This window comes from Chroicocephalus ridibundus, chromosome 1 (genome assembly GCF_963924245.1).
Source record: "Chroicocephalus ridibundus chromosome 1, bChrRid1.1, whole genome shotgun sequence".
In the NCBI taxonomy this organism is placed as follows: domain Eukaryota; kingdom Metazoa; phylum Chordata; class Aves; order Charadriiformes; family Laridae; genus Chroicocephalus; species Chroicocephalus ridibundus.
Window position 1 is genome coordinate 205,538,281 of NC_086284.1, and position 288,358 is coordinate 205,826,638.

Genomic DNA, 288,358 nt, shown 5'->3' on the forward strand with positions numbered 1-288,358 from the left:
GTTGGCCAGTCACAGTTTCAGCTGGGGTAACTCAGACAAGCAAGCCCTCAATGCTCAAGTCCAGACAGTTCTCTTCCCTCCTCCCCTTAACTTGTGGCAAGGGAGGAGCCTGGTTTGACAGACACTATTCAAAAAGTGGCTGCTTAAGCAATTTATCTGGGTTTTCCCCTGATTTTCACTCATATTAAAGAGGTACATTTACAGTTTTTTAATGCATCAAGAATTGTAGTGAATCAGTAATGTTAGTCAATAGCTACCTAAAGTGGTAGAGCAAGGTTTGCTCTCAAATGAGCCTTCCATTGACAGACATGTTGCACAGTCACTGGTCTTCTGAAAAGCACCATTGTATCCTTGAAAGGACACTCTCCTCTTCCCAGACTGAAAAGACACCTTTTTATCATTCTGGAGCCTCGAAAGTATGCATGTTTTTGATGAATCACTATGAAAGACAGACAGCCTTGACTAATAAACTCAGCTATTTGTTTTCTGTTCCCTGGTAAGTGTTTCACTGATAGTCATACTGCTTTCTCTTAGAGTAAGACACCTTTCTTAAAATAATATTTAAAATAACAAAAGAATATATTGTGACTTTTTTCTCTTGTTAATCAATATTTGCCTGCTCCCTGTGGGTGTGGGTCAGGGTAAAAATTCTAACATGATACAGTTGTGATTGATGCCCTTATTCTGCAGAAGTAGAAGGTGGTGAGTGGTTCTGTTTCTACCACATACACACAAAAATGACCAGGCTTTCATTGTGGTCTGAGGTTCCAGGTTGGAGAGCCTGGGCATCTTCCTGTCTATCCTCAGCATGCACATGCTGCCACAGAGGACCAAATGGAAATGCGTGGCGTGTAACTTTAAGTCCAAAGTTCAGTAGAGAATTCTGAATTACTGCAGGAAAAGAGGAAGGAACAGAAAAAGCATCTTGCAAGAACGGAGATTATGGGGGAAAAGTAACTAAGGAAATTACATTATCCTTTCAAATTCAGGTACAAGTGTGTGCAGACCCAAGAATTTCAGAAAAATTTCTTATAGGTAGAAGCTAAAGGGAAGGGCCAAACTCAAGAGGGATAGTAGCTGTATGTTCAGGCCTCTGCATGGAGAAATGAACACCTACTTCTTGCTCTGCTGCTACCTCAGCTTCTTAGCAAGACATTAAAATCTCTTCAAGTCTCTCTCTAATCTCTATGCACGGGAGTTAGCAATCAAACATGAAGAGAGCTCACTGGAACAATTCAGGGAACCCTGCAGCCCTTTCCCTTTGTGTGCCTGTGGTCTGTTGCACTGTGCATGAAAGAACCAGGAAGGGAAAAGAGAAAAAAGCAGAAAAGCAGGCAGTTGGCATCAGGCACTCGTGCTGCCTTCATTCTTTTGTATGTCGATGTTTTCATAAACTACAACAGAGTTGCAGTTCAACCTAACTTTTTGGGTTTATTTGATTTGTAAACCATTCTGCATTTTAGAAAAATATTTATTGTTTACAGTTGGCAGGTCTGATTGCACCCCTGTTTAGATTATCCAGGCTTTGAGTTTGACAGCTTAAGAAATATCTGTTTGTTGAAGTGCTTACTGCTGTACACCCATTTGTAACGAACAGGAAGTTCAGGCCACACAAAGACATTACTGATACAGTCAGAACATGCCAGAAACACAATATATTGAAGCAACACTCCATTAACCCAAGTTAGGTAGTGCAGCAAAGTGATCACATCTATATCAATATATGCTTTAGGAGACAAATTAGCCTTTTATTCACTGTAATCCATAAAATTCATCAGGCACAAAACAGAAGGCATAATTCAGCAGCTATTTGGCTCCACACTCCTCCCTACAATAGGGTCTGGAACTGCCCTTTACAAGCCAAGAAAATGTGAAAGCTCCCTCCAGTACAGTATGAAAGTCGCATTTGAAAAGAATGATAGCCATGCTACGTAAACAGCCTTCAGAGAAACACTGTGGCTCCCTGCTGCACTGCAACATCACCCAGCAGCCACAGGTGGCCTATTTCTGCACAGCAACTTTCCTAGGCACAACACACTCCTCTGTGGATAGACTGTTCTATCCATAGGTCCATTAAGTTTTGGTGCCACTGCTAGTCATCACTGATCTACAAATAATAATTCCACTCATCTTCTTGGTGTTAGTTTTCCTGCCCTGCAATTGAAACAATGCGCCTTAAGCAAAGTTGCAGCCCATGCAACTTTGATTTGAAACCCATGATTTCCTTTAAAGAACAAGATGTCAAATTCTGATTTTCTGTTGTAAGACTAGACAGTTCACATAACTGGCATAGAGACAATTGTACTTTCCAAGCTAAGAATACTCTCAAAAAATCTGTATTTATTTGACTTCAAATATATTTGAGACACTGGTAAAAATGTGAACAGAATTTAGACATTGGGAATAATGCAGTTCAACTAGTTCATGACAGAATAAATAAGAAGAGATGAACTTGGTGCAAATGAGCAAGTATTATCTTAGAATCATAACCCTGCAATTTCTCTTGCATCCCTCAATCAGAATCAAGGTGTAAGGTTCAATACTAATTTTAAAACCTCTCTTATTTATAAATCACAATATGTTCAATAGCTGAAAATAATTGTGATGACAGTCAAACTTATCAAATTTGTAAAGCCAAAACTCTCTGATTTGCAAATCTTCTTGAGTTTGAAAAAGATATGGAAATCCCAAGACAGTGTCCAAATTACACAGCCATTTATACCAATCTCTTAGAATTTTAAATAGTGATTCAAGTTCAGACTGGAAAAGGTTCTTCACTGAGAGGGTGGTCTGTCACTGGAACAGGCTGCCCAGGGAAGCGGTCACAGCATGAACCCTGTCAGAGTTCAAGGAGCATCTGAGTGATGCTCATAGTCATGTGGTTTAGTTTTAGGCAGTCCTGCGAGGAGCAGGGAGTTGGACTCTATGAACCTTATTGGGTCCCTTTCAACTTGAGATATTCTACAATTCTAAGTTCAACAGGTACATTTTAAAGAAAATATACAGAAACACCATCCAGAAGTCCCATTTTCAAACAACTTTGGCAATTAAGAGGCAGATAGGTTCCATTAAAAAGTACTAAGGAGATGCTGGCCTATGAAACCACTACTTTGTTTCATGAGTAAAGCAAATGAAGGCCATTTTTTGGACAAATTTGTATCCTGTCTTCCTTACATCTTCCCACCATGATGCCATCAAAATATTCTCCCAGTATTCCTCTTTGCCTCCTGCACTTTCTTCCAGTACCCTTGTCTCCCTTCTGTATCATCTCAAACGCCTTCTCCCCACCTTGTAATGTTTCTAGTTCATTTGTACATTGCTCTAGATGCCACCTTTCCCTCTGCTTGCCCTTTTCCAGCTTGTTGCCTGGACCACAGTAATCAGATGGGGACCAAGCCTTCATACAAACCTTGTTTTATTAGAAAATACGCAAAGAAAATATTAACACAAATCCTATTAAAAAATTAAAACAGGAGTAAAATACAATTAGCATAGCTTTTGAGATGACCGTCTTAGGTATTTTAATTAGAGTATTAGATTGCTTGCACTCAGTACAAATAAATTATTTTCCACTTCAGAAAAAAAAGCTTAAGATTATAATTTAGAAAGAGGTTAAATGAGATATGACATGTATAAGTTATTCAGAGTTAAAACTTTAAGAACCTAACTAAAAATTTCTGACATTTGCAAACGTTCTGGTGCTAGCATTTCTTGGCATTTTAAAATGACCACGTTGCAAGCTGTAGTACTTATGCAGGAGACAGCAATTTGACATATATTTCTGTTTAGATTCAGCATCTTTGGCCCTACAAAAGGATGAGTTTCCAATTTAATTAAATACTGCTTGAATAAAAAAAACTATGTCTGTGTCTTAGTGAAGACCTGAGTGTCTGGTCTTCATTAATACATGTTTTTGTTTTATTGCTTAGAAAACAAACAGAAATGCAGCATGATAAAAAACATGAAAATTTTGAGGTAGCTGTTTTGCAAAGCTTTCAGACATTGCAAACAGAAGTTAAGACTTAGGGTCCCATGACCTCATTAATGAAATTAAACCTTCCATGAAGGATAAATATAGTAAAAATAGAGATGTTTTTAAATTCTAAGTGCTTAAATATACTGGGTGAATTGTAACTATATACAAATAGGGATTCTTCCCTTAGCCAGAGGTCAAGCCTAGAAAGCCCCCAAAAAAGTAACGCTTAAGAAACAGGAAATTAATGGTATGTTACTTTAAGAAAAATGAAGAAAGAATCTGAAATACCTATGCTCTTTTACTGTCTGCTGGTGAGGCATAATTAAGCAGCGATTATTCAAAAAGAAAAAAAGAATTTTTATGCACACAGCATTCAACAGACTCATTATTAATCTAAAATGGTCTAAACTTTCTCAAGTCCTGTCTAAATGGCAGAAGTGTTGAGCTGCACAATATACCGCACCTCCGGTCCCATAGTTCCTCCAGAGTGGAGACCAGACCAGAGCGTGGTACAGCTGTTTTCTGGCCTCATGCCCAATTCTTATTCCACCCATCAAAACCAGGTGGTGGAGAAGGTCGAGTGTGGCTGGATTTCATTTCAATGTCGGTCTGAGAAATAGCTGGGGATTCCGTGTCCTAAATTTCAGATCGACTCAGTGATCTATTGGACAACGCAACTGCAATGTATTGCTACATGACAGACTGTTATTTAGGGTCTAAGATCACCGAAATGGTTCTCAGCTCTGCAGATCCTGTGTAACTACAGCTTGTAATGACAAATTGAAGCTAACTTTACTTAGCTTGCGTTTATCCAGCAGTGTAGTGCTAAGTTTCTAGGTTAGTAATTCATTAATTCAATAATTTAGCACAGGGTAACCACAGGTCACCAGTAACAGGCTGCTGCTATAGTACCTAGGCTGGCTCATTTGAAGCTAACACCAACCTGCTCATGCAAGTTGCAACTGTATCTTTGTCTGCAAGTGGGTGTTTGAAAAAATTTCAGGAAGGCATGTTTGATCCTGACAACAAAAAGTAAAATTACTAGGCTACGATGAAAAGTTGAACGATTTCTTCTCAGAGAGAGGAAAAGTTAATAGTTACACAAGGCCACTGATGTCCAAAAATAGGAGAGGAAACATGGCTTGTACTTTTATACCTTGCAATCTGTTCCTGAAAAAGTAATGTTAGGAAATGTTCTTAAAGTCCTCCATGTCTAGTCTCATCTGCATAGCTACGGGGACAAATGAAAGCCATGTTTTGCTTACTTGGTATCCATCCCACCTGTTTAGCTGTGTAAACATGAATTATGGCAAGTGCACTGTGATATTATTCTGGGAGCCTGCACAATTCAATACAACTTCTATTTTCATCTGTCTACTTACTCATTTTCCATTTACCTCCTGAGTATGAGGGACCATACAGCAGTTTAAGTACCTGTTTTCACATGACTTTTTCCATTTCTGTATGTCTATTTCAATACGCAATGCAAAAAAAGACTCTCTGGGACAGCTGTGTTTCGGCATGCTGTGAACTAGCTGGAGACTTGCACAAACCTTCTGCTAGTCCTCTGGGGTGAGCGCAGCAAGGAAGATAATTCTGGATGGCACACTCTTACAGATGATTACTTTTTCTCAGTTTGAGGAGGAAAGGATCAAGCAAGGAGTAATTCAATGCCAGAAAAAGAAAACTAAAAGCCTCAAATGCGTCTACTGGCACAATCACACTGGACAGCTTTTAGGGCAGTTTGTCTCAGATTTTAGATCGGTTCAAAAAGGGCCATACTGTAGGAAACTCCTGCACCTTAGGGAGTGAAGTGGTAACCTAGATATGGAGCAGACCTCAAGAACAACCAAATGGACAGAGACCATGGATTTATCAAAGGACAGACTCACACAGAGACAGAACTGATCACAGAGCCATCAGGTAAATGGTCTGTTCTTTGTTATGGAAAAAAATTACCTATGCAGGTATTAGTGTAGGGGCCAGCAGACAGCACAATATGACCCTTCCTTTGGTCAAGGACAGGAGTCGCATCACTCCCCTGCCTCCTTTTACCGCTTGAACCCCTTATTCTAATGGGTATGTGCACATACCATCCAATATAGATTCCAACTGAGCAAAATTTTCCAATGTCATTAACGATTTACTCTAGCCATGGTTTAACTGGTAACTATTAAACTTATTCAAAGCTGGGATTAGAGGCTTAGCAAGAACCAAGTGCCTACCTTTGTATGTATACCTACTGAATTCTGTGAGTGTTATATGGGTATTAGTATTAAAGCACTGTTCCAGGGAGAGTCCATGGCAAGTCCCACTTAAGTGAAGAAATAATTTTGTGCTTGCAGTGTTTGATCTCCTCTCATTTTTAGTTCACGGTGTGCTTTCCAGCCAAAAAGATAAGGATCAGATTTATTTTTAGCCAGCCTTGGCATCCTAATTCAGTATCATTTTAATGTTCAACTGCGTATTTTCCCTGTTCCCGCTCAATGAGTTTTACAAATGATTGAAATATGAGAAAATCACAGTCGTCAGTGAAATTGCTGGAGAGAGCTAACTTCCTGTATCTGATCTACAGCTTATTTGCTCTCTCCATTCAGTGGTTTGCTAATCGGTCACCAGATTATAACAGTTTTCTACCAGATGCCGGGAAAAATTGTTTCTTTTTCCAATCTGGGACCTCCAACTGATTAATATATTCTCATGGCACTGCTGTTTGAAACCATAAGTTGTAAACACCCCTTTTATCTGACAGTCCCAGTCCCTCAGCAAGGGCCTCCTAACCATCAAAAATTCTGTGTAAGAATGCATTAATATGAAATACTAGGCTCTGTAGACTGGCAGCATGGGATATAACTGTTTCTAAATAGAAGAGATGAAATGAAAGCACAGTAAACACGTAAAATATTAATTTAAGGCTTTGTATGATACAAAATGTGACAGGGTGATACTTTTTTCCCTTTTCTTCTCTCTGTGAGAGAAGAATATATTTGGTGAAAAGGACCCCGATCCAGCAAATATTAAAAAACAAAACAAAACAAAACAAAACCCAAGTCAGCAAAGATTCAAGGATAACCTGCTGCAAATAAGCCTTGGATGCAGGCCTGATGTGCATCTTGACTTCTACTGAAAGAGGAGCTGGAAAGAAGGAAAAAGTAGTTGCCAATAATTTAGAGAACAACTGGAAAGTTAGAATACACAAGTTACAAAATCAAGTATAGTTTCTTGAGTTGCCCTTTCCCCTCATGTGCAATAAGCTGCAGCCCCCACATCTTTACCAGGCTGTGTGTGATATACAGGGGACACATATTTCACATCATCAGGTTCTTCAGCTGTCCAAGCAGTCCCAGGTTTTAAAGGGTGATAGCCAACCATAAGCTCCTGAAATGGAAGACCACCTGGACAGATGTACTTGACCAGGCTGGCTACAGGCAAAAGGAGAACAGCATGCTGGCAATGCGGATTTCCATTACAACTGAGGTAGTTGTTAATTTCACTGCAAATAAGAGTTTTGCATATTTTTATTACTTGCAGGTAGATTCCAAGTACTATTTCATATGGTACTTTAGTTTGTAACAGAATTCTTGATCTTCTTCTTGAACTACGTAGTATTTTGGGGAAAGAAAAAAGAGACAGAGGGCTTTATTCAAATTTTCGAACAGGGCAGACAAAGATACCATAACCAGAAGGGTATTAGATAAAACAGCATTGTGGACAAAACCATCAACAACATCACTTTTCCACATGGCTTTCAATGACAATTCAAAGGAAGAGACATAAAAGGCACACTCTGTTCTCCCGCATTTTCAGTGATTAGAGGCATACTCTGAGTGTATGTGCTGGGTTTATCAGTGCATCGAGTTCACAGGATCATTTCTTGCTTCTGACCCCATAGAAATGGTACAGTGCATTCAGAAATGGTACAGTGTATTGTTCCATTGAATGCGAATAGTGCCAAGCATATTGGTAAACAAATAGATTTGGATGTGTCCTACCATCAGCTCATCAGATGTGCATTCTATTAGCATTTTGCAATTGTTTCTTGCCATTCTGCTTTTTCTGCCGTTTTCTGGAATTCTGTTCTTAAGAATAATGCATAAGTTAGGAAAGAGGAGGAGATTTTAGAAAATGGACTTATATGCCTATTGTAACTAGTGTTTGAAGGGAATAAAAGCCCTTATTTTCAAAACAGGTTAAAGTTAGGTATCTGGACAAAGAAGAAATCATTGTCCTACACAAGATTTCTTCCTCACTATGAACTGAAATAACCATAATCCTTCAGTTTGTGCTTAATCCCTCTTTGTATCAGGGCAGCCCAGCTAGTAAAGTACTGAGTGCTCTGGAAGGTGGGTAAAAATCCTGATACTTAGACTTACTGTCAATAGATGGACATGTGTGAATGCAGTTTTATAGTGGTAGTGATTTTAAAGGCCTGTCTTGAATAAATACTGCAATGAAGACACACTCTTTGGTGACAATATTTACATTCTTAATGTTTATTATAATATTTTTCAGCTCTGAAGGCAAAAGCATGTGTGTATTTCCTACCAGAGTCGGTAGGAACCAGCTCTGGTACTCTGGTAGGAACCGACTCATGTGTTACTACAATGAGTGGCAAAGTGGGTGTAAAACATGATTAAATCAAACGCAAAAAATCAAGCCCACTGAATGAATTTCTAAGAAACAATGCACAAGGTCAAACTGCAATGGATTAATTCTCTGTGCTTTGAATGAACATAGCTGACTCTTTATAATATTTTCACTGTTATTTGATGTTATGCATCTTATAGTACGAGCACAGGGAATTTCATATGCCTAAAGGTGGATAATCAGTTTTTATTCAGTTCTTTGAAAGTAACAAAGTTCATTTAACAGTGTTCTGTGTGAAGGCTGGGAAGAAATACTGGATGGCTAACAAGCCAAGCCAGTTCTGCTTTTATTTTAACAATTAGCTGTAACATTTTCTGCTTTTAAAAAATTAATTTTGCTGGTATAGATGTATGTATAGACAAATCCAGACAGAATGAAACTGAATGGCTAGTTCACATGTGTTATGTACCAGGCTGGTAATGCCTATGGCTATTGAAGCTGGATGACATTTCACTTTGTAAGGTCCAGTTACTGTTAACTTTGTAAAATTTTAATCATATGGGATGAAATATCCCATGCCGAGTAATGAAATAACTCACACTTTTTAAAGAATGTTGTTTTGATCATATTAAAAGAATCCGGAGACACTTCTCGGAAATGCCCCTCTAGCACAGTAGTTCCTTGGCTCCGGTATGTAGTCAAGACTAATTAAGCAATAGCGGCACTGTTCTGTGCCTTAATGGTAAACAATAGTGTACTGATAATTGTAGCTGCTAATGCATGTTGCCTGTGTAACTGAGCCATCATTTACCAAATGGCTGCTTCCTACAAAGTAGGACAAGCTTACTCTGCTGTCAAGATGAAGTTTTTGAACTGTACCCGGACAAACCAGTATGTCCAGTGCTTCTTTACTGGCCATTCCACTATCAGAAGTTTATTTCAGAATGCATTGTAACATGAAAGTTTGTAAAGGAACAGTGGTCCTTACTGAGATGCAGCAGGACAATGGCTGTTAATTTCCCAGAAAAGTGTTGGTGAGGGTGTTGCAGCGATGTCACACTGAAGGATGTGTGAAGAAAGGACATCTGGGGCACTACTGACATAACATGGCATCATCCTACCAGTCAGCTGGTGTCTGATTTTTCTGAAGGCTGTGAAAACATCTTGTATCAAGTAAAAGTACAGGGGAGGTTGTGGAGAAGAAAGAGGCTTTATTCTTCAAGACAAAATAAGTCACAGAATCACAGAATCTTCATGGTTGGAAAGGACCCTTAAGATCATCGAGTCCAACCAAACAACCTACAATCTCTGCCACTAGAAGTCAATTGCTTCCTCTTTAAGCCTGAGCTTACAGTTCATCCCTTGTTGTTTTCATTGTGACTATTGTTTGTGGTGTCCAAACCAAGAGAAAAGGAAACTGGGTAAGCCCTGCATCTGATTTCCAATTGGATTCTCATCTCACTGGTTGGCAATCCCTACCTTCCAGAAGGAAGCTGAGATTTCATAGAAAGAGGCCTTAATATCAAAGATGTGCCTTTGCAATCCCTATGAGAATCTTCTCAAGTCTGGACAAATTATGAGACTTTGTAAAACAGCATTTTGCGCATGGTGGATAGAGACATGTGAGAGTTTAATAATTAAGTCTCAAAATATTTCACGCTCACTTATCAGATAAATCTCTCACACGCATGACCAGGCTGCATAGCTACCATTCAGAGAGAAATAGTAGGCATGAGTCCAAACCACCGCTGCATCACTGCTGAAAAACTTCCACTATAATTGCTTGCGTTGTGTTATAACTGCTGAAGAACTTTCACTGTAATTGCTTGTGTTGTGTTTGATCAGGAAACTGAGAGCAGTCGCTAATCTTTCAATGATCCTCTCTTCCCTTGCTGACCTTTAATCAGCACGAAGGAAGAAACATCCAATTTAAATAGAAAAAGAAAAGGCAATAGATTAGAACAAGGAGACGAGGGAGGCTGAAATGAGAAGGGCAAGCTGGATAAAGAGCTGGTAACTAGAAGAGAGAGCTAATGAAGAAATTTAAGACAAGGACCCAGGAAACTGGAGAAAGTTTAACTGAAGGGCTGTTTGTGGCCCTGCTGAAAGTAATGGGGGAAGCTAGATTGAGACATTCTGGAAATCTGGGTACTTCAACGCTAGAAGAAATAATATCATTAAAATATTGCCACAGTCTGGTTTAATCCTATTTCAGATCTGAGTTAAGTCATGCCCTATTTTATACTATGTACAATACATATCTGGGTTGATGCAGCTATTTCCGGGCACAGGTAAGTCTTTAATTTAATGTCAAATGGGTGTTAAATTGGCCTGCTTTGTCCTTTATATCTTTCTTCTTTTATTAATAATCCTAATTTACTTGATAAACAAGAATTCTCTAGCAATGTTAACTCTCTGCAGCTGGCATACATTTTATAGATGAAGAAAATGAGTCAGGTGAGTCATGTATTTTGCTTTAGGAAGAGCACAATGAATCAGTGAACGAGCCAGGAATCTAAATTCAGGAATTTCTGACCTCCTGTTTTTTCTGGAAATCTCAACTCATGCTTGCTGATATTCTTTCTCCAGCTACACTACTGAGATAACAAGCTTACTTTTCTTGTTTAATGTGTGCATTGCTCCTATTAACGTTAATTGGTTATACTCAAGCGGTGATGAGCCAACAGTCCTCCTGACTTTAAAAGCAAACCCAGCTTATTAGTTACTGTTGCTTAATACTTCCTATCTGTAAATTTGTTGTCTGTGTTGCTCAGAACCAAGCTAAGAATTGTCCTTTCTGCTCTGTTTACATACTAGAGAGGAAAAAAAAAAAAAAAAAGCAGCACATTGGTAGCCAGAAAATTCTTTAAGTGAACAAGAGAATACAGACGACAACATTGTCTGTATGCCTACACGAGTGTATCATACTTAAAGAAATGCGGAATGGGGGTGGGAACTGAAGGAACAAAAGACAACAAACATGAAAGGCGAGAGGATGAGAAGGCTGGACTTGCATATTAATGAGAACTCTCCTTTAATTGGGAATTTCCTTTCACTACATTTTTCTTTTTCCTTTTCCCACCACCCATTGTTTTGTTTTTTTTTTCTTCCTCTCCTTATGTGTTATTTCTGGTTTGTTCCATTCTGTGCAAGAGCAGCATGAAGTTGCCTCATATCCTGATTTCAGAGAAAGTGCAGTTCAGAGAGCATGCTACCACACAGAGGGAAAAGCAGCACTGAAAGAAACTGGTACAGAAATCGGGGCAAAAGCTTCTAACATCCCTCTGCTGAAGGAAAAATTTTGAATTATTCTCAGAAAGATGACAATATCATGTTTACAGGATTTCTGCTAGGTAGCTTTTTATTCTGTACAAATGTATTCCATTCACATCTGAAAGGTTAATGTCTTCTTGTGTAGGTGGGATATTTCAAAGCTAGGTGAAAAGGAAACAAACCAAACACCTGTAGGGTGTCAGGTGAGTGGTCCAAACTATATTATAAACAGGTAAAAATATTATTCTATAATTTGATATTTTCTCCATCTCCCCTGATGTTTGCACCTCAGATGACCTAAATCTGCTGTTGACCCTCCTTTCTGTGTAGGTCATGTTGCCTAAACCTCAGGGACCCCTTTCCCAGAGTGAATGAGCTCTATGGTAATCCTTGTAATAAAAGAGACACCTGTTCCCGTAAGTATGTTCAGAGAGACAGCCGGAAACAGATACATTCTGACCCAGCCCACTGTTCTTTATTTATGTCATATACTGATTTTACAGATGCCTTCTTTTGCTATTTAGTCTGTCTTCTCTCTTGATGCATCATTTATTTTTGAAAAAGTGAAGTTACGCACAATAAAACATACATTGAAATGTTGGAGGATGGAGAATTTCACTGAAGTGAGTGGATTCAAATAAACAATAATCCAGGGTAGATCCATTCTTAACAACCACATATCTTGAATTATTTCTGTAATTTTTTGAATTTTCACTTACTTTTTGTGTTCACAAGAAGGGAGTTACACTCTCAAGAAGGTGGTCATTTTTTTTTTCCTTTTCTGAAATATATCTAGCCTCTACTGACTTTAATTTACTCTCCAGTTAGGTAACTGCACATGGGAATCCTCTATGCATACATATAGAGTCTCAGTGATATTTTTGCACTTAGAATCCTGGAATAGTTTGGGTTTGAAGGGACCTTTAAAGGTCATCTAGTCCAACCCTCCTGCAATGGGCAGGGACATCTTCAACTAGATCAGGTTGCTCAGAGCCCCGTCCAGCCTGACCTTGAATGTCTCCAGGGGTGGTGCATCTACCACCTCTCTGGACAACCTGTTCCAATGTTTCACCACCCTCATAGTAAAAAATTTATTCCTTATATTTAGTCTAAATCTACCCTCTTTTGGTTTAAAACCATTACCCCTTATCGTATCACAACAGGCCGTGCTAAAAAGTCTGACTCCATCTTTCTTATAAGCCCCCTTTAAGTACTGAAAGTCCGCAAACATCCTCTGAATGGCTCTTTGAGGGGACGGATGCATGGGGAAGAAAACAAACCCAGGAAATATACAGTTCCCAAATACGTGTCCATTAGAACTGAAAGGAACTGACTGTGAGTATACACCCACCAGGTCCTAACATAATTCCTTCTCTGTGCGCTACCAGATTGTTCCCTCGCCCTGATTATGTTGCTGACATTATGCTTGTGAGGGAAATTCCTTTCCGACTCCAGATTTGGCAAATTTATAATACCATTGATCGAGCAAAGCTCACTGTACTTACCTAAGACCCAATTGTCCAATCAGTTCTACGTATAAACCTGCTGATGAGGTAAATAGAATTGCACACAGGTAACTGAAAAGATGATTGGGACCCTGATATGGTTTCTGCTCTATAGCCACAGCTACAAGGTAACTTTAAGCTAGCACTGCACAAAGAAAAAAAGCAGTCTCACCATTTTCTCCATCATCAGCTGCTTGCTTGTCTCTACCGTTCTCTGTACAGGCACAAGTATTCATGCAGGAGCACAATTTAACCAATGAAGTTAAAATTAGCCTGGAAACAAAGGGTAAATACGTAATCTGCTTTTTAACATTCAACTATTACTAATTTTCACGCATCTAAACTTTCTCAGCAGAAAGCTTTCAAAATTTCAGTACAGCATTCTGTTGCCTGACCTATCACTAAAAGACTAACCACAACAAGGGAGATGTAACAGACCAACATTGCACCTTACCCCAGTAGTAGTTTATACTGGAAATGGTTTTTTCCTGTGTTCTTGTATGATGGAAGATGGGACACAGAAAATGTTTTGATTTAGAAATGCAGCTGCCACGTCTCATAAGAGCTACAGTTTAGGAACTTCATGGTCCTATTGTTTTCTGTTCACCAGGCTCCCTAGTCAGACAAAAAGCTATTATACATGGTGGTACCTCCTCTTTGAGTTGTCTAGCTTTATCTTTCTGTTATCTATCCCACTCCTAAGATGAACTAACACTAAGTAGGAATTCAATTTTCTGTCTAGTTGAAATCTCAATGATCCAATTACTTAAGACCAGTGATTACTGCTAGCTCCCTTCACTCTCATAATACCTTGACCGCGGCTGCTTTTAGATCTTCATCCTTATGGATTCTTTGTCTTGCCATGTATGGAGGTGGTTCTGCCTCAAAATTTAATGACCGTCCCCTGTTATCTTTCTGTTGCTATGCCTTCGAACTCCACTCCCATGTGGAGATAAGCCAGACAAGCCTCACACTCATACTGGAGTTTTTGATACGACCCAAATAATCTATTGAACTAGGCGTAAATTATAGATGACACAAAATTTCAGCCATAACGCTGTCAAAAACTGAGCCGTGCTATGCACAGCACAATTAAGAAGTGTCAGTTTTCAACAGGTCATTACTAGGCCAAATGTGAATAGTGCCTGGTGTCACAGGCAACAAGACATCGTTAGCAGGAAAAAAGCAATTGCCAAGAGTTGTCCATCATGACAATCACCTAACTTAGTGAGAATCAGAATTAAGGAAATCTAATTTCCCTGGATTTGCGTCATGAGGTTAATTGGTTCTGGCATCTCACCCCACACAGGTCCAGGGACAGGCTAAAGCTGATCTCGCCCCGGCTGCTGCCAAGAGCTCTCTCCTCTTTCTCTTGACACAGCTCCCAGCATGACAACAGGGAGGATCCACTTCGCTACTCCGGCCACACCCCGAAATCTGGCAAAACACATTTCCAGTTGGTTTGACGCCCTGACGAAGCCCACCTCGGCGGAAGGGGCAGCGGCTAGTCGGAGGCCGGAGCGGGCCCCTCTGACAGCTGTGGGGCCGGGCGCCGAGGGGCGGGGCCGGGCGCCGAGGGGCCGCGCCCCGCCTCAGGTGCGCTGCCGCCGGGCCCGCGCCGCCACCTGCCGCCGCCCCGCCCACGCCTTTCCGGCCGCAGCCCCGCCGGCAGGGCCGCGCCTGCGCAGTTGGTGACCGGCGGCGGCGCGGGGCGGGCGGCGCGAGGGCTGTGGGTTGCCGCTGGCCGGTGCCCAGTGAGCGGTGGCGACCGGCGGCAGGGTCGGGGCGAGCCGGCGAGCGGCGCGGGGCGATGAACTCGCGGAAAGGTACCGTGCTGTGGTGCGGGGCGGGAGCGGGGAGGGGGGGAGGGAGGGGGGCTGCGCGGCCGCCGCTGCTCACACCGGCTCCCGGTTGTTCTCTCCCCGGCAGTGCTGGCCCTGCAGGCCCGCAGGCGGCGGCCCAAGCAGTCCACGGCGGCCGGCAGAAGGGACAAGCACCCGCCGCCCCACAAAAAGTGAGTACGGGGACCCCCGCCCCACCGGGACGGAGCCTCCTCCCGCCACGGGACGGCTTCGTTGTGTGCCCTTCCCTCACGCTTCCCTCACGCCGCCCCGTAACGTCTGTCAGGGCAGTCCCGCGGCCCGGCCCCACCGCTTGCTTTCACGGGGGAGCGCTCCCGCCGCCGGCACAGGCGGCAGCTTCCCCGGCAGAGCGCACTCCCCCCGCCCGCACCGGGCCGGGCCCTCCCACCAGGGGTGTCGGCACGTCCCCCCGGGGACCGGCCCCGGGCTCAGCCCCCCTCCGAGAAACCCCTGTTCGTCGGGGATGTGCACGGCCCTCCCGTCCCTTCTGAATCGCCCTCCACTTGGCTCTTCTTCACGGTCTCCTTTCTCTCCCTGTGCTTTCTGTTCTGAGTTTTCTTGCCGGCGGCATTGTCCCATCTACAGGCAGCCCTTGTTCTTATCCTGCTGACAGCCTTATGTATCCATCCTGCTCTCTGCCTCCCACTCGGTACCGTCAGATTATTTCCTGTTCCCAGATGTGTCAAACTGCCAGCAATGCCGATACCAGTATTTTTTGTCGTTATTGTTTAAATCTCTGTTGGTCTTGCAGAAACAGACAGAAGTTGTGGTCTGTTTTTTTCCCCCCGTCTTTTGCTAACTCTTCATGTTCTTGTCACTGTCCAATTCATCTTTTCTCATTCTTGCAATACCTGTTTTTACTGAACCACATAGGAACATTCTCCCATCTCTGTAGTGTTCCCACTTTAACTACTCTTTCCTAAGATAATGTGGCTTTGGACTCCTCCCTATTTTATTTTTTTTCCTTGTAGGATGACTTCCTTGTTAACTTTTACTGTATTTTGTTCAGTGAGACTTTATTGGTGACTTGTTAAGTCACCGATAGACTCTTGTCTTTATTTCTGTTGCTTGGGGATCCAGTCTACCTGCTTTGTTCTGACAGGGAAACACATGTCCTGATGTCCTCATCACCCTCTCCTCTAAGTCGACCAGTCTTTAGAACTGGGAAGCAGGGTATGGTGGATGGATATGTGATTGGGTAAAGATGTTTCTATGGTAAATGATTCAAGGGGCAAGGTCTTCTTCTTTCTGATTTACATAGAAAGAAATAATAATACATCCCTGACCCTGGATTTTTTTTTTTTTTTAGTTATGATGAATGGGCTTTTTTCCTCCTTTTAGGGTGGGTAAAAATAATGTAGGATGAAATGCTGGTGTAGTGGTTGTCAGACTTTGACAGCTAAATTTCGTTCACTTCCTGTTCTGCTACTGCTGTTTCCTCCAGTGTTGTATGAAAGCTGCATTATGCTTTCAGTTGTGTGAATTTGGAGTTATTGCAATGGAAACAAAATTTTATGTGCAAGATACGTGGCCTAATTGGATTAGTTCCGTTGTTTCCAAAAACCTTTTGGAAAGTCAGTTTGTAACATTACATGGATTTATTTTGCCACTTTGAAAACAGAAATAGGTTAAATTTTATTGTAACTCTAGTTCAGAATTGTTTTTATAGCTTCCCGTTGAGTCTTAACCACAGGGTTATTAATAAACCTCTGTTCTACTTAGATGATATGGCGTTTAATACACCTTTTAGTAGGGCTGCCTCAGGATGTCTTGCTGAATGAGTTTGTCAAAAGTTTGCTTTCACAGACACTTAGTAAGTGCAGAATTTGTACTCTTTTCGTGTTTGCTGAAGAATCTGGCTACTGTTAAGTCTGGGTGCACAGTCAGTAGCTGGCCATTTGCCATACTGAGTCGGCATTTCCAGATGCAATGGCCCAATCTGTTCAGTTGCCTCGGGAAACAGTGGTTTTGCTGCGGTAGACAACAGAGCCGTCACTTCTTTTCTGCTACGTATGTTTTCTTTTCTCTTGAAACCACTTTTATGCCATGGAGATCTCCTACTCTGTTTTATGCTTCGTTATGAAAGGGAAACTCCTTTCATGTTTTTAAGTCTCCTTGCATAGGGCTAAATACACCCCCAAAGTAAAGCCAGCGTTGGACACTATTTCAGAAGACAATCTCAACAAAAGTGTCTTTTTTGTCCTGTTTCTAGCTTTGCTTTAAATCCAACTGCTGCAGCGTATACTAGTGTGTTAGAGCCATACAGTATCTGTGATGCACATCAAACGCACAGTAGCTGCAAATGAAAACGTTGATTTGAGGGGTGGAAATTCTATACCCTAAGTTCCCTGTAGTGGACTTGTCCACTATGTGAAAATTGTAACTTGGTTTTGAATAGAGAGCTGTTTTTTTTTTTTTTTTTAACTGTGGTTCTTAGGAAGACTCTTCTCTGCCAGATCATAGCTTTATAGAGCAACTTCCATTGTTGCTGGTAACAATGTGCTTCAAAGGAACTGCAGGATTCCTCTTCTAGAATTGGCTAGGAGAGTTATATTGCATTGTAGCTTACTTGCAGGCTTTTGTTTGAAGAGTATAAGATGATGACACAAGAAGAAGAAAAAAATTACAGTGCTCTTTAGTGCTGAATAGCTTTTTGTCTGTTATGACCTTAATTGCCATAGAAGGCTGCGAGATCGGTCGTGTAACTGCTCAGTGTTGACCCCTTAAGTCAATGATGAGAACTGGTGGAGGTGAATCCATGCTTTTTATGTAATAGGGTGGAAAAATATAAAATAGAAGTTAAGTGGTTCATGTTCTGAAGAGAAAGCACTTTATGTTGAATCAAGACTATATCTAAAATTGCATGTAATAATAACATCTACTTGGTATGGCCTCACTTTGAATTCAATCATCCAGGCTACTGAAAAAGAACAGTATCTCGCCGTTTTAAGATAACAGCACTTGATTTTGGTTATAATAGGTGAACTTGCATGCAATGTGTACAAACTGGTTATATATTTTTTGAGTGGGACAAAAGATTAATCAAAATGGTTAATTCAGGTCCTCTGAATTATTTCCTCTTAAAATGGAGAGAGGTCTGTGAAATAGCTTTTTTGACAGATGCCCAAGTCTGTGTTCAGAGGTAAAATTGTTTACAGATAGACAAGCCTATTTACTGTCCTTTACTTAGTGCTAACAGAACCCACTTATGTAAAGATGGCCTCAGGTATGTGTACCTTTTGCATTCAGCAGAATGGTAGGCTCTTCTTTATATTCAGACTAGTGTTGGCTTCAACTGGAACAAACTTCTATCTTGGATATTTTTATTTTGCTTTACTTTATTTCTAAGTGAATACCCAGTCAGAGATTTGTCATCTTTACGATAGTTACTGTAATTTTTTATCCAAAGTTAAAAGATAGAGTTTTGTATGTTTTTAAAAAAAAAAATATCCAGATGATGTCGTGTGGATGTGTGGAGAAAGAATTGTGTTGAAAACTTCAATACCAATGCATAAACCCAGATATCGAGACTGACTTTTCAAAATTCACTTTTCTTGTAGAGTATGTATTTTGGTTCTGTCTTTAAGCAATACTTTAGAAGAGGTGACAGAGGCCATGTGATACTGCTTTATAGTGGTGAAGGGTATGTATGTTAGATAAAATGGGAAGTGCCAGATTTCTGTAGCCAGATGACTAACTTCTTGGACCCAGAGGTATTGTACAGCTATCAAGGTTTTGGATATAGGATATTACTGTGGAATCTTAAATGTCTGAAAATCACTCACTGCTTTTGGTTGTCAGTGTTTCTCTACCACAGTGTGTTTCAGCCTCTTTCAGTAACTCTTTGAGGAGCATAAAAATACCCATCTTGCACAGTGTTACAGTGGCTTTCATTAGCTTAATTTATTTTTTGCTTGTAGTAGTTTTGCAAACCCTCCGCAAGCTTTTTCATTAGCTTTTTGCAAGGGTGAGAGGGTCGAAGTGTGTGTATATGTGAAATGGACCTCATTTTGACCACTAGCGTTCTGAGGCCACAGTATGTGGGATGTAATGTTTATGATGACCAGGCCACTTGTTCTGCAGTGCGTTTTTATTTTTTTAGTGATTTTATTTACTGTAATTAGAGTAGGATGGTAATACATTTTGTGGACAAGGCCTGGACATGGATTTTGAAATACAAACATCTCTCTCTCCCTTTTTTTTTTCTTTTCCTCAAGATTATGACAGACTGTAGAAGCTATTACCATTTTTTTTTTAAAAAAACTTCAATTTGAAGATGTATATGACAGTCTTTACGGAATAAATGAGAATGTCAGTTTGTATAACAAATGTAATTTGGTTTGATAAAGACTGGACTAAATCAAGTTATTTTTAGTTTTGGACAACTTCGTGAAATTCCCATACATTACGATGAAGAAAATTCGTTTATTATTTGGCTTCTTGATGGTGTCCTAAATATGCTTTGTGACCATTTAAGTGATGTAGTGTGTGTGGAAAAAAAAAAAAAGATTGGAAGGCATGCACACCATCCTTTTTGATGGACATAGATTATTTAGACATAGGGCAACAGAAGCCTGTTCTCATGGCTATGCTAAATACTCAACTTTTTGATTGCTGCCTTACAGCATGAATCTTCTCAGATAAAGTTTGTGGTCAGTCTCAAGCATTTTCTGGAGCAGTAAGTGTTGCAGATGTAAATGTGTCTAGTTAAGCTAGAAATTCCATTAAAGAAATAGAAATGTGGGACAATGAGAACATTATATCAGAACATTGTATAGGATTGAACTGTGCCCATATCCTCGTTTAGGGGAAAACTGCTGGTCCTGTTGAGGAGCAAACACAAGACATTTGTTTTATTAATTTACTCTTAAGAGACAAGGTTTTTTATTTAAAATCTGATTTTTGTTTTAAATTCAGTTTGTGTTTTTCAAGATTGCAGTCTTTAAGGATTGTCTTATTTTCACTGAGAAAGCTGGTGGCAAAGGTGAACTGTTTCTATGTTAACTAGTGAACTGTAGGGCAGTAGTGGAAACTGCACATGCTTCTTGTAAGATACCTGTACTTTGAGTGGATTCACTGATTGCTGATCTATTTGTCTTCCTAATATCTGTAATAAAAGAATAAATCTATAGCTTTACTGAAAACCGTTTTCATTTGGTCTCTGTCTGTGATTGCTTAAGACAATGAGCTTTAGATAATAAGCCTTATCTAGCTTCCTTTTCCTGTTTTCTCCTGTGAGAATACTACTAGATTTGCTACTATGCACACATAGAATCATATAGTGGTTTAGGTTAGAAGGGACCTTAAAGCTCATCTAGTTCCAACCCCCCTGCCATGGGGGACCAGGTTACTCAAAGCTCCATCCAGCCTGGTCTTGAACACTTCCAAGGATGGGGAATATATATACGTATATATACACACATTTACACATAATTTACATATACATATTTATACATAATAATGTATATTAAGTATATTATATGAATGTATAATGTAAACTGTATAAAGAAGTTAAAAATTATTTTAGTCCTTGTTTGAAGGAAGCCTGGGTCTAGGTATGGATGAGGAAGACTAGAAAGTTATTGTCCGGGAAATTACAAAAGTGTTTCGGGCTTCCTCAAGTGTTTGTGTTATGCTTAGACAAAATAATAATTTTGTATTGTGACAACTAAGTTGTTTTTCTTAAAAACAGCATCTATTAGGTAGTTGCTCTGCCTGTGCTGAATGGATTCTGGTCACTGATCAAAGGCTACAGGTATACCTCTTGGGCTTCCAATATAAGAATGACCATGAACTCCCACACTCTGAGGTGGTCTTGTATCTGCCCCTCAATTGTAATTTGGTTGGTTTTGTTGTTGGTTGTTTTTGGGTTTTGAGTGTTTTCGTTGGTTGTTTTTTTTGTGTGCTTGGGATGATTTGCTGAAGAATGTTAGAGAAGCTAACGTTAACTTTTTCAGAAGTTCTTAAAGAGGAGGACTGGGAAAGATTCAGAAGGATAATACCCAAAGTTATGCCGATATCTAATGAAAGCAAATGAGGCGACCTCAGTTCTCTACAGAAGAAACAGACAGGACTGTTAAAAATGAAAACATAACTATATAGCAGTTGCATTCATAATCGTTCCCTTTTCTTACTGATTACTCCTGTTGTCATTCTGCCCAACTCTTAGCTTTGTAATCTAGCCTGTATTTTAATAATCAATAACTAATTCTGTTCTAATTGCCTATGGGGACTTTGGGAATAGGCCCCATTTTGCTAGAGTGTTTTTAAAAGAAAAAAAAAATTAAAAATCTTTTATTAATACTTGAAGGAATAAAAGATTGTCTGTCTACTTGTCTTTAAAATTCCCAGTATTCATATCTTTAAAATACTGTTGGTCTCAGCCTTCGTATATTTGAAGTGTCAATAGGAAAACCAGGAAGCAAGGATTGACACCTTTTTTTTTTTTTTTTTAAGACCCTTAGCCTAGTTTTCTCATTTTTCACTTTTAATCTGTTAGCAGTTATAGCACATTGTAAGAGGGATGGTTCTATTTAAAGTTGGCAGATGTCTGGTAGTAGTCTTCCACTCGTCCCTCCCTTTCTACCCCAGTAATATGTCTTTTAGGATGAGTTCTGCTTTTGGGAACTATTGTATTTGAATGGATCTCTGTCCATTGAATGGACAATGTGCAGAAGGTATGCAGAGAAATGGCTGGAAAGGTAAGCATAATGTAATAAAGCACGTTACAAAGCAGAATTGCAGCAGTCTGTATCTGCTTGAGCCTAAGATAACCATAGAAAAAGTTCTTGTATTTAACAGAAGACATTCTGAACAAGCTTTTTGGCTGAAAAAGGGGTTTTTTGCATTATATGTGTACTGTTTTTAATTTAGCTTACACATTTGGAAATTCTATGATTAAAACAGAGCGTATGTCTAAATACCACATATTCTGGTTTTGTCCAGCAAAGTAGCTGGCAAATTTTTTGACTTTTATATCAAGATTTTACATAATGAAGTAATGTTCTGCTACGAAGGCACTTTGAGTGTTACTGCTAAAGAAATCTTACCTTGAACTTGTTGCTTAAAGGCAAACCACAGAATAGACTCTGGTGAAATAATGCTTCTTGACAGTATTAGTGCCTTACTGTTTTTTCCTCAACTGAAGTTAGTCAATTAAAAGTCAATAATTTGCATGTAGGAGACTAAAAGAATCAAGGGCTTCAGTTGCCTTGAGCTATTGTCAATTCTTAGTTTGCAGTTTTCTAAAATGGTAGGGAGAATTCCATAGTTAGAGGTCAATTATATTTTCCTATCCCTGAGGAAAAGAGTTGATATCTCTATTGTTCTTGTTGCAGCGATAAAGGTCAGAGCTGTCTGGGTACAATATCTGTACCTTAAATTCTGATATCGAAGTCAATTTTTTACTAATTTTCAAACTGTACTAAAATTATACTGTTCTTGTATTCATGGTTCTAAAGAAAATTCTCTCTTGGGACATCTCTTTTTTCTTTGCATTGATCTGTTTCTTCTAGTCTCCTCTCTCACCCCAGGAATTTCTCTGTTTAATAGTTGTGCTTATCTCCCACTTGCTACCCTCCTGCTGTTGCTCACCTATATGTGACTTTAGTCCTTCTTCATAGCCTGAGACATATATGTTTGTATAAAGTCATTACAGAAGAGGTTCTTGGGTAGTTGCACGGAGCCTGAAGATGGGTATGATGGAAGTGCTGTTTCTGAGGTCGGTTGCCTGAAAGGTTGCTGCAAGGACAGCAAATCCATGATTGAGCTTCATCTTCAAGGGTGAAGGTACAATCAGTAGAGCAGGGTGACTCCTCACTCTTCCAGAGTGTTTAGGAAAGAAGCAACTCCAAATTCCTTCCTGGGACCTTCAGAAGGTTGGGCTTTGGTTGAGCTATGTGGGACTGCAGAAGTGTGTTAAGGCAGCTGGTGTTATTCCTTTCTCCTGCCAGAGCCTGAGTACCCAGTAGTTACTTATCACCTTTGGTGAGGGACAGTTGGGCAGTTTGAGATCATGTAACCTGTAGAACCAAAACAGTAGAACACTGAATCCTAGAAAAAAAACAAGGCATAAGTTATTAAAATACAAGTAGAAAGAATGCCAGTTAAGTGTAGCTGAGCCTATAGTTAAGTAAGGTACATAACAAGACAACTATTCAAGCCAGATTTTTTTAAGTGGCTATTTTAATGTTTGAAAGCAAATTACAAAATATTTTAAAATAAATTGTGGTTTATATTTGTGCTCACATTATATGGTTTGCATCTTACCATCTCAAAAAAGATGATATAGAACTACAAATTGCCCAAAGAAGGAGGTAGTAAAGGATTGAGGATGCTGGACAGCTTCATTTATGACTCGTGCTTTTCAGATGTGTAAAGGCAGTTAAGGAACATTTTGATGTGCCTGAAAAATCGTTACTGGTATAGAAAGGGAAGAACGAATAACTTGCTTTTTTTCATGAAAAAACAGTGGTATCCAAAGAGTGACTTTAATGCAAAAAAAGAGACTTCTTTTTGTACAGTACAGATGGCAGAATGTGGCTTTGCAATATGTTGTAGAGGCTAAATTATAGATGGGTTTAAGAAGGATAAGACTGGACACTAGCCATCAGTAGTTTTAAAGTATACTACTATCAGTGCAATTTGACTTTCCAAGCCAGGGTTTGCTAAAGCCCTGTCATGTAAGTTTCTCCTAATATAGAGTGATCTACTTGTATACTCATCTTTAAACATATGTTTCTGGCACCTAGAGGTATAATACTGGCCTAGGTATGTATTTGGTCTAAATTAGTGTGGCAGCTCTTAGATTTTTTAAGGCCACCTCAGTAGATCACTTGCAACATCTAATGGTATGCGTATGCCTGACAGTATCTGTGAGCCTAGATGCAAACGGGGCTTGGGTGATCTAATGTGTGGCACTCCTGTACCTGGTTCTGGAAGGAGCTCTGAAACTGGAGTTAGCTACTAAATCGGAGTCTATAGTGAATCAGTAGAGGTGTGTGTTTGAGAAGAGCTTTCATAAACCCAAGAACAGTAAGGTAATGATGAAGGGGTGGGGAGGCATGCCAAGGAGTGCAAAACATTGAAGGCATGGGTGTGTCTGAAATGCTACTTTTTCTGTAGACTTTGATGCCATCTGCAGGTCTGAGTTTGATGCCAAAATGAGCCTGGGATTTAAAGTCGTGAATCTAAGAATTTGGGTTATTTCCTCTGTTGCTGTGAACAACTAGCTTTGTTTTAAAGTTTCAGCTCTCGTGCTTATGTAGTAGCTCAATAATTCACTCACCTGTGAAATAAGAGTTTAGATGCCTGAGGAATTTCAAGCGTATTATTTCAGCCTGCCATGTGCAAGTGTCAGTCAGAGGATTATAGGCTGTGCTAGGCTTTGGTTTTAAGGGATGGCCAGTAGCTTTACATCTCTTCTGCGGAATAATCAAGAGCAACAGACTGATGGAAGACAAGTGATTCAAAGGGAAGCATTGCTGTCAAGTTTCACTAATACACAGGTATCAGCATGCTGGTTGACTGCAGCCAAGTAACTCTTGAGTTACAAAACAAACCACGTGTGATTTGTTCAGAGTGAGGCTGTTCGGGTGATTAAATGATTTTTTTTTCTTTGTAGAATAGCAGTCACAATTCAGCATTTTTATGAAAGAGGGAGCCCTGAGGAGATCAAAGGCTTAAACTTTCTTTCAAGTCCCCTTCCCTGGTGTCACAAGGCACAGTATGATGGATCCCTGTTGCCAGAATCTGTTCCCAGGTGAATGTTTTAATTTTAGCAGTGTCAGGGAAATTTGGAAAAGACTGGGAGCTTGATGATACCATTATGAGTTTTAGCTCAAAAGAATAGGAATCATCTTTACAGATAACAGTATCTGAAAAAAATTTTTACTTTTGTTTGTTTTTTAAGGTAGTCTGTTGCTCGGGGTGACCTGTTTTGTATATTAGTTACACAGTATTCCAGCATATGTTAGTGTCCAAGTCCATGATATTTAATCCAAGTCCTAGATGTTTAATCAAATTCTACTCAAATGCTATTTAGAGCATTGCCTGTATTTTTAAATGTCAGTTGGAGATCTTAATATATTTGTTTGTTTGTTTCCCAGAAATGTTTGCTATATAGAAACTCGTAAGTCTTGGGTTATGTCAACAGTGTTGAGAAGATGACACACAGCAATTTTGGTAGTGGCTTCCAGCATTGTGCATTTTATAGAGTCATTCTTTAGACAGGGACGAGCAGTCCTGGGAACTGGCAGCTTTGTAATGGACTCAGTGTTGCTATTGTGGGCAGACGTAATCTGGGCACGCCTGCCAGTCAAGGCTCTTGGAGAAGCTGGGTGTGAAAACACGACATGTGAATCTCAAGTTGACTTAATGGAAGACAGAGCTATAAAGAATTAGGCTGAGGCTACCGCTGTATTTTAGCTCACTGGATACCTGTTAGATAACTACTTTGGTCTTCAGTATGGAAGAGTTACTTCTAAGTATTGCATTCTCACTGCTAATCAAAGTTGTTTAGTACATGCAGCATCTAGAAACTAGGTTAAAACTATTTATTCAATAGACTACCTATTTTTCCCCAGTTGTCTAAAGTAAGTATTGTTGAGAATTGATTAGTTTATCTAAAAATGTTGCACCCAAGCTGGCAAACTTTCTGCATATTCTATAGGAAACGTGGTGCAGAAAATCAAATTTTCTCTTGTTCCTATTAATGAGAAACAGAATAACTGTATTCTCTGATGTTTATTTCTGAAGCCAGAAAAATTAGTTTTGTGTAATGAGAATATTTGTCTTGGGAATAAAGATGTTATTCTTGTAGAGTGATCTTTTTTTGATCTAATTTTGTGTTTCCACAATGACTCTCACTAACTTGTGTCTCACAGAGTGCCATATCTTGTCCTAATTGTAACATTAGGAAAACTTGAGATAAAGTGTAAGTAGACCGGAGTCCTTTCGCTTCCTCTTGCACTTTCTTATGATAGCTACTAGTCTTAACCCTTGCCCTGCACTTTGCCAGGCTGGTGAAAAGAGAGTATTTTTAATAGCTGCAATTAAAAGGAATGTTAACATAAACCACAACTGAATATGTATATTGAAGTGAAAACCCTTACAGATTTATTCTGAGACTTTTGCTGTTTTCATTATAGTTTTCTCCATACATCAGTGCCTGGTGTGCAGAATTCATGTTATAGATCACTGGTGATTAATTGAGAATGTAGTTTGGATAATTGAATTGGGAAAGATCAATGGATTAAGTTTATTTTGGGGATAATATTTCATTGAACCAAATGCTTTGTTTTAATTTCCATTTGTTGTTTGGCGTAAGCACCCTTTTATGGAAAGCTTCGTCTGTCTCAGAAGGATTCATAGGAGAGAACTCGGCAATCTAATCAGATGCAATGGTAAGTCTAGTTTTAAGACACACATTGCTGACCATTATGGCCAAAGCTGACAAAGTTGTAAACTCAGTATGGTTTGAAGCTACCAGGTGAATTTGATAGAGAAATTTTGGTTGGTAATTTGATCCATTATTCTTGCTGGTAAATTAGATGTTTTCTTTCCCTGATAATATGTTGGAAGACTTGATCAGCAGTTGCGCATCTGGCTTGTGGGCTTTGCTGCTTTTCTTTTGTTACTTTTTCAATGTCACAATCCCTAGATGTTGCTGACTTCCCTTGTAAGGAGGCCTTGAGCCTTTCGTTTAATGTTGGTGTTTGCTGTGCTTGGAGAGTTCTCTGTCTTCTGTCAGGTTCTGTGGCCTTGGATTAGTCACCACTACTGCTCAGCATGGTAACATGGCTGAGAGCACAAAGGTAAGTGTGCCAGAGCTGCCAGGGCATTGCAGGAAGACAAAAGAAAATGGATTCTGGAAACAAACACCACATAAAATCAAAGCTCGTTGCTTTGGAGTCAACAGGGGTGCAGTTTTGGAGAGTGTAAGGATAAGCGTTTGGTACAACCAAAACTGGAACTACCTCATCACCCGCAACTTCAGAGAGCGTGACTGTTGAGATTGTGAATTCATAGTAGTTTACAAAAAGGGAAGGAGGGAAGGTACTTTTTCTCCCACAGAAAACTTTGACCTTGTATGTAATAATTCTTATATGTCATCATTTATAACTATGTAACATTAGTTTTCTGATATTCCTTGTTTTTAGGACAGCTTGCTTAAATACTAACATGGTGTGACTGATCATAGGGAAGCTATCCATTAAGTATCTCCACATGTTGTAACCGAGTTCATTAAGAACACAGAAAACCAAACACTTAGAATGTTTTAATATTTTTATAATAGACTCTAATTCGGGCATATAAATAGGCTTTAATTCTGGCACTGTGTTTACGTACATGTTGTGAAGATCTGAAAATAGTTAAAATTCTAGGCCTTTCTTAATGGCTGTGATATTCTGTCTTTGCAAATGAGGAAAAAGGAACACATATTAGCTTAACTCAGGCTGTGTACACATGTAAAAAAGAATAATTTGCCCTTCTAATTGTGATACATCTGAATCAAAGAATTTGACGTATTTTCTCCTTTCCCACTTTAAAGCATTTAATCAACATCTTAGATAAATATGTGAAGCAGTAAAATTTAAAAATAAAACTATGAGAAAGGTAAAAGGAAGTCCTCTCAGACTGTTTTAAGACTGAAAAGTTAAGTAACAGCAAAAAATTATCTTTTCAGTTTATTTGTGAGATTCATAGATTGCTAAAAATCACTTTATGTGATCTCTTAAAGAAGTGTGGAAGGAAACCTCATTTCATTTTTCTGGAAGACATACATTTAAGCAGGTAAATGTGACAGAGTTTTTAAATCAGAAAGTGGCATTATTTATGTTCACAGCATCTTTTAAATCCCAACAGGTATGTGATTAATTATGACAAAAATAACGGAAATAATGCAAGAGTTAGCAAAAACTTAAAAAAGCAAAGCAGACCAAATGGGACCTCTGGGAGTTGTTGCTGATGGAGAAAATGCAGAGTACTTGCTTGTCCTGTATTCAGAGTGTTTTTAAGACATAGTGATGTTCATATGCAAGTGCCATGGAACTGATCATGTGCCAGCTTCTTCCTAATTACAGTTCACAGACGGAGGTATTAAGTTGAATTGAAACTGCACAAGGTTTAAATTAATATGTTAAACTCTGAACTGTGGTGCACCAAGTGCTGGCATGTTTGATTTAGCAATGATTGCTGAAGATGAATTGATAGCTAATTCTCAGAGTCTGTTTTTCAAAGCCTCTTCTCAGATTTTGTTCCATAGCAATATTTCAGTTTTGATGCCGTGAATTTTACATTGGTAATAAAGGAGCTGTTTTAAAATAACATTGCAGTGATAGGAAAAAGTTTATTGTTTTTCAGTGTTTGTATCCTTAATAATTTTCTCTCCACAGTTGATTCAGTGTCAACTCTGCCAATACTTTGTAGTCGATTGGTATAGGTAATAAATAATGGTTACGTATGTGTATGTAGATAAAATATTACCTTACATAAGAAACTTAATTTGGGATTCTGTAAATACCATTTAAACTCAGTACATAAAGTCTCTTAACACTCTACAAAGGTATTAGTCTAATAGGAGGGATGATGGGTGTAATCTCTTAGTGTTTCAGGAGAGGCTGAAAACAACAAAGTAGAAAAATTGGTCCCCTCTCACTTCTTTGCCTAGTAATATCACCTTTCTTCATGGGTTTTCTTCTTGTGGTGTTCTCATCAAAGCACGATAATGTTATAAGCAAGTGAAATAAAAAGGATCAAGGCTGCCTTGTTTCTGTTTTAAGATGATACGGTTTCCTTCAAACTGAATTACCATAGATAATGTGGAATTAAAGCTTAATCAAGAATTAAAAGCATCTTCACCCCATTTCCCAAAAAGGAATTTAATTTCTGCTTTTATCAGCAGCAATGGAAAGCAGCAAAGCCCAGATTTGCTGCCAATAAATGTATACCTAGAATATCAGAATGAAAAGTGAGTGTGTAATGACATTTCCTTATCTAAGCAGATATACGTGAATATGGTGGGATGTATTTGGAGGAAGGAAATAGAAGACAGGGCAGAGGCTGAGTAAGGGGACCATTACTTTAGCAGAAAAGGAAAAGTCTGATTTACAATGTAGGGTTTCACTGACAGGGAAAAAACTGTGTATGCACTCCAGTTGGTGTGAACGAACACCCAGAATGCTCAAATAAGTCTGTGAAAATTGAAAAATGGCACTTAGTGAGGTGATGAGAGCATGTCTCTGTATGTGAACGTACGTATAAATATAACTGCTTTCTGTTTCCCTTCCTAGTAATGCAAAGTTTATCTTATTTAGAGGATGATAAATTAACTTCATTCTGAACTCACGGTTTTCTTTGTGGAGGCTGGGAGGGAGGGAATCCAGTGGCTATTCTGGCTGTATGCTCTCTCGGTCTGAAGTTCTTCACTGCTTATCTCCCATGATAAACATGATCCTCACCCACCAGCTGCTGAGGTATTGTACTAATGCAGCTTGTTCCTCCTCAGGCTAAAATGGATCCATCTGTACCTGCTCTCCTTCCAAATCTTAGAGTCTCTTCTCACTGCTTTGTTGCATCCAGGTTTCAGATAGGTTGCTTGAGTTTGTTATGCTCAAAATTTTGCTACAAGCAAAAGGAATGATTACTGCAGAGTCAAGATTTTGCAGTTAGTCTGGTGAAAGTCTTAACAGTCAAATCAAATAATTATTGGTAGTTGAGTTACAGTGATACTAGCATTCGTTTCAAATTGTGTACAGTCAAAGTGATAAATGCACAAACTGCTCTTTCTCTAGTGCTATGCCCGCCCTTCTAAGATGGATGGTTTCGTTTGGTATGAGGGAGGAATATGGCTAGTCATTAGCCGCCTGAGCCCCCGCTGGGAGGTCTATGAGGTTGATGTTGGGAGCTGCTTCCTCCTCGTTCAGAATCCGCTTTGGTCATTTTTGTGTTTCTGCAAGTTGTCCTTTCTGTGCTGCCTTGTAAATCCATGTTACAATCCGTGTCAATCCATCCAGATTTACTATATAATAGTGTATTTCCATATGTTTGAAACTTGTTCTTTGTTCCCCCTATGAGTGGCTTTGCCCAGCTCCCAGGTTGCAGTCCTGCGGCCAGCAACTGAGTGTTGGTGAGGTGTTTGTAGCCTTGGGACTCTGTATCATTCTGTGACTTTTTAGTTCTATACACTTGTTCCATGTCTTCACCCCTTTGTGCTGCTTTTTATTCCAGCATATTAAATAGTTCACTTTACACAGAATAATTATTATTACTATGTTAGTTCCAGATATATGTATAATAATAAGTGCTACACTGCACAACTGTACAAAGCTAAGCAATAGCTAAAACAAAGTATGTAATACTTTGTATGTATGTAAACATACATAAAAAAAAAGGTATGTAAACAAAGTTATTTGTTCAGTAGACTGTTGCTGTTCCATGCTAAAACAAATCTCCAGGCAGGCCAAGACAGGTTCAGCAGAGCCCAGTTAAGTCTCTTGTGTTATGAGCTTAAAATAAAGCCTATGGCCCATCACAAACAATGGCAACACCATATTTATGGGCTACATGATCGTGTTTTGTGTGGTCTGTGGTGAGGAGCAACCACTGCTCTTTGTTCAGGTGACCGGGATGCAAATATACTGAATTTGTAAAATTACTGCCATGCTCTGAACCTTGCTGCTACTGCCCGGGTGATTTCAAAGTTTGCAAGAGGGAGCTAGGAGAGTGACAAGGCATAAATATAGTGCTGATCTGGTGATGCATAAGTGAAGTGGCATTCTGGACCTTTTTCCGGGAAAAAGGATGACCTTGGAATTTGAAAGATGGTACTTGGATCAGCACATCTGAAGGAATATTTGCAAGTAGCTTTCCTACTGTAAGCAGAAATTGTGTCAGAGAAAGGGGCTCTTTCTGTACATTTGACAAATTTTAAAGGGTTTAGCTTTGAGTTAAAATTCAAATACAGTCTGCTTTGTTTTTACAGAAAGTCTGTATGGTCTTTAACTGTTCTATTAGTGTTTTAAAATTACTTCCTTGCTGGGAACTGCAGTAGTAGATAGTGGGAAAATCTTGGCCAGTGGGAAGGTTCTTTGTAAAGACCTCTGAAGGTTGAATCTTGTTAAAGTAATATCTTAAAATATTGGCAGTTTGCAGAGTAGCTTTTGGTTTTATTTACATTTAACATGTAGTTATTACTTCATTAGAAAACTGTTATTTCTCCTCTCAAAAGAACCTCTGTACCTGCCATTATGAAAGAAGTTCTAGGGGCTATGCCTAAGTGGACAAAGCTGGTTAGCATTGTCTGTTGAATAGGCATTTTAGCTAAAATAGTTCAAAGGGCTTGAATGCATTTCCAAGGTATGATCTTCCTTCATTATAGAAATACTCTCTGTGTTCTAAAGTAGATCAAAAATGTGTCAGGAAATAATAGAGAGATTTTAGAGAACAATGTTATAAGCAAAAGCCCTTCTGGTCTATATAGCTCTTCAATGTTGAGAAAAAAGAATTATTTTCTCTTTCCTGACTATGACATCAGTAGGATTTTTATATGAAATGTGTAAAAAAAAAAAAAAAAAAAAAAAAAAAACAAAAAAAAAAAAAAAAAAAAAAAACAAAAAAACCAAAAAAAAAAACCAAAAAAACCCACAAAAAAAACACAAAAAAAAAACCAAACAAAAAAACCAAAAAAACCCCACCAAACAAAAGTGCAGTAATAATAACCAATCTCTATATTACATATATGTGTGTATAAATCTATATATTTGAGATGTGCTGTAATAATATCAATTAGATAAAGGTTAAAGCAGATAATACAGGTAAAGGAAAGTGAATGTAAAGCAGATAATTCAGTGCTGTTACATATTTCAGAGAGCTGCATAAGTTAGCGAAGCTGTATTAAAAACTTTGGTTCTGTGTGCATTTATATCCAACATCACCTGTACCCCATCACCCCAGTAGCCTTGGCTGTCTTTTGCGTGTGCTGCGGGTACTGCTCTCTGTTCTCCACAAGTCCCAGATGGGGATTTCTCTCCCCATGCCCACTGAGTCTCAGTGCCTTTTCTCTCTCCCATTCTTCAGTGGGCCCTCTTCTATAAACATACCTGTTCCTTGGCTCTTAAGCCTACCTGCTGCTGTACTGAACCTCCCTTGCTGAAATCGATGGCCACCGCTTGAGGTTCTGAGCTTCTCCTGCAGCTACTGCCCATGCTAGCTGGGCAAGGAGTGCAGTGTTTGTGGTGACTGGTGTGGAGCTGGATCCGGGCTGGTTGATCACCAGCAGACCCTCAGCAGCTGTACAAGCCAGATGGACTATATGAGAGCTGGACTACCTTGACTTTCCCTCTGTGAAGTACTGATAGAGTTGTGGTTTTTTCTTCCCAGCTGCCACAAAACTTAGAAACTTAATAGCTCGGAGGTCTCCATCCACTTTTTCAAATGTTAGAACTAGCAAACATGATTTTTTTTTTTTAAATAAAGTTAGATAGACACCCTAAAATTACATAAGCTCTGTTTCTTAAGCAGTGAGGTGAAAACAAAGATGGGAGTTATGTTTACTTGCTAGAAGAAAAATTGATTTAAAAGCAAATTACTGGTTGAAAATAATTATGTTTGTTCAAATATGATCAGTTTTTTGCATGCATGTTTTATTTCCAAGAATACTAAAATCACTTCTGCTGAACTGTTTGGAAACAATATAGCCAACTGTTCGAAAATTTTAATTTTTCATTAAAACATCATAAAATGTATCATTAAATGGATAATTTTTTTTGTGTATTAGAAATAGGGACATAGAAGCAGAAAGTATTAAAGGGACATATAGTCTTGTCAATCAGCTGTTACTAATACTGCATAATAAGCAGTTGGGTTTGCACCAGATACTGAAGATGTCTGTAATCCCAACAAAGAACAGGGCTGTCTGTAGAACTCTTACCTGTGTACATCGGTTTGGATCAGAATGAGACAGCAATGGAAAGCTGCATAAATACTAAGAACTTCTTGTCCAGTTTGTCTCTTTTCTTTTATTACAACTAAGCTGAATTTGCTAGCAGAAATGTTTTGAAAGTTGTTCTGTATTAGGTAAATTAGGACTTGTTCTCCATTTTATTTCCTGTGTTTAGGGTACTTAGATCATCTTGCCATTAAATATATAACAGCAAACTTACAGTAGGCCAAAGGCCAGACAGATGCAAAATATGCTCCTCTTCTCTATTTTGTATTCAAGAAAGTGAAAGAAATAAGCTTTAAAAATAGATTTTTTTAGTAACGGTACTTTTCCCTCTGAAATTATGTGTTTGGAGAATTACTCAATATTGGGTTATTACTTAACGTAAACCAAATCACTTCATGATTTTATGATACTGTTTTATTCCACCCATAGAAATAACTTTATTTTAAAGATAATGTACTACCTTAGGCTTAATTCTGTAAGTAGTGCTTGGCTGTTTTGTTTGTTTTGGGTGTAAGCAGTATTAGATTTTTCTGTATTGGTGAAAAAAATATCTGATGGGTTTTCTCAAACTTGCTGTAGGCGTTGATGTTCTCATGCTGGCTTTTATGATTATTTAATGTTGTTGAAACAAACCGCTAGGTGGCAATATCAATTAAAAAAATTCTAAGAACTGCAATTAAAGTTGTCATCTAAAATGGGACGCTAAACAGGAGGTTTGATTAAAGTGAAAACATTAAACTTTCTTGTATGTAAAACTGTCCTGATCAAGAGAGGAGGTGTTCTGCAAAAGCACTTGGTGGGGGTGATCGGTGACTGGGGATAGCTAGGTGTATTTGCTTGCACACAGAGGAAACGCTTTCATATGTTTGCAATATATATTACACATTTGAGAAAGTGAATTATTATCATACTACTTCTTGATGAAACTTGTTTTAGCCTGACAGTTAGAAAGAATTCATTGGGGTTGTATCAGTGCTACTTGAAAAACAAATTCTCGCTGGTGTGAATGTAAAACATTTTAAACTTGTTAATGTAAAATCAGTATGAATTTACTTATGGCTGTGGAGGAACTTATGAAATATCGAATGTGTCTGTTACAAACAGACACGTGTTAACGGATGTGCTGATTATATCTTCTTTTGTGTAGGTGCTACCCAGCACACGCGCTGGGTTTGTATGTGAAGTAGAAGACTGAAGAGACTTGTCATTAAATAGTTTATGACCGCAGTCTGCTTCCTGCACAGCTCAGCACATACAGAAACCATATCCTTATGTCACAGGACTTGTCTTATCAGAGGTAGCTTGTCCTTTTATTTAGATATGTATATCATTTTTCTTTTTCAGCATGTTTATTGAAGATGATGTTGCTAATATTCCTGCTTAGGAACTGTTTAAGTTTGTATCACAGTCCTGTTTGGGTTATTCCATAGGGAATACATACAATGAAATGGCTGGCGTGCAGTAACAGTGGCATTTCTACTGGAGCTCCTGTTTGCCTGCTCCATCCTGCCTGTACGACTCCACATGCATTTCTGAAACATCTATGTAGCATGCTGTTCTCGTTAGATGTAATTGGACTGTGATAGCCTGTCTCTCTTCCTGGGAGCTTTAGTTCTTTGGGGTTTATTCCCAGTGCTTTGTGCTGTCACTAGTGGGTAAGTCGCTAACCCTGCTGTGGTTCTCGGGTATTTTTGAGAAGGCAGCACTTTCTCTGGCTTTAACTTCTGGTCTTATTTTTTCAGGTTTTATAATAATTTTATCAGGCAGTGGCTAGAGGAGATAATTTATCTTGAAGTCATTTATATTTTGCCTTTCTCTGTTCTTTTTATCTGCTGTGTATTAGGGTGTTGCAGTGAATTTGCTTTTCAGTCCTGACATCATGCAGTTTCTCCTAAACTATTTCTGGTGAGGATGATACAGCAGAAGCATTCCCTTGAAGTCCTGTTGTTCAAGTGGAATTGGAAATGCTTAATTTAATAGTCTTTGTGCCTGGTCAACTCTGTCATAGACCAGACTGGACTGCTTGTTAGAGAGGTTGAGTGGTGCTTCTTCAAATCAGTGGTAATGTTCCCGTAAGTTGCTATGTCTAGGTATGTGAGGTCTAGGCAAATAAGGATCATGCCTGTTTTGCATTTTTGTTTTTTACAGGTTTGATTTAACTTAACTCCTTCTCTGTGTTTTTTAAAGATAAGTAATTACATCATACGAGGTAGTATTGGCACTGTAACTTGATTCAGTGCACGCACTACCTTTGTAAGTGCAGATAGTTTAATCTTGCCGTGTTACAGTAGACATTTAAACACTACTGGGACAAAAGGAAAACATCTCAAAAACTTTATTCTGTGGTAAGACCTATGTCTGTAGAGTCTACTGCTATTAAGATTTTTATTAAGTTTAATAATTCATGGTTTATCTACTATACCCTCAGAGGATGTGTAGAAAGTGCTTCACGGGTGTGGGCTGTTTTAGGCATAAGGAGCAATAGAGCCACATTAATACTGTATCTGGGATAATTGAGCAGGGAATGTAAACATTAAAATTCATTTAGGAGGGGGATGTGAGGCAAAATGAGTTGGGAAATGCTTTTAAAGGTTTTTAGACTCTGACCCAGAGTTGGTGACTGACTTGCTGTGTTTTTCCTCTTATTGGTATTCATTGTTGCGTGTTCCTGTATGTGAAGCATCCTGCTTATGTTTGAAGTGGTCTATGTTAGTGCAAGGCAGAAACTTGCTTGTGTTATATATTAGGATGTATTTTCTGTCATCGTGGTCATTTTGAATCGTGGTGGTATTTCTTCTTCTATTATAAAGAAACACTTGTAATTCTCTTAGCCATCCTTTCTCTCGGGGTGTATTGTAGCCAAAAATAATGCTGTGTCATTTCTGCTTACCAGCTTTTCCTCCAGGTGTGCTTTGTACTTGTCAGAGTGGGTGTCTGTGCCCTCGTGGCATTCTTACGCCGAATGCTTTGCTTTCTGTGATAGCATGGTGTCCGTGTTAACACAGGCCTACTGTGTCAGAGCTGTTCCAAATGTTTCTCCTTTAACACTTTTTCTGTAATTTCCACCTTGCTGTTTCTCCCTTGCCTCTTCAGGCACCTCCTGGTTCTATAGGGACCAGGACAGACATTATACAAAACTGAATGTTCCTTGTGATTCAGTGTCCATTGTGCTTTGCTCGTTCTTTTTTTCTGGTGTTGGAATGGTCCTTCATTAGAATTTTTTTTTTCCTGAGGAATCCCATTAAGAATGAGTCCTGAATGCCATTATTCCTGTAAAAGCTGGGTCTTCTGTTACTGACTTCAGCTGGTCACTAAGCAGGTCCCTGATCACATTCGTGTCTGGGAGAGCATTTTTTTCTTTGGAAACAAGAATCTTTGAAAAAGTTAAAAAAAACCAAAAACAACCACAAACAAACAAAAAAAACCCACCAAAAACCAAACCTACAACAACAAACCAACAGATGGACTGCTTGAACTACCTGCCTCAGCAAGTATCCTATCAGGATTGGTGCTCTTTAGATAGCCCTGCGTTTCTGTACAAGGCACATCAGAAAGTGGGAGGTTTCTGTGTTTTTTTTTTTTTTTTTTTGTCTGCCTCACATGCTGCAAATGTTAGCTCTGTTAACTCCTTCCATTTAATGCAATTTTTTTTTCTGCAGTGCTTTCCAGTTTAAAGCCTATAGACCGCACATTCTTTCAATAATTTTTCCCCATACAAACAAAAATTCTGTTGTTTTCCCTTCTGCTTCTTGAAGATAGAATAAATTCTGTTGGTATGCACTTGGTTTTTGTCTCCCAGTGACAAAACAGTACCTGGTTTTGTGACTAGCAGCAACGCTGCCTTGGGGAGCAGGGTCTGCACGCTGCTTCTGAGGTAAGGGACATGAAGAGGAGAAGACCTTATGGAGAAGATCCTCTAAAGCAGTAGAGGTTGAACACTCAGTATCCAAACTAATTGATCCATTGTTTCTTTAAAATCACCAGAATTGCTTAAAATAATTTACCGCTTCTTCCTGTACCTTATTACCTGCGCTTAGGAGGCGCTACCAATATGTGTGTGTTTGTAGACCGGGGTAAATAAAAAGTCTTTGTGGTTCATCTGTGTTCCAGTGGCTCCTTAAACGTGACCTGACAGGCAGGGAAAAACGATTTGCAGTGACTTTGCAGAGCTACAAGAAGCACCAAGTTGGCAGTAAGTGGTGGTGGTGGTCTGAGAAATTTTGAGGGATGGCAGTGGTCTTGGCTCCAAAATCTCCCGAGTCCATCTGCTGCCTGTGTGGATTTTCATTCTTCTTCAGTACTGCATGCTTTTGAGAAACAGGATCGGCAAAGCCCGGGTCTATTTTTGGTAGCTGCAATACAAAAACATTCCTTTGTGTGTAGTAGAGCTATTTTCCTTACTTGTTTTTTTTTATTTGAAAAAGAAGAGCAAATGCAATGCACTTTGGCTGCAGGGAATTGTATGACTCATTTAGTAAATACTGAATACAAAGAAAAATAGTGTTTCTATTGTATTGCAGTTTTCTGCAGTGTGTTTCTGTTGCCTCAGATTTTAATAGGGAAATTATCGAAGTAGCATAGGCCCAAGATGTTGTTCTGAAAGATGAATAAGTTATACACTACAAAATGTAGGTGTTCCCATTAAATTAAAATTTCTTTCCATTTGTGTTCAAGTATTTGTTTGTTTACAGGGTACACGTTGAATTTTACTTTATTTCTACTGCAATAAAAGGTGACTACCAAACATGAATGAAGTTGGAAATAAAAAGAGCTGTGTAAATGATAGGCAACGTCTACAGGGTTAAAATTGAAATTTTAGATGGCAAAACAGCCAGCTATCTGTGTGCTATGAATAATTTGAACATAAAGACAAACTCAAATAGTAAAGGGAAGTAAATTCAAATGAAAAAAAAAAAAAGCTGCTTCTTTTAGTACTCGTTAGTACATTTTTTTAATTATAAATTTTTTTCTATTTAATCTTTCACAAGGTTTGGAGGTCCTGTGGGAGCAAGCAGGACATTGTCGCTCAGCTAGTATTACAACTCAGCTGCATGATCAATAAAATCAGTCAAAAATATATATTTCAAATCCTTCACAGAAGTAGATATTTAGTAGTTTGTTATTAGGATCACGCATATGTCCTTGTACTGTCATAATATTGCACCCAGTGTGATTTTTCTCACTTTAAGAATGAGAAACTTACAAGTAGTATCCTGCTCCGAGATGGGTGAAGGATCCCAACTATTGTCCTGTTCAGCTTTTCTGTAAGCGCTGTCCTCTTCTACAGTGAAGTTTTATTTGAACAAAACTTTTCTTTTTATTCTTCAGTATAGGAATTATGTAAACTTTTTTGGTGGATTTAAGAGCGGGAAGCACACTGGCTTATGTTTTTGTCTATAATGGTCTGTCAAGTAGAAGAAGTCTCGTTTATTCCTCCTGTGGTACATTTAAAATTCTAATTTGTTTTAAACTGTATCAGCTAATGAAACTAATATCCATGTTAGCATGTTGAGGGGCTAAGATGAGCTTTAAGTGTTAATAAATTCCTTGATGTGCATATGAATCAGGCATAGACTGAAAGTAGTAGTGAGCACTAAAATACATGTTTTTGTAACTACTTAATACAGGTAGTATTCCAGGGGAGTCAAGAGAGCTTCAAGATTTTCCAGGGATAGAACTGGCTTTGTAAGCAATTACCTTTTTTTAGGCTAGTCCTTAAACTGCATCAGAAAGAGATATGGGTCTCAAAGACAGACCTTCATGAAAATGCATGGGAATTGCCTGCTGGGCAGGGAGTGATGGACTGCACACCCGTGGTTTGGGCAGGTGGCCGAATTTAGCCCTCCTGTGTCAGGGAAGGGTATCAGAGCAGTATTGGTGAAGCTTGCAGTAACAAGTAAGAAAGCGATGGGGGAAAAAGGTTCAAATCATAGGAAATCAGAATCTGCTAATTATACAATTCACTTATGACAACTTGTGATTACTTCTTTTTGCAAGTATTTCTACCCATTTCAATTTATTTTGTGAACATACTTGAAATCTTAATAACTTTAAAATTCAATTGAAACCAATTACATTATCTTAATAAATACTACTAACTGTGAAAAGTAGTGTGGGAAGGAAAGGGAAAAAGGGTACTTTTGTGTCCTTATTTAAATTGTGGTCATGGTTAAATAAAACATTTTCCAAAATCAACATAAATACTAACCATAATTGTTGTTAAGAAGGCGGCACTCCTGGATGACCTTGTCATCCCCTCTCCTGCTGAGAGTCTGCATTTTGTGCTTCCTTGTACTTCTGAAGGAGTAAGGAAAATTGTGGAATTATGTCTTATAGCAAGAGTAAGTTCCCTGTATTACACTGCTTCTTATAGTCCTAGTTTTGAATTTTTACCTTTTCAGCGAGGAGGTGTGGAAGCTATATATGTAGCTTGAGTATTTGACTGAGTTTTCTTGGAATATGAGATTTTTGTTTTCCATGTTCCCCTAAGTGTGAAGGCAGTTGTCCCTAGTTTTTGTCTCTGAGAACTGCTTTGTGCATAGCTTATGTGACTTCAGTTAATATTGTTTGGAGAAATTCTCATGCTTTTTTCCTTCAATTTTTAATCTAAAGGGAATTTAGGTGGTGGCTCCATTAGGCTGCAAGACTTTTGCTAAAATTAGAGCTGACTTGTCAGGCTTGAGATGCTGCAATTTGGTTTACGCTTGCTATTTCATAAACGGAAGCACTTTTTAGTAATATACCTACACTAACATGCAAGGGTTTTTTTTCAATGGATAATTGGAATTTAACTTCTACAAAACATTGGAAAAGAGCTGATTTTGATAAATATCAGTGGATCTGTTGCAGTACCCACTCAGTGAATTTTTGACCTAGAGTTTTGCTGTCTGGTTGCAGTACAGCTTTGAGCCAACTGTGCTGTAGCTTTGCCTTGTGCTTGGGAGGGAGCTGTGCTGCTGTGAAGATTATTGTTATGCTGTACTTGAGATGTGCTGCTTTGGAAAATGTGCTTTTGTGTTCTGCAAACCCGGAACTTCTGTCTAACGGGGACTTGGGACTTGTGACTGCATTTGTGACTCACTGCTGGGCTACGGTGGGTTGGCTTTAGAAAGTAAAGCTTATGGAAACTTATCACTGTTTTTAAAACTTAAAGCAAATATTAGTTATTCCTATACTGCCTTATTTTTGGCTTTAATCTACGAGTTATCCGAATGTCCTAACTGCAATGATCAGGAGTGTGGATTTGGCTTTACAGATGGGCCCATGCAAACCTCATGAAGTTCAACAAGGCCAAGTGCAAAGTCCTGCACTTGGGTTGGGACAATCCTCATTATCAATACAGGCTGGGGGATGATATGATAGAGAGTAGCCCTGCAGAAAAGGACTTGGGGGGGTACTGGTGGATGAGAAGCTAGACATGAGCCAACAATGTGCACTTGCAGCCTGGAAGGCCAATTGCATCCTGGGCTGCAGATCGAGAGAGGTGATTCTCCCTCTTTGCTCTTGTGAGTTCCCCACCTGGAGTACTGTGTCTAGCTCTGGAGCCCCCAACATAAGAAGGACATGGACATGTTGGAGCAAGTCCAGAGGAGGGCCACAAAAATGACCAGTGGGCTGAAGCACCTCTCCTATGAAGAAAGGCTGAGAGAGTTGGGGTTGTTCAGCCTGGAGAAGAGAAGGCTCTGGGGAGACCTTATAGCAGCCTTCCAGTACCTGAAGGGGCCCTGTAAGAAAGCTGGTGAGAGGCTGTTTGCAAGGGCATGTAGCGATAGGACAAGGGGCAATACTTTTTAACTGGAGCAGGGTAGGTTTAGATTAGACACGAAGATGAAGTTCTTTACAATGAGGGTGGTGAGACACGGGCACAGGTTGCCCAGAGAGGTGGTGGAGGCCCCATCCCTGGAGACATTCAAGGCCAGGCTTGATGAGGCTCTGATCAGTCTGATCTAGTTGAAGATGTCCTTGCTTACTGCAGGGGGGTTGGACTAGATGAACTTTAAAGGTCTCTTCCAACCCAACACGTTCTATGATTCTATGTAGTGTTCCAGGACTACATATGTTTTAGTGAGTGGGGTTATAATTTCAAAGAGAATCATAGGTATCAATTTTATGCTGTTCTTTAGCTTGTGAAGTATTATTTAACAGTGCATAGAGAAATGACTAGTGTGAATGAAGCTAATATTGTGTTATTTAAATTTTTGAATACTGTTAGCATGACGTCATTGGCTGAGATGTGGCATTTTGCACTTGCACTGAGGTGAAAAGTATGGAGTGGGCAGAAGTGGTTGAAAGGCTCATATTCAGTCGTATGAGGAGGGCAATCAAAGTGCTAGTCTTGCTATATCAAATTAAAACACCAAAAATACAATGGGACTCAGCTTAGTTTTAATACCAGAAGAACAGGGAGAGAAAGCTAATTTTACTTTAAATAAATTAGATCACTGAGGAGGCTGCTTGGGAATTATTTAAAAAAAGTAATCATAGATTGGCATATTAAATTTTTCTGGGTCAGATTTGGGGAATAAAGTTTTAAGTCAGGCATTAGGGCATTTATTCATATTATTTGTGATGACTTCCATGGAGAGATAAAACCAAAGCAACTAGGAATACTTAGCTACTTATTTAGGCAATGATTGCGGGGGGGAGGGGGGAATCTGGCTTGTAAAGGAAAGCCTTACAGTAGCTTATAGCAGGCTGAAACATGCATAATTAAAATATTAAGTCACGGTGGATTATTCCAGCATGAGCCTACTTCTGAATTTGCTTCATTATTTGATTGTGATGCTGCTGGTGATGAACTGAAATCAAGACCTTTGGTAACTTCATAAATCCAGTATAAGGAGATGGATATGATTAGACTTATAATTTCAGTGTTGTTGTACTGATTTTTAGGTGCATATATTTGAATCAAGTGTTCTTGAATTGCTATTTTTAAGACATCAGTAAATCAGGCTGTTTTATTTTAATTTTAATTTTGTTTTGGACACTTCATGTTGCTCATTTTTTATGTTACTTTAAGGACATTGATTTTCTAAATTGGACAAACCGTTTTTTGTAATAACTTATGCTAGGTAAGTTCAAAGTCTTTAGCAAAGATCACATAGGAATATAACGTCAGGTTCATGAAAGCTTTAGGCTCCTACTTTCAATTTAAGTGACATGTCAGAGGTCACTTGGAAAAGCATCTTTTAGGTAGACAAAGGAGACCTTTCATTCCCATCTCAGACATCAGCTGGTGGGTTCTCCAAATAAATTCATTGTTTCTGTGCATCTCATTTGCAGTTATTAAATTACCAAATGAAAGTTAAAAGCCGTTTTAGGCACTCAGAATATCTGTACAGTCAGATTCTCCATCATAGCAGGAATTACTTGTCAGATCTAAAGTTGATCAAAATTAAGAGGGTGGGTTTAACACTTGTGATGTTTTAAACAGGGCAAATATATTTTTATCCCTTCAAGTGACGTATCTGTGTACTACAGACTTTCCAAAAGTATAATTGTTTGTTGGACTCATTTGTGGACTGACAGATCTTTTATATATCTTTTACTGTATGTGTTTTAGAAATTATTTGTTCATTTTGCCTGCTCTTGATACTTATGTTAGAGATGACTGAAGATGTTAGTTCTTCTATATAGCAGTATCTTTATCTTAACTGTATAGTTATAAACCTGGAGCCCTAATACATCATAGGTGAAAGTAAGCTTTTCCAGTGCTTTGGTAAGAAAATAATTAGCTAACTAATAGCCTCTAAGTAAAGGGAAAAGATAAATTCCTATAAATGTTCTCAATGTTTAAATTTGGAGGAGTATTTGGTTTTTAATCGGCCTTCCAAGAGAAAAATATGTGTGTTGAGTGTCGTTACTTCCAAGTTTTTATCTGGAAGATTTCCCTGTTGGCATTGATTTCAGCTTTCAGAACACAGGCCACCAGTATAAGGAAGACTCGGTTGTGCAAGGATTGCATGGTGTTACACATGTGTCTGAAATTCCTTTGGCAAACGGTTATGATATGTTTTAGAGCAGCTGCACTTTTATCTGCTCTTAGCTTCCTCCTGTCCTTTAGTGTTACTCAGCAAAGGCAAAAAAAATAATAATATGAAAACCAAAAGAAACTTTTATCTGAATCAGCAGTTAGCAATGCAAAGTCATGTGTACTCTTAGGAATTCTTCATTCTATTTGTGTCTGAATTGTAAATTGTTCACATGGTGACACTACTGAATGGCATCTGTGTGTATTAACTACACGCTTCCTAAGCACAGTTGAAGTGATTTGGCCAGGGAACAAAAGGTCTAGGGACCTTTCTTTCTGCTTCAATCCTGACTAGTTTTTAGCTTTATCAAAATATGTATTGTCATCTTAAAAAAAAAAAAGGCATGTAGCCAGTTAAGAGATGCATTAAGCTATTGTACTGTGTATTTTATGTATGTTCTTTTGTTTTAGCTTTGAGGGTGATGTCTTTTTTTGTTTTATTTTTCTTCCTATACATGTATTTAATTTTGCAGGAGTTTAAACCTGATGTAGTGACTTATCCTTTAGATTATGGTAAGCTCTGTAATTGTTTTCTGTAAATAATACTGAACATTGTGATAGCTCAACATCTGCCAGCTCTCCAACAGAGAAAAATACTTTGCATTCTCTTAAATTACCCTTTTAGTAGGTTTTATATTCTTTCGTTTGCCTCCTCCTAGAAAGTAATTTTGAGCTGAGGGCTCTGGAGGCCCTGTTGGACATTCCTCACTCAGGCTGACTCATGGACTCCCTCATCAGTAACAGCAGCTCTGGATTTTGAGATATCTTTCCCATATGGAAAAATACCTTAAGCACAAACACAAGTCTGGGGATTGCTTGTGATGTCTGTCTTCAAAGAGAATTATAATTCTTCTACATTATTGTATTCTTTGATTATAATGATTAAATGTACAATAGTCCACTCTTTTTTAAAGTAATTACAATAGGTATTGCTTTGAAAACAAATGTCCTTACGTGTGGCCCTGCATGTTTTGATTAGTGATCTACAAATACTAAAGCGTTATCCTGTGAAACCTTGTCCCATTAGGTTTCAGAAGTTATACTTCTGCCTTTCTAGTTACCTTATTTATTTTTAATGCGATATAGATTAAATATACCATTCAGTTAAAGAGCTCATAGATGACGTAAGACATTCAGGCTTGTATGTAGACAACATGTGAACATAAAGCCAGCAGAATCTACATAATCTTTTTGAAATAAATATTGCAGATGTCCCTGAAACTTGGGTATCTGTCAGCCATGCGTAAAAGTCAGCGTTTGAGTAATTTCCTTCTACATAATTTTTCTCGCTTCTAGATTTAGTCTCATGGAACTTCTTTGAATTGATTCCCTTGATGCTAGAAAAGCAAGGAACTTGAACTGTGTCGTCCTGGTAATAAGGAGAGTTGTTTCATCCGTGTGTCGATGACTATTACAATTTGAAGTCCTCAGAGACTCTCCTCAGTGAGCAGGTAGTGCTTATGACAGTGATAACGCTACAAGACCATTACACTTGATTAACGTCACTTGATTTAATTTAATATAGGGCTTTCTACTCAAGAATGAGGAGAGAAGCAATTGATAGACAAAAAAGGTTTTGATCTTTGTTGTTTATTAGCAGGTATTTTTTATAGACAATCATTAGGTGTACACCCTTTGATTTTTATACATATATATGTAAAGCTGTCTAACCTTCCTGTCACATGAATTGGCAAGCCACATGCAGTTAGAAATTCTGCATGCTAAGTTTGTGCTTGAAGTGGTGCTTAGAGCCCTCTTCTCTTGGGTAGAGGAGTTTATTGTAACATTGGATCTTGAGAGTAGATTCAGAGTGAAAGCTGTAGTGGGCAAAGGCTACTTTGATTTCTCTAGTGTCATCAAAGAATCGAGAGGAGAGACCCGTGACCATCTTTTGGAGAGCCAGTTGAGTGATTTAGTATCTCTTGTGGTTTGGAGTCAACTGTAGAAAGGAAATGTTGACCAGACATGTGACTTTGTTCATAATTACTATCAGTCAGCGACACTGCAGTTACCCATTTTATGAAACAGAAATGTATGAATCACAAAAGACATTGGAACATTGAACGTACTGTAGCAGGCTCTCCGTATTGCAGCATACTCAGAGGCAAAAAACAGATACAGATGTCAGTAAGTGTATGCACCAGTGTTTTAAAGGTTAAACAGTATTACTGAGATACTGCTAGTACCTACCATTCAGGCATATAACTTAGCAAGTACAGAATTCAGTTGAGATTTAGAAGAAATAGATATTTATTTAAGAGATCAATGTAGTTTTGTCATCCTAATGATATCATACAATGACTAAGAGGAAGGTATTTTAAAGTACATGACTCTAGAAGACACAATCAATTAATAATATTTTCATACTCTTGCTCTGAGGATTACAGCAAGGAAATTACCAGTCCCTTTTCCTTCAAGATTCTGTATTTTGCATAATACTAATCCCATATGTTACAGAACACTGTGCTGCTAAAGATACCATCTTGCAGATGAAATTGTGTTAGACTGCCAGTTCATTTTATGTGAAGTTAGTGTGGAATCATGAAAGCTCTTAAAAAAAAAAAAAAAGGCCAAAAAAAAAAAGCTGGAGTGCTTGATGTGCTATCACTTCAGATACAAAATGCAGAAGAGCATCTTAATTGAGGCTGGGAGCAATAAAATATATTTATATGCTAAAAGGCAGCTTCTCAAATCAGTAAAACCAACTTATGTGAGAAAGAAAATATGTATGCCATATTCACCAACTTGATTACTGCAGGATCATCCCTTCAAGTCCTTTCAAAAAGCATGTGGAATATATTCTAGTTCCTATTTTGACCAAAGTATCCTTTTAAAATTTCTTCATCAACATTTGCTGTTAAGTTGCATTATCTGCACTTGCCCGCTGTGTTCCTCCGTCATGTGCAAATCTGATTGCATCGTCTGTCTCTTCATATCTGTCAGCATTGTAAGCCTTGCCCACTCATTCCTTATCTCCTCTAAATGCTTCGTTCTTCCTCCTGTGGTGTTCCTTTTCCTATAAATACCCTCCATCACCAAGAGTGCACGTGATGCACTCTTCTTGTTCAAGCTCCTTAGCCATTTTTGCCATCATTCCCATAAGGAGTTAGGGGATGATGGATATGGTTGGCAATTGCGTTACTCTAATTATAAACTTCGTCTGTGTAGAGGCATTATAAATGCTTTTAGCTCCCCATGCCTGCCTTCTCTTCCCCCACGGCATACTCCTTGTATTCTTAGTCTGTGAACTCTTCATTGAGTGAAGCAGTCTCCTCTCTGTTTTTATATGGAACAGTATGTTCTAACCCTAACTGAGGCTAATGTAATGTAAACACGGTATAAGAATACTTTGTTATTATGTAAGATGTTCTGGCTGGTGTAAATAGGAGCCTCAGCGTTTGCTGTGGACTCTGGGTCTGATGGTAGCGTTGGAGTTAGAATATGGAAAACTGCAGTCTTAGGAGGCTTTGAGGTCTATCACAAACGCTTCATGGCTATAACGCTGAAGGACATATAAATAAGGACTTAGCATCAAAGCGTGTCTTAAACCAGCTTTAATACCATAATGTGGATATGTATTTGGAGCACGCTTATCCTAGCCTTTTTTTTGTAAAGGTACAAAAAATACCTACAAATGTGCAAAAGGAAACACTAAGTGATTTTAATTGGAAGGCAATAAAACAGTCCTCGAAAGGGAGATTTGTCATCTGGGGATATTGCTGACAGTTGGCATTCTCCACAGTCACTGGAAAAAAAAATACACCATATTTTTAACGAACTTTTGCTACCATGCTATGTCAATAAAATGCAAATATATCCTGATACTTATTGGGCATGATTGTAGTTTGTTGAGGCACTGCATACAGTAGTGTCCTCTGCAGCATTTTGCTCACAAAAAGAGAGAAGGCAGTATTATAATCGGTCTGCCTTGAGGAATGCCAAATTAAAAAGATGATTAATGATTTTTTTAAAACAGTAAAGCAAACTGTTAAGTAACAGGGATTACTAAAAGGATTTAGTATTAAACGTGGACTGCAATAAAATACTGATTGCAACCCTTTTTCCACTCTACCATATGACTGAAAGTTTTCCTTAAGGGTTAACATGTACTTTGTCAAAACGAGTCTTACAGGGCAGAACTCAGGTCAGTGATAAACATGAACGCCTCTTTCAGAGAGCTGGTCTAGCTCTATTGGTACAGCAAGGCTGAAATGGGTCTTGTCTCAGCATGAGAAGCCTGCTGTGAGATCTTCAAACCTGGAAAACACTGAATTGACAGAGAGGGTCAGACGAATTGAAGTGAATAGTACTTAAATCAGTAGCAATCTTTTCAGGTAGCTGTGGGGTATACAGCTTTGTGTTTAAAAATGGAAAATGCAACAATTCACCATGTTTGTTTTCCTAGTTACTACATAACTGTTTACATATTCTTTTGAAATTCAATAGAAGGTCGCTGGTTTTTGAGCCAATCACAGCAATGCCACAATGTAAAACTATTTGAAAAATGAACTCAGCCTGATGGAAGTTGCCATCTGAAAAAAACACAAACAAACGTTGTTTTTAATCCATGTTTATGATTTTTCTCTAGACTTTAGTAAAGTGTTGATCTTCATCTCCAGTGTTCATATTCAGATTTTGGCAGAGTATGTCTCTAATTTTATACTGCTGTTGCTACATAATCTGTATTGTCTTTGAGGAAAGAAAAGCATCCTTTAATTAATGTTCCTACACAATATAAAGGAGACTAGTAGTCTAAAACGTGTTTTCTCTGAGTGGGTCTCAAGAGGTTAACGTGCAGCTTAAAACATTGAGATAGTCTATCTGGTGGACAAAAATAGTCTATGGACAAGGAAAAAAAAAAAGGAATCCTTGACATGATTTAAGGACACGTACTCACAATTGAGTAAGGAAAGGTGAGTAAAGGCCTGCTGGAGGGCTTAAACTGGGATTCTGACTAATAACACCACATGTGAGTAATACATGGAGATCACAGGTTTGTTTTTGGCATGTATTAGCAGCTAGTGATGCGCGCAGAGTTATATCTGTCCTTGTATGGCCAAAGTGCAGTTGCATTTTATAGTCTCGTACTTGTGTCAGTTTTAGCCTTGCCAAAAACCCTTTAACTGGCAAAGAGGGCCAGATCTTGGCTGTAAACTTTCAAACCTTTAAGGCAATATTTGTGAAATTAGCAGCAATCAGGAATCTGTGACTGTGGTGGGTGTTCCAAGGACAAGAATGAGGAGGAAGGTCCTCTTCAAAGCATACTGAGGAAAGTGAGAGCTTTGCGTGACAAGCAGTATTGAAAAACCCAGTTTAAGCCAAAAGCTCTTGCTTTTGAGGGGAGACCTTAAGAACAAAAAAGTGGAACTCTAAGCAGTTACAGAAAACATGCCATATTGCTGTGGCTTTCAAACAAAGTAATCAATAAAGGGAACCTTCCTGACAGAGGCAAAAATAGGCTCTGCCCCAGTTGCTTGTACACTGAGACTGTGCAAATAGGGGCAAATGGTCAAGGCTAATACCTAATAGTTAGGCACCTCTGGTATTTTGTAACCTTGTAATGACTAGGAATCCCACACTTGTGTGAGCCCTCTGCTATTTCAGGCCGTTTTGAAAAACAGTTATGTCCCTATCTCAGAGGAGAAGTAAAAAGGAAAAAAAGTGAAATAGAGGGAAACAAATCATCCTCCAGTTGACTGTTTTTCGTTGGTGCTGTGCCAGAGATGCACAGAAAGTAGTTGGAGTATGGCTGCATTTTGTGTATTTATTTATTTTAAAAATCTGATCAACAGTATGTCATACAACTGTACTTGCTTGGACACTCGGTATGCATATACTGTTGTCAGGAGAGTGATGTAGAGGTATTTAAACTCGTTTTGGTACCAAACTGTATGCATGGCAGTATGCAAGACATGAGCCTGCCCTCCCTGGTGCCATCACTAGACAGCCTCTGGTTAGCTTCATTAAAGATATTTAGGTGTTCTGACACTGTAGGTTAATTGGCAGAATAAAGTAATTTATACTTCGTGACATAGTTAATAATAAAAGCTAGCTACAATTTAGGTAATGTTTTCACTTTGATGATCACACTTTTGCTTGAATTTTAACTGTATGTTATTTATATTTTAAGCCATCTGCATAATTCGGTATAAACGTTTATAATAAAAGTGATAAGTCAGAACTGAAAGACACGATATGTCAACACTCTGGGATAGATTTTGCTACACAGCAAAAGGTGATCTTTCTTCATTGGCCTGTTTCATTTTTGTCTGGTGCTTGGATTGTAGAAGTTTCATTGTTATTCTATCATTCATCTGCCTCCTAGTAGACTTATTAAGTTAAAACCTCAGTTCAATGAATGGTTACAGGACTAACACTTCTATTGTTTATCTGTTCTGTTCAGTCTCTTTTCAATTGCTGTTTGCTAAAATGTGCCCTACTATAAGATACTTAAGTCTTTCCAATGGTAGCAATTTGAGGATTGGGTTTCTTGAATGTGCTTCACACATTCATACATTAACTCATAAAAAAAGAATATAAAATGCACAACTGAGTTGAAAAGGGCCAATAATGGTTGCTACAGCTGTGGCAATATCCAGATTTCTGAGCCTGGCCCTGGTTGCAGAACAGAGAAATACCGGTCGTACCTGCTCTGGAGCACTCACACTCTGGGAACAACATAGTGGCTACATTGATAGCTCTTTTGTTGTGCTGATGACAATAACAATATATTGCAAGAGGGACCTGGACAAGCTAGAAAGGTGGGCCCATGCAAACCTCATGAAGTTCAACAAGGCCAAGTGCAAGGTCCTGCACTTGGGTTGGGACAATCCTCATTATCAATACAGGCTGGGGGATGATGTGATAGAGAGTAGCCCTGCAGAAAAGGACTTGGGGGGGTACTGGTGGATGAGTAGCTGGACGTGAGCCAACAATGTGCACTTGCAGCCCGGAAGGCCAATTGCATCCTGGGCTGCAGATCGAGAGAGGTGATTCTCCCTCTTTGCTCTTGTGAGTTCCCCACCTGGAGTACTGTGTCCAGCTCTGGAGCCCCCAACATAAGAAGGACATGGACGTGTTGGAGCAAGTCCAGAGGAGGGCCACAAAAATGACCAGTGGGCTGAAGCACCTCTCCTATGAAGAAAGGCTGAGAGAGTTGGGGTTGTTCAGCCTGGAGAAGAGAAGGCTCTGGGGAGACCTTATAGCAGCCTTCCAGTACTTAAAGGGGGCCTACAGGAGAGATGTGGAGGGACTCTTTATCATGGAGTGTAGTGACAGGAGGAGGGGTAATAGTTTTAAACTGAGAGAGGGGAGATTTAGGTTAGTAAGTATTCAAGGCTAAGTTGGATGGCGCTTTGAGCAGCCTGGTCTAGTGGGAGGTGTCCCTGCCTATGGTGGGGCGTTGGAACTAGGTGATCTTTAAGGTCCCTTCCAACTCTAACCATTCTATTATTCTATAATTTATCTCCACTGAAATTTTAAATTCTCTAGGGCAGTAAATAAAAATACTGATTCTGCGGTGGTCCTTAGTTTGTCTATCCCAGGCTTTAAGAGCTTGGTTTGATAACCAGAAGTTTCATATGTATAGAGATTCGCAGTAATATAGGTCTGAAAATGTTCTTATAGTCCTGTATGTATCTTGTAATCCACAAATATATCTGCTCAGACTTATCCCACCTAATGTTATCAGCCTGAGTGGAGTTGCATTGCTACTTATATTTCGCTGTGCTGTTGTGTACTACATTGTTTATCTTGCTATGATACTTTAACAAAAAATTTTAGCCTCTGTGTTACTTTACACAAATACAAAGAATGAGAATGAATGAAGGAAATGCGACAGAAATTTCTGTTTGTTTTTTCCCTGTCCATTTTTTTTTAAATTATTTTTCTCAGCCAGCATACTCATGCACTCTTCTTTCAATGTTTTTTTTTTTTTTTTAACTTTTGTAAGTGCTTCACTTTTTCTTCACTGGTACTCTTCCTGATTTGTTGTGCCTTTCCTGCCTTCAAACTTTGTCATATCCACGTTCTTTTCTTTTTCAAGGAAGAGTAAATGCTAATATGATTGATGGCTTGCCTCTATATAGAGGGATTTATGTGCTAGTGTAGCTATATTAATACCTGTTCCTAACCTTTATCATATGTGGATTGCAATGAATAATAGCAATTAAAAAACATTTTTGAATATCTGAGTGACTCCACTGTAAAACAAACAAAAAACCCCATGAAAGTCATAGCCTGCCTTCCTTACCTTATGGAAGGAAAGTGAGTTGATGTAATTAAGACACAAAGAAGGGTGATGCTAAATGATATTTTAATCCCATGATAAACCACAACAGGAATTGGTAACTAAATAGATGAAGACTGTATGCATTGATACAGCTACCTGAATCCATACAGTAAGGACGGGAGTCACCTGACCTCATATGGATGTCTCCAGTGTAGGCGTCTACATCCGATCAGGTTACCCAGACTTCTTTATTATCGGTGGAGAGACACTGGCACTTGGGGTAATTAATCTTGTTTGGGATTAGATTAACCAGCTAATGAGATGAACTCTGTCCTGAGCTTCCCATTTCCCCATCTACGGCAAAAGGAACCTATGTTACCTCAGAGGTAGACACTAACAGGTAGAATTCATTTAAACTGTCTAAAAGTTAGCGGTTGGAAATTGTCACCATGCCTCTTCAGTCAGTGCAATGAGGTACCACAGGAAGGCAATTTCTTTTCTCTTTAAGAATAATGCTGATATCCTCAATGATCTCCATAGTACCCTAGGGATTTATACACTACAAATGCTGGGTTTGGTAGCTTTTGAAAGACATAGAGAAGTGTAATGTAACATAATTTAATTTACACTTTCTTACATATTTCTTCTGGATCTGGCCTTTTCTTTATCTAGTCACCTTATGTGCTTTCTCAAGCAAATTAACAAAGTAACAAAATAATTGGAATAATTATCCTTGGGGGATAAAGCAAGCCTGAATATTTTATCACTTTCAGTTGCTTTTCCTGTTGATATTTCTAAGTGAAAATAAACCAGGGCAATGTTAAGTCTTGCTGTCTTTTTATTTTTGTTGGAGGAGTGGTTTGATGACTCATGTTGATTGGGAGTTTTTCCAATTTTAACATAGCAATTGGAGGTGGTGTGTTTTTTTTTTTTAAATAAAAAAAAAAGCAAGCTCTTCTCCCCAGGATTCTAGTAAAATAAGCATGAAAAATAAAATCAAAAATAAACAAAAGTCTGAAAAGATCCTATTTTAAAATGCACTTTTTACTTTTTGTGTCCGTGATATGATTCTACTGCCTTATTCACAAGGTTTTTTTTATGGGCAAAAGCTGAATTTCTAATGTGAAAAAGTAGATGCTACAGGTTCTCTAAATATACTTTAGACTCTCGTAAATTAGGTGTAAATTGTACTCAACATATTTTCCAGTATATAGCATCCTCCAAAACATGCTTTTAAATGTAAGGTGCTGGGTACAATACGCTTCCTCAGCTGCTCTTGTCATTGCTTAACTGTTTGTTGGAGTAGAAGGAGCAGTGCAGGGGCAGGGGGGGTAGTAACCTGTTCACTGTCATGTCCCTTTTTTGGGGAGGAAAGGAAGGATGTGTTGTTTTCCAGTACATATTCTGGTGTATTGTGTAGCCAGTGTGTAGAAGAGCACACATTGATCTTCCTTAAAGCATTCAAAGTGCTCTTTCCTTCCTTCTAAACAGCCACACATCAGCTCACTTAAATTGAGCACATTTGCTATATTCATTGTTTTCCCTTGCAAGATTCAGTCCTCATCTTTTTTTAGTTTTCTTTTCTTCCTACACTCTCCTGAGCTTTCTCATCCTTGTTTGTCCACTGTCTTCAGCTCTTTTCACCTTGGCAACATACCTTTTCTCCCTCTCCCCATTCTTCTGTTCTCCCAGAAATTTTGCTTTACTTTCCTCCTGCTTGATTTTTCTCTGCTCGCAGTGATTTCTCCTGGTTTTATTTTGCTCCCCGTGTCTCACAACAGTCTCTGTACTCTTCGTCATCTCTCTTTCTTCATCTAGTTCTTAAATAACATTTGAAGGTAATCCTTACAACTTAACAAAATGCCATTGTTTAGAATTGACTTGTAAGGTTGGCTTTTTGCTGCTTATTACTTAATTTTTTTCTTCCCTTTTTATGCATATATAAAAGTATCTCATTATGAGTGTTAAATACCAGGAGCAAATAAAGATTATACAAATCTATTTACATTCTAGGTTTCCTATAAGTAGGGTGAAGTAGTGGTGACATTTTAAAATACATATAATCTTTGAAGTGTGTTTCCTTCACTGTAAGGGAGCTGGGATGATCATCATTAAACTTTGTCTGGACTAGACTTGCCAGTCCTGTTGAAACTTGAATGATCTGATTTTCAAGCACGTATCTGCTATAACTGTAAACTTAGATACTTTAGGGAATGGTGAATAGGATAATGAAACTGGAAGAGAATTCAGATAATTTAACTTCCAGTGCTCTTTCTTGAGGTGTTTTATTTAACATAGTTTTCGATTTCCCCTCCCCGGTGTTTATAAAAAGGGAAATGCCCTGATGGACCCTTTCTCTGAGGCCTCAATGAAACCTAAAATAGTAGGTAGGGTATTACTTGCCAATCTATTTTTTCTTCATATTTTATTTTTCCTTTTGATATCTTTATGACTATCTGCATTGGTCTATTTTTAAAATAAAATTTCTTTTAGTTCCAGTAGGGTTTTATTTTTATGAAAGGCATAACTGACACTGTTGGCAATCTGTTTGACATTGTATATTGTTTAAGTGTTGCTCCAACAGCTGTCAAAATCAGGACTATGTTGTTGAAAACCTAAATTTATAGACGCTTCTTGCCAACAGTGAAGTCAAATGTGTTTTGCTTTGCTCATGTATGCAGGAAAAGACGGAAATGTATGGGAGCTCTAACTTTATGCTTTAGAGAAGAAATTGGGTGGGTATGGACATGCGTAAGCAACATCATTTGCCGACTCATTAGATGCGAGCCACCAGGGCTGAGACCTGGAGAGGAGCTGGTAGAGGTGCAAGGGAGGAGAAGACTAAGTGACGTACTTCTACACTTTTAGCGGCATCGCTCAACAAAATCCGCTTCATACAATGTGGGATAAGATGGGAGGTAACGAAGGACAGCATGACTAGCTCCTGAATGATGTCACCAGACATCTGCAGAGTGGATGGTGATGACTTGCCACCTACATCACTGTGTTTTCACCGCAGAAGAAACTATTTGTAGTCAGCTTTTAGACAAGGCAATACCAGGTTTCTCATGTGATTGCTGAATAAGTGATGGAGAAGTCAGATGGAGAAGGGGAGAGGGTGTGAAAACAAAAAAGGTAAAACTAAAAAAAATAATCCTGAAAGTCTTTATGTTCAAGAGGTGGGTTTTGCAGACAGCAAAGCACACTCTGAATTCCTCATCAGCAAGAGCTGATTATTATATAAATTAGATGAGACATTAATGACACACCCCGCACCCCCCCCAGAAAAAAATAAGCAGTGGAGATGTAAATAGCTTTACTAATTGCAAGATCAGATCTCATGTCTGGACAGACCTCTGCTTTATATAAATACCTCTATGATTGTGGTTACTCTTAACTCTGTTTTTTCCTATGAAAATATTTTTGTCTCTAGCAGACAGAATTTTTTCTGATATAACTTTTTAAATTTCTTATACTTATTTCTTTTCTCAAATCTTGCAGTAAAAGTTTGTAGATATTTCTCCAGATTCCTTTCCAATCATTTATTGTTGTTGCATATGTATAATGTTGCTTTTTAAGAAATAAAAAAAAATAATATCCTATTTCATCAAAGAACAGAACAAAAGCAAGGGGATATTTTGATGTATTTGTATGTGTGTGTTGTATGTTTTATCTTGAAAATTAAAAATATTCCTCATGGAAGTCCTTTAGGACTAGAAGGTTTTCATAGCACACCCTTAACTGGAAGCACCTCATATTTTTTCTTTCAATTTTTGTGAGTATAGTATATTCTTTTCCTATATATTCAATGATAGATATTCAATACATGTATGTATTATACTGCAATTACATTCAGACTTCGCAAAGACAGGCATCTGAAGAATTAAAGGTATTTCTGTTCCTTGCAAAAAAGAAAGCGTAAATAGAAGAGTGTCCCTTACTTGAAGATTTTGGCTGAGTGCCAAGTTATCAGTGTTAGGGTGTTTAACATTTGCATTGGTTTAAATAAATACTTTCCTATGTTACTACTATGTCCTCTCTTAGCTAGGGAGAAGCCCAATAGCAAAATCCCCCAGTGTCTTTTCATGTTGCTATGTAAATCCAGGGGCACTGGCAATTAAAGATTGAAAACGGTATATGTGAGAAGCACACTTGAAATATAATTAGAAGGTTCCTCCTTTCGTGGGCACTGCATGCATGTTTAAAATTTGTCATCAGCACAATTTTATCTCCAGTAATAATTTTCAAATTTAATTTTTCTGTATTATAGCTTTACTAAAAATACAGTTTCTAAAAGCTTAGACTTGATCAGGATGTAATTTAAGAATAGGCAGATCTATTTAGTTAGCTAAAATAGTAATTTAAAATAATAAAAAGATGCGATATTAATGGAGAATCATACTTGTTCTCAGGTATGATTGTTAAAGATTTACTGTTGCTACTAGCTGTCCATTACAATAGACAAGTATTTCCTTCTGTACAATGTATCGGGGTTTTTTTGCTTTCATTGACAATGGCAGCAGGAAGGCAGAGCCACATGAGAAGCAGGTATGATAACAGCACATGTGCATTTTGGATGACTGGAAAGTGGTGGTAGTTTCATGTTAAGTTTCTTCTGACAGCTGTGGGCTTCACCTCAGAGATCACAGGTGTTGCGTGCAGGTGCCATGCAGTAATGTTGGTCTAAGAGGCTCTAACAGAGGATTTCAGTGTCCTTCAAGAGTTTGTATTGGCCCTTCAGTTGTCTTTTCAAGAAGAAACAAGCTGCGAAGAGCACGCTGAAGGATGGCTAACTGGTTGGATACGGAATTTCGAGGTTGTAATATTGGGAAGGTTGCTGTAAGACAAAGCCTTCATATTTCATTCAGTGGTGCCAGTGATTCCCAGACCCTAGACTACACAGTGGACATGGACAGGCTTATTTACACAGGAGTTGTACAGTGTCCAAATGAAGGAACCATAGGTAGAACCAGAAGGAGTACTGGATGTTATTTGGTGAGTGTGGCATAGTACAGCTCACATCAGCATCTTGGTTTTGGCAGTTTTAATGGCTGCTGGGGAAGCCGGTAGCAACATTCACAGATGCTCTCATTCCTTCGTTGTGTAAAAACACTTTTGTTTCTCTCTTCCACCCCCCCACCCCCGTCTTGTCTCCTGCCTTGTAAACAATAAGGAGCACCTTAACTGAAGTTTGACAGAGACAACTCTGTAACTTCCCCTGTCTTCCTGAAGAGTTATGCTGTGGGTAAGGTGATCACCACATGGACCCATGTCCCAGTGGGTCACAACTCGCTGCTGAAGTGGAGAGGTTTTTGGCTTACTTTGTGCCTAGGATGACGTGTACTTTTTTGATGGAGCTTTTTCTGAGATGAGAACTGTTTGTCCTCTTATGAGGCCAGGAAAGTTGAAATAAATCCTGTCTCTTGTTCTAGAGGAGCAGAACTGAGAATGTCCTCTTTACATCTGAGAATTCAAGGAGTATGAGAGCCCGATGATCTGCTAGATAAGAAATGTTGGAAACCTTGCAAGAATGTTTGGAAAAGCCAGTTATGTAGATATTGTTGTGATGATCACAATATAAAAACTTTCACAGAACATACTGAGAAACATCTTGTGAAAATCCTGTTAAAATATCTCTATTTAAAAATATTTCCATTATAAGGATTTCTAACTGTAAAATTTGTAACTAAAAGTAAATATATAAAGCTTTTTAGAACAGTGAATGATAATAAAAAGTAAGGTGAAGGATAAATTCTAACCTGGAATTTAAGGTTATAACATGTATTCAATAATTGTGACCCAGTTTAATCCTTTTGGGTAAATCATGTAGCTGCATCTCCTAGGAGAGGCAGGAATCAGAGTACGTGCAAGATTTTATGAGTCATTGCTTTCAACTTTAGAAGGTAACATATGCTTGACTCAGTTTGGATGAATAGAAACCTGTTTTTTCTTAAGACTGGAGTTTAATTTATCATTCTACAACATTAGAGCAATTTTTTTTTCTTGAATTTTGAAGAAAAAGCACATAACAAATGAGTGGAAAAATAATAGTATTTGAAAATTTGAATAGCACTTAAAAGTATTTAGGCAAATTGCAGACCTAAAAGAAAATGCTATTATCAAAAGAATCCTAACACAGTAACAGTTGCACACTAACTAGATTGTAAAAGGAATAAATTAGAAATATTTCAGACTATTAATCAGAAATGAACTATTTTGTCCAGTGAGTTAATACTGTAAAGATACTAGAAGTGATCTAGTTTCAGCGTGTGGGAAAAAAAACCACACTCACTCCATTATAATGTGGAGGTTGAATTTCTTCCAGCCTTGACAGAAAAGCTGACCATGCGCATTCAGCAAACAAGTTGCCTCACTCTATACAAGATCTGGAAAATACAGCTAATAATTTCTTGTGTTTTAACTAACAGAGTAATGGCTTCTTAAATCACTCTTGTCTCGGGCTACATTAGGTACAGCCGTTCCCATAAGAAGATGTTTTTTGCCTAGTAATAGGAAGCAATTAGCAGCTGATTTTCAAGGACAGGAGGGTACATTTTAATATACTTAGTGAATATTTTGGGGTTCCCCCCCCCCCCAAATGGGTAAACTTGTAGGAATAAGCTTTCTGTTTTCCAGGAATTCTAAGAAATGTTCTCAATGCTCTCTCTGTCCCCTCCAAACAAAACCTTTGTCATAAAAGGTTAAATACATATAAATAGTAAAGTTAATACAATATAAATAACAAAACCAATATAAGTAATGTTAATACATGTAAGTAATAAAGTTAAAGACATAATTAGAAAATAACAAGCATAGTCAAATTTGGGGTTAATGTTTTCTTTGGTGTGCTTTACTGGTATTTAATCTGACAAGTAGTTAGGCAACAATAAGTTTAAATTCTGTATTTTTTTCTCTGAAAAATGGCTTTTTGTATAACTGCAGATCTTCAAACAGACATTGGGCAGAGTGTGGGTTATTGGGCTGAGATGGGAGGGGAAAAGCAACAACTTGGTGTTGGGTGTGCATCTGGTACAGTGAATGCTGCCAGACCCAGGAGATCTACCAGGATGAAGAATTCCTCTTAATGTCATCTTTGTGTTTCAGTAAGCGCTTTATTAATGAATACTGCAGCCTGGCAAAAGATCAAATGCCAGGTTATATCAACAAGGCTTAGATAAAGTTATGTGGGTGACTTAAAAGAAATTCAAAGGAATAGTTAACTGTAATTCTGTTTCCCTGGGTTTATAGTGGGCCATTTTTAGATTAATTGTAGCATATCTTAATGCTTTTCTCCTTAGATACCTAATGCTTCCTGAAGTTTAACTGCAAACTTCCTTCAAAAATTTCCATATGTAAACAAAAACTCAAGAATTTGATTGTATTAAAAATTCTTTACAGGTATTGAGTATGTGACAAGCTGTGTATTCATATATTTGGAAACTAGATATTTAAACAAAAGGCAAATTCATCTGTGTATTTTGTATGTTTTTTTCCCTTTTGGAGAAGCAGAAACAAACTTGACCGTCTGGTGGATGTTCTCAAGCTCTGGTTTCTACCCTGAGATCTCCTGCAGTGTGTGTTTCCTTCCTATCATGTTTTCATTCCTTTCTGTATCGCCTGCTTTTCCATGTCCTTATGGTGAAGAGTCAGTGAAAAGAAGTTTTAAAATTGTAGTACTAGTTTTGCTATTGTATTCTTGAACAAAATACCATTGTTCAGTAAGTTCTCAATAAATGATCTTTCATTTTCCTCTGCAAAAACAAGGCAACAGCTGCCGTTAAAGGTATATACTGTCTTTCAGATTGGCTTTGTCCTCCACTTGTGTTAATGAGAACAGTGCTAAACAACTAGCAGTGTCATCTGGATGAAAGACGTCTGTCTTTAAGAATTAGGGTAGACTTATCTCTTGGGTATTAAGAGTGGGGTGGCAGCCATTTTGAAGAAACACAGCTTTTCCTCAGAATATTCTGTAAAAGTACTGTTTTTCGGTCTCAGCTCAGGTATGGAAAACTCAGTTTGGAAGGATAATAGTGACATTACTATGAATATATTCTTTAAAAGTACCTGAGCAGATTATTGTAGTAGAGCTTTAAGTATATCAGAAATGTGAAAAACCATTGTTTCTGTGTATCTGAGATCGCTATGAGGAGATTAAGACAAGACACAACCTATAGTTTCTTTAAATAACAATACTGAGTCTTTTTTTTTTTTTAAGTCTACTTAACATACCTGTAAATGCTGAGTAAATCTATCTTCCGCTTTATGCAAGGGAAAATAAAATACTTCTTTTCATCAGATTTTTCTCTTGATTTCTAGAAATCTTTTTTTTTTTTTCCGGGCAGATATTGACTGCTATTAGGTATGCCTGCTGAGCTGAGCATGAGTGGGACCCAGCTTTAGTTGCTGCTTGTGTGTGGACTTGTGCGGTGTACACAAATAAAGGAGCTGTGCTCCCCTCTGTATCTTTTATCCAGTCCTGACTATTTGTGTGTGTGTGTGAGTGTTTTTTAAAACATACTTTTACATTCTTAGCAGTAACTAAAACATGAGTCTTACATAAATGTTTACAATGCTGTGCATTTTTATACTACTGACTTTTTTTTATATGCCCCCTTAGGAAAGGAGGGGGTTAGCTACGTCAATTTGAAGTAAATAATTTTTTTTAAAATGATGATTTTAATATTTCAAATATGGCATAACCTTAAAAGTTCTTCTGTAATTTCCTCATGCCCTCAGCAGAAATATTATTTACGATATTGAAGAAGAAAAATACTAAAAATTTTAATGTAATCTCCCCAACAGAAGATTGCAAACAGCTGGGTTTTTTTTTTGTCACTTATTCTTCAGTGAGGAAGTCACTGGCTTGCGCATCAGCATTGCTGTAAATGTTACAAATAAGAGACCTGAAGAAGTCCATATAGCTACTATTTTATTTTTTCAGTATTGAACTAATATGAGAACTGCTATTTCTGCTAATGAAAGCAGACAACGTTAGAGACTATTTTGGGTGCCTGGCAACCCCTGTGTTCTTCTCAATCTGCCCATTCTTGATATCTTGGAATAAAAGTCCATGAATGTGCACAAACTTTGACATGAATATTTGGTTGCTTTCTTGTTATGTGAAAAATTCATGCGAAGTTGGAAACCTTCACAGAAAGCAAGGAGGAAATGATCTGTTATAAACAAAACAAAAGACTTCTCTAGAAGAGCAGATGAAAAAAAAGATCAGAAATTCACTGTAGACTGCATTGACTTTACACCATTAATAAAGAAATGAACAAACTCAGTATTAAATTCTCAAGGTCTGCTGGGTGACAATATTGACTAATGACATCAGACCCATTGCATTCACTGCCACTTCTGACAGCCTTTTACATTCCATGCGCTCTTAAAAATTTTAAGTCAACTCTGGTATAATCCCACATGAACTAATCTTTCCAGTTGTCTTGAAGTTGCACGTGATGCAAAAAGGAAAGATGCCTGCTTTATACTAACTGAGTTTTGTTATGTTGTAGTAGGAGAAAACTGGTCAGGCCATCCCTCTATTTCTTTCTGGTTTATATAAAGTGGTTAAAAGACAAGAAGTCTCATCAGAAGAAGCATGACCCTGAGGTTTATTGTCTGTTAGTGAGGGGCTATGAAACTTCTTCACCTGAACAGCAAATAACAGTAAGTTAGGGCACAAGCACTATTTTTTTCTCACTGCAAAAACTTTGTAACATCTGGAAGAATCATTCATTTTAGGGTAATTATACTATTTGTGTTTCCATATGTCCTGGTTTAAGGTAAAATAAAACCAATTATCTTTTCAGTAATTCTGCTTTTCAGTTAAACCTCTTCAAACTCTCTGAAATTAACAGCTTATTCTTCAGACAGTGTCTGCAACCAGTGTGCTAAGGCCTGATGTTGATAGTTAATGCCAAGGAATGGTAAGCAGAGGGGCTCTTGCTTATACTTATTGCTGTAACAACCAAGGACACTAACTTTGTTATTTGCCCTGTTGGAGGGTCGGAAGCGGAAAAACGTAGAGGAGTCCCACCTGCAGGGAGGAGCAGACAGGACAGTTTTGGTGATGCAGAACTGGCCAAGGGGGTATTCCATCCCATCGGCATCACGCTCAGTATAAAAGTTGAGGGATCAAAAGGGTCAGTCTCTCTCTCTTTGATGGCTGATGTCCAAGGAGGACTCTGTCTGTTCATCTGCCTTTGATCCTGATCCGTGCATGCCTGAATCCAGATTCGGAATCCAGTTCCCGTCCATCGCTGAGTCCAGTCTGGGACCTTCCCAGTGTCTGCCAGTGATGTCATCCTGGGAGCTTGATAAGGTTTTTTTTATATATTGTATATATTTCATTATTTTCTTATTAATATGATTAATGAAATATTAAAATAAAATAACATAAAGTAGTTTAATTTCAATTCGTAAGTCTCTCTCTCTTATTTTCTCTCCTCTTCCCCTGAGGGGAGAGAGGTTAAAGAGAGCGTTTGCTGCTCATTCAGTGGCCAGGCCAGCCCAAACCACGACACCATACTACGCCATTTAACATTCACTCGTTGATCAAATTTAAGCTTGTTCTGTGTTTGTGCCATTTTGAAATCCCTGGTGCCAGAGCCTGTGATTCCAGCAGTTCACTTTGTAGAACTATATTGCCTGTTTTAAAAGCACATTATCTAAAATAGATCAAGGAGTGAACCTCTCGAGTTGTGTGTAAATCTGCCTAATTTTGTCCCGTGATACCTGGTGCCTCATGAGGAGAATTTAAGTTATTGCCTTCTTTTACACTGTTTAGTATGTCACTTGTACAACAACTATCCACATAAAATCAAGTTATACTAAAGCTCCTAATGCGTTTCATGGTTTCAAGGCTGAAAATTTACTTAGAATGTGTCATTTGGTTAATTTGCTTCGCATAATATCTTCAGGTCTGTCTTTATAGGATTTGGGAAGTGAGATTATTTATTTTAACAGTAACACTAGAAGTACAGTCAACTCAGAGCAGGATGAGAGTTTTAATAGGCAAAATGTAAGATCCAAGCAGCTGTAGCACTAATGTGACATAAAGAAGGAAAAGACAATGGGAAAGAGACTAGGATGGATATGGATGAGGAAGATGTTTAAAGATATTGTATAAGGAAGGCTAAAAGCATCTTGGGCTTGTGTCCTAACATACATGCTGCACAGAAAATGGAAGAAAAGCACTGAACCTGCTAGTTTATGATCAGGCTAGATTAACAAAACGTGGATAAGCCTACTTATTAATTAAAACCTGAGTATATTTTTCTTGTGTCTGCTTAGTATGATGTTTATTTTAAAAGGGATGTATGGTATTTTTTTATGGAGGGGCTTACATTGCAACAAATGGAAGGCAGTACATTTAGCTCCTACTTTGTCTCTTCCCTTGCCCCCAAGGAGCCGGGGGGGAAGCTGTATTAGTTGAGTTCTGCAACAGTGGTTCTCTGCCCTGGATAAATTTAATACATTTACTGTCACTAAGATATTTTAATCTTGACTGATAAACATGTTGTAGACCATTGAGATAATCTGTTTGCAATAGACGCGATTAAGTTTTTAGTGAAACAGTGACTTCTGTCAGTTGACTGTGAAATAGTGGTGACTCTGATATCTACCCATATGCCATAGGGAACAGTTTGTGCACTGTTGTATACCTTGTCCGCACTTTTCCATCTGTGCTTAAGCAGCAGCTATGGTTTTTTTCCTTTGTTGTGGAGAACTCTTGGGTTTTTTTTCTTATTGGTAACAACAAATAAACAAAACTCCAGGCTAGACCTGCTACCCTGTTCTTTTTTCCAGATTAGGTATATATTCCATAGAGGTTCCTAATTCCCGTATCAGATTTTTCTTCTTCTTTCATATTATTGAAATAAAATAGCTTCTCCTTTTTGGCTTTTATGGAGAGTTTCTTCCCTTATCCTTTCTGAGGTAGTTTGCTCTGGATTTGTTGTGGAAACTTTAGGTTTCTTCACATGAAGCTCTTCTACAAATCCTCTTGGAGTTTAGAAACTGCCAGCATCTCTTTGTAGGGCTCTCCATTTTCCTAAGCCTCTGGTCTCCTCTTTTTTGTCAGAGCAATTGATCTCTCTCTAAAAGGCGATCCCTTCCCATATTAGGTTTATTTGATGTAACCTACACCTGAACATCTCAGAGGAGGCAAACAACTGGTCAAAAAAAACCCAAAGCCAAGAATGAGCACAGATTCCTCTAAATGGTTAGTCTCTGCTTTGCTTTGGTTTAAAAAAAATAAGTAATTGTGATGATTATGAAGCCATTTTGGGCAGTGCAGAGCCTTTCTTGTTTTTTGAGCTTGTTTTTTGTTTTCGTTCAATCACAGCTTGAATAGTATGGCTTTAGAGACTTAGTGTATCTGCTTTGCTCAGGTCTTGGATGAAAGCCAATTGTCTGCCACTTGATCTGTACACAATGTAAAATTACTCAAAGTGGGCTGATAAAGTGCGTGGAATGACTGAGGGGTTGGTGACAATGATACTACCGCCCATATCTGAATTTATTGTTACGTTGTAGCTTAGGAAATTTATTGTATTAGTTGCTGCTTTGGGATTTGCAGGCACTAATTTTCATTCATGTTCATCTTTTTTCAGCCAGAGTGTTATGATCCATTCCTCTGGATGTGGTTCTACTTACAGTGCCATTTTTTGTTGGCTCTGAAATTAGGACAGTCCAAAAATCTTCAGCGAGAATATAAGTGCTTGCTTACTAAGCAGAGGTTCACTCTACGGCTGTGCGCTGATCAATACAGTTATCTAATTAACTCATAAAGGCCTTTAAAGGTGCTGTTCTTTGAATCCAGAATGAGTGTTGGTCCTGAATAGCCCAGCATTTATCTCTGTGCCACAAGCACTTGAGGTCAACCAAAAGCTGAAGTATTAGTTCTCTGTGTCAGGTTGGAGGGGCTTGAACCAAGAGGCCTTTGGGAAGAGCTGCTCAGTTGCAAAACTTTTCTTTTTCTTCCTCTTTTTTTTTTAACTTGGAGTTTAACAAATATTACTGTAATTTGCATTCTTCTGGGCTGTGAAGGCTGGTTGAGTAGGTGGTAGGGTAACCACCATTTGGAGGATTTTTTATTTTTTATTTGGACTTGGGATGCAGTTTGTACGTTCTAATAATTTCTGTAAATAAGCCCAGATTTCTGAATATGTAATTTATAAATAATCAAAATAAACAAGTGATAACATTGCCGTTTCTGCAGCCCTTTTTCTCTTATGGCCTAAAAGGCACTTAGTGTAAAATTCATCTGTCTTATTTTGGTGATATTATTTTCCATGATCAGTTTTGTATCAGGACTGATAATGGTGGTATCAGCCTGAATTTGGAGGTGCAGTATGGATGTGTAAAGGTACAGATTTGCTTTTAAAAATGAATTAAATGCGTCCACTTGCAAAAGTCTCAGATAGCAGAGACAAAAGATAGGTAAATCTCAAATTTGAAAATATTTCAAATTGACAGGAGAGGAGCAGAGAGGGGGAAGAAAGAAAGAAAAACCCCAAAACCTTGTGATGAAAGTTTTATCAACTTGTGGAATGGAACACTCATTAATGATGCTAGAATATTTTTTTTCTGAGAAGTCTCATTTTGTTTAAGTTCTTCTTACTACTATATTAAATAATTTTTTGTTGCCATTGAATAAAAGTGAAACTAAATTATGTGCTGAATATCCTCAGAGTGAAGTGTCTTTGTGCATCTGTCAGAGCATCTAGGGACTTCAAGTTTGCAGTGAACTTATATTTTGGATTTTATGTTTAACATCTTGTAGTGCGTTGTTAGCAATAAAGCGTAATAATCTCTAGCCATCCATTGAAAAGCCTGTCTGGAGGCTTGTTTATGGAATGGATCAGTTCATCACTTTATTCCAAGCTCTGTGGATTTTGTTTTGCCATAAAATCTTACCTTATAAATAACTGTTCATACCATCCATTTTAAATTTTAACATCTTCAGAAGGAATTAAAAAAAAATTGCTGGATTATAAGATTGAGGAACATATTTAGTGGATCAGTGTCAAGGATCTGTGATAGGGGAAGTGAACTTTAGTTTGCACCTCCAAATTGTCAATTCTCTCTCTGTCCAAAAGTGAGGGTAAGCAACTGAGAGCGCTGCCTTCTAACATTCCTTCATACTTAAGAAAAAAAAAAAAAAAGTAGAGTACTAAAGGAATAGGATTTCTCCACAAAGCCGTCCAAACCTTTCGTCTTCTCCATCTCACAAAAATTTCTGTGGTGTAGCTTTTAATACTGACAACGCCAGTGTGTCATCACAATGTGTAATGACGCGTCCATCCTGTTCTTGTTGAACCATATTGGGTCAGAGTATGAAGAGAGAATCCATAAGGAATTGCACGTGTGCTGGTCCTCAAGAAAAAAAAGTACATATACTTTCTTTTAACCTGTGTAATATGAAGTAGTCTATGTTCAGAGACTTGTCAAAGTATTTTCTGAATTTTCTTAAAGGCAGTCTCTTTCAGAGAAATATTTTTGTAGTGTTCTGAATGCCTGGTTGAGTCCTGCAGTAAACGTTTTTGATCACACTGTGCCACTGTTCTTTGGTCTTTTTGATCTTTTGCACTGCCTTCATACAGTTTAAACATAAATATGTTGGAAAATACTGTGTTATGATAACCCTAATATTACAGCTTTAGCCCTCCTCCACTTGTTTAAAACAATCTTTAAAATAAGCAACAATATACAGTGCATTGCATAACTTGCATGATCAACACCAATGTCATATGTTGCACTAAAAATCTGTTTTGAAATAAGTGTGATTGTATAGTTGAAAATGAAGAGGTATTAAAGCTGTTCATGGAGCCTTTATGCAGTACAGCATAGTTCTTAGTGACATGTCAGGATTTTTTTTACTCTAATGTGAGTGGGTCTTTCAGTGATCAGGAGGATATTGAGTGTTTCCAGTTTTTAGCCACTGTGCAGTTCTAGGTCGTACTTAATAGCCATTTTTGAGACTGCACTGAGTACAAAATTAGGTAATTTGGTGTTTGGGAGTGCTCACTGGTAATGAGTGCTTAATATTCGGTAATGAGGTCCAAGAGACTAGATCTGGAAGCTTATTCTCCAGCACACTGCAGCTCTGGAGTTGCACAGAATCTGGGAGGTTTCGCAGCCCCTAGCCTGGACATTCCTGTGGTAGCTGAACTTCTGCCTGTGTTGAGACATGAGCCTGGGTGGGCAGAGAAGTCTCCTGGTAGCTGTGACCAGAGCAGCTGTGACTTGCTGCCTGAGATGGGCAATGGTAAAGGAAGTTTTGCATGGTCCTTGCAGTCATGCGGTGGAGCCAGTTGTGGACATACGGACATTTCAAAGACTTGCCTTGAAAGCTCTGAGAAGCATCTTCTTTGGATGTGACAACTGAGGTTCTTCTTGGAGGTTTCTCTGGTCAGTATGTTTTGGGAAGAACAAGTGGCATATGCTTAACCAGGTGACAATCGCTGCTAACTTGCAACCCTTCCATGAGAGCACGAGGGTGATAAACTCATTTCAGTAGTAGTAACAGTAACAATATATGTAAAGAAAGAAAAAAAAAGTCAGGTTGAAGCTCTCCCATCGTAGAATGGTTAATCCCAAATAGTTGAAGTTTAGTTTGGTTGTAAACAAGTGGACATAGTCTTGATGTTGTAAAGGTCTTACCAGTATTTCTACAGGTGGCACTACGGTCTCTGGCAATGATGGGATATTAAAATGATGCTCACATCCTTGACATCATTCTTTGGGTTTTTTTGGGTCACAAACCTCTTGCCTGCAGAGCTCCTGGTGAATTCTTTTTTCGTCAGTCTCCATCTTCTGCTTGAGCCGGATCTTGTGAGACAAGTGTCCGGCGGTGCAGGGGGCATCTTCCCCTCGCCAGCAGCCGGGCCTGGTCCCCAGGTCACGGCTGTAACACGGTGCCGGCCCGGGTTAGCCTGGCCAGTCCGTCCCCTTAGTCCTTACCAGTGCCACATTGGTAATTAAGAGATATTAAAAAAATGAAGGAAAATGAAATATTTCTTTTCAAAGTATATTTGGAAGAGATTAGAGGCAGGGCACTAAAAAATTAACGCCAGGTATGGCTAGCGTTTTCCGTGCCTCATTTCTTACCTGTGTATGAAAGCAGTGATTTAATACTTCATTCTTTGTGACAAAAATGATTCAAAGAGCCATATTTTTCAGGGCTTTTGATCCGAAGGTTTCCGAAGGTGTTCAATGCGTTTTAGATAACTAACCGGGAAGATAATCCGCGCCATAAATCGTTTGTTTCGGTGTTTTTTCCCTCAGAAACTCACCTCCGCGCAGCCGGTAGGACCCGCCCGGTCACCGAGTGGGCTCCGGCTGAGGAGAGGCGCCCCCTCCCCGCCCCGAATCCTCTCAATCTTCCCACACCTCCCCCCCCCGGCCCGCGGAATGGTTCCGCCCGCCGCCGTGCCCAGTCATGTGCGCGAGCCGGCCCGGCCCGCCGCCTCCCGCCTCGTCCCCTCAGAGCGCGGCTGGGCCGGCCCTGGCGCGAGCGCGGCGGCTGCTGCGGCCTCCTCCCGAACAAAAGGGCTGAGGGACGCCGACCCGCCTGGTCCACAGGAGCGTGCGGAAGGCGAGGGCGGGCGGTCTGGGTTGTGAATATTTTCTGATTTTTCCAGAAATCAAGCAGAAGATTGAGCTGCTGATGTCAGTTAACTCTGAGAAGTCGTCCTCTTCAGAAAGGTACGGCGGCATCTCCTGCATGAGCGGGTCATGGTGTAGCATTGCCAAGCGGCGGCGCAGGGCTTTCTCCTTTGCCTCGTCAAGTTTGCTAGCATTGTTTCCGTATTGCATGCTGGTTATTGTACCGTATCCATTGACCCTCTCTTTATTTCTTTTTTTTTTTCTTTTTTTTTTTTTTTGGTTAAGCTTTGTGCGTTTTTGCAGAGATTTATTGTTGTTTTTATTTTTTAACGAAGCCTGCTGGGCTGCAGCATGCAGATGGTACCAGAGCAGGCTGCTGGTGTGTGTGTGCTGGTGTTGCAGACCTTGCTCCTTCTCACTGTCACGCGAAACGGCGTCTTGGTTCCTGTAAATTCGTTTTTTTCAACGAATTTCGCGTTTTTTGTTGTGTTGCAGGAAGCCGTTCCACGGTTGCAAAGGGTTCCTTTGAATTTAGATGCGTAGGAAATTTAACTTGGTGAAGCGTTTCGTGTCCTGTTATGTGGAAAGGGAGTGTCCTTTGCAAAAGTAGCTCAGGAATCGCAAATCCTCCAATTAGTCACATTCTGTAAGATAGATGTGGTCCTTGTTCAAGCCTGTGCTAGGAAATGGAGCAGTCGCTGCATGCAGTAATGGTTCATGCCTGCAGGTAAGGACAAAATGACTCAGAAGTGTTTTTAAAGCAATTATTTTATCTGTCAATCAGATTATTGCAGTTTCAAGTAGCTGTTTCGTTTTAAAGAAATATTTCGAGCTACTAAATGCACATTAAGTTTTCTGACGTGAAATAATCTCCTGGTGATTATCTTGCTGATTTTTAAATGATCCAGCCCTGGTCACTTGTGTTTTGCTTGCGACTGAATTTTAGGAGAGATTTTTATTTTCAGAATTGCTTAAATTAGAAGCAACATAGTATCATTTTCTTTTCAAATTATTTACAGTAATCGTTTTGGCTGTATGCAGACGACCACCCGAATGTTCTATTTTGCCATTTTAATATTAGATGTTGGCAAAAAAATACAATTATTAATTTTAAGCACTGAAAGTGTATGTTTAGCTGAAATTATTATCTAAAGTACATTTTATTGAATGGTTCAGCATAGAAAGGCATGATAACGCACTGAAAGCTATCTTAAGGAAACAGGGCAAAAGACATCTTTCAAAATGAAAGATTGCTGTGTGGCATGCATGGTTTTGAAAAAAAATGAGCAGTTTAATTCGATTTATAAGCGTATTTGTGTAAGATGCATAGAAGCAAGCTGCATTGCCTTTCACCAGCTGTAGTAAAACAAATATCAGAAATGAGGAATACAGAAAATGGTGGGGGGGGAATGGGTTGTTAAGTCACCTTTCCAAAATGGAGAAATATAAGAAGAGCTTTGAGAGATATTTTATTTATTTATTTATTCAAAATTAAGGCTCATGAAAAAAATATTACTGTTTATTTGTTTACCTCTATCCCACCCTGACGCCTAAAATTTTTAAATATAAGACTAATAAAATGGTGGTGATGACAGAGAGGATGATGAGGTGAAAATAGTAAAGGAAACAGGTGTTAACTTGATTTTTGAAAAGGCTTTTGTTAGCATTGCTGTGGGGGAATTTGGTATATAAAATAGATACTTATTTTAGCAAAATGAATGTTATGCAGTACCCTGGAACCGATCAGTCTGGTTTTGAACAAAACATGCTTATAGTTGAACTAATGGTAGTGCTAGATGAATAGGTGCCTGTGAAGGATTATAACACATAATTAGAAAAAGATGCATTTGTCTGAGACCCATTTAAATGCCATTCATTAAAAAATAAGATTTTATAACAGCATGACACATTATCTTGCAATAAAGATTAAAATGTGAGTGTTGTATATGCACATAGATTTCTTTTGAGGATTTAAATATGTGGTACTGTTCACTTGGAGATTGATTTGACACATCAGCTGCACAATTTATGTGGTCAGTTATAAATGAAAACAACTTTATATATAAACTGAGATTTTTTTTAAAATAACCACATTCTTTTAATGTACCTAAAAATAGACTGATTTTTTTTTTTTGCAAGCTGTTATGAAACAGTGCTGTCTGTCCTATTAGCTGCCAGTTCCTTTCAAGGCCCTTTCAAAATTACTGTATAAGATGTTTTTAAGGAAAAAAACCCAATTAATTGTATTGAGCATCTGATCTGCTAAACTGTCCTCAGTCTGCTGTATGGCAAAATTGCAGTGTGTGTTCATACAATACAGACATGAAAATATGCATGTTTTTGACAAACACAGAAAGGGAATTCATATGTGCATATTTTTTTATTATCAGTTTTTACCCTTGCTCCTAGTGGTTGGACTTTTTGAGAAGCTTGAGTTCTCTGGCTGCAAATGCTAGGTGGAAGGAAGATCTGAAAGGGTCCGTGGCTTGATTCTTGTTTTCCACACTAGCAGAGGCTGCTAGACAGGGCTTGCATAGCAGGAGGGGAGGTGCTCTCTGCGTTCACAGAAACCGATGGAATGGGAATAGAGAAGGAATAAGAGAAAAGCCCATTACTTGCCTCTTTCTTTGGTTGGTCTTTGTTTTTAGAAGACAGTTTAGTGTTTGGTTTGCCTCCTCACTTGGCAAGTTCAACACGTTATCCTGTCCTAGAAGGAAAAAATGATGAGAAGGAAGCTGGAGTATAATGGATGGTTTGGCTCTTATGGAAGTCCAACATGGTAGAAATCTGCAGCATTCTCTTAGGATAGTTAGTGGTTATGTTTGTAAGAGGCTTTTAGGAGACATTAGCAAGGAAGTGAGATGGACCCTTTGTTGAGGATCCTCTGAGATGTTAAAAAGTAAATTAATACAAACCTGAGACATTCTTTTGTAGTGAGATTCATCCTTCCTTTCCCCTTACCTCCACCCTAGAAAAACTGTAATTGCAGATGGGTGGGGATAAGATAACTGTATTTTGGTGAGTTATGGGAAATTTCATTGAGCAGACACAATCAGACGGCATCTCTTAAGTCCTAAATTTCTGAGTAGTTAACGCTGCCCGTGTACACATTAGCAGCCTGTGACAAAGTCCTTGTTCCTTGTTGATAAGGTAACCCGGGTAACTGCAGATGCGTGTGTGCACATGGACGGTTACTGTGGATCAGGTAACCTACTGTAACTTGTTACACTGAATTGATTTGTTTGGATGTCTGAGCTTTAAGTGTACCTGGAAACGTTTCCCTGCAGCATGCTTACAATGTGACATGCTCCTGATTTCTTTATCTAATAAATAGTAATTTAAATACTGTGTACTGCTATGTTGTTCATGTTTCAGTGGAGGCTGTGTGAGGTTACTTGTCCAAGCCTTGCAAGTGTCATTAGAAAGCATGTAGCAGCAGCCAGATGGAGGAGGATGGTCTTTCAAGAACCCTCCAAGAAAGCAAAAATACTTTCATTTCTGTTGTATGAGTTACGCACTCTTCTTGTCTACATTATAGTCAACCCTTTGAGCTGTACTGATTTACTTTTTTGCCTTTTTAAGGGCTTTGTGGCACTCCTTGCAAGTTTCTGTTTTGTTTTGAGAGAAGTCAGTTCTTCCACCTGGATCACTTTCTACTCTTTGTACTGCAAACCTAATGTATATAGTACTTTTCTTTTTCACACTTTAGGACAAAGAGCTCAGTATTTTTTTTTAGCTCTGATTTTGCATTCTAAATTTATGTCATCTTAGCAATGGGGTATTTACTGGTAAAGGTTGTTAGTAAGGCTGATAAGTCTGAAGTATTTCACCTACTCATTTCCCATTTTTCTGCAAAGGCTGTAAATGCAGGTTTCTTTAAAATGAATTTCTGCTTCAAAAAAAATTAATAGCAGCCACTCATGAGCAATCTTAAAGTATATAACCAATGTGTGTATAATTCAATTTTCATGATATTGAGGGACTTTATAAATAGCAGTAAAGGGAAGATGCTTTCAAATGAGAGTAGGACAACAAAGTTTGTGCTATTCAATGTGTAGAAGTATGTAGGGTGGTGCAGGCAAGGTTCAAGGACAGCTGTGTGGTGTGGTTTTTTTTCCTTTTAGCCTTGGGCTACATATACCCCTCTCCCTTTGCAATTTGTATTTGCAGAGCAAATTAATCTATTTCTCAGTGCTTTTACGTGGTTTCTTCATCAGGTCATGCCAAGAATGCAGTCAGGGATAAAGTAAAGGAGGAAGAAATCTAAAATAATGAGCAAGAAGAAAAAAGATGGAGACTGAATACTGTCTGCTTTCTTTTCTGAGAGACCTAATGTTAGTTGATATAAGAGGCACTGTGAAACAAGTTATGATGCTAAAGGATTCCTTCAGGTTTAGGAACATGTGGGATTTTTTTTGTTCTTTTTTTATGTGTATTAGTGTTGGTTTTTTGTTTTAATTTAATTGTGGATGCACTACTTCTAAGGCAGAAGTGTCACTTGTAATGAAATACAGAAATAAAACATATGTTTAAAAGTAGAAGAACCGTCAGCTCACAACACTCAGTATGAGCTGACATTACTGTGTGTCAGATAAATGTTTTGGAATAATTATTAGATAATGGAGCATTATAAGATAATAATTCTATTGTTATTTATGTAAGTAACATTGAAACAAAAAATAATTATCAGAATAATGCAACTATTTCATCAGTTCCACTAACTTGTAAACACGTTTTTAAAATACCATCTTTTCTTTAGCTGTCTTCCTGCTTTACCTTTTTTTAAGTGTAAAAGATATTGCCTAACTTCCATTTCAGGGCAGTTCAAATTTATTTTTAGTAGTCATACAACTTCATTTTTTCAGTTTTGTTTAAAACAATATATGATAACAATGAACAGTGCATATTTTTTCCCTTTTTTTCAAAATCGCAAGCTAATGCTGCTATTTGATGTATTTATCTCAGAAGTAGGGAGGAAATAATCCTATCTTAATGTGGGCGCTAAGCTATTTGCCCAGGAAGGCAATTCATTCCACCACCAGACTCTGTTCAGTAACAGTGTGCCTGTATAGCTCTCTTAGACTAGATACTTAATTTTAGATTACTAAAATTGGACCAAAATAAATCCTATGTTTTGTGTATTTTTATATTAAAGGTTTCACAGGCTCATTGTTTTAGTGTTTAAGGCTTTTAAGTGAAGTATGAAAGGGATGTAGAGACAAGGAATGCTGCAACATGCTGTTGTGCTTGTGTAAAAAAAAAAAAAAAAAGTAGAAATAGCCTATGTAGAAGCAGCCACTTGTAGAGCAGCTTTTTCAGTCGAGGTGATATTTTTAGGGGACACGGCACTCTATAGAGCTGATAGTGCCTGTATCGGTTCATCAGTAGGCTTTGAAAAGATTTAGAATTTGAAGTGTGTTTTATTTTTCAGTGATAGACTTTGTTTATTTCTGTGTCTGTCTGGAATTTCTGCTATATGTAAGAGAATCATTTACTTTGATATGTAATCACAAGTGATCATTAGTATCCCTACCATTCAAATGATCTGTGCACTACTTGATTGATTTTTATTTTTATTTTTTTTATTGTTTACCTTTAAGAAGTTTTCATCATGCAGTTATTTATGAGATATTTATTACAGAGAGGTTTCTGATGTACCTTCTGAAAACACAGATCTTGGATTTTGGCACTTAGTGTTGGAACTAAAGTGAGAGAACTTTGGGAAGGGGAAAGATGGAAGGTGCTGGGGGGGTTGTATGAGATTTTCCTGTATGAGAACGATTCACTGGAAACTAATTCAAGCAATCCAGTGATGATTAGAACACAGTTAGTTAATGGCTAAAAAACTGTGTATGTAAAAAATTTGACAGCTATGACCTGAATAATATACTTTCTCTATCTAAGGTAAACATATGTATTCCAATTCCACTTCAGGGTAAAACGTCACCAAAAAAGTAATGGGTCATTTTAAGTAAACCTTTTGTATTACAAATTCATCCCGTTTCATGACTTGAAACTTTTTCCCTAAGCACTGTCTTAATCATGACTTCACTAAAATGTCTGCTCCAGGCCCCTAGACAGACAGTAAGGGAACATTACCTGATAGATTGCATAAAACAATGTGTACCTATGCCAGATGACTGAATTTGGGTTGTTACTGTTAATTTGTGGTTTTCTGCTTCTTCATATTATAGACTCCCAAAAATAAATAAAAATATTTAGATGTTCATATACTCATATAATTCAGTAAATTTACTGTGATGGGATATGTGTATTTTCATTGATCTGTAATTGATGTAGTTACCAAAAGACACCAAGCAACAAGTTAAAGCAAGTGTATGACAATTTAAGCATTCCATTTTGTTGCATATTTTGTGTTTTATAAGCATATTATCAGGAAATTGTGGCATCTCTCAGCTCTTGAGTTGCTGTGAATACTGCTGTACGGTTTGGAGGATACCTATCAGTCTTTCCATTTGTCTGAAAAATGCCTTTTCTATCCAAAGGATGTTGTGACCAGAAGGTCTTTTGCTAATTCTGCCTTAAGGAATTTTACACTCCTGAGCCAGTATCTGCCCCAGGTGCTTCTGTATTTTCTTCAAGACTCACCCTTAGGCTTTGGATAAACTGTAACAAAATCCAGTCAGTGTTACCTTAAAAACAAATATGAAAGTCATGTCATCTAGGATGCCTACCAGACTCATGCTGCTGATTGTGACTAGATGTATAGTGAATTGCTGTTTCCTTTCTTTTGCCTCTGTCGTTTTCTCTCTTTTTATTTTTTAAAGCTCCAATTATGAAACAAATGTGTGCAGCTCCGAGCTCTGCCTGATACATAGGCTACAAATGAACAAGTACCAGTTCTTTACCAAGTTTGTCTACACAGCTTTCCTCATCTGATTATAGCTTTAGTTCAGTCGTGCTGGTTGATTGCTTCTCTTCCACGACCAGACAATGTTCAAGACCAGAACCATATCCCATGTAGATGTTCTGTTCATATGAAATTTTGACCATTGTGTTTAGTAGGATGTTCAGAAACCACTTTAAATAACTTCTCTGTACTGATAAAAGTGTTTTAATTCTGACTTTATGTTCTTGTCTGCTAAAACAACAAATGACTGAAAGTTGGTGATACCCTCATTTACTAAAATACCATATTTTCTTCTCTTGAAGGCTTGTGAAACATCTGTATTTTAATGTTGTGCTAGTTAATCTTGAAGACTGCATTTTCCAAAACCAGGAGCAGCTTAATTCTGTGGAAGGGTGAATTTTTTCAAGCTATTTCTTATTTGGCGTAATGTCATTGGAGTAACATGAAACATTTTAAGAATTCAGTGCATTGGTTTCATGAAGCAACTTCTATGCCCCAAATCTACTGGGATGTTCACAGCCTTCCTAAGAAGGAAAGGACTTGTCCTCATTTTTGTTGCTCAGAACTACTGTGTATGGGGACAGAGTAGTGTTAATCTTTTTGGGGGGCAAAGAAGGCCATATTAGTCCAGAAACTATTCTTAAGCTACACATTTGTTCTGTGTTGTCAAAGTTTAAGTATTAGCAATAGCTCTGGCAGAAACTGGAAGAATTGTTTTTGTCATTAATGCTACTATAAAGAGACAATCATATTTTCTTTTGTAACCACTGTATCAGAATATCCAGCAGTGATTTTTTTTTTTGTTTGTTTGTTGGTTTTTTTTCGGGGGAGGTGGAAAAGGGGTCTGAAATTCCTACGGGTTTCAGTGGACAGCTGTTCTGTTAGTCTGTATCTAGCATCAGGACCTGCAGATTCTCATTGTCTGTCATCTTCAGCTTCTATGGCCACTGTCCACAAAAGCATTCAGTTCCTGCCATGCCTGCATACCAAACAGACGTATCAACCTCTGTTTATTCCATGCCACGAACTAGAATGGAAGATGTTTGGAATTAGCTCTGCTCTTTATGAATCCTTCTATAAAAGGATTACCTTACCCATAGGAGGCCACACGTGGTAGTTTGTTCCAAGTGGTGCTTTGTCATTCCCAGTATGATGGCGTAAAGCCTTTCTGACAGCTTGTATTGCGTATGTGACAAGAATCAGGAATTTCCATTGCTGCTTGGTGTCTTAGCTGTGAGAGGTGTCTGCTTCTGAGAAGACTGTGATGCAGCTTTGGATCAAGACTTTCTAAGAGATATGAAAAAGATGATCAACCACAGTGATTCTGAAGTACATTTTTATCAATTGAAATGTTTCATTCTGATATAAATAAGAGTACAAACAGTCTTTATATACTTAGTTTGAAGTCTCACTTGGCTCCTTCCCAGGTAATTAATGTTTCAGAGTAGAAAGCCAAATAAAAAAAGATACAGTCTTCCTCAGAATGCTTGTGTTTCACAACAGAAGTGAAAGAATGCAGAATTCACAAATAAATTATTGATGATCAAAGGAAAAAAGTCTTCCTCTTTCTCACAAGTACTCTTGATACCTGTGGGTGGGTTACTGAGACAATGAATTAGTGTAGAGCTTGTTCCTTGCGCACCCCGGCTGTAGTATGCTGCCAGAGAATGCATGATTTTTTTTTTTTGTGCAGACCATTAGGTGCTGTTGCTTTTTATGGAAATCTGTTTGCAAGTTTCTCCAAGGCAAACTTATTAAATATGTTCCTGTAATTTAATTCACATCTACTTTGTTTTACTGCATTTTTGTTTTGTGTTACTATTCCGTTACAGTGGTGTACAGTTGAGTCCTGACTTGAAAAGAAAACGCGTTGGAAAGATCCAATAAAGATTCCTTTCAAACGTGTTTAGCACATAGGAATTTCAAGGGCTATTAAAAGAACCAGAGGACATCCAGTTGAAGTAGAATGGTGCCTGAGAATGCTGATACATTTTTTTGCTATCATTTAAATACTCAGTGGTTTACAAAATGCCTTAGCAAAACTGCATGGAGAGTGTTCCAGTAGGTGCCGGGACAGCTTAAGCAGGTATAGATTACCTTGAACTCGAATCTAAGGCAGATTCATACACTTAATCTTCAAAGTGTCATTGATAGCTTTGCTAAGAAACTTGCTAAAAGTGTGTGTCTGTTTAGCCATGCCAGTTGTTAGAGGTAGATGAGTGTGGAAGGCTTTGGGTCCCAGGGGCATACCTCCTGTCCTAGCTAAATAGGTAAGCGCAAGGCTGCTGCAGTTCTGTGTCCCCAGGGCCAGCCAGTAATGAGACTGAGCACTTGCTCCCAATAGGTGTGCGTGCATGCACACACGCTCACATACAGAAAATATGTACGCAGCTGGCCACACAGATCAACAGAGACTCAAACCAGTGCCTTTACTGGCACCCACATAAACATGCACAGAACACTCAAGCAAGAACTGCACAGACAACCCAGTCCTGTTCCTCCTTTCCAGCTCCTCAGGGTGGAAGTCCACTAGTGGAATTTTTGCACGAACTCGCACACGTGCTATATGGGTCCCCCTAGTAGCTGGTTTTAAATGGTCTATGTATTTGCTGAAGCCTTGACCCATTGGCGTCCCCCAGTCGTTGGCACCTAGACCCATGAGCCCCCGAGGTTTGTGTTCTCATTCCAGTTGCTGGTACTTAGACCTCTTATCTACTTGCTGGCCTGTCTAGCTTGAAGTTGGCTTGAGTTCACACATACACACTCAGAATAGAAAGTGCATCCACAAAGAAGAGAGGAGTAGGGTTTAATGACAATATAGGTTAGAGTGTTGTGAGGGTGGGGCTCAGTTGGCCAAGTGCACTGACCGGCCACCCATTTGCACTGGACCTGCCCCATTTACCCTTTTTCACTGCTGTTTTCCCATACTTGTTTCTCCCTTATGCACCTTTATTCCTGTCTTTCTTCGCCTGTAGTGCCTTCCTCATAACATTTCATAATGTCTTGCATATTCTCGCAGTCCCATGCTAAGTTTCACACAATCCCAAAATGTTCTTTCTCCCTGCATCCCATAGTAAGTCCTGTACCCCTTAAGGCAATAACCTGTAGTTTTCAAGGTGTTTCTGGGGAGAGAGAGTTTCTTCCTTTACTCATTTTGGTGGGTTTCACACTGGGGGAATATGGTCTAATTGATGGTCTTGGGAGTAGCTGATTCAGGTGCTCCATTTTCACTGATTAGGCTGTTAGGGTTTCTCTACCTATTGTTTTTCCACTGATCCCTGCTGGATCTGTTTCTATTATGATTAGCCTTTAATCAGATAACCTAACACTGGTCTCCCGGGGGCCTAGTAGCACCTGTCAAAACTGGATCTAGGTCTCTGGATTTTTGGCAATCTGACATGGGCACCCAAAAGATTGAGATCAGCTGAGGATACAAAATGCACAATTCCTTTGATACTACTCAGTCTCACAGAAATTTAGCATTGCAGAGGTTTGTCTACTACTTAACTCCTATTCAGTTTACAGGCCTGCATTGCTGGAAAGCAAAAGTGAGGTATCCTCTTACAGTGTGTTAAATATATGCTCTATGCTTCGAACTTAACACCTGCTGGAGATGTTAGGCTCATGCATCTAATGAAGGCAAAGCCCAGCAATGACCACAAGCAAGTAGTGCTACTTACTCTGCTGAACTTGGCCTCTGTGCTTGTTGCAAAATCCATTCAATATAAGATAGCACAGGGACGCATAATAATAGTAAGGAGCTCTGGAGCAAAACCAAACTCGGACTAGACATTGTGCCTCTGTGCGTTCTGGTCTGACAATAGCAATCAAAAAATATTCAGGCCAGTTCAGAAAAGGCAAAAAGCAATTGTATATGTCCTTGTTTAGAAGGGTAGTGATGTCTCCAAGGTGGACAGTTGTTAATTTGACCTGCAAGCATCAAGAGATTGCTCAATTCCTTTGCAAGGTAGCTGAGTAGGCAAAAACACAGACCCACAATGTGTATTAGCCAATATTTGGCTATCTGACATTGGTATTCAGAAAACCTGGCTTGTATTATTTCTACTATAAGAGCCCAAGAGCTAGCTAATACTTGAGGCTTTGACAAGTTGCTTCTCTCAGGAAGAGAAACAGATTATGTGATTTGAGGGTTGTGAGATTTTTTTTTTTGTGTGTGTATGTGCAGTCCTGTTTATTTACAAAGAATGTAAACAGAGCTCTGTTTGCTTGAGCAGAGTAGAAACAAAGTGCAACAAGCAGCTATTTTGCTGATGTTTTCGAGTCTGCCTGTCTAGTGAGTACTGTACTAAAAAAAAAACACAAAAAACAATACCAAAAAAACCCCACACAACTTTCTTTCCTGAGATCTCAGGAAAAGCACTTTTTGCTGTTTTTTCTGCTTAAAACACAGAGGCATATATAGCTGTGTCTGTTTTCCTCAACTTCTTTAATTTCATCATTATTGTTTGTAAAATTCTTAATTCTTCACACACCTCAGAGTCTGTCTAGGTTTGATATGTCAGTGCTTTGGACAGTGTTTTCTTTTTCTTTTTTCTTTTTTTTTTTTTTACAGCTGTTGTGTAAAAGACCTAATGCTCCTTTTTTTACTTATACTAAAAGGGGGGTGTTCAGTCCAACCATCAGCCTTGATTGCAGCCAAATACAGAATTCTTTAGAGAGCACCTTGATCACAGCCATTATTTTTTTAGGATAACAATGCCATACCTAAAATATAACTTTCAAAAAAAAAATCTCTGTGTGCTATAAAACCTTTATTCACTTTCTGGACTCACAGTTTGTTCCCAGGTCACATTGCCTGGCATCTGAAAACTCCTGCCCTTTACTGCAAATAGCTCTAGTCAGACGTGTCCCATGGACAGGTGTGAGCTGCTTTAGGATCTGTCTTTCCAGGCTTCTGCCAGCTCTTGACTGGACTTCTTTAGGGCAAGAGTGTCTTGGATCTAGTCTGTCGTGTTTTGATTTTTATTTTTTTTCCTTCTAAATGGTTGGTTTTCTTCTATAGAAAGCCTGACTCCAGGTTATCACATGATGCGTGATCACCCTACTTCATTGGTCTAAGCCTGTATGAGTCAGCTGGAGCTGACACATACGTTGCCTTCCTTAACTCTTGAAAGTTTCTGAGACCTAACACTTCCTGGCTCTCTAAACTTCTAAGATCTTACTGTTTTGTCCACAACTAGCAGTTCATGTGTGTACTGTTGCCCGCAAAAAGTAATCTGATATTCAGTTGCAGTGGAGTTTTATGTGCAAATAATACAACAGGAGGTTTATCACAGAGCTTTCCCTTTACCTCCCACCCCGTCCTCATTCTTGTTGTCCCTCTGTGTTTAGGTACTCTCTGGTCACAGTCCTCTTCATCTGTTTGCTTTGTTATCCCATGCCTTTGATGTTGTGCTTGTTATTTGAAAATTTATTTTTAAGTACTGATGCATTGAAAGATATATGGATTATGTCAAGTGAGAGACATGAAAATACAGTAGTACTTTACTTGCTTCTGCAAATATATATAAGTTTGACAAAGTTTTTATAATAATGTACTGAAGGACAAAAATGTTAGAGGCTTAAGATATATTTAACATTGATTAAACAATAGCAGTGTCTGTTGTTTATGTTGACTTTAGCAAGACTTTTGGCACTGTCTACTGTAACATCTTGATTGACAAACTGAGGAAGTATGGGCTAATAAGTAGACAGTGAAGTGAACTGAAATCTGGATGAACTGTTTGACTTAAAGGGCTGTAGTCAGTGGCAAGAAGTCCAGCTGGAGGCCAGTCACTAATGGTGGACACCAGTGCCATTTGCTGGGGCCAATACTGTTTAATATCTTCATTAATGACCTGGCTGATGGGACAGAGTGCACCCTCAGCAAGTTTGCACATGATACAGAACTAGGAGGAGTGATTAATGTACCAGAGGGTTGTGCTGCTATTCAGAGGGACCTCGACTGGCTGGAGAAGTGGGCTGCACCTGGGCTGACATAACCCCATGCACCAGCGCAGGCTGGGGGCCAACCAGCTGGAAAGCAGCTTTGCAGGAAAGGACCTGGTAGACAGCATGTTGAACATGAGCCAGAAAAGCATGAGGCAGAGCATCGCCAGCAGGTCAAGGGAGGTGATCCTTCCCCTCTGCTCAGCCCTGGTGGTACACATTGGAGTGCTGTGTCTAGTGCTGGGCCCTCCAGTACAAGAGAAGTATAGAGGGACGTACTGGAGCAGGTCCACTGAAGAGCCACAAAGAAAGTGAAGGGCTTGGAGCCCTTGTCATACAAGGAGAGGCTGAGAGAGTTGGGGTTGTTCAGCCTGGAGAAGAGAAGGTTCGGCGGGTGGGTCTTACCGGTGTGTGTAAATAAATACCTGATGGGTGGGTGTAAAGAAGACAGGCTTTTCAGTGGTGCTCAGTGACCAGAGAAGAGGCAGAAGGCACAGACTGAAATACAGTAAACTCCATTCACACCTAAGAAAAACTTTTTATTGTGAGGATAGTCAAACACTGTCACAGGTTGCCCAAAGGGGTTGTGGTATCTGTGTATTTGCAGATACTCAAAACCAAACTGGCCGTGACCCCGAGCAACCTGCTCAAGGTGACCCTGCCTTGAGCAGTTAGGTGGGACAAGGTGGCCTCCAGAGGTACCTTCCAGCCTCAACTGTTCCATGACTGTGTGGAAACAGAGTATTTGAACAAAGCTTGTGTTCTGAAATTCAGCTAAAACTGTAACAGGAAAAACACATACTAGAGTTCTTAAAAGCTCTTAATTATTTTTTTTAAATAAAGCCTTCTTACATCAGGAATTTGTTTTTCTGATTTCTATACTTAAACTGCAATTCCTAAGACCGGTTGCTTTTTTAGTTGGTGGTCATCTTTTTCTGTTGAAATCCCCTTTTTCAGTAGTCAAGTAATTAATGTGAGAGCACATAGCTTTTCTTTGACGTTGTTCTATATAGTCTTGTTTATTGGTTGTTAAGTCAAACCCTGTAAAAAAGGCCTGTATAAAAGACATCTGTCTGGTCCAGTTCTATTTTGGGCTATTTGTTTCCCCTTCTACAGTAATTGGGGGCTATTTGTTTCCCCTTCTACAGTAATTGGGGCTTCAACTAGCTTTACAATACTAATTCTTTGTCTTTTTCTTCTAGCTGTTTCTAGAATTCACTTCAGTATTTGGTGTTTAGCTGGTTTGCATTAGGGAAGGGACTGGCTCTCAGATCTATAGGCAGATGTTTTACAGTAGGCTTAAGACAAAGGTAATCAATAAAGGAGGTATTTGATTGTCTGTTATCATCTGTCCTGGATATTTCAGAAGCAGTTAGTATTCCTGCATCTTAATTTCTGATGCTCTGAGTTATTTGTAGTTAATTCTGCTTTCCACCTATTAAACACTCAGCAGATTCTAAAATAAGATTTGGGTTGGAAGGGGGGTTGTTTACTTATTTGTTTATGGTAAATTCATAGCCTTAATTGTGATGGAGAAAGCTTTTTACCAGATTATATTAATGATGTGATAATTCAACTCCTTCAACACACGTGACTGATATACTCGTCATATGCCAAGTAATAGAGAAACTTTCCCTTTTCTTGGTCAATCTCATCTTTATTCACTGATTAAAAAACCCCAAACATCGTTTTGGTTGATGTGGAGACTGCTGTGAGGTAATAACTGGGCAAACTGTAGCAATTTCTTCATAATTAAACACCTAGAAAGTTATTTTTACCTGTGACTTTTATCTTTTAACTTGGCACCAGCCCATTCTAAATAAAAGAATGCCAACTAGTGATACTCAAAATTACAGAAAAAAGGGAACACTCAGTTCATTGACAGGAGTTTGGCAATGAAACTTTTTTATAAAAACAAAGGAGGATATGGAATAAATGTTTAAACTGTTCTGTCTTTAAATGAAATGAGAACTTTTAATGTAGAGATGTGTAAAAACTAATTCTGAGTATAACGCAGTTTACTGTCAGCATGGATATTGGTGCACAAGGATTTACTTGTAAAATACATTGCACTTCATTTTGTTAGGATAGGCACATTATAATAAATAGTGGGCTACAGCTGTTTTTGTACACACGTAAACCTTGGTGATTTATATTTTGCATATTGCAAGCGTTCGGTACTAACAACCGGAATGTTGTCTCCTTCCTTTTTAGCCTCACCTCCATGTATTTTGTGTCCCCTGTTAATTTTTTTCTTGCCTTGATTGGATAGAAGGGTCACAGGTTACAGTATATATATCAACTTGTGTTGTAGCTTTTCAAGTGGTGCTGGTAGCCTGCTCTATGACCTAGATACTGAAGAATCAGTAGGCAATCAAGAAAGAAAATACTTCCGTCTAAGTGAAAGTGATTTTTTTTGGAAGTGGGATTATGCAGAATTCTTTGAGAATGATATTGACAGGATTTTCATATTCAGTCTGTCTGCAGAGTTCAGTCACAGACTGCTTTGGGGATTATGAAAAGTATTTCTTATTTTGACTGTAGTAAAATTTATATTGTTTAAAAACAGCATTGCGATAATAAACTAAAAATTATGTTCTGTAACATGCCTTTGCGCTAAGGTTTTCTTAAAAGCCATATGTAAATGGATCACGGTGAGTGGTTTAATTGATTACAGGAAGGAAAGTATTGATGTATCTATTTTTAAAATTCTGTGGGTCTTTTCAAGTAATTGAGTCCTTTTGTAATCAAGTCTTCCTGAGTTGGAAATCAAAGTTTTGTAATTTAAAATGTAAGTGAAGATTGAAAGTCTTAAAGCTTCTTTCTAGTTATTTTTTTGGCATGTTTGTTACTGTTGGTAGTATTCAATCCTATAATTTCATAGTAATGCAAAAGTCTGCTTTCAATTACAATGTTATTTCACTGTATGTAATAGAAATTGCTAGAATTTCAGTGAAATACAGGCCTGCTTCCTTGTGCCAGATTGGAGGATTTAAATGACTGTTGTGTAGAGGTGTGGGTGATGTTGACAGAGTGTCAATGGAGGTGATTTGTTCGGAGTGAATCACTAACTGGATAGGAAAGTGAGAACTTGGGAGTTTGTAAGTCAGCTTTTATTTTTGTATGTTGACTTCAAAATGCAAATCTTGAGAGGCAATTAGTAGAAATCATGAAATACACTATGATAAACTTAAGGGGCAAAAAATGTTATGAAATATAGAGAAGAGTATAATATTTATACTACTGTAATAAATATATCCTTTGTCAGAATCTTTTTTCTTAGTTTTGTGGGCTTCATGCTAGTTCAGTTTGGCAAATACGTGTAGATGTTGCCAATTACTGTTCCAGTGTTGCTGACATGACTAGTTTAATTTTTCCAAAATCTGTTGAATGTACTGTATTTTGCTTGTCGTATTGTGCATTGTTTAGGGTTTGTTTTTTATCTTTTTTTTTTAAACAGTTTTATTCGATTGCACATTGTTGTATTGGCATACTTCAGAACAGTCCAAGCTCATGTTGAGCTGGAATCTGTAAACATAATTAAGATGATGGTGGTGTTACGATGTAATTAGCTTCATTAACAATATAAACACAAAAGGGAAATGTTTTAATCACAGGAGATGCTAACATCTCTTTGATTGTACAATTGTGATTTGTCTGTTTAGAAGTTTTCTCTCAAGTGATTTGATTTTTCTTGGATTCTTAGTGTGAAAGATGCATATATTTGTTTCTTGCAAACAAAGATGACTAGTTAAAAGACATGATATGTATGCACTCTGAAGAGAAGGATTTTTTTTCCCAGTTTTTGCTTTTTAGAAGGAATGAGACTTCAGTTTTGAGAAATTATGTTTAATGGTTTCCTGTAAAGCGTGAGTATAAAGGCACATGTAAATGCAATATATCTCTAAAAATTTGTTACATTTTAACTTAGTTGAGTATTTGTTGCCCATTTTTAATGAAAGATGCTGAAATAAAAATTCCCCTGGGCTTCTCTTGCATTTGTTTTAAGTCAGGCTTAACCCTTCAGCATTGTTTGATTTTTATTTTTTTTTAATTATTTTTTTCTTTTTTAAATAGTAGTCCCCACTGGTCTTAGACCTGTGGGTTGCAAATATTAAAGCATTAGCTAAAAGAAACAGATACTGACTGAGTCTGGTAAAACTCTTGGTGTCAATGAGCTGTGTTAATTTGTACCCACATTGATTTAAGTACCTATCTCCATCTTGTACTCCTGCTTCTAGCTTACTTTTACTGAGGTTGATGATTGTAACATCCTTGCCCAAGGAAAGCTTGATGTATCTCCCTCCAGGACTCATCAATAACTGTATTTGAATTGTCCTTAGGGCTTTAGGCAGAGCGCCAGAAGTCATTACTCTCCCTCAGGATCTGATTGTGCTGTGTCTGAAATGATGCCAACCTATGACAGTCAAAGCAAAAGGCCTGTGTTTGATTATCAAGCGCTGTTGTATTCATACTGCTTTAGCTTCTAGGCCATTTTGTTCACTCTTGCAACCAGTGTCATTTGTATTTCTCCATGTTGTATATGAGGTTACGGATCAGAAATAACTAAGGCATGGATGTGATGATTCTTTACTATTTTTAACATACTTTGATGTTTTTAACATACTTTTTGATGTAGCTTGTGCTCTCTTTGTTTTTTTTGGTATGTTACAACATGAAATAGCAGTTGTTCTCAAGCTTTTAGCAAGTGCTTGCTCTGTGTCTGCGTGCCCTTAAGGAACTGAGCAGGTGAGGGTGAGGACTGCTCAGTTAATGTGGCAGTGCTGCTGCCCTGCTTGGGTCTGCGTAGGCTTATTAGGGAATCAGTCTCTGGTAGTACCTGTATTAAAGACGGATTAATTCTGGGTATACTATTAGTTGAGCACATCCATTTTCTATTCACTGTGATACAGGAAGGCTGATTTCTCGCACAGAAGCGAACTATCTAGAGAGCTAGTAGTATCTTATACTGTGACAGCTGTCCTCTAGGTGGATATTTCCTGGATTTCTGGTTGGCAAATTCTGTAACAGGATTTTGGTACTGGTGACATGACAAGCTTACCCAGTTTCCTTATGCTTCTCACTGAAATACAAAGGATAAATACCTCTTGGGTATGGTTCCATAAGAAGGGCTGACTACAGCCTAACAGTTTTGCAACTGAAATGAGCGGTCCTGCCACAGCTTTTTCCTTTGTGCCAGTCTTCCTCTCTCCCCTCTGTGCCCCCAGGTTTTCCACCTCGGTGAGCTGCATCAGTTCACTGGCCCATCGGGTAAGTGCCAGAGCCCACATGCTGGATGAGAGGAGAGAACGTGTGAGCAGGATGGTAATTGCATTTACCATGATCTATCGAGATGTTTTTTCCTTTTTTTCCTAGCACAAGATTAGGGTTTAAAAATTCACCTAGGATTCACCTGTGCTTGTTCTAAGTCAGCCTTAAGAACTCAGTGTTGTTTTGTGGACTTTTTTTGTTGTAGTCCCCACTTGTTGCTGCAGTTTGCAAACATTAAAGCATTAGCTAAAAGAAAATGTTGCAACACAAATTTTAGGGTTTAACAGAAATTCTGACAAGAATGTGTTAATCTAGATAAATGCTCATTTGTTTTATACACTGCAAATATGACGTGTCTTTCAGTATATTTAGTAATCAAATGCCTAATAGAGTTAATGCATAATTCCACGTAACAGAGTTATTTACTAATTCTTCTAATGTCTAACTGCTACATAGGCAGACATTTTGTCTTAATGATTAGGTAGTGGGATTTTCAGACTAGCATACTGCTTGGGTATTTTGGGGTTAATGTACATTAAAATGAAATAATAGTAAGAAAACTCATCAAGTATTCTTGGATATGTGGTTCCCACTCAAAAATTACGAAGTCAGTTGCTACTTGAAGGTCAATGTGGAAGAAGAGCTCACCTACAAAGCACAGGTTCATTTGCTCTTGTAGAGCCTTATCACCCACCTCCTTCTGGTTTGGCGGGATAAAAGTTGAGACACTTGGGGGTTTTTTTGGCTGGATCCTAGGTGTCTGATAGAAACATCATGAGCATGATATTTTATCACCTCTCTCCAAAAGTGACTAGGATAGCTGACTATCCTTGCATTTTGGCAGTTTTTATTTTCACACTCTCTTCAGCATTAATTAATCCAGCGTCTTTCTTATCTTCTATTTCACAGATCAACAGCAACAATTTATCTGTGTGGTATAAGGCATTTAATTTCTTGTCTCAGGAGTTCTTGCTAACAGCAGTGGAACTGTTAGGATTTTAAAGCATTCCGATTCTGTTTCACAAAGTTTTGAGAATATAGGCATTGATATTTTAAAAAACTGTGTAAGTGCTGCAGTGCCATCACTGTTTGGGGACATGTATTTGGCAAACATTAATTACAGTCCTTCAGAACAGGTACTTCATTCTTGAAAGGGAATGGGGGAGGAAGGCTGATGATGATCTCTGGTCCCATGTTGGCTATGTAAGCCAAGTGAGATTTCCATTGGTAGTTTAGTTTAGCTGTAGGTTAGTTACTAGTGTAGCATTTTCATCTATGAAGATTGCATGTACAGCACACCTTCTGTAATCACCTTTATATTTCTAAAAATTAAAATATTGCTAAGGCAAGACATTGACAATCCTGTTAGAATTCATATCAAGTGATGATTTGTTCACAGTATAACATCTTCCTTAGTGTGTCATGCATGGCAACAAATAGTTATTTGTGGAATGAGAAAAGGTGTTCTCATCTATAATCAATACTATAGCTTTTTTAGACCAGTCTTGGAGTGGATAATTTAAAATACCTAACCTTAGTTCAACAGTAACATTTTAAGAAGGGTATTCTGAATTGAAAGGGGGGACGACGACCAACCAACACCGCCAAAAAAGCCCTAGAAAATTATCTTACTTGTGTGTTTGCCTATTTCGGTGATCTGGGTACATCAGCCAGGGGCTGGAGATCTAAATGCCATCGAAGACTCATATGAAACATGAAAGCACCCATTATGGACCATAACAACTGTTTCAAGTTCACTTTGCCCAAAACCTGTTATGTTTTTTTGCAGGAAAGATGTTTAAGCTTTAAAGTTAGAACAGTACATAGCTAGTATGAAAAGACATTTGATCTAAGGCTTAGTAACCCCAGGAGGCAGGGCTGCCTTGTTGATAGTCGTGTATGGAGGTAGGAAAAGAGTATTTACAATTCACCAAGCCTTTGACAAGGTGACTTAGAGAGGGTGATGGCACTTGCTCTCTCTGGAACAGTTTAAAAGAAAGAGGGCCCTGAGAAATTATAGTTCAAATATCAGGGACTAAAAATATTGCGCGATTCGGTTTCATTCTGAGAAGAAGGGCAACCCCTGGCAAAGGAACCGTCTTAATGCAGTAAAACATAAGAGCTTTCTACATCTGGCGAACTATCTCAGCTCAAAATAGAGATAATACCCATCTTTATAAATTTTCCCTCATTTATAGATTGTCTACCTTATTAAAGTCAACGTCTGTTAAAAAATGCTTTTTTTCTTTATTATAATTTACAATACAGAATGTCAAATTACTCAGGTCAGTAAGGCTTAGTTAAGATAATGCTGAAACCTATGTAGAATGCTAACGGTTTTTCAGTAAAAGGCCATCTTTATTACACAGACTGAGAGTATGAGAAGATTCATTTGTGTGTGTGTGTGCACATATATATATATTTGTTTCAGTATCATTACAGGAGAAATGTTGGGGTGAATCACCCAGGCTTATTGTAACCTCAAAGTTTTGTTCTTTCTGAGAAGTCCATAACGAATCACGTGTATTTACACTTTTAGCCGTTTGTACTGTATGTGTTACTGCATAGTTTTTAAGGTGCTCTGTAAAATTTAATGGTGGAGATACATTCTATTGAAAATACACATCAAGACCATAGTTTCACAGTTGGCTTATACCTACATTTAAAATCTCAGCTTATCCCCAGCCCTTGCTGCTTCTGTTCTTCTCTAGCGCTGACACTAGTGCTTTTGATGCAGTCAGATACATCACGATTTCATCAGCATGAAAATTGCCAGAGAGGATGGGGGGAAGTTTTTCAGCTGGATTAGGAAGCTACGTAGCATAATGGTGTGAGCACAAATGCAGGCAGAAGAAATGCCTGGAAATAAGCAGAATGCAGGACAGTCCCTCTCACGGGAAGCATCAACTTGAATTAGCCTAAGTCAATTGTAAAGCTTCACTCTGACAGTTTCTAAAGAGATAATTCTAATAAATATCACTCAGAAGATACACCAAATAATAGCAAATGCAAAAGCTCACTACATTGAAATAACATAATTTATTATGTTTTATATATATATAAATATGTATATTATATGTTTATAACATAACATTGAACAATAATTTATCTCCTGTGCAGTGTTGTCCACGTCATCCCTGCATTTGCATTCACTTTGCAACTTGCCTGTTATGCCTCAGCTTGTTAGAACAATCTCCCAAAGAAGTGAATAAATGAGTGCTAGAGCTGGTGGAGAGGGCAGGACTGCAGACCCATGACTATGAGAGAGAGGAGCAAGACTGACTCTTTCACAGCAACAGTGAACTATCAGGTTGACTCTGTACATATGACTGAACCTCAGATCCACTCTCAGCCCCAGGAAAGGAAGAAGTGGGGAGGTGCCACCAAAAAAAATAAGGAAGGGAAGGTGATGATTTATTCCTTCTTCTGCTGTATGTATTCTTCTGATGTTTATTCCATGCCCTATCTTGCATGAGCTGTGTCACTCATGGCTTTTCTGTGCACTCCTAACTTGTGAGACAGAAACGTTAACCAGTTTGATTTGCTTTGGGGATTTTTTTCCCAGATTTAGCAGGAGAGGAGTGTGCAGCTGGAGGCAGGTGGAAAAAAAAAATTTGAGTAGGGAGTGTTGTCATGTTAGTACTGATTGTACTGATCTGTTCTGGATAGTAAAATGGAGAGATTACTGAAAAATTTCAGAAAAAAGCTCTACAAGAGGGAGATAATGTACATAAAAGTGTAATAAAAGTAAAATGAAGCTCAGGGGGTGGGAAAAACTTTACATCTAGGGATGGGATCTAGTGCAGTTGTGATCAATATTGGGGGAGTACTGGATCCACAGAAGTCACAGCTCAGTGTTGTAATAGGACTGTAAGTAGGACATTAGGGACTGTCAGGAAAGGAAGCGTGATCAGTGGATAAATAAGCAGTGTCTCATGCCTTAAATATGGCACTTGGTGCCTGCTTGCTATCTCAGAAAGAATATAATAAATGATGGAGAAAAGTGACATGGAATTTATAAAATTGTGAGTAATGTGAAAAGAGTAAATAAGAAATATTCTTTCACTATTTCTTCCAATACAGGAAGCTTGCAGGCAGTTTCTGAACAAACAAAAGGAATTTTTTCTTCAAACGTGGGCAGTTAAGTGTGTGGAAGTCCTTGCCACAGGATGTTAATGTTAAATTTTCTTCAGTTCAAGAGGTGACTGAAAAGTTTATAGAAAAATGCTTCACTGAAGACTGTTAAATACAAAGATCCTCTTTGCGGACCAAGAAGTCCACATAACAAATGGTTGCAGACTGGGCCATTGTTTGGCTGTTGTCACATGTTTGATTGTTCCTGTACTCTTCCCAAGATGTCCACTTTCAGCAACTGTCAGGACTAGGATAATTGACTACATGTAACTTAGATCTGACTCAGTGTGGCTATTCTTCTGCTAGCAGAACTCAAACTAGCTATGTGTATTGTCATAAGTTTTATTTTTGAGAAGATTGAGTTGTAATGTGAAAGCGGCCTGAGTAAATCTGGACTTTTTCTTGCTGAGTGCTCATGGACCATACTTTGCACTGATAATTTTTGAACTCTTCAGGTAAGAAAAATATTTTTTGAAGATAAAAATATGCAACTGTCGATTATTTTTTTTTCTCTACAGGTATGTTGCAAATGTAGTTTTCAGGATCCTGCTGACTATGCCACTTTGTAGCAAATTGATTTGCAACAAGGTGGAATAACAGTTGTGCTATTTTATATCAAAATTGCAGAACTTTGGTTAAATCACATATACAAGTATTGAGTGTTGCAATTTCATAGGAATTTTTTTAAGAACTTGGGCAATGTATGTCACTGAGTAAAGTCTCAGGGCTGTAGCTAAGAAAAAATGAATGCGTGTGGGTTTGGAAATGATCAGTAGTATATAGTAAAAATCACAAACTCAGTGTTCTTTTTCTAGAAAATAATTCTGTAATAATTCTTTATTTTTAAGACGGTTTTGAAATGGTGAATAGTAAGTTGTTGAAGCCACTTCAGGTCCTGAGCAAAAGGCCGTAACTGTTTTCTCCCTAATTATTATTATTTTGAACAGAATCTGTACAGAATAAAGAAGAAATAAACTTGTACCTTATTTTTGAAATGTATACAGAAGTTATGAAGGTGTTCTGGACTGTTCCCCTCCTACTCTCCAAAATGTTTTTGATACTCTCATCCAGCTCTTTACATCTTTTAAATAGAATTTCTAGTCCGATATCTTCTCTGTTTTGCTGGAGGTTTTTTTGCATGAGTCAGATGTGCATTAGTAGTTCTCACTGTTTTAATTAAAGTGGCAGAGTTGTTGAATCCTTATCAAGGCAGACTGGGATGGAGGGGACAAAACAGAATAAAACCTCACATCTCATCTTGTTTCTCAGGTTAATCATCCAGAGTGTCTCTAAAGTCATAATCACATAATTCTTTTAACCACCTACAGAATCTTCTAACATGGATGGTAGTTTAATGTCTAAAGTGAGAACAAGCAAGAAAAATATTTAAATTCCAAAATTTAAATTTATAAGTTTCCAAACTTAGTAAAGAACTTGTAAAAGGAGGGTATGTAATCTTCCTGTTTTCAGAGGTTTTTGGGCTGGGGTTTTGTTTGGTTTTTAGGCAGTAGACTGGTAAGCAGGTGCAAGACAATTTTTGGTGACAATAGCAAGGTAATTACAGTATAGGTGAGATAGATGCAAGGTCATGGGGTTCACACAAAACTGAAAAAAAACCTTTTCAGTACTTTCCTTTTTTTGTGGTTGCTTGATGTATGCATGGTATACATTTTATATGCATTTTTATAGAAATAGAAGGGCTGGAACTACATGCGGAATCAGTGAAGTCATGACAGTCTTTTGGAGCCCTCCTTTAATGTGTGGAGAACCAAAGCCAGAACTTTTTGTTGTGAGAAGAATATTAGTTATTGGAAAAATTCAGTTCTGTTGTCTTCCAAATTTGAACAGATACAGAATTAACCTCAGGGCTTAATATTAATGACTTCAGGTTGCAATCCTGATTTTGAGTTGTTTTAAAAATTAAAAAATTTAAAAATGTAGCAGTTTTGTTCTACTTTTTATTCCATCTTTTGCTTCTGTTACAGTTGATATGTTTCAAGGCACTGTGTAGCCTGTTCTACAGATAAATGAGGTCTATTTTTAATTTCAATAGATTCAACTCCTGCTTTCCTGTTTTCTTAATGGGTGCGTAAATTCCATTCTCTGGTGCTTACATATGGTAGCTGGCATCACATCCACCTTGTCATTTGTGTGTGCTTCACATCTCCGTGATGATTTCCCAGCTTGATTTCCATCTCTCACAGCAATTTAACAAGAGTCTTGCAAGTCAACTTCAATCTTTGTTTGCTGTAGTACTGCCATGAAATTTTTTGGTTGCACCCACGCACTAATTTATTTACTGAAAGCTATGAGCCTTGTTCAGTGATACTCTGTTTATCCAGAGCTTTAGAAATATTTAAAAATGCTGAAAATCACCCTTGTATAAAAATAAGTTACACCTCTCCCTTTTTTTGTAGCAAAATGAGAAGGCACTTTTATAAGGTTAGTAATGAAATTTTGACACCGTTCAGATTAGTGACAGTCTAATTGTATTTTCCATAGAAAATGCTGGTTTACCCTACTAGCTCATCTTTTTGCAACTCCTCAAAAAGTTTCTTTAATAAAAAAAAAAAGACGATTGCTGTAAACTTAAGGAAATAAAAGATTCTTTAAAATCTTCTTCTCGAGTTTTTAATACTCATGATACTTCCTTTCTTAAAAAATATAGTATTAATACAACCTGTTTTAGGGTCTGTAAAGGCAAAACCAATATCTCAAATTATGAAGTTATAACTTTATTAATGCTTTTTTGAACCCAGGATTCTTTGGGAATTTGAGTTTAAAAGCTGTATAAATGAGATGTAGCATAGCTTACTCAAAGAAGGCCTCTGTGAGGTTGTGTAGAAACCACCATGCAAAGCTTTGCTATTTGGCATGTCCCTGACTTTGGCAATTGTGTGAATGCCAGCTGTGCCTCTTGCATTCTTTCTCTGTGCTCAATAGGTACATAGATTATTTGCTTCCTTTTTTCCTTCTCTCTTGGAAAGGGAAGTCAAAGTATACTAAAAGTGCAAAAGTCAGTTGTAATTAGAAATAAATATTAAGCAAATCTTTGCCTTGCATGTCACTTCCATTTGTCTCAAGTCTGGATTTTTATAGATGTTAATAGTTCCTTATACTTTGTGAAGAATTAGAGTTCCCTTTCACCAATATGTATGTGCAGCACATGCTGCTTGAATATTACACCCACTTGTCAGTCTGTATTTTTTATTTTTTTAAATCTGAATGACAGTTCATGAGCAGCACTCGAGAGTAAGATTGTACTCAGCCAGACCAACTTGCAATTTTGAAGGCAGGTGGTGTAACTTTGGATTTAGTGTACTGTGTAAGTTGTGTAACTCTGGACTGCAGTTTCTTCCTTCTGCCAGAAGGGAGAAAAATACCCTCATAAAAAATGTGGTTTAATTCATTCTGTTTCATTAAACTCTCATTCTCAAAAAACTCAAGGTTATTTTTAGCTAGGTTTTTATGCAGACTGTTCTATAGTGTTGTTACAAAGAGCCTGCTCTCTAAGTCAGACCGTTGACTGTCAGGCCCTGCAAGTGAAGCGCTATTTTAACAAGAACTCTCTTGATTTTTGAGAGAGAGCACAATACATTGGCAAGTGACTTAAGCTCTAGGCTTTGTTGGGTAGTACTGTACAGACATTCAGTAACTCTCTCCGTGTTCCGAAAATGCAATGATCCTGTTTCTTATGAGAACATTTTTTTTTATCCAAGTACAAAGTGAGAGTCTAAATTGGGTGCCTTCATATTATATTTGAGTCATTTTCTTTGCTACAGTAGTTTCTCTCCCCTCATTTCTTAATTTAAGAAGGGAAGGAATCCACAATACAGGCAATAGTTCCTTCAAAGTCCTCATCTTTTTATGTTTAAAGGTGGCATCTTCACTTTTCTGATAAAGCTCCCTGTTTGTGCTGACAAGGCTGCCAATAGCTGTAATGGTTTGACCTTTACCGCGTGGGTAGAGTTATAGTGACAAGACTTTACGGAGACTTTAGGCAGATATAATGACAAGACTTTACAGGGACTTTAAGGTGAGCACCCCTTACCTGCACCTTTGCTGTGTCGCTCAGGCAGGCTGTACTATCATACCCGGGGATAACTGTGCCTAGAGCTGGCTGTGCTCATCAGTGTGCACTTGCTCAGGCACTTTCACACATACAATGCTCTTCCAATGTCCCTGGAACCCAGTATCAGAGAGGAGCGCAGATCTCGCCTTGCGGAAAGTCGGTGGTCATGCTGGTGAGCAGGGAACAGAGCTGGGCCCGAGGGCGGTGGCTGAAGCATGGCAGCCAGCCTATTGGAGTGGTCTTCCTGTACTGAACATGGTGGTGGTGTTCTGGGGTGACCGTCACCGAGGGAATGTGGAAGGGCACCTAATGGAGAAACAGATGAAGTCAAATCTGTGAGCCTTTATCTGAAGATTTCTGCCTTGTTAGAACTACGCCTAACTGCTCAGTCCATCATCTGGGTGGATATGGGGGGTTATCAAGAGGGTGATTTTCTGAAATAACTTTGCTAGGCAAACAATTAACATTAGTTAATACCTTATGCTTTTATCAGACCAAATTAGTTAGAAAAAGTGAATGTCTTTGGGTCGGAGCTTTTTCCTCAGCTCTGACAAGAGCCAATTTAATTGTTAATATTGATAAAAAAACTCCAAGCCTGAATGCTAGTCTGCTTTTCATTCTCAATATCAAGAACTGTTTATTAAAAGATGGTTGCTGTTCTTGGTAAGCCTTATTTCCTTTTATCTTTGGGCCTTTACAGCTTTAACACCACCATGCTGCACTTGCCAGTGAAGGCTGAGTCCTATAACAAATGCTGAGTGACTTTGCTTTGTGTTACAAGGTTTGACTATCCATTTAAAGTTTTCGTAAGATGGTTCTTCATCCTACCATTCAGGATAACTTGCTCTGTTTTAACTACCTAATTATTTGCAACGTTTCCAAAGTATTGTAGATGAGGTGGAAAAAGTAAAGGAGATAGAAGGTTAAGAGCTGTTTGTGTTACAATTTAGATGTAAATCTTTCTGAAGCGTGGCCTACCATGGCCTTTGAAGGTAAGTTTGCAGTAGAGCAAGCCCACATCTATAAGCTTTCGGTGTGGATTAGACCCTGTGTTCGGACATGTTTTGATTTAACTACAGTCCCTATCCTGGAAGGATTGAGGGCACATTCTGCTGGTTTGAAAGCAGACTTGCAAAACTGTCACTTGCTGTTCTATTCATACACTTTTGCAGCAGTAGTTTTTGGAATTTACTGTCCTTTTTGCATGCTTATTTTAGGAGACTAGTTCTGCAAAACATGGCCTCCTTTGGTTTGGACTGGTTATTGAGCTGTAAAAATGGGATCTACAGAGTATTTTTAAGAAAAGATATTTTTTTTTATTGTTAGTTGCTATTTTCAATTTTATTTTATTTTTTATATCCTCCAAAGACCTACATTCCAGATCTATTTTCAGTATTTTGATTTAGAGGGAAAATACGGAAGAACACTTTGTTCATGGCCGCATGCTCTCGTTTTGACCTTAAACATTTAAATTCTTGCAGAGGACCTTGTCCAGTCGTTATAACACTTATGCAGTAATATACTTAATGATGCAATAATTAAGTGTCCTTTTCATTTCCATTGTGGTCATTTTTAGCTTGTAGAAGACGAAATTATTAGTTTTATTTAAGCTCATGCAAGTGTGCAGTGAAGAAAAGAATGCAATAAAAATTGTATGGAGTTTTAAATTTAGCAAATTTATGTGGGTCATTTGGGCGTAGTTCCTAATCATTATTTGATCTGAGGTAGAAGAAAAAAGCAGACAGAAGAACTGTTATTTTGTTTTCATCCATAAGCTAAATAAAACTACTGTGTTTCTAGTACCTGTGCTTTTTAGGTAGGTTGCTTGATAAATCTAGGGGGTTTAGTGAAGGTTTTAACAGTTTAGGCAGTCTGTTCAATTTTAGAATTGATCCTTCCCATGAGTGAATTTCTTTTAGTCTCATTCAAAGAGCAGAGTAATTGAAGTTAAAAACCAAAACAACCCCCAAAACCAAAACATCCAGAGCATTGTAGCGATTTCTCTAAGTCTATATTGATAAAGCTTTTTTAGGCATGGAATCACATGCTCAGTTATTTAGCCTTGCAGAGCTGTCACAAGCTGAGAAAGAAAAAAAAAAAGTTCTAGCAACTCATTTCACATATGTTGCTATGGCGGTATTCTCTTCTGCATTTAAAAAAAAGAGTGTGGTTTTGTAGGCTTTACTCCTTCCCTTGTTTCTGTCCTGGCTCCTCCACCACTGGGAATGGAGAGAGGGCAGTCTGGACCTGCCTCTCAGGTGGTAGCTCAGTTTACCATGCATATATGAGTAAGGGAAAGCTGTAGTTGGAGCTTGCTCTGGGGTGTAGTCAAATAATAGCACTAAAGAGTACAGGCATCCAAGTGTGTACTCTAAACAGTTAATAAATAATTTAAAAAAAACTCTAAAAGAATTAATAAAACTACAGTAAGTAGAGCATGGGAAGTAACACTGCAACAAGCAAGTTATGTTTTCCAATATTTCCAGTTTTTCCAAAAGAACTATTCCTGTACATGCATACGTGTTCCCATGTACACCCTGACTGCTGCATTTCAGGTTTAAATTTAAAAGAAAATCCTTCCTAAGCCAGATACGTATATACAAATAACAAGTAAGCTGAAGAAAATTGAAAGCTTTGCATTTCCCTCAGACCTTCAGGCAGTTTTCAGATATTTTTCCTGTGTTTCTTGGAGGACATCTGGAATAATGTGTCACACTACGATTCCTAAAGCTCTCTTTCCTGGCATTCATGTGACCCTAAAATCCTAGATTTGTTTTGTAAGGAGCAAATAATATTTTTTTTTATATCAATGTGAAGTCTGTCCACATACATTTTGCATTGCACATTAATTGCAATGCAGATTACCACCATGTTTCTTTAAAATTGTAGCAGCAGTTTTGCTCATGTGGTTTCTGGTTCCTGTGAATTCCCTTGACCTCAATAAAATTCTGTTGCAAAATTTAAGGATGATCAAGTCATCTACAAAATGAGTATGATTATCTCTTGCTTTCATTATATCTGACAGAACTGTGCTAAAACTCTTTTTAAGCCTAGAAACTGTGTGGTGGCTGTGTATCAAATCTGTTTTTTGAAAAGTGGAAAAAAACCCCAAATTATGTATCTTCTGAAGCACCTGTCTTGTGCTTGTGTATGTGTGTATTCTGAACATTTTAGTTTCATTACAGTACCCCGAGTGATACTGTATTCTGATCCTTCCTTTACACATTGTTGACAAGACTTTTAAAAACCGTGTTCTGCAAATTACTCTTCCATAAGACATTGTTGAGAAATAATAAAGAAATAAAATGATAAAGGCCTGGTCTCCTGTGCAGTCATTGTTGTGTTGAACACAATGGATATTGGAAAAGTTCAGGAGATGTTTCCTGAAACATTTTATCCTGGTTTAGAGTTTGCTCACTTTTCATTTGAAGAACTTTGCACCTAATAAGTGCCACTTAGTATTTTGATTTCATTGTGATTTGCATGCTCTGATGCAAATGCAAGGAGTGTCTCTGGTAAGGTGACACAGACACAAGCATTAACCTCAGGAGAAGGAAAGTAGGAGATAGAATGCTGCAATGGGAAGATGCCTTGGCTAAATTAGGAACCAGTAAGTCTGTTCTCTAGTTATTAAATAGCAGCATCACAGTAAAGGTTCTTGGAGAATCCATAGTGTTGTAGAGGATGCCTAAGGAGAACCTCTGGTGACAGTGACATTGGCTGCTCTCATGTGGTCCTAGTCACCGCCCACCTGTTACATCCTCACTTCTGTTGTTCCACTGTCTGAACTTGGAGTAACTTCAACTTGGATAAATTAATGTCAAATTCACAGTTGCATTTAATTCTGCAAGAGTAATTTTGTATAGAATATAAAACAGTTCAGCAAACAAAATATTTATGTAACTTAAGCAGCCTATACCTTGCAAAAGGAGAGGGAGTGCTTAGTTTTTGTCTACTCCTGACAATTCCTTTGTTACTAAGATTGTGGTTTTCTTTCATAGGGATAATGTAACGCAACTAAGTATTAAACACTTGCCATAGATAAATGCCTGAAATAAATGGCAAAATAGGAGGGGCAGAGGCTGAAGGGGCAAAACAAAGCAACTGAAGCAAAATCTCTGGACTTACTCCTTTTTCTGTGATCTCCACTCTTGAACCAAAAGCCCTTCTTTGTGCAGAGGCTGTGGTAGCTGCAGTTCTCAGTCACAATTCAAAACCTGGCAAGAAAATGTGAGCTAAGTCACGTTTTTGATGTCTCTGTTTTCCTTTAATTGATCTAAATACTTTTCTTAGCAGAGTCAGAAAAATAGGAAATCACAGGAAATAAATGAATGTATCTTCCTGTTTATATCTTACAACTGTTTGCTGTTCTCACTGGGATAGGTCAGCTGAAGGCCGTGTGCGGAGAGGCTGGGGTTGTCAGTGAGCAAAGCCTTGAAGATGAACAGGAGAGTTTTCCCCTCTGTGATCTTTCTCCTAGCTTAGATTTGTATTTTACTCTGCAGATTGAAAAAAAAACTCAAACAACAAACCCAGAGAGCTTAAAACCCATTTAAAACACAATAATTTTGCTTCTGGTTATCTGATTATGAGGCAATATCTTTGGAAACCATTTCAACTGTATGTAAGTGAGCATATGTTAGCATATAAGATAGTGTGGTGCTGTTTCCAGTGGGGCTTGACAGTAAGAAAAGTAACTTTAAAGCAAAGTTAGAGCAAACTGCCTGAAGTTTATAATGAAATTTAAGTGCAAACTAATATTTTTATATTTAAAAAGCAGTTTTCACTTAAGGATTCATCCTTGTTTGTTTTGTCATGTTTATGTATTTATTATAGTGATCTTAGTCTTTTGCCCAGTTGATCTTAAAATTCCTAATACTGTTGGCAAACACATGCATTGTCCATGTGCAGTGGAACGTGCACCTTGTGTGGAAGATACAGTTGAGAATCCTGCTGGATGCCAGGCTATCTGAACAAGGATCACTCTATACTAGAGTTCTCATTTGCTCAAATGAGCAGCTGCTTTCAACCTGGAATTGTTTAATTTTTCATTTTTATAGATCTTAATGATTCATAAAGATACTTTAGTTACTTTTTATTTAATGATAGACATAGGTAAATAACAGGCATCTCTGAGAATAGCAATTTGTACAGAAATAGCTGAAGGGAAAGTGACTTTTTTTATGTTACTGGATTAAGCTGCAGCCTGCTATTATTTTGTAGGGTCTTTATTTGAATATATTCTTGTCAGTTGAAAAATAATAAATAAATAACATCATAAAGGCTAGGTCTCCTATGTAATCATAAAAATGAAATGAAAATGAAACATACTACACTAAAAAATTTAATAAACATTTCAATATATTGTCCTGCTGCAAGCATATGGAAGACTTCTAACAACTTATAAATTGCCTGAAGCAGGTACTATCTTCTGTAGACTGCTTAGCCAAAATCTGCTTTAAGCTTGGAGCTGTCTGGTCCGCACTGGCTGAACTGATTCTAGGCTTTTGCAAGTAGATAACAATGAAGCCCATGCAATTGATTTCAAAATTATTACCATTTACCTTTACCTATTGTCACTACAATATTTTTAGCACAGTTGTTCCCAGAGAAGCTTTGTTTTTCTGATCAAAACTTAATTTTGTAACATGTTCAGTTCATTTTGTTTGTATTGTAGAAGTGTAAACATTTAGTTGTCACTGAAATTTAAGTAGCCCCATCTCTCAATTGTAATCTTCTCCTATACTAATAAAAAGCAAATTATTTGAATAAAGTTTATTCATTTATTAATACAGCACTTATCATTCATTTGAAATTAAATACCTGTTTTTACTGCTTACCTAATGTGTGAATTGCCCCCTTTTTTCTGGTGTTGGAGTTGAAGCCAACTAGGTTTCTAATAGTCTCCTCACCTTTCTAAATAAGGTACATTTTATCTTCCTGGCATATGGCTTCAGAATTGTAATGATGAACGCTATTCTCCTCTTTTAGTTTAGTCTGTAGTATCTAGTATTTTCATGTTGATACTTTTTTCCTGTCCGTGGCAGTTATTTCTTCTTTGAACTTGAATTTCTATGGATGTGATGACTATTTTGAAGTCACAGGTTGTATTGATAAATTGCGCGTGTTCTTTTTCAAGAGAGGTGACATGTGGATAGTATCTTTGAGCCAAAGATAAAATTATCTTAGAGGCATGTCTTTGCGTTATTTTGCAAAGGATATGTTTTATGGGGCTGTCTGATGTTAACTAAAGCAAGAGCGAGAGTCTTTGTGTGTGACTTTGGTAAATATTTTTAATTTCAGGTCTCTTTACAATTCCAAAAGCTCATTTACTTAAATTTCATGAGATACATAATTATTTTTATGTAAAATGATATTTTAAAAGGAAATGTCATTTCCTTTTTGGAGCTACTGATTAATCTACTTCTATTCAAAGATGTAATAACTCATACCATAATTACACTCTCATTAGAAAATAATTAGGCAGTTCTGGGGTGTCGCATTTGTATGAGCTGGTCATAGACCTAGGATGTTAAAAACAAGGCAAAAAACCTACAATCAAAACTAGTTCTTTGTTTTCCGGAAGATACAAAGAAGCTTATTTTGATTATATTATCTGGTGGAAGTGTATGCATTTCTTCTTTTTCTTTTTATCTTGGTGGTTCTTGGTCAAAAAACTACATCAAGCCTAGTTCACTATATTCATACCAGCATTTTGGATTTCAAAACGGCAAATGAGATTCAGCCTAGATAAATGTTAAAAGGGTACACATTGAAAAATAATCGTAACTTTTCATATAAAATAATGGATTACGAGGTGATAATCATTATTTAGGGAACTACCATTGAAATAGGTGTTTCATAAAAGCATCAGCTTTGTGTTCAGTAGTGGTTAGAAAAGGCAAATACATGATTAAGAACAAAGAAGGAGACAACAGAGTAGAAAATATAATTATGCCAAAATATAAGCCCATCATGCAGCACTGTGATCACCATCAATAGTCCATCCAAAGGATACAGCATGACAGGGTTCGGTGAAGAGTGAAGGACAGTATCTTGAATTATGGAGCAGCTTTCCTGTGAGGAAAGAGAAAATTGAGTAGGACTTTTCAAGGCTGAAAAACAGATGGCGAAGGGTGATACAGTAGATGTCTATTAAATTTTGTGCCAGGGAGAGAATGACTGCAGAGTGACTGTTCACAGGCACTGTCAGTACAAGAATCGAAGGATGTCAATTGAAGCTATGAGATGGCAGGTGCAGAACAAATAAAAGATGATGATCCTGTGGAAAAGGTGTCAGCATGCTGGAATTGCATGCAATAGTATGCAGATGTTAGAAGTTTCCATATGCTCAAAGGGGAACTTCATAGATTTGTGGAATAAATATCAGGTGGGAGTTACTAAATACATGGGAATCCCATCTGGTGGCCTCTGAGCTGCCTTTTGTTGGAGACCAGGGGACTGCTTGGGGAAGAAGGATGCCTGTGTGCTTAGCTGGCTTTTATGCTTTTCCTTGGACACCTGCACATGGCCGTTTTTCTAAATACGGGATACTGGCCTGTGTGGATCTTTTGATCTGTCCTAGAAGAGCCTTTCTGCTATCATTCACTATGATATCACTATGTGTAAGAGTGTCTGCAGCATTTACCATCTCTTTAAATACACTCAAAAGGTATTATCCATTCTGTCATTTTACAGTAAGCTGACTAATAAAGTTATTTATATATTGAAAACATTTTTGGGGCATTAACCAGTGGGTTGTTTGCCCTTTAGAAGTCTGAATGTGTCTCCTTATCTCATGCCTGGTGTTGAAAGCTGTGCACTGGCATGGGTTGGTTCCCCAGAGAGGTGGTAGAGTCTCCATCCTTGGAGATATTGAAAATAAGCCATCTGGACGTGGTCCCGAGCAACTGGCTCTAGGTGGCCCTGCTGGAGCAGCAAAGGGGTTGGACCAGACAATCTCCAGAGGACCCTTCCAGCCTCAGCCCTTCTGTGATTCAGTGAAGGCTAACTGACTGTGTAGGCATACACGGCTTGTATTCAGAAAACAAAACAAAAACATAAAACCCAATCAAGAAAAAAACCCCACCAGAATTGCAGGGCAGTATTTTTACTGCAATATTTTTACAGGAAATTTGTTTGCAGGGAGTGTGAGTGGGAAGAGAAGAAAGACAAGCCGTCCTGTTAAAAGAAGGGGAATGCTGAAGGTTAGATCGACTGTCCTTTGTTTCAAAATCTGTTACTAAAAAAGCCTTTATTAGTCTTCTATCATAGCTCTTTGAGAATAAGGTAAAGGGGTTTGTCTCACTCTTAAAGGAAGAAATTAAATTCTGATTTTTTCACAGTACTATTCAAGAACACATGATTTTATTTACTTATGAAGTATGGAACTTGTCTTTCTTTTCAACTGAAAACAAGAGGGAGAAAAGAATATACTGAATTCCACATATGTGTGTGTTTCCTGTGCTATCATTTTGAAGCCAGTCATATAAACATACTTGGAATGTCTGATAGAAACAGTCTTGAGAATTCTTTTAAGTCACTTCAGCCAGTTTGCAGGCCTCCAGTGAGATCGTAAACATTGTATATATGTTCTCTGTTGCATATTATATAAATATTACTTCAGGTTTTTTTTTGTGCTTACATGGAACCTATATTGGTGGTAGAAATCAGGGCCAGTTTCCGTGGCAACGCAGCAGCACTGGGAGAAAGGCTGATGCTGTGCTGTGGTTGGTATTTTTATGCAAGGGAAGAGATGCAGACCTACATTTTTAGACAGGAAATGTATTTCAAGGCACAAAACCATGTAACAATTTTATAAATCTGTTTAAAACGTAGAGCTGTATAACAGTGGAAATTGAAACCTATTGTTTGCTGTTTGCAATAGAAAATCAATTTTTATCTAGCATTACAGAACAGCACTGTTAAATATATGCCCAATTATTACTGCTATATTTGCCGTAATATAGAAATGGAAATTGCAAGGAGTCTTCTATACTGAGGACAAAGGAAGTTTTGTACTGGGGCAAAACAAGGAGAAAATAGACTGAGTTTTGGCTTAGTCTTCTAGCCTTTTTAGTCTAGTTTTCACCTTCTGAACTCTTTTAAAATCATTTTCACAAAGGTCTTTGAGGACTTACAGAAAAATCTTGATTTTTTTGTGTTTTTTTTCATGGTAATTCTTTCCCTCTGATTTTATTTTCTCTGGGTTTTCAAATGATAATACTTGCTTGTTTGTTCTTTTAACCCTCTGTTATCTTTCAGTGGTACTTAGTATACCTTTTTCTACTTTTTGCATGCCCATAGGGATGGGGAGAGCTCTGACACTGACTCCTGTATTTTTATTTCCCCTGCTTCTGTCACTGAGAATGGTGAGGAAGCCAGGCCCCTCATGCCCCTTGTTTGCTGGAGACTGTCTAGTAGTTCTATACAGTTGCTCCTCCCTGTATGTTTTTGTTTGCCATTTGTGTATTAGTCATCATCATTATGTGTTCAAGAAAAAAGGGGAATTCAGATGAAATTGGAAGAATTATGGACATTATTTTACAAACTGTCTTTCACGTACTTGTGAAGATTGCTGACAGGGATAGGCTGGGACATCAGGTGATGTGTGGTGAGGTGGAGGAAGTGAAGGTTGTGTTTAAGATAAAAAAAGGCTGCTGCTTATACTTCCCTAGAAGTTAAATTTTTGCAGAACTAAATGTACATTGATGAGATCTTCAGGTAGTTATTTTCCTTTGTTATTAATGAAAAAGTTAGTGAGGAAGGCATGATTTAAAGGTATCAGGGAGCTTTCTAGAAATGCTACGTTTTCTTTTGGGTACCAGGAGTCATTAAGGGAAGGGATTTCTAAAGCCTACAGTTTCTCTTTTGTCTTTGATGGGACTAGGGTGAAGCTTTGCTCATCTCTTTGCATTCCTCTATGCCTCCTACACTGCAAAGTACTTGCTCCGCCTCGGTGAAGTGGGATGTTCTGAGAAGTCAGACCTTCTGAGAAGATGAACCTAGCTGGAAGCAGCAGTCTTCATAAATGTGAAGGGCTCCATTCATCTCAGTGAATCATCATCTAGCACTATACAGCCAGTCTGTATCTGGTATTGCCTAGGAGGAATTAATCAATTATCTAAAGGGAACGGATTTATCCTAACTGGGACTCTTGTAGAAATCCAAGTAGATAAAATGTTCACAGAGGAATATTAGCCTCTTCCCTGCGTCAGGCACCCGCACTATCAATCAGGATTAAGCTCGAAGGCTTGGCTGTCTTGCCATGCTGATGATTTAAAGATGTCTCACTTTATAGTGGAATATCTCCATCCCATCCTGCAATCAGCATGTGTTTCAGCTATCATCTTTTCAGAGGTTTAGCAAATCAAAGCTCTAAGTTATAGCCCATGTGCACAGTGGCACTGACTGAATATACAAATCTTCATTCAGGAGTAGAAAAACAACCTTGCCTCTGCAGTAGCTATAGGTACATAAGGTGAGATGAGCCTGGCACACTTTCATTCCTCTCGGCTTTGTCTCTTGAAACACAGTGGTTCAGCTCTGAGTTTCCTTCAGCTCTTTTCCATCCATTATTGCTAATAGTCCACATAGCTTCTCGAAGACTTCTCTGAGGCTTGTCAGATAACTGAGGCAATGCTGGCTTTGGCACTGACTCAGCTTAGCTGAAGTCGAGGCAATACATTGCAAACATATATAATGTGTCTTGGTTTTAGCACCAGTCAGATCAGAAGCTTTGCCACAACCATAACGCCTTAACATTTCCATTTTCAGCAGCAGTAAACTTACAGTGTTCCTTGGACATCAGCTTCTGCCTGTGATATGTCATGGGTTTGAAGTCATGATGTCACCGTCCTTTACTGTCATTAGGACTCAGCACCAGAGTTTCTGGTTTTTACTGTGCCATACCAATTATCCTGGACATCTGACTTTTGAAACCTTGAATCAGAAAGTTCTTCAGTTTTGCAAACAGGTCTGTGTAGTGGTCAGGTGCAGACACCATTGTTCTTCCCTGAGAAACTCTGAGATGGGGTTACACATGGAAAAGAGGTGAACTGGAGGCCATAGCCTCCTGGTAGTAATAGTTGCTGTCCACTTACTGTTGTAAACTGAGTTCAGAATTTACCTTTACAAGATGAACTTCTTTTTCTGAGGTGTACAATTTCCTGACCTGGTAGGGGAAGCTTCAGTCACATTGTTCTGGTATCAAGGCATAGGATATAGAACGATCTCACTCTCAGAGGCATGTGCATCTTTACTGTTGCATCTTGTCTACAAAGGAGAATGTTCATCTCATCTAGGGTACCACAACAGCTGGGATTCCTTGAGTGCTTTTCCACCATGGGTTAGATTCTCTCTTGCTGTTAGAAATAGGAATGTTCCAGTAAGTGAGTCATCCAGCATCCATGCTGTGAGGTAAAGCACGCCAAGGCTGGGATGAGTCAGATGGTCTGATAACCCTTATTCTCAGACTTGCTGACACATAAGAGATTCTGAAAACCTCACCAGGAATTGTCACAGTATTTGGTATCCAAAACTGCCTCATCCAAGACAGCTAAACCAGCTGGACGGGGCTCTGAAATACTGAAGTGACTTCCCTAACTCTCCTGAAATAGCTGCTGCTTGTTGAAGATCCAGTCTAATGAAAGGACATTCACTTGCAAGCTTCAAAACAACAACAAAAAAAAAAACCCAAAAAAAGGAGACTACAAAATGGGCTCTACAACCTACAAGGCAAATCATTGATGGGAATAAGATTGAAAGGCATTTCAGTGGGAATGTTGAATAGGCATGTGGAGGAATCTTATGGACTGAGGAATAATGACCTCTACACTGAGGGAACATGTGACAGGAAAGGACGCTGAATGCAGTGGCTTTTGGAAGCATATGTAATGAAATTTGCATAAAATAAATAAAAGATGCCATGTTCTATAAGGTAATTGGGCAAGAGATCAGCTGTAAACTTTGCATTAAAAAGTATGCAAAGTAAAGTGAAAAAATATTCAGAGATCTAGGCACTTTTTAAAAAAAGATACTTTTCTCTCAGGCACTTAAGTTACTGTTTTCTTCTAGATCAGCTTATCAAACAATTATCCAAATAAATGTGTTTCCATGTGTCTGAAAGGTAACAAATGCTACTGCCTCTATGAAGACAAGAAGACAAAAAAGATCAAGTAAAGGGTCATGAATTACATGATGTAATGAAAAGAAGATGATGAAGGCCTTACTGAGTCAGTCTTACTGCAGTGTGAAAGTCCTCATACTGGAAATAAAAAGGCAGTCTCTTCTGGACTGTAATTCAGAGCTAAAGAGTGACTGTGTTCTTGATTCCTTTTCTTTTCACCTCTATGAAACTGCTACTCCAAAACCTGTCTCCCAGACGCAGGAAAGCTCAGCAAAGCCAGCGTGCAGATCTAAGCAGACCAGCAAGAATGTACAATGTTAGTGCTTACTGGCAGCTCGTGTCTTGGTCCTGGCTTAGCCATGGTCAGGGTCCAGGCTTCAAAATTATGTTCTTGCTTATGATAATACCAGATATAGAAGAAGGGATGCTAAAATTTTGTTTCCTTCCAGGTATAGGTGCAGCCCTCAAAGTATTTGAGGCCATATTTTAAAATACAGGATATTTAAAATCAGCCACTCGCTATTTATCTGTATTTGGGTGATAATGAGTTTTCATTAGAAACACGTGTCTGTAATTTTTCCATTTTCTTGCTTTTGACTGCTGCAGGATTTTGCAATCTCTTTGCTTCTTTTATATATTTCTGTTATGAAAATGGATTCTTAAATTACCATGAATGAGCAATATATATATAAAAAACTCAAAGCAGGCATTTAGTATATTGGATTTACGGCCACATATACCCAAAATGGAAGAATTTTAATAATTTGAACACTGGCAAAATGTTTTTGAATAATAGGCATATTTGCAACTTATGCCTAATATTTAAGAGAAAAAGTTTTAAGTTGCTCTTGTTTGGCTTGTTTTTATTATTTATTAATACTGCAGTGCAAGCATAGGTACTTTCATAAAACGCTAGTGGGAATTGTGAAGAGGTTTGTTAAAAATTCTTGTAAAGTTACACGGAGCAGATGCTACTAGCACTTGGAAGTTTGGGAGGGGGCTTGCATGTTTTTGGAAGAACTGAGATCAGTCCTTCATTTTGAAAGAAAGTCCGTTAGTGAAAATGAGTTACAACTGTTAATGTGAAGAGTTCATGTAAAGTGCTCATTCCAGCTTCTCAAAAGCAAGACTAATGGGGTGAAGTTTGGTATCAGTAGAGTTCCAACTGTGGCGTTCAGAATTTATTGCTGCAGTGATGCTTTGTATTTGCTGCAGACAGTGAGTTTCCTCTAATTGCTGATTTATTCATGCAACCTTGTTCCTTCAGGCTCTTTCCTTCCCCCTCCCTCCCTGCCAGTTATGTCCCTCAGTGTTTGTCCCATCCAAAACGCCTGTCTGCTTATCCTTTTCTCATTGCCTGTAGAATTGAGTTCACAGACATAATCCAGAGCATGATGCATTTGCACTAACAGGATGAATGGGTCTTCCAAACATTAACTGAGCATGGAGAAGAAAAATGCTTTTTTGCATTGAGATGATTATGTGAAGTCAGGATTATGTTTTACCAGGGTACTTTTTGGAGGGGGAGCAAGCAAGAGGTACACTGCTGCTGACTGCATTTGATATGAAATGAAGGGTTACAATTTCACTGTTCCTATGAAATCTTTTCTACTAGGCTGTTAAATAGGTAAAAAGAGGTGCAAAACACTGCATTTGTTGATTTACTCCTGCTCATTTATCTTAAGATTGTTGCAGTTGTCTTCGTATGGTCTCTAACACACATAAATGGAGTATATACTTTCTTGTAGTGTATGTTATGTTTATATCAACTCTGAGGAAGTTGTTGGTTTTTACTGATAAACAAAGACTAAATCCTGTGTTTCATAATTTAGTTATGAATTCATATTTGAAGTCCATCTTTGACTTCAAAGGGTCATTGACTTAAGGAGTTTTGATGCCAAATTAAGTTAAATCTACTAACTTTTCCAGGGGCAGGTAGGGCTGTTGGAGAGCAGAGGGTGCTGCTTCTCCCTCCCCTTCAAAACTTGCAGATTTGTTGCTAGTGGCAACTGTAAGATACTAAAGCAACAACAGCATATTTTCTGATTATATCTTATTAATAGAAAGACTAGAAACACTATAATTTAACATGCCAAAGTGAAAGTCAGAAATTGAATACTACGATGTAACACGCCAAAAAGAGACTCAAAAATTAATTTCCACTTATACACTTGTGAGTCATTCTGTTAAAAGCGATCCATCACACAGCTTAGCCATAGTAAGAGGAAAAAGAAGCCAAAGCAAATAGTGGCTACTTCCGTTACTGCATGCCGGTGTTTCCTGTCAGGTCTTCTCATCGGTCAGAAGTGGAGATCCATACGCAGGGAGAGGGAGGAAGGAACCGTGCAGCATGAGGAGGGACTCTTGTTGCAAGAGGCTTTGGAGAAGGTGAAGCTTCATATGTGGTTTGTGAGACTGGCTTGCTTTTTAACTAGGTGTTTGTCATAGAATTGGAGCCATACTCCTTAACTGACTGACTTCAGGTGGAGGCTTCATTTTGGCATGTTAGATGCGTAATATAAGAAACCCTATAATTCTTCATTGATCGGAGTCCATATTCCATGGACTTACAACAGCTGTGTTTCTTGTTTCTCCTCTTTGGCTTTTAGGAATTTGTGCTGCCTTTTTTTTTTTTTTATATATCTTTCTCAGCCTTTACAACACTTCGCTGATGACTAGAAATATAGGTAAAGTGCAAGCTGCTGGCTGTACATCTAGTTATTTTGTTTTTGTGTCACCAGATGGGTCTGTTTTTTCTTTTTTAACTGTTGACTTTTTTTCCTCTGCAAGTCTGTAATGGATGACTGGTCTGGAAAGTAGGACTCTGCAAGAAAAACAGTATTTGTGGAGGAAAACATAATACCTTGGCAAGTTCAGTTGAGATTAAGGCTTGCTGGATAGGTTTGGCTTCTGGTTAGCTGTCTTAAGAACATTTTAACAGAATTGCATCTGTTTGAGAACAAAATTTTGTTTGGGACTGACTTTCAGAGCTTGAAACCAATTACTTCAGGGAACTTGGTGTAACTCCATGTCAGAGAAAGCCCGAAAGAGCCACCTCCTGTAATGTCCACAAACCTGGCAGACCTTAATGCTTCATGTTACATGTGAGTTGATATAACAGTAGGCTGCTACTGGTTCCCCTCAGCTCTGGGTGCCCTTGGCAATGTGCTCCTCCTGCTCACCTGGCCTCCCACGTGGCTGCAGAGCGAGGGAGCCCAGTTTATGGATTCATTATCCATCATGGCTGTGTAATCACTAGATCCAGCACTAGGGTAAGGGAGAAGCTCTGTTGTGAGGTGTGGAAAACAAGAAGGATCTCTCTTTGCTCCAGCACTCTGGTACTAGGCTGGGGTGGTGGCATGGTAAGACTGCAGTACTAGCTGCTTGAAGTGTTATTTATTTATAGTACCCATTGTTTTGAACGGAAGAAGGCAGAGTTCCTCAGCATTTCACTTTGATTTTGGGTATACATTGAAGCCCAAGGTTGCCTCCAAAAGGCTAGTAAGCAAGACGGGAATGAAAAATTCATTCTCTGTCTTGCTGTTTGCTTGAGGTTGCAGAATCTACTGTGTCTCAGCCTGCTCCGTTTTGGGAGGGGTTTCCACTGGTGCTGTGATTGATGTTTGACAGTAAGATGGTATCTTTCGAAGGAATGTTAACAGTCCCAGGAGGAATGATAATTTTGTTTGATAATGACCAGATGTAGAAACTGTTTCATGCTTGTGACATGCCAGCAATCTCTCTTTTTATGTATGGATTTTCTAGAATTGGAAATTACAGAATAGTTCTTTACTAGTACAAGAACACAAATAGAGCTTTTCATGTAAAGCAAAGCAGTCTCTGGAAGTTCATATTAACAATTTCTTGGAGTCAAAAACATCTCATTATGCTCTGTTTCTTTCTGGATTTATAGACTTTGTTTCTAAAAACTGTAAGATGACCTCTGGCATAGTTTAAAGTAATTATAATATTAAATTACAAATAATTTATCATAATAACTATTAAAATTTGAAATTATTCAGAGTTACAACAACCTTAAAATCTTACTTGAAATATGCAACATCTTTTTGTTCCTTGAGCAAGAACTTTGGGGTTGTTTTGATCTTTCTTGTGTTTTTGTCGCATGTTGTACGGGTATGGATTTATTTAGAAAGCCTTCATTTAAGGCTGCCTTCAGTTCAAAGAGCTCGCTGTTAGAAGGCACCTGTCTAATTAAGCTAAATCTGCATTTGGGAAAAAGAACAGGCAAGAGTTCAATAAGTAAAGCAGACACCATTTGGACAAATGAGAAAGAGACCCAAATAACTGAGTCCTTAGGCAGTTAATAACAGCTGGAAGAAACTTGGGTATAGGGATTTTAGACTTGAAGCTCTCTAGCACCTGAGAGCCTTGCCCAGGAGCATGAAAGATTTTGCCTTCTGGACCTGGAGGGAAGCGTAGCTGGAGCTCCTTCCAGATGGACCCACACCCACTCGTAGATTTCTTAAAGCTCACATCTTGCTGTTAGGAGGCTTATAGCACGTTCCTTCTGATATTTACCCTCTCTCTGCTTCCTCTTATTTTTTTTCTCTTCAATTTGAAATTCCCCAAAGAGCCTCTGTGGACATGTCAGGAGGTTCGTAACATTATTAGAATACAGTTTATTCCAATTTTTATTTTATTAACTATATGAAAGAGTCATTTAACTTCCTTTTAATTGCATTTTCTATTAGCAAAAAACTTCTCTGGATGTGTTCATCTGAAAATACTAAGGAGAGTTTTGTTTCCCCCTCAAATTGAGGTAGTTCTTTAGCTTAACCACACCAATTTCTGCCTTCACCCCAATTTTTTTTCATTTGACTCAGTCTGTTTTCCTTATGAGACAATGCTCTCCTAAAGGTAGGAGAATCAGAAGCAGGTTTTATTTATGTTCAAGGTAAAGTTCTGTTTACCTAAAAGTAGTCTGTAAGTTAATAAATTCAGTAGTTCATCACGCCTACAGTACAGTTCATAGAGAAGGAGTCTCCTGTTATATGCTTGTTCCCCATGGAGAGCAACATGAGGATTTCTTCAAGTAATCCTGTTGTATAGCAATCTTGCCTGGAATGCATTCTTATCTATTACTTGATACTAACAATTAAGACTTTTTTTTTTTTTTCCTATGAGGGTTTTGAATAAAGACGCCTGAAGTCTGTTTTGGTGTTTAGTAATGGAAGTGATTCATTTGTTGAGGAAAAGGAAGGAATGTTTGAAGATGAAGTGACGGCAAGAGGTCAGACCCAAGGTGGACCTTTGTTCCCTCTGGCCAGCAGCAAGTTGCCAGGGGAAGAGTGCAGGGTTGGGCCCCAATGTGCTGAATACTTTTCCTAATCCAGCAATCTCAGGCTGATGGGCTTTCTGAGTCAAAGGTGGTTTTGTATTAGCTATCAGTCAATTTTTCTTCCAAAGAGTTTTTCTCTACTTGAACTTAGCTAGCTTCTCTTACCCATGATATCTGAGGAAAAAAAGGTGGCTTTAGTTTTTAACATCGTGTTGCATGAGTAATTTTTTTTCTTTAGTTTTTTTGTCAATTTGGCTCAATTTGTGTGGGGAGAGGCAGTGAACAGTCATTTCCTATTCATTTTCTGTGTGCCTCTCAAGATTTTATATATCTCCACTGTCTGTTTTCCTGACTGAAGAGTTCTGGTATGTTCAGATGCTTCCCATATGGAAGGCATTTCATGTTTTTAATCACCCTCACTGCTCTTGTTTTACCTTTTCCAGAACAGAAGAATAGCAAACAACCCCACAACATTGACAACAAAAAACTTGAACAGTTCTTCCTGAATTTCTCATGGTATATTTTCCCCAGCATTTTCAGGTTTTAACGTTACAGAGGTTGCTTTTTACTGTTGGCTGTTCCCCAGTTGGAACACAGAGCAACATGTCCGTGACAGAGGACAGTAAAATTAGGTTGCCAGTAATTTTACATTTCTTGAAGCGGGCACTTGATTTTCCATAGCACTTCATGCAGCATTTTGGTGTGTTTTGCTTCAAGCTCACTGTAGAGGAGAAATGCTTCACCTTTTCTTTTATCTTTTACTAAGGATTTTCTCTAAGAGCAGGTTAAAAATAGGATTTCATTGTATTTTGATTGGACTCTGCTGTAAATTTATTTTTGTCCATTTAAAAGAGAGTATTAATTAAAAGATAAAACATCCTGGCTAGTGTTTGCTAATTGTTTGTAATGTTTCTTTCAATACGATTATAAGGTTTGTCATTGTAGCTTGTGGAGGTGACCAGTTCTGTGCATACCTACTGACAGAATACTGTTCTGGAAATGGTGTGTCATCTTCTTCTATTAATTAAGTGTTTATGCTTGGATGGGGATGAATAACCCAGTGGTGGTAGACCACAGAGTACCAAGAGATTACTTCAGAAAAAATAACAAATTTAGTATATGCCTTTGCATGCATGTGTTACTTAATGCCTGTCATTACATACAACATTTTAGGAAATAAGAAAGAGTAATAACTTGAAATAATGCAGCTGTTGAATAGCTTGTTACGTTATGATAGTCTTTGAGAATTATATTTCTGAAAAGGAAAAGGAGGTTAGCATACATGTTTATTACTCACAGCTTGCTTCGTGGCTGGATTTTTAATGCCAAAGATGTTTTAAAGTCCACTTTAAAGAAAAAACAATTCACATTTTAACAAACTCTATACTGGAAAAGTGAAATCTAAGCTGAATAAAGTATATATTCATGCCGTACATCGCAAAGGAAGACACTGTTGAAACATTGATCAAGCTTATCTTTCCAATTCAATAAAAGGGCTACTAAGAAACAGCAAAACTGGAGTTCGCTCATTGACTGATGTCCTTCCTAACACTCTGAAATTGTGTGTTGGCAGAAGAACAAGCATCGGTGATGCCAGGATGAGTTGTTCAACTTGTAGGCAGAGTTTAAGCAGCCAAGTCAAGTGTTGAAGGCTTGATCTTTATGTATACCCGAGAAATGTAAAAGTGAGCAAAACCAAAGAACAATGCTAAGAATCCTAAACTGAAGCAAAAAATGGCAAAGTCAGTCAGACTGTTATAATTCAGCAGCATTTCTTTCCTTCAGCCTTCTTCATGTACTAATATTTGATTGCTTCAAAAGGTACAAGCAAAGCTTAAAGGACAAATCAAAGATCTTCCTCAGTTTAAATCAGTGTTTTGTTATTCTCAGATAAAATCATAAATCACTCCATAAGGAAATAAAGTAATATCTTTCCTTCCTTCCTGATGTCCACAATGAACAATAAGAAAACACTCCTGAATACCAAATACAACAAGGATTGGAGACAGGAAAAAAATAACCCTTTTCAAAACGAAATCAAATACAGTAACTTGAGAAAGAGTCAGAAGCACCTCTGTTTTCTTAATCTGTTTCCCTAGGACTGAGCTCAAATATTGGCTTTTTTGAAAATTTGTACCATCTTATGTGACCAAAATAATAACATGGAAACTTGTGGTCAGAATGAAGTAAAATGATGGTACCGTCCAAAATAAGGTTCCAGGCATGGATGGATGTGCCTGTGTTACCTGGCACACTGCTTTCAGATATATTGATGAAGTGCAGGCTATTTTACTATGCTTTATTTTTCTTGCTCGTCATTAGCATTATTAATTTTTAAGTGTTCATAGTTGTTGATCTGTGTATGCAGAACGGCCTCACGCCCAGCGGATGAGGTTTCAAGGTTCGTAATGTAGATCTTTATACTATGATGTGTTTGATTAAAGCTTTCTGCTAACATCAGAGCGGGCATGGGGGCCATCAGCTTGCTGACACCATGAAACCAGGAGGGCCGTTAATCTAATGTGTAGTAAGACTAAGTGGTCAGAGAATGTGCTGTACCTTCCATTTGCAGTATCAGTTTACTTTCCTCACAATGTACAATATAGAGACATCTGTTGGCAACAAAAGAGGAAAGATAAAGGCAAAAAAAAAAAAGCATAACTTATGTAAGTAAGAGCACGTGCAAACATATTTATTGTTTATTCTACAAATGGATCCCTTCTCTCTCTTCTGTTCTGTCCTAAGCTTTACGTGGTTAAAAATTACATAAATTTATTTCTTTGGGTAGATTTCTCATCATAACTTAACCATTAATGAATCAGTTCCAAATACTCCTTTTTAAATCTGACCATGTACTGAACAAATAGAAGAATGTTATTATCTGAAAGTGGTAGCAGGCAGATAAATTTGGTATGCATGCAACTTCCAGTGATGTCCTTTAAAGCAAAGGCATAATAGCAGCTGCTGTGCAGGCGGTGCATGTTGCCAGTGGAATTTATTTCTGACCAACTGTGTACTCTTCGACTCCAAATGCTTTGTCTTGAACAATTGCAGTGTGTAAAAAAACAAAGTGGTGGTGGGGATTATAAGGAGGAGGACAACTATAGGAGTGGGATAAACATAAATACAGCTTTTACTCATGATCAAGGAAGTATTTGAATCTAAATTTTAGGAGTTGAAAAATCAGCTAATTACAGATTTCTATTTTTTTATTGTATGAATGACAAAATACTGTTAACATGGTATGTTTCAGATGGCTTAGATTTGAAGTAGATATAAATGCAAATTACAGCAGGTTTTGATGGCACAAATGTTTTAAGTTACTTTGTAAATGTATTTGGCAAGCGTATTATTTGGCAAGTATATGGTTTTTTATTTGCATGAAGTATGAATACAAAAAAACCCGTCAACTTGTTTGAAGAAGGCTTTCTTAATTATTTGACAAACAGGTATCCTTCAACCCTGGTTTTAATTTTTTATGTGCATTGAAAATACTCAGAATTTCGAAATGTGAGTTATTCGTAGGTGTTTAGAAATACCAAGTACAACCTTTCTCGGAATAGGCAATAAAACATATCTCTTTTTTTTTTTTTTTTTCTAAACTGGAGATGCAAGACAGTCAGGAAAAACACCTCTTGATTGGTGATGGTGGGTTTCGGTGATTTTGTTTTTGTTTTTTAATTAATGCACATTAAAGCATGCTGTGTGTGTTCTGGGAGAGTATCATAGGCTACCAAGGAAGATTAGTTTTTTTCTCTTACTTCCTAATAGCTGGTTTTGGTATTTTGAATATTGATATAGCTTTCTGTAGTCTTGGCAGCAGCTACAGGTGAGAAGTGCATTAAGTCATCTGGTTTGGGTCAGTGTTGCTGGAATATTGTTTCTTGCTGTGTATCCATGAGATCTTCCTTCAGCTAGCAGGCAGGAGCTTTTGAATACCTTGATATTCTTAGAAAAATATTTCTTCTCAGTCATGCCCAAGAAGATAGGTCTAACATCTTGTTTGCTCATCAGGAATTCTGAAAGCTTGTCCGTGTCTGATTATATAGTTTCTATATCTTTTCCAAGCCGTTCCAGCAAGTAAGTCCAAATTCACTTGAGACCTGCTTTTGGTCTGGTCAGGTGCATCTCTTGTCCATGCCTCCACAGGATCCCACAGGTGATATGAAAGATGACAGTGAGAACATAAGTGAGATATTCTTCGCTGGTATTTCCCAAGACGTTTCTGCCTCCCCTCTGAAGGGTTGCGTTACCCCTGTGAGGAATTTCTTTACTAAGCGTGCTCTCTCTTTGGTTTTCAGGCCAGAGCCTCAACAGAAAGTTCCCTCTGCACCTCCACCTCCACCCCCACCCCCACCTCCGCCCCTGCCGGAGCCCACCCCGCCAGAGCCAGAGGAGGAGATCTTAGGGTCCGACGATGAGGAGCAAGAGGATCCTGCAGATTACTGTAAAGGTGTGTGCAATTCAGCAGTGTCGATGAGGGTAAACATTGTCATGCAAGTCTTAACTCTGGTTCTTGGGAAGTTTTTAAAGACCTACTCTTTAATTACGGAATTTGTTTATACAAGAATTATGAAAAACTGCTGATTTCAGGTTCAGATGCACAACTGTCTTTACTTTTTCACTTAGCCGTAGCTTATTTATACATTTTGCAGTAAATGTACAAATATATGTCCTAGTTGTAAGAATAGGGAAGAAACTCTTCTTGATTGATGTTAGTTGTGAGAGAAACAAAAACACCCAGACCAAAACAAACAACCCCTCCCACACTCCAAAAAGTTCTAAAATGCCTTGATGCCTTTAACGTCAACTACAATTATTTTTTTAATCTATATCCTTTTTTTCCTCTTCTCTCATCTGCACCAGCCTGAGATGTTACATGCTGCTTTTTCACATGTTGTCTTTCACAGCCCACAGCACGGTCTAAGTCTCTCTACATCTTCGTTTTAGCTCTTGATTTCCTTAGTTCTTGTAGTTGCTTATATTATTTTTTTTTAAATCGTTAAATGCATAAAAACATGACTGCAGAACAACAGTGTCAATACTTAAGTTTGTTTCAATGTCACTGCTGAAGATGCAAGTGTGTTCCTATTAGGGTAAAATGTATGCTGTACTTACGTGAAAAATCATAAATAACAGGTCTGTCAACTTTGATCTATCTGTCCTGGTAGATTTCAAGGATATGAATTTACTTTAGGAAACACCAAAGTTTTATCACTTCAGATTAAAGTTTTTGAGCAGACAAAAAGCACTGTGTGCACATTAACTGTATCTGGTATTCTGTATTCGTCATATCAAGAAGCAATTGCTGTGTCAAATATGATGACGTCATCTTAATCAGAAGTTTCTATATAAGCCTGGAGATGTGCTATTTTAAGACTCCTCTCTCCCAGCCTGGAACAAGTTGTTTTGTATTTTCAGATTTAACAATTGAAAGTGACTATTTCATTTTGGTGTAAGAAGTTTTATTAATATGTGATATTTCAGATATTTAAGTGACTTACAGATACCAACAGTGAAAACCAAATGGTAAACTCAAACTAAATGTTGAAGTCTGCAGCAGGGAAAAGACCTGTTGCTAAAACATGTTTGTTTGTTTTTTTTTTTTAAATTATTTCTGTTACCACACATTTGTTCCTTAAGATAACTCTTTTGCTATCTGTAACATCTTCCATAAGTGGGTAAGGATTTGTTGTTTAAACATCTGTTTACTTGTAAACATCTGTATTTCCTTGAGATTAAGTGTTTCAAGGCCCCCACTTAATTCTTCCCTGAAGTAAGGGCTGCATTTAATTTCAAACAATCCGTTGTTGTCTGTGTTCCAGTATCTCTTGCAAAATGTCACCATCTGGAGAAGCAAGATCACAAAACAAATCAAAAAACTTGTCTAAGTTTACAGCCTGCTTGCAAGTTACCTGTTAGAGTCTCTGTGACCTATAAGAGGTCAGTAGTGAGATCTATATGCTTTTAAAACGAATTACATGTTACACTAAGAATACTTGCAAATGTCATGAAAAAGTAAAGGGAACTTGTGTATGCTTAAAGGTTCTTCAGAATCCTTATGGTCTTGAAGCTCTGAATTGATGGAAGTAACTTTGGTTCATTTGGACGTCATAATTATTATTTGTTTTTGCGAGAAGAGCACTTTTGTTGCTCTGGTAGGTGATTTACCAATTTTCTGGCTGTAATTTCCTATAAGACTGATCAGTACATTTCCTTCTTTTAGTTTGCTGGGGTTGAGCTGAAGGGAAGGGTCCCCATGTTGTATAAAAACGTGAATCCAATGGCCAGATTGGGATGATCTGGGGCTGTACACACTTTCTGTTTGATTATTTTATATTCGCTGTTGGGAATGCATGAGTTGTTTGGTGAAGAATTCCAGGGTTGGCTTTTAGATACATTATTTCCATTTTTTGGAGATATATTTTATTACTTTGATACTTTTTTCTGTTTTGGGTAACCCTACCTGTGTTTACATAGTGGAATATAAATATTTGGAAATTATCATTTATTACTGGAGTGTCTCATTTCTTCCTAATTTTATCTCCAAAATGTCAATCTCCCAGGATTTTTGAGCAAGGCACAGAGCATACTTCATCTGTTCTCAGTGCCAGTCTGAAATTTCATAGGAGGGCAATATTGATGAGGGAGTGTATAATTAATTTTTTTAATGAATTCAGCATTTTACCTGCTAATTGTACTTCCCATTGTCAGGGTATTTTTGTTACTAATTTTATTTTTATTTATTATTTTTAAGGATATATTACTGCGTACTGGGCTCACATCTTTGCCACATTACATGGTGGTTAGTAAATAGTCATAATATTGTTCTTAATCAGGAAATAGGATTAGTTTGAATTAGCACCTGATGTGAAAGAGACAACTAACAGCCACCAGTGTAAAAGCAGACTAACCTCTGTTCCCTGGGGGATTCCTCCAGGGCCTTTTTAAATCTGTGGAATTACTTCTGTTGTTGTCACTCAATTTACGTTAAATGCTTTTCAAATCTGTATTTTTTTAAGGAATGGAAATATCAAAAGTGCAACAACGTGATTTTTCAAGGGGTACTTAGACAATGAAGTTATTTTTTCTACTTTTCTGAAAAGCCTTGAAACACTTGGAGATTTTTATTTTTTTTTCAAGAGCCTGTCATGTCATGGATTGGAATTGGAATTCTTTGCTTCTCTGATCATCATCTTTGCCCCCTGGAGATGTCTCCCATTCATCCAGTTCACAAAGGGAATAATTCCCTATACAAACATAGAACTAGCCAGCTACAATTACCAATACATTCAGGAGACATTTAGGAATAATGATCTCATTTTTCTGACCCTCTTCCTTGAGTGCGTGTAGCTAGCTAGCTGTGAGAGAGACTTTTTTTTCTGTATGTGATGCAGTAAATAGCACAACCAGTTTTTTTGTTACATTACCAGCAGTGCCACTTATATATTGTATATTTTCAAATACCAATATCGTTTTTCCAAAATTACTTCATTTTTCTCAACCCGCTAATTTTGCATAGATGCTTTCTTGTTACTACTGTTTATAAATACATTCTGTATCATGAAGAATGTAAATAGCTACATTCATTATAAGTTGACACCAGTTTTTAAAATGCATTTAACTGAGCATGTTGTCACCTGGTTTTCCACAACCTGTAAATGAATATAATATGTTGCTGACACGAATAATCAGGGAGTAATGTTTACAGGTACGGTAATCTATTATTTCCAAAACTAGTCCTTGTGACAGTAGAAAGTATCTTGTGAAGTATATCTACTCAGAGAATATGCTACTGCTGTTGGTATCTGTAACATATGCTGCTGTATTGCTATAATTAGTTACGACAGTGCTGTAGTGACCAAAATAACATGGCTTTTACATATATAGTATTGTTATTCTTGCAGTATGTAGATTTTACTAAAATAACTTATCAACCCCCAGTTTATTAACTTGACTTTGGTTTCTTTGACTGATTTCCTCTGTAGGGGTATTCTCTCTCTTGTCCCAGGTTTTTGGTTATCTTTGACCCTTTGAAGCACAAGTATGCCAAAAGCTATCTGCAGAGAGGCACACTTACAAGGCACTGGTTTACCTAAACTATTCTTAGAAGCATATGTTTATCTGTATTTAAATTCTTTGTTGTTGAGTGTTATGCTGTTAACATGTCAAAAAATCAAATATATTGTTTAGTGCAAAAAACTTACTTCTGGACACTGTTTTATATACTTGAAGGCCCACATACACCTTTCTGGCAGTGAAAAAGGCTGCATGAATTGTAAGTGTTTTCATCTGAAGCCATATAACTGTTAAGGAATGATTTACTAGGACTAGATATTCAGGAAAATTGTAAAATGTTCCAGAATCTTTTGTATTGTCGAGTTTTAAAATCTGTTTTGCAAACCACAGAGAAGTATTAAAAGTAGGTGTTAAATATTTTTCATTTTTTCTAATAGTATCTGTTTGCAACAGTTTATACAGAGAATAACGTTTCATACTTCTCACTGTTTCATGTAATGATACATGCAGCACAAAACTCAAACCAGAAGAAACGATACTGTGATAGTGAATTATGTGGAAGTGTTTTACGTATTTCTCACTGCCAAGTCATCAGACTTGATTCATTTCACAAATGCAAACTTTTTCAGTAATGGAAAGGTAGAATTGCTGTATGTTCTCTCAGTGTTAGGCTCACGTCTATCACTTCATCATCCTAGGTAGAGTTTTATGGAAAGAATTTACCGAAGTGTAATAATTTTACTCTTTTTATGTGGGTTTTTTTTTTTTTTTTTTGTTTCATAGAATGGTTAGAGTTGGAAGGGACCTTAAAGATCATGTAGTTCCACTTCCCCCTGCCATGGGCAGGGACAACTTCCACTAGACCAGGTTGCTCAAAGTCACATCCAACCTGGCCTTGAACACCTCCAGGGATGGGGCACCCACAACTTCTCCGGGCAACCTGTTCCCGTGTCTTAACACCCTCACAGTAAAGAGTTTCTTCCTGATATGTAATCTAAATCTACCCTCTTTTGGTTTAAAACCACTACCTCTTGTCCTATCACTGCATTCCCTGATAAAGAGTCCCTCCCCATCTCTCCAGTAGGCCCCCTTTAGGTACTGGAAGGCCTCAATAATGTCTCCCTGGACCCTTCTCCAGGCTGAACAGCCCCAACTCTCTCAGCCTGTCCTCATAGCATAGGTGCTCCAGCTCTCTGGTCGTTTTTGTGTCCCTCCTCTGGACTCACTCCAACAGGTCCATGTCCTTCTTATGTTGGGGGCCCCAGAGCTGGATGCAGTACTCCAGGTGGGGTCTCACCAGAGCAAAGCAAAGGAGCAGAATCACCTCTCAGTCTGCTGGCCACATTTCATTTGATGCAGCCCAGGATGTATTTGGCTTTCTGGGCTGTGAGTGCACACTGCGGGCTCATGTTGAGCTTCTCATCAACCAACACCCCCAAGTCCTTCACCTCAGGCCTGCTCTCAATCCATTTGCTGCCCAGCCTGTATTTGTGCTTGGAATTGCCCTGACCCAAGTGCAGGACCTTGCACTTGGCCTGGTTGAACTTCATGAGGTTCACACAGGCCAACCTCTCAAGCCTGTTCAGGTCCCTCTGGATGGCATTTCTTCCCTCCAGCGTGTCGACAGCGCCACACAGCTTGGTGTCATCAGCAAACTTGCTGAGGGTGCACTCAGTCCCACTATCCATGTCAAAAATGTTAAACAGCACCAAACCTAGTACCAACCGCTGAGGGACACCACTCATCACTGGTTGCCACTTAGACGTGGAGCCGTTGACTGCAACACTTTCAGTGTGACCATCCATCCAGTTCCTTATCCACCGAGTGGTCCATACATCAAATCCATGTTTCTCCGGTTTAGGGACAAGGATGTCATGCGGGACAGTGTCAAATGCTTTGCACAAGTCCAGATAGATGACATCTTACTGGAAGGATGGTTAAATAGAATTAAATGAAAATTTAGTTTTGTTTTTAATGTTTCTATCAGTATGGGTTTGTATAGTGAGTTTATTCAGCAAAATTTCTATAATAATGAAGCTGCAATAGACTTGGGCTTTATATGTGACTGATACTGTTCAGAAGGCTGCTTGACAAAATCCCTTGGGAGGCTGCCCTGAAGGACATAGGAGCCCAGGAAGGCTGGACATACTTCAAGAGACAAGTCTTAAAGGCACAGGAGGAGGCTGTCCCCATGTGCCGAAAAACAAGTAGGCGGGGAAGGAGACTGGCCTGGCTAAATAGGGACCTTTGGCTGGACCTCAAGAACAAAAGGAGAGTCTATGACCTTTGGAAGAGGGGGCAGGTCTCTCATGAAGAGTATAAGGATATAGCGAACCTACGCAGGGAGAAAATTAGGAGAGCCAAAGCGCAGCTAGAGCTCAACCTAGCTACAGCTGTTAAGGATAACAAAAAGTGTTTCCATAAATTCATTAACAACAAAAGGAGGATTAGGGAAAATCTCCCTCCCTTATTGGGTGCAGAGGGAAACATAGTCACAAAGGATGAGGAAAAGGCTGAGGTGCTCAATGTCTACTTCGCCTCAGTCTTTAGCAGTGGAACTAACTGTTCCCCAGGCACCCAGCCTTGTGAACTAGGAGACAGGGAGGGGAAGCTGAACGAGGTCATCACAGTTAAAGAGGAAGTGATCAGTGACCTGCTACACCGCTTGGATGCGCACAAGTCTATGGGACCAGATCGGTTACATCCAAGAGTGCTGAAAGAGTTGGCAGACATGCTCGCCAAGCCACTTCCCATTATCTACCTGAAGTCATGGCTAACTGGGGAGGTCCCAATGGACTGGAGGGTAGCAAATGTAACACCCATCTACAAGAAAGGCAGAAAGGAGGATCCAGGAAACTGCCCTTCAGTCTGACCTCGGTAGCAGGGAAGGTCATGGAGCAGATCATCTTGAGTGCCATTACGAGTCATATAATGGACAAGCAGGGGATCAGGCCTAGTCAGCATGGGTTTATGAAAGGCAGGTCCTGCCTGACGAACCTGATCTCCTTCTATGACAAGATAACACGATTACTGGATGAGGGAAAGGCTGTGGACATTGTCTACCTAGACTTTCGAAAAGCATTTGACACTGTCCCCCATAGAATTCTCATGGAAAAACTGGCGGCTCATGGCCTGGATGAGCATATGATCTGCTGGATCAAACACTGGCTGGATGGGCAGTCCCAAAGAGTGGTGGTCAATGGAGTTAAATCCAGCTGGCGGCCGGTCACAAGTGGTGTCCCTCAGGGCTCAGTGTTGGGACCATTTCTGTTTAACATCTTCATTGATGACCTTGATAAGGACATAGAGTGTATCATCAGCAAGTTTGCAGATGACACGAAGCTAAGCGGGAGTGTTGATCTGCATGAGGATAGGGAGGCTCTACAGAGAGACTTGGATAGATTGGACCGATGGGCCAATGCTAATGGAACGTGCTTCAACAAGGGCAAGTGCCGGGTCCTGCAGTTGGGCCACAACAACCCCATGCATTGCTACAGGCCTGGGGAAGTGTGGCTGGAGAGCTGCCTGGCAGAAAAGGACCTGGGGGTTCTAATTGGCAAGTGGCTGAGCATGAGCCAGCAGTGTGCCCAGGTGGCCAAGAGGGCCAATGCCATCCTGGCTTGTATTAGAAATAGCGTGACCAGCAGAAGGAGGGAGGTGATTGTCCCCCTGTACTCAGCACTGGTGAGGCCACCCCTTGAGTATTGTGTCCAGTTCTGGGCACCTCAATACGAGAGAGATATCGAGGTGCTGGAGCGAGTGCAGAGGAGGGCAACGAAGCTGGTGAAGGGCCTGCAGAATAAATCTTATGAGGAGCGATTGAAGGAGCTGGGACTGTTTAGGTTGAGGAAGAGGAGGCTGAGGGGAGACCTCATCACTCTCTACAACTACTTGAAAGGACATTGTAGAGAGGTTGGTGCTGGTCTCTTCTCACAGGCAATTAGCGATAGAACAAGAGGGAGTGGCTTCAAGCTGCAGCAGGGTAGGTTTAGGCTGGACATTAGGAGAAAATTCTTCACAGAAAGAGTGGTTAGACACTGGAATAGGCTGCCCAGGGAGGTGGTGGAGTCACCATCCCTGAATGTGTTTAAGACTCGTTTAGATGTGGTGTTAAGGGATATGGTGTAAGGGAGAACTTTGTAGAGTGGAGTTGATGGTTGGACTCGATGATCCCAAGGGTCTTTTCCAACCTAAATGATTCTATGATTCTGTGATTCTATGATACAGTTTCTTTTTGCAAATGAAGTGGACAACATAATAGTCAACACTCTCAGTAAGTCCATGTGTGTCCCCCCTTTCCCGGAGTGTAAATCCGGTCAGGTGTTACAGAAGTGATCTGGTTTGTCTTTGAAAAGTAAGGAGTTCCCACTTGGCAATGTTGTATATTCTTATTGAGGTTGACACCGTTCAGCAGTGGAAATCAAGGTATCTTTTTAGGTTTGCTAGGTGAGTTCTGCTGGCAGCTTTTCATGGACATTTCCTTCCCTGTGATGGAGGGGTGGGTAGGTCTTCCCCCAAAGGGAATCCTGGAACTCGGTCCTAGGCTGGGTCCATATGTCTGAAATTGTTTGTTGCTGTTGCTTGATTCAGACCGGCCCCTGTGGAGAGGAATATTTGTGAGTGCTGCTTCCCTGGAGCTGTCTTGAGTCCCTGCCAGTGTTATTACGTGCAGGAGCCTGGGCAGCTGCAGCCACATCAAATGGGTCAGCTCTTGGTTGGGGCTGCGAGCAAGCCAGCGAGTGTCTGCTCTCTGCTGAGCTTGAAGTTACACCCTAACATACGAATATCCAAGCTGTGTCTGTTTTAGAGTTTCAGTTTAGACATACCAACATCAAAAGCAATACATTATTTAAGCTTTATCATTCTGTTGAATATGTAATCTTTGTAGTTCTATTGTATTATTGTGTTAAATTTCTTAATCTGCTCTTGAAGCATTTAAGAAAAGTTCACAAATGAACTCTTGAACTTCCGTTAAGGCAAAAGATGTTACTAGCAAAGAAAGAATACAAATATATCCAGATTTGATCTCGCTGTTCCACAGATAAAAGGAGATAAGAGAGCAGTCCCTGTTTTAAATCCAAGGAGTTAAGTGATAAGTTCACATTATTATCTTAATTGGGCACCAGTTCTAACAAGATTTTCAGGGGATCGCAAAAGAAATATAGCAACTTAGAGAAAGTAGTCTGAGGTTTTCCTAATTTTAAGTGGGAGTAGTCAATAACTGAGGATCCTGCCAAAGGACAGTTGGTCATGACATTGTGAAGGACCAGAAAGAGCCGAAGAAGTGATTCCTTGACAGCTGCTCTGAGTTTGCTGCTGGTGATGTCCTGGGGGAGTCGCATGGTGCAGCTTTATTTTTTTGTTTGCAGTTTAGGCAAAATTGGGGGTGTTATTACTACTGTGTTAAGGTCTGAATGATAATCTTGTGTGATCACTGTTTTCCCTGTGTTTGACTGGGAGGAAGAATGCCTCTTAAAATGCAAAGAAAATAAAAAGCTTCCTTACACCTCCTCACACTGCTTAGAAACCTGGGATCCAGCCTGCTCTGTCCTGTTGGCCTATCTGCCTAGGTGGGGATTTTGAGGACTGTAGTGGTGTAAGTTAGAACTCAGCAGACTTCGGTAATTAAAAAGCAGTTCAGACAAAGCCCGTAGCTGCCTGCTCTCTTCTTTCTCACTGTAAAAACCTCAGACATGGGAAAAATACCTTGCTGCTATTGGTCATGAGTCAAGCAGAAGAGCATCAATAAAGTCTGCATTGTTCTTAACATTTTCTAAGGAAGTATTTTATTGCTGCCTTTATTAGTAGAAAGCAAATGGGAATTAAAACAATCTCTTTTGAGCATCTGCAATCATCCAAAATATGTTGACAGGAGAAGCTTCAAATATGATAAAGAAATAATGTAGATCTTTCCTGTACTCTCTGTGAAGTGGAAGATAAGCCTGGGGAAATAGAGAACAGATGGTAATATTACTACAAATAAAAGCCATCCGAGAGAGGGGTGAATAAACTCTACAGTAGTTACAGGACATGAGATTTTTCCCTCCAGGCCAAGTAAGGCAGAATTTTTAACATTAGAGTAAAATTTTCTTTACATTTCTTGTTTATAGTACAATACAATTTGAAAAGGAAAATTCATACTACAAGGATTGCTTGAAAACGTGGTAATTGTTTGTTTTCTGAATATTCTTTTTCTACCCATTTTTTTTATGAAAGGAGGCTATCATCCAGTGAAAATTGGTGATCTTTTCAATGGCCGGTATCATGTTATTAGAAAGTTAGGATGGGGACACTTCTCTACAGTCTGGCTATGCTGGGATATGCAGTAAGAAATCTTACTTATTTTTTTCTTAATATGTTAACTTTTTTGTTTGCAGTAACTTTTGTTTTACATGCATGCTAAATTTATGTAAGTGTTTCTATCTTATGCAGAAAGATGTCTGCAGTCTTATTTTGCTCATGTTTAAGGGTATAGTTTATAAAAGCTCTCTGAAATAAATGTAACTTTATTTTCTTTGACAAATTAGCTTTGCTTATTGAATTTGCATGTTGTCTTGAACATGCAAGAATAAGCTAATGTTTTTATTTCTGTTGTATCTTTAATGAAAAAACGTAATTATACCTTGATTGAATGATAAAACGTGTAACCAAATTCCTCTTTTAAAGATACTAGCATCAAGGAGACAAAATATTCAATGAATCAGACTGTTAACAGAGTATTATTGAAAATTGTTTTAAGTATAATTTCAGTGTTTTCTGTCAGAATACATTAGGTTATGAAATACTCTATTTACTATTTCTCAATTTTAGCTCAGAGCATGTGTTGAAAATGTTTTTGTTCTTTTCAAGGGGGAAAAGGTTTGTTGCAATGAAAGTTGTAAAAAGTGCCCAGCATTATACAGAGACAGCCTTGGATGAAATAAAGTTGCTCAAATGTGTAAGTATTCACTCATACAGTACAGTACTCAATATCAATCATAATAGTAATAATGAATTTAAAAAGGTGTAGTGGAATATTGGTTTTAAACTTTTTTTTACATATTTTTTGTAAATAACTGGCTTATTATGTATTATGATGATTTCTGAAGCTCCAAAATGTCATTCAACTTCATTTGGAAAGCTAACTAATTAGTATTTTAAAGTGGATTTTTTTTTTCTAAAATATCAGTGTTTGCATTCTTGGTTTAGGTTCGTGAAAGTGACCCTAATGATCCCAACAAGGATATGGTTGTACAGCTAATTGATGACTTCAAAATTTCCGGAATGAATGGAATTCGTATCCTTTTGAAAACATGGCATCTTCCTTAAAAATGATCTACTGAGATAAGTAAGCGTTTAGTTCTGGCTTTATTCCAGTTAGTCTTACTTTAAATTTGTAACGTAGAAACACCAAAATATATGTAGATGCAAAAAATAGTCTAATGTGCAATGTACTCACTGGAGTAAAAGTAATTTAGCTTTTCTAAATACAGTGCAAAATTAAAAAAAAAACAAAACATGAATCCTGTCATGGTCTGCTAGAACTAGAGATAGTTTAATTAAAAACTGGAGTTTTACTGAAAAGATTTGTATAATAACCAAGGCTTACAGGAAATATGGGTTGCTCTAGACTAGTAAAGAGAAAGAAAGTGTCAGTGTCATGAAGAAGCCGGTTTCTGTTTTCTTGTGAGAAGTATGAGGGCATAGAGATTCTCCGCTTGTTTATGTGATCTTCCTTTGGTGAGGTGTTAATCTCATTTTTGGCAAAGCTTTTAAAGATTTACCTTCGAATGCTTCCTTTAAAAAAAAAAAAAAAAAAAAAAAAGGAAGAAGAAAAAAGACAAAGTAAAATATGACTGAATATTGTTCTCAGGGAAAATTTTGGTCTACAAATATATTTGATTTTAGAGTTGAGCTAAAGTGAGTTATCCTTGCTAATTAGATATTTTAGCAGCTTATTATATTATTGTGCTTTCATTTAGTGTCACGGCTGGTATTTATGCGTATGCTTGTTGTGTCTTGGAGCCTTAGTAAGAGACCTCGTTGTTCATGGTGTCATACTACCAAACAAAGAGACAGTTCCTGCTCTAAAGGGCTTAACACTAAGTTGATTTTTGGTATGTGCCTTCAGCAGATCAGGTTAAGATGCTCTTCACCCACTCTTGTCCTCCAGGAGAGCAGTCTAGGAGGTGACTGTTAGTAAATCTGAATGCCCACTAGAAAGCGTCCTTTCAGGTAGAAGTGTGCGAGCAGTTTTCATGCAATCCATCTGTCTCTTGACATTAGTTATGAAGCCTTTGGGTTTGTGATAAGTGAGAGCGTGGGGACAGGTATTCTCACTTACAGAATGGGGTCTTAACTGCTTGCTTTCCCTTTGATCCTTTTTTGGGTAGTTTCCTGGTAGCTTCGGTGGTCAGCTAGCTTGGTAGAAAGCTGTTTAAATGCAGGTGAGGTTAGTATAGTCTGCTTTTTTCCTAGGTTTTATAGTCAATTTTTTGTAATCAATGAATTAAATCGTACAGTTGCCAGTAGTCATTTCAACCTGAATATAAATAGTTTGTGACCAAGGAAATTCCTTAACAAAGTGAGGCAAAGAACCCTGGTTAGGGTTTCTTGGTGCTGCTGTTGTGCTTCAAAAAATAGGTTTTAATTTATGAGCTGAGATGCTTATTAAGAAGTATTTTATAAATGTCTATTGTCTTAACTATGTTCACAAAAAGTAATGCAACCAAAGCACTTCAGGTCTTCAACTGACAGCTGTACAATTGAAGAATAATTGAAGTAATTTTTAGAAATCAAAAATTTTGACTTACTGTTTTCATTGTAAAACACTAGTGTGAAATAGGGGATAAGAAAATGTATTCATAACTATACATAGAAATAACTCTTATCTGTTTAACAGAGCAGCTTCCCAGTAATGTTCTTAAATTATTGCTAAGATTCACATGTGAATCTTGGTGAGAAAGCTAAGAACCATTTCTAAGTGTGAAGAGTAAATTTCGTTAGTGATGATATTTTGAAAGCATATCCAAACTTTATCTTTTTGAAATATAGCACTTAAGTTGAAAAAGCCAAAAGAGACTATGTACTCGTGAAAAATAAGGGTTCAAATAGCTTTGTGTTAGCAGAATAAAACCAGACAGCTGATACTGATTTATTTTATTTCAGATTTACCTCCATGTTGAAAATTCTGGCAGTACGGAAGTTACTTTACATGGAAGGCAAATGTTCCTGCCTTACTGACAAGTACATTTTTGAGAAAGGTGCAATAGACAGGTTGGGCTGATACTGGACTTAAGTTTAAGTTACAGCTGGAAGTCTGTCAAAGTCCTAGTCACCAGTGAAAATAGGATATCAAGTATCTTATGCTTTGAGTTTTCTTGTGAACAGTTTGTGCATCCTGAGTTGCATTGCTTATTTGAGGAACGATTGGTTGCACTGCTTATTTGATCAACTCCTTTTTATCTTGTAGGGAAGAAAAAAAATCTTTGCAGGTTCTTTTGGGAGGGAGCAGGTAACTGATTTTAATGTTTTGCTGCTATTTGTTTCCATTTTAAAAATGCCATATTAGTGCTGTATTAAGGTGAGATTGAGTTGAAGAGGTCGAGAGAAATACAGTAATTTGACAGTTTTACCATGCTCTGCTGTTTCCAACTTCCTTTGGGCAAGTCACTAAATATCTGTTCCTTTACTGTAATTTAAAACAACATATGGCTTGATAGAGGCTTGATTATTGGTTATGGAATACGTTTAAAAGTTCCAGCAAGACAGAAGAGAGGTGGGTGAATCCTTTGGATTGCTAATGCCACAAAATGTCGTGGAGCTTCCAAAAAGGGAAATTTGTCAAGAACTGTGTAGCATAGAGCTGGGAATGTGCAGAGCCATTGGCCTGCACTGTGTGTCTGAAAATAGTCATCTTTCTCCTAGGAGCTGTAGTAAGTGTTTATATACAGAGGGATTTTAACAATGTGTGTTGCGCTACACTAGACTGATAATATTTTACCTACTTGTACATTTTAAAAAGATTGCAATTATGATTTTTTTCAAGAAGTAACAGAATTCCCAAACTTGGGTACTTTGGTGTTTACAGTAAGTGTAGATTATTACATTTGTCTGCACTGGATATTTATTAGAGCCTTAATAAATGTCTACTTGAACGAAGCATTTTTTAAATAAAAGATTTAGATAATCACATAATGAAACAAGCGTTTGGAGAGACAAGTGAAAAAATAAAGAAGGAAATATTCCTGACATAAGCAGACATTATAATAATTGTAATACATTTATCTCCAAAGAATATGTAGCATTAATTAAATGCCATAGAGCCTAAATGCTGCCAATCCAGAAGCAACTGGGATGCATCCAGAAGTGCTCTGTGTTGGTACCAGTGCTTTACTTCATTTAGTTTAACTAGTCTTTAATCCTCATGAGATTTCTAAATGCTCCTGTAACGTGTGTTTGTAGACAGATAGTTACAGCTAAGATTTCAGTCAAGAAAGAACAGTTTTAAGTACTTAAGCCTGTCAGCTGATGAGTGTATGTTTGCTCTCACTTTTGCTGCTCTGCTCAGTTTCCCCTTTTCAGACGTTCCCCGAACCGCTTCGAAGAGCATTTCCTAAGAGGCATATCTGCTGGGTAGGCTTCGGGTTTATTTTTGCTGGAGGATTTTTTGGACATCTGTCAGGATGCTGTAGGAAGATCCTGGGGCTTGCAAGGCTGGTTTCCTAACAGTTAATGCACACATTGTTGTGGGCAGTCTGGCTTACAGTTATCATTTTTCAGGTCAGGATGGTAAATAAGACTACAGTCACATTTTTGCATACCTACTCCAAACATTGAGCCTCCTGTGTGTCTTCTCCCCAGTACGGAGCATACCTTGAGTTTGCCCGAGTCCTCCCAGCAAAATGTTGCTACCTTTTTTTCAGGTAGACATCATTTCTCTTTCTTGTGGCCGTCCCTCTCTTTGTCTGTCTCTGCTATTCCTCCTTGCATCTTCCTTCTGGGTACCCCCTCCCCTTGCCTCTCAGCTATTCACTTCCGTCCGCCCCCTTGCTCTTCTGCTTACTGGCAAGGCTTAGCACTTCTGTAAGTGCAAGGAATGTCAGGAATGTGCATTGAAGAGTCTGCAGCAGCAGTGGTCTGAAGGACCGTAGGCGGGTGTCCTAAATTTCATTTCTGAGTGCTGCAGTGTCTTGTGCCTTTCTGAAATCTGTGTTGCTGTAGCATTGCAACTTCACTGCGTGGGCTAAGCTAATAAGCCCTGCAGAGCTAATGTGCTGTGCTCATCCTTTCTGATGGCTGGGTGCTTTACTAGTGACTTCTGTTCATTGGATGCTTGTGTGGTAAAGTAACCAAGACTCTTTCCTCTTCTGAGTGGAATAGAGTTTTATAATATTCTGAGTAGACTTGATAGCTGTGATTGAGAAATGAGTATTCACTGTCTCCTCTAATACAGGAATTAAGGAGCATGAAGTGAGATGAACAGGTAGCAGCAATCAAAATGTTACAGTTCATCACAATGTGCTTTGACCTGTCTTGAGACCTTTTAGCTTTGGTCTAACTCCAGCATAGATGATGTAGATTTTAAAACTTCAGTTATCTTTATGCATACAGGTAGGTACTTGAGAAGAATGTAAATGATAGACTGATAGACTAAGTCTTGTTTTGATACAAGTTAAGATAGTGATTCTAAGATTATTGACAAGACTCTAGTTAATAATTCTTAGTGAAGTTAGGTAAGATTTCTCCCCTAACAGCGTAGTTCCCTGTGAATGTTCTCTGAGATACGGTCTAATTTCATCCATTGAGATTTTGTTGCAGTTTCCATCAATTAATTCCTGTGCTGGTATGTGTTACACGATTCTTCGCAAGGTTATAGTATCATGTAGTTAAGATTTTAACATTGTCCTGGTTTGAGCAACACAGGGCTAAGTTCTCTTCTAATGCTGGGGAAAACTCCATTTTTGGAAGACTCTAGTGTCTGAATTTGTGAAAAGATTTACTTTATAGCCAGCTAGGCTATGTGGGATTCAAGGTCTCAGTGTTTTCAAGCCTTGCCAGGTGCAGGGATGAGGAGGGGCGAGGCCTGGGCATTTGACCTGGGCTGGCCAACAGGATTATTTCGTACCATGAACATCACATTCTATATAAACTAGAAAGTTTGCTGCGTAGTTTCTCACTCCCTTGATGGCAGCAGTCCAGAGAAACTCCTTGCCCTGGTGCCGGACCCCTGAGCCCTTCCCTTCCTTCCGAAGCTGTTGGTGCTCGCAGTGTCCGACATTTACTGTCCACTGCTGGGAGTGCACAGCTTCCTGCTGATATAATTGGCTGAGTATAATCCTTGTATATCTTACATTAGTATTGGGATTAATACTGGTTCTTTTTTGTTAATTATTTAGTCTTATCATATTAAATCTATTTATATTCCAAACCTTGTGTTTTCTTGCTTCCCCGATTCCTCTTTCTGGGTGCGGAGGGGTCATCAGGTGATAGAATAATTGTCTGACCGACAATAAATTGTTACGGGTTTTCTCAAACCATAACAAACATTCTTTCTGATTTCCAGGGTCTTTCCCAGCTCGTGTCTGAGGATTAACTCAGTATAGTCAAATTGTATAATTTCTTGCTGGAATGTTGTAGATTATAAAAATCACAGTTAGTTTGGATATCTGAATATTTTCTCAATAGAAAGACAATCAACCCAGGTATATTAAGTGTACAGTCACTAACTTTGGAAGCCCTTGAACGACAAATCACTGGAAGTTCCTGCATCTTGTTTTTTCCTAATGCTCTTTCCTGATCATCTACTGATGGCCTCTGTTGGTGGCCAGTAGTAGATACTGGGTCAAATTAAACTTGTTGGCATTGTGTTTTTTGCATGTTGCTTCTGAGTTCCACATTTTCTTTGTTTCCGAGTTCTTTGGTGATTGCCATTATTCTCTGCAGGTAAAACCGTAGGTGGTAAGAGATCCATTCTCTTACCGCTTTAGTCTTTGTTGTCAAGTGATTCTTAAATGAGCCGAATCAAAAAGATGTTTAATAGGGTTCATTTTCTAAAACACTGTTGCTTCAGTCTGTTGTTGTTAAAATATTCATATCATTTAAAATGCATTAGAAACTAGACATAATAGGGCAAATCAGTACTTTAAACCGTTTCAAAGACAAGAAAAATGAGGTTTTGGGGTTTTTTTTACAGTTACCTATTTCATTGTTCAGTTAATGCTGCTGTTAACATGTAGAAATAAATGACAAGATTTGCATAATGAAAATGTTTTATTTTAATTTGTTCTGCATTTGGGCACTGTTCTTGTATGTGTTTATGTCTAATTGAAACGTAGTACCAAAGCATATACCGTGCTCTGCTCATTTTAGGGGGAACTGTTTGCCCTCCAAACACAGTGATGATTGCTTTAGCCAGTATGCGAAAAACATTTGTGTTGATCTCATCAACAAGTTTATTTGGAAATTATCCTTAATTAAATCCCAGATGTCTGTATGGTCTTTGAAGTACTTGGACATCATCTCCTAAAATGGATTATCAAGTCCAATTATCAAGGCCTTCCCATCCGTTGTGTAAAAAGTATAATTCGACAGGTAAGATTTGTTAATGTTTTAATTAGTTTTTTCCACCATTATTAACAGTTTGAAGGTTAAAATGATGATATTTCAACTGAACTCCTACTAATGACTATGTAAGATAAGATAATTTTACTGGTAATCCTGGGGGAGGGGTTCCAAGAGCATCTTTCTGGATAGCCACCATTTCTGCATGCGGGGTGTTTTGTTGGTTGGGTTTGGGGTTGTGTTTTTTTTTGTTTGTTTTTTCTTAATCAAGATGTCCCACTGATAAGGGAGGTTCCTGAGCTGCTTAAGAAGATAAAAAGCTGAAGCAATGAGTCTTTTTCATAGATGTAAGGATATTCATACTCAATTGCAGTTTTGGTTGACATGCCATGCTTCTTAATAAGATCTTCTGGAAAATAAAACATCAAACCAGTAGGAAATAATGTATTATTTTTATAAAACTGAACAAAAATTGTATCTCTGAAAAATAGGTTCTAAATAAAAAAACCTGTTCTTTGAAAATTGTTATCTTTCTGCATTTAAATAAGTTTTTGTAGAGTTAGAGGGCTAACAAAATGAAACAGTTCAGAAAATCTCTCTGGGACGTGTTCTTTCAAAATATGTTCTTTTGCTGTACTATGAAAATCAAATTGCTGAAAGGTGATTTTAAGGAGAAATAGCCTTTCAGCAAGGGAAAAAAACCATATGTCTGTGATTTTGTATATACTATTAATCTATGTGAAGTTAATAACTGCAAGTGACGAATTAAATATCTTGGCACTTAAGTAACTTTTATTGCCTGTATCAACATTACCTCTGTTTTATTGATAAGCAATCTGTTAAAGTAGTTAGTTTCTTTGTAATTACTACTGGATGTCAACTGGTGAATATCAACCTATCAACTTTTAATCAGAAATAGTTCAGTAACTGATTGATGCAGTTATTAGTATATGGTTGAAAGTTTAGGTGCATTAATCTCTATGCAACTAGGTTGCTCAGATACTAGAAATAAGGAGCTGTAGTATTGCAGTGCTCCAGCCGAACTGAGCTGCCTGCCAAGAAATGGGAATGTGTGTATCTGTATTATATATGCGTGTAAATATCCACTGTTTTGAGTAAACGTCGTTTTTTTTCTTTGGAGTATGTTTGCACCATTTCGCTTTGGTTGTACCATTGTCCTGGAGTTTAGCCAAACCTGAGAAATTACAATGTAGTTTCTTGATAGACCGGGTTTAATAGCAAAGCCAGGTTTAGGAGCTCCCTGCTGCAGTTTACTCGTAACCTCAGTTACATTGCCTGTTTGCAGAAACAGGCTGTAAGCCAGACCACTGAATGGACCCAAGCTGAAAAAACACAATGCCAATCCCAAACCATTCTGTGATTCTGTGAATATGGGGGAGGCTCTCGGTGCTTTCTCTCATTATAGAATCACAGAATGGTTTGGGTTGGAAGGGACCTTGAAGATCATCTATTTCCAACCGCCCTGCCATGGGCAGGGACACCTCCCACTAGACCAGGTTGCTCAAAGCCCCATCCAGCCTGGCCTTGAACACTTCCAGGGATGGGGCATCCACAACTTCTCTGGGCAACCTGTTCCAGTGTCTCACCACCCTCAGAGTAAAGAATTTCTCATCGTCATGGCTGGGGGACCTGACTCAAGTGGCATGTACAAATGCATACAGCATGGGGAACAAAGGACAGGAGGTAGAAATCTGTATGTGGTTGCAGAGCTGTGACCTCATTAGAAGCGCAAAGGTGGGATGGGATAGCTCAGATGCCTGGCGAGCAGAAGTAGTCTGATAAAGGCACTTTAGAAAGGATGGTCAGGGAAGAGGGATTGAGTTTAAATGTTTGAATCTTTGCTGTACAATGGGTCAGGGTCAGAGGGGAGACCACTAAGTGTGACATCGTGGTATGTATCTCCTACAGTTTGCCAATGTCAGAATTAGATAAGGAGGTTCTTATGGGGGACTTTTAACCACCTTGATAATCTGCTCTGGTGGGGCACATGCAGTCAAGGAAATTTCTGGAGTGTGTTGAGGAAAGTTTCTCAGCATGGGGTGAGCTGTATCTCAGCAAGAAGGCAGGTTGGAGATGCACCTTGCTGGACTGGTTATGAATAAGGAAGAACGAGCTGAAAGTGTGAAGATGGATGGCAGCCTTGGCATGAGGGGTCCTGGTAGACAAGCTGAATGTGCGTCCGTGGGTGGGCTCCTCTGGTGGCAAAACCTAACCACGTAGTAGGCCACATCAGCAAGAGTGTAGGCAGCAGAATGAGGGCTCTCTTTTAGCACTTCAGGACTCTCTACAGTTCTGGGCTCTGAGTGCAAGACATTCACTTACTGAAGTGAGTCTGGTGGAAGGCCACCAAGAGGATGAGAGCGCTGCAGCGTATGTTGTAGGAGAACTGGTTTGTTCGGTTTTAAGAAGAAAAGGCTAATAAAGGGGGAAACTTTCAGCACAGATAGAGAAAATGGAGCCAGGCATCTCTTGTCGATACACAGAGATAGAACAAGAAGCAATGCACATGAGTTACAAGAAGAGAAATTGTGGTAGTGGGGGTGGTCAGGCTCTGGAGCAGGTTGTCTGCAGCGTTACGCAGTCTGTTTCTTAGGACATAGTCATAAATGAACTGGATAAAGGCTCTGAGCGGTTGGTCTGATTTTGAGGTTAGATACAACTTAGAAGCTGGTATGACTTAGGGAGGGAAGGTATGAATCACACAGTCTTCCAACCTAAATTACTCCTTGAAAGTAAGCAAAGGTAAAAATTCCAAGTAATTCAAACACTTGTTACCCGAAAAAAGAGGAACAGGTTAGTCTCCTGAAAGATTAAAAAGGTTTAATTTTTGTGAGGCTAGAATGAACTGTTTGGACTAGTGAGAGTGGCATAGACTGGTAAGACTTCCAGGTTGTTCATCTCATTAAAGATCACACAGATCATTACTCTTTCTTCTACTTGTGCCACATGTTCTAAAAACTTATTTATGAAACTTGAGTATGACACAATTCAGTTACTGCGCTGGTGTTACTGTACAGCAAACCATTTTGTTTCAGAGAGTACTGTAATTCCATGCTACAATTGAAAAGGAATTTTTTTATGATATGATTTGGAAAATATTTTTTCACTTTGTGAGTACTTTTGAGCATTGGGACAAAACTAGGCTTATTTTAAAATGCAGCTGAGAGTTGAGTTTGTTAGTAAGAAATTTCATTTTGTTTTTAAGCAGTTTTTTTTCCACGGGGTACAGTTGTATGAACTGTCGTGCAAGAGAAGACCCTGCAGAATTTAAAAAAGGCCTAGTTGCTGCAGTTCCTTTTTTGCAGTGGAGATGATTGGAAGTGCCCATTTATTTAATTCTGGAATCCTTACTTTTGGTTGTAAAATGTATAGCATTGGTCTCTTTTGAGAGGATTGTGTTCTGAAATGGATGCTGAAATGAGCATTGTGTATTTGATCAATGACAATTTTCACTTCTGCTTTGATCTACAGTGTAGTAAATTATCTGTTTAAAGGGTGGCTCCTTGAATGAAAACGAAAGAATGAAGAAAGTGAATATTAATTAGAAACTGCAAATTACAAGAGTTTCTTGATGTGAAACTAACCATGTGACCTTTACAAGGGAAAAAATACAGCCTTCTAATTTACATTTGATTGTAGGAACAGGATCTGTCGTAATTTTTCAGTCACAGAACATTACCTGTTTCACTTTTTTCCTTTTTCAGTGTACAAATAAATAAAAGCTAGGAGTGTTTTCCCTGTTCTCCATCATCTCAGAGCAAGGTGCAAAGCATGTCCATGTAGTATACATTTCCTTAATGGTTTAGTGGTATAATGTACTTCCCATTTTTAGGATAAAGCAGTCTAATGCACATTTTAAGACCGCTAAGAACATTCTTTCTAATTATAAAATTCTAGCAGAATGGTCCTTATGGTAACTTGTAGAACTGAGTGAGATTCTAAAAAGTACTCTGTTTTCTTTTTTTTCCCCAAAGAAGATTCTTCGCCCAAATTAAAGACAAAGCTGTCACCCTAACGTTGTTACTTAGAAGAGGGAAAGGCTATCTTTTTAAAGTGGGAGATAGCAAATCTACTTTCACATTAATTCCATTTCTGCATATTGCAGTGGGACAGATATTTTTCTTCTGAATGTTTATGGCTTTCAACATACTCTGGAATCTTTTTTCTTTTTCTTGGCCTCAGAATCACAGACGTTCAGTGGTAATTTGTAAGATGGACTGTAGTGTAGTGGGGGAGGGAAGAGGCTATTATAATCTGTTTTTGTTGGTATTGCTGTTAATGCCTCTTCTAAAATTTGAAGTCACGTAACCACTAAGTACCTTCCCAGTGTAAACCAGTCTTTCTTTAACACTCCTTACTTTGAGACATACTGTGTATTCTTTCAGTTGCTTTGGCAAGTAGTCAAGCATATTTTGGATCTGCAGGGGAAAAAAATCCAGATTACCAAGAATGCCACAGTGTTTAGGTGTACCATTGACACTGACACTGTGTCCTGCTCAAGTGAACATTCAGCGAACATTCAAGTGAACATTCAGAGGCATATAAAGAAAGCTTTTCAGAAAGGTTGCTGTTCCAGTCTAGCTCCAGAACTGAAGAAAGCAGAGCCATGCACTTGAGGTGTTTCTAGGATACATTAGCCTGAGTGTAAATATCATACATATGCTACTGCTCTGCTCTTATCTGAGCTACCTTGAGTGCTGGGTGGATGTACTGGTTCTGGTACACCCTGCTCAGGACTGGGTGGTAGACTAATGTATTTATATTCTGTTACTGCTGTTCTGAACGAACATGTTTTGCTTTTAAAGTTCACCCTAACTAGTTATGTCTTAAAGGATCCTGACAGCAAGGAGCTTGATGATTTATTTATAAAATACCTAGAATGGCAGGATGTTCTTGTAGCTGGAGCTCATGAGTCTGGAGGTCTGTTTTCTCCTGTAGAACATTCACTAAAAATCGAAAGAAGTCTTTTAATTGGGGTCAGCTAGGTTTCTGCTTTATTTTCTTTCTCGGTTTTTTTTTCTTTCTAAATATTTTTCTGCAGTATTTACGTAGGTTATCATAGTGATAGCTTGGTTTACGCTTTCACATTGTTCTGCACTGAATAATTGTAACAATTGACTTCCACAGTTTATCATACCTAGGTCTTATCTACAATACTTGTAAAATGACACAAACTATTGTTTTCCTGTTCCAGTCAGAATTTGAGAAATTTTTTCATTGTGTAGAAAGAATGTTTTAATTTGTGTCCCAGAATGCATTTTTAAGACTTTGGATATGCAGGTTGGATATGAGCTAGCAAAATTTAGCCTGCAGAGAGTATGAAAGACTAGTGAAAAAATATGTATGACAAATACAGGTAGATAAGTTCTTATGTGATGTCTTGCTCACATTAGAAGCTGAATTACTATTGGAATTCTAAGGAAAACTGTAGTCAGCATTTCATCCCAACAACACATTTCCCATTTTGCTTTTTATTATAATCAGTTATAAGATGGTTATTCACAAACCAGACTTCAGTTACAGTATGCAGTACTTGCAGTGTTTTTTTTGGAATAACTGTCTTTTAGTGATAGGCTCAGCCCTTCTTACTGAGCAGCCAAATTCCTTTTTCAAAGGAAGATGTATCAAGTTTTTTTACACAGGTACAGATCAACTAAGGAGCACTTGGCACATGGAAGTCTGAGAGCAGGTTGCTGTCATCAAGACGATTCAGCCAGCCAGCATGTTACTCATGAAAGTCCCAATAACTGGATTTATGAGTTAAATAAATTATCCTGTCAGGCCACGTAAGGACTGCAGGCAGTCGGTTGAACATCTAATACTACTAATAAATACATTTAGCTTGGTTTGGGTAATGAAAATAAATTTTTAAAAAATCCTTTTGTAATTAGGTACTTCAAGGTCTAGATTATCTACACAGCAAGTGCAAGATCATTCATACAGATATAAAACCAGAAAACATTTTGATGTGCGTGGATGATGCCTATGTTCGTAGAATGGCTGCTGAAGCTACCGAATGGCAGAAAGCTGGTGCTCCTCCTCCCTCTGGCTCAGCAGGTAGGATAGTATATTTAAATGATACGTGGTAAAGTTCTATAAGTATATTAATACTAATAATATTTTATGTAATAAAAATCAGCATTTTAAATAATTGTGTGTGAAAAATGCATGTCTTGTTAGTTCTTACTCGTGCTCTGGAATCTATCAGGGAAATACTTTCTTCTCAGTTTTGCAGGTTCAAATTTTCAGGGTCCCCACATAGGGAAAAAGATTTTTTGGTATAAACTTACTCTCCTCCGACCCCACAAGCTTTAATGGCTGGGTTTTAGCCACACTGGAGCCTTGCATCTCTAATATTGACAGTAGTTAAATAATGTTACCTAAATTATGTGTTTAATTCCATTACAAGTTAATCAGTGTCCTTGTGAAATCATCAGTTATATAACTTATTCTCAGAATGGCCATAGTTTTTCACCCTTGAAAATGGAATTTATTGTACCTAACTGAATTCGTGATAAGCCCTTCTCCCTAACACTCTATGTAAAATGTTTTATGTTAGACTTGCCAAGACTTCAGATAGGAACTGTATATTATGTTTAGCTAGGAGAAACCAAGGTAAAGAAGTTCACAACAATCAGTAAAGAAAAACAAAGGCGAAGTATGGCTATTTTAGTGATCTTTAGTACCATGGTTGCCATTTATTTGGCAGTCCAGCACATAAACTACAGTCAGTGGAGAAATAATAACATTTAAAAACCTTTGTAATATTGTCAGAAAATGTATTAAAGAGATTAAAATTTCTGAGGTATAATAAAATACTGGCTATATCAGGAGCAAATACTGTGGTCAAAATCCATAAATATTTTACATTGTTATATATGTTAAGATGCAAAATCTCATAAATCATGAATATATTGTATTGAATTTTACATAATGTGTAATCACATAGCTAAAGGCTGCATGTTATTTGTGTGGGAAGTAACTTGATTTTGTTCATGCAGACTTTATGTTGCTTCCTGACATTAAATATTATTTTAAGGAATACACTTTGTTCTTAGCAAATTGTAATTAAATCTGTGGCTTTCCACACAGGAGCTGAAGATGCATTTTCTTTACAGCATTTCAAGAATAGGTTCTGCATAATTCCCCTTTTTAGTGCAGTGATGGTACTCAAGTTTAAGAACCTTAAATCAACCTTTTTGAAAACCTTGCCCTCTTAGGGGCATACAAGCATGCTTTTTCCTGAACTTAGCAGCAGGAGCTGAACCTATAAAAGAACTCTGACGTCTCAGCTGTCTCCGTTTTTTATTTTGCGTTTGTTAATTGCTATACGCCTGTGTGTCTGAAGAAGTTTGTGAGAAGTTCTCCTCCCCCGTTCAGTTCCTCTTTCTCACTTCCACTTTGCGTCTGTCTCCCATATTTGGTTATTTTTTTGGTTTTGATTATTTGGGGGATGTTGTGTGGCTTGTATTGCTGTTCTGTGCATTTTCACAGTTAGTGTTGTAATCTCATCAGACCTAGTCATTGACGGTATCCTTCTGAGAGGTGCTTAGGAAGAGGTCCATGCTGGAGATGCTTTTTCTGCGGTGGTGTGCTTTTTACCATAGGAACTTATTCATGCCTCCAATCCTAGCAATCAGGCTGTCTTATTTCAGAATGATGGAAATAGGAATATTTGACTTTTCCGTTGAGTGCAACACGTAATCTTTTTGATATTCCCTGAACTATTTAAAATCTGTCTGTACCTGCTCACCCAGCTGACTACATACATTCCATCTGTGATGACTCTGCAGTCATTTAATGTTTTCTGTCCAGTCTTTACTGATTCAGACTTTCCTTTCTGACTTTTGTTAACTCTCCACCAACCACAACAGAGTGAACAGAAATTGATGCTAGCTCCTTCCAATTCCAGATGCTCTAGTGGAGACATCAAATGATTTCAGGCAGCAGGTACTTGTACAGAGTAAAAAGTCTGACTCAAAAAAATATATAAAAAAAATCACTGCTTATACTTACTTAAGAATATTGTTACATAGTTTATACTACTTTTTGCTTTTATAGACTTGTTTTTGTAAAAATATACCTTTAAAATATTTTTTTTCTTTTTAGTGAGTACAGCTCCACAACAAAAGCCTGTAAGTATTGTTACATAATTCAAATTAACTATCTTATTTTCTGTGTTTCTGTATATATTAATAGCTATTAGACAGTTGGTAGTCTCTACCCTTTTTATAGCTTCCTTTGAATAAAGCTTTTATCTTTCAGAGAACACTTTACTCTTAATGTCTTTGGCCTTACCAGTTTTAAGCACAGTATTTCTCTGATGAAAACTCTCATAGACTTATAATTCTACAGCTATGTCAAAGAAAGTTAAGCATTGCCATTTTCATCTCTTGAGGAATAATCCATTTCATTCAAATCCTGGCAAAAATGGGTGCGTGCACTAAATATCATGCATTGCAGATTGCTTAAGGACTTCAAGGCCTTAATCATCAAAGCCTTAAAGGAGAGTTTTTTTATGAGGTCTGAAAAATCTTTTTGCCACGTATATATAGCAGATAACCACTGATAATACAGCTGTTTAGAAATATCTAAGGTCAAACCCACTTTCTACGTCTGTGTTTACAGAACATACATTATTTCATTGGGCATACAACATGGACGAAAATTAATAGGATTGTCAAATTAACTGTCTGGTTTTGACTGTCCCATAGCTTCTTTTGAAGATAACAGGATTTACAGATAAACCTTTCAGAAAACACTGTTTCCCTTTGTTCTTTGTACTTTATTTTCGAATTATATGAGGATTTCTTACTCTGATATCTAAACAATGAATGAAATACGTAGATCTAATTTATCAAATAGTAAAAATAGAAGTCAGAATTGAGTTAAAATATAAGAAACTGTTTCAATTCTAGATCGGATGTGTTAATTTTTCTTTTCCTTGTTACAGTACCTGAGTTTTTCAATCCTTATGTTATATAAAATGTGAAACTTTTCATAACAGCCATCTGTTGTTTGTGATTTGTATGTTTTGGGCCAGAAGTGAATAAAAAAAATGCTTTTCTTTACTAGGGAAATAGCTGAATAACACAGGATTTATTTAAAATTCTTTACCATTTTCAATCTCTGGCTTTTCTGTATCATTTTTGTCGGCATACTTTTGCTGGTCATTACCTGCATTGTACAGAGAGAGAAATCGTGTATAAAATTTATGTGTAAATAACTAGATACAGCAGAGTTATCTTTCAGATGCAGTATCATCTGTTGATCTAGACTGGTGTTTACGATTATTGTGCTAGTGGAGTTGATAGGATCATAGGAATCTTACTGTGGCATCTTAGATGTATTTTGCTCTTGGATCTAATAAACAACCATGTAAAAAGATGTATAACTATGTAAGATTTTGATAGCTTTTTTGTCTTCATATAACCCTACATTGTTCTTGATTTGAAGTAAAATGGGAAAAGCAACCTATTTATTATATTAATTTCCATCTGGTATTTTCAAATAAAAAGTAATCATACTGCAAGTGAATTTGGTATGAGATGCCTTGAGAATAATTGCTTAGGGTTTTTGTTTTGCTTTCTTTTGTTTGTACTAATACTTTAGGTTGGAAAAATATCCAAAAACAAAAAGAAAAAACTGAAGAAAAAACAGAAGAGACAAGCTGAGCTGTTAGAAAAACGCCTGCAGGAAATAGAAGAACTAGAGCGAGAAGCTGAAAGGAAAAAAATAGAAGAAAATGTAACCTCAGCTGTACCATCAAATGAACAAGAAGATGAGTACCACCCAGAGGTGAAACTAAAAACAGCTGATATAGAAGAGGTAGTAGATGAGGAACCTGGAAATGATGATGGTTAGTATTCCTGTTTTTATTGACCCTGAATTTGCTGTTTCAGTGGGGAAAGTAATTGCAGCATTGCATCCAACGCAATGAACAAAATCTCCAAACTTTCCTAGATGATTAAGTTTCATTTTCTCCAGTAGGTAAAATCATAACTACAAAGTCTAAAAAGGAAAGGGAAAGAAAAGTCAAACCTGCTGTAGAAGTGAATAAAAACGTCAATGCAGTCTAGCTATCAAATCCTGCAAAAAGCGTGCATAGAAAATTCAACAGAACAGTCAGTTGTCATACCACATTGAGTGGCGTAACACCAAGTATCTTGGTGAGATAGCGGAAAAGTAAGATGAATTTGTATTCTGTAACATTAATGTAGTTATAGTTATCCTTACTTTCCCCTTTTCTTCTCATAATGTTTGTTGTAATGATCTATTCAGGTAATAATTGCAGCTTCTTCACTAAAATTTTTAAGATCTCTTGTTTAAAATTCTTGTTTAGTCCCAGTGGTTTGGAGCATAATTGTTATGGTCCAGCTCTGTTCTGGCTTCCCTGGTTTTCTTGTCAGCTCTCTCCAGTTCTGATAAAAGTGTAACTACTGTCAGTGCCTGTCTTTTGATTTGGTTTAGTTTTGTTCTGCTTTTACCATGAATTTTCCTACTTCTATGATGACTCCCGGTTTGACACACATGGAGTTACAGATATGTAAAGCTTGCTTTCCAGACCTCATCTATCTTCCCTTCATAATGTTCTTCTCTTCTGAATTGTTCCCTCCTGAACCACTTCCCATTGTTTGTTTGTTTTTTTTCCCCCCCAGCAGCCTTACCTTGTTCTTTCTTTCGCCTTTAATTTAGATTTTTAAGGTCTGCATATTTCAGTGATATCCAGTGTTTTCTTGTGTGATATGTCAGAAGTTCAAGTAGTTACTGAAGAGTTAAAAATTAAGAATGCCTAATTTCAAATGGTATATTGATGTATGATCTAATGTGTCGCTCGTTGAATTTTTTCAGGTGAAGCAGAAGATCAGGACGAAAAAGAAGACACAGAGAAAGAAAACACTGAAAAAGATGACGACGTTGAGCAGGAACTTGTCAATGCTGACCCTACAGACCCTAAGTGGATAGAATCCCCCAAAACAAACGGCCATATTGTGAACGGCCCATTCCTACTGGAACAACAGATTGAAGATGAAGATGAGGATGAGGAAGAATGTCCAAATCCAGAGGAATATAATCTTGATGAGCCAAATGCAAAAAGTGATTACTCGTATAGCAGCTCCTATGAACAGTTTAACGGTGAATTGCCAAATGGACGTCATAAAATTCCCGAGTCAGAGTTCTCTGAATTTTCAGCTTCAGTGTTCTCTGGGGCTCTAGAGTCTGTAGCTTGTGGTTCTGCTGTTTCTGAAGGATCAACTGTAACTGAAAGAGAGGAGAGCAGCCCATCTCACGACAGGAGCAGAACAGTTTCAGCTTCAAGCACTGGGGATTTGCCAAAAAGTAAGTATTCCTCTTAGTGGCATATACCATACTTGAAGTCTCTTGGAGCTGTAGGTGATGTCTTATGAAGAATGAGCAGTGGGGTTAAACCCTATGTGTATGTTCTATCTGTGTTCAATGACACGTGTACGCAGATTTTACATTTTTTTTGTTTTGGGTGTTTTGGTGAAAATTTGGTACCAAGCCTTTATGGGTAGGCTGTCACACACTTCTTTAAGTAACACAAAAGGACCTTTCGATAACAGACAGGAACTCTATCGCACCATTTCCCTGACTGATTGAACACTAGGTCTAGCACTTCTCAATGACCTTTACTTTTCTGTACCTACAGGTTGGGTGTTCTAAATGTTTTTAGTTTCTGGATTGGTGCAAAACCTACTAACGTCCTGGCCTGCTTTGTGCTTGAGTCTAAAGAGTGCCCACTGAAAGATGTGCCTGCGTGCCCGCCTCTGCAGTCGGAGAAGTCTGTGCAGACTGCTTCCAAATACTGTCTTTCCTAGGCACTCCCCAGACTTGGAGAGGGACGTGGGATGCCGGGTCAGATTAACCATAGGTAGGGTCAGGTTACAGCTGCAGCCTACTGCTGGGAACTCCTTTTTCATCGCTGGCTGATTTTGCCTTCTTGGTTTCATCTACACTGAACATTTTGCTCATTGAATTGTACGTTGTGCGAATGCAAAATCTCAGTTATGATTATTTTAAATTTAGTTTTTAATCTTAGAAGACTTTTTGCAAAAAGGCAGAGAAGATATCTAGAAATGAAGAGGAGGCTTTTAAGTTAGTTTGGTCCCAAAGCATTCTGATGAATTTTTGCCTCCTAGGAACAGGTTTCAAGGAAAAGCAAATGTATTAGTTTTGAATGGCTTTTAGAAATAGCAGGGGGTGGGGGAAAAGCACTTTTGATTTGAGTTGATGGAAGACTTTTGCCTAGTAACATGGGTGTGTATTACATTTAAAAAAAAGGGACAAGTAGGTGGAATGGAAAGGCAGTGGCAAGGTTAAGAAAAAATTGTAGTAGTCTCATTAAAGGCAATATCTTAGTTAAGCTTATTTTAAATAAACTGGATTATTTTTCTTGCATTCCAACCTGGGAGTGAGTTAGATGCAGCTTGGAACACAATACAAAAGCATTCTAGTTAAATTCAAACAAATCTACCATATTAAATTTTAAGAGAAAAGCAGGACTGTGATTTATTTTCTTAAAATAATTTCTGCTGTAGAACTTGTTTTTAAGGGTATTAGATAAGTTATTGTAAATGGAAATATTTGCATTGGCGGGTCAGTCTAATAGGAAAGAGAAAGGGAAGTTTATAGTTACAAGTAAGCATTATTCCTATAGTTAAAGGGCAGAAGGCGATCATGAGATCATGTAACCTGACTTCCTTTTATAAAAAGCCAGTAATACACCCTCTGTTAAGCCCAGTAACCTTAATGTTTGGCTTAAAACATATTTTCCAAAACAGGTACCTGCTCTTGATTTGGACAAATGAAATGATAAAAAAAATCTAGTGTGGTTGAAGTGTGTTCCACTGGTCAGTACTCCGAATGGTTTCAGAAGAACTGTAGCAAGTTTGGATTTCTGTGGCTGCAGCTTCTAGCTATTACTTCTTATTATATCTTTTCTCAGTCATATTAAAAAAATTCTGTAATATGCTGTATTTTCATTCATTAATGGTTCTTTTCTGTTTCAAACAGTTCCTCTCTTAACCTTTTATTAAAACTCAACAAGATGAAGTCTTTGTCTCTGTGAGGCATGTTGCCAACCAGCAATGCCAAGCCATTATGGCTTTTCTGTATTCAGCATGGTTTTGGACATTTAAATTCTGGCCACCAGAACTGCTCAGATGCAAAACTTTTGCCTGTAAATCCTGTTTATAGAAGACATGGAAGGTGAAATTTTGGTGTCATTGCAAAGAGCTGGATTTTTGCCATTGAATTAAATGGCTCCAGGGTATTACGCATAGGTTTTATTTACAGTGCCAGTGGCTAAATGATACATACATGGGAAGAATGAATATTAAAGAAAATACTGAGAGACTAAATCTGTAAGTGGATAGAAGAAAATGAGGTAGCTTAGGAGATCACCAAGCCTGCATCAACGTTGTCCCAGATGAAGTCACTGAATTTAAATAGAGATGTATTGAAAAATACAGTCAAGTGTATTTCTTGCTTTAAGACTTTAGAAGAGCAATTCACACAGTTTATTACAGAGTCTGACAGGAAAGGTAATCTGCAGATAGGCAAGAAATGTGAAGTAAAATACAACCGAGTAGAACTTTATTTCTGGAAAATGTCAAGATCCAGACTAATACGTCTTCCATTCTATCTCCCTACACTCTACTCCCTTAAACAATGTGCAGGAGGTTGCTAGATGCCTGGTAGCTGCTTCGTTTGTGCTGCTGGCATTATATAGGCATAAAGCCTCTACTGCTTTGTTACTCCTCATCAGGAGCAACCTACAGACCTTTTATGTAGATAAAGATAGTAGATTCAGCCATAGCTCGCTTCTTCCTCAGAAAGAGGAAAAGCTGAACATTATTAATGGCATCAATAATAATGTTGGGTTAAACAGTAATAAAACAGGTTAGTGTATTTAGAAAGAAGAAGGATACAAGAGTTTAAGTCTATTTGATATTTTTAAGTGGTGCTGCTTTTTCACTATAACTGTAGTGCCCTTTTCTTATATAGAAGTAAACTTTAATTGTTCCTCTTTGTCTAGGCATTGCTGTACCTTACTAAGTAATACAGTCTCATCTTACTTTTTCAGGACACTTGCTTCATTCAGTAGACAGACCCATTCGTGTTCAGTGGATGAGCAGCTATTAAGTTTTTTATTATTAATCTTTTTCAAATTTTCACTGTATGACCAAATGCCCTTAAGATAGATCTATTAATTTCCTAATGACTCCTCTCATTCCAGTGTTTGAATGTTTACTAAACATACTGTCATGTGAGAAGAGGCGATATTTCTCAGTTTTGCAGAACTAGGACACAGAAAACTGAAAATCAGAAATGCTCACTAATTTTGTGCTCAGGTTGAGCTCTTTTGGATGCTTTTTTTGAGAGTACTTGCTAAAAAGTACATTCCTTTTGACTTCACTTTCAGTTGTGAATGATGCAAGTTTTTCAAATTCAGAATCCAAGGTCTTATATTCATCTCTCGGAAAATATGGGACATAAACTTCATGAGTTCCTGAGAAAACACAAAAGTGTAGGCCCTTGCCTATTACTTTGTCAGTTCTCTCTGTTAGAAGAAGATTGAAGAAAGCTGTTTTCTAATGTCATATTCAGATGTCTTACTGATGGCACTTTTTTTCCTCCTTCATTCCACTTTCTTTACTGCAGTCCTTCACCTTCAACAAGACGTGTGGGAAGGATTTATTTAGCACTACCTTTTTTTTTTGCCAGCGCTACTGAATAGAGAAAGGTCCTGTTATTTCTTGAATAATGTGTGTGATTGTGTTTTTAAAAAAAATACTGTACTACGCAGCATACTCATAAGGGAAGACATTAATATTAAGCTTACTAGTAACTGTTTCTAAGTGCTGGACTGCAGCCGCCTTCTCTCGGTGTATTTTATTTTTATGCCCTATATTGGTGCTTTTTTTAACTTGAGTCTTGGACTTCGTTCCAGCTATTTTAGAGGACTGTTTTGTTGAGGTCACTGCCCATTCTATCTTCTGCCATTTAGTCCTGTCTTTCTTTCCTTCTCTTCCCTGATGGATCCTGCCACTTTCTTTTCTTGTTGGCCAGTATTTCAATGCCCTGATGGCCCATTCAGGCTTGCTGTCCCAGCAGCTGAAGATCCTCATCTAATTTCAGTCACTCCTAACTCACCTTTAGACATCCTGTATTTTTTCTCCTTGTTCCATGTTTGGTGTATTTTCCTCTTCCAGTTCTTGTGCCAATGTGGGGATCATTATATCCCCATTGGAGTCCTAGGTGCACTTTGGATCTAATACCTCTTTCTTACCTTACCACCAGTTTCCAATTTATTCTTCTTAGCTTTGTGACAAGGAAACTGAGATGAATCTTCTGCCGCTGTGCGATTTGTGGTACCTGGTTCTATCTTCCACATTCAAGTGAATCTGCTTTCTTTCCAGTGCAGTTTAGGAGCTCGCAAGGTAGTATGTCAAAACACAGAGAAGCAGCAGTCCTCCACTGTCATATGTTAGTCATCAGTGTCCCAAGAGCCTCTAAAGATTGAAGAATCAATTAAAGTTCTGTGTTTTTAGTCTGGATCATACTCAATGCAAATAGGACCTTCCGAGAACTTTGATTCAACGCTGAGTTGTCTGTGAAATGGGCAACGGTCCCCTAGGCTTTCAAATTAGTCAGGTTTTGGTGAGTCTTTTTCCCCTTAGGAGGGACAGATTTATTTAAAAAAAAAAAATAAATCCAGCCAAATTTTATTTACCTTAGCTAAGAATGGAAGTGCAGAATTTATTTTCTCAACCAAACTGTTCCAAGAATGTATCTTTCATGTGGAGTTTGAATTTTAACATTTTCTGTGTGAATCTATTTTTGGAAACATGTGCACTGGTTTTGCTTAGAAGCTTCTCTGGATGTTCTAATGATAATAATCATTTGTCAGTCAAAGCATGCAAAAAATTTGCACTTGAAATGTAAGGTAAGAGGTCCTATTTGTATTGCTTAAATTTATCGTAACAAATGATTTTGATGTCTTCAACGTATAACAAAACTGGATAAAGTGTCAAGGGAAAGGTGCTTAGAGGTAATGAATAGTATGTTCAAAATACTGACAATTCTGCCTTTTGCTTGTGTTAGCAAAAACTCGTGCTGCTGACTTACTGGTGAATCCACTGGACCCACGAAATGCGGATAAAATTAGAGTTAAAATTGCTGACCTGGGGAATGCCTGTTGGGTGGTAAGTATAGCTACATCATTTTAGCTATTTAGCCTTCATTATTTAGAACAGGCTTTTTTATTGTTAATTTTTTCCATTAATGTGGTTCTTTCTATTTTAGCATAAACACTTCACAGAAGACATCCAGACGAGACAATATAGATCCATAGAGGTTTTAATAGGAGCAGGTTACAGTACACCTGCTGATATCTGGAGTACAGCATGTATGGTAAGAACAATACAATGTGTATTTTACAAGCATAAACCTCCTAAAACCAGTTGTTTATTTGGTGAGGAAACCCGATGAGGATGGTTCGGACATTTTTGACACAAATTATGTTGATTTTGATGTTTATTTTTATTTTTGTTTTGATTTTTTTTATGTTTTATTTTTATTTGACGTTTATTTTGATTTTTATTTTGATTTCTCAAGCGTTCTTAATCAAAAGGAAGTATTTTGGAGAACATTTCTGATTTTCATTTGATGCATTTTAAACTTGCAGTCAAAAATACGTAAGTTGGAGGGAAATACGTGTATATTTTAAATGTCAAAGTCTAACTGAAATAGTACAACTGCATGTTTTCTTCCCATATTAGAATCTGTGCGACTGTTTGCTGTGTTTCCATTCCTTTTCTTGCATAAAGTAGCAGAACGGTGAAATACTTCAAATTCTGGCCAAGTACAGTGAAAACATTTGTCAGATTAGGCTTGCAAATCACAGCTTTAGATTCTAAACTTTGACGAGAAGGAATTTAGTTTATTAGCAAAATACATGGTAATGTTCTGTAGAATTAGTTTCATCACAGTAAAACTGAAATTATAGATTTTAAAAAATCTTTAAAGAACAGAAAGAGTAAAAATGTAATCATTCAACTTTCTGAAACAATCTGTTTGTAATACCTCTTTGAGGACAAATAAGCTACATGCATCTTCTGATTAAAGATAGTTTTGGGAATACATTTAGAAATAACTGTCTGTTTTAAAAGTGAAAACTTATTCAGATCTTTATATTTTACAAATACATGTCTGAAAAGAGTAAGTGTGTGAGGAGGAGGAGAAGGCTCAAATACTAGACACAGTTTGCAGGCGTGGGCGATGAGAAGAATTGCAAAGCTCAGAGGGAGAGGAGGAGGATTGAAAGGAACATAAAATCCTACAGATATTGTAAGCTCAGAATGCCATTTGTTGGAAATAACTAACCCATAAGTAAAATTGCAAGTATATTTTCTTTAGAGTTTAATACCAGCTTTTGCTTGAGTACACAGAAAATAACATCCATTTCCAAATTTACTCTTCCATTTGGGGGCAAAATGTAGAATTTTTCTATTACATTGCAAACAAAGCATAGAAAATATTCCAGCTTTGATCGTTAATTCTTTGAATGATTCTTCTCTTATCTAACTACAAAATTACTATAGGGACTTTTCATTCTTTTTACCTGATATTCTGTAAGCCTCGGTTGAACTTGATACCTTTTTATGGTATTGAATACCCTATATTCATCTTCCTTTAAGATTGTACCCCCTGCTAATTTTCTGTATAGTTTTGTAGCTAAAGCCACATGAAAAAGGCTGAAGACTATGCAGGATTGCGTTTAAAGAAAGTTACAGCAATATCACACCTAGGGAATATAATATTCTTAGAATACTTAGGGTCGTCCAGCCCCTTATGCTTTAATTCTTTTCCATGTTATGTAAGTGCCACAGCTTTCTTCATGCTAGTGCTTTCTCAAACTCGAGAAGAAAAAAAAGCATAAAGAATCTCTGCCACTAGGAGTATCTTAATTCAAATTCACAATGTTTCCGTACTTTAATGAGAAAATTATACTTCTGCTTTTTTGTTATGTAAGCTTTAAAGACAGTAAAGGATTTGAGGCAGAAACACTGGAATTCTGTTTTCTGCCACAGATTTTTGGGTTTTTAGCTTTTAAAAAATGCTGTAGAAATTTTATAATCTTACAGCACTGACATATGATTGTTGAATTTGGTTGTTGTCATTGTATAGTCATGTAAAAAAAGTAGAGATCCATCTCAAGCTCTCATGGTTTGGGCCAGACTGGCCACTGGGGCGAATGACAGATGCTCTCCCTCACCTCTCTCTCTAAGGAGAGGAGGGAGAGAGATAGAGAGAGGTAAGGTTAACGAACCTGCACCTCAGACCAGGACACAAGCTTACCCCAAAAACTCATAGTTTCAAAACCCCTTAGGATCTGCTTTCATTCCTGGATGGTTAAGAAAATGGGTCAGAGCGCTGTGAGTCCTGGTCCTGTATCAGGTGAAAAACAGCTCTGAGGTAGGGATTGAATTGAAGACCTTAATGCTCTTTCTGACGAGGATTTGTATCAGAGGTTAACAGCCAGGGTAGCATTCCTGATGTGGAACTGCAAACTCCCAACTGACTTATTTAGGCTGCCTTTGGAAATTATGATTTGATTCTATCCCGTCCTGAAAGCAGCCAAGAATTATGAAGTACCGAAGTGTTTTAATGCCATTGTAGTCCCACTTGCTTTCTCAAGTTTGGATTCCTTGTTGTACTTAAATGTGGTTCAGAAAACGCCCTTCTAGGTTACCTTGCTCTTGTTTCATATTTAATTCACTGTATTCCTTAATGTTTACTGTTGTCTGCTGGAGCAAGAGCTGGGGGTGTTGTTTATTTTCAGCCAAAATAAGCTCAAATACCCCATTAGCCATGTTGTCCAAGACTCTCAAAGGAGAGCAAGGAGACTTCTTTGTCATGTTGCCTTGCTTGTACAAGTCCAAAGTCATTAAGGATGTTTTTGGAAGCAGTACTATGCAAAATGAGTGGTCCAGCAGTATCGCTGTGACTTTTTTCTTGGCAAGTTTCCATCCTTCCATACTCTGCCCAGTGTGGCAGTACCAAGCATACAAGAAGTGGTGTCCTGCCACTCTGTATTGATTGCACATGGTATTTCTCGTTCCCTGCTTTTTTTAACAGAAATTGAAAAAAAAAAAGCTGTCAGTTAAGGGGTAGCTATATGGTAGTAAGTGACCTAAGTCTGAGGCTGTGTTCAGGTTAGGTGAGTAATTGCTCTGGTCATACCCACCTGTCAGAAATACTACATTTGTGAAGGGATAGGAAAGGTGCCATGTGGCTTTGCAGTGGGAGCTGCATTACATAATTACACATCCTGTCCTTCATTCTGATTATGGTTTTGACTTTGGATGAGCTTTCTTGTCTCAATCGAATGAACATGCACATATTGCAAAACTGTGTGTCTGATATGAATGATGTGAATTAATGTGAATGCAAAGTATAGTAAGGTAGCGTCAAAGCAAAGATGAGATGTTACGCTTTTAAACCTCTTGCTCACAACTGAATCACTGAGCTAGTTCTCTGAACCAGCACTGAAAGAGTTTTCAAAATTTTTTTACTTCATTCGGATGGAATTTTGTATAAATCCATCTTGTAGATCTGTGTGTAACCAAGAACTTCAGGTTGGAGATTTCTGACCAGAATTCTCAGAGGGACTGATCCAGGTGTGCTCTTCACTCCTCCATCTGTGTGGCTTTTGCTGACAGATCATCTGCTTCAAAGTCGTGGTCAGGTTCTCCATCTCAATGGGCATTGTTTGAGTTTCACAACGTGGCTGTCAGACTCTCCCAAACGGGCTTGCTTGCAAGCAGTCCAGAATGCTCTGCTTAGTAGTAAACAGCACACATGAAGAGTGCTTAGCTTGCAAAATAGAAGATTCTCCATCTGTTGCATATCCGCTACCGTGTCAGATACTCTAGATAATGTCTCTATTTAAAAAAAAATGTCAACCCAGGCCTTTCTTCGATTTAGTTTAAGGTCCATAGAATTTCTGTGTCGGAGGCTGACCTCCAGATGTGCACATAAAACACCTCAGTCTTCTCGTGTGTCCTGGCTAGTAGATTTTATGAAGGACTACTTGGAATGGATGGGACCAGGATTCACCCAAGGTCTTAACTTGGTCTTGTGCTTTATGGATCTCCATTTGAGCCTCAGGTTTTTCGCTGCCTTTTGCTTGCTAATGAAATAGACTTGCTCACTAGGAATAGCATTGTCTCTGAGAGTAGCAGAGCTACTGGCTCTTGTATTGGCTTGTATTTATGGCATAACATGTTGAGCATGGAGGTTGTGGTGTATCACTGAGCAGCAGGCTGTCTTTTTTGTCATACCATTTGCTCATCACTTTTACTTAGTCTTTAGTAATGAGGACAGAGACAGTGATGATGTTTTTAAACAAAAGCCTCTGATAATGTTGCCCTGAGCATGCAAAGCATCCGTGTTCACGTGTTGCAGAGCAACGTTCAGAATACCCTCCTTATGAATCTGGCTGTCCTCGTCTGGGCTCTGCTAACACGGGTTGGCTTTGTTTAGCCAACCAACCCCATGTGTTAATGCAGCTTTCAGGAAATAATAGTGTTGTTTTATTTGTATTGTCTTTAGTATCTGAGTAGACAGAGATTCTGATCAGGATTACTTGTGCTGAAAGTGTACATAAACAGAGCCATGTAAGGACTCTACCCAAATAATGTATAAGAGAAACAGTGCAAAACAAGGAGAAGTAACTTGGTGCTAATAACCTTACAGTTCTGTTTCTTTTGGTGTTAACACCAGCGAATAAGTCGCATTGTAAGCCAGCAGCCTGTGAGCTGAATCTTCTAATTTTAGATGATTTCGCATGGCCCAGTTCTTGTGTCCCAGACAGCAAAAGTACCTCTTCGAATGAGATTTAAAGGATGAGAGGGAGTGCTCAGGTGATCTGAGTCTCAGAGTCTTTTAGACAAAAAAAAAAAAAAAGAAAAAAGAAAAGGCAGGGGAAAAAGAGAATGTTGCATATATTTGGAAGCTTGTAATCAGCACATGTATGATGTGCTGTGAAGCTAATGAAGGAAGTTAGGTGCCAGTGGGGCTTTTCCAGACTGACAGAGCTGTTTGTTTGTTCGTTGCTCAGCAAAGAATGAAACGAAGTGTAACTTAATTTTTTTCCCCAGACTTTAGTGACCTGGGTCTGAATTGATTGTTGCTATCGTTTGCTGGACCTTTGTAAGTTTTGCTAAGGAAATCGCGCGGTGCCCTTTCTTTGTCTTTTAATGATGTGGCCTATTTAAGTGGCATACTCAGCTGCTCTCATGGAAAGCTGGACACTGGGAATCTCTCTCCACATCTATTAAATTCTAGAAAATTCTGTGTTCCCTTGCTGTACTAAACCCTATTTTAATTATGCCAACGGGGAGGTGCATCTCTCATTTTCTCCCAAAAAAGGAACAGATTTGGAGCCAGCAGGGCCTTTGACAGGATTGAAACAACCCTTGATCATTTAATTTTATCAGGCTGAATTTCCACATTTGCAGTATGGAGAGGGTTGCTTGCTGTGGAGCAGAAACTGAACAGGCACTGCGTGATTTAGCATTTCCTAAATCTCAAAAACCATGGAACACAGTACTCCCCCGCTGCTGCCAAGAAATCCTGGCAAGATAAGGGAGTTAGTACTGGCAGAGGGCATCCCTTTGTATTGCTCCTGGAAATGACTGCAAGCACCATGATTCCACTGCTTTTCCTTGTTTATGGTCTTTGGATTGCAGACAGGAAAAGCACCTGAAGTGGTAAGTCTCATCATTTGACTTTTCTTGTTCATTATGTACAGTCTTGTTTGAGCTGTGGGGAGGAGATGACTGTATCACAAGCTAGGACATTAACAAGACTGTGTTTTTAACATTTATCTTAGGTGGCTTTTGTGGCGAGTGGTGATTCCTGAAATATCTTTTCATAATAAGAATGAGCTAATAGATCATAGCTGTAGATCGGCAGGAAGTCAGAGAAGGAGAAAATTGTACTACTAGTTTTATCTATCCAAAGACGATAAAAATGATGAAAGAAGATACTACTGGGGTGAGAGGGAAAGGGAGCAGGCAAACAGCTTTCAAAATGAGGGAGATGCTATTACAATGCAAGCAAGTTTACAGTTTTTATTATTAGGATTTTTATTCATGTGAGAGATCTTGGAGGGACAGAATGAAGAATGAGCAGAATATAGTAACTTATGATTTTAAAATTAAACCTACATGTAAATTCTTGTAGTTCAGCCCCCAGTTTACATTTTTGCATAATGTCCTCTAATGTTGGGTGGAGAGGTAACTGTCCTTAACTACTCTTCCTGTGTTGTAAGCAGGGAAAAAATGATTATGTCTCCATGGATCATGAGTATCATCGTGCTAGTATGTGCGAGTGGCACATACTGAAGGTGTGATGACAAGCCTGAGTCTGCACAGAAGCAGTATTTTGAGGAAAAAGGGAAAATCAAAAATCTGGTTGAGAGAAGAGAAAAACTTCAAGGCACTATGCACATATTTTTCAGTAGGCAGATACGGTACAAAATGCTGTTATTAATCACTGTGCACCCTTTTTGAAGGTGGTGGGTGGACAACCTGAAACACTCAAAAGAAAATGATTTTCCAAAAAAACTGACTTTCCAAAGCAACCACTCAGCATGTGCATGATTCCGAGATTGGAGTACAGCGAATAATAGAAACCTGTTTCCCTTTCAAGCGTCCCATGCCTGTCGGTGTTTTGTATATTTGGCCTTTCATAGCAAGCACTAACCATGCAAAATGCCTTTTATGTTCTATCCATTGCCTGGCTCTTCAGAGGGAGGTGTCCATGGGAGAACAAATTGCCAGCTGATGCGTGTATATCAAAAAGCTTTTTGCTCTTCTTTCCATGCTCCCACTTACCTGTGGAGCAGCGTTCTTAAAACTAAGCCTATTTTTAAAGCAGTTACGATCTTCTCATTCACAGCTCTTCATTTCAGCTGGGGCAGAGAAACTCTGGCCAAGAGCTGGATCTCATCTGTCAAAATAATAATTCTGGCCTATAGCTTGTTGTCCTTTTTCAGCTGGGGCTTCAGAAGAGGAATTCAGGGAGGCTGATGCAGTCCAATTGAATTGTTCTTCCAGTCCTCTCCCAGACAGCTTTCCCTAGGCATGCATCCATTTTCAATCACCAGATTGAGTACGCAGCTGTCACACAGTGAAAACGTAGCTATTTCCAATTGTGTGATTAGACATGGATCCATAATATGTGATAGTGATGCCAATGGTTTAGTATTGTGGTAGGTTCATATACAATTGCGTGGCAGGAAAGCAATCGTAGCCTCTCCAGAGCCTACAAAAGCAGCAGTGTGACCATTTATATGAAAGGTTCTTCATCTGCAGATGGAGACGAGCAGTCTAGACTGGTTTTCTGTGATAACCTTAGGAAAGTGGTAAGTAGCAATTGCCAGTACATTCAGTAAGGACGGATGATTGCCTTGGGCTTTTGCACCATATGTTGAGTGTGCAGCATCTCACTTGTTGTTTCCATTTAATAATTGAAATGCTGATTTCGGTTGAGGTAAATGTCAACATTAAGTAAAAAAGATCATGGTAATTCAAAGTCACAGTTTCTGTCAAGACACTAGTTTTTATAAATGAATATTTTTCAAAGGGAAAGTAAGTAAAATATGGTTAATTTGTATTTGTAGCATCATAGAAATAATAGCAAAATTTAGGTTGAAAGGGATCTCTAGTAGTCTACCTCTGCTTGGACCAGGGTTAGTGTCAGGGTTAGATGAGGTTACTCAGAGCCTCATTCAGTTGAGGTGTACATACCTGCCGGGATGACATTTCCACAGCCTTTCTGAGCAGCCTGTCCCAGTGCTCAGCCAATTTTTTCCCTCCTATCAGGTTAGTGTTTCCCATCTTGCTGCTTGTGTCTGTTCTCTGTTCTCTTTTCGTTGAGAAGAGTATATTTTGGTCTTCCCTGTTACTACCTTTCAGACTGTGGAGTGCAGCAATTAAATTGCCCTTTCTCCTTTCCTTCTCCAACCTGAACAAACGTGGCCCCACCAGTTTCTCCTCCTGCATCCTCTGCTCAGGCCCCTAATATCTTAGAGGTCCTCCCTGGTCTTTCTCCTGTTCAGCAGGGTCTCTGTCATCCTTGTGGTCCCAGAGTGGTCACAGGTCTCCAGATGCAGATGAGAGTGCTGAGGAGAGGTGAAGTCACTTCCCACCGTGGGCTGGTAACAGGCTTGTTACGTACAGCTGGCATATGGTTAGCCTGCAACACCACGAGAATGCTCTGCTGACCTGTGTTAAACTTGCTGTCCGTCAGGGTTTCCACAGAATCAGTCAGCCACTTATGAATTGGAGACTGGGTGGTTTTACGTACCTACAGTTGGGTGCAAAGTGTCGATAAGTACTGAAGAGTGTTCAGAAGTCCAAAGCAGCTCTGCATTGCCAAAACTATAATTCTGAGTAGCAGCAGCGGAGAGCTCTTTGTTTGGTGGCACTCACTGAGACTGCATGTGCTTTCTGGTGCACCGCACCTTTTGACATGAAGAGCAGAAAACTCTGGCTGATAAAATCCAGAGGTGTCATTGTCCTTCTTAGGACTATTTACCTGCTTATTAATGCATTTTAACGCCATTTTTTTCACTTTATGGTAAAAAACTAGGTCAAGGATTTACCCTTTTTTTAAACGAGGCTCAATTAATTTCATTTATCTTGTGCTGTGTAGCCAGTCCGTCCTACAAATATCTAGGAACCTATCACCAGGTTGCTACAGATGAACATGTGGGACATGGTCCTGCAAGAATGCTAGGAAGTATTACTACAGATATTTATCGCGGCAACCAAAAGGCAAGGCTGCCTCTGGGCTGTCCCTGTGTGCATCTGAGTCAGAAGTTTTTTCATTCATTCTTAAAGGACTCTGCAGTCCTTTAAGGAGAGTCAGGAAATCAAATGTCTGAGATGCTGTGGCTCCAGCCCATGCTGGGCATGGAGTCAAAGATATACAAAAAGGAAAAAAGAAGCAGCAGCAGCAGCGTTTTGAAAAGCTTTAGTTTCTCTTCAGCGAAAGGGTGGTATAAAGATCCTCATCTATGAGAGCTTGCAGCTCTTATTATGTACAAACAGATCTAAAATTCAGTGTATCGCAGTGGTGTGCTTACTTCTTGTGCTTCTCTATGAACAGTTTTTACAGTTTTTCCAATTTAATCTTTTAGTCCCACACAGACGTATTGAGCTATTAATACTTCATTTTTGGGGACAGAAGCTGTATTCTTTTGGAGTCTTCCTTTGTGGCTGCATTCAACTACCTTTCCCTTGTTCTCCAGGAATCTGTGTTAAACAGCAATGAGTTTTTTCATGTCCTCAGAAATCAGCCCTGTCAGCATGTGTTCTCCTAGGAAAGCTGAATATATTCCCATGAGATACAGAGGGGACGCTTGGGGCTTCTCCGTCTCATCTCAAGAGAGTAGCTATTCTCCATGTTGTGTTTAGAGATCCCTACTAGTGATCTTTTCTGGCTCATCTAAAAATGTCTTCAGTTTAAATACCTAGTTATTTATTAAGTCCTTCAGATTTTTTTAAGCTGTAAAATGAAAACTCTCAATCTTGGCCTGAGAGTAGAATAAGAAAAAAAAAAAAGTGATTGACTATTTATTAGTAATAGCGACTTTACAAATTAAAGGCCCATTCTTAGGATCAACAGAAATGTCAACAAGGGACATTCTTGCCTTCTTGGCTGCTGTGTGTGATTGCATTGAATTGTCTTGGCTATAGCCCACTTGGATGACACTGCAGTTCACAGCTTGAAAAAGCCAAGTGCCCATAAATAGGCTATATTTATAGGTGTTCTAACAACTCCAGATTACAAACTGGAACAGGAAAGTGTATATTTTCAGTAGACAAATATTTTGTAGTAAATGTTCTGATGGAGTGAAGTCCCTTCCTAGAGCTATGCCAGGGAGTTCTGCCTGATTTTTGGAATGGTTTTCTGGATCAGATGCTTTCACTGGTCTTGGAGATGGAAAATAGTTTGATGGTTAAACCACCTGGAAAGAATTAGATTCCTGTGGCTGCTTGGGTAATTGGTGATCCAGAGCAGAAAGCGAATAGTTTAACGAATTAGGCTACGTGAATCCATGTTTGTACACAAGTGTGGGCCCTCATAGTTATTTCAGCGCTTTGCGGCTTTTAATATGTTACGCCCATAAGGAGAAACTCAATTTTATCCTGACCTAGCACAGAGTTAGCACGCCAACGAAGCATTGCAATGGCCTGAAGGGATCGCTCATCACGGTATCCGCTCTGGATTCTTTCATTAATGTTGCTCTCAGTATTTTACCCCATGATTGCGGTGTTTACTTTGATGATTTCTGATTCAACCAAAATACCTTTTTAAAAACTGTCCTAGATTTACAGACATCAAGGAAGCTTTACCCTGTTTGCTAATTTCAAGTGATTAATTATAGTTATAAATAGATTTGCTTTCTGATTCAGACTTTATTATTTCAGTCCCCAACATGCCATCTCTGACACATAATTAACCTTCAGATACAAGTGTAGCTCTTTATTGTATATTGAGAAATACCCCTCTCTCAGCTTCATTAACTCACGCATGTTTAACACGACCAGCAGATGACACATAAGTATGTTAAAACATGTTTAATGTCAACTTACACTGATGCCCCCTTCACACCCCCCCGTGCAGCCGATCTGTTCAGGATCGCTTCCTCTGCAGCTGGATGCTGTTTACTGCCTCCTGCCACTGGGGACCGATGCCGAACTTCGCAGCACTACCGAAATACTCCCTGATCTGCTGGTGGAGCCCCAGGCGTTGCTGGCTGGGGAGGGACCGCAGTTCCACACTCCTTGTCCATCTCCTTTGTTGGTTGTGGTTGAGTAGAGCGAAACGCCTGTGGTTTGGGCGTGCTGCCTGTTGCCAAACCTCCAGCCTCTCGTACTGGTGGGGTGCGCTCGGGGCTGGACACGGGGCTCTCCCCGGTGCAGGAGTGGTTGCACTGCAGGAGTGATGGTCCCCAGGTAAGTGGCCTCTCCTCAGTCTCCGATGCAGTTGTAGACCTTTAGCTTTGAATGTTAATTCCCTCTTGGTTCTGAGATAGTTGTGATGTTTTGCTGACATCTAAAGATAAAAAACAGTATTTCTGAAATACCCATAAATATGTCTGTTATGTTATAGGCTTTTGAGCTAGCAACTGGAGATTATTTGTTTGAACCACACTCTGGTGAAGACTATTCCAGGGATGAAGGTATGAATCTTTTGAGATATTTTATGAGTTTCTGTATATTTTCACACTCCTCTTAAATTTCCAGTGAGTTTACAGTGGGGTTAAGTTTTGTGTTTGAGTGAACTGTTGATACGCATTGTTTTCAGAGTATAAATACGATTTTTTTCTTTTTAGTTTTAAGTTCCATCACTAGCAATGGGTGGGCAAAAACTCCCTTCTGCAGATATTCATCTACTTAACAACTGCCTGAAGGAATTAAACTGCCCTTCTTGTAAGATTGCATATGTGTGGAAACCTGATTGAGAATAACAACATTTTATTTTAGAAAAGAAACGACAGATTAGAACTTTATAGTATTTTCTCTTGACACTGGAGTAATGTTTACATTGTGTATTTTTATTTGAATTAGGTAATTACTAATTATTTTTTTTTAAATCAGAATTAACTCCTGCTTCCATCTGTATACCTGTCCATTTTCATGCTTGTTTGCTTGTAAATGCTCTTTGCAGTGGTAATGTGGGCATCATTCACTGTTCCTAAATGCTACTAATGATGCCAGAGCTCTGCTGATCCTGGAAACCTCTGCATGGATTTGCTGCAAACATTGTTGATTTGAAACTATTTCTGATTTTTTACTAATTCCAGTTTCTTTCCTCTTCTTTTTTATCCCATCCTTTCCCTGCCCCTTCCACTCCCGTATCCTTTTTTTCTCTCCCTCATAGACCACATAGCACACATCATAGAGCTGCTAGGCAATATCCCAAGGCACTTTGCTCTATCTGGAAAATATTCTCGGGAATTCTTCAATCGCAGAGGTAGTACCTCTTCTTTTTGAAAGGTGCCGTGATGCAGACAGAAGTGGAATTGCTGTTGCTGGTTGTAGCATGTCCCACTGAGGAGCATTTCCAGAAATCACACAACAAAAATTTCTTTTTGAAAAACAAAATACACAGCAATCTGTGACAATTTTTTTTTAACTAAACTTTCTGAAAAATACCTATTGGTACATTTTAAATTGCATAGCAAAACTTGGTTTTAGCAGCTGATACTCAAATGTTGTTTTGAGAAGGAAGTTTTGCTGAAAGCATCTTTCCAAATTAGCCACTGAGCAGTGTGCAGGTGTCTCTTTTTTTTTTTTTTACCAGGATCAATCTATTTCTGTCTGTACCGGGCCAGTGTTAGTGTGTGCATGCAATGTACTGATTAAACTGTTGTATGTTTCTGTTTTGCTGGCAATGTTCTCCAATGCAGACCACATAGCATTGATCATTGAACTGCTGGGAAAAATCCCTCGAAAATACGCTATGTTGGGGAAATATTCCAAGGAGTTTTTCACCAAAAAAGGTAACGGTATTTATGCAACACTAACTTAAAGCATAATACTATCCAAAAGGAGAATATGTTCATTTATGGGTACTGAAGAAATATATCAGTTTAAATGAAGAGCTCTTATTAAAGAAGAATTTTGATGTAAACTTGGCTTTCTGAGAAAAGCCACAGTTTGCAGTATTTGTTTCAATATTACATTTAAAATTCATTTCGGGATGTACTCAATGAAGTGTGGATGTTAACAAATGTCTGTGTGCGTCTGTTGTCCAGTGTTCATGTAAATGTAAGGAATCAAGTGATGCACAGCTTGTGATGTGGAAAATCATCTGTCAGCTACTTCTGATTGTGCATAGTGGTCCGGCAGATGCTACTGATAAGGAATAACCGAGGTGGGAAGGGAATACCTGGGCAGTAGACACACAGCAGCTGTCTTTTATCTTTTTGCGCTTTGTCTTTGCTCAGGCTGCTCTTCATGACAGGTTTTTGACACGTGAGGGAATGTGGCGATGCTTCAAGTTTCTTTTGTACCCTCGGTGTGTGAGACAGCACTGTGTCGTATCGAGGGACAGGGGATGTCAGGAACATCCAATTACCTGGTGGGGAAACATCTGGGGCTGTCAGCGACAGGCTGGCGAGCACGTTTCCTGCCGAACAGTGCTGCGGTGTCCCTCTTGCCCGTGACTCCTCGTGCCTGAGCGCACAGCTCGTCAGCAGGGCCAGCGCTGGCCAGCTGAGCTGCATCGGGCACGTGGGGGGCCGGGGGGGCCGAGGCGGTGGGGCTGTGCTGCAAGAGGCTGGGTTCACGAGGCAGGAGACAATCCAGCCATTCATCCCTGCTTGCATGAGAGTCGTCTGTTCTCTGTGTAGTTATTTCTGGCAGGGCAGGGACCGCTGTGTGCATTCGTTGCCTTAAGGAGGATGTAACGGCGTTAAACACAGTGCAGGGAAGGGCAACAGTGATGATGAAGGAGAGAAAGCAACTGCAATACGGCGGTGTCTAAAATGTCCGGGGCTTTTTAATGTGGAGGAGAGGAGGTGGCTGGAGGAATAAAAAAGGTTTACAAAACTGGGAAGTCAGTGGATGAGCTGAAAACAGAGCTGCTGTTCTGTTTTCCTGTGAGATCCGGGGGACACACAGTGAAACTTGCAGGGGGTGGCTTTAAAAGGAGCGCTTCCCTACACAGCAGGCAGTGGGCTTCAGGAGCCGGCTGCCATGGGGACTGTAGAGAGAGAGGATGTGTCAGCAGGCTCAGAAACAATCTCATGTTAACTGAGATGAACAAACTCAGGGTCGACGGGTCTGTAAATGTATAAAGCGGTAGAAGGGTAGCCTCCGGCACCCCCGGACGGGGAGACAGGGGTGGCAGCTGCTGGAGCAAGGGCAGGGCCTGCAGAAGGGCTCCTCTGCCCTCCCCACCCCTTCCCATGGCCACTGTCGGAGGCAGGCACTGAATGAGAAAGACACCCCCCCCCCCCCCCCCGATTTGGATCTTGTTCCTAATTTTGACTTTACACCAGATGGGTTGGCATTTTCTAGTGACATCATAGAACCTTAAAAGGACCTAACAGTTATACAATAACCGGAGTGTTTGTGGTGCACAGAAGAGGGCAGTCTGTAAAATTCCCACGCGGTGAAGGGTTTCACAGGCTTCCATGAGCACCTTCCGCTGCAGAGTGTCACTGTTGTCCTCTAGGGCCTGAACTTCAGTGACATTCCTCAGAGGTACCATCTGCCCTGGCTCTGGGTAGGATTTAAGCGCTTTAAAAGGCTTGATTCACCCACCACACAAAATGAAGTGCCAGTTTGCTGTGGAAGCTTAAGGACCGGATCCCACCTCTTCCACTCAAAACAGAAAATCTCTAATGCAAGATGAAGGAGTAATAGCCCAAGCTGCGTTTTCAGATCATACCAGTTACTCTGCTCTTGCAACCCAGGAAAACTGAGATGATTTGTAATGGAAAAATGGAGGTGGTGAGTTTCCTGCTCACTTAATTGAGATTTTTTCATTGAATCTGGCACCAAAGATCCTTTTTCTTTCTCCTGGCCACCCCAGCCTCTCTGGTGCCCCCAGGAGGGATTTGCATTTAATGGGCTGGCAGGGAATGGTAGGCTTCACAGTTGGCCAGCAAGGTGCTGCGTTTTATACTCACCTGCTGGTGGGCTGAGCACTTGAGATCAGAGGCCGTGTACTACAGGCCTGAGGCTCTTCCGGAAATTTCACGCTGTGGTGTAATGGTAAGCTTAGAAATCTGACTGTAGGCTCCTGTTTTGAAAACGTCAGCCTTGAGTGAAAATCAAGAAATCATGGTTTGGGTGTTGCTCCTGTCCATAAGCAAGTTCAACCTCAGAGAGAAGCTTTAAACATTTGAATTGTCCCACTGTATTCACAGGCACAAAAGAAAAGGTGTTATCAACTAACGAGTTTACAGGGTCGAGTCCTCTCTCAGTAATTGCCTGAAGCAGTTTGTGACATTCAAACAGAAGAGCGTGTTTAAAAAAGGAAAAGCGTTTATAAGTTACTTCGTAGTCACCGGAACACAAATGCACACCTACTTTTTATAGGTTCTCATCTTGACTGAGCCCAGTAAAAACTCCACTGAGTCCTTTTCTCCAGCACCTCCATGGAAGCTATTTTGTCTGTAAGAAATGATTAATGCACTTTGGCACTAAAACTTAACACCTTTTTGTTTTTTCTAGACCGTGGTCCCTTATATTTTTCTTCTGGCATTTGCTTGCCCCGTTTCCCTGTGAGCTAAGGCTGTGCAAGATGCTGGCTAGGGACGGGCTTTGCCTGTTGGAAGTTGTAACGAGGAAAAGCACTGCTGCTTATTTAACATCCTGGAAGGGAAGGAGAGGGCTCTCCTCCACCTCCCTCGCTTCCATCTACTGTACCATGAGGCCTCACCAGCAGTTCTTGCATTAGTTTTCGGGAACATGTCCTCAAAATATGTAGTAGCAGATTCTGGCCCACTGTTACTTCCCCAGTCCTTCACATCATCCGTTTCTTACTGTTCAGTAACCCATCCTCCTTTTGCCTGGTGACACATCTTAAACTTGTCATTGACAAATTGCATAGACTGGCTCTGTTTTTTTGTATTACAGTCAACAGAGAAAGCTTTAAACAGCATCTTCCCCCATCTCCCCCCCGGCCCAGGTCCTTCAGAGATTTCTTTAGTAATTTCCTTCTGACTTAATGTTCCATTTTTCAGAAGGTCCGTTGCTGCCTCTGCTTTAGCCACAGGGGTTTTACGGTTCTGACAGTTCTGTTGTCCTCTCCGGTTATTTCCTGTGTGCTTCACTAGCAAAAATCTAAATAAAGAGCTTCTGTTAGGAAGTTTTCACTTACTGTGACATTTGTAGCCTTTCTTTGAAAATTCACTTTAATGCCCTGAATACTGATGGTGTCAGACCGGTGGGCCTGTGCTTTTCGTTTCTCCCTTAAATACAGGTCCTGTCTTGCTGTCCTCCAATTACGTGGTACAAACCTCAGGAACTAGATGAAAATACGTGTTGCCAGACACCTCCATTTCCTCTGCTGCTCTCCAGTGATTTAGGATGGAAATGAAACGAGGCCACCACATTAAAGTAAACTCTTTTTCATCCGCCTCAGTTGTGTTAATTGCCTTTCACTTACCCTGTTTTGATTCCATGATCAGCAGCATGATCTTTATTGAAAACTGAAGGACTAGTTTAATTCTTGGCCCCCACGCAGATAATTTTTACTGTATCCCATCTTCTTAAAGGCTTTTACACTGTTCACAGAATTTAACTTCAACCCATAGTGCTAAAATAGTTTGTTCCTCAGTAGAAAAACGCTACAGAATGTTGTGTGCCCAGGGTGTGCTTGTCTTAAATTGGGAATTTCGAATTTAGCCTCCATTTTACAAAACCAGAAGAGTATTCAGACAGTGTGAACTTGCCTTCCAGGGTGACAGCAGGAGCCTCTTCTTGCAATCGTACTTTATACAAGCTGAGGGAGGAAAGGTGCCTAAAACTAAAAATTTTAATACAAAGGTGAAGACGGTACTGCATAGAAGCACACACGCGCTCCCCCAGAGTTAGTCTAGTTTGGTGAAAGATGACAGCAACCCTTGGAATGAATGCTGTACGCTGGAGAAGCTACGGACACAGCCTAGCTGGTTTTTTTAGCCATTATTTACTTGCAGTCAATAGTGGGTCACTATTTTCTGTTGCTTTTGGGTGATATTTGAGTTTATGTGTTATTAGTAGAAAGTTTACTGCTTGTTCTTGTTAGTAGTCACCGATACACGCTTTTGGAGACCTTCAAGAGGGTAAGATTTTCAGCACTTAAATTTCGGAGTTGCACAAAGATTTTAAAGGGCTGAGAGTGAGCCTGGAAATGAATTCCCTTCTCCGAGATGTGCTGTCCTTTCTGTACGTTCATCCCGTGGGACAGTATGGGCCCAAAGCAGAGCTCTTCTTTGTCTGGCTGCAGGTGCTGATGGGACACACTTGTACTGTGATTGTACAGACATAAACCAGCAGGAGACACCCTCTGCTTTCATTCCTCTCTATTTCGGCACCCCTCCTGCCCTGCGAGATGGGAAGGGAAGAGGACAGTGGGCCACCTGTGGGCAGCACATCTTGACTTTCTGTTACCAGCAGGTCTCTTTTTCTTGTGAGCGAGCGACCATTTGTGCACTTGTTCTTTTGAGGACTTTACGGTAGCACCCAGAGAGCTGCTTTTTCAAGTTTTGCACCCAGCACAGAACCTTCTGCTGTGGCCTGAGGCAGCAGAAGTGTGTCCTGCTGGGCACGTGCGGTTCTGATCTATTGCATTCAGGTGCTTAGACTCTCAGGAGCAATCTGAAGACCTGGGTTTCTTCTCCTGCCCTGGAACTTCTGTAGCCACAGGGATGTACAGAAACTCAGATCCGCGAGCTGACGTCTGATGGCATTTTATGGGCAGTAGATTACAGCCAGGGACAGCAATGAAGCTGACAAACCACTTTGCTTAAAAATAGTATGGTCTGCGTGCCCCCATCCCGGAGGGTGTAGTGAGCTTGTCGAGCTGTGGGTGAGTCAAGGTCAGCTTCCAGTATTGTCTGAGAACCCATCACCCTCCTCAGTGGTTCAGGGGACATCACAGAATCACCACAGGGGTCTCTGAAGTGCTTTTTGTAGCGTTGCATGGAGACTGTCTGGCTCACGTATCTGCCTGGGAAGAAGGGAGGTGGCAATGGAGGGGCAGGGAGCAACCAGAGGAGTGTTTCTTCCCCATCGTGCTGGGTGACCTGTGGATAGACCTGGATAATGTTGCTGGTTTGAATGGCAGAAAGGTTCTCGCCTCCGTCATTTGTTTTGGTTGGAAACACGTTGCCGGGTTGGCACATTGATCTCCTCTTTGATGGAACTCAAATCCTGCAGCTGGCTGCTGCCACTGCTTCTGGTGGTGATGGGTTGAAGGAGTCGGAGGCAGCAGCAGGTGCTTCCTCCTCGGGAAGGACTCAGACCAATGCTCTTGAGTGTGTTTGCCTCCGAGGTGGAGCAGAATCTCCCAGAATCTCCCAATGCCAAACCTCTGGGCTTGGCTTGGGCTTGCGACGAGTCGCTGCTCTGCTGTGTGGCCGGCAAGCGCCACGTAGTGAGGCAGTGAGCTGTGCTGCCGAGACCCCCGGCTGAGGATGGGGGCCGTTTTGTAAGATTTGGATGCGTTGGCTAAGAACAAAAGGCCTACGGTGTTCTTTGCCCGTGCGCGTGGACGAGTGCCTTTGTGTGCGGGAGACAGAACAAAGACAGCAGGAAACGTCAGAAATGCTGCGTAGAGCAGAGCCTGGCCGTGACACACGGTTTGCTGTAGGAATGGTCTCTCGGTCTTGACATCGGACATACTCGTCTCCTCTGAGGACCCCAAGCAAGCTGGCGATGTGCTGCCCTTCCTGAATAACGATTCTCGGCCTGCGCAAGGTGCTGTGAATGCAGAGTGGGAGAAAAACGAAACAGGGATTAGTCGCTCGCAGGGATAACGAGGTTTTTTTTCTAATGCCAGTAATCTTTCCGTTGGCAGGAGAACTCCGACACATCACCAAGCTGAAGCCTTGGAGTCTCTTTGATGTGCTCGTGGAGAAGTACGGTTGGCCTCACGAAGATGCTGCACAGTTTACAGATTTCCTGATCCCCATGCTAGAAATGGTCCCGGAGAAACGCGCTTCAGCTGGAGAATGCCTCAGGCACCCCTGGCTCAATTCTTAGCAGAGTCTCCCAGCTGTAAAAAAATAAAAATTAAAAAAAAAAAAAAAAAAAGCCAGCAACCACTTTCCAATGCATCGGACCTAAATGGTGACTGTCACAAATTCTTTAGCAGGATCACACGTGAGCTGGCTTCAACCCTCAGACCTTTGTTTTGCTTGAGGTACTGTTTGACATTTTGCTTTTTGTGCACTGTGTTCTTGGGGAAGGGTTAGTCTTTTTGTCTTCAGCTGGTAGTTTACTCACCCACTTTCTTCAGAAAACACTTAACCGTGTCTTTAAGCATTGTTTCTTGTGTTGTGTGGCATTCAGATGTCAGATTTTTGAACAAAGGAAACTTCCCCCCCATGTGTTTTGGCAAGTTTTGTAACTATTTATGAAAAAAAAAAAAATATTTTAGCTGATGCATATTATATAATTTACGAGCGTAAGAAATTTATCAAGTCAGAACTGAGTTACGGCGAGGAATTGTACAATTTTATCTTCTGGCAAAGGGACGTCATTCTTGTATTATAGTGTATGTAAATGCACCCTGTAAATGTTTATTTCCATTTAAATATGGGACTGGGGACTCAATTTCAGAGTAAAGCGACTAAGTTTTAGAGAGCTTTATAGCAAACCAATTGCATGTAGTGGACTTTAAACTGCTTTAAGGAATTGTGTAAACTTTCTATTCTGTAGCAGTTCCCGTTCATTGGATTTTAAACAAAGTGGCTCTGGTTTACAGGATTTCATTCCCCAAATGGCACTTTAAAGGAAGGCTAGACTTCTTTCTAATAAAGTATGCATTATCATTTAGCCCTTTTAGAACTTTTGCCTATTTTAAGTGCTTTTAAGAAAAGAAAAATAGCAATTTCCCTTACAATGTGATAGTGAAGACATGGTACCATATGGTGTTGCCTTTTTATAAGCACTGTAAGTTGTACTATACCTTAAGAAAAACAAAAAAAAATTAAAAATCGAGCATGAGAAGCACTCTCTGTGTAGAATTTACTGATCTTTTATAATAAAAGTGTGCGCTTGGAATCAGTTAAGGAAGGATAGAGCTGCAAGTATTTACAGTGCAGTGGGTAAAATAATGCGAGAAGCAAGATCATGCTCATTCCATTCATAGCTTTACATGTTTCTAAAACAAATTGCACTAGCTTTATTTTTTTTTCCCATCAGTAGACGTACAACCACCCCTTGGAAGTTGCACGCAACAATTACGTGTTTTCTAGGAAAAAACAAAAAAAAAAAAGCTGCATAGGCTGAAGCTTATAGGCAATACAGATTTTAGAATGTACAGTACGGAGGTGTGTTTGGGCCTCTTTTAGAAGTCAGTGGGATGAATGTAAGCTTATTTCGGATCTTCATGTAACTACGGTGCCACTTTTTCTTGACTTTGTCCATATGAAATTTATTCACATGCCTTTGCAATAACTAGATTGTGAGAAGGTAGCCCCATGCTGTAACAATAACCAGTTGTTTGAGGTGCTTGCAGTTGTCTAATTAAAGTGTTTTGTTTTTTCAGTGTGCTGGTCATTGGCCTCTTTGCTAGCCCTGACTCTGACCCTTTGCTTGCTAGACTTCTGCGGGGCGGGGTGGTGGTGGTGGGTTCTGTAGCCTGGCCCAAGCCAAAAGCAGCTTTCTGTGTTAATTGATGAGATATGTCACCTGCTGCAAATGGGAGAGTCCTGAAGGGTGATGTGGCAGGGGGGGCTGTGTGGAAGGGGGGTGAGGTGAAACATAACAAAAACAAAAACGAGTATTTCATACAAGGTGTTTAACTGGGACAAACAAGCTAACGATCACCCTGTCCCTGAGAGGCTGGTGCAGCTGCTCCTCCAAACAGAAACTGCAAAGCCACCACTGGGCAGGAGAAACCCCTCCAGGCACCAAGGCCCTGCCAGCAGCTGGGTTTCAGGACCGGCTGCCCTCAGCCTCTGCGCCCCGAGCTCTTCCCACCAGCACCGCTCTTAACGGCCCGTGGACAGCGGTGAGGACACGGCTGCAGTGGACTCCAGAGCTAGAGGTAAAAGTTCCGTTTGGCTTCTCACCCGGCCAGCCGCGGGTAGTGCCCCGACAGCGCAGCACAGCGGAGCTTGTCCCAGAGTCTGTAGGAAACGCCAGCGTGATGGCAGTGCGGGCCCAAACACAGGCCACGCAAGGTGCGTAACGTGCGGCGCCTGCGTACACTGCCCTTCGCTGGGCCAGAACCAGGGGGTCCTGGCGTAGTGCCAGGCCTGTGCTGCAGCCCAGGGTCTCTGCTCCTCACGCTGCTGCGAGACCTGTCGCCCTGCAGCGTGCAACTCCCACTCACAGCTGAGGTGATGTAACGACCTCCTTTCATGGAGGAACAGGAGGGGGTCAGGACAGCCAGATGTGAATGCTGGGCTACAGAGGGTGATGCAGATGTTTCCAGAATCGGTCTCTGAGCAGTCGTGGGCGGGTGAGTGAGGTGGGGTGGGGTTCTCTGCTGTTGTTGAGGGCGGGCCTAATCCTGTTCTGCTGCTGCTACCGCCCAGCAGCGTCCTCGCTGCACTGTGTTTTGCAGAGCCAGCAGTTCAGGGGCATAGTGCTAGTGTACTTTTTTTGCTAATATTTTTCAATAATTACAGGCAAATTGGAATCTAAAGTAGCCCCAGTTTTTTTCTACATGCTGAAAAGAATTACCACTTTTTCTCAGTGAGTAGGAAAAGCCACTTCCCCTCCTCTCCCCGTGCAGGTTTTCCTCTCTGGTTGTAAGGCGGAGCTGTGGAGCAGTCCTGTCACTGCTGCCATGTGAGGACCGTGTCACACACATTACAGGATAAATCTGCACTTGGCAAGTGCAACAGCACCCTCTTGGCTGCTGCTGTTCAGCAGCAGGAATAAACCACATCCTTAAAAAAACCAAAATAATAATAGTGCTTTAGCGTTCCTAACACTGCACAGCTCATTTTAGCACCACTTGCCCAGCTCCCCTGCGATGAGGGAAGCTGTGGGGTGGGGGCAGGGATGAGGGAGGCAGCCTTACAACTGCAGTTGAGCTGATTTTTACACTTTCTGGGAAGCCTGACAAGGTCCCAGTCTCACATTCTGCACTCTCAGGAGGGCCTGACCATCTGCTAGAGGAGGAAACAGCCCTTACAGGTACACAAATACTCCATGTAACACCCCACGAACCCCTCAGTAACCTGACACAAGACCCTGCAGGGCTTGGGCCAGTTTTTTCTGGCCTCTAGGCTGGGCAGGGGCACTAACCCCCCCAAAGCCAGTTCCACACCTGTCTGTGCGCAGCCGGCCAGGGCAGGGAAGGGAAGAGCCCCTCCACGACCACGGGGGGAGTCTGTTTTACAGACTGGGGGCCACTTCTTCCCTGGAGACACACCACCCTTCCAGGACAAGTAGTTAAAACTGACATAGTTGTGATTTATTAACATGAATTAAAATGCCCAACCAGTGCTGCAGTGTGACAGTATATTAAAAAAAAAAAAAGATCATATACTGTACTACTTTCACAAAGATCACACTTTCTTTTTTTGCAAAAGAGACTTATTATATACAATACTATATCAAATGAAAGAAGCGTTAAGCAATTTTACAAGCAAAAGAAATACAGTATTTACAGCACTTGTCAGAGACATTAGAAATGGTCTATACATTAAATTACATTTTCTGCAAATAACTGATGAAACAAAAAGCCATGTCCACACCAAAACTATAAAAATTTGTATTGCATTGTTTCCTATCTCTATGCACACAAAGAACTGTTGACAGAAGAAAATGAAAAAAAAAAATTGTTAGTGCCATCACGTAGCCTGTGTACTTATTTAATTACATATGTATAAAAGTAATATAGAAAACATTCACTAAATGAATTTAACTGCAACAATAAAATTTTAAAGATTATGCAGCATCAAACCTACTGCCAGAAAAAACAGCTGGAATGTTCACTTACAAAATAAAAAGAAATACCTAATACTGGCTTAACAGCACATCTTCAGGAATCTTAAAAAGCAAAAAATGGAAAGAATACAATGAAAGAGCACTGGTGTTTGCTTTTATACAAAGTATCATGTACAAGCTTTAAAAAGTACCTCGAATAGGTACATATGAAATATACACAGTTTATATTACAGAACATTTTAAAAATGTTTAGAATTAAAGGGATCCGTTTTAATGCCACCCTGACCCATGGTAATTGTTCTGAAAAGTGGGCGGCACCTGTGCTCTGTGGATGGGGATCTGTCCGGGCACCGGGGAGGCCTGCTGCGGCCCCTGCACCGCGTGGGGAAGGGCGACGGAGGCAGGGTGGGGGCAGAAGCCCGCAGCAGCGGGGGTTGCAATACTGTTTGGTCCTTGAGGTTGGATGTGAGGACCCTGACCAGGGAGCGGGCAATGAGGTCCTGTTCCAGCAGGCTGATGTTGAGGTCCAGGTCCTAACGTGGTGTGATGCGGGGCTTGGGAGGAATAGGAGGACACGCTCGTGTGAGCGCCTGAAGGAAAATGGGGGGGTCCTTGATGAGAGGGGTGGTGTAACCCTTGTGCCGATGCTGGGTGGTGCCCCGAGCCTATAACGTTGGAGGGCGGGGGCGGAGGGGGGGGAGGCGCAGAGTTTACAACATGCTGGTGTTGTGCTTGCAAACCTTGGTGTCCAGTTGAAGGATGGGGAGGTTGGTGGTGGGGGAGAGGACCTGGGGGCGGAGGCGGTGGTGGCAAGTGATGACCAGCAGCTTGAGAATGAATGTGCGATCCAGGAGCCACCGCCACAGCGTGAACCGGACCGACGACGTGTGCTACAGAGTGCTGCTGATGAGTACTTTGCTGCTGTACGAGGTGAGGTCCTGGAGCAGGTGGTGGCGGAGGAGGAGGAGGAGCAGCAGAGGCCGACGCCTGGTGATGAATACTGGGATTCTGAGACGGCAAAAAATGCCCCGCAGTTACGTGGTGTCCCGGCACCGTCTGCTGACCCGCAGTGCCGGGAAGTGCTTGATTTGGTCCAGATGAAAACACAGTCTGTTGGGGTATGCTGCCCTTCAGCTGGCTGTAACTCTGAAAGTTTCCAGAGGGCTGCTGGTTTTGATAGTAAGTAGAAGAAGGGGGTGGGGGCGGTGGGGGGGGTGGCGCGCTGCTGTTCAAATTTTGTTGGTTAAACTGGCTGTAAGAAGCTGAAGATTGTCCTGAAGTTGTCTGAGTAAAGAGGGGGCCGCCAGCCTGCTGCTGGTTACTAGGCTGAAGGGTTGGTGCTGCCGGGTAGAAGTTTCGGTGCGTTTCCCTCTGGGGGGTTCCAACTTGAGGTGACTGAGGATGATGAGGTCTGTACGGAGATCCCAGCTGCTGCGAGTGAGGCTTTGGTGACAGGTAACCGTGCTGTACGGGCGCGTGGGGGGTGGAGGGCTTGGGAGGGTTTTCCACGTGAGGCGAAGGGGGGCAATGCAGCTTCAAAGGTGCAGAAGGCAACTTCTGTGAATGGGAAAGTTGCTCAGCGGAACTGCGCAGATGCGATTGAGATGGATGATTTTTTGAAAGTGCTTGGACGTTGTTTGTCAGCTGTTTTTGTTGCAGCTCGGATTTTGGATGATTCGCACATTCGGCCTCGGGTGCATTAGCTGCAGTTTCCCAGTGCGAATCTGGTTTTGTGGGTGTTTTGCCAAGTGACTGCGTTGAAACTACAGGACTCGGTGAAGAGGGCTAGAATGAGAGAGAGTCAGTCAGTGCAAAACACTCAGAACACTCAACCAGGCATGCATGAGAACAAAAAGAACTTCTCCCAATACTGGTCTCTCCCTCAATGGTGAAAAAAAGTGTTGGAGGCACAGGTGTAAAAAAACAACAGCAACAGCAGAAAGCTTAAACTTAGCATGGCCCTATTTTCAGCAAGTATGTATCAATCATTCTTGAGAGTCAGAGACTAGCAAGTGTATTTTAAGGTAGTAACAGAAGTCAGAATCTGGTATTTGTTTTAGATTTCTGAGTCTGAAAGAAATAATTCCAGACTAGACCATTTACAAAATAAAGCCATTTTTAGAATGATTTAACATTTTTTAACTGGCACAGTACAAGCAGACAGACTAAACATCGCAACCTGAATGACTTCACTTAACACTGTACAGGCAGCTACTCAATCTCTTTCTCCGAATCAGCGCCTCTACTGACGCAGAGCGCCAAACCCTGACATGGCAAGAACAAACTCCTGTCAAGGGCAGAAGCAGGTAAATCCCATCACTGCCGTCAGAGCTGCAGAGGCGCTGAATCCACGGGTACCATCTCTCCTGTGTCTACAGAAGCAAGACAATGTATAAAGAGGTATAGCTAGTGGAAGAACAGCACACAAACCAGCTTTTCAGCATGTACGGACTATCACAACTATTCTTACAAATGTTTCCCTATGTTAAATTACTGCACGGGTAGGTTACATACATACATGTTCATCTAAGAGGTAAATCATGAGATTAACATATTTTTTTAAACATAAATCAGAGATGTATGTTCATATTTGTACACATATTATACGACACACGTGTGCGCACACAGCATTACCTTGCTCGCTTTTGATGGACTCCTGCAAGTCTTTTGGGAAGTATCTGGGGACGGACATTCAGAAGCAGGCTCTGGATTTTCAGGATCAGGTTCTACAGACATAAAGCAGAGATAAATATAAAAGTGGGAAAATCCAGGTCTTTGGCAAAAATTGCTAAGTGCTTTATATTTTGACTTTGAAAGAGCCATTAAAGCTCTTGTAAGAGACTATTCAATAATTCAACTGTCATACAAGGTCATCTGCTTACTGACCTTCCATAAATTCAGTGAAAGAAGGGACCTTAAGCTGCAACGGGGAAATGAGATTTGAATGAGATGAAGGTGGAGACTGAACATGAGACGGTGAGCAGGGGCTACAGGGTGATTCTCCCCCTACAGATGAAGCAGACCCAAACATTATATTAGAACGATTACGGACTACCACGGGGGAACTGGTTAGATTTATCTACCCTCGACATGATAAATCAACTCACCGCTGTCCTTGTCTTTCCTATGATCACTGAGAAGCAAAGCTCGCTGATAACTTCGTTCTCTCACTTGTTCCACAGAGGTTGATGCAGTCCTGGAAGAGAGAAGCACACTTTAAGTTTACTCCCACAGACCAAATTTATGACAATGCCTACGCAAATACTGGGTCAGAGAAAATTTACAGCGTTGATTTCATATAAAAGCCAAATAACTGGTTGTACATGGAATGTGATTTGTTAAGTATTTTCTGTCTATTTTCTCCCACTTTAAATATACTTTGTTACATTACAAGAACTGACAATTCCTCTTAATATGGAAACAACATCTGTAGATCTGCAGGGCTTTTGCTGTTGGTTTGGGTTTTTGTTTTTTTTTTTTTTTTTTTTTTTTTAAACAGTTGAAAAGTCAAAAACTACACTTCATTAAAAATAAAGGCTGCAGGTACTGCTTCATATTCTCCAATTGTAGAAAACCGTTGTCTTCCAAAGCTGGAAATAACTGTTGTTTTTTTTCTTTTGTTTGTTTGTTTGGGTTTTTTTTTAAGTATTTGCTCTTTAATAGTGGATCCATAGTTGTGAATACTGCACAACTACATCTCTGTTTAAGCTGCTGTATTTAACTTGCCAGACAGTGGGTATGAAATGACAGTCGTATCTTCTCTTTTATAAATCAATTACATCCGACAATCACAATCTGATCAAGAAAAACAGTAATGACAGCACTCTACAAAGCTCCGTTTGTCTTTCAGGCAAGAACATACAGCATTATGATACTGTTGTGCTAAAATAAACATTGGTGCTTCCTGCAGGATTACTGCAAAATCTTACTACTAAGTTCTTCCCCGTTTAGCCTTTTTCCACATTTTTTGCTTACAGTATAGTACTCTGGGTTCTGCATAGCGAACTTACAGCCCCATTTCAGTGAAACTTTGAAGACTGCACTTACGTTCTCCCTTCAATTGGCTCTACAAAATCCTTCTATTCTGGAATAGCTGGAGCATCTGAGCAGAAGGATGTTCCACTCCTCAGCCCATGTTCATCCCCAACACTGTTAGGCCTTCACTACAGCACAAAGAACATCTGCAGGGTTTATGTTGTGCTAGTAACATTTTGGAGACAGCTACCAAAATTCTAGTGGAAAAATGTTGTGCAATGTTTATACAGATTGAAGTCATTCTATCTCGTCCCCCTTCACACTGTGCCTCTCCCCAGGATTTGTGGTGGTTGGAGTATCTGGTATGGCATCCAACAGAGCAGATGGTCTGCACGCAGGGGAACCATTTAACGATGATAAACAGCAACGCAAGTGTCACCACACGCTCTCCACCTGAGCAGAAGGACCCGTCAGACAGCCTGCGCGCAGCCCTGCACATTGCCCAACAGCAAACACCACAGACACACTCCAGCCAGATCACTGAAGAACAGACTTCCTCGAGTCACCTGTTACACCCTTCTTCCCTACAGTACTTCTGGAAAAATCCTGAGATTTAATATGAAAACTATTCTGCTCAGCCCACAGACGAAGCAGTGGGGATACAAAGACATGGAGTGCACAGCCAAGGCCACGCTGAGAATCAGACTCGGATCTCAGAGCCATTGCAGCCCCCTCTCCATCCGACTGCTGCTCCCTCCTCCACACCCCCTGGCAAGCGCTCACAGCCCAGGCTGGGCGATGGTGGAAGGAGCACGCCTACTCACGGATGCCATTTTCTACAGACTTATAACTCTACCTACGCAATTTTAAAATCTACAGAACTAGGCAACTTGTCTTGCTCAAACCAATACCTATTTCGCACTTAGAAAATAAAAAAGCAAAGCAGAACGAAAGTAAGTTAACCAATAATTTGGGTAATAATGGGTAATTTTTCATACATTGTAATCTTTATGAGGTACCTGCTGTATTTATGAGGAAAGAGATAAGACAACTCTTTACTAATCTGAAAGAAGGGCTTCCAATCAGTACTCTGCACTCTTTATCAAAGAAAACTAGATTTCAAATAGAAAAGACTCAGAATTAAGTAAATAGTACTTCAGCACTTCAGTCCTATAGTTTTGCGCTTACCACTGAACTTCTGGTTCATTCTTCTCACTGGAAGAAGATTCCTTAATTGCACAGTTGTTGCCAACATCTTCTGGAGCTGCATTATAAACAGTAGTTGGCAGTGGTAAAGGTAGGCTTGCAGCGTTATCAGTTTGCTCCCCGTTTTCACCACTGTTGTTATACCCATCATTAGCACCATTGTTACTACTCGTATTTCCTCCACCAGCAGCATGAGGAGATACAGTAACCAGGGGGAAGTTTTCCGTCTTTGAGCCGCTTTTTCTAGCTTCTCGTTGTCTCTTACGGTATTCTAATAAGGATACCTAGAGAGAAAAACAAAAAAAAACAACCCCACAACCCAAACATTAGAGGGAAAGTTGACTTGTTTCCTTTCTGACACTTCTGATAAAATGTATTCTTGCAGTAAGACATACCATTTACTTGGTTCTAAAAGAAAGTGGGGATGGGTCAATGCAGTGAACTTACAGGGTACTGAACAAGTAATGACTGTAAGGACGATGTAAAGAAAAGGTACTGCAAGAGAAGGAAGCATGCATTTTGCCTCAGGGAAGACGCAGAATATGATGCAGGTCAGCAAAAGGGTGACTGCTGAAGTCACACTGTTGGCTGAAGCTACGAGGGACTTTACAGCTTCTCCTGGAACTGCAGCATGAGGAAGACTACACTGACATAGAAAAGCTAATTTTAAGAGACATCACATCCTGCTCTCAGTCTGACTCCCTCATAAGAAAAACTCGCTATGCTTCTGCTTCACTCTACTGCATAAATCAAAGCATTCTGCAAGTTCTTCATACATTTTTCTTAACGTATAGAATTCTCAATTTAAAGTTTCATTTTTTTCCCCGGTTTATTTTGAATTTGTGTCTTTACTGCACTCTAAAAGAGACTGGTTAAGAACATACTTTAATGCTAAATTCCAGGTAAAGTTTATTACCAAAAATGATGACGCATGAAGGGAAAAGTAGTTTCTAGTTTATATATGTATGTATATGAAAAAAAGTGCAATCACGCAAAAATCCATGTTTAACCGGCTTAGTCCTCAATAAAAAACAGTCATCCATTTGAAGTGGGATGAACTTACACAACAATCAGAGAAGACAGAGGAGCAAGTGCCCATAAAAGTGTTGCAACATGAAAAAACCTCCTTTAACAACTGTGCAAGGACGTTAATGTCTTATGTGATCCTAGAGAAAGGCTTCTACTGTTCTACAAAATTCCTGATTTCTCACCTTCTCCTTCAGTGAGATTCCCCCCTCTGCCCTTTACACTGTAAAAAGATTCATTTTTTGCATGTGTCCTTGCAAAGCCCAAACCCCATTCTTTCAGGAGTACAGATACAGTTTTCCCTGTTTGTTTCTTCAAACTGAGACTTTTAGACTGGAATCCTGGGGGTGTCAGGGGGAAGTCACACCTTGTTTCATCTGGGATTAGTGTAGCATAAGCCCTCAGCAGTGACAACCAGACAGAATCCTTGTCAGCAAGAGAAAGGGGAGAGGGTTACTGAAGCACTAAGTGTTGCTGGGATTTGAAAAGAAATTAATTTAGCCTTCGGACAAAGAAGAATGTGAAGCTACAGAATTTTGGCTTCTTTTATGTTTTTTTTAGCTTTGCCAAACAGCAGGGTTACAGTAACAAGCATGGGATCTATAAAATTCTCAAGGTCAGGACCAGGCAAGAACAGAGGTCCTACTATCTTGCCTCAAATTAAACATAACTGAAGCAAAATAAACAGAAATCCAGTTCTGATGGAGAACCTAGGAAGAATGAATTGTGAGTGCTCCCTAGCAGCATGCTCCAGAGCACAGGGAAGGAGGCTGTGTACAGGGGGGTGTGGATGGGACGCATGTACACACACAGAATGTACCCCCAACCCCTGATTGTTCCTTCCATGAAGAAAATAAATCACAGCTTTCAAACATGAACATTTACTACCATCTGTTGACACAGAACTGGCACGCTGCTGCACTGGAGACTATTACCTTCCATGTTTGTCATCCTTTTGCAAGGAGCAACGGGAGTCTAACCTGACAGTAAAGTACAGTCAAAGACAGTTATGCAAGGGGACTTCCAGTTCTGGTTTGAGTTGCTCATGACCACACAACTTACCTACAAAAACTGTTTCATGAGACTAGCAAATTTAGATTGTGCTTATTTTTCAAACACTATATTTCATTAAAAAAAAAAAAAGAAAATTAAGCCAAGAAGAAGATTTCTTGCAACTAAGGACTTCTGTGTAGTTCTAATAATGAAACCAAGGTACCTTAAGTATATAAAAAAAAAAAAGTCAGAGCTTTAAAGACTGAGTATCAAAAATCTGTTAGTGCAATTTCTTGCAGTAATTCGTAACAAACATTCACAATATATGATCTCTATGATGCTAGTACATATTCTGTATAACAGAATATTGTAATACTTGGTGGCATAAGCAACCATTTTCAAACCTGAAAGCAATCACTTATTGAGCACTTATGTTAAGACTCATATGAATAAGTGAATCTGTATCTATTACTTGGAAAAAGGAAATTTACTAATGGATATAAGCAACTTTACTGTTTGCTCTCCGTTATTTCCCCTGAATAATGTCTACTACATAGCAGTATCTAAAAATGAGCCATTAGTTGTTTTTTTATTATATTATGGTTCTTTCTGTTATAGAAACATCACTAGCAGACCATGTAAAAGAGACCAAATGATTCTTAAAGTTATAACCTTTTTCTTCTGTGGAGGATTCTGGGGTGTGCAATTTCCATCCATCAAGTTGTCATTATTGACAGTCCTTCCAAAGCCAGATGCAATTCCATCTTCTGAAGTACAAAAAACAGATGCTTCCATGAACATGCCTCTAGCATCGTCTTGAATCAGGCACTTTGACTCGCTTATTCTGAATCCACCTCCTACCTCCAACTGATGTGAAGGAGTCAAGTCCCTCAAATTAGAATTCATTGAGAAATTTACACCTGTCCTGTCGGGACTTTTTACCCAGGAAGAATAAATTGTGCCCCGTCCACAATGAGCAGTTTCTAATTGGCTGTTTGAATCAGTCCTATCATGTGTGGGGGCTTCCAGGTTTTTATGCAGTGCACTTTGCTCAATTACTTCGAGTCCCAGCTGGAGCTCTGACACAGATTCCATTTCTCCAGTGCACTGCCGTGTGACATCAGTCCTATTCCTTGGACTGGAATATCCAATAGTCTTTATTTCTTGCAGGCCCATTTCTGTCATGTTGGAATTTCTGAAAGAATTCAGTGCTAGAATCGATGCTCTGTCATATCCCTGCATGAAGAAAAAGCATGTTAACTATTTTTCCATACTGCAACAAAATTGCAACTGACATTCAGTTGTGCCTATAAATGGAATTAAAGGCCTTCCAGTACCATCAATATATCTATTTTTAGGAAACACTACCTATTTTTAGCCAGATATTTACTTCTACTATTGTGACGTATTAGGTGAAAGTATTTTAATGAAATCAACCAAACATAATAACAACATTAACCAAAGTCAAAATAAACTTTAAATGCCAGGTTTTGTTTATGACTGGCAGAGGAAGGGGAGGATCTTCAACAGGAGCAAGTCCCTGGCCAAGAAGTTACAAAGCACTTGCTTCACTTCAACATGAAAGGGATCTTCAGTGTCAAAACATTTACTTCAAGAAGAAAATAAAATAAAAATAAAAAAAGAAAAACTTTTCTGAGACACTTTTGAATTTTGAGACAATATTAAAACGAGTATTCTGTAGAAGGAAAAAAAAGTTACTTAAGTTACAGAAACTTCTTTTATACTTCTTCAAACTGTATTAACCATGAAGAAGCCAGGACATATGCATGTCTGGAAGTAGCTTTTCTAAAGCACCATGTGTTAAGGTATTCATGAATCCTTTTAAATTATTAGTATTACAAAGAGAAAGCTCCTAAGTAAAACCTCTCTTTTCAAGTCAGATAAACATTAAAATGTTTAATTACAATAGTGTAGAAGTAATTGTTAAATCCAGTTGATAGCTATGATTGTATGAAAAATTTTGTGCATTTCAACATTTGTTAAGATTTTGACCTAAAAAAAAAAATATCCACACATGTGCTTAACTCCCAGGGGAGAGTATCTGCATCATTCATTGACATGACTCACCACAAGTGAAAGTCTCCATTAGTGTAATACACCAAGTCTTTTTATTGTTACTTTTTTTTTACCTATTTGTTTTAGGTGCCACCAAGTTTGTAGTTTGACACCCTTACAACTGTGCAGTTATCACACTGAATTTGAGCTCCACCTCGCTGAGCAACGTAACCTCACTCCTCTGTGCCAGCAGAAGGTCCCTGTGGCACCCCAGTGGCCCCACTACCGGCTTCAGCCCAGGAGGCTGCGAGTATTCCAACATATTCCCAGGCACGTTCCAACAGCACTTACTGCTCCTGAGCTAATCCACCTAAACCCATTTATTACCTTTCTGCTCTGCTCTCTTGTTTTGAGCATATTTAGGCTCAACAAAAACAATTAAGAGATGCTGGTAACAAGGAGAAATGTTAATTTAAGTCTAACTACAACCTGAAAAGCACAAGTGTTGTTTTTCTGTTCTTATCTGTAAATTGCAGTAGTTACTCCTTTCTATGGCAGCCATCAGGATTTTTAAGCAATACAGAAAAAAGAGGAGAGAGAAACCAGTTTCAAATAGAATATAAAATAGGCAAAGTGGAAATATACAATAATAAGCAAACACAGCCTGTAGGGAAGCCACCCTTTATATTCCAGGAAACTTTCAAATGCTGATGAAAAGCATTTTCTAAGAACAGTGCAGCCATACAGGTGCAATCATGACACCATTTGCGGTTTTTGGCAAGTATCCTTACCTCTTGACTGTAAGCTCGCCTTTTTATTTCTGGGGAACTGTCAGGTGAGGAAATATTCTAAATAAATAAGAAGAAATTGCAAGTCAATTTCTTTTTTAGCCTGGAGAAACATAAAATATCCCCTTATAGCAGGAGTGCAAATACTGATTTACACTAGAATGTGTAAATGCATTCTCTGAACACGCTGAAATTCATTTAAACCTCACCTCAAAGTGCATGGTATTGCCATGTAGACATGGAGTTACAGGAGTAACCGGTGAATATATGGGTTTGTAACCATTTCTACAAGCTTCGTCTTCCGTTTTTACCCGAGGAGGAGTAGCAAACAACGATGGCTCGGAGGCAGTGATGTCGGCATGAGTCGGTGTGGCATACGGAGAAGGAGTAGGTGTGGAGGTTTCTGAGAATGCAGACTCCAACAGCTGATACAGTCGTCGTTTTTTTAGTGGTGTGGTTAGATCTGCGTGTTAAAATTAGAAAAGAAGCTAGAAGAGATCTAGATACAGTAATCACTTACAGTTGGTTCAAGTACTTGATGTAATGAAATTACAGACTCCACATTAAAAAATTTGTAAAATCGCAAAAATCTCCTAAGGGCAGGCTTCCTGAAAGCTTAACTCTTAACAGTCTACAGACTTCCTAAAAAATAAACTCTTCACAGACTACAGATATATCAGCAACTGAAATTTGTGTGCTAGGATGATGGGAGGAACAGTCAATGTTTCCACAACAGGGAACGTCAACTTCTATGCATTTTTAAGACAGTTCATCTAAAAAGTGGAAATTCCAAGTTCAGGACTGTACACAGGAATCATCTGATACACCCCATATCCTTAGGGAACCGTGTTTAATTTTTAGCATGTATCCATTTTGTATTATGCCTAAAAGGCTAAACAACTTCTCCCCTGTGTACAACACTGGCCCACTGAATTTAAAAGAAATTCTGAATATACATAACAGAATGGAAGATTAATTTATAATCTAACCTCTTAATATTCATGGTCAAAAACATTACTCTCTTGTTGACTGTAAACACTATGAGATATGGCAGTTACTTATATAGTATACGTTAAGGGGAAAAAAAATCCCAACCACTATGCAACTAAGCATTTCTTTCAAAGAAAGCATCAGAAAACAGTGCAAATATCCCCGGAATTTTCATTAGCTCATCACTTTAAAAACCACAGTCTTCCACATTTAACTACTTTGACAGAGCTCTTATGTACTGCATTAGTAAAAGCTTCACCTGTTAAGGAACAGCTGTCATTCAGTAATAAAGGACTTTTATTTTCACCATTGATGGCTGGACTTCTAGATCTCTCTTGTGACGGTGAACTAAATCTATCAATCATTGATGAATTTTCTTCTTCCAAAGCCTGCTTCAACCAACGCTGTAACAAAACAAGTTCAAATCAGTGACTTTACAGTTCAATGATAAGTGTTTCAAAATGCGATACACATGGCAGAACTGGTTTGCCAACCAGCCTTTTTCCGCCTGAATTCAGGCTAGCAAATAAACTTTTTTATTTTAAATAAATTTTTAATTAATAATAACAGGGGATGGGGAACCACAGTGAAGGGAAGCATTACCTTCTTACAAGAGCCAGTAATGTTTTCCACAGGTTCTTTTTTCCTCCTCTTTTCTGAAAGGAATGGTGAAGTAAAACGAATATAGTGCTTTGGAGTTGAATATACATGTGGACTGTAAGTGAGACCTGGTAAAGAATTCAGCTGAGTAGCCAGAACTTCAGGGTCGGTAGTTATGCGTAGAGGCCTTTCTGATAGACTCTCTGTAGGCTTCCCTGTTTTATCACTCTTTTCACTTAACCATTCACTGACCAAGTGCTGAACAGAGAGAGAGAAAAAAATTAGTGTTTTATGAGGCTTTTATCAGTGGCCTTTAGACATTTTTTTAGTCTAGTTATTCACCTAGTCAACTGTTACACAAACCAGAAAACAGCCAGTTTCCAGGCTGCAAGTTTAAGAACACACAGGGCAAGAATGAGGAGTTTTAGTAAAATAATGGTGACGGCAGAAGGAATAGAGAAGATTTCTCTACATACCAAAGTTTTGGGGGTTTTGCTTTTTGGGTTTTTGGGGGTTTTTTGGTGTTGTTTTTTTTTTTTTGGTAAACTAACATTTAGTTCTTTTGTATTTAGTTCTCACTGAACGTATGATACATGTGCCCACATCAACTGAACTTACGATGTGAATTTAGTAACAGAATTCCAACAAAAATTTTAAACTTGTGCCTGAGCAACTAAGCTTAGAATAGTGTAACGTTAGCATAACAAAGTAAACTCCTCATCAGATTCCCATACTGTCAGGACTGTGCTTCAGCCAATGTGTCAGGCTTGAACATTCCTCTCTATTGCAGTTGCAATAAATTGCAACACATTTACTAAGCCACACTTGCCAAAAAAGGGTATTCTTTCCTAGCTAGTTCAGTGTTTTTGAAAAACCCGCCAGCGGATTTTAGTTCCTGTTAACAGAGAAACTAACCTCCTAAATTTTACAGTAGTTCAACAAAGTGAAGAACATGCAAAAATAGCACATTAAATATTATTAATATGACAGTAAGGCTTTAAAATTAAATACATTATGATAATCTGCGTTAAATTGCTCATCTTCTGGGGTGCATCAAGAAGAGTGAGGCCAGCAGTTTGAGGGAGGTCATCCTCCCCCTCTACTCTGCCTTGGTGAGGCCGCACCTGGAGTACTGTGTCCAGTTCTGGGCTCACCGGTCCAAGAAGGACAGGGAACTGCTGGAGAGGGTGCAGCAAAGGGCTACCAAGATGATCAGGGGACTCAAACATCTCTCTTATGAAGAAAGACTGAGGAATTTGGGTCTCTGCAGTCTGGAAAAAAAGACGGCTGAAGGGGGACCTTATCAACACTTATAAATACTTAAAGGGTGGGCGTCAGGAGGATGGGGCCAGGCTCTTCTCAGTGGTGCCTGGTGACAGGACCAGAGGTAATGGGCACAAACTTGAGCAGAGAAGTTCCACCTAAACATGAGGAGGAACTTCTTTACTTTGAGGGTGGCGGAGCCCTGGGAACAGGCTGCCCAGAGAGGTGGTGGAGTCTCCATCTCTGGAGACATTCAAAACCCACCTGGACGCGTTCCTGTGCAACCTGCTCTAGGTGACCCTGCTCTGGCAGCAGGGTTGGACTAGATGATCTCCAGAGGTCCCTTCCAACCCTATGGTTCTATGATCTTTTACAAACTTATTTATATGTATTAATTCATTTTTAAAGGAAGATTTTCTCCTCACTTAGGGTACGCTGGGTACAATGCAATGAGACATTTCAGACATTTATCCTCAATACTATGAAACAGCCAAAAAGTGCAGTACAACTGCCTTCTCAGGTAACTTCCTTCTTTTTTGGTATGCAACATGCAAAAAAAAGATTCTAGTCTCCCCTCTGACAAGAATTTAATAGTGACGCAATAAGCAGGGTTACAGGATGGCTCAGGTGCCTTTTGAAAAAAAATAAATCTAAGTTAAGTATGTTTGGGCATTTAAAATAAAACCATCTTGAAATTGTTGTTCATGAAGTTTCAACCCATGACTTCCTCCCTTTTCCCCCACACCAAATAAAATTTTCAGAACTTGTAAAGTGCACTGAAAATGAGTCACTTTTTAAATGCAGTCTATAGAATTTTAAAGCAGAAAGTTCTACTGCTTCATTCACACTTGCAGATTTAAGATTTTTTGATGCCTTTAAATATTGTAGCATTTCTTCAAGCTCATTGCAATGCAGCCCAATAAAATAATAAATTAAAAACAAAGCTCTACAGAGAATACAGAATCTTCCCTCCGAACACACACATAAGTTTTGAGGGTTTAAATCCATTCACTTCAGAACAGACATCTTGGAAGTACTAGAAGTTAATGACTTCAACTGAGATATTGTTTGCTACCATTAAAATACCTTCTAAAACATACGATGAACAACGGAAGGCAACTTTTATTTCCTCCCCCCTCCCCCCCCATTTTAAATTAACAGCTTTAATTACGTTTTTGTTATGTCTGTTTTTTCAGCCCTCTTAGAAAGTACTTCCCTTAGAAAACATCTGTTCCAAAATTGTTCTGAAAGATGTATTTTGGAAGTCTCTTAAAGTCCAAAATATCTTCTAACAACGGATGCTACACATACCCTTAATCTCTTGATTTATAACCAGTAAGGGGCTATATAATGGTGATTTTTAAATGAGTCAATTTTTTAAAAAAAAACGTGTATGTAGTTCATACTGATGCAGCAATCCGTAATTTTTTAAAACTCTGTTAAAGTCCATCCTCTTCTCCCCGTCCCTTAAGAGACATACCTTCTTTGTTTTAGGATACTTAGTAGGGCATTTATTAAGTGCTGGAGCTTCCGTTTCAGTAACCATTTCTGTAACAACAGTTTCTGTTTCAGGCTCAGCTACCAGTGCAGCATTCTCAGTTTCATTATGTTGTGAAGTTACTTCCACGTCAGGAGAAGATGGCTGGATGTCTGAACACATGCTGACAGTTCTGTGTCGTCTACGTTGTTGTCCAATGTGAGTTCTACTCCGAGAGAAGCTTTTTCTCTGTTTAGCTCTATTAACTTTGGCTGGGGTAGGCTTGGTGGCAGTTTCTTCTTTTGCTGGTTCCTGGTACAAAATAAAAGTCTAGTAAACAGATCCCACACACATGTAAAGCTACTTATCTTTCTTAAAAGAAAGTGTCAGTTCCCGCTTTACAGGTCCAAAAGGCCTTTATCTCATTTTTGTTGTTAGAACTAGAATACTTCAGATATAGTATTTTTATCCTTCTTCAAGGCAAACTAGAAGATTTCCTGTATTTCCTGCTGTATCATTGACAGAGTATTCACACACACCAGTCACTGGTCAGATCAACACAGATTTGTTTAAGAATTGGCATACCACATTCATTCACCTATAAGCTAGAAATCAGCTGCTTACATCATGATGTCTTTCAGTCCAGTAACATTTTTGTAATTTATAGTTTACTAACTGTTCTGCATTGTCATAAAAGGTACTTAACAGCATGCTGACATAAATTATCCAGGGAAACAACCTGAACTGAGAATCTATAAGATTATTTGCAAGGTAAGAAGCGCACTAGCATCCAGCAACAACAAAGAAAAAAATGTTTATGAAACATTAAGTATCATTAAACACCTCCTACCCTGAACTTCAAAGAGAGACTGAATTACACAGCTGGTATGTGTGTGTGTGCACATTTGCATAAACTAATGTAACTGAAAGTCCTCATAAATGGATTCTATACGTATTTTCTTGAAAAAAAAATCAGGAGATAATACAATATAATGTCAAAGAACTATACAGATTTTGGTCAAATGCATTCGAGTTCAGGGGAAAAAAATTCATCCACCTCCACATGCAGCTCAACATCCAAACATACAAGTATGCCATGCTAAAAACTAGCTTTAAAATAAAGTTACTGATAACTACCTGAATAAATTCAGCATCATTGAGAATCTGTGCTTCCTTGCATTCTGATTTAACCTCAGTTTTTGCTGTGCTGATTCTTTCCAAAGCCTGTTCTCTTCTTTTTTCTCTTTTTTCTAGTCTGGCAAAAGCTTGCAGGATAGCTTCCATTTTCCGTTCTTCTCTTGTCTGATGGATTTAATAATAATCATGATCAAGTTTGTCATCAGCTTTTGTGTATGTAAATATGTAAATAAATGTGGTTGGGTTGGTTTGTTTGGTTTTTGGTGTTTTGGTTTTTTTTAAGTATTTCAGAACATGTTCAGTGCATGTTGACATGCAGATCAATTTCAGGGAAAACTCAGAGGAAAGCGAGATGTTAGAATGACTACTATTATTACAGACTTCTGAAGAAAGGCTTGCATTCATACCAACCCTGACAAACAAGAGTCCTGCTTTGTATTTCAGAACTTGATAAAAATAGTGATTTACTAGCAAATCAATGGCCCATAAGCATAAAAAGGACACATAGCTCTGAGCCACTTACCTGCATGTATGGTATTTAAAAACAATTAAATACTAATGACCAGAAAGATATGAAATACTAATACATGCACGAAAGAACAACAGAAAGCTCCATTATCCCTCTGACTCAATTTCCCAAGCGTCACAAACTACATCCAAACATAAAAAGCTACAAACTACAAGTCAAAAAATCAAAACTACATCAGATTCAAGTATCACTATTTCAAAGGTAACAACAGGAGCTAAATTTTCTGTCTATCCATAATTCAGATCCTAGAGCTATACAGAGGCAGATCTCTTCATCTGCCCAGAGCTCTGCTTAAGACAATGCAGGAGGTGGCAGAACTGGGGGCTTCTATCACAAACTTTTTTTTTTTTTATAAGTTCCTGCAGCTCAAGAGGGCATTGATATAAACACATTGTTGCTATCAAAGAAAGAAGAATACCCGCAAATATATTGCTCATATGAGTGAACGAGGAACCCAATTTTGTTTTGCCACTGAACCTGCCTTTGTTTCCTTGGTAAAATGCCGGAATTCAGGCAAACTTGCAGTTTCTTGAGAGCAAAACCAGTACAACCAACAGAATGTGATGAGAATTATTCCTCAAAAGCATGACAAGACGCTGTTATATGTTAATATTAGAGCTCATGCTGTCTGTCTTCAGATTTCATATTAAAATATACATTTTACTTAAGAATATTTTGCTTTCTATTGTCTAATAAACACAAGTATAATCAATTTTGCTACTGACAGCGTTGTAGGAAATACTGACCAAAAGGAATGAATACCCAATCCCCTTTTATTTTTTTAAGGTTCGGGCAGATGCAGACAGTTTTGGTGCCACCATGAACTCCACTTATCAGAAGTTCTGTGAGCACGAACAATAAAATGAAAGTTCCAAATATTAGTATTTCATTATACAACTTGGTGAAAATTTAACCAGTAATTTCAAGTATCTCACATTTTGAATGCCCCCCCCCCCCCCGCAAAAGGCACACTTAAAAATGTCAGTTTTCATAACATTGTTCTACCAACCTCTGAAAATTAGGATTTCTGAGGCTTTCTATGTTGGGACCTCAAAAAAAATTAAGCAGTCAGGCAAAAATCCTGACTCCCCGTACTATCTATAAAGTGGCTATTACAAATAACATGCAATAAAAAAGAGTGAAAAAAAAAAATCTGCATGATTTCTACAACAGCATGTTTAAAGGCAATAGAAAATTATATACAGCTGAAGATAAAAGCAGGTTTTTGTCAGGAAGCAATGATCAAGCCAGATGAAATGCTCTCAAACAGCAAGCTTTTCATTTTAAGTTCAGGTTCATGTAAGGATCTGACTTCATATATACTCAGATTCTACAAGCCTACAAAAAGGCAGCAATCAGCATGGGAAGAGCAGGTGTCACCAAGCCTTAGTGACAACTTTAGGCAGCTACTTGCTTCCCAACTTACCATCTTCCTCTTCCTTTCTGCAATCTGCTCCTCTGATTCCATTTCTACTTCATTGCTAATGGGAGTTTTTTCTTCTATATCATCAATAAAATCTGGCTCCTGAAAGACAGAAACAACTGCTTTACAGAAGCTCCACCGCTCTGGCAAATGAGGGAAAACTAAAAGCTACACAGAACTAAGAATCCTCAGAACACTACAGCAAAAGTAACCACACCACTAAATCAAGACACAAATGTGAAAAAAACTAACATCCACTTCATATAAACCTGTAGATATTATCACTTTTCCATTCTGACCTTAGACACATTTGTATCTTTTTTCTTTAGCATGCTACTTTATGGAAATTTTGGGGTTCCATCCCCACTCGCCCACCTCACCAACCAAAAAAAAAAAAAAAAAAAAAAAAAAAACAGAATTAAACCTCCAAACCAACAGAAGCTTTTGGGCACTAACACTGGCCACTGATACAGCCATTTTATAATCTGTTGAACAATTAGGAGTTTTACATTACACCCGCATTAAAAAACCCAAACATCAGTTTTAATGAAATAGAATGAATGTCAAAGGAGACGTTAACGGACAATTACATAGAAATTCTTCTCAGTTCAAAAGTGTATTCTATTAAAGTTGCATTTTCCATTTACACTCTCACTACAGAATCTAATAACAGTGCCATACCATAAGGAAACACAAGAGTTAGGTAACTAATAATGGTTTCCGATTTTGGGAAGAAAAAAAGAAAAAAGAAAAAAAAAAGATGAAACAGTAGCTTTGAAAAGATTTTAAGTGTTCACTAGTCCTATAGCAATTTCACTTTGACTTGGACTACACAGGTTTGGGGTTTTTTAACATTTGTCTTAAAAGTGTATTTACGTTTTCCTGAACACTTTCTTTACCTTGGCATTATTTATTTCACCCCAGGAAAAAAACCTATTAATCGACTGGCTTCTATGTTTAGACACAAGTTTTAACAGCTTTATTCTTCTCACAATTCCTACTGTTTTAAGTTCTGGTTTAAAAATAATACTAGTTTTCCTGTGACTGTTTTATATAAGCACTGTACATTATGTTAAAAGCTTGTGAGAAGGTTCCAAATACCAGTTATCACTTGTTAAAAAACAAAAAAATCACTTAAGATGAGAAAGTTTCAGTGTTGCCTCTGGAGATCCTAAGTCAGTCACATGCCATGCCTTCTGGACTTCCAAGCATTTTTAAACTATTTAGCTACTAAAACCCCAGAACAATTTGATCATTTTAAGAAAACTGGGGGTCAATATGCTCATTTTCACCTTATTTCCTTCATTCTTAAGTGATGTTAAAAGATTAAGAACTTGGAAATGGCTCCCTCCCAGAATAACTCCTTTCTCTCTGCTACTAAATCATCATCAAAAACCATCATATAAGAAAAAAAAGATTTTAAAAATCACCACCATCACCCACCCCAAAAAAGAAAGAAAAGAGAGATAGTTACAAGGTAACCACCTTCTCATATTAAATATTTATCTTTAATAGCTGTTCTGCAAGATTAATTTAATAATTCATCTCAAGATCTCTCCCACTAGTTCTTTCAAGCTAACATATGAAAAGAAAGACTAATTTAAAATTGACTACCATGGTATATTACCAGGTAGCTTTACTATACTATCCACCTGTTATCCAGTATTCAGCTTCAAAAGACACCTTCCTCCTCCTGACTCCCCAAACTCCATTTAATCTTGCACACAGAGCTGCAGTCAACACTTAATATTCTGGGTTGAAGTTTTGTTTCAACAGGAGGGTTACTTATTGCTACATTTAAAATACTACGCTTCTGAGTAATGCATGCAACTAACCAAAATACACTTCAGGGTGGACAGGGAGCTCCTGAAAGCATGACATGAGGCTTTCACATTAGAGATCCACAAAAAACATGTAAGAAAAACGTAGAGTTTAAACTGGTATGGGAACGAACGTATCTTTAAATACAATCAAATATTCAGGAAAACTGAGAACAGTTTAAAAAATTCTAAACAGCTTATCCATCATTACCCCATTCAGTGACTTGTTAAAATTCCTTTAGTAACTACGAAAGGACAGTATTTGTGTTTAAAAGCTTTTCTTTCTATCATCTTTGTGCCAATACCTGATTATTAGAAATGGACAGCCTGAGGGGAGAGAGCTTCCTCTGTTTATTATCTGCAATTTTCATTTTGGTGGCTGCTCCTTCACAGTCCAATGTGATGTTCTGATTCTGAGTCTCCTTTTCTCTTGAAACATCTTTCTCTTTCTTTCCCTTTTTCCTTCTGGTTTCATACCCAGTATTGATGTTTTCTGTAGGTTCAGAACGTCTGAGAACTGGACATTCAGGATTTTCTTTGAGGCAAGCACAATCCACTTTGTATTTACTAAAAGTAATTAAATGTGAGAAGGCGTATTTTGATTAGGTTGTACAGCAATGAGACTTTTCAACACTAAATCACACAAGCCGATACGTTTCACATTAAACATTTGCTATGATGCAAGCCAACCATATTAAAAGCAGTTGGCTCAAGTTTTCACCAAGATATACAATACTACTGTAATTCAAAAATCTTATCTACTGATCAACAGAATTTGTGTCTGTTTACCACATGGGAGTTCTTTTAAATTCAAGGTTAGTCTTTGCTTAAAAGATGGAAGATCTCTAAAACCTGAGTATATCCTGGGTGGAAATATGACCACCACATTAAATAAATTAACAGACACATAGAAGGCAGAGTTCTTGCTTTATGCAAAGACGGCAGAAACTATTTACAGAATGAGCACGCTGGAAAGAACTCAAGAGTCACCTTGAACAATTTTAAGTTTCACTTAGATATGTAGGAACTGTTATTCAAACACATTCAACTTATACAGGCTGTTAGCTGCAGGTATTAAACACAACTACTACATATTTTTAAAAGGATGAATAACAAAATGACAAAAAAACCATCAACCAGGCAATTTCTCAGAATGTCTGCATGTGAGGGATGTAGGAGTATATCTATAACACTGAGCAGTGCAAGTATCTTGAGTTAGTCTGAATCCAAGTTGATTAATACAGGTAGTATCCTACGGACATAACTAGTTCAGGTCATAAGTAGTTCATGTAGTGAAGTCACATCTGCTCGGCACTACACCCAAGCTGACTTACAAGCAGACCACAAGAAAGTGCATGACCTTGGTGCAGCAAAATGTGAAACAGTTAAGGACTGCTTCTGAACCCAACTAAGTGCACATAAAGACACAGACAGGCTCTTTCTAAGGTTAGTATTAGCCTACGTGTTCCTGCACAACATACCTATACCCTAGAACATTTCCTACTAGCTAAGAGAAATCATTACTAGATTATATCACTCAAAGGCCTTATTTGGCCATCAGATTTCAAAGAGGTGTTTGAATAGCAATGCCTACCTATGCAAGTGGAACTTAATTATTTCCTTTACTATTTCAAAACGATGCTTACAAACAATGGGAACGACTCATGAAAGCTTTCCCCAACTCATCAATGGGGCAGTGGTTATATTCAGGAAAATGCGTAATAGGTTACAGAACCTAAGGCACTATGCATTCAGTGTATTTGAACGTTCTTAATCATGCATTAAACAAACGCTATTTATAACTAAAACCCACAGACACTGTCTTCCTGAACTTACACTGCAGAGTCACTCTGAAATAAACAGGGCATTATCAAATAGTTCTAGATTTTCTTCCCTCTACTGTGCCCATACTAAGGGACACAAATTTTCAGAGTATATCTTCATTCATATTCATCTAAGTTTGTATCTTTTCCACATCATTTTTAAGTAACTGCAACATTCATGAAATTAACAACACATATGTAGTAATAAAAATACAGAGGAAACCCTGCCCACACACACACTGTTCATTGTAAATACATAGCTTAAGGAGCCCTGTTATTAAAGAAAGTAAATGATATAAAAACAAGTGTGTTTTTTGCAACATAACTTTGCAACATAACTTAGTAAGTATTAGATGTATTTTACAACACCATGCTTAGATACTTACCAATTTCCGTAATCAAAATCAAATGCTATGGTAATCTCTGCTCCCTTTGGAATGTTATGGATGGAGTAAATGTAAAGATGAATTGTTCCATCTTCAATTATATGCCTCACCTATATTCAAGAGAACATTATTGTATTATCATGAATTAAGCTGGGCTTTTTTGGTTTTGTTTGTTTGTTTGTTTGGGGTTTTTGTTATTCTTATGGGGTTTTTTCCCCCCCCGAAAGTACCTGTATAGAAATTGTAGGGATTACTCAAATTTTAAGTCAGGAAACTCAAGGAAAAGGGGACTTCTAAGTAAATAAAACCTAATTTATGTATATGCTCACCTCTGCATTTGGCGTACATGAACGCCTGATGAATCGAGCTTCGTTTCCAAAAGTCCTTGCATCAACACACATTTCTAGTCCATGGAATTTGGAATAAAACAAGACAAATGGGTATGGCCTGAAAAAGATACAAGAAAAACAGAGTTTTATCACGTATAAAGATGCCAAATGTCACCGATTTCTCACATTAACTTTGTAACATGATGTTTGGCATGATACACTAAATTTGTGTGTTAATCTCAGAATGACAAATTTCTATTTAAGCTTTGTGATTTTAACTAGTACATTCTCCACATGTGTTCTCAGAATACCAAAAGTTTGATTACAGCCCTGAATGTAATTCTTCTGCATAGGATCTGAAGGGAGGAACAGCAACAGGGCAAGCACTAGACATGGAAGACATAAGGTTAAGATTCTTCATCTTTCTTAAACCTTTCTTATGGCAGCTCCTAAAATGAAACTCAGGTGGAAATCTGTTGCCTCGTAGAATCATCTGAAAAAACAGAATAAAAATAACACCCCCACACCCCTGCCTAACACCTGCGGTTATCACTAGCACCCAACCTTCCTGAAGAAAGGGGGGACCTGCTTTGCCAAGACACGCTTTAAGTTCTGCTATAGCAAGTGCCAGGGAACCCTTCCATCTTTACTGAGCAAAAGCTCTGTGTTCTCTTCTCCAACAGGCCTCCTGCAATGTCCCAAGTAGTTGTGTGTGCGCAGTGAATGGTAGAATTGAAAATGGCCTACAGGAAGAAGGAAGCAATCATACATCACTCAGTAACTTAACCAACTTAACCAACTCTGGCAGTAAAAGGGCCCAAAGTTGATCTGTGCCGGATTCTGTTCTTGGACTGATGGACTTAAAATCTATTTCTCTCACAATAGAGAGTATCTTTGCTGTTACCTTCTGAATTATTTTAGGATGGCAGAACTTGCCAACCTCTGGTTTAAGGTGCACAACTACCTAACTGAGAATGCGGAATCCTGTAATCAGGGAAGAACAAAGAAAGAGGGAACTAACTCCTGAACAGATCTGTAAGGACGTCCAGAAGAGAAGGGGGAGACCAGATTCCAGTTGCAATTATTTTTAATCAGACAACAGTAAAATGCAAGACCATGCTGGTAACTAAGAGTCACTTGTACTTGAAGCAAGAGTTTGTCAAAAACATGTTTTAACAGTCAACCTTATTAGAACATTTGGAATAAACAAACCTTTTAAAGAAATATCCATTAGCTTCAAATTGTTCTCTCAGCATGAACTTTCCTCTGTATTCAATAATAAGTGCATCAGGAGGCAAGTCTTTGGCAGCTTTTAGAATCTTCTTGTTTTTTTGCACGTAACTCTATAAAGACATAAGTAAGTTTATGAAGTATTATTTTCTATCATTTTTCTATTATTATTAACAGCAGATTATACTTTCACAGCTACTAAACAATTCTATATTAACTAAAACACCCTGCTTTTTGCAATTAAACCTCCAGACTGATTTGATTAAACTGTTCTGTTTCCTTACCAACGCAGCTAGTTATGAATTTAGATCAAGGAATGTTTTAGCCCTAGTTCTCCAGCACATGGCTGAAACCCAACAAATTCATGTTCTCACAATTCAAGTACTATATCCCTCTCCACTCAACTCTCACCACCACTATGACGAACTGCGGCATTGTTTTGCATAACACTTTCAAAAGGCTTAAATTCCTTCAAACAAAACAAAACATGCAAACATAAAAGAACATTCATGATCCATTCAAGGTAACTGAACAGAAAGATAACAAAATAATAAGAAATCTGGAAACTCACATGATTCTTTTTTTATTATTTCCGTATCTTTAGATGGAAGGATGGCCTTTAATTAAAAACCAATACATATCCTGACAATTAGTGAACTCACACTTCTCATAACTCTCATCACCAATCAAAAAGGAAGTAGCCTCTATGTAGGCAAAAGGCTCTGTAAGCAGAGATATACCTCTGAGGAGGGTGTCCCATATGCCATGATAGTCTTTGAGGAAAAGCAGCAAAGATGCTTCCATTAATCTGCTACAGTAACTACTCCTCAAGATTCCTGCTACAAAATGCTATGCTCTGTTACATGGCTCTGATTTTAAGCCGTCAAGTAACTGATGTTAAGGACAGAAAAACACACTGCACAATTTCTTCATAAACTAGAAATTACAAGAGTAAAAAATAAAAAAAATCCGTATCAGAATATCACCTGCCATCAGAACATCCTTCATGAACTACAATGAAATTCTGTTCTATTGGAATACCTAAACATCTAGAACAGACTTACTGTATCTTAAGAAAAATGTGGACAATTAACATGTTGATACACATATCAGAAAAAAAAAAAAGATTCCAACTTTAATGTTTATGGTTGGCCTCAATTATCTTAAAGGTCTTTTCCAATCTATACAATTCTATGATTCTATGACCTACTCTAACCACTTCTGATATTCCTCACAGAGCAGAGAAACAGCAGCAGCAAAGTTTACTGCATTACGCTCACCACAAAAGACAGTCTAAGGACAATCCGATGTTCAGGTTCAGGTCAGCACCTTAGTTATTTTTATGAGAACTGATATGCAAGTGTAAACATAATCAGGGGTGATATAGGATGTATGAAAATCAATTATGAATTCTGAAAAAGCTGTTCAAACTCTGATGCTTAGATATGGTGAGACAAGATACAGAAAATGAATGTGAAGTCCCCTTTTTTCTTTTTTTTATTTGTTTGTTTTAAGGCATCTAAATGGATATCTTTGTCATAGCACAAAACCAGCAAGCATGCAGTAAACACAACATGACATAGCTCATTACCTCTACCGGAGGCTTGAAAATCAGATTGCTGGTGTTGACTTCTTTTTTGTCATTTCCATTGCCTAATCTCAGAGCTATTTTTTGTGCCTCTCTCTGGACACCCTCGCTGTACTGGTTATTATTTGCTTCTTCATAACGATCCATCCATGCCTTGATTTTAGTTTCCCATCCGAAGTTTGAACTGTCAGTAGGATCAATCTCTGGAGCTGAGCCCTAAAAATTGAAGTAAGTGATGAGATATTACAAGGTAAGGAAAAGATATTACAATAAAAAAGTAAGTCTACAAGACACAAAATGAAGGGCAAAGGTATGCCGCTGATTTAGGGGTTGGTTGTTTGTTTTTTTTAGGAAGTCCGGTATAAAATTTTGCATTACTTAAAAGCACCGAGTTGAATACAGTAGCATTACATTTGTCCTTGTATGAATTTTATTATTTCATAAATATTGCCCAAGTTCAGCAATACATTCCCCCTTCAATAAGGATTCTAGCTTTTAGTGGGATGAGAATGGAGACTGACATCATTTTCTCCCACAACTGCACTGCATCAAGAATCTGTGAGTGCAGGAGTTGGCGGGTCAGATATCCCTTCCTACTCAACTTTTGTGGACATATGCAAATATAAAGAACTCCAGCTTCCATTCTACAATACACAGTTTTTATTTTCCCCTTTCAACTTCAAGGGTCACGCTGTATCTTTTTTCCACTTCACATCTTACTAAACTTTACTAATTCTATACCTACAACATTAAGGTTGTGACTCTACTGTTACAGGCTTTGCACAGATCATTTCTCTCCCCTTATCCATTCCTCACTAGACAATTTTCTTCTGCAATGCTTCAGATCCTTTCACTTTTAAAGAAAGTGCCATTGTACCTCCAGACCTCACAAGCAGCAGCCAGGCTGCAGCCAACCAATGCTCCTTATGGACAGCAGCAGCCAACCAACGCTCCCTTTTCTATCCACCTGAGCAGAGACACTATTAAACATTAATAAAACAGCAAGTAGTTCAGCAATTCAATTTACCTCTTATGGATTACATTTCTTTTGTGCATCAAGAGAACCATACACACAAACAGTATTAAAAAAGGTGTGATACTAAGAAAACCACAAAAAACCACAATGGAACCTTACAAAACACCACATTCAAAAAGCACAAAGTAAGAGATTTTTCTTCCCCAATTGTGTCTTTGCTATTGGCAAGTCAAATCTTATGTATCTGAAGTGCAAATTGTGTCCCACTTGCTTTTATATATTCCAAGGATGAATGAACTATTGGAAATACCTAGTTTTCACACCATGTGTATTTTTATCTCACAGAAAATTTAAAGATTGCTGTGACACTTAGATCTTACAAAGCAGACATCCCAACACAATTCCTTAAAACTACGCCAGCACTACTGAGTAGAGTCCCACCAGATGAGTACACGTGGGTACAACACAGCAGAACCGCTAATTTAGCTTCCAAATGCAATATAGTCATTTCATTCTTTTGCTGCTTAAATCTATGAAAAGCTGGAGCTACTAAGTTCAAATGAGGTCTGCACCAAATTTTACTCCCTTGCATAGCACAAACAAGCCCTAATTCTTCCACTGGTTCTTGAAAACCAAGTATTCTCAGAATAAAAATTTACACTATACTATTTCAGTTAACTTTGCAGGACAAAAAGATCTAGTACTCATGCCTTAAATTAAAATTACTATGACACATATGTAGTACATCAGTTATCAAGAGTATTTTAGTGCTTAACATATAGCCCCAATTGCACTCTAGATGCTTCGTATTAAATTAAGTAACGTACAATTATGGTTTAAAACAAAAACCAAACAAAATCTCATTACCTTTACTCGCGAAGATTTCCTGGATCCTTCTCGGAAAGCCTGAAACAATACATATTTATATTCTTCAGAGGAAATACAAAATCTCTTAAGGAACTCAAAATTTATTAACAAATTAACAGCTTCTCAACGTGGACCACCCTCAATAAAACATGTAAGATGATGACAACAGAACAAACTATGTTGAAATCCCAAGACGGTAATATGTTACATCTCAAAATACATTTTAAAAAACAATTCAGCATTCCAAGCTAAGTGCATACTATGTGTTAGAGCAACTAGTCCAGGTACCCTTACCTTTCTCCCATATGACAACATGGCTCTCTAGAATTTCAGAATTCAAGGCAAAGTAACTGAAAAGTTACTTACAGAACACTCCATACTTATCAAGTAAATCTGTAAATTGCCCACATCCTTCTCCACACTATTTATGGAAAGAGGTGAGGGGGAAGCAAGTGTCACAAATGTCTCACAATGTTAACTTTTGAAAGTAGTTTGTCGTTCTACAACAACATCTCGTTCTTTCCATCATCTCACACAATGTTGTGAGATAACAGAAGAATATGCAGTAGTAAGTTTATATTCAGAACTGTTCATTGAAAAGGAAACATTTTACTCAAGATTTCCAAAGATACTGGTTACTAATTCTGACTTCTAGTTTGAAAGGACAAAACTCTCATCCAAGCCAGTGAAACTGAACTGCACAAAGGAACTTGTCAGTTTAGGAAATTCCATGTACTTTACTTCTTCACATATATTATATTTGTCTTCACATACATTGTATTGTTCACACCTGTAGCTAAACAGTATAATGTCAGTATCCTGTTTACCAAAGTAGTTTAGTTGTTAACTTTCTGACGGCACACTTCCACACAATTTCAACTCAAATAAATGCACATGAAGTCACATCAGGACAACTGACAGCAAACATTTCTGATCTTAAAACAATCCACAAAAAAGAGTTTCAGACACAGAATTCTTCTTTGGGTATCTAAAGCCTGTTCTGCCCCAACTCTAACCACATCAAGTGGTCCAGTAAATTCAATTCCTCCTTCCAAATTCCGCCTTGATTATGAAATGGAACTTCCGTGGCTAGTACATATTAACTTGAACTGGGGAGGCGGGGGGCAGGACAGTAAGAGGCAGGGAAGATTGTACCATTTACTGCAGAATATTACATTTCAATCTAAACTCAGGTAGTAAAATATTATTACTAACAGCAGTCTAATTTTTAAAACAGTGTCCCTTGGTAAGAGATGTTACATAGTTATAATTTATAACACAGAGGTAATAAAAAGAGAAATTACATTCACTTACTTTTTTACATTTTGCTATGTTCTGTTCTTTTTCTCCACTTTTTTTCCTTTTCTTATCATTGACTTTTGTAACTCTTGTAGCAGTTAAAGTAATTGTAGTTGGTGTGTGTTGAAAAGCAGTGTACAGTTCCACAGGAACCTCATCACCACTCTCTGTTGCGCTGGTATCCCCATCTTTAAAACAAAGAACATTATGTAAACGGTGAAATACTGCAGAAAGAATACTCACTAGTTACCCTACACTTGCTTTTAGAAAACAAAAATGCATACTGACAAATGCTTCAGGCACTCAGATGCAAAATTCACCAACAGTTGCAACAGCATGAAAACTAATGACCAATGAGAAGCTGGTAATTAACAGATGTTTGTAATGCCAGGTAAGAAAAAGATACCAGATTAATTCTGTTTTCTGAACGGAATTATATAAACATATTCAATTATAAGCAAAATTAGAATCAGAACAAAATTGGTGAAAAATTATTTGTTAACTCATTCACTTATATATAGCTTTTACTTGTAATATGGCTTTAGGATTTTCTCAGATGACTGTACATAGAGGGGATTAAAATTAATGAATGCCCAGACTTTCTTGTGAAGCCCTATTAATCAGTCACGTGTAAATTGTAATTAACTACTTCAGCTATGATTTGGAGTGTCAAGTGCCTTTTTCAGGGTAAATATGTCAATTTAGCCAAAAGCCTTCTCTCCTCAAAATCCCCTAACAGTAACATTCTACTACTCAGGGAAGAGAAAAGGGAAGTCTATTTTACTTGTTAAAACAAGATCATACACAAACTGACAGATACTTTTTCTTTGTGCTGTGCACCCACAGACCTAAAAGCAAAGCCTGAAATTTAGCATACATCAGCATTTATGTCAGACAAATACATTTCCTGACCTGAAACAGGATTACCCTAGTTCTGTCAAGATGAAAGGCTGTGAAGTATGTGAAGGACTGGAAGCGAGATTGTGCGCAGAGATAGACTGGTGTTCACATGGGCTCAGTATGGACTTCTTGTATTTTATCAGCTTTTACAAATATTCTGCCTTCAGTGAATCTACTTCACACTAAGCAAGACTTTTTCTGAAACTGTATAGAAGCAGGCTTTACAAATATTTAATGTGAGAGCAGAGAAAACACTCATTCTGAGCTCAGAAGGATGTTGCCTTAATCAGTGTGCTCAACAGTCCTAATTCTTGAAACCTTCTTTACTAAATAAAGAACTCCAGCTACTGGTAACTCTGGATTTTTCTTGCTCACAACATTCCTTAACAGGATTCTTCTGTGCATAGTAAGCAATCCAATTTTACCATCTTGGTCGTTCTTCTGAACAATTTATTAGGAGCTGATGAAGTTTTCTCAATTTTTTTACATCTCTGCTGGGACTATTTTCTGAACTAGCATGAAAAAAACCACATAGAAGAAATGTCTGATCAAAGAATGAATAGTAGAATAACCAATGATTGAGAAATGAAAACCCAAGGGCCTCTTGAAATGGTCAATGTTTGTCATCCATGGACTAGTGCCTACAGAATCATTATGTCACAGGCAGACACCTCCCCCCAACCCCGGCCCCAACACCCCAGAAAAACCCCACCAACACTGTCTTCCTTAGGGAAGCAACATTTCACTATTGTTGTCTACACTGTGCCCTAACTTACTGTAAAGAGTAATTACCTCAACCGAACACATAATTACAGAGTTGTTTTGAGACACTCCTTCCTAACCTACATAACCTGCTTTCACTTTGAAGAGCCTTAGTAAAGCACACTAAGGGAAGATTCTGTATCTTGGAAGGCAAGATACAAACTCTCCAAATTTCACAAGAAGTTACGGGCCCAGAGTTATTTCCCCATAAGCAGCAAGTGATTTCATCAGCACTAATTTCAGGACCAGACAGCTTGAAGCAACATCCTTGATCAAGTTACACATCTAGATACTATATCCTAAAAAACAAACATAAAAAACCCAACACCCCCTCCCAGCAAAATCCAACAAAAAAAACCAAACCCATGATGTCCAGGACAGAACTGACTAGGGGCTTAAAGGTGCTCACTCCACCGAACCACAGTAAGCAATCCAATGCATAGTAAGGCACATCAGAATTACACTTTTATACCAGAACAACAAAACCAACACCACCACATACAACCACAGGCCCAGGACAATGGATTTAAAATGTTGCCGGGGAAAAAAGGTGAGGCGGTTACACATAAAAGTTTGAGACTGTCACCAGATTTCATATCATGTGAAATGTTCAGTTAAAAGCTCATTTTTTGAGGCAAACCAACTGATCTACTACTTGCTCCCCACTGTTTAGCTTCAGATGCAACATGGCTAAACCAGCAACGTTTTAGAAATCTTTACAATAAAAATCATTATACTGTAAAGTATTCTCGTATCTAAATGAAAAGAACTCAAAGAACAACCAAATAATGCAATCTTACCTTTAATAAAACACCTTTAACTTAGTAATAACTAAGTTACAAGTAACATTCCACTGCTTTTGAATAGTTAAAACATTTAAAAGAAACATTCAAATTGATGCCACTTTTGCTTTTCCTTCTTGGAATCACCTATAAAAATTAGCCATTTTTATGAATGTCTGATGGTAGACAGTTCATACCTAAAATTACTTTACGTCTGATTGAACCATGTAATATCAGTCAACATACAAGAAGCACATTTAGCCAAGCAAATGTACTGACTAAATGAAAATTAACTAGAGATGCAAGCATACATTCAAGTTATGTATTATAAGTCACTGTAACTAATTCTGCACTTCAACTGAGACTAAACAGGATTAGAATTTGTCTTTGTTTTTACTCTGTTTTGGTACTTAAGATTTACCATTTAGTGTTTCTTTTCCTATTGAATACATAGAGCAGATTTAAAAGACCATCAGAATTAAGAACTGAACATGAACATCAAAGGTAAAAATCTCTTCAGCTCCTTCTGCAATTTTGATTCTCCCTCTTCCCTGAAGTTTATGGTAAATGATCAGATAGTGTGCCTACAAATCCTCAGAGATGACTTAAATAATGGACCATCAACTTCTCCTGTCTTGTATGTAAATTCAATTTCATCCTTACAATATCATCATACCACTTACTGAGCTCATTAACTCCAAATTAATTATAATACGTAACTTGTTCTATTATTTTAATAGAATACTCAAAAAATAATTTTAAACTCTAAATAAAGTTTGTACTATCTAGTTGGTCAACCAAAACATACAGTTTCATTTTGTTAAAATGAAGACAGACAAAAAAATTATTGTAGTGTTCTAAATAAGTCATTAATGACTTAAGGCAGCTTTGCACTGGACAGCAGAAAGTACAACTGCACCAAGAAGCACTACTAAATCTCACACGCTTCTAAGCCACATCACACACTTCAGAATTTTCTGAAGGCATCTGAAGTAGGCAGAAGGACCTTATCTGCGTGGTGTTTTTTTAAAGAAATCCTAAGACACACACACACACACTTGCATGTACCCCAGTACTTGAGACATGATTTGGAAGTAAAACATGTTAAGTTTAGGAGGATGACTTCCTCCCAAATTACGACTTTTGTAATACTTGAAAGTATCACTTGTCAATCAAGAAACCCATGACACATTTTGGTAACAGCTGGACAGAACTCCTGACAAGTTAGGCTGGCTGAGTTGTGACATTCTTTAAGCGGTATGAGAGCTAATTTCATAGAGACTGAAATAGGTACTTGCACTACAAGCCTCATCTAGTTATCAAAGGCCAAAAAAAATGCCAAAACACGATATAATTGTATTACCTAAGCTTAGCAACTTTTCTCATTGCCAAAACAACCCCCAAAACACACCAATACACACACAGAAATCTGCAATCAACAAATGAGAATTAGGATTCCCTCTCAAAACTATGCTAGACTATTTTAGATCTCAATTATGTAATTCTTAGACAGGAACATCACCCAAAATGGAAGAGTTTTAAAATATTAGTATGAGGATATGTGCAGCCTATACTACAAAGGAAAAAAAATGACAGAGCTGTGAAATAATTTTTTTCCAAAAAGGGACTTAGTAAAGACGAAACCTGAACCTTTTCCGTCTTATCTTCAGTAACTTACTCAAAGTAGTTGTTATTATAAAAGCTACATTCATTATTATGAAACTTTAACAATGTTCAAACAGATTGAATTATTCCACAATCATAAGAAAAAAGGCAGTGGTGACAAACTTTAATAAAACACATGGAACTGTAACAATTCCAATATAATGTTATCTTAGTAATGATACAGTCAAGTAAAAGGCATTGATTTACTGAACCTTATATGCTGAAGGCTATCAAAATTGCAGGAACTGTGTTATACACTCTTGAGTCTCTACAGTTGATATATACTTTATTTTATAACGTTGACTAAGGAAAGATCTTTAAACTTTACTTACCTGACATATTTTCCCTTTTCCTTCGTTGCAACAGCACTGCCCTTTCTTTATCTAAATTCCTGAAATCAAAAAATAAATTTTATTCCATTCTTCATACTTATGCATCAATACAAGCATTAAATACAAAATTAATACAGGTATTGAAACAGACCTTTTCATAGTTACCATTTTCCATTGACTATTACAGAATAAACAGTAGACTAACTGAATGATTAGATACCTAGAAAAAACATCAGTTGTGCACTGTCCAATTCCATTTTAATGCAAAGCACGTACAAGTATCAAAATCACTTGAAAACATAATGAAACTTGATAGCTCAGAAGAAAGACTGACAGTTCATGGATTACAGATAAACAGGCTTTAAACCACTTTCCTGCAGATTCTTGAAAACAATCGTCACAATACTCAACAAATATTCTATGACCATAAGGTCCAAACTATTTCTCAGAAATAAAAGAATCATTTATTGGTAATTAAAGTGTTCTGAACATGCATGTCTCTTATTCACTGTTTCATTAGCAATCTTCAATGTAAGTAACAGGTAGCATTTTATACTCTACATCACAGGACAACTATGATGACAGTCAGATACAATCTACCTACCACACAGTCGGAACAAAACACCTTCCTTGTCACATCATATGACTTCGAGTAGGGGGAGGATGGGGGGACTATACAAATACTTATTCCAGAGCAAGAAGTCGCCTCAGTGAGCACTGCAGCATATTGCAATGAGGCCATAAAACTAAAAGACACTGAGAAATACTGGTGGGACAGCTGTCCTGAAAACACTGCTGCTAAGGGTTCTCAACGTGTGACAGCCATGAAACAAAATATGGAATGGATTGTCTATGTATCAGTCAGCCTGATATGGGATATAGGAATCACTGCTCTTTCAATAAGCATTTCAAGGCTTTATCCCTGCCGCCTAGTGAGGTAAAACAATGACTACTGTGAACAAGGGAACGGAGACTGGTAAGATCATCTGCATCAGACATGTAGCTCCTTTAACTAGAATTGTCAGGATTATGCTACATGGTCTGTGTTTTGTCTGTTGGTTGTTCCAGTACCTCCTCTTCTCTACTCATTCTAGTTATTTAGAGTTCAAAATCAACCAAACTACTCACCTTGGTTGACAACGTTCACACAGATATATGTCAGGAATATGCTGCCTGTCAATCCCCATGCAGTCAATGTGCTGCCAGACACTAAAAAAAAAAAAAACACCACATTTTTATTTTAAGTACAATTTTTCTAATTGTTTGCATAATATACACACATACACACAGAGACAGAGAGCGAGCCATTCTTTTTTTCATCACAATCTTTACTCAGATTGAATACTGCCTAAAACTAGATCTCAATCACTGTCTTCACCACCACTCTGCTAGCTGATTTTCTATTCCACTGATCACTGTAATTCCAATCTTGTGGCTGTCTCCAGGTGTCTCTCTGCTTCTTTAGACTCATTTTCCCTCTTGGAAATTTTTCTCTAACACTGGAAATAAAAAATGGTAAATTATCACAATAGAGAACAAGATAAAGACAAATACCCTCAGCAACAAGACTTATGCTTTATGTAGTAACAGGAGATTTGTTTTTAAACAAAAGGATTCCACTTCCTTTTATAAGTATACATATAAAAATATTATTTTTATTTTTCTATATAAATATATATACACAGATATATGTTTTTATTTACTTATATATTTTAATAGAACATGTATGTTTTTATACACACACCAGACATGACTGGTAACACTGTTGTGCAGCACAGGAAGAGCTTCAACTGCTTCCGACAGTCAGGGATGGGAGGCTGCTTGCTAGACTGAAGGCTAACCTAGGACAGTAGTTTATGCTCATCCCCACATTGCTAGAAGGAACTGGGACACAGAAATCATTGTTATCCTCCCACTTGTGAATTTATCACAACTCTCTCCAACTCCTCACAGAGAATATCTTCTTCAAAAGAAGCACTCTATTGAACTGGTGGCAGCCTACAGCTCCACTGCTGAAAGAACATCTAAATAAGTTTCAAAATAAGGGAAAATTTTATCAGAATGAAGGACCATCAAAAATGAATAACAGGCTTGTTACATAAGTGGACAGAAGAACGGAGCTCAAATTAATGTTTTAATTAGCCACAACAATCATTTTAGAAATAAACAATGACCTGATAAATTCAGCAGTGTTCTTTAAACATACTGAATGTAAAAATACAGGCTAATACTGAGTAAGTCCAGAAACATAAGATTTGTTTTCCCCTGTTAAATACATCCGCTCTAAAAATTTCTAAGCTCATTTTTCAAAGTCCAAGTATTTAATAGCACCTACTTATTTTACTACAATCAAGTAGCGGCTGAACACAGACAACCAAACATTTAACTTCAGCTTCTCCAGTAAGAATCTAGGTTAGTCTTCTCATAGTTACTAAAATTATTAAAACTGTCCTTTGAAGATTAAGAGTTCTTATCAGAAAGATCATGCACAGAGAAACTAATATTTGAGAATTTTTTTTCAGATTATTTTGCATCCTGCAAGTTACTTGATTTACATATACATAATTTACCGAGATGCTTTATTACTCAATACATGCAGACTAAGAACCAAACCATACTAACAAGTAACTTGGACAAAATACCAAAGAGATATCCTTTTTAAAGAGTGGAAAAAGATATACCCTCATGAAGCAACAATGAACAAGTAATGCCATGAACAAATTAATATGAGTAGTCAAGACAGACTGGAATAAAGCATAAAATACTCACTGGTCTTAACCAACTACCTTGCCTGTTAGAAAGCCATACAACCTTCAAACAACGTTTTGATGGAAGGAAATTTCCTATCACTCAACACAATTAAAACACCATTTAGTTACACTTATTTTCAGTGCAGCTTGAAGTTTTAAGTAATTTTTACCTTTCAAAATAATTTAATATTCATTACCTGCATTTGTCACAACAGATCATATATCCATCATCATGTGTAAAGCCACAAATGCATCTGGTAATATCAGTTCCATAGCTTCCATCCTCTGACGTACTGATGGTAGTAGCACTGGAGGTTTCATCAAAGTTGGGAGTGGTAAATATGCCTACTTCATTCTTGCTTATAAGCACTGATGGAGGAGGAGAAGCTGGAGGCGTTGGAGGAGGCCGAGCACCATAGTTATGGTCCTAGATTTTTGTGGAAAGGTAAGTTATAGCTCTTAAATGTTCATACGCTGATGGTTATTTAAGACAAAGTATGAGAATTCACTTTGTAAAGAACTTAAGAGAATTCTTAATTTTCAGCAGTAGTTTAAGATTTTGTCATTGCTCATTCTTGGTTTTTATCTTTTAAACTGTGTTCTACATTTAAATGCACTATGTTCTATATTCTGCTTCTAATCAACCATCTTCAGTCAAGTTACCCAACAAGAGATAAAAATGTAAGCATGAATCATAGTTGTTTCAGTTAAGAACACCAGATTTTACATAATCTATTTTACACAGAATACTCAGCATGAAACTTACTGCATAGGGCAAACCAATGTAACTGTGTGAATGCGAACTGCTGGTATACAATTGGTGCGGATAACTGTTCGATTTTTCAACTACCACAGGGCTAGCTTCTACAGATTCTGGTCTGCAAGGCAAAAGACAGAAGAATGATAAATACAATTAATATGTAGTTTTTAATATTACAGGTACTTGTTGCACAACTTCTAATTAACTGCCTGCTGATCGTGTTTAAAGAAGCATACAAAGGGGGGAGGGGGACAGACTCAACCGCCTCCCCCCCAAATAGCCCACTCACCCCAAAAAAAGGGAAAAAAAAAGAAAAAAGGGAAAGCCACTCCTCTTTAATTTAAAATGAGGGTTCCAGAGTGGCAGAGAACTTATGCCTCTGCAGTTACAAATTTTTTCTCAGAAAAAAAGTGCATGCTGAATCATGTGACATAATCTGCAAAACTGCGACAGGAAAGTGTGTTACACACTTTGTCAGGGAGTCAACAGTCTGTGTGCTCAAGTCTACAGAGTTGTAACAGGAGCTGCAGAAAGGACATCAGCTTAATCATGACAGAAGCAGTAATCCAGAGAGCTGCAAACCGATAGAGCCCTGCATGGCCACCAATGCCGTTCGATTCTCCAACGACACCTAGTGGCAGCATTGGTGCACCGCCTGCAATCGCCCAGACCAACCTGTACCCAAGGCGGCAGAGTACTATTTCTACAAACAGAAATCGTAAGTAGGGCAAATCTATCTAAAAAAAGCAACGTATCGATTTATATTTAAATAGAAATAAAAATTTGCGAGAGAAGGTTCTGTAGTGAAAGGCAGTCCCTTCTTTAGCATACAAACTACAGTTCATATGCACTAAACCACAACATGAAAGATGAGAAAGGCAACAGAATAATGAAATAAGATCTTTGAGCGTAAGAAATTACACCTTCATTACCTTTCCTGAGCAGTCACGTTAATGTGTGCATGCAAGCATATATATACTCTCATGACTGAGACGCTTTTATTCAGTAACTTGTAGGTTTTTCATTGCACTATGATTCAGTCACACTAGGACAAACTTCAAATGAACACAGAGTTACCTAATTGGTTTGGGGGGTTTTCTGTTTGTTTGGTTGGCTGGTTTTTTTTACATTGAAAGGCAGGACAAAATATCAGTATCTAAAACTGAAGTGGCTTTTGACTTGCATCACAAATCAAGCCTGGTTCACTTTCATAGTTTTAGTTTTATTATGCTTGAAATCTATTTCCCATCACAAATATCTTAATTCCTTGAACTGATTTTTTTAAAATAAAGTTGGTATTTCTGAACCTTTAAGTTTAAATAGATATCAGTGTTTTTTCTTAGACATTAAGATATGAAATAGAGGCTTTTCTGTTATGCCATGAAGCGATACTAGTTTGATTTAAAAGGACACCAGCAACTTCTGCTTGTTAGTAACATTTTTTCTAAGAATATAATTATTCTTTAGCTTTCTGAAAACAACATACAGTATTTTCACATCTCCTTGAAAGTGTCCTACTAACATTTTTGATGGCCCATTTTTTTCCTTAGTTTTTCCCCATGTGAGGTTGCCACACGATAAAGTTGTTTAAAAAGAAACACTAGTTAAAAAAACTAGTGGGTGAAGACTTTCCAGAGTCCAAAGAAAAAATGTCTTTTAAAAAACATTAATGTCTCTAACAGTCACCAGTTGCATTTAGAGAGCATGTGAGTGCACAAATCATGTGACACACTAAGATTAGAAATACAAGTTCTGACTAGCATGAGACAAAAACCAACTCTGATGACGCTTGTCCTGCGTTACCTCATAAACCCCCCAAAATACTCATTACTCTCTTACTTCTCAACTTGAAAATAATTTCATTCAGAGTTTACTGGAATTACGTTCTAGAGGCAGCTCAGAATTTGCCAGGTTCAAACCCATGATTAAAAAACCAGACCAAAGTTGGAAAAGCTGTGCCTTTCAACACATTTGCCTTTACCTCTTCACTGACATAATGCATTTGTGCAGTAATCATACAACATTAATGTCATCCAGTTAATCCTTCTCACAATATACCCAATCAAAATGGCAATAAATGAGGCGTTGATTATCCATCCATCCACCATGGCTAAGACAGAAATTAACTTATCTCTCTCCAATTCAAGAGGGTCCTGACCACTCTATTGCTTCTAATGCTATTCTTCAACATCTATTGAATGGGAAAAGCAGTAGCACCATTACTCGTACCACTATGCATTCAACGCTCAACCTAGGTCTTGTCTGCTTCAGTATATGGAAAATACTCAGTTTCCGTATCAGGAAGGCTCACTGATACAGGACAGGGAGGGGAATTCAGGTACAACCCATCCTGCAGCAACACCACAATTAATTTAGGAGAGTTTCCTTCATTAAAAAATAAGTATTATCATGACCTAAATGCCAGCTACTTCAATGTGGGAGCATTCAATGAGAGATACCAGAATGGAAATGTCCTAAAAAGAGAGGTAATGCCTATTTCATCAACTGACTACAAAAATTAAAAAGGTATTCTAAATCTCTCGCAAAATACAAAACAAGACAATACACCCTACTCCCTAAATTCATTTCTACCTACTCTAACAGTTATAAAGAGAACCAAGTTTAATATTTAGAGGCGTAACAGCTGTGAAAAGCAGTAGGATTAAGCTGCCAAAACCAAAATACAGCAAATGCCTTTATCCACAAATATTTTAATACTCATAAAACAGATTCAGATTACAGAGCTAAAAAGGAAAAAAGTTCAACTTTACTTTAGCAAGGAAAGCCAGAAAAAGGGTGGGAGAAAATCAGGTGAGACACAAAGGCAATTATATCTTTGTATTAAAATTTTTTTTGACGTAAATACAAAATTAGAGCAGAATCAGCTTTCAGCAAAGCTTTTTTTAAATGCTTATGCACAGGAGCCACAGATACTACTTTAAATTTTAATAGAGCCTCACCAGAACTTTGAATGTAACAGTTACTGTTCTATTTATCCACTCTAACGCTAGATTGGCGTGGGGAACAGTGTGGAGAAGGCTCAAGAAAAAAGGGAGAAGGTGGTGGAACATTCACCGAAGCTAGAAGTTAATCACCATAGGTTTGCTTTACAGTCAACAGGAAAGTGATACTCATCCCATAAGTAGTACAAAATGAGTATCATTTCTCCACAGAACTACAGACAACTTTTTAACTTCGGCAGACAGCTCTGCCAACGCTTCAATATGCCCTTCCCCAAATTCTTTGTTACCCCTCCTCTGCCCACTATGTGCATAACCCTGTGCTGAAACAGAAAACACACTCTCTATACTGTCATTTATCAAAAGGTCAAGGCCGCCTTCTCAAATGAGCATCTCAGAACTGGGGAATTTTGTGAAGGAACACCTCTTGGCAAAATATTTAATTGTATGGCCAATTAAAGCATGAGATACCACTTAACTTAAAAATCAATTTAAGAAAAAAATTTTTTGCTCAAGTAGCAAGGCACTAACTATGGTATTACAGGCAAACACACCTCCACTTGCACCACCGACATTCTTATGGGCATCCTAAAAAGCAAGTTTTCAGGAAGAAAAAGTGTAAGCATTCAGATGTGAAAGAACACTACGAGGTTTTCCTTGCTTGTATTTTTGAATATAAGCCAGTTCTGTAACAGACTGAGGTACTATGCTTGTCAGTCTTCTGAGCATACCACATTTCTAGCTTCACCTCAAAGTCTAATTAAGGGAGATATTTATAATTTTCATCAAAACTGAAATATTTGTAATACAATACAGTATATTTGAAGTTAGACCAAAATCCTAATATTATGCCCTAAACCAGACAAATATTACCACGATAAACTGATCATGATGTTTTGCTAAAGTGTCATGTGTATTTGTTAAGTGTTGTGGTTAGCAATTCAAAACTGTGCAAAATATTCACAAGGAACAAAATAAAAAGCACCACAGAGAGCCTCCCCCATGCTCTTGGGCTGCAATAATTTAAGACACTCCTGTAACTTGAAAACAGAAACACAGCATTTTCGCAAACGAGTAAAAAAAAAAGCAAAGATAGGCATATTTAAAACAAAAACTCAAATTTTCATTCTGCAAGTGAAACAACTAAATATTCTGGGTCATTTCTGACTGTTTCTATTTAAAAGCACAATGCAAACTGAAGATATTCTCCATGTTGCCAGCAGATGGCATTGATGAGAAATAAGTAACACATGAGATCAGTTTACAAAAACTGAGTCCCTACAAGTTTATAGTTAATCTCTATCAAGGAAATCAACTATCAACCATTCTAAGCAGTACTGAGTTGTTCTTTAAAGTTTTGTCTCACCCACCCCATTCCTTTTAAATACTGTTTTGTTTCTGCCCACATAGTAAGGGGGGGGGGAGGGGGGAAGAGGGAGTGGCTTTTGATTAACACCCAAAATACAATCAGCCCTTAGAATCTGGGGCCATCAACCACTTCTATAAAAATATAAGTATTCAAATGGAAAAGAAAATCTCACTAAAAAATTTCTAAGGCAGGTGGGTATCCAAGCTTTAGGCTATAAAAACTTAACCAACAGTACTTCCTGAAAACATTTGTCAAAACTCAAAATGAAACCTCTTGCTTCCAAGGACATTTCAGCAGCATCAATCTGCCATATGCCAGTTTAACAGGTCTAATTTTCAAGGACTTCAGGTTTGTTTTCCCTTTGCACCAGCCCCCTGAGCGGTATCTGGCTGAAGGTCAGCTCAGATAAAGGAATGTAATATATTTTGTATGAAAAACAGGGTTTTTTTATGTTAAGACACTTCATCTAACCAAACACATCTGATGGGCTTCACTACCTAGAGAACAAAGAACTGAGCACTACTTCTCTACCACAGTTCTGCTACTTAAGCACCTCATAGCAGGCCCTACATGTATAGGCTGGCCCGACACTGTCTGTAAGAACTGGCAAGCTTCTCATCACCCTAAAAATACTTTAAAAAAAAAAAAAAAATCCCTGTTTCAACAACAGTAATGGGAGGGTAGGTTTTCATTCATTTAAGACTACAAGTGTTCATGATCTTTTCTCCTGAATATTCAGCTCAATGCCAACGATCCATATACTGTGGTTGATAGGTTCATTATACAGGCCTTCTCTCTAAAAAAACATATACAGATATTAAAACCAGTAGAGCAGTACCATCAATGGTATTTCCCAATGTGTAGCTTATATCATGCCCTAAACTAGACTAACACTCTTAAGTCAGGTAGCCCATTCTGAACCTTCCAAAATGGCTGGCTCTGCTTACTACTACACAGTCTTTAACAGTAAGAAGTCATGCATATTCATCTTTAGTAAGCCATTTACAAATAAAGGCAAAATATGTATGCGTTCTGACTACTATGGCACTACGAACATCAATCCACCACTAGAGAGCTCACTTAGGTGCAAGTACCATAAGAGACAGACTATATTCACCCAATTTTTCCGACATTCAAGTTATTCTCCACATAACCATTTGCTACTGTTATTAAAATATTGTGTGAAACTACATAATCACATAAACTATCCACCTTTTTAATGGGCTTATCCCTTAATTTGAAGCACAAGGAAAAAATCTCTCAGCCCTAATAGATGGCACTAAGCTAGGAGTTTTTTCCTGGGCTCCTTCTCCTGCATCATCAGGTTTGCCATTCCCCCATTCTTGTGTTTGTCCATGCTTCAGCAAACGATGAAGCAATATCAGACCTGTCAGCCACAATGAAGAATTTCCAACTCCTCCCTCTTGGGAAAGCCCCAGAACTCGCTCAAAGACTATCTATGATCGCTGTCAATACAATCTATATCCAACATGCTACTCTCTGGAAGAAAACATAAAAACCCCACGTAAATCACACAGACAGTGACAGAAAACGTTTACAACTGTATAAGCTGGTAGGTTAGGGACACACCTTTGTATCACACTTCTTTAGACGGTGACATGGCTTTTAAATCAGTGTAAGCCAAATCATGCAACTACACATCTTTCAGGCTAAGTATGGCAGAGATGACACGAGTCAATCTAATCGTTAACAGCCACTTAACATCTGAGGAAAAGCAGTTTCTAACTGGGTCGCCATGCCACAGTTATCAAGCAAATAACACACTGTGAACTCTATCTTGTTTATACTGACAACTATATTTATTTATTTTAATTTCAGCATGGCATGCTGTGTCTGCAAGGAACGTCAGCAACCTCGGGAATCATGACCTTCTCTAAACATAAAAGAAAACCACAGGAAAAGATAATGAAGACAGCTGTGAATGGGTCACTCAAGTTAAAAAATTTTCTGCACCAAGCAAACTAGTGCTCATGATAGGAGAGATCAACAAAACAACTTTGAAAGTTTAATGTAACAAAAAGCTTCAAATTGCAAATTTAGTTTTCTTCAGATAAATGGCGTAAAGTTAGAATAGCCTCATAAATAACTGAAAGCACAGGAGAGAAACATCCCCTTAAAAAGCTGGTCATGAGTTCTGCTCCCAGTGTATAACATTTCTTTCAAAGTTTGGATGAAAAGCCATTTGCTTCTTAAATGGAGTGATATTACTTAACACACGCTCTCAAGCAAAGGCTATATGTAAACTATTTAAATTCATGTTAGTTATTCAATGCACCTGTTAAACGAAGGACCACTTTATGAAGTTTATTTTTGACTTATGAAAGACTTCAAACATGTACATAAAGTAAGTCTCCTCCATTGTTTTAGTATCGAAAACAAACAAATATATTTTTATGGTAACCAAAGACAGAGGAATTCTTCAACATTACTACAGAAAGGCTCAGAGGAAAGCAAAGAGGAAAGCGCAAGTGCTTAAAAAAAACCTAAACCAAAACCCAATTTAATATAAATGATGAATTTAACATTTTTTGTTAAATCTAAGAAATGAACTGAATGTATATGCAAAGAAGTATACAAAATACAAGAAATGTACAAAATGTGGCTTACGTAAACTGATCTTTAACACCTCCTTTACTGTCTTTTGACATACATCTCTTCGTGAAAAACTCACCTGTCATATATTCTACCAATGTAAAAGCAACAGAGAGAACAGGGGGAAAAAAATCCAGATACTATTCTGAATACACAGAGCTCAGTGGGATGATGTACCTATGTGCACCAGTAATAGTTGTAACACCACCTTGGTCTTTTACCCCGCAAAGAACCAAGTTGTCCAAAATGCTATTTCTCTTCTCATAGCCAAGTTGATATTACACCCGTGGAAAGACGTTTGTTTGACAGGAAAAATCTGTAGTCGAAGATCAACTATACCTAAACTCCAGCTTATTGATACTCTACAGATTTAGATGCCACTAGAGGAAAAGAAACAAAACCACCACCACCACACCACCAACCCCAAAAACCCACCAAAAAAACCAAACCAAAGCCTTTCCCCAAAACAAAAACCCCTGAACACCGTGCCCCACCCCCCCAAAAACCACACAAAACCCAGGAATTCAGTATGCTTCTTTCATGCAAATAAGAGTTTCCTGAATTCAGGATTTCATTGACTCTTTGTAAGACTTTATACACAGTTATCCACAGCTACTAATTGAAATGAATGACTAACAAGTGAATTTCTACTTGCTTTTCAATATAAAATAACTTCGTGAAGACATGGTATTACACAATTAAGCTAGGCCTTCAGCTTTCAAAAATAAAGGTATCCATGTCTAATTACTACCGCTTTCTTGCAATTTACCATGCCAAATGAATTTACCTTTCTAACAAGGGAAATCAAAAATATTTTTTTACATGTAGTTAAAAGGAAACTGAGATGGTAAAATATTTTAAGTATGGAAAGCAAATCACACAGCATCTGTATTTCTCAGTCTGATAAGCAAGAAAAACCCAGCATCTGTAGAACAGTTTAGCATCTCTCCTTTGCCCTCCCTGATTAAGAATAAAGTGACAGTTATTAATTTAAGTAATTAAAGATTTAATAAAACTAAGGAGACTCCCAAGTCCTCTCCAACTGTATTCAAAAATACTCACTAGGTAAAAAATAAAAATAATAAAAAGGTAAGAAAACTTACAAATGATGTTCACATACTTACTCTGAGCCTGCAGCCATTTCCAAATAAGAAGTATCTGCTGTGTCAACCCCCAATGGGATCACTATGCTCATGACGTTCGTTTCTGATAAATTCGATTACTACGGAGTCCTATGCATTGGTATCCAAAACACTGGGGCATGCCAGCCACAGTGCTCATTGCAAACATCTAAGTGCATCCACAAACCCTGTTAAAAAAAACAAACCAAAAAGCAGAAGATTCAGTCAGTTCATTTTTAAAGCCAGGCAATTTTACATCATGTATTAAGAAAAACACAACACACCAACACGCTTTTATCTGTCACAATGACTTCATTAGTTTTACTTTACACAAGCAAAAGGAAAAGAAAACATTCAATCTTCTCTAAGAGTTCTCAACTTCACTTTTTTAAGACTGTGATGATCTTATGTCCTGAACTTAAAAATATTACAAACTGACAAAAATATTATTTAAATTGGTGATTTAAAAAAAAAAATAAAAATCATTCATCATGTTCAGTGAGGTGACAAAGATTTATAGCAGACTTACTGAATGTCAAGTATGTTTGCTTACTGCTCTATATCGTCAGAGCCCAGCTGGTGCAATTTTTAAGAGAAGCCTAATTACAGAGTTTTTCAAGTATTTCTTAGAGAGTATTGTTCACTTTTGTTTTGCACTTTAAAAAAAACACTACATTTCAGTGTCCATGATACAAACTAAGGCTGTCAAAAGAAACAATACCATAACTTCCATTCTGTATTTTTTTAAACCAAAATCATTCTAATGATTCACGATAATGATATGAAACAATTTCCATCTCCTTTTAAGGGATCACCATCAGAAGACATTATATCTATTGGGTGCCACTTTTAGAAGATTTTGTGGTGTTTTGGGGTTTGTTTTAGCAGTAAACTAAAACCACTCAGTAGTAGTTTTTAATTGTAGAGGAAAGCTACAGCCTGCCTGACTTGCACAAGTCATTATAACAATCCCACCTGTGTGCCAGTTATTACTAGTCTCCCACTCCTCCTTCCAAGTAGGGAAGAACACCCAACCAAGTATAGAGAGAAAATGTACATAGCACCTCAGCTGTCTCCACTCACAGATTAAGGAACTAATGCATTTTTATAGCCTAATATAGACAAGGTTTTCCACAAGTGAACTGAAGCAAAGTAATTGAAGCAAAATACCCCCATCTTCAATACCTGCATAATGAATAATTGCAAACTCCTTCCAAAATGTCAAAACTGCAAGAACACAGACCACTTTGCAATGAAGCATGTGCAGCGCCCAATACATACATTCCTCCCATCCGACAAAGCATAGTCTCTTAGCTGAAGTCTACAAAAGCCCAACAGTTTTGAAATCAACATATTTTAACACACTCATCCTTTCCAAGAAAATACTAACAAGCCTCTGGTGAAAAATGGAGTACTTATTAAAAGGAATTCAGAAAAGCACTGTGGACTTAAATCTGAATTTTCTTCTTTTATTGGTAAAGTTGGAATCTTCAGGATAAGCGGCACCTACAGGGCATCTCTAAGGTATGAGCTGGCACCAAGTCGTCATCTAACTTCTTAAATTTTATCTTACTGCTGAAGTCTGGCAATTAGCATCAAATGTCTTGGCAAGTGCCTAAACCTTCTACAGTTCATTCCCGCTCTAGACAGTAGAAGTGTTTTGGTCCCGTTGCATAGGTCACTGAATACAATGAACTGGAAAACAATCTGGACAACGAGCCACTGGGTTACCTGCTTTCCTCATTTAAACACTGATCATTTTCTTACCAAATACCACAAATGTCAAAGTGTATCACTAGCTATGCATAAAATTAAGGAAACAACATACTATTTTCAAGAATAAGCATCAAGAAAAACCTGATAAACCAAAAGCAGGTATAGAATATTTTTAGTAGCAGGCATAAAAGAAACCCCAAGCCCCTCCTACAGTTTAAATGAGCACTTGTTCTGTATTCATAGGGTAGAACCTTGAATGGCCTCATCTACAACTTACAGGAAACATCAGCTTACCACTTAGTTCTCCTCTTCTGAAAAAGTAAGAAATTTATCTTAATTCCTATCCAATAATGGAAAGGAAACCATCAACTTTTTTAGTCCAGGTACATCAGCTAACCAGGTTAAGGGTTGTTGCACTACCAACTGCAGTTTCATCTATGCTAACAAATATTAGCATAGTAGAGATTTGATTTCATGCTTGTAATTATGTTATTCTAAAAAAAGTTTTAGTGTGTTTCAAAGTAGGTGTGAAAAGACATATTGGACACCACCACCTGGGATCAAGATCCTCACTTAGACATTTCTCACACTTAAAATTACTTTGGTTGGTGGTGTGGTTTTTCTTAATTTAATTTTCTTTAAACACTTCCAACCAGGTTGAGTAACAACTGGAAATTAACATAGGCAAAAATACCCTGGAGACTGGTGGAACTGAAGAACATGCCTTAAGACAGTGGCCTCATGGGCTATGACACCTGCAGACTTACATAAAACAATTGAGGTTACTCAATCAACATATATTCAAGTGGTCTTTACTGTCAACACAGGAAGAAGAGATACAGTTACCAAATCCGAGAATCAAGTGAAATTTGTGGCTTTTTTTTTTTCCAAAGTAACACAGAAAGGTAAGAGAGAGCTATGTATATGTTTTTAGAGCTATGTATAAATAGAAAATGAATTGCTAATGCATGGCCTAATTAATGCTATCATCTATAGCCAAGTGAATACATCACCCCTCTTGTAAGAAAAAAAAAGGGGGGGGGGGGGCGGGGAGGACATGGGGGAGATGAGAACAGAGCCAAGATAAACTTCTTACCCTACTGCAAGCTATTGAAATACATCTTTAAGCCTTAGTCAGAATACACTCAAAAATTCCAAGAGACTAATCTACACTGAATAAAATCAGAGACTTGAGGAACTCAAATTTATTTTGCCAAACAGCACTAAACAGCAGTTGTTTCATCTAAAAGGAAGGAAATCATTGTAACACTACCTTACTATTTTTTACTACCTTAAGATTTCAGATCTTCAATGCACACACAAATACTTGTAGGCTTGCAATACCTACACAGACAACTTAATTCAAACATAGCTCATTATTTACAAGTAGCCATCCTCAAAAAATTCCAGGGCGGTGGCATGTGGTGGTGGGGGCAATGACAGGAACCACCCAGGATAAATTTATTACACAATGTCCACTTATTAACAGAACTGTGACCTTATAGGCCATCCACTGATGACCACCACAGTGATGCTGGATTTGGGAGGAAGGAAAATTTATTTTTTGTCATGTCAGAACCAGAAGTATTGTCATGACACACTAAAATATTCCCAGTATTTTTACTGGATTATACTACAAAAATTGGAAAGTTCACAACAGAAAATAATGTAACCACGGGGAAACTTTCTTCCTTACCCATCTTAAAAGTGATTGCTTATCCTTGAACCTAGATATTTTAGATGACTCATAAAATACTATCTGCTATCGTAATATGCTACTTTCCAATTTCTGCAAGTATCCATCTATTTCAAGTCATTTTCCTTTCAGAACTCTGACAATCTGTCACCCACAGCCTTCTAAGAAACTTGTTTCATGGGTGCATTTCATTTAAGCAATTGGCCAGGAGAAGTGGAAAGGCAGGTGCTAAAGAAGAAGTCTTCCTACAATCCAAGCAGATTATACACAATTTACTGTTTTAAGAAAGTCTTCCTTCAAGCAGTACACAAATTTTAAAGTTAGAAAGACCACAGTGGTCTGTCCAGTTAATTTCAGACTCATATAGTTAAAAGGCAACATATAAAAACTGCTGGTCCAAAGTTCAATGATCAGCTCTTCATTTGGCAAAGTAGCTCACCTACCATACCTTAATCTCAACTGTAGAGGACCTCCAATTTTGTTGGGGCCCACTCTATTCTTTTAGTAATAATATACTGTAAACTTTGAAAGAATTTTGGCAATTTCTTATATTCGCCAGTTTTTCTTCGTTACCACCCTATCAGCACAGCTTTATTATATGAAAACATATTCCTTATTTGAGGAAATTCTGCTTTTATTTAATTGCAGTTTAAAAGTTTATCTGGTTCTAATAATACAATTTTCATCTTAAAAAACAAAAAACTTCTTGTTCAATCTGGTTAAATCATTTATCTTGCACAAGATCAATCTCCTGCAAGAAACTTATCAGACTTTACCATTCAATCACACTGGTTTACATTTTTATGCCAGTTCTTTTTCTTTCACAAGAATACACAGGTGCTTTTTGATTTAACGGCCATATCAAGTCTAAAATATTTGAAGCCTCACCATACTTCTCATGACCCACTTTGCTTATGATACCAGAACCATTTCTTTTTTAATTAATTGTGCTCTAACAACAGAATTATTAGAGTACAATACATTCCAAATTATTCATCTGTGTGGCTTTAAACAAAGACCATCATTTATGCATTAAACAACAGAAAATAAGTTACACATTACCCCTGAGGTATTCCACTTACACAACATTATTCTGTGGTCTAACAAAGACCATATGTTTCCTTTCTGCCACGTCCTTCTAAGATCAATTGTGTGACAGCAGAAGAAAAAACTTAACTTTTTCACTAGTACATGGAGGAAGAAAAAACCAAACACACAAATATGGATGGCTCAACTCCTGAATCAGAAGGTAAATGGATAATCTCCTGAAATTACATCAGTATTTTTGAACCTAATTCTTCAGGGTCCAAACATTCAAAATCAAATCCACGATCATATGTTGGCAGAAAGGAACTCCAAGTCTATTTTATCAGCATGTCTCTTTTCCCTCCTTGCACTTGCTTCTTGTAGGACCATCAAAAGCTATATAAACAGTTTCAGGAAACAAGCAGATGATAAATCACCTAGATAGAAAGTACACTTGAAAAATAAGAATCTGAAGTCTAGCCAAACTGTCCAGATGACTCTAACAAGGTTTCATAATCCTAGCTATCAATCATCCCCTCTAAGTGTCAAGAGCTGAGACAAATTCTTCCATGGCCATTTTCCATGTAAGTTTTTTTGTGTCTTTGCTTTGGATTTTTCCCCCCCCTAAGAAGGTAGGAAAAGACATTGTTTTTTAAAAACACTTAAGTACTTTTACTTCCATTTTTGTGCATACAGTCAGAAACTGAGTTCCCAGTACTTACATTCAAACAGAAAGTAACAATATAAATCTGATCAGAGAACCCCAAGTTACCTTTATTTTATTAATAATGAAGAACATTTTTCAAACTAGAAGAAACCAAACAGTACTGGCTGTACTGGGAAAGGTACAACTCATATAGTTATATGCTACATCAGTAGCTCACCTCTGCAAGACGATTAACCTTTTTTTTAAGAAGGGAGAGGGAAGAGGAAATAGGACCAAGAAGCCTGCTAGAACCTATGCTGTATGTGAAAGAATACTAAAGCTCTCATCTCGGTGCACAGATGCAAAACTTTTCATAAAAATTAAAGATGAGAGGTGACAGAAACACCAGAAACAACTTTTTGCTGTAACGATAAAAAAATTCTACAGGAAAATTAATATATCAAGATAGTATCATATACTTATTACAATAAGGTAGGCTTTTTTGTTTCGTTTGGGTGTTTTTTTTAAATCCACATTCACCCCTAATGCTACAAAAACTAAGAAGGGGAGAAAAAAATGAAATCTGTTTTTACTATTCTTCTTAGTACATATGACAGCTTTTTACACAGAAATGTCATTGTTCCTTGTCTTTCCTTCCCCATAAATCAGTTTCCAGATTCTGCTGTCATACCATAGATAGTAAAGTCAAAAAGCATTTAGAAGTTAGGGAAAGAATCCACTATAAAAGTCAGGAATAGAATACAAAACAAGGTACAATACAACTTTTGTTTTCTAATTTATAAAGGGACATTAGTGAAATAATGAATTATGCTTATGACTAAATTATTTCTTAGCTCAAATCTAAGAATTTTCCACATGCATAAAACACTAATTTTATAAGCTGATCGCTAAATCAGTTTGTTTCTCACATCACTAAGCATTACAAAAATATTCAGTCTTTTTGTTCCTGTTTTTATGACTTCAATATACACATATTCTCCATTATTTTTTTCTAGCAATTGCCTCTACCAGTCACCACCTGTTGCAAATCACAAAATGGAAAAAAAAAAAGTAGTTACATAGTTTAGATGTTTCAAGACGTGGAGATTTCATCACAGAATGCCTCTGCAGAGAGAATTACCAGGGCCTCCCTAAACGCAGAGCAGAAGTTTAAGGGCGAAAAATCTAATTATAATTCGATCAGCCTATAATTAGTCTATTTCATGAGAGGAAACAGTGCTGGTTAAGACAAATCATTATTTAGATTTTATACTGGTGCATGCAACTTTACCTCAAAGTCCTTAACTAGTGTCACTGCAGAAAGGTTAATATACTAACCAAATTACCATCTCTATACTGTATCTGCTCTGCATCTTCACAAGGTCTATATTATATAAAATATACTAACTAGAAGGAAAGATTAAACAAAACCTTCTAACCTATCTCCATAGGCCAACGATCTTTCCTTAAAAGCAAAATGATTTAACTTTAAATACATGTTACAAAATAAGTTAAAAGTGATAATTTAACCATATTTAGTAAATCGATTAACTGAAAGGTCTGAGAATAATTATCACCCCTGAAAAGTTATCACGTATTATCACATCTGAAAAGTTTCAGCCAGTGCTCCCCAACTTATGGAGAAATGGGCAGTTCACCCCATGTTTAAGTAGAGCTTATTTCCCCTGCGTACAAGTATGGAAGAGGCTCTCTTTTGCTTAACTAAGACTACTGGTAAATCCACTACCTCACACCCTTTAACCACAGGCAAAAAATTAGTAACAATTTCTTGGAGTAATGTATTTAAGTATCAGAATATACACAGTATACATAAAGATTTGTTTTTTAAGGGATGTGTACAAATCTAAGGGAATTAACTTGAAGCTTACTGGAACAAACAGATGAAATTGCTGAAACAAACTGATCTGCACAGTCAATTTTCCACTCGTGCATGGACCAAGGAAGTAGTAGTGTAGAGAAGAGTTACCAGATTTAGAGGTAAAAATGATTCAGACACAAAATACACAAACTAGTTGCATGATAGTCTTGAGTCAAGCAAGACCTTTCAGCTCAACCAGCACAAGATGCTAATCTGGTTGTAACTTCAAGTCAATTTGAACGTAAAAGCAATCCATCTGTACTCGTACTGCACTAACCCAAACCAGAACTCCAACTTCCATTCGCTCCCAGTAGAAAATCCATGCTACTCTGGGTCCAGGCTGGCTCCAGAACCACACAGAATCACTCTGAAACTAAACTCAACCAACTGGTGGAGTTTCCCATCTTATCAGGGTCTTTCAGGCAAGATGCAAAGGCTTCCAAGATCATACTACTGCTTTCAGACCTCGTCTGACTCCTACTGATTTTGATGTTAGTTATTTATACGAGTCATCTCCGGTAATAGAGATAGATGACCAAAAGGTAGCACGCTTTTTGATTTTCTTACCACACCAGGAAAAATAGTCTACATGGTGTGTTGGTGCCTTCCTTCCCCTTAAAAATGCTTTCTTTACAAGGGCGGTGGATAGAAATATATTTGAAGTCCTGGTACGCAATGTAGCACACAGGAACATAGTTAAGTACCTTATAACTGAGTGACACCACATCAAGCCTACTACATACGCCAGAAAAAGGGAAACAGAATTTATAGGACAAACACTTAAAAACATCTTCTATGCATAATTTACCTTTTATTGAGCATGCAATTTAAAAATCTTCCTCTTCCCTCCCCCCGATTACATCATCTGTGTATACACGTTTTGCAATCATTAGCAAAAGCAATTCTTGTCATGCCTTCCTGCAGATTTACAGGCCAACAATTTTAACCTGTGCTCGTGGGAACCACCCTTCCCACAAAGAAATCCACAAGAACGGACCTAAGAAAAGTTGATACACCTATGCCCTAGCATAATCTATACAGGAGAAATTTCTAAGTAAAAATGCTCCTATAAATACAGTGTCACAGTCCACAAATCCAGCGTGAAAACTACTGTCCTGAACTGTCAGAGCCAATAAACTGAGCTTTGCTACCTGGCTTCCCTGCCTACAATCTTTTCTTTTTTTTTTTTTTTTCCTTCACTTTTTTAGTTTTGTTTTTTTTTAATTAGGGGAGAGGGTTTACAGGGAGAGAAGAAAACTTTAAGAAGATTTTACTAACAAAAATTTAAAGTTTTGTTAAACTTCTGCTTTCTATTACTGCTCCAAGCACTTGTGTCTTCACTATACGATAGTCATTTGGAAAAGCAGTGATAGAAATTGACATTTTAATGGTATACTCTAGATATCCTTCAAATAGTGAACTACTTTGTGTGCATGCATGTGTATATATACACAGATGTACATATATACATAGATGTACATATCTACACCCAAAGCAATCTGGAAAAAAATATATGCAGTATGTATATACATAGCATAAATACATATATCAAAGTAATCTGAATATTTATTTATTGCTGGCTGTTTCTAAGGAGATAACACATCTTTAATCAGACCTAGAAGCAGAATACATGAATAAATGACTAATCTCACCCACAAAGAAGTTCTTTCTCCATTTCCCCCGCCATGCTCCACCATGGTAAAGATTTTGCTAAGAGATTAAAAGGGATATCCAACTTTCAAATGTTACACCACTGCAGTTGCGGTATGATGTATGCAGGCTTAGTAACAACTATGACTCCAAATTCAGACCTTTGCTACTGTTTGCTGCTCTCTATGGTAACCTAACAGGTAAATTACCAGTCTACTTCAAATTTGTGCCGAGACAAAAAAGGGTAGTAGGTAAAAGACAGACAGAGTAGGCACACTCAAATACAATTAGGACCCATTAATGACCAACTCCCGCAAATCCCATAGAAGAAACTATTTGTTCTAAAATAAATCTGGTTTCCTATGTATTTGTACTTTGTGCCCAAACATTCCCACTGACCTAATGTTCTCTATATCTCTCTCATAGCAGTATCTTCCTCATTACAATGTTAACTGGTCCTCGGCTCACTCAAAGGCCCCTCAATAATCTCTTATGCCATCCACACTGACGTACATGTTGTTAGTAGTCAGGTCTACCTCACCTCCTCCTCACATGTCCTGTCAGTCAACCAAAAGAAAAAAAATAAAAATGAAAGGAGTTGCTATGGCTGGTTTGCAGTTACACACATGACAGATAATGGCTAAAATCATTATGCTGCCTCTCACTGTTTCTTCCAGGACACCGCTCATAGCTGCCCCTTTGCATCCCTTTTTGGATTTTCATTAAGCTTCAGGGATCTCAAGGGTATGAAATTCCTAACTCTATCAAATTTTGTTTTTTTTTTAAAGTTATCAGTTGTACTGACAGAGACCTAGTGATCATTAGACAAACTTATTTAAGAAACACAGCTATTACAGAGAAACTACTACGGAGTAAGGCTCCTCCTACTATTTTGCTTTTAATTCAGTGCCAATATAGACTAAGAACAAGCACAGTGAAGACTTCATTAGCGTAGTTATGAACATCCTGATACAATACATACAGGATTTTACACTGAACAAAAACCTCAGTCGTGTTTGGAATGACAGCAAAACTTCATGAATTAAGTCTTCAGTTTGGGATCTAGAACCAAGAAGGAAAAAAAACCCTCCTCCGTAGTATTCAATATTCATGCATAAGAAAACCCTTGAGTTTCCATCATGTAAGTATCAATTTTTCAGTATGCAGGTCATTACATGCATTACACCAGCTCTAGTCAGTGGAAAGCAAGCTGCCCTTTCAAGTATAAACATAGAATCAGTCTGTCAGCAAAGTTTCTGCTATACAGAAGAGCTAGTTTCCACTGGCTGTAAGCTATCTTCCCTTTACTATCTGGTCCAAGAGCGCTCTTTCTTGAGTATTCCTGCAGAAGTGATGGAAAGCGCTCTCTCTTCCTCAAATATTTATGCCAGTCCATTAAAATATGGAAGACTTTCCCTTACCTCTTCTCTCTCTTCACTCCTCCTTTTCTTCTCTCAGTGGAAGTTAGACAAAATATGGGACTAGGAAGAGAAAAAGAACGAGTGGTAGAAGGGAAATAAAGGTAAATGCAGTTACACAAAGAGCAAGAACTAGTTTATTGAACAGAAATGTATCAAAGTAGTAGCGAGCAGAGGTATACAGAGAAATACCATGCTTACAGATTTTATTTTTATATTTACAGAAAACAATCCCCAAAATTGAAAATTAACAGCCAATCACTTGATGCCTCTAAGTTTACTGAACACCTGCCATACTTCTCAAAATAAACCACACACAAAAAGGTCTATCCATTCAAAAAGTAGCAATTATTTGAGCTGGAGTCAAGGAGTTGTAAAATACAAGACAAGTACAGCACAGGAAGAAGAGTAAGAGAAAAAATTACTTTTTGATAGCAATATTGCTTATTGCTTGCAGAAGTATATACTAGCTTCCCAACATTAGTGTCTTATACTATTATCACTGTGAGATGTAAAATTCCCTTAAATAGAAATTCAAAGGTTAAGAAAACAAATAAAGTAATTTCGCAGTAAAAAGATCTTGGCTTTAAGTCGGTCTTTGTATCAGCTCTTTCACTGCAAACATTTTTCTCCATCTACCATAAAGTGGTAAATAACCGCTGATTAAACTTACACAAAATGTGTATGTGCCTTACCAGTCAGTCTCCAAGAAAACATTTACACCTGTTCCTTTAAGTTATTATTCTTGACAAACATTTCAAAATATGAAGTGTTTTTGCAAGTACACACATTCCACATTCTGTAAGAATACTCTGCAAGTCATGTCTGCAACTGTGGGGGCTGAGTATATTTATTTTTTATTAAATGTAACAGTATACTTCATGGTGATACAGTCACTGGAAGATCTAAAATCTAAGGCCCAACAGTCCTCCCAAAAAGAAGCCTTTTTTTTTTTTTCCCAGAGAGGGCAGAAAACATGTGGCTACAAATACATATTGGTATTGCTTTCAACAATCTAAATATTTTGCTGACTTCATGACATCACGTAAATTTTTTCTATGCTGCTTAATAAGCCTTGGGAGCCTAGTGTAATTATTAGATACCTGATACATAAGCAGTAAATTCTTTTGACTTACTTGAAGTCTGCCATTTCAGCTAAGCAAAGTTTTATTTTTATATGTTTTCACTTAGGCAGGTTCCAAAAACTAGCCCCTCTGTCTTATCAGTGGCATTTGACTGATATGAATCAGTGCTTCAACAATGCTTCTACTCATACTTGTGGAAGCAGTTTGTAGACATTCACCTAGTTGCTGAAGTTACACCTGGGAATCTAAACACAAGCAAGTCAAAAAGCTGTGCTCTTTCAAACAGAAACTTTAATTCTTTCTAGCAGTTAGGAGAACTCTTATGTAATTTTAACTATAGTTCAACCTGGACTATATTTCTTGGTAACAACTTGTCAATATTTCAATTCTTTTTATTAAGGTTTTGTGAGGAAAAGGGCAAGAGAGGGTGAGGGAACAAAGGGAGGGGACCATATCACATTCAAGGACAGCCAAAAAAATACAAACGTATAAGGTCAAAAGATCTTTCCTACAAAAAACATTTACTTTTCAATCACCATTATCTTGCAAAACTATATTGACTAATTTGTGTTGATAAATTTAGATTCCATGTATTTTTAACTTTATTTCTTTGTGTGTTCAAAGGAGATATCAGTATGCGTTTTTAATTGTAGTAACAAAGATATGAAATACGTCATCTTAGAATAAACATAACAAAGACATTCTGCCCAGCAGTGGAAGCACAAAACACAGCTTTAAAGTTCCAATACCACTGCCACAGAGAAGGGAAAAAAAAGGATGCAGAGTTTGTCTTTAATTTCTTCCAGAAGACGCGATTGCAAAGTAAGAGACAGCAGAGAATGAACATTATACAAAACCACTACAGTCATTCATAAAAATCCTGCAAAATGTTATTAAAGAATAAGATTCCCATCAAGTCTTTCTACCCTAAGCAAAAAAAGAGCAATTAGCCTTGTTACTTGGTAAAGTAGAAGAATCTTGTGGTTAAATCAGTAAAAAAACTATTGTGCTTTTTATCAGTTTTACATAGAATTATTCGTGTTTCTTTCACAGTCATAGAATGATAGGTTTAGAAACCAAACAAGACATGTAATCTCTGTATACCTTCCCAAAAAGTTATAAATAAGTTGCTGTAATTCTCAAGTCTTCACCTTCAGCTTAAGTAGAACCTACTAAAAACATTCCTCATTGGAGAAGTTTCCTTAAACCAACAGTTAAGACAGGATTAACTGTCTAGACTTGGAATATCATCTGTCTTGTGATATGGTTTTAAACACAGCCCCATTATAACCATACTAATTAGGAGTTAACTCCTTTTGTCTACTCAAGGCAAGTTTAGAACCTCACCCACTGTTAAAGAAAAAAGTATCTTTAGACCCAGTAGACCCAGTCAAGTTAAAAGAGTTAAAGAGTAATGAACACCGAACCAATTTAAATATTCAGAGCTCCTCAGGGTAAGAGATCCAAACCTGCCATCCTGTATACATTTTAAGTTCTCACTTTGTAAAGGTAGGATATTAATTTCATCACTTCTGTGACTGATGAAATAACCAACAATGGACAATAGATTATAGGTCCTCCTTCTTAAACTGTAATATAAAGTACAATAATGTCATTAGAATGTAGTCTTATCATCTTGTCTTTGAACTTGATGGTAATATATTTTTGAGATAGAGATATGAAAGTGAATGATTACCTAGACTACGATGGCATATAAAACAATACAAAAAACACAACTACAAATGAGAATAAAATAAAATTTAAAAAAGCTTCTCTAAACCTGAACCTGCATTATGATACTTTAATATCTACACCTAATGAAAATGTTAACCTAAAACTAGGATTAATACTATTTTGACATTCCCATACTTAGCCTGATTTGCGAAACTGCTGGGCCCTTGCAAGTCTCACCTAAGTTTTACAACACAGCATCTCCATCTAAGCAGTGTATGAACTATCACATGAAAGGAGAGATAGCACTCTTTCAATAAAATATGCAAAATTAACACATTTTACTTGCACAGGATACAATATGTGTGCTACTTCAATATAGTCTTCATTTGTACTTTTGAAACACCTAACTTGAGTGGACACTGATTTACCATAATTCTTAGCAAATATTTTAATTAAAAAAAATCCAGATAAGAAAGCATTTAAGTCAAGCCTGTTAAAAAATATATACTTTGTACAACAAAGCTATCTTCAAAGGTTTACAGATAATTATTAAAATTTTCTAACAGCCAGCAGAGCTTAAAATCTTGCCTGTTTAATTAACACCACATTAATATATTGAGATTTGTAAGAGGAAGTAAAAATAATCTCAGTATCTCCTACCAAGTATATGAAACCTTGACACGGTTTCTTTTAAGTAACTTGTTTGTTATGCCTTAAAGGTAACAACAGTTTTGTCTTTGAACACAACTATAGGAGGTTTTTTGTAGTATCAAGGTCGTGAGCGATATTTTGGATCCTCAAAGAGATTAGGTTAACTTTTGTGAGTACAATTCTTTGGTTAGTAAGAAAATGTGAATATTGGTGTACTTCGAAATATTAATCTTGCACCATTCAAAAGCCCACTGCAATTAGTATTTTACATAATCCTGAATTTGGAAGAATGAAAAGTATTTTTTTTCTTAATCCACATTCTACATTTGGTTAAGTGGTTGTTTTGTTTTTTTTCACAGAGATGCCTCAAGTTTCATTCTTAGCAATAAATCAAAACTACTATTTGCACAGTGGAAACATTTAAACACTGTACCTGTTCCAAAAACACTGCCCAATAAAATTTGCTTTTGAGAGATTCACAACTGCTTGTTCGTATGAAAGTCACAAGGCCAATAACACAGATGGACTTCCTTAGGATCTCTCCAGAAGTCTGAACTGGCATTTATATCTTCACCAATCTACCACCCCCCATTCAATTTTGTTAAGTGTTACACAAAACCAGCAAAAAACTTTCATTAAATCTTCATTTACATGAATCTATTTAGAACAATGCCACGATTCTACAGTTATGTACACCACTCCTTAACTAAGTTCCACGAATAGTCCTTACTAAAATTAGTATTAGCATGCACGCAAAATTAAGACTGTGCTTACATCAACCAGAGATCAGGACTAGAGAGACATTGTAGCCTTCAGTGTGACACCAATTTCTGTTGCTTTCCAACAGAATGTTAAGAGTTGTGTGTGCTGAAACTGTACCAAAGATATGAGGTAATGCAACTCCTAAAAGTAAACTGAATGTTGGTGCTGTGAGAAACTTTCCCTAGATATAGTCTAAAAAGGCAGTATTATTTCCCTTCTGAAATTTCCCAAATGGCAAAAAAGCTCACCCAAAAGGCTAAGTGACAGTTAAGCAGATTTTTCCTTTAGATATGAAAAGCTTGAAAATATGTACGTGGTTTTAAAACTGCAGTCCATATTGTTGCATTTGTAACACAATATTTGTAAATCAGAAACGCCTCCTGAAAAAAAATAATTTAGATTTCAAACCTTCCTTCTTTCAAGAAGTTTTTATTAGTTTGGGGGCAAAGGGTATTCCATTTTTTATGAATATACTTTAACATATCAACATCAATGGAGTTAAAAAAGGCAGAATTTCCTTTGTAATATTGTCTCCTTAAAACAGATCACAGATCTGTTTTTACAAATGGAGAAACTGAGTCACATAGGCAAACTGACTCACTAAAACTCATACAGGAAAACTCTGGAAGATTTCAAAATTCCCAAGAGGTTCTTATGCATAAAATTCACAATCTAGAAAAGCTGTAAAATTTGAGTATGAATATTTCAATCTTTGGGTCTATTTCATTTTACCCCAAAAAACCACTTTTTCTAAAGTTAACAGAATTATTTTCTTTTAGTTTTAATCTTGAATCAGATGTCTGCTTGAGAACATGACTGAAGCCATGAAGTTAGACTGCGGAGCTGCATAGCCCTCTAAGTCACAATAAAAAAATTATTCACAAGATCAGGAGCTTTAAACCTAAGGAGAGGAAAGAAAAAGGCAAAAGGTTTCCAGAAAGGCCCATACTTACACTCCCTATAATCTTACTCGTGTACTTTTTAATAAACAGAGTAAGACATGGTTTGTTAAAAGAATCAAACCTATATAAATAAGGAAGGTATGACAGGAGCATGCATTACTGGACTATTAACGCATCACTTGGTGGTTGAAATCACTCAGCCTTTGGCCTCAAAACATACGAAAGGCATGCATTAACAACACTCGAAGTCTTACTATCTTATTTTTCAACTTTAGGTATACCTTAAACCACACATCAGTGCTTCTAAATGATACTAAATAAAATTCTTCAGAGATTAGAGGTAGTTTTGCCATTCCAATACCTCACTTTTGATTGTTTAAATCCAGAAGGTTCCAAAGCTATATTAGAATAGGAATTCATACCTCATTAAATCAAGGACAAGATTAAAGACAAGCATACAAAAAAAAGAGGGACAAATTAATTTTTTTGGCTGTCTTTTAAAATGTACAGTTTGCAGCCTCCATAGTTTGTATCAGAGTACACTACACCAACTACTAAATAATAAATCCTTGTGACCTCCCTTCCCCCCACCCAAACATATTTATAGTGGTGATACTAAAAGGTTCATATTTCATTTAGGAAAAAAATTAGAGGTTAGGAAGTGCACTTTCCCTCAGTATTTGTATGTGTATTACTACAAAAACAATTTATACAGCAATATACAAAATAAATTGAAGACAAAAAATGTAGTACCAAGATTACATGGTGGCAGAAGAAATTCCACGTCTTAATAGTAACAGGTTACAATCTCACATACGTTATTTCTGTAAGTATTAAGTTCTTTCAGTACTCTCAAACTATGAATACATAGAATTACTACCCCTATGTCCAGCAAAGGTATTTCCTGGAAGGTGAACATGACGTTCACAAATGTGATTCCACAAAGAATTTAGATGACCGTTTTAGCGATCTTAATCCACTCCTTACTTTGATCAATTTTACCTCTTTTATGTCGTTAATAGGATGGACAGATACACAGTTTCCATCTCAAACACAGGAGCTTTTCCAAATTATTAAACCGACGTACATATTACCTTACAGCAACCTACACACCCCCCTCACAGAAGCCGCTTGAGTCTGTTGCCTCTTTCCACCCCCCTTTTCCCCGACAAGAGTGGTCTCGTTCACTTGCCTTTCACACACATAACCAATAAAATTAATCAGCTGGAACACAGCATTTTTAAATCGCAGTAAAGTCAAGAGATGTTTTGTACGTTATTTGAAGGGAACAGTCTTTTCATTTAAACATAATAAGACTCTAATATGCTGCAGACAAACGCGCTGCATGGGGTGTGGAGGACCCGAGCTGATTAGATTACCACAACATCAGCCTGAGGCCGCCATTTTTAGAATCTCTAAAGGACAAAAGAGGGAAATTAAAAAATTTGCTCCACATTTTTTGAAAAGTAACTTTAAAAGTATAGCGATCATAATCAATTAATCATGCATTAGCAGTACAGCCATGGATATCTCTTTCTTTTCGCTGATCTGAGCCCTGAATAACAAACACGTTTCGTTATTATTCCTTTAAGGTACTGTAAATAAACAGACTAAAACATTCCTAAATCTAGATGCAGCGCTAAACTTCTGCTTTTAACGACACGTAGTATGTACCATTTTAGGGACCTCAGGGCTTCCAGCCACCGCACATTCCCTAATGGCTGAGTATGGGGGAATACAGGACCTTTATAATCAGGCTATATTATGTTTCTCTACCCTATTTAGTACTACACAGTGAACCGTTTGTTTCTCTTCCCCTAGGTCTGCAGCAATAGGGTCTACCCCACCAACATTTATTTCTTTAAGGGAAAAAAACAGAAAAGACTGAAATGTGCCACCCAAGGAACACGAAGGCTGCCTGCAGAGAACTAAAGCGAGAAAGGGATGCACCAATATAACTACTTACACCCTCGAGAAAGGGGGTGGAGAGAATGATCCCCTTTTAAATTGGCAGAGAAACTCTTGAGGACTGCTCTCCGTTTGTCCAGGTTACACCACGAAGCGGAGATATTAGCAGGGAGGGGGGAAAGGAGGCGGGGGTGTGGAAGGCAGAGAGATTAGGCCTATAACGAGCCATTTTAGCACCACAAAGCAAAAATATACAGGATGGAGGAAGAGAATAGGCTTCCCTCAGCTTCATAAAACTCAATACGCAGTCCCAATAACACACAAACCCGTTCTTAAAACCACCAGTGTAAGGAAGCGTATGTTGTCACATAATAGCCCCTTTCGGCTCTTTTTCTAAGCATAATGCATAAATCTGGCATAACTGCCAAAAAATTCTCCTCAGCTCCTCCAGTTACAGTAACCCGCCATATTCACAAGATATAGCGACAGCCTGCCATTTTTTTAACCAAACCCCACAAAAGGGAAAACAAATTCAAGGCAACCTAAACAGAATTTAAACACATTTCAGGGCGGGAGGGAGTTACGCTCGCACCGGGGGTAAGGAGACGTTCCCGTCGCATTTCGCTCCCCTTTTGCCACCCCCCTCCCCGAAGCACCCACAGCAGAATACACTGGCAATAACCGAAGACTCACCTGTAATGGTCACAGGCCAGGCAGCAGGACCCCTGAGCTGAGCCCCTTCTCTATCCCAACCAAAACAATGCAACAGCCCCACTGCGGATATCCCTACCCTAGGCAGGACTCAACCCTCAGCAGGCTCTGGTAAAAGAAAGAAAAGGGAAAGAAAGGAAAGAGGAGACCCCCCCTCCCCCCAAACCTAGCTCAGTGCGCAGAACCCTACAGGGACCAGCTCGGAAGCGCCTTTGCCTTAGGACCTGTGTACAAACCCCGCTGCCGCCGCTGCTCCCGTGTCTCCCTCCTTTCAGCCTCCTACGCTCCCTTCTATGTCACTGCCTCTCTGGGAAAATGGCGTCCGCTCTCCCCTCCCTCCCCCTGCACGGGGCTCACCCGCCCCGCCTGGCAGGGGCAGGGTTACCAAGGCGAAGCCAAACAGCCGCCATTTTGCTTACGGGCTGAGAGCGCGGTCCGCGCCCGCCACTGAGCCCTCAGTGTCCATTTTGCAACAGCGCCCTGCACGTTACGCCGAACGGCTCCGGGTCTGGGCGCGGCCGAGACACCAGACTGCGGCAGGGGCTGGGCAGGGGGGCTGTCGAGGAGGTGCGGAGGGAAGTAGGGCAGCGGAGGAGGGGCGGCCGCAGCTGGGGCTGGTGCCGGGGGCGATCCGCAGCCCCGGAGGCGCAGACCGCGGGGGAGGGGCAAGGGCTCCGTCCCAGGCTGTTGAGGGACCGAAGGCGGGCGGGAGGGAGGATGTCTGACTCAGAACTGCATCCTCTGAGGCAGAAACGCCAAAACTCCCTCTTCAGCTGCGCTCCCCCCGCCACCTCCGGCTTCCTGCTCAGGGCCGTCGTTGCTCTCAGCATACCTATTCTGTATGAATCTCAACCCCTGGGGTAAATTTTCGCCACGAAGTACGCGAGAAGCCAGGCAGGGGCGCCGCATCTCACACAGAGGAACTTACTTGAGGGGCGGGGAGGAGGGGGGCGAGAAAGGGGAAGGAGCGGGAGCCTTGGTCGAGACCCGTTCAGGGCGATGTGGAGGTTTTGTCTGAATCTCCCCTGTCAATAAGGCACTTGAGGCTGCGAATCTTCCCCGAAGCGTTTTAAGGCTCGTATATAAGGCAAGTGGGAGAGAGTTTCTTAAAGCGAGTGGGACAGCACTAGCTGAAGGCGTTTCTTTTCTGCAGGGAAGGAGAACGAGCCCCGTTTCCCCGTCAGGGAACGGCCTTCGGGGAGCAGGTACCGTCTGCCTTCACCCGGACCAGCGGGAGCTGGCAAGGCGAGAGGCTCCCTCAGCGTTCCGGGGCCGACGCAGCCTCTCGCCGTTTGTACCGAGCTCCTCTTCCTTTCGCCATATCCCCTCCCAGCTCTTGTTCTGCCCGCACACCGCCCTGCCTCCCCAGCTCGGCGTCAGCCCCTCCAGCGATATGGCTGATTGAGGGAGGGGAGGCGGCGGCTGGGGTTTCATTCGACGCCCACCAGGGGCTGAGCGAGCCTCCTTCAGTGCGCAAACTCGGGGCACCAGATAAAAGCTGGGCTGGCAGCTCTTACCCTGCCTCGATGGAGCCGCCACAAGCGGGTGACTGGAGAAGCAGTTAGCAGCAGCGCCATAGATCTAGCGTCCCCCTACAGCTTGGGCAGAGAGTTTGGGGCTCTAAACAGCTGCTGCTGCGGCAAGAGGGAGCCGAGGTGAAGGGATCTGCTAGCTGGTTGGACGCAGAGGAGGCGGCTGTAATGGGGCGTTGAGTCTGAGGGAGGAGGAGGGGGGGCGATTAAACGTCTTGTGATCACGGCGGAGTCTATGGGTATTTTTTCCTGTCTAACTCTTCTGTGCGTGTGTCTCTTGTTTCTCTCTTTCTCTCTCTCCTTAGGGCGCTTGGCTGGGGCTGCTCGCTCGGGTTCTGCCTGTTGTTGCGCGAAATGGCGGCTGGCGTCTTGGTGGGTTTGGTTGTCGGTTTTTTTTTGTGTAGGTTTTTTTTTTTTTTAATTCCCTTCCCCTCCTATTCCCCTCCCCCACTCGTGCTGCGCCTCCGCGGCGAACCGCGGCGGAGACCCAGTCAGGAGGGGGGCGGGACCTGCGTGGCAGCCAATAGGTGCGGCGGCCGGGCTGGCCCGGCGTGCTCTGATTGGCTGGCGCTGACATCATCCTGCAGCAGGGGCAGCCGCAGCTGGGCAGGGTTGGGGAGCTGTCGGGGGAGGCTGGTGCAAAGGGAGAAAACAGGCGCCATGATCCCAGCGCCAGGGAGGACTTCACGGGCGGGGGATCCCCGAAGAGCTGGTGAAAAGGGGGAGAGCAGGACCAGGCCTTGGGGTTCTCCTTCCCAAATAGCGCCGGGGCTGTGAGGAGAGGAGCGGGGGAAGAGCGGGAGAGGAGCAAGTCGCGCCTGCTTTTGTAACTGCGTCAGTACAAGATGGCGCCGGGTCTCCCTGGAGAGGGAAGGGAGTTGCACGTCCGCCGGAGGTCATGTGACCGCGTTGCATTCTTGTGGGGTTTGGCTGCGGACCAAGCTGGCGGCGGCTGCCCGGGAGAGTCCGCGCTTCCCTCCCCCGCCCCGCACAGGGCTGTCGGTGCCGCCTGGGCTCCCGCTTCCCTTCCCCCATTAACCTAATGCAGGAGGGGGAGGGGGGGTGTGGTGCGTGTGTAGCTGCCGCCGAGGAAGGTTCTCGCTCCTCTCCTCATTCTCCACCCCTCGCCAGGGTGTAGCTGCTCTCGGGGGAAGCTTTCCATTCCACCCCCTCTCTGCGTCAGGCTTCACCCACCGCAAGGGAAAGTTCCCCCTCGGCGCCTACTCGCTCAACTCGAGTGCGGGAGCCGGCGGTGCGCGGCTCCAGCGGCCGGGTGTACTAATCTAAATGCCGCCCCTTCTCGCTCGGCTTCCCCTCCTCCTGTACGAGGGCATTTCTGTCTGTAAGTTAGGTTCCCCGGAATAATTTATGGAAAGAGCCAGTTTAAGCGATGTTTAAATGACCTCATTAAAACAGCCGAGGAAGGTGTACAGGCTGTGCGGAGTTGCTCTTCTGACGAGGAGGTCGTCGCATTTCCAGTGTTGCTTTGCCGGGGGTACGGAGTGGGGGGGGACTGAAGAAAAACCTGCAAATTATTAATGACTTTATTCTATTTGAACAGAACTTCGTTATGGAAAAACGGATCGATGTGCGCTTATTTGTATGTTGTTGGATCCTGTTGTAGGAGTTGAGCAGCTTTTGCGTGGGGTAATGTGGCGTGTATTACAGAGTTAGGCCGCAGATGGCCTGCATCTTTAACACAGGGATTTAAGTATATACTTAGTGAAAATGAAAACTATGGTATGCAAATATCGTGAAGATGCCCCATGTCTTACTTTTTGAGATTCATAAGAAAATGAACTTGTCACACAGGTCTGGGTAGGCTTGGAAGCTTGGCAAATATATTTTCTGGTTTTTTTTTTTATTTTAAGTATTTTGATGGTGGGGGAAGTGAAAAATGTATGTTTTCCAATCCTAACGCTTTTGCTTTTTTTTTTTTCTTTAAGGAATGCAGCTCGTGTTACTGTTTGGGTGGGGTTCTCATCTTTTCAAAGCAATTCAGTGCTAGTTCCCATGTCTTGTTTTTGTGTGGCAGGGTGTAAATTTAGCCTCTGCATCTAACCTAATGAGGAAATTAACAGTTAAAACTGTTAATGCTTTAAGGGTGGTGGCTTCTTTCATTTAGAAACGTTTCATAGCACTTTTTCTGTTCTTAATCTGTCCTCAGATAGATAGGAATTTTTTTTCTTTTTTTGTTTTCTTCCACAGTAGTAATCTGGTGGGGGATGAAGCTTGAATATTTGGTGAATGTGTTGTGTGAAAACTACTGGAATGAAAGTTACTGGGTATATGACTAATTTAGAAGACTCCTGTCTAATAGACGCTACTTAATACATGTTACATAAGTAATATGGTGAGGTGGAGTCTAGTTGCATAAGAACTGACTGGGGACTTGGGAGCTCCTGTAAGTAGTCCATATGAGTTGCAGATATAGCCTGCAGGGCATCTGTGTGTTGTGGGGGGAGGGGTAGAAGAACAGGATTGGAAGCGTCTAATAGTGCTACATTTTTCCTTTGTAGGTTATATAAAGGATACCAGGAAAGAAATGGAGGAGACAGTAATTAAGGATGACACAGTGTGAAGCTCTTGAAAGTTCAGAGTCTTGTTTGAGCCTAGCTTTTAGGACAGAAGCTCTGCTTCCTAAAAGAACAGCCCCCACCCCCTTTTTTGAATGTCAGGTGGTGGCTGTCAGCTGAGCATTGCACCAACCAATTTTGTTCTGTGCAGAGTACTACAAAGAGCAGGATTCCTGAGTCCTAGAGATTGTGAGGTGCTTTTTTTAAAAAAAAAAAAAAGGCTTACTGGAAATAGTGTTATGAAGCAGCAGCTGGTTTGTTGACCAAACATTTTAAGTGACTGGATTACTGATTCTTCTTGTGTAGGCATAGTATGACACAAGGTAAATACTCCCTTTGTAATGGAAGCTTCCAGAGAGGCTTGCAGTGTACAATGATTCTTTTGATACAGAACAGATTTATTTGGGACTTGACATTGTGAGTATTTGCTTGCAGATGTGTTAAAGAACATAAATTTGAACTGAACATGAGAAAAAATGCATTTCTACTTTATTAGTACTTCCGTTTAGGCATATATTCCATAATTATGAAACAGGGAGTAGCTGCCTGCCTCACTGTAAGGGAGCAGTTTATATAGAATACGTGGAATTTGAAAGCTTAACTATGGCAGCTAGAGCTTTAATTCTTAAACACCATTTTAGGTAGCTCACATTAATGCCATTTCTTGCCTTGAAAACCAAGACGTGAACTACTTTGAAAGTTCGCTGTGTAATTCGTATCTTATTGCAGCAGTACTTGAACTGAGATGTCTCTATGCTTTTTATGAAGCTATAGAAGTAAAGGCAAGTTTTAATGAGCTCATAATATTGTTTTGTGTGTTTCAGAGTTATTCTATTAGCTGTTCTTGGGGAAGCAGTATTAGTTATCTTCAAAGAAGCAGTAACTCCAGCAGTGTTGCAGTGCAGTCTCAAAACAATGTCTGATGCATTCTGAATTACTTCTGCAGCAGGAGATGAGTTAAAAAAAACAAATGCGCATACTACTTTGAGACTGAAACCTCAGGGGAGGGGATTTGCACAAAGGCCAGTCTGATGCAAGCTGTGTCTTAATCTGGACGGTGAGGGGAAGGAAAGGAGCTGTAGGAGAGGGAGACTGAGTGGAAATAGGCATGTGGCATGCATTTATGGTAGCCTATCAGAGAGAGAAACACTTCATACTGAACTACAATTCTTTCCTTTTAATAAGGATATTTTAATTGGCTGGATATTCTCCTGCAGTTAGACTTGTGATTCTGACTTGCCATGATAGCCAGTCTGTGCTTGTATATGTGGTCTCTGCTTTTGCTAAGACCTGTTATTTAAACACTGTTGTTTACCTTTAGCCTTACAAAGGGACTGACAAGAGTTCAAGGGTATGTAGGGGAGAAAGGAGACAGATATTAACAGTGTAATAGATCTCAGTATGCGTTAATGCCATAGTTGATACAGTGGTGGTCATGCTGAAAGATGATCCTGCACCTTTTCTCAGCTGTTCATTCTTGCTTCTGCACGACCCCTTTTTTGATAGTACAAGTGATCATGTGGGAAGTAGAAAACACTCCTGCTTGAACAGGAGTAGGAAGAAGCAGCTGCAGGGAGAATGGAGATGTGCACATTTTAACTGTTAGTGAAATTAGGTGTGTTTTTTTTCTTGGCAAAGATGCAGTTTTGGGGTAATTTTGAGAGGCAACTCTTAAAGGCACTTGGCTAGTGCAGCTAGAATCACTGCTAAAGGAGTCAAACATACTCAAAAAACCCCCCAAAACGTTTAAAACTTCTTAAGAGTATATAAGGTACTGCTAAGTATATAAGCTCTGACCTGCAGTTGGTGAGCTCATTTCAGATTCACTGAAATGAATTCACTGAAAAGGCCTACAAAAATAAGTGAAATGCTGTTTGCTCTCACCTGTAGCCTAGTTAAGCGTTCACAGGATTTTGGACTTAAGGAGCTTATTTTGTTGGAACAGGCTAAAACTTGAAATAGGCTTGTTTCTTCCAGAAGCGACTGGTAATCTAATAGCTGGGGTATTCAGTGAAGAATTACTCTTACTGGGTGAGTTCTGATCTAATTTTAAATAAAATATATAAAAAAAAAAAAGTTGCTGCAGTGGGTCACAGTGGTCACTAGTCAAATGCATGTGCATTATTTGCACGTAGTATATATAGAAGGTCTAGTGACTGCCAACTGATCAGTTTATCCACCTGGATGTGGAAAGACTGTATCCCAGGCTGGAACAGCATCAGGGCAGGAACTTCCTTCACACACCACTTCAGGCTTTGTGTTACAATGAGCTCTTCTGAAAAAGTTGAGACTAGTAAGGCTTTTCTCTAGAAGGAAGACAAGTTATTGGCTGGTTCTATATTCTTAACAGTTGAGTTCCTCACTTAAAGGAGCAAGCTTAAAACTTGTGTGGCCTGCTAATCCCAGGATTAGTGGGAATTTGCAGCAGGTCCAGCTCACTGGTATGACCTTTGGGTAGTTATGTGGGGCAGCGGTTTTTCTCCTTCTAGCATGACCTTGTTATTTGAAGTAGAGCCTTTCTGATGAACTTCTGGTTGCTTTGGAGAGCAGTATTAAGCTCTGTCCTCGGTCAATGTTAAGATGCAGGCAGTGTGAGCGCAATGGTGGTTCTTGAGGATCTCTAGGAAGAAAATGGGGGAAAATACTGCTTTTCTGAGAGTTGGGCTGTGCTAGGGTCAGAAGGTTACTGAACTGTGGGCTCCAGCACCCTGGAATGGCAGCTTGAAGGTGGTCCTATCACAGAGAAAGCAGATGTTTGTATTGCTTGTAAGCTTGGAAACCAAACAAAACTTAACTGCTGTATTTGTGTGGTTATTAAGTATTGGACAAAACAGGTTTGTTATCCCTGCTGAAACTCCTTACTGTGACTTGTCTGGAGGGAGCTTTTTAATAGGGGAAGAGAACAACTACAGGCTCAACAAATAAATTTCCTGGGCTCAAGTATGGAAGCACTGTCTGCTAGTATGTTAATAATGCACAGTCATGCAGTTGTTCTTATTCAAAAGTAGAAATGCAGTTTGAGTGCAGCAGTATTTCATGTCCCTTCAGAGGTTTAGCTTTTGAGGACTGCTGTAGTCCTGCTCAGTGTGGCCTGTTAGGACTCTGTTTCAGAAGCACAGAAGTCTGCTGGCAGAATGGTATACTCAGAACGGGTAGCTTTCTGATATTGAGAACCGCTGGCTACAATAATGAATTTTGTTTCCTGCAAACTTCAGTAGATTGGCAACTAATGAAACTTAGTATTGGTGGAGTTCAATTTTTAGTATCTGATCTACAGGAATTAGCATGTGTCTCTGTTCCGTTGGTTAAGTGTACAGATCTTTGATGGCTGCTTGATCCAGTGTTAGAACAACTGTGACAGACCAATGAAGCAGAAGTCCAGAACTACCTTGTGTGGCAGATCTGGGATGTGTCAAAACTAGTGGAGAGTGCACACAGAGAACTTAAGAGCTGCATGGAAAACAAGTATTAGCATCTAATTCTTGTGCTGAACTCCATCTTTTCTTTGCCTCCCATGTTCCTGCCTTTCTCTACCAGGTTAGATGACTGTCATGTGATTTCCCAAATTTAAGTGAAGTGGTGGGAAAAAAAAGTGAACTGCAGGTGCAAAGCAATCCATTGAAGAGACTGTAAGTGAAACTCTAGCTGGTCATGAGATTGAGAAAATAATTTAGTCTATAGCCTAAGAGGTCTTTTACCAGCTTTATTCCCTACTAAGTGCTAAACTGTGCAGTGGTTGTGCTGCTTTATTTTGGGCCATGATATTTGTGGCCCAGTGTTGTTGGGCTGATGATAGATTGCTCAGTGTTGTCTCATCTGCTGAGACAGGGTAAGTTGTCTCAAATTGCATCTGAAAGAACTATGAGCCTTCTAGTTAGAAAGCTTTATAAAAGCATGTTACTTAAAATGTCATTGTCACAGCTATCCTGATATAGAAGACTACTCTTCACAAAATGAAACTATTGCTTTTATCGGGGTAGTGCTGCACTTTGAATTCATCTCCAAAACTGTGCTCCATTACCCCGGCATTCGTATGCTGGAGCAAGCTCATAAGCTTATAAAGGCATGCCGGGCAGTTGTCAGATCCTATTTTTAAACTGTTTCTGAGAAACACTTCTGTCTCCTATCTCTGCACAAGCATAGGAAAGGCTATACTTCATGTAGGAGCCACAGTGTCTGGGCTCAGCTAACAATAATTTTTGAACTTGAGTGTCTCTTCTTCATAGATAGTAAAGTTGAATCTGCACTGACTTCTCTTGGGGGAGGGGAAATGATGATAACTGGTAAATAGTGGAAGTGGGCTACTGAGTCCTTGGCTATAACTACCTATAATAAAAGGTAGAGGTCTATGGTGCTTGACAGACTAACCAAACTTTAATAGGAATCCTGATGGCTAGTGTAAAAGCACCTGCTCTGCTATATTTAATGGAGTGCAAGAAGAGTTGAAAGCTGGAACACTTTAAATGGCATTTCTCTTTATGAATCTTAAACATAGCGGCTTTGCTTAATAATCTTATACTAATTTGCAGTAACGCATTTACTACAATTGTGTGATACTACTGAACACCAGCTTTAAATTTCCACTAATGTTGGAAAACTGCATAAAAATGTATGCAAGTAGGACTAGTATTTTAAGGTTTTTCTTCCCTGTGTCCAAGATCATCTACTTCAGACTAGGTCAGAAATACAGACACAGAATATGGGTGTTAACATTCTTGCTATACTAGGGAGGGAATTGCAAAATTGAAGGAGCACTTCAGAGAATATATATTTTGTAGGTTGGGGCAAAAATAAAGAATACTGAAGCATTTAGACTTAGTTTTGTTTGTCTTTTAAAACCAGCAAGCAGGGATATTTCAAACTGTGCTAAGTACTATGAACAGGAAGAAAAAACCATCATGCTGCTGTGAAATGAATTACACAGTGCAAAATCAACATGCTGAGCTCTACATGTCTTAGAGCTTTTTCAAGAGACTCCTCAGACACTGCAGTTGCTAGTGTATACCTAATTGATGGGAGGGAATCATTGTTTCAAAGTATTATTAGGGCTGTAGCTAAGCCTGCACTGCTTCTAGGAGTTGGCAGTGTAGGGTCTTCTGGTTTTGTTTTTCTAGAACAGGCAAGCTGCTCTTCCACACTATACTGCAGATTGTGCGCTGCAAATATTACTGGCCTTGGAAGTGCAGCTGTTAGCTAAATTGGTTTGTCTTGTCTTCTGTTTCAGTGGTATGACTACTTAATAATCCTGTTTCCATTTGAATAAATTGGAGTAGTTTACAGATACCAAGGAGAAGAGCGGCTATCTAAACTTTGCCTTGTAGGCCAAGTGTTAGTGCTTATGCGAAGGAGGAAAACTTATCGTTGGACCGGTTGTAACCTCATCCTATAGTTAGCAAAGCAAGGTAATCTGTTTGAGGGGTATGATACGTTCTGCATTTGATCTGTTTAAGTCTGTTTGCTTAAACATGCCCTTTAGTTTCAGTAGTGCAATGATAACTGCAGCATGTGTTCTAGAACTGTTTCCTCGTTTAAAAATAAAACCAAAAAAACCCTCAACTCCACACACTTTTGTAACCTTGCAAGAATATTCATATACTTGGGTCCTCTTCTGTCTGGTTTAATGGCTCTGCCTTACCCAGTCTGATAGGACTGTAGGCTTATGTCTCAAATTTCTTGTATGACTAATCCTCACATCATTTCAATGTATTTTGTAAATAGCGTATCACAAGTTAAGCAGGGATTGAGCTGTGTACAAATGCTCCTTCTATATAGAAGTGGCTTGCTGGAAGGTATGTAGATGCTGCATAAAGCTTGGATTTTTTTTTTTCCTGTAGACAGCCTGTGTATTTAACAGGAAGTATCTTGCCCCGGGTGCCTCTTCTTTTTGCTTAAATGGTGTTGAGCAACAATTATGTACTGATTGCACTCGTTACAAGTAAACTCTACGTCCTGTTTAGAAAAGGATATACATATTAACAAGTGTAAAACATCTGTTGCATCCACCTAGAAATAGCATGTTGTGGTCTTGGATATTTCAGCTCTTCAGAGGTCATTCCATATTTAAAATCCAAAGGCTTTAATGTATGTCTGAAATAACAGTTTAAAATGGGTAGTGGTGTTTTGTTACATGATGCAAGAATGAATACTGTTTTGAAGTTGGTACTCCTTACTGTTCTGCATCATCAGTCCTTTCAGTAACACTCCCCACTATAGTAACAGACCATCAAAGAGCAAAAAAGAACTGAACTGGCAGTCCAAGAAGGTAAGTGCAGTAGACCTTGCTTTTTCTGTATGTGCCTTTCTGAGACTTTCAGTTGGATCTGAATTTTGGATATGCACAGTTGGCACTGGAGTGAAGGAGAGATTTCTTTACTGCTTAGAAACACTTTTGCTGCAGCTCGTAAGCTGAAATCTTGCTCTGCTTGTCATATGATAAATAAAGATGAGATGCTTCATTAAACTGATTTGCTTTTCCCTTACACAAGTCAAATGTGAACATTGAGGGTTTTTTTTAATAATGTTTCTTGAGTCCCGTTAAGCAAGAGCATGTCTGATTTGTGATACCTTTTTGAAACTCCCTTAGTACCAAATTAAGTGATAACTCAGTGCTCAACTGGAAATGGTCAAAGAGGATTCCTGGCTTTCTTGAATGTTGCAGGGAAAAATAAGAATGAAGTACATTCTTCTGTAAGCAAGCTTCCCAGACATCTGTTTGAAGTAACTCTTCTTCAGTACATGTCAGATAAAACAGTCATAACACAGAATACCAATATATGTGAATGACCATGCTCACAATTACAGGTGACCAAAGAGGGGATGAACGGTGCCTCTAGAGGTAATTGCAGCTCTTTAGAGGGAGGGATGGTAGATGGGTCGAAGCAAAGGGCATATTCTTATGTCAACCGGGAATAGTTACTGGAAAAGTATTTTCATCAGCATTTGTGGGTTTTCTAAACTGTTCTTCACTTAGTCTGAAATTAAGTACATCGTCATCAGAGCCTCCTGCCCCTAACTGCAGCAAAAGGGTGGACTGTAAGAAGGAAACCTGTCTGAAATCCATCTGTCTTGGTTGGAAAATAAGCAGGCCTAATGTGTAGTTCTTGAACAGTGTGCAACTTTTAAGTAGCTCAAGGCTATATCTAGAGTAGATTGTAGAAATTATGAAAATGGAGACATTGTATGCAACTGCAGAAATCCGAAAAACCAGTTTGAAGAGGAATCTTCCGCATGTGAATAACATCCCTATTGCAAGTGGTTGTGGTGCATCCTACATCACATTGCTACCTGTTGTGTAACAGGAAAGCATGCCTTTTTTCCATTCATCTTATGGAGCTTGTGGAGGGAAACACAGATTGCACTTGTATTTAACTATAACTTCCTTCCTGTTGGGAACTCATGTCTGAACTATTACGGATTTCTGGCACTTAGTCTGCTGTGTGGAATACTTCGGTTTCCTGCCCATATGTGAAATTTGAGTAAGCTTTGGAGTCTTGGGGTGGAGAGGGTGACTGGGAGCCATCTTTCTGTGGGATTAGAAAGTCATTCCATGATTGTCTCCTTTCCCAGCTTTCTGGATGGGTACAACTAGGTGTACTATGGTATATCGTCAACTGGTAGTATGTCTAAGCTAACAATATAGCATTTTAGACCTATTTAAGCTTTTTTTTTATTCTCAAACTGAAGGACTCTTACTTTCAAAGCTTAAGATAGTTTTGTTATATCTGAATGACACCCTGTGTTATTTCTAAACATCAAAAGAAAAAGGCTGGGCTGGAGGCTAGCTCAAAGAAGGCATTTTTTTTGCCTAAATTTGCGCCTGCCTACCAGACTTCTCCAAAATCACTTTGTAGGTTTCCTGTGGAACAAATGAATAGTGTGAAGTACATAAAGAAGCCATGGAAACTGGCTGAAGAATGAGGAAGATTGCTCAAGAATGAGCAGCACAGAAAGTGAGGGTGCTTATCTTTAATTAGGTCTGCCTTTTACTTTTGAATCCTGTTTTAGAACAAGATATTCATGCCCAGTGTCCTTTTGTAGCTTTCTGAAAGAGAAGAAGCTCTAGCCAGCAGATCAGTAGCTGTGTTAAGTGCAGGAAAAGTGGAATCAAGAAGCCAGTAAGCATGCGTCTGAAGTCCTGCAAATTATCTGTATGACTTATTTGCCTGCATGTCATAATCAATCTCTTGGTTTTTTACAACTCTCAATTACTAGGAATTTAACTTTCATGTTTATAGACGGAAGTAGAAAGAACATGACTTATTGCAGTCTGATTTTTATACTGTCATGGAAAAATCCATCTAGTGGCAGTTGGCTGTATGTCATTTTTTTCAAATGTCTGTGTAATGTGTGTGATTATTTTTTTTCTAGCTATTTACTCATGCTGCTTGTATTAACTTGATGTTTTCTCCAGAACATTGTACCCACTTAAATATAAAGGTGTTTGTTTCCTTTGTTTTCTAACTCTGCTGAACCTGCTGATTTTTCACGACAGGAAGAGGTGCTCTAAAGGGGGAAGCTTGTGCTTGAGTTCACAAGCCAGAATAGTCTTGTAGCTTGTAGTTTTTGCTTAAATTACTTCTAAGATACTGGCAGAAAAAAAAGGCTATAGTTTAAAAACACAGCTGGCAACAGGCTCATCTCTACCCTCAGAAAAGTAAACTTTCCTGCCACAATATCCTGATCTGTTTGGATAATGATAAAAAGATACTGGGCAAAACCCAAGAGTTCTGTGTCTGTTTGCCCAGAGTATAAATATTTCAGGCTTTATTGAGTGCTTGTGTTGCTTAAATGTTGCAGCAATACTGTCTCAGTTTATTTTTAGGTTTGGGGAGCAGGAAGAGTGCTTGTTTCCTGTCTTCCCCTCCCCCAAAAACCTTGGGTACCTTAAACAAGGGGAGCTGGTTTATGAGCTCCGATTGAACGATGTCTGTGCACTTCCTGACCTCCTTTGTGAGAGGGGTAGTACAGCCACTGCAGTTACACTGCAGCACTCTGACAGTATTCTTTCTTTTCAAACAACACAAAGGCACTGAGCCTCTCAACTGAAACAGGAACGCAGCTTGCTTGTTACTTGTGTGTGAATAGTCCCCAAAACATGGCTACTAAAGCTCATAACTAGAATTACTCCTTCTCCAGTTGCTGTCATGGGAACTTTGATGCTATGCACAGGCATGACTAACATGAGAAATCAGTGAAACTGAATACTCTAGTGCCTCTTAGTCATTATAACATGAATATATTTAGGTAATAACCATTAATGTCTTCACATCAGCTGCTGCTTCTCTTCTTATCCATAGCTACAAATTACTCCTACTTGTAGGTTTTGGTACACGTCTATGCTATAAAGCAAAGGAGTATGATAACTTGGTAACATACCTGTCTAGTTTGAGCTATGCTAAACTCTTCCACTTAAAAAGAAAAAAAAAAAAAAACCACACAAAAAAACACACTGACACCTAAATTGCTACCTTGATCCGTAGAGGCATAAAGAGATCCATACCAGTCCCTTGCATTTTTCTTCTAAGCACATGGTCCTGGTTACTAGTACTGTAAAAATTGTGTTAAGACCACAGTTGTTTTCTTCTGTGAGTTCATTGGTAGCAGTGCACAGGTGTTAAATTTGTGAGGAAAAGTGTCAGGCTGTCATGTGGATCTCATTATATTTGCAATCAATGTGCACATACCCTTAATATAAATAATCTCCCTTCCTGACAAATCGGTCTACAGCAATCCACCTAAAAGTATGAAGTCTCTCGGCATTGTAAAGCGTATGCAGAACAGGCCTGGAATCACTCAGGCAAGAAGCAGATAAATACGAGCTTTGGCATGCAGAAGTGTCCCCGTGTGTGGAGCAAAGACAGAAACAGCAGGCTTGTCCTAGCATGCTCCTCCAGCAGCTACACAGAAATGTCACTACTGTGTAGAACTGTGCTTTCCCTACAGTTTTCTGTGTATCTTCCACTTATTTAGTAGTAGTGGTCATGCTCCATTTAGGGATGTTGGTTTGCAGTTTGGTCTGGGTTTTTGTTTCATTTAAAGTTAGGATTTTAGAAAACTCATCTGATTCTTCCCACTGAAGTGAAAATTTCATGCTGGTATTAGCTGCCTTGGGAAAACTAGCTATGTGTGAAGGGATACTGGTTGAAAATACAGTTTTCAGAATCTTGAACTCTGGAGGAAACTGAGTATCTGCTTACAGAAAGATTTGCAACCTCTTGCATCGCTCTTTAGGCGCAGACAGTAAAGCCTTAATCCCCCCGATGTCTGAATCATGCTAATTTGGTTAAAAAGACATAGCAGTATGGTCACTGGACTAGTGAGGAAGTTGAGCAATTCTGTTTTCCTTCAAATATGTTTTTAATTTGCAGATGAAAATCAAGAATTTTACTGCTCGTTAAACTTTTTTATCAGTAATTGTGTGGGCTTGTTCTGCAGTTTGCTTTGCAGCTCCAACCAAGGAAGTCTCATTTTCTTACAGTAATTTAATGTGAAATTAATAATAAACTAACAACAGTGTGAGCATTCTAGATAGTTGGACATTGGTAGAACTGCCCTTATCCAAAGATAAAAAGGAACTGTTTGTTATTATCTGTATATAAACATAAGCTAAAGCAGTGAGTCAATGTATGTTCACTTCAAACAGTAGGGTCTGTTAACTGCACACAAGTCCTTTGTGGATATTGAAAGGTCCGAATGTAAGCAGGACTGGTAGGTTCTTGGTATGTTTTTAGTTTCCCTAAGTCCCAACACTAAAGTTGTAGGTAGTAGAACTGAGGGCATGGGAGGAGTCATGCTCCAGTTCTTGGTTATGCGCTTTAGAGTAAAGCCTCTTGCTGCCGGTATGAGAACTCGCCAAAATCTTGTCCAAGCTGTGATCCTTTCATGGGAAAAGAGTGTATCTAAGTAGCGGGTGTGGTTTAAGAGGCTTGTGTTTCAAAATGAGCCTTTCACAATTCCCGATGCTGGTCAGATTATACATACCTTAGATGTGTGAAACACATGTGACAGTCATGTATAATGTAGCCTGTTCATAGGTATCTCTTAGAGGCTGAGAGTAACACTAATTAGATCTGGAAAACTTCAGTAAATTTTGTATACAGTAGTCACTCTGGACTGCTCTAAACCGAGTGTATGAGCATGTATTACTGTTAATTGCTTCTAATTACACTAACATTGATTAAACTTTTTTGTTGTTGAAAGATCAATAACAGGAAGCAAGTGGAAGATTGACATATATACATAACAAGGCTAAAGGGCGTGCATTAAGATGAAGTAAAGAACCTCCAAGAATGAAGGCAGCACTGAGAGGTAGAGAAAGAGGGGGTGGAGGTGGGAATTGGTGAGATGAGAGGATATCAAGCAGAAAAGTTTGGTGAGAAAATCCAAGAGCAAGAGAAGGTCCCATGATGAAGAGAGCCACCTTTAGCAACAGTGGCTCTCTTCAGAAAAACACAAAAGGAAGCCTTGTGTGAGCTTTGCTCTGAAACTTAGTGTCTGTTAGCTAATGACACCTGCTATCAAGAAGTCAATGCAGAAGTTTGCTGGATCTGGAAGCATGGGATTGACAAAAGCAGCACTGAAGCAGCTGGTGGGGTTGTTGTTTGGCCTAGGGGCTGGAGGAGTCATGGAGGTGCTGTGGCTAGTTGGAAGAAAGAATAACTAGTTGGGTAGTGACCGAACAAAGTAAGAAGTGATAGCAGTAGAACCATGTTGATCGTGACTGAATGAGTTCAGGTCAGTGTTGGAACACTGCTGGCTGCTTTATGAGCCCTAACCAGGAAGTGGTGTGTCAGGGCCTGTTGTGCATGCAAAAGGCAACAGTGGCTTAAGGTGTTACCTCTGGTTGTGCATCACTACTCTTATGGGTTATTGCTCTGACTAGAGCGTAGCGCTCCATCATCTCAGTTTTATTATCATTTGTGAGAGTGTGCTGTGAACAAGGGATGGATCTGTTTAATAAGGAGATCGCTTTCTCCCACCCCTGGCTTTAATTTTTGAGCTGGGGCTCAATGTGGATCTAAGATTCATGGAAATGAAGGGGGAGCTATTGTACGATGTTAAAGAGAATCCCTCCAGGCCCACATTGCTACGGAAACAGCTCTTCTCCTTTTTTCACTTCTATTTAAGCTGTGTAAGTGGAATTTCAAAACACATCAGTGCCTCATGTCATGGGCATGGATAACTAGAAGCTATTAACGGGTGATCAATGAAAAATTTAGCTTGAGGAATTGTTACATAGGAAGTCTAAGGCAGAGATAGGGGGCAAAGTCTCATCAAAGGCATATTGTTAAATATTACCATGACATGCTCTTGGCTGTACTCTTATTAGTTTGTCACAATTTAATAAAACTATTTCTGCAGGAAATGAAACAGGGATCTTTTACTGACAAGAAATAAATTAGGCAACAGTATGTGACCTGTAATTACAAGCTTTATAAAACAAGGGGTCCAGTGGCCCAGGCAGTCTGTTCTGACATTTCTCAACTTTCCCCTGTTAGATTTCATAATGTTACAAAACATAATAGAGATGAGTACAACTGGATTTTCTGCAGGTGTGTTTCTTCTGAGCATCAAACGTTTGTCACTTTCATTTAATGGATTAAAACAATGCAATTAAAACAGTGAGCTTAATGACAGAGTCTTACTTTCACGGGCGACTTCTCCCACCATCCCCCTCGCCTTTCCATAGTAACTCTGGTACCTCATGAGTTATTAGTAACTCTGGCAGAGACTAATGTTTACAACCCAGTCTGTTTTTTGAATACAGGCTTCAGTCTTCTCTAGCAAATTAAAACCAGATGGGAACTGCAGAGAACAGAAAGGAATTTAATTCTGTTCTGTGGCTTGTGATGTTAACAAAACTCTTTGGGTATTTTCATTGTTATTTTCCCTAGAAAATGGCTTGTATCTTCTTCCTGTCCAGTCATTTGTAATGTGCAGTCGTCTTCTAGCGTGCTGGGGTAACTGCTGTAAGCCTTCACTGAGACATGTTGCTTTGCTTCCACTACAGGGATAGGCTATGGTATAAGCATATTACATTGACCGTTTTTATTTATTTATTTTCGGGCAAAAGGATCAAAAGCTGGTAAATCCAGCCAGAAAACTTTTTCCCCCTCCCCACCCCCTGCTCTTTTGGCACAGGTGATGGAGGTGAAATGCAGTTGTTTTGCAACATGTGACAGATCTTTCTCTTTTCTCTCTTAAAGACCTTAGTTGAAAGTACATGGAGCACTAAAGGAATACTCAGTGGAATTTGATGAGGGACATAGGCTCAGTCATCCAAAACTTAAGTTGTCCTAGGATCTGTAATGCAGACAGGATGAGCATTTGTTCGTGCAGTTAATGCGGTGCTTTTTATGCTGGTTGGTGCCATCTCAGAGGAAAAGACTCAACATGTTGAATCACAGAAGCGTTGCTTCCTGCTGGGGTTTGGGATTTCCTTGCAGCTCCCCCCTCCATAGCTACAGGAGCTGGTTTTGCGTAGTGCGTGTGCTCAGGCAGGAACTTGCTGGAGGTGAAGACAGAAGCCAAACAGTTCTGCGCAGAATGTAATAGTTTGAGTCAAATTGTGTGGTAATTGTCAAAATATCATAGGGTGTGGTAGGAACTGCTGTGTCTAATGTTGCTGAGGATTTATCCCTTCATAATTTGCTTAAATGAATATCATCTGTTAATCTCAATTAATATATCAAAATGGAGGAAAGATTTCTTGATATTTTCTAACCATCTGAAACCTGATAGTGTGCAAAAATAAATTTCAGTATGCTGGAGTGTTGGAGGTTCTTTTTCTCCAGTTGCTCAGGCTTAACTTCCATTCTTTCTGATTTCACACAGAAAAAAAGAAAAACTACTTGCAGAAGAAAAAGCTGTAGCTTCAAAAAGATAAACTCAGAAAACTCTGAGCACTGGAAATACGATAAAGCTTGAGATTACTATTTAGTTTCATTAGGAATTAAAAAATACGTAACCCTGGAAGTTACAGTAGTAAATTGTAGAGTATTTTGAAACAGAAACCTGCTTCATATGGCTGTTTGCTTCCTAGGAGAGATGTATTCCTAACGGTTTGTTACGGTACTGAATTTTAGTGTCAAATATAAGATTTGTGGTTTTACTGTGAACACAAACTTTAAGAGAATTCATGTGAACGCTCCTTCTTCAGTAATTGTTCTTGATAAACCAGGTCTTACAGCTTCAAGAGGTAGACAAGGAAGGGGGATAGTCAAATTTTCAGGCAGATAACTCCAATAAACTAAATCTTTAAAACGAAGAACATAACCAATACTTGTTCCTTGGTGATCACCTCAGTTAAATCTTGCACTTCTGTAGTGCAGTGACATGCCTTCCAGTGCCTAGGAATATCAGCCTGCTGTTTACTGGGAAACATATTCCTCTGAGACCTAAGTTCAAGGACCAATCTAAAGACTCTAGTGCCTTTATTGTGCCATCTCTATGATACAGCACAGGCGTTTGTGATGGAAATACTTCTGCAGTAGAAGTGCTTCCTTTTTCAGGCAATCTATTAGATAAATGGGAATGCTTTTGAAATAAGTACAAAAATCCTTGCTTAAGCTTTCTGAATGTGGAATAGTGTGAAACAGTGCCTTACTGCTATATGCACTTTTTTCATATGCTGCTTCAGATCTGTTGTCTTTTTACCCTGCAGTGCCAGAGGAGAGCTCTGGAGGAAACCATTTCTCTCCTGTGATTCAACCCCTGGTATACTTGGTCCAGTCCTTGTAGAGCAAACAGTTTCTTGTGGTTGGACTGTCTTCTGGTGCGGCTTGGAGGAAGGGGAAAGAGTTGATCTTAGTGGAGTGTCTGGAATAAGGGACTTCAGAGGGCTTCCTGAATTTGTTAAATCTAGTGTCTTACAATCAGAGCATCTAGAAAAGCCTACTTCATACAATAATCTGTATTTGTTTCACTTTGTAAGTCCCAGTCCATTCCATGAAAACGTTTCCAGCGCCTTTGAGTTTTTGTCTCTGGGCTCTAATGATCGTAGGACATGAACTAGCACCTAAAGCACTACCAGAGATTAAATTCCTCACTCCGATTTAAGTCAGTGAAGCTTACATACCTAAATGTAGTTCTTTCTGCTATAAAAAAGACTATATATTTTAATTAGATAAGGTCCATGTACCTCATTTAAGTTAATAAGATTTTTTTGAAGCATTTTTTAATGAAAATTTTCCTTAATTGTGATGGACAGCCATGTAAACTAATGTCAGACTCTGTGTGTGTGTGACTATTTGTTAAAGGAAAAGCATGTTTTCAGAGTGTGGTTTTTGGACTTCCAGTCAGATTACACAAGCTCGAGAAGGCCCACCCCACATCCTGTGTAGAAAACCAGCTCACAGAAATGTCCATTGTTCTTCAGGATTATAAGTCACTGTATTTTCTGCTTGCCGCCTATTTCAGAGTAGTATATGGAAAATACTAATGCAAAGGAACCACAGCAGCTTAACAAGTGCTCAGTCCTGCCAGGTACTGAGTGCTCTGCTCTTACTGGAATGGGGGGCAAGGGGGTAGAGGGGATTAAAACATTAGGCTCCCTGGCTAGAGAACAAAGGTGTTGATAAAAATAGCTGAGAGTGTTTTATTAGTTATGTGAATGAATTGATAATTGACGTACTTTAAGCCTGAAAGCTGTTTCTGGAGCCATACTGCAGCCATGCAAGTATTTGCTGTCTTTGGCTGGGGCCGGGGGGGAATTTACAAGGGTGTGCAGTTTGCTTCAAGCAAAGCATGGTGAATTTTCCTTGTCATTGTATCACCCCTCCTCAGACACTACTGCAAAAAAAAAGAATGGGGTTTCTTCATCTAATACCCCAAGTAAGAGATAGGGTGATCAGTGTTTCTGAATCTCTACCCGTGCTTATTGCTGAGTTGTGTGCTATTCCAGCTGCAAGTTAACGGGCCTATCCATAAAGGGGAGCTATCAAGCCAAAAATGGTAAAACTTGTTCACTTTTCCTTAATTTTTTTTAATCTGTGTCACCTCCATTATCATCCTGGAGCTTATTTTTTAAAAAGCTGAGGCGCTATTTTTCATGTTCCGTTTTCAAACAGGAAAAGTGTGTTTCAAAGTGAATTTTAAAACCCTTGTATTATAGTTTTCCTACTTTAAAAAAGCAACAAGTTGTATTTCTTACTAGAGTTCAGTACCTATGTAAAACCAAAACATTTGTTATGATAATACATATTAGCTAAACACAAGGCTGCCATGACAGCGTTTGAGGCCGTATCCTGCTTTTCTGCAGTCCTCTGAAAGGAATCACCTCCCTTTAGTCGATGCCAGTATCCTGACTGTGCAGCATTCCCAAAACATGTGGCCCATAAAATGGGATTATAGGGAAGGCATTCAAGTAAACAGAAGTTCCCTCAGGACGAGATTTGCTTTTTCATGTGGAGCTGCTGTGTGCTTTAGCCTGGCGCTGCAGCCTCATTCCCTAGCCAGGGACGACAACTCCTCTTGGTGACCCCAAGGGTTTGAGAACACCTAGGCCACCCCCAAATTTTGGGCTTGTCTCCTCCTGGGTTGGCTGGCACAACAGAGTCCCCTTTGCAGTGTTTTTGGAAGGACACACCCCATTACAAATTAAGGGAAAATAATCCTTTCTGTGTCTCTTTGGTGTCGCTATGTAGTAATAAATGACCAGTCCCATGACATGGCTATAGCTGCCAAAACTCTGCAGTGAACATACAGCTGTATCCGCCATTAACTGTACAGTATTGCTGAAGTGGCCCAGTGCTCCCATGAATTGTGTTCAAGGGTAAGTAGCTGCTTAAAGCTAAAAACCTTCATGCTTCTATGAGCACACAGTTATATTGGTGGATAATAGTGTATTTCTGTGAGTGTATTTCTATGATTGCATAGTCCCATCCAGCTTGTTCTGTTGAAAGTACACAACTTGAGACTGGTTCAGTCTGCAGTTTGAGAACTTTCATGTTCTTCTCTGAGACTAAATCATATTATCAGCCTTGATGAGGAGTGTTTCCAGACCTGCTCCTCATGTCCAGTTCTGGCCTTGGTAATTCAGGCTGTCATTGCTACTCCACAGGATTACACTGCGTGGGATATTGGGGAACAAAGCCTTCAGACTCAGGTTCCTTTCACTGTGTGTCTCTCATATTTTTAAAAACTTGTCTTGGGTGGGTTTTGTCTTTCTACTTTTCCAGGGGCTGCTAGTCACTGTGGGAGTGGTTCAGTCAGTAGTGGAACCCTTATACCAGTAGGAAGGCTTTGGATCCTGATGGCCTTGTCTTGGCTTCCTGTATGTGTGGCTGTGTACCACAGCATGGAGGCTTTTGTCCACAGGGAAAGCTACAATTGTAAATACTCTGCTTAAAATGACAGGATTTCATAAATTCACGTGACTGTGTTTCAGACTGGCCTGTGTTGGTCACATCGTTGATGTGCTACTGAGCATTAGTGAGGAGTGTGATAGAGATCCCTGTGGGTGGAAGATAGCCCCGTGCCTTTCAGAGAGCACAGCCTTGTACGTACTGCTGTTACCTTTCTCTAGAGGTGACTCTGAACAGAAACTGTTAAACTTCTCATAATTGGTGTTAGTGTGAATCTTTGAACAAATAGCAGCACTGAGAATTTTCTGTTATCTGAAGAAATACAGGCCAGAAACTCTCCTTTTTTTTGTTTCTGCACCTGGGACAATGAAGTAGAGAGAACAGCCCTGGGAACAGGGGTGCCAGCCCGGTTCCTGCTGCCCACAAAAGCGGCGCATTCATTCATTCATGTACCCCCTATCGTAGCTGAAGCAAAGAATTGTTTGCTATGGGTTCTAAATCAGCAGTCACTATTCTCTTTCTCTTCTTGATTGGTTTCTTTTCAAAGCACTTACAATGGGGAGCACATTTACAAAATTGAGAGAGGTAAATTCAGGGCCTGTAGCTCAAATCACAAGTGACTGCACTTAGGAGTAATGTCATTGTCACAGCTGTACACAGCTTTCGTTTCTGGAGGGTCCGATTCTCTGCCCTGATCTATAGTGGGGTATGAATGAGAGAAAGCAGGCCACCTTAATTTGATGGCAGTCTGCTGGTATTGTAAGACTGTTTAATCCTGTTTAAAGCTTAGGATTTTTTCAGAAGGTCTCTGATTTCTGGGCATATTTTGTACTGAAGCCCATTTAAAAGCTGAGCATGAATTAATCTGTCATATTTGATACATAAAACATGATATTTTCAACATATTTCAACTGTGTGAGAGCTTAAAAAATAGGATTATTAAATAAATTTTTCCAAAGTTTTAAGGAGATTTTTAATACCTCCGGGCTTATAGGATCCGATGCTGAATTATGAGGGGCAGTAACAACATGTTTAATTACTGTATATTCCAAACATTGGGTAGATTATATAGATAGAACAGCAGGGAACTGAAAACGTCTTGTGAATAACAGCAACGCCTGCTTGTATTCATGTAATAATTTCTGTGTGGGGTCGTTTATGTTGCAGAAAATGGTGTTTTATGAACAAGCTTTTGAGGGGAATGATATGTTGCTAAGGCAATATTTTGTATTATGCTGTACAGGTTCTGTATTGTAAATCAAAGAAGCAGAGCCATATATCCATGACCTCAGCTCCAAAATTCCTGCAATTAGTCATGATTTAAATTATCATGAGTTGTGGGAAATAGCTTTTAGAAGTCTTGGAAAATTGGAGGTGTGCTCAATGAAGGACCTCTTAGACACTGCACAGCACTCAAGCACCAGCTCTGGCTGCCATGGGCTGCCCTGTCTACCTTACCAGGTCATCAGTCTTGCAGTATTAAAATTGAAACCTGCAAACTGGGGCACGCTAAGAGGAATCAATATAATTGCTCAGTCATAGAGAATTGTAAACTCCAAACAGATGTCCGTACAGGGGTCTTTACCAATTCACTTCAACCCCTTCGGTAATGCACCATTCAGTGATTCATCCAAGCAGGTTGCATACCCCAGTCCGTGTGAGCCTCCCTTCCCTTCCCAGTCTTCCCGTGTACCAGCACTGGCAGGCAGGGGAACTTGCAGCGAGCTGCATCAGCAGAAGAAACAGATTGATGCCAGTGTAGCTCTGTGTGTGTCATCTTGTGGGGTTCAAATGAGTGCCAATGCAAGGGAGGCAGGAGGGGGAACCTCCCGTTCAGGCAACAGTCAGTGATCACGTTGGCTTTATGGTTTCATAAGATCATATCTGTAAGTTATACGCACATCTGTAACTTTCTGGAAAGCTGAGTGCCAGCCGTCTGCTGGGCACTGCCACTCTGTCAGCTGCTTGACACACAGGCAGGTAGGGGGGACAAACTTAGCTGTCTGTGGGCTTCTGAGATCTTTCTAGAAATTTCTAGGATTGATGGAGAGAAGTCTTACGGATGAAGTGTGGTTCAGATGACCCTATTCATATGTTTAATATGTGATGAAATAGGTGACTCTTGGGTGGCTATAAAAAAGTCTAGACTCAGGCTTGGGCAGCTGCAATTAGGCAGATGAGCTATGCTGAAGGAGACTGAAGACCTCAGTGCAATTTTCTGGAAAATAAAGCAATCCACATAGTATAAAGAAAAATGCATGAGCGGCTAACTGAGATCATTGGTAATGACCTAGTATAGCTCAAAAGAAAAAAAGGCGGGGGGGAGGTTTACAAATCTCAGCCAGTTTATCTGGATCGTCAGACTGGTGTCTAAGTACTGAATTCAGTTTGTGGACTGAGGTAAGACATTAGAAGGTCACCATCACCTTGGGGAAAAGGAAAAAATCTTCATTTGTGCTTGTAAAGTTTAAAGGCCTTGAGCATTGTCTATCCAAGAACCTGCTTTAACTACCTACTGTTACAAATGATACTAGATACTACTAAAACTGGAAGAAGTTAGATGAACCAAACCTCTTTTTTCATTTTCTATTTAGTTCTGTCGTTAGCATTCTTGGCAGGACTTCATAGATGTTCACTTTCAGTGGTTTTTATGCTTGGTTGCACTTCCTGTCTCATATATTAGCATAATGATGTCATTCTCGTGCACGGCTGTGGAGGAGCATGGTGGTGTGCTCTGCCCGAACGTCTGCGAGAAAGGCTTGCTCACTCTCCTGCAAGACTCTGGTTCTGCTCTGACAGCCGAAATCCAAATGGAGGGTCCCATTTTTGAGCCTCCCTTGTATGGAAGTGGGGAGCAGAGTGGGAGGAAGAGGCAGCGGGAGAATTATTTTCTTCACACCATCTTCTTGTAGGAAGCTACTAACAGGACTGTCTGTCTTCACCTACTGTGGGTGAGCAACTGGAGCCTGCATAACTCCGTCTGCGCTTCCATAGCCCCGTACAGAGTTGTAGAAAGGAAGGAAAGGGTAGGGAAGCTGCTTATCCCTAAAGCAAACAAAGCAATGAAAAGTGGGAATGGGAGATTCAAACGTGTCCCTGCTCCTCTGGCTAGGCCAGAGGGAGGAAAGCACTGAGAAAGTCCCGTCTGCCTGGTGCTCTTTTCATGGAGCAGGAGAGCAGCAGAGTTTGTTCCTCTGGTTCTTCTGCATGTCCCGAGAAGGCAGCGAGGACGGAGTGGTTTCTCCTTGGGGATGTTCCTGCAGGAGAGGGAGGAGGGTGACTGCCAGGAGGGAGCAGGCGGCCCCAGCACCTCTGGGGAGCAGCCTGGGCCTGCTCCTCTTCCTGCCGTTTCAGGTCGCTCAGTGCGCATCAGGCGAGGCTCTGCTGTGCAAGCAGCAATTATGCAGAAGGCTTTAAAGTGATAGAAATCAGCGTGTTTAAATGAACTTGGGAAAAACTTCTGAAGACATTGTCCCCTTAAATCTGGCTGAAAGGGGCTCTTCCAGCATGAGTCACCCGCAGCTGTAGAGGAGCCCTGGGCAGAGCCTTCCTCCCCTTCACTGAATGGAGCTGTCAGAGTGCCCGGAGCAAGGGCAGGGAGAAAAATACCCCGATTCATTTCCTAACGAGATATACATGGGAGAATTCCCCACGGGGCCACCCGATGGGGGTTTGTGGCTTTGTGTTTTTTGGTCACTCAGCTCCGCGTAAGCAACATTGTCCAGCTTCAGGCTCCCACCCAGAGGACTGAAATACCCCAAGCCCGTCCCCACGAAGCAGACAATAGTGTTGATATGCCTGTTGCTGCAGAGGAAGTGGCTTCTGTTATAACCAACAAGCAGTCTGCCAAAGTCCACAGTTTGGGTGGTCGCCAGGCTAAATTTGACATAAAATATTTAACCTTTTTGACTTTTGTCGTACTGTTTTCTGGAGTTGTTTCTCCTGTTTCCTACCATTTAAATCTCACATATGGCAGGGGTTTCTTTTCCCCCCCACAAATTAATACAGACTTTTCTTTAGAAATCACAGAATTGTTAATAGAGAACCCAGTCTATTTAATAGATAAAAATATTCTCAAATGCTCCCATAGGTTGTCAAAACGGGGGCTAAGCTGTATGCAGCTAAGGTGTTGCTCGGGGCTCTATTGTGCCCTCTCCCATCTGCCCTTGCTGCAGTCAGTTTTGATCTGAATTTGACATTGGAAATACGACATACTATTGCAGAAAAGACGATATGTGAAAGGCAGACCTCAGATACATGAGGCATCAGGCGCCCTCTTGTGCTGTTTCTGCGGGAGCATCGCAAGGCGAGCAGCTTCCCAGCAGCAGAGGGTGAGCCGAGCCTCAGCCTCTCTTTTAGTTTGCGGGGAGACTGGTGTGTGCTTGGGCACCTACATCGTGATCCAGTGCAGTTCTGATGTGTGCGAGTTACTTGATGAGTCCACTGACTTTACTTCAGCTATACAATGTGACCATTCAAAATAAAGCTTTGAACAGAAAAAAGTGACTTACATCTTCCAAAAGACAAAAATAAGATTTTTAGATTCACTCAAAAGTAGCAATGTTTGCTAAGTATTAAATTTCTCTGGTGGGCCAGATTTTAAGTGGAATTTCAGACTTCACTTACTGTTAGTAATATGATGCAAGTTTAGTTTTTTTTTGGTTTAGACTATGCTGTATGTTTATAATCATTCACCTCCTTGTACTGCAAAATATCAGGAAAAGTGCTTGATCTCCCTGGAAGTCAAACTCTAGGCATAGTTTTATTAAGTCTAGTTAATAAATACTTTTTCAGATTGCTCACTGCAAACACTTGAAAATACCTCATTTTTCCAGATACCAGACTATAAGTAAAAATGCAAACTCCAGAGTATAAGAGGTAAATGGATTTACAAAGTTAACTAAATAGGTATGGCACCTCTGAAAACATCGACCTTTGGTGGCTTGCTTCCTAAAGAAATAAATTTCAGTGTTTTTTATATTTTGAACTCAGAGTTGTTCAAAGGACACGAATATATTATTTTCTAGCACAATGCAAAGTCCCAAACTCACTGATACCTCTAAGGTGCAAACAACTGAGCGTAACGTGCTAAGTGAGCTCTCTTCTTCCCAGCATTTTTCTGTCTTCCTGGCTTTCCAGGGGTTAAAGATGTTGCTTATTTCAGGCTTACTGACCCAGAGCAATTTTAGACGGGGCTACCTGCCCAGTTTTTCTGCAAAAGTTTCTAGCAAAATAGCAGTTCCGTGGCCTGAAAGGTCCTGAGGATTACAATCGTTTCATAGAGCAGTAACTAGAATATAAAAGAAGAATGGTCGTGCTTGGCCTGGCTGAGATTCATCTAGCTGATACCGATCCTGTCTCCAGCAGGCACTGTAAGTGGATGCATTGATAAAAGCCTGAGAGCAGAGCAGGTATAAATGCTTCTTCCCTTACTGCTCTCCCAGCCTCCAACCATTCTCACATCCTGAGCTGAATACGGGGTTTGTGCATTTAGCAAACCTTGACAGATTCTGTTTCCAAGATCATCCACTCTTCCGCTGAGCTAATATTAAACTTCAGTATTCACAGCATCCTTGTTGTGGTCAGCTTTGACCGCATATGTGAGTGTGTGTCTGTGAAGTTAGAATTGGTTTTCTGTTTGTGCATGATTTTATATTTATCTATATCAAATTCTGTTTGCCATTTTGTTGCTCACTGATTTATTTTTTTTTGTGCAGTCTGTCACCCCTCATTCTTGCCTCATTCTCAGTGATTTATATCATCAATAAACTCTGTCATATTCTTGTTCACCCCATTTTCTAGGTGCACTGAACCAGACAGCTCCATGTCAGATCTCTGGGGAACTGTACTGATGAACTTGGGTTCACTGTGAGTGCTCACCATCTTGTCTCTGATTTCTCATCATTTTAACAGTTATTTACCCCGACAGGACCTTCCCTCTTAAGCCATGGCGGCTTGGTTTCAACATGGTTGAAAGCTTTCTGAAAACTCAAGTACACTTACAACCAAACTATCCTTGTCCTTGTGGCTCCTGAGCCCTTCCAAGAAGTCTGATAGGTTCTTGATGCAGATTTCCATTTACAAAAAAAACCATCTGGGCTCTTCCAAAGTATCATGTTTATCTGTTTAAGAATTCTATTCCTTATTATAGTTTCTGCTACTTGTTCATCAGTGAAGCTTTGTACAGAGTTACAGTTCTGATGATGATGGTATGACTTCGGCAATGTGATTACATTTTGTAGTACTTATCTATGTTTTCTGTAGAATGTCACAAAAATGCCACAGCATGGTGTGTCTGTAGAGGGGAAGTAATGTCCGTGAAGTATTTTCAAACAAAAAGAAAATGCTGTGGAAATGCACAGAATTAGTGTTGCTATATAAGTTTAATAGGAGTTATCATTTGTCATAGCAACAGAGTGGGGACCACAAAGTGGATCAAATTAGGGTTTTGTGCATATTTTGAAGTTTCTAAGAGTTATTTGCCTGTACCTAATGGCATACTTGAATTTTACCCAGGAAAAACTAGAAATTCCTTTAGCACACAGGTAAAATTTTTTGGGGTCTGGGCTGAAAACTTACGACACTTGAGCAGGAGCAGTTTTGGGGGATCGGATGTAAGGATTGTTTCCAGCAGAGCAGGTCCAACCCTTGGAAGGTTTCAGTCTGCTCTGGGGGCCATCTGTCATGAGTGGTTAGCTGCTTTGTTCAGTATGAGGGACCATCTCATGACCATACCTGATTCTATGTGAAAAATAATCCAGAAGGTCATTTGGGAATCTGCAGGCTACTAGACGGGGGTGTGAAAACTGACTTTCCTTTGCCCAGCGAAGTCTTTGTGCTTCCTTTTTCCTTTCATGAAGAGGACGAGGAAAGGCTCCAGGCAGAAATGAAGAAAGAAATGGTTTTTTCTCAGTAGTTGGGTCTTCGGCAAAGTACTGGGTTAAGCTCTTCAAAAGGCAGCACAACTTCACTTGTGTGGTTTGCATAGTTGAAATAGCTAATGTAAATGAATTGAGACAAATCTCCTTAGAAAAATCAGCCATTCCTGAGCACAGAATGTTGTCATTAATAATTTGAGCAAAGTGTGTGGTCGTCGTTGTTCTTTCGTTAAACCTACCTACTTTAAAATATTAACAAAAGGCTCCTTGTGGCTGCACAGCTTAACCTCAGTGTTTGAAAACCTGACAGTGCCAGGTCTGATGCAGCTGCTGGTAAAGGACCATTTGCAGACTTACTCCTAAATTATCCAATGAAAGAAAGCAAAATATGAGAAGGGGGAAAAAATCCTCAAACAAATCCATCAACTTGGTAGTAAATTATCCTCTTCGTTTTACTAAGTATCTGAATTACTGCTCAATGAATAATGCAGTAACAGTTTCCAGAAGACTGGCAGTTATTGTAATGTTTTGATAAAACAAAGAAATGCACATATTAGCATAGGCCTGTTAGGACTGTGGATTGAAATGTGTGCACAGAGCATCTATAAGAACATCCAAATTAATGCTTTCCATCCCATTCATCTGGTGTTTCGCAGTACGTATATGTGTATGCTTCTCCCTAAAATATGCAGTAATAAGCTGGGCATACTTAAAAAGTAACGTATCCTACACTTACAAGAAGTATGGAGGGGGCAGGTAAGAGTGTGTACAGAGATACTCCCTGCGGAGCTGCTGGCTTGTGGTTACTAGGGTGTTGCATCTGTCCTTACTCAGCATTGCAGCAGTTAACTCCTGCCTTTTAAAAAAAGGAATTGCTTAAATCCATATAAAATACTTTTCTAGATGTGTCTGGGGGCCAGCTCTGAGCTCTGACTATTGCCACATTCTGCTTTTGCGCGCAAGATTGTCTTTCCAGATAAGCATGAATAGAGTTCAAATGAATCTATCAATAATCAGTGGAAAGGATGTCATAATGCAAAGTCTGATACTGTATAAAAAATATGCAAGTCCTCGAAAACGTGTTTGGAAAGGAACCGCATTATTCTTAACATAGCTGCAGGTCTGCCAGCAACAGCTCATGAAGAGGTGTGGGAATTAGCTGATAGACTCCCTGCTGGCAAGGAGAGCTAGGAGGCTGTATCCTACCGATACGAGACTGACTCCTCGTTTTTAAATCCCTTTGGCTAAAGGAAGGTAAATTACTTTTCTTTGCAGATGAAACACATTGTGAGGTAAAGCCACATTTGAGAAGAAAAAAATGAGTGTTTACTGGAAATAAAATCTTTATAAAGTTAAATGGAATACAGTGTCATGTGAGATCGGTGATTTCTTTTAGTTTGTCATAATCTCTTGATTCAACACAGTAAATACAGCTAAGAGAAGAAGATACATGATTGGGAGGTGGGGAAAGGAAGAGATGGCTGAAGATGAAACGCACATTTTTAATTACTCATTGCTCATTCTCAGATTTGGATCTGCTTCTAATTAATTAAGTTAAATTATTTTCAATGGAATTTTTCTTTGTAGCATCTGCTGCAGTGCAGAATATCTGTGGTACTGTGCTGAGTCTAAGGAAAGGGCAAACAGAAATACTCCCCTGTCCTGTGAATGCCACTGTCCCTATCAGGGCTCCCATGACTATTAACAGGCACTGTTCCCAAAATCTACTTTCTTTCAGCACCAGTTATATGAAACATAAAGCTATCTATAATGGTGCCCTCTGGTGACTTCAAAAATTTTTACACTAGAGTGAAATAAAAAAACAAGATGGAATTTGGCCTGCTATTGTGAAAGTACCCTGGCAAGTTGGACTGTTCATTAGAGATTCATGAACAAATTAGAGTTCTAGAGCTCAACCAGGCAATATACACAAGCCATACATGTACAGAAGTCCAGGACTAATCACAAGTGTTGTAGGAGCAGAGCTGTAATGAGCAGGGCAGTCTCTCATCCTGCCATGGAAGTAATCTCTTGTATATTCACGATAGAAAGAAACCCAACTTTTTACACTGCAAACTGATGATTTATTTTCTAGTGCCTAGGGAAAAGAAAATTAAAAGATGAAACAATGAAATCTCTTACTGAGTTTGTCTTGATGCAGGGAATATGGAGGATGTTAATTGATTATACGAACTCTTAGAAGTAAACCAGCTGTGTAAAAGGATGTCTTTTGTATATTCTACAATTAGTGTGGCTGCCACACAGTCTCTGGAAGACTGATCTCAGTGCACTGTTTCCTCTCTGGCATATTGCTTTTTATATGCACAATCTGCCTGCAGCATCTAATGTCTCTACATTTACAGCCCATTGTTTCCCACCGTACTGGCATACATGACCTTTTTCATTGCACTGACTCTAGTGCTCAACGTGGCTCTTACGCAGTTCTGGTTGAAAAGGAATCTTTTATTGCAGGGTTGTGCTATTTTACAGCCAGATCTATGGTCTTACAAACACCGGAGCTGACAGAAGGAAGCAAGTAAGTACATGTGGCTGGTGATGGATGGAATAGGTGTGGGCACCCCTTTCAGTATCATGTTTTAAATCATGACTACGTGCTGTGTCCTAATCAATATGGATGCAGCACTGGTGAGGTAATGAGACTGTGACACTCCAAGGCAATTAGCCCAACAGAAAACCATCCACAAGCAAGATAATGGATGGGGGGGAAAAGGAAAAAGAAAAAAAAAAAGACTAAAACCTGTGTTAGTAAAGTTGTATGAAGTGTGAACTATTATCTAATGACTATTTACTGAATTTCTAAATTAGGCACATACTCCCAATAACTGTATCAGGTTAACTCACTCCTCTGCTTTTAAGCACCGTTTCCCCACACCACGCTTGGGAGAGGCCGTGTCTTTTCGCACTCATGTCCTTTGCAAAACGGCCCATTGGGCACAGTGTAGATCAACTGTCTTTTATGCATATATTCTCTAAGAAAAAGGAGTAAACAAAATATTTGTTTTGACAAGATGCCTGCTTAGATCACAAGTGTTAAGATCAGGAGGTACAAGTATGATTTTATTCTCACTTCCCGAATAATAAAATCTGTAGAACCTTCTCCAGTACCTTTTGTTAAGTGAGTAATTTTCCCTTCAACTGCAGTCTATCTTGATTTTACAGGCCATTTGATGTCTGTGGAAGAGTTTGTGTGATCGTTTTGAGGCCTAATGCGTCAGGAAAGGATGGTTTTTCTGTACTAGCATTTCAGTCTTTGTGTCTTGCGGTCACACAGCGCTTCCTTCTGGCCTGAACAGTTGGCTTAGTTCTTCTAGGAGGAGAATAAACCCATTGATAAATTCATATGTGTTTAGTGCAGTGCTGTATCTCTGAACGTTGCAGGAACACACAAAAATGAGTACTTTTCTCAGTGACCATGCCCAACCTTCCATTTCTAGCTAAGCTGATGTTTCAAAGAGCCTCTGCTTCCTTCTGGTCGAAATGGGAGCTGGTTACTCTCTGTGTGGTGGCCTGGCTCACGTAGTTCAACCAGTTGTCTCCAAGCTTCTGCTACTATTGCAAATCTATGTCCTACCTGATGTACTTGGGCAGTGACTTCTCCTGTGCCCAGCCATCTTCCTCTGTCAAGGAACTTAACTGCTCTTGTATTTAGCCTGAATGAAGGGTAGCTGTCGGGCTTCCTGCCCTGTGCTTCATCAGCTTCTGATGGATCCAAGACGCTTGTGACGTCTTCCGCTTCCCACGGTCTGACAGCATTTGGGTTTACAAAAACAGCAGTGGAAAGAGACATGGGTTTTGGTATGGTTGCATAACTAGTTGTAGAATAGATGCCTTCATACACATCTCCTCAGCTGTATGGGACAGCATTCTACTGTCACAACTCAAGGAATGCATAAAACAACTGATTTGATTATTGTGCCCATTAAATGGTCTTTGCTTTCATTTTTCCAGCCTTCTTCATCTATGATAAGTTACTGTGGCTTAATACCTGGAGTAAGACCTAGGAAAGGAATCTGTATTCTGCAAGGATTTGGGGGACAGCCTGAAGTTCGTAAGCCTTTGGATATAAACGCGCTGCTTGCATACTTCTTTCCTTATCCTATGCAAAGAGAACTGGAATGTAGCATTTTCAGGATTGGGCCTTTGGGGAAACTAATATAGGTATTCTGGTATATAGATAGCTCCTTGGGGGAGGCTGCTGAAGGGAGATTTTTGCCTCTGTTACGAATGAGATAATTTGCTCTCAGCTGTTCTGAAAATTGTTCAAATTTGTCTTTGTTGTGTCAGTTTCCCCTCTGTAGTTACTTGCCTGCTCTGCTTGTGGCTTGTATTTTTATACTTGCTCACAGCAGAGTTGGGTCATTTTTGACAGTAGCGTCCACCGTGCTGGAGGAGTTTCTTACGTCAGTGAAAGAGCTGCTACTACCGATCATCATCCTGGACAAGAGCGGCAGTAACTTACCCTAGGACAGGTCATGAGAACACCTCAGTTACCTGAAATTGCTACGAAAATCAGGTCAACGCAGTGCACTTCTCTCTGTGCCTTGTTATGGTAGATCTAGGAACTTTGAACAGAAAGGTGTTGGCTACAATAGAGGGGGTTTAGAAATGCAGAGAACCATGCAGAGCTACAGAGAAATTTCACACCCCAGGTAGGTGGAGAATTACCCTTCTATCTCCTCAATGAGAGGGAGTCTCCAGTCAGACAGCTCCTCTACTGACATGCTGGGACAAATGACTCAGCTCTGCAGTGGAGAAGCACGTCTCCAGTGCTGCTTTCCTGGAAGCACCTTCACCTGTAGGTTTCTCGTTCACGAATTAATTTGCTTATGAAAACACATTGGCTCACAGAGCCTGGGGTGGCACAGCTGCAAGCAAATTGCACTCACGGGATGAGGATGCACAGCTGTAAGCAAGCCTAATTAAGACCTCTGACGAATTTTCCAGTATATCTACACCAGTAGTTGTCAGGATCTATGAAGTAAATAAAGGTTAGTTGTTTTCGGTGCTGAGAGTTGCTCAAGTTTGTAATCATCCTATCTTACCAGGAATGAAGCACATGAGGCATATTAAAGGAGGCAGTGGTTGCTATTCACTGGTGATTTGTCACAAATAAAAGCTTTCAGAAATAGCACAAGATGGGTCTGGCAGCAGTCAACTGACCTGTAATTTTAAGATTGGACGAATCATTAGAAAAAGGGAGTGTAGCAGAACTCGCAGCCTGGTAATTCCCATGAGCTCAGCTGGAACTGGAGCTACTGTCACGAGTACCTGAATCTCCTGAACTGTACAGGTTTGTACTGAAAGTCGCCAATCTGGGAAGAGACATGCATATTTCTGACAGAATATTTTTATGAGCTGCTTTTTTTCCTCCAAGACATCAGCCTTATCAATAGCACTGATACTAAGGTCTACTTACTATCTATAGACGTTATCTCTTATCTTCTTATTTAAGGGTAATTTCGCTAGAGAAATAAATCATTGCAGGGAGTGGCTCAGTTATGCAGATGCTGGGGCCAAATCCCTAATTCCTGTAAATAAGTTTTGCCCAATTCTGACAGCACAAACCAGTTTTAAACCTGGTTTGAAGTGTCTAGTGTTCCTAGAAGTCCTCTGATTGCATATGGCAGCAGACTGAGAAAAAACTGAAGGCCCCATCCCAACAGGTACCTGCTATCAGGTGCCCAGCCAGCAAGCATTATGTAGGAGAAGCAGTCTGGAGTCACCACCTGGAAGCTGACTTTCCACATGGAACAGGAAATTGTTGAGCGTCTGGAGTATCTGCTGTATTTGTTGTCCGCTTTTCAATCTCCTGAACAAGATAAAACAAATGTGGTGACACGTGGAGTTTGTGGGTCCCTGCGCTGGTATTATGAACGGTGTTCTGCATAGCAGAGGGTGGAGAATCAAAGTAATTAAACCATCCCACTGTGCAGCCAGCTGTGTAACTTTATGTCTTAATTTGTTAGCCCCTCCCCAACCAGGTGAAAGAGGTCTTTTGGGATTAGTTAAATCCAAGGTTAAGTCCAAGGAAGCCAGGTGGTATATTAACCTCTTCCCTCCAGGCTGGAACTAACTGCAGAAATGGAAGTTCTTGGCCGTGTTCACCTGATGGACTGCTCCAGTCTAGCAAACCTTTGCACTCTTCTGCCTGGATTTGTTCGAACTCCTATGTTGATACAGAAAAATAGGTCTGATGCCATGTACCCTTAGGATGCTGCTTTACTTCCCAGGATTGGCTCTCTTAAGAGTAATCATGTCAACACCTTCGGAGTGGGGCACAAACCCAATGTGATTTGATAGTTGTGTGTCTGCAAAGGCACATTCTTCCTTCCTGGCTCTGACACATATACCTTGGGGAGTATCTGATTTATGCAAATGGTAAGATATCAGCATGCATTGATTAAGTAGATCCAAAAAAGGGTTTTCAATTGCTATTGCATAAGGAAAAAATTCAGCTTGTCCTCTTGCAATATCCTGGCACTGTTTTGATGCAAGAATTATTTATTAGGGAGACTTTGAAGTAGGATGAAAGTAAGAAACCCTATGAGGAAAAAGTTCTGTTTGTTTCTTACATTTTCTCCACCCTTCCCTCACCCTCGACTGTTCCATATGGTTAGAGGGAAAATCTTTTCCAAACCCTTTCAATCTAAAACATCATCAGATGGAGCAAAAGGAAAGCTGAACTTGCCCCAGAAGCATTCCCACGCTGGAATGTTTTAGATGCTCCAGCCCCAGAGCTTTGGGTACAGGGAAAGTACGAGTAGCAAGATGTCTGTGTTGTTTGTGGAGGGGTGGATCTGAGAGTGTCTCATGCCTTGGGCACTGTAGGGGACTATCTGGCATAGCAGAAGTCATCCTGCAATGTGATGATGTGGGGACTTTGGTGGCAGTACCAGCTCCCAGGCTTCTTTCTTGTTCTCTGTCCCTCCTTGCCCATTTCCATGCCATGGGGCACCATACTTGTGGCTGGATGAATGCAATTCCCTACAAATGGCACTGAAGACCAGAACGCTTTGAGGGCAGGGTGGGGTTGTTCTTTAAAGCCAGAGAAGCCCAACACTGATCTGATTTACAGCATGATCCCACAAGCGGTTGCACGCAGGTGACTGACCTCACCCGTCGGTGTGGGCCATGCACTTGGCCAGTGTGCTGAATAAGGTCCTCAATCTGAGCCTCAGGGTATGCTGTGGAAGGCTCCAGCTTCAGCTCCATCAAATCACGTGAGACTGAATGAAGATGACCTCTGGCATATTGTTTGCTCTGAATGATTACGGAAAACTGCAGGGCCCATGGGCAAGAGCAGGAGAGGAGTGAGTAGTTGTGAAGAATGTTGGGCCTTACCTGCATTCAGTGCTATCAAGACCAAGGTACCTATATTAGGATTCCTGGGACATGTAATATCATAAAATCATAAAATCAGTGTCTCTGTACTGCAGAGCAACTGAGGAGGGGTATTTTAGATACAGGTAATAATTTGTTGTCTGAGCTCCATCAAAGCTGCTCAGTGAATGTACCACGTCACCTCTTCTACTGGAATAACACTGTCACAACACTGCATTCAGTAACAGGACTTTGACGAGAGTTTAAATTCAATAAAGATGGAGATACAGTCCACTAAACAGCTCTAAATTTCTCTTGTCATACTGGACAAGAGAGGACAGAAACCATTTCAGATACCGTAAGACTAGGTGAGGTAAAACTACCTTAAGTTTTGTAACACAAATCTGGATTTCTAGCAGTTTGCCAAAAAAAAAAAAGAGAAGTTAGGCTTTTTCTCTTACTCTAACAAGTCAACTGAGTAAAAGCAATTACCTGAAAGCTTATTTTTCTGTGACATCATGAAAAAAAAAAGAGAGAAACTGCATGCCAACATTAGTTATAATTTCATTTGGATCCAGGTAGATCTAATTTACGTGGGGGTTCTGTTTCCCAGATGAGGAGCAAATGAATCTTATCTGACAGACAATTGAGTTATAAAGGCTTCACATGAGAACTGTGCTCCAACAGAATGTAAACAAGACATGTCGTTTAATAAGGTCAGACATACAGTAAGGAGCTAAATTATGTCAGGGTTCGTCAGCCAGCAACACATACAGCTAGACCTTCTCAAACGGTGTAAATTAGCACACAGTAAAGCTGAAGGTTTAGATTAACCCCAGTGTTTTGCTCTCTGGGCAGTGGAACTAGGAGTTAGAGGAAGTAAGTTTATAAACCATGGAAGTAATATAACTGTGCAGCAAGTGATAAAGACTTGAATTTCTCCCAAAGACTTACAGATTTTTACAGTGTTAACAAACATCACCATAATTATGAAATCTTGCATGAAAACCCCAGGGAAACAAACTATAGCATAAATGCAACATTTGAGACTTATGCTCTGGGAACCAACAGAAACCACACAAGCAGAAGATTCGTGTAGCAAAATGGTGAAAGGGCATCCCTGCTAAATGCTTCGTGGAAAGTGCTAAGCAATCTGGAATAGTTCCAAAATATGTAGGTGGGATTGCTCTTCACAATGCTGGGATTTACTCCATTATTGTCCAAGTGACTCAGCTGAAATTGCCTACAATATACTAGACATATTTTATTGTCAATACATTTTGCCCTGGCCTTTCCTCTCCATGGCCACATGACCTTAATTCACCTAAATTTCTAAGATGGTGGGGTCAGGTGGTTCTGGTAACAGCACTGCACTTTCCATATCCAAACATAATGTAGACTCAAGACTCATCTGCATCTTCAGGAGGGCAGTGTGTTGCCTTGTATCGAAATTATCTTGGTTAATCTACTGCCAAGAGAAAGATACGGCTTTCTCTGCTATCGGACTGAGCTCTTTATCTTCTGTATGTGACACTGCCCGTTGCTAAATGACCCTGAAACCGATTCCCAAACACAGAAAAGCACCCATTTGAAGCCATGATGCTTAATTCAATCAATCAATCAATGAATCCTGTTTGCTCCTGCGGTGGCAGAGCAAATGGATCTTTTTTCATTCAAAAATGGATTAGGGCTGAATGTGTTTTGTGCAGATAAAAACACAAGGTTTCCACATCTGTATCTGGCATCTGTATCTGGCAGGATGATGTCCCCTGATGCTGTAGTCCACCACTCTTTGACAGACAACAGGCTGTTCTTCCTGCCTTTTTAACTAGGATATTGTTTGCTTCAAATATTGGATCAGGATTTGCTCAGTCAATTCACAGGAGTGCTTCTAATCTCAAGTGGACATTAAAATCCAACCCAACACATGGGATTGCAGTATTTTGTTTTTAGAGCAGACAGTACCAGCTGTTTCAGAAACAGGTTTAAGAAGCTCCTTGGAAGACAAATACGAAATAATCTTTAATTCTGCCTCCGGGCATTTAGTGAGGGCCTGGGCTCTGAAGCATAGTGGTTTATATCTCTAGCAATTCTTCAGTCCTGTCTAAAAAATGTCAAACATCATAATTAGCTACTTACCTATCCAGTAACGTTTTGGCTCCTAAACCTCAATACCTGTTGTCAAGGAGTTTGTAGGTTAGCTAAAGGTGTCACCCTCCTCTGCTCTTCCAAACCTGCCATTTGCAATTGGCTTGCCTTCAATTTCACTGATTTTTCCCTTATTCTCCCGTCATACTGGGAGTTTCAGCTGGGATAGAATTAATTTTCTTCCTAGTAGCTGCTCTGTTTTGGATTTAGTATGAGAGTAATGTCGATAACACATATTGGTTTAGTTGTTGCTAGGCAATGCTTATATGAAGTCAAGGACTTTTTCAGCTTCCCATAGAAGCTGAGAGGTAACATGGACAGGACAAGGTGGCCAAAGGAATATTCCGTACCACAGATGTCATGCTTAATATATGAATGGGGATTGACAGGGGCAAGAATCCGCAATCGCTGCTTGGGACAGGCTGGGCAGTCAGTCATCGGGTGGTGAGCAATTGTATTGCATCACTCATTTTGTATATTCTTTTATCGTTATTGTTATTTTCTCTTACATTACTGTTCTATTAAACTGTCTTTACTTCAACTCACGAGGTTTCCTTTATTTCCAGTTCTCCTCCCTTATCCCACTGGGCGGGGGTGTGGGTGAATGGCTGTGTGGTCCTGGCTGGCGCTTGGGGTTAAATCACGACAGATACCAAGATATGGGCTGCAACTCCTAAGCACTTTCCAGCTTCCAGTTCTAGCTTTTTACTCCCCACAGTAAATGAGATGTGTGTGTGCTAAATGTCCCCCTTCCCTCTCCCCTGGCTGCCTAGGGAAGAAAGCCCAGGCACCTTGGCCAAAAGGAAGATGCTTTGGCCAGGTACCATGCAGGTCAGAGCGTGCATTTCTCCTAACTCTAGGCACTGCTCTGGTGCCTTTTCTCTGTATTCTGTTTAGATAAAATTCTCTCTATAATATTGTACTTTAACTCAGAATTCCCTTTTCTTTTGTGTCTCCATTTTAAGCAACTAATTCATTCTCTCATAAATACTTACTAAAGCTCTTTAAGATGAAGCAAAACATACCATTGCTCTTTATTAAGTCTCCTTATGCACACTGGATATCCTAAAATGCCAAAAGAGCTGCTCTTTTATGTTGGATGAGGGCCATAGATCCTAAAAACTATGTAAGCACCTAATTCCTTAAAAAAATCAGTGGGATTTAGGCATAAAAATAGCTCCTGAAGTACTTGACCACTTCTATAAATGAAAGCCAAAGCATCTCCTTTCCAAACAAAGTGTCCTGAAACTTGGTTGTAGATTTGCAAGACAAAACAGAATGATGTCTGTGCTTTGCAAGGGCTCAGTTCCTGGCAGCGATAAGGAAGAGGCCCTCCTTGGGGCACATAGCCAGCAAGAGACAGAACACAACAGCTAACAGGGAAAGAAATCTATAAATTGAACTCCACTACTGCTACCAAGCCGAATTATAGGGACTATGGGGATTATGTGGGGCTGCAAAAGGAAAATCAGTGGCTGAATTTTGAGTTATGAGAGGAAATTAAAAAAAAAAAATAAATCTCTATTTTATAGGACACTGAATGGCACAAAAGAACTATTGGACCCCAGGCTAACACATTTCAAACTACTCATCAACTGACAGCATGTCATAACCAGACCAGAACATAACTAGAAATAACAGTAGGAAGCCTACCTGCATCACGCCAAGACAGTGAATCAGCATTAGTCATTTGGTGCTTTTTTTTAAAGTTACGGGGTTTGCCCAAACCCTACTGAAAATCACTCCTCTCCTCACTCTGTAATACCAGAGGATATTTGGTTTATATATATGTTTTCTCAGATTTCATGCCATCAGTTTGCCTGCCCACAGCATTTAACAAACTTCTTAGCATCCTTATTAAAAATTAAACCTGTTTATTAAAATAACTTCCCTCAGAAGTTTTTGAGAAAAATGTCTCAGCCCTATGCAAAGCGCAGTTAGCACACGGGATGGAAAGCTGTGTGGAGACAAGGGAGAACTTGTGCTGTTTCAGTGACCTTAATTCCCTTCGTCTTTATACCCCTGTAATTGCTAGCATACAGAAAGGATGTTTAATACTGATATGGCGGCATCTTTTAGTATTAAAAGTATGCTATATACAAGACAGTGAAGACTCAGCCTTTCTTAACATTCTTTGACTATTATTTTAATTTCAGTGTTTTAAAGCACTTCTTTAAAAATTTCTAGTAAATGATTAAATAACTATCAAAATATTTAATAATTCAACCCATTGTTAAGCATTTCAGTTTCTCAGCATTCTTTGCTTTGAGTGTGTGTGCTACCATTTGGAGTAAAATAGAAATAGCTTTTGTAGAGTGTTTTGCTAGAAGACCCATCAACCAACACTTGTGCCTTATTTCAAAGGATTAATCATGCCACAATTAAAAACAGACTTTCCTAATGGGTAACTGCTTTCTGCAGGGTTGGTACTCCCTCTTCTGAAAGCAAAGCCCAGAGGGAACGCAGGGCACCATGGCCCACTCTGATCTTCTGTGGCAGGTCTGTGTTCCCAGGGACTGCTTTCTGGAGAAACAAAACAAGGTGTAAGTTAATAACATACTTTATAGGTCAGCTGCAAACCTCTTTTGTCCCAAATGTGGAGAAAGCCAGGTGGTCTGTTTTATATGTAAGGAAATATAGGACGTGAAGGCAAGTTTGGTCACATTGGTTGATTAAATTGGATTTTTTAAGACCCAGGTTGATCTGAGAAATTCACAATGTACCTCCATGAGAATGTTTTCTCCATGTTAAGGAGAGCGAAGTAACAGGGTCAAAACTCGTCTCTGTGGGCTTCACAGTCCAGTAGGGTGGTAAAATTGTGTCGACAATTGTCCTGTGTCAACACTAGTAAACTAAATGGCATCAGGGAGCTTTCTTGGTGAGTGGAGCTAAGCCGTCTATACCAGCACAGTGGGTCCTGGACTGGTTTTGGCCTGAGGCAAACATGGTGTCTCAAACATGCTCAGGTGAGATTTGGGAATCAGCATGTGCCAGGCCCCCTTCCTTCCCAATGGGCAGCGTGGGTGAAGCCACGCTGCTTTGGAGGCTGAGACTTCAACAGTAAGGGTGTGGGCTGTTCTCTGCCAGAGAATGGTCTCAGACAAGTTTAATTTAGTAAGTTAATTTTAATTTGTATACATGGAGCTGCGGAGTGTGGGTGAATCCTCGGAGGGACAGGGCATGCAGCTGCCTCGGCTCTCCTCCTGCCCCGGGGGATTCAGATCTCCTTGGGATTCATGGATGCTCTGCTGCTGCACGGGAGCCGTGTCTCCCACGCCCACACACCTCTACAGGTCCTGCTTTCTTCAGCATAGTGTGGTAGCAAAGGAGGAGAGGTGAAGAATTGCAGGAGTCACATCAATACCCATACACGTCAGCGTTGCCCTGCGGTGCTGGGTGGCTGCAGGAGGCTCCTGATACGGATCTGCTTCTGGGAGGGAAGGGAAACCTTTCCGAAAGGACCAGGGACTGGTCTAGAGACCTGCTGCCCTGTCTTCATCTGCTGGTGGGGACAAGCTCTAAGCCAGACGTCGATGACTGATGAAGGACACTCATTAGGCATATTTCTGCATTACTGACAGGCAACGGGGTGGCTATATTTCAGCTTTTACTCTGTATTGATAAACCCATCACTGCTGACCTGCACAGGCTGACAGGACAGGAAAGATGGCGGTACCTATGGCTGCGCGGCCTACGTAAGCACATGAACTGTTTGCCAGGGGCAAAACCCCGTCTACCTCCCTCAGCTGCACCTTTGCGGCGGCTGTTTTGAGGCAGGACTAAGAAGTCTGCTGAGGACCAGCAACTCTTGGTAAACACACGCATTTGCAGGCAGGTGCTGGGGCCCTGTCAGAAAACAAGATGACTGGAAAGATAAGGTACCAGTGTGGCCTTGAAAGAGCTGGGTTTGCTAAGAATGCGCAGCTTCATTAAGGAGGTTTTGTGGGTTGAAGCGTGTTTGAGCTGGTAAAAATAAACGTGGGGTGGGCCCTGATGCCCAGGCCAACACCTGAAATGGCTGCACTCCTACGGCAAGATCTTGGAGCTGACGGAGCTCCTGTGGTGCGAAGCTGCTGAGCAGAAAGCAGAAATTGTTAAAATGCTTTAATTAAACCACAGAGAGGAGCGGGAGAAGGCTGGTGTTTCTTGGGAAGGAGAACATATCTCACGACAATTCCTCACAGGACCCGACTGCAGCACATCAGAGAAGTACATTCAATATTTATGTTCGTTTCCAATATAACGAAGTAGTTCTTTCCCAGCCAGTACTGAGGCTCGCCGGCGCTGGTGCTCAGCATTCATAGAATCATAGGGTTGGAAGGGACCTCTGGAGATCATCTAGTCCAACCCCCGAGAGAGTGGTGGTTCCTTCAGACAGGAGCTCTCGCCCAAGTGCCAGCCCTTGGCACCTTCCTGCAAAGAAGAATAAAAATGTAAAGGTGTTAAAAAAACAGAGGAATGGAGCTGGGGGACTGGTTGCTGCCGCCTGACCATGGCAGTCCTCATTTCTGCCGGGGCAGGAGCCCAGCCCAGCTGGGGGGGGCTGTCCCCACTGCCTCCAGTCCCTGCTCCCTGTTGAGAATTTTTAGGAGCTTAATTTTTTCTTAAGTGCTAAATTGATTTAAAGCGAGCATCAAGGAGGCACAAAGAGCAAATAAGTTCTTGGCAGAAATCCATGAATTCCCTCTCAACTGCCCATTTCTAACCATTCCCTACTGTGGGCAAAAGGGGTGCCAGGAGATGCAAGAAGGAGACTTTCAAAGCTAATTATTTACTGGTTTATAGACTTTCAGTTATTTCAGCCTAGCACGTTTGATAAGGAAACATGGAGCTTTGGTGAAAGCAGTTAGCACGACTTCTACAAGGTATTACTGAGTAATTGTGCCATTATTTATTTCCTGTAAAGTGACAAAATAATACAGAGGGGTTTATGTTTTCTGTTTGTATATTATTTATGTCAGGGTGGAAGCCATCACCAGGAGTATGGCAAGTAGGAGCAGGAACACTACAAAGACTTTCCCTGTGACAATACAATGACATGCACTTCTCCCCATCTTGTCCACTGTCTGGAACATCTTCCCTTGCTTTTATTCTGTGGTATTAATAACGGTGATGATCCTCAGAGCCAGGTTTGTATTGGTGTTAGCCCTGGCCTGGGAAGACCCCAGGAAGGGGGGACAAGAGTGCCCTGGGTTAACGCCATGCTGGGCAGGCAAGGGGACAGACCACAGGGTGGATCCGTGCATCAGCCCTAGCAGGCTGACGGGTGGGTGGAGGTGTCCACATTGATCAATATTGAAGAAGATAGCAGAAGAAGTAGCAAAGGTTGTGTTTCCCTCTGCTTCCTAGTAGGTTTCCTTTTCCAGTTTATATCGCTTCCTGCCAGGCATGAAACCAAACCCCTTTGTATGCAGGAATAATTCAGTCCACCTCGAACCAATTCCCATCCGCTCTGAAAATGAAACAAGAGAAGTACTAAAAATAATCAGTAACAAGGCAAGAAATAAATAATCCACCACTTTGTCCAGGGAGAAATGCTTTCTGACTTGGTCGTCAGCAAGTAATTACCCTAGCTGGAACTGGCTAAGAGGTTAACGTATCTGGAGTGCATGGCTAACCCTATCTTGGGGAAAATGGTGGGCTGAGGTACTTTTTGAGGTCCTTTGCAGATATGATTTTAAGAATAATGCTATAGAAATTGTTTAGGATGCCTCTCCTTTCAGCAGGGAATGATTGATAATTTGCCTTTTTTTCTGGAGCTCCTGAACGTTTGGACACTTCAGAAGTTTTCAAGGCCACTGTTGAATTTTTACAACTTTTGGAAGCATTGTGAATGACAAAGACCAATAATTTGAGGATGAACAGGAAATGTACTTTCTAAAATGCTTTAGTCTAAACAAATACTTAAAATCTGTAAGTACCAGTACAGCCAAAAAATTAAATAGAAAGGAAAATTTTGCACACAAAATACTGTTCAGGTTGACGTTGGGAAAAACTGGTGCACTTGAGAATGAGCAAAACCATCTGAAACAAACAGGCTATTCCTTTGAAAGAATACCTAAATTCTTTTGTAATGGAAAAAAAACACTTTATGTCTTGGAGAAAATATTTAAACTAATATGAACCACCAAAGGCATCCCAAGGATGGGATGGAAGGAAAGAAAAAACAACCTAGGGCCTCTCAGGACACTTTTAAAGTGGTACAAATCTGCACCAGTGAAACCAAGATTGCCACGGGCAGCACTGACCCTACAGTCAATTTCAACACTTAGGGCTTTAATTCCAGAGTTTCTTGAAACCTTGAGTGGACTCAATGGCAAAAAAAAATTAAAAAAAGAGTATTTTCTGCACTCTTCCCCTGTGAGACTGCACCTCAGCTGGGATAATTCTTTGCAGCTGCCCAGGCAGAAAGCCAGACCTTTCAGGTGGTGGGTTATGGGCAGAACAGGAGAAGGAGTTCTGGCATCCTCACAAACAGGACACCCTTGGGCAGGGGAAAGCCCAGAAAATATCAAAGTGCCCAGGACTACTCTCCCACATGGGCTTTGTGCCCAAGATAAGGAGCATCCAGCCAGGTGGTAGAACATAATGATGGGACTGCAAGAGCCAGGCCATGGGGAGGGAGAAGGGATGTGGCTCAACTCCACTCTCTTCACCTGGGACCCACAGCTTTATGTATCTTACTTAGGAGCAGAAAGTAGGGACCTTTGATGCATGTGCACAGTAAAATTAGTGTAGAGGTTAAAAACCTCTTTTGCCCCATAGTCCTGCTATTCTACGTCATCCCTCCATCTTCCCTCCCTCATGCTGACTAATCCTCTAATCCTCTGCAGTTTGTGTTCTCCTCTCCGCAATTTTATTTTTTCTGTTTGAAAATAGTTGGAACCCTTCTGATTTCTTTGCTTTATTATATTTCTCTTCAAATAAATGCTCTCTGATAGAGCCAGTCTTTGGCACAGCACCTTCCCTTCCCCTAACAGATTCTGTCTCCCTGTGGGACAGACCCTCTACTTTCACACATCTGCTTGGGTGCTGGAGCTCACATAAAATCTAATACAGTTGAAAACTTCTTGTCCTTCTCATTCCTGTCTGCACATCAAGAAATTATCTTTGTTCATCAGCACAATGCATATATCTAACCAAATCACTTAACTTTTTTTCTGAATGCCATCTTTTTGTTTCCCAAACGTGTAGAGGGCACCATCAATCAGACAGGATGAATTCAGAATATTTGATGTCTGGGGCTTTCAAGTGAATATAACAAGCTAATAGTAATGTCATCCTTAAAAGCTAGCGTTCTTCCCCAAAAGATTGTATCTAAATATAGCTCAAACGGAGATCACTATTTCTGCTCTGTGCTGTCGTGAGCCACATAAAACGTCCAGGAAATCTAAACAGGTATGTGAAATGTACAGGATTTAGAAAAGATTGAGCAAAAAATTATTATCCATCTCAGCTGCCGTAGAGCTGCTGGTCTGCTTCAGTTTACTGGGATTCAGCTGAGATAACCTGTCTCCTAGTCTTTAATTGACTTTAGTGTCAGCAGATGAGTGACAGTAGCTCAGATGGGGATGCTGGTCAGTGCTGGCCGATACCCAAACCCAGCCCTGGAGCAGACAAGCTCCACGTGCAGGGCGCCGGGGCTGTGCAGCAGGAAGGAGCTGCTGTTTCCTGCTCACTTTGCAGTCTGTTGTTCAGCTTAAAATGTGAGGCCGAAAAGAGAGAGATTGGGAGAGCAAAAGTCTGGTTGGAAAGTTTCAAGTGCCCTCATGTTCTCGTTGCTTCTGAAGAAGTAAGCTTGCCCTTGTCAAACAAGTGACCTGGAGATTTATGTTTGCACCATCAGGACTGCCCGTCAGCAGTCAAGGTCTAAGAGTTATTTCTTAAATGAAAGCAAAAGCCCGTCATCCTCCTGCAGGGAGGGTTAGCAGCCCCTCCTGCCTCCCGCAGTGGGGTACCCACCAGTTGGGCAAGGCTGTGCTGGCTTTGGGGAGGTAGAAGGTCTGCGGGCTCTGGCCGAGGGCCACAGGGTGAAAACGACCTTACTGAAAACTGGTCTGCCAAAATCTGGCTCTGATAAAACAGCCCAACCCATCCTGTAAAGACTTTTATTGAAAAATCTTGAAGTAATCACAGAGGAAATGACGGGAACTCAGGCCTCCCTTCCCGCCCAAGCCAGACACCCCCTGGCTCTTTTTCCCTCCAGCCCGCTTGACAGGCCACAGTGTCCCAGGGGAATGGCCAGGGCTCGAGCAGCAGGACAGCAAGGGCAGGCTGAGGCGGGAGGGAGGAGGGATTGCAGCAATGCACTCAATGCTGTGCTCAACTCCCCGTAGGAGTATGGAAATGTAGGGTAAAGTTCAGAGATTGCAGCGGCAGGAGAGAGAGGAACAGAGCCATTCCTCTGGTTGTAGTGACATTTCACTTATTTATACCAGCTGCAAATCTTATCTGGTGTCTTGAGAGACTGTCGTGTGGCTTTCCTCGTTTGCATTTAAGAAGGTATTCAATTAACAGAAGCGCTTCATGCTGAAATGCCGGCTTTATGAGGGGGCAGGGCTGAACAGGTTAAAAATATACAGGATTTTGGATTATATTACTTCCTGTGAAACAGTTTCCAGCTCTGCTGTCCCAGTCCTTGTATCTCCTCCCTTATCAGTGGATTAGATATAAAGAAACCACTCTCACTGTTTTTATCAAGAAGGTGAGGCTGTTGTGTTTGATTTTTTACCTTGTGGTTTGTAACGTGTCAGTTCCTGGTGAGACGTAGTCTGAACCTGGTGTTGGTTTGGTACCTTTGTAAATTGCTGAGCATCACAAAAGGGTAATAAAGGAATATATTGTACATGCCCTACCTGCTCTCCATCCTGTCCATCTTCCTTGGGTGTCCCCGAGGTGGGGTCACCTGTCCTTGGGTGCTATATTCCTCTATTACACGCTTTTTCTTCAATGCTGGTTTTTTTTTTTTATGGTGTGCACTAATGCACTCCCATCCTACGGCTGCTACAGAGGAGCAGTGTGTCAGCAGGCTGCAGTGTGCCTCCATGCTCACACAGAGTGGTCATCGGTCTGCAGGTACAGTCCTGGGCTGGGGAAGTGATGCTCTTGGGAGCTGTGTTCCTAACTCCCTTAGATTCACCTGAAAAAAAACCCCAACAAACCAACCTTTAATTTGTGGAATTGTACAGACCTGTGACTGCAGGACACAAGCAGCAAACCTGAGAAAATAAGCTGTCCTCAGCAGGGATGTTGCAAGATTTGGTGGCTGGTAGGTTCCTCCCTCCTCCAGGCTTCCTTCTGGATGTTGCTGCTACCACCTCCTGCTTGGTCAGCTTCACAGATGGTCACCCCTCATCCTAGGTGGTGGCAGCAGCCAGCAGGACGTTTCCTGTACCTTTGCACAGCTCTGAGATTCAAAAAGCTGCTCCAGGCTCCAGAGAAAGCATGTGGAGCCTGTTCAGCCTGTACAGAGAAGCTGATGTTGCCCCAAGGCAGGGAAGGGACGCAAAAACCAAGTGATCTGGCCAGCCATGGGAAGAGTCACAGAAAGAAAGAAGCGAGCAGGCTTCGAGCTGGTCTTTGGGCATCTGTAGTTGCTCTGAGGCTGTAAACCACTCGTGGCAGGAACTGTCATCTCCTATGAGGCACAGTGGGTGGTGTAGGCCACATAAAATACATATAAATCCCAGTCCAGCCCAGGCTGTAAAACTGGCTTAAAGTGAAAACAGATTTGGGCACTTCTCAGGCTGCGAGCAGACGTCAGCTCCGGCATGTCACAGCTCCCTCTGTGCCTCTGTCGGTGGGTCGCCGTCGCTGCCTTGACAGAGCATGCTGGTCTCTCCCATCCCATGGCGCAGCTCCCCGATTCTGCTCATTTGGTGGCCGGCGGGGGAAGAGTGCGTGGCAGCAGCCGGGTCGCAGCGCAGTGACCTCTGTCAGGGCAGTGACAGCTGGGGCGGGAATGGAAGCCTCCGGCTGGCACTGCTCCCCACAGAGTGCCGCCCTGTCTGCTGCATTTTCGGTCGGTGCCCAACGAAGATTTCACCCCTTCTCAGCTGTTTGTCGTGTCTGCGATGCCAGGGATGCCCTCAGATCTGCTGTCAGGCCAGGGCAGGCGCTGCAGGGACTCGCTAATCCCCTCCAGGAAAGTTCCTGCGGCTTATTTCAAATACACAGTTTAAACTGGTTAATCCGAGCGGGTCGGTCTGTCTGGCGGGGCTGGCAGCGCGCTGACACATGCGCCGCTGTGGGTGAAGGTCGGCTGCCGCTCCGGGGCAGTGACGAAGAGCGGCTGGTTCTGCCGCTTCCCAGCCAGACCTCCGCCTGCAGCCCTGAAAGCCTCCTGTCCAAATCCTGTGCAGTCCTGGGCCATTTCCCATGCAGTTTTTAGTATTTTTTGTGCTTCCTTAGTTTGAAACAGGACTTCTGTTGTTTCCCTGGTGAGACCAGTAAAAGCTGGGAGGATATTCATCTTAAACTCCCCCTTTCTATCATTATACACCTGGGTAACAAAGTAATTTTTCCTAGAGAAGCAGATGGGGTGAAAATGTGGCTGTTTCCAAATTCCACAGCACAACTAACAGATGCCATTTTAACTGTGACCTGTGCTTCACTGTAGTTTATCTTGCTTGGGAGAAATTTCAGGAAGTCATGCAGAGCAAAAGGGTGCAGCTTGTCTTTTCATTGTTTTCACTGCTCCTATGCTTATACGATACAGGAAAACAAGAGGAAAATATCCTTTTGCTGGGACTCACTCCCATGTTTCTCATGAACCTGGAGTTCAATCAAGCATTGATACAATGGAAGCTGAGGGATCACAGACTGCACTGAGGGAAAGATGGAGCTTGGCGCACTGCACAGATTTCACACTCTGCCAAAGTTTGTTTGCTTCTCCTGACTTAAATTATATCTAAGTAATCTCGTTAACATCTCTACGTAAATAACTTTCCATGGCAAACAACATCAACCTTGAATCTGCAACTTCTGCTTAGGAAGATTCAGCTAAAAGTGTCTTTCTTTTCATATAAACCTAATGACTTTTTTTTTCCTGTCATATAATGTTAATTACCCTACATTCACATAATGCATTTTATGTTGGCTGAAAGCCAGACCACTTTGTGAGCTATTTGGAGGGCACTGGTAAATAGTCCCCTTCCTTTGGTTTAAGTTGCTTTTCCCCAGCTGTAACTCCTTTTCTTCCTAACTCCTCTGCTGACGTTAATGCTCTCAGAGAAGTCATTAGACCAACCCCGGGCCAGGTCCTGGGTGTATACTCATCTTAATTGCTAATTTCTGACAATCACATGACTTTTTATATGTAAGTAGCAAGCTCCCTTCTGTGAGCCCTGTGATGGGCCCAGCAACCCCTTGGCAGCAAGGTGGAGGGAAGAGCTAGGGGCAAGCCTTCCTTGAACAACAGCAAGCAGGTTTGCTAAAGCCTGTCTGTCAGGGCTGTCAAGGTTCTACGTGCGGCGATAACAGTCTCCATACACATACCATTTTACTCAGAAATGCCTCGATCAAGGTCAAATGTTGCTTTGCTGGAGACAGGCAGATCTTGATTTGAAACTTGGAATGGAGGCGGCTCGCCATGTATGAACAATGGATGACCCTCCTACTTACACATTTTTGTCATATTTTTATATCTGAATAGCTTCAACTTCCAAGTGTATGGAAGGCTTTGTTGTCAGATAAAAAACCTCTGTAGTCAAAATCATCTCTCTTCCCTTTCATGGGAAGCATTTACAGCTGACTCATCTGTGCGTCTGACTCACCTGATACAACAGTGGGTTGCTTTCAGGACAGTCCTGAGTATAGAGTCAGGTAAAGGTAGGAAGTTTGGGAAGCTGCAGGCAGAAGTATGGATGCAGGTGGTGTTGTCCTAAGTGAAACTGCCCTTCCCATACATAAATGAGTGATCCGGATGTGTCTAGGGTGAATTAGGCACATCCAGCATGTCCCATATAGGTGGCCAGAGTTGTCCAGTGCCGTCTGTGTAGTCAGTTAGGTAGTCTTAGTGGTCACACAGAGATGGACTTCACAGCATGTGTCCTTCAAGTCTGATATGTCTGGGGTGCTTTGGACCTCCTGTGCAAGTGCTGGGTGGGTTGCTCAGACTACTCACAAAAAGTAAGTGTCATCATGGGATCAGGATGCACAGGTTTACTCTGCACGCACAGCCATGATGTGGGTTTCTTGAACATAATATGGCAATCTGCTGCAGGCTTCCCTTTCAGTCCCCCCATGTTGGTGCTCCTCAATGCATTTTGTCACGGTAATCATGCGTCATGGAGTGGATTGAACCAGCTCAGCGGTGCAGCTGGCTGTGCGGATACACAAGCAGTAGTACTGACACAGGACAGGTGATGGGAGCAGACAGAAGAGGGCAGGACCAATCCTCTTGACAGTAGTACATGCTCAGATTGACATAAGCCAACCATGACACCGCAGTCTCAGTGATTTGTTTGGGATTTTAGCATATTGGATAGCCCAGGCAAAATTATGACTGGGGCTCATGCTTTGATGAAGCTGCTGAAGACCTGAGACCGGTGGACAAATTCCTCTACGTCTGTCTGGTAAAGAGGACATAACTGGGATACTGTGACAACTGGTAGTTCTGATGGAGCTAGCCTAGCCATGGGGTGGACTAATGCCTGCATACCACAAGAAAGAACCAGGACCACCAAGACCACATGGCTGACCACCAGGAGACAGAAATTGCTCCTGGTTTGAGTAATGCATCTGCTTATCTTCTCCTAGTTAAAATTACTGACCAGTCCCAAGAAAAAGATCATATTGATCTTTCACAGCTGTAGCATACTAAGTAAATATTTTTTTCTAGTGGTTTGTATGCTACAGTCCTCCTTAACTCAGGCAGGGAAGTCATGGGTCTTGGTGCTTAAGCCCTGTTGATTCTCTATCTCTTCCTTCTGTGATTACCCACAAATCTTTACAAAACTGCAGCATATCGGTGTCTTTGACCAGGCCTTCACTTGACATTGACTGGCTCTGGGGGCTTGGAGGTATCGTTGGGCTTCTCATCTAGCTACCACAGTCTGCAAACAATTAATCTTGGTCTGGGCTGTACAGCAGCTCTCAACTACTCTGTCTTCACAAATACTCCTCCTCCCTTGACCTTTTGGAATGATCATTCAGTCTTTGCTTCCTGTTTTATTCAATAAATTCCTTTGCTTAAAAAGTCTCTTGTTGATACTAGCCATCTGGCATCGGAAGGAGAGGAGAAGACAAAGGAAAGACAACAAGTTGAGTGCTGGATTGTGGGTCAAAAGCCTAATCTGTAAAATCCTAATATAGAAACACACTGAAAAAGGAGGCAACAGAAGTAAGAACTGGGAAAACTTCTGCTTCAGGCTGTTGTTTGCTGGCGCAGTGCCCAGCAGGCACTGCATCAGGCAGCTCAGACTGGGAGCTTGTTTTTGCTGCTACGTGCTACTTCATTTTCTGGCCTGGGACGACATCTGGCTGGCATGTTCTTTTCCACACCCCAGGAAGACTGCTCTTTTTAGCTGGTTGCTGCAGTCCTCAGCATTGAAATATAGCGAATCAGACTACCAAGGAGCATGAGATTGGCTCAAAAATAATGAGGTTTAAGTACATTTGAGGTTTGTGTTCGTTTTGTTTGCCTTCTGGCTTAGAAACCTTTAGAATATGTAATGTGCATATTTTCCTACTTTTCATCATGACTGTGAGTGCTCAGAAGTCACTTTAAAAATGGAAAAAAAAACCCAACAAAGACAACAAAAGCAACAAAACAAACAGAATACATCCTTACCTTTTTATTGAGAAGTCCAGAATAAATTATTCTAGGCTTTCAGAATAATACCAGTTATCAGAAACTCTCAATAAAAAAATAGGATAGTTGACCATTTACTTGCTAAGAAAGTAGAAGGGAGATAGTGGGACAAGAAAATCAGAGAAACAGGAAAGAAGTCTTATTACCTTCAAGAGATTGCTTAAGTCCAGGAAGAAACGGTCTGTGGTTGTCTCCAGATTTTGAGTTCTTTCCTGTGGCTGGAAAGAGTTCCTCCAGCTGCAGAGAAGTGGTCCTAGATGAACAGAATTCATGGTCTGGAAACAGACACCACAGACTGTTACACTGATCTTCTACACCACCAAGCCAGTGTATGTGCTCCCACATCCACCAAGTTGCATCGAAGTGCAAGGAACTTGTGCTTGGCTTCTTTCGCATCATTCTGGATTTCAACATATTATGATTTAACCCCAGCCAGTAACTAGGGCCATGCAGACATTCACTCACTGCCCCCCGCCAATGGGAGAAAAGGGATAAAAAGAAAAAAAACACCCTGTGGGCTGAGATAAAGAAAGTTTAATAGAACAGAAGATAATAATAATAATAATAATAATAATAATAATAATAATAGAGGAATATACAAAATGAGTGATGCAATGCAGTTACTTACCACCTAGTGATCAATTCCCCATTTCATCCCAAGCAGCAACTGTGGATTCCTGCCACCAGCCAATCCCCACTTATACATCTATGGTATGGAATACTCCTTTGGACAGCTTGGGTCAGTTGTCCTGTCTATGCTCCCTCTCAACTTCTGTTGGAAGCTGAAAAAGTCCTTGACTGCTCAGCAACAACTGAAAACATTAGTGTGTTATCAATATTATTCTCATCCTAAATCCAAAGCACAGCACCATACCAGGCGCTAGTAAGAAAATTAGCTATCCCAGCCGAAACCAGGACACAACAGCAGCTTTGCCTAACAACATGTCTCAGTTTTCACTGATAACCTGTTACAAATCTTCCAGTCTACCCCTGTGAAACAGAACAGTTTTCACAAAAGGTGGTATTTTTACACAACATGAAACTGAAGTTTCATGCTGGCAAAGTTGTTTAATTTACTGCCCAGGCTGCAGGCATGGATCTTGTAGCCACGTTAGTTCAACCTGACTCTTCTTGGATGGGGAATTCTGCAGAAAGCACACGTACAGGTGTGAGGACTACAGACCAATAATTTCTCTTTTGGTCTGTGTACGTTTATCACTTCTCAACACAGTAATAAAGCTTTCTGGTTTTAGCTCTTACAGGTAGGTTAGACAAGTTCAGGTGAAATATGTCCCTTCCAACTACAGCAATAATATAATTCAGTGCCAATGACAAGTTAGCATTATAAATATATTAAACCTTGACCTCTGTGCACATGCCCAAGAATTAAAAATATACTGTAGGAAGATTGGAATAGTTTCCCTTGAGAGTGGAGCCACACACATAGCAGGTGCTCTGAAATCACATATCAGCATCTCCTGGTTGATATTTACTTCATTATTGACTCATTTATGAGGCTAATTAAGCATTGGAGCAGGTTGCCCAGAAACACTGTGTACTCTTTGCCGCTGATGTTTATAACACCAAACTGGATAGAATCCTGACTTCAAGGAGCAGAAGGTTGGGCTAGAGGCTTCCCAAGGTCCCTCCAACATGAGTGTTCCTGTGGTGCTGGTACTCCAGGCCTCTCGGGCATGGATCTCAGGTTTTGAGATCTCCCCCTGCATTTCCCAGTCTGTAAAAGTACAGCCTGGCCTCTTCATCCCTTCATAATTCTTGTAAAAAGGAAAAAAGAAACATGCTACTGAAAAGCAATAAGATGTGCTGTGACTTTTTCATGGGTGCCAAGTACAGACATTATTAATATTTTGTTCTTCAATTTTGGAGGAGCTTGTAAGGGTAGAGAAGCAGCAAAAAGGGGAAGAAATATAAGCACATATTTTATTTGGTAAAGTGACAGCTGGAGGTGTGGTCTCCCTGTTGGAACAGAAGCACAGTCCAATGACGACTGACTGGCAAACCAAGATATTGCTAGGCGTGGTAGTTCCTCAGAGCCCAACACAAAGCAGTGACTCCCGTCTTGCAAAAGCAGCAGGCAGAGTCATGCAGTTGGCTTAAATACATGCAATCTCATTTTATTTTACGTGTCATTTTGGAGGCCCATTGTCTAAGGCCTCTGAGAAGACTATCAGATGCCTCAGTATGAAATGCATGGGACGTATGTGTGTTGGTGATACTTTGCTTATTTTGGGAGCCTCTATGCTAGAAACCCTGTCCAGACTCCAATGTTGGCTTTGGACTTTTTCCAGTTCCCTTCTCTGGGCTTTGCCACATCCCCAGCCTTTTCCTTCCTCAGGCGGTGTCTGAGCAGGATGGCTCTGCCGCCTGTTCCTGTTCTCCAGACACTCCCTTGGAGTTACCAGGGAGTGGTAGGGGCCTGGGGACATCGCTTTGGGACTGTGGGAGGCCGCACAGCCTAACCAGGGAGAAAGGGCTCATTGCTAAAGGTGTGCTTGCCACAGCATGGTGGTCTTGCTACGCCCTCACAGCACACTTTTGCTCATGGTTAATGTATAAATGGCTTCTAGAGTCCCTGCTTTCTTCCTCTGGGATTAGGGGCTTTAGCTGCTCCCAGCCTTCAACCTGTTAATCCATAATCTAATCAGATTTTAGTATGCTCAGAGCAAATGCTATCTCGGATGGCCCAAGTCTCCTTTAGGGACCATCAGTTTTCCATGTTCTGTCACTTGTGCTCATGTGCTTTGCTTTGAAGAAGCTCATGAGTCTCCTATTGCATGACCATGGCTCATCAGTGCTATGTTTAGTATTGTCTCAGAGCCATTATTTCAGCAGCTTCATTAACCTCTGATCTTTCATCAGGAACCATTTGGAAGAAACCTGACTGGTTATGTTTATCTTCTAGTACAGCAGTTTGACTTAAGCTCCCTGACTTTTCATTCTTTCTGATGCCTGGCACTTCTGCTCTTCCATCCCTCCATCTCATGCTCCCAAACGCTGCTCAGAGTCTTGATGACATGCCTCCTGCCCACCTTATGCTGGAGCTGAGGGCAGGTCTGTAAGGCTATGGGATTTAGTGAAGGACTTTCTGACATGACAATATGGGACTCCGGGGCTCCTATTCAGCTCTCTCAGTCCTGATTCCTCTCTTCTGTTATGTGCCTCTATAATTTACATTTCCCTAAGGGTGGGCTCAACCCCTGAGCTATTTCTGTAGCTTTGTTTCTCAGGTACTCTTCACCCTGCTGAGTCTTCGGGTTCCTTGA

At 39.4% G+C, this 288,358-nt stretch overlaps 2 protein-coding genes across 12 annotated transcripts; one reads left to right on the forward strand and one right to left on the reverse strand.

Annotated features, from left to right (window-relative positions):
- The first annotated feature begins 15,029 nt into the window (after positions 1 to 15,029).
- On the forward strand, positions 15,030 to 169,646 carry SRPK2 (SRSF protein kinase 2). 6 transcript variants are annotated; one of them, XM_063323468.1, is made up of 17 exons: positions 15,030 to 15,167; positions 15,271 to 15,355; positions 116,049 to 116,200; positions 125,983 to 126,091; positions 126,616 to 126,703; positions 126,955 to 127,042; positions 133,232 to 133,338; positions 139,221 to 139,386; positions 141,439 to 141,464; positions 142,942 to 143,188; positions 144,181 to 144,669; positions 149,458 to 149,558; positions 149,659 to 149,766; positions 160,546 to 160,615; positions 161,317 to 161,409; positions 161,846 to 161,938; positions 167,953 to 169,646. In XM_063323468.1, the coding sequence occupies exons 1-17, from the start codon at positions 15,152 to 15,154 to the stop codon at positions 168,135 to 168,137; spliced, it is 2,223 nt and encodes a 740-aa protein (XP_063179538.1). In that variant the 5' UTR covers positions 15,030 to 15,151; the 3' UTR covers positions 168,138 to 169,646. The 6 variants fall into 6 exon arrangements, with proteins under 6 accessions (XP_063179538.1, XP_063179533.1, XP_063179534.1 ...); XM_063323467.1 differs by lacking the exon at positions 161,846 to 161,938 and adding an exon at positions 68,060 to 68,123 and having other exon boundaries at positions 15,113 to 15,167; XM_063323463.1 differs by lacking the exon at positions 161,846 to 161,938.
- A 1,860-nt stretch (positions 169,647 to 171,506) lies between these two features.
- KMT2E (lysine methyltransferase 2E (inactive)) lies at positions 171,507 to 233,764 on the reverse strand. Of its 6 annotated transcripts, XM_063323469.1 has the most exons (27): positions 233,466 to 233,761; positions 225,794 to 225,853; positions 215,763 to 215,947; positions 207,703 to 207,814; positions 207,134 to 207,363; positions 205,315 to 205,395; positions 204,187 to 204,245; positions 199,761 to 199,933; positions 198,447 to 198,485; positions 196,607 to 196,819; positions 194,998 to 195,128; positions 193,786 to 193,903; positions 193,457 to 193,566; positions 191,553 to 191,814; positions 189,431 to 189,529; positions 187,476 to 187,640; positions 186,342 to 186,650; positions 183,602 to 183,856; positions 183,258 to 183,402; positions 182,218 to 182,471; positions 182,012 to 182,068; positions 179,877 to 180,440; positions 177,168 to 177,469; positions 175,112 to 175,200; positions 174,891 to 175,010; positions 174,639 to 174,730; positions 171,507 to 173,789 (listed from the first exon to the last, which is right to left on the reverse strand). In XM_063323469.1, the coding sequence occupies exons 3-27, from the start codon at positions 215,831 to 215,833 to the stop codon at positions 172,275 to 172,277; spliced, it is 5,565 nt and encodes a 1,854-aa protein (XP_063179539.1). In that variant the 5' UTR covers positions 215,834 to 215,947; positions 225,794 to 225,853; positions 233,466 to 233,761; the 3' UTR covers positions 171,507 to 172,274. The 6 variants fall into 6 exon arrangements, 4 of the variants coding, with proteins under 4 accessions (XP_063179539.1, XP_063179540.1, XP_063179542.1 ...); XM_063323470.1 differs by lacking the exon at positions 225,794 to 225,853; XM_063323472.1 differs by lacking the exon at positions 187,476 to 187,640.
- Between the last annotated feature and the right edge of the window lie 54,594 nt (positions 233,765 to 288,358).

Coding starts and splice junctions, on each gene's coding strand:
- KMT2E (XM_063323470.1), bottom strand. CDS start 215,833: ATGAGCATAGTGATCCCATTGGGGGTTGACACAGCAGATACTTCTTAT. Junction 207,364..207,702: donor ACATTGGTTTGCCCTATGCA/GTAAGTTTCATG, acceptor ACAAAAATCTAG/GACCATAACTATGGTGCTCG. Junction 193,567..193,785: donor CATGTACGCCAAATGCAGAG/GTGAGCATATAC, acceptor TCTTGAATATAG/GTGAGGCATATAATTGAAGA.
- SRPK2 (XM_063323468.1), top strand. Junction 126,092..126,615: donor TGGCTATGCTGGGATATGCA/GTAAGAAATCTT, acceptor GTTCTTTTCAAG/GGGGAAAAGGTTTGTTGCAA. Junction 149,559..149,658: donor TGGGGAATGCCTGTTGGGTG/GTAAGTATAGCT, acceptor TTTCTATTTTAG/CATAAACACTTCACAGAAGA.